Genomic DNA, 271217 nt, shown 5'->3' on the forward strand with positions numbered 1-271217 from the left:
TCCTCAAGGTGATGGGAAGCCTGGAGCCTACCCACGCAACTCCGGCAGGGAGGCAGAGGGCCCTGGGCACTGCCCAGCCCTGGCCTGTGGGGAAAGGGTGTCCCAGCTGCTTTCTGTGCCTCTGCACCACCTGGCAGTCCCAGAAGGTGCTTGGGAAGATCAGCACCCAGCCCAGTGTGGAGTGAGGACCACACGCTGCTTGAGGATCCCTGAAGCCGGGGTGCCTGGGGCCACACATGTGCGCCCTGTCAGACCTTTTCGCACAGGGACAGCTGCAGGGTTCGACGTGTCAGCCCGGCCTACACATGGGAAGCCCCTGGTCCTGCCCTGGGCCCAGTGCCTCGCCAAGCTGCCAGGTTCCTGGAGGCCACCGGGGGACACGCGTACCCCAAATACCAGGGGCTGTGCAGCAGGGTGGTGCACGCAGAAGAGGTGGTGCTCCGGGATGGGCCAATGGGGCTGGGGTGGGTCATGGGGCTCTGACAGGGTGCACATGCATGAGCTTCCTGTGAGCAGTGACATGCCCTCGCCCTGCCCATGTGCTCTGGGCACCCTAAGGGGTCTGGCCCCTGGAGCATGCAGTGAGCACCCCTCACTTGGCCAGGGACCCTTGGTTTCTCCTGGCTCCCTGGGGACCAGTGGCCTGCAGCTCCCTCCCTGCTGCATTCTGGCCACCCTGTGCAGCAGCCACCTTCCCATCCTGTATCCATGTGTCTGCGACTCAGGCTGATTGAACAACTGGGGAGCTCCCCCCCCCGCCCCCACCACCCCATATCTCTCTGTCCCATATTGGGATAGGGAGACAGGGTCACCCTATCAACAAAAAATGAAAGGAAACATAACCTAGGAAAGAAGATTGAAAAAACTGAGTTTGTCTAATCTGGAAAAGAGAAGACTGAGGCAGGACATGACAGCAACCTTTCAGGTACTTGAAATTTGTTAAAAGGACAAGGGGGCAAATGTATTCTCTAAGTTCTGATGATAGGACAAGAAGCTATGTGCTTAAATTGCAGCAAGGGAAGTTAAGCACTAGAATATATTGCCTGGGGAGGCTGTGGACTCTCCATCAGTACAGATTTGTAATCAAAGTTTCGACAAACGTTTGTCAGGGAAGATCTAAATCAGGGTGGGCAAAACTTTTGGTCAGAAAGTTACATCTCAGTATGGCAATTGTATGGACGGCCATGAATGCTCATGAAATTGGGGGCTGGGGTACAGAAGGGGGTGAGGGTTCCAGCTAGTGGCCTGCACTCTAAGGTAAGGCTAGAAATGAGTTCAGCATGCAGGAGGGTGCTCTGTGCTGGGACGGAGGAGGAGTATGGAAGGAGGGAGGAGGCTCTCAGCTGGGACAAAGGATTGGTTCGCATGGAGGGGAGGAGGAAGAGGGGTCTACCGGGGGTGCAGGCTCTGGAGTCAGGCTGGGGATGAGGAGGGGTGCTCTGGGCTTGGATGGAATAGTTCAGGTAGTTGCAAGGGAATATCTGCAGATTTGTAGGGCTCTAAGTCTAGAGATCAGGATTGGACAGGTGGTTTGAGTGTGTGTGTTGGGGGGTGGATGTCCTCAGGGGTGCAAGCTTTAGGTAACACTTACCTAAAGCTGCAATTAGGCCTCAATTAGAGTACTGTATCCAGTCCTGGGCACTGCAGTTCAGGACAGGTGTGGCAAACTGGATGAAGGCCAGCGAAGAACAATAAAGATCTCTAAAAAAAAAAAACACCTATATAATAGAAGATTGGGAAAAAATGGACTTATTTAGTCTAAAGAGATGACTGAAAGGAGACATAACAGATTTTAGGAGCATAAAAGACTGTAAAGAAGGGAGAAAAATTATTTGTTAGCCTCTAAGGTTAGAACAAGCAAAGCGCTTAAATTGCAGCAACACCGATTTAAGTTGGATATTAGGAAAAGCTACCCACGCTATCAGGGTAGCTAAACACTGGAATAAATTGCCTAGAGCAATGTTCCCAACCTTTTTACTAGTGTGGACCCCAATCACCCCCCCTCAAACTGTTCACATACCCCATCACAGCCAATTCTATTTTCTATGATCTTTTATCTTTTATTTTTTTCACAGACCCCACGGTCTTTGTGGATCCCCCATGGGTCGGCAGATCCCAAGTTGGAAACCCCTGCCCACACTCTGGAACCTCCCTCACTGCGAGAGTAAATTAGAAAGGCAACTGGCAGATGATTTAGATTAAAAATTTACTCTTCCCACCAATGGAGAGGACTGGATTAAGGTCCCTTCCAGTTCTAGGCTTCTGTGTTGAGTCGCTGGAACAGAGGCACCTACAGCTAAAGCACCCTGAGTTGAGGTGCCTGTAGAGGAGGCAGGGGTGTGTTACGGATCTCAGTGGCTCTGAAAGCTGGGAGTCGGGCACCTAAACTCTAAGGGGGAGGTGCCCCGCCCATTGCTTGTTACCCATTTTGTTTCCTGCAGCATTTAGTCGGGGGGGGGGGTGCGGGGCACGCCGCAGGAATTGCCCCCCCCCCCACTTTGGTAGAGTCTTTGGCACGTGCTTCACCCACCACTTCCACGCTGGGCGCTGGGGACGTTTGGGGGCCCTGACTGCGCGCCAGGAGGCGGGACCCTTCTCAGACGGAGCCGGGCGGGTTCTCGCCCGTCTTGCTCCCGGCGCGGCTGGGCAGCCTCCCCGCACGCCCCCTGGGCGGCTGATCCGGACGGCGCTGCTGGAAGCGCAGTTACCGCCAGCCTGGGACCAGTAGGTGGTCCCGGGGGCGTGGCCCAGGCTCCCCCACACCCCCCGGCCGGGGAGGTGCCTGAGCGGAGCCACCCCTCCGGCTCGCTGGAGGAGGAGCTGCCCGGGAGGAAGGTAGGAGGCAGGGGGCCGCCGCCGCCAGTGTCTCGCGCCCCTTCCGCCGCCCTGGGCCGAGGCCAGAGACACCCGCGCGCTTTAACCGTCCCCCTGACTGGAGCGTTTCCCTTCCCCCTCGGGAGCCGGCCGCTGCTGCGTCAGCCGGGTGCGGGCGGGGGCCGGCAGGGGCCTGTAGTCGCCATCGCCCGCCTGCCGCGGGAGTCTCGCCCCCCGCCAGCGCCGCCGGGGTTGGGCGCGAGCGGGGCCCCGTCGGCGAAAGCGGGGCCTGCTAGCCAGCGGCTTCGCGGGGTGAGGGCGCAGCGCCAAGTGGAGGCCAGGAGGCCCTGCCCTGGCGCTAGTGGGGCATCGCGGCCACCGAGGCTCAGCCGAGTTCCCTGCCTGCGCTGAGCAGGGCGTGGAGCCCGGGGGAGGAGGAGGCTGCTGGGCCTCTGCCCCGCTAGGGATTTTGGAGCTAGGGCCCAAGTCCTGGCGTTGGGATGGGCAGCTGGCGGGAAGCCGCCCTACCCAGCTCAGCTGTAAGGCGCGGGAGGAGCGTTGGCAGCGGGTCGCAGCTGTGGTGTGGTCCAGCCGGAAGCTCACAGAGGGCTGGGTACCAATAGCTTGGCCTAGTCCATCAGAAGAGGGTGAAGCTATTTTGACAGTCATATGGGAGCACCATGTGTGACATTGCTCCTGCCTCAGAGGCCAGGATCGGAGCGGGGAGAACAGGGATATTGCATCAGCACTATGGGCTATGCAGCCTCTCTGCCTCTGCACTGGCCACTAGTCGGTATGTGAGGAGAACATTAGCAAAGTCCTTAATAAATGTGTATACATTTTTCCATAATGCTAATTAGACGCTTGGGTATATGCTAATGAGGTGCTGCAGTGCATAATGGCGGCTCTATTACTTGGAAAGTGCCGCTGTCGATCTTGTGTGGCTCATCTACATGGGGTCCTTTTCTAAAGGACCCTGCAGACATCAAAGTCCCCTTATTCCCATTCCACGGTCTGGCGCCCTGGGGATCTGACTGGTCCCAAACAAGAGAGGCTGGCAGTGGGGCGGTCGGGCCTCTGGGCTCTCAGAGAGGACCACCAGCCTGCTGAGTGGGCGCCCTTTCTAGCCGCCAGCTGCACACCCTTCTCCCAAGCTGCCAGTGGAATTCTGCTCCCTATTGCAGTGCTGTTGTCAATCTCTCCTGCTAGGGCTTTCTAGTAAAGGAGCTCTCTGGTCCAGTAACAGCCATGGGCCTACCTGACACTGCCTGACCAGAGAGATTCAACCTGTACTGGAACAATATTACTACAGAAGATCCTATAGTAACCCACAAATGTTTTATTTCATATAAAAGTCATTCTTGCATTTGACTCTATCTGAAACATGGGTCCTGTGGGGAGGGATAGCTTGGTTGAGCATTGGCCTGATAAACCCAGGGTTGTGAGTTCAATCCTTGAGGAGGCCATTTAGAGATTAGGGCAAATAGATACCGGGGATGGTGCTTGGTCCTGCCAAGAGGGTAGGGGATTGGACTAGATGACCTCCAGAGGTCCCTCCCAGTTCTAGGAGATGTGCATCTCCAATTTTGTGTGTGTGTGTGTATGTGTATATAATACATAAAACATTGCCTTCAAAAAAGCATATTTATTCTTGTAAAAAGAGGTTGTGTTATTTTAATTTGACTTTTGTAACTTTGTGACAATATGAGATTTGTCTAACTAAATTTCCAGACCTTTAGATGTTTATCTGGAAATTTCCATGGGTCTGCTTGCTCAGACAGACCCACAATTTCTGTACAAGCTTTGTTACTATTTTCACTAGCCTCTGTTTTTTGTATGTTTATATTGCCTTTCTTACATTTTTCATCTCTTAGGGTTTGATTTTTATCATTGTATTCTTTTTTCTAAAGCTTCATATTTATTGCCCCAAATAGTTTTAATTTTTGCCACACTCAAGTGGAAATCTTTTATGCCATATGGATTATTTGATGAGAGGTGTCTGAAGAAGAAAAGAAAAAAATTCTTCACTCTGGGTTTCATATATGGATGGCAGAAACCTAGATGGGGCAAGTTATTTGTATTCAAATTATGAAAAGGAGGGATTTTTTTTAAATCGCCTGTCCAATCCTTAGGTCAGGTCTATATTTCTGGGGAAGATCGAATTAAGGTATGCAACTCCAGGAATGTTAAATATATAGCTGGAGTCTATGTACCTTAATTTGCTCTTCTGTATAGTCTCCACTGTGGGAGGTCAACAGGAGTGAACTCTCCTGTCAACTTACCTTACTCCTCACAAGAAGCAGGAGTACTGGTGATGACAGGGGTGCCCTCTGAGTTCGATTTAGTGCATTCTTACCAGACATGCTACATTGAACTCTGGGAGATTGGTCACGACAGTGGTGATCTTCCACTTAGTGAAGATGAAATAAGTAGTCCTGTAGCACCTTAAAGACACAATTTTATTTAAGGTGCTACAGGACTGCTTTTTAGATTTTTAAGCTACAGACTAACACAGCTACTCTTCTGAGACTAAGTGAAAATGCACCCTTATTCTTTTTTAAGACTGCTCTCATTTTTTTAAAAAACAACACTTATTTCTTATGGCCTTAAATATAGCATCACAAATTGGTATTTCAATGTAATTCATAAAAGGAGGGGGGAAAAATAAAACTCAGCATTGTGAACAAGCTTTTGTACCCTTTAAATCTTACTCTTAGGGTTCTTCCTAGCCTGTTTCTTTGGTTTGAAATATTAGTGGTCACTGAGGTCTTCAAATAACTTCTAATAAGAACATAAGAATGGCCATACTGGATTTGATTAAAGGTTCATCTAGACCAGGTTCCCGTCTTCTGACAGTGGCGAATGCCAGATGTCTCAGAGATGATAAGCAGAATGGGTAAACAAGTGCTCCATCCCCTATTGCCTGTTCCCTGCTTCTAGCAAAGAAAGACTTGGAGCACCATTCCTACCCATCCCACCTAATAGCCACTGATGGACGTATCCTCCATAAATTTATCTGTTTATTTATTGAACCCTGTTAAAGTTCTGGTCTTCACAACGTCCTCTGGCAGGGAGTTCGAGGTTGACGAAGTTGTGAGAAGAAATACTTAATTTCATTCGATGGTCCCTAGTTCTAGTGTTGTGGAAGCAAGTAAATAACTTCCTTATTTACTTTCACAACAGTAGCTGTGAATTTATAGACCTCTGCCATATCCCCCCTTAGTCTCCTCTTTTCTAAGTGAAAAGTCCCAGTCTTTTTAATATCTCCTCATACGACAGATGTTACAAGATGCTCCCCTGGCATGTGAGCTGATTATTGGCACGTGAAGCAAGAGCTCAGCTTTATCCCTTCTCCCCAGTGCAGCTCAGAGCTTGCTCAAAGCTATGTCACCTGTAGATTAACAAAAGACCAGCTATTGCTGCCAATCACCAGCTAAACGGTAAAGCTTTGCATCTTTATTTGTGAATGAAATTGTTGTCAGCAATAGTCCCATGTACTTTAAAAAGTATCACTGGTACATAGAGTCAAAAGGTGAAATTTTGGCACTCTAGCTTGGAAATGTTGCTGACCCCTGCTCTAAAAATTTTGGTTGCCCTTTCTAGAACTTTTTCCAGTGACAAGGTATCTCTTTTGAGCTGAGGTGACCACATCTGTACACAGCATTCAAGATATGGGGGTACCATGAATTTATATAGAGGCAGTGGTTTTTTTTTGTGCTGGTACTTGAAGATACTGATTACTGGCACCTTGCCTGCCCCACCCTTGGGATTGGCTGAGGGGGGTAGGGTGGAGAGCCAGCTGAGCACTGGCTCCTCTTTTTTTGCAAAAAAGGCACTGTATAGAAGCAATAAGATATTCTATGTCTTCCATTGTATCCTTTATTCAAGATTCCTCACATTGTTTGCTTTTTGGACTGCTGCTGCACGCTGAGTGGATGTTTTCAGAGAACTATCCACAGTAATTCCAAGATCTCTTTTCAGTGGTAATAACTAATTTAGTCCTCATTACTTCATACATATAGTTGAGATTATGGTTTCCAATATGCATTACTTTGTATTTATCAACATTAAAATTCAGCTCCCATTTTGTTGCCCAGTCTCTTTATGAGATCCATTTGAAGCTCTTTACTGTCTGTTTTGGACTTAACTATCTTGAGCAGTTTAGTGTCATCTGCAAATTTTGCCACCTCACTATTTACTTCATTCTCTAGATCATTTCTACAGTAAACCATTGATTTAATGGTCTAATGGAGAGGAAGGGTGTCTGCTATTCCCAAAAGTCTGTTAAATGTGAGAGTTTACTACCTACCCACGCCTGCCATGCTCCCCGCTGCCCCTGGAAAAAAAAAGGAAGAAATAAAAACATCTGCCACTCACCAGAGCTGCTGCCACTGGAGCCACCATGCACTCCTCCCACCAGGGGTGGGGCGTGTATGTGAGTGTCAGTCTGCCTGTGTACACGCCCCACCTCTGGTGGGAGGAGCATGTGGCAGCTCTGGTGGAGGAGATGGTAGCTCCTCCATGGCAGCGATAAGTCTCTCAACTTTTTCTGTGGGGAGTTGGTGGGGGATGATTTTATGGAGCCCAGCAGACTTCAGGGACAGTGGGGATGGGGGGAGAACATCTGTTCCAGAAGTCCAGTAAATTGGGGTCTGTAAAATCAAGGGTTTACTGTAGAATCATAGAACACTAAACGTGGAAGGGACCGTGAGAGGTCATTGAGTCCAGTCCCCTGCCCTTGTGGCAGGACCAAACACAATCTAAACCATCCCTGATAATGTCTATCTAACCTGTCTTTAAATCTCTGCAGTGAAGGAGATTTATAAATATGTTGAATAGGATTGGTGCCAGTACACACCCCTGTGGTTACCATTTATTCCTATACTTTGTTTCTTATCTTTTAACCAGTTACCAATCCAGGCAAGGGCCTTCCCTCTTAACCCATGACAACTTACTTTATTGGCTTCTTTCCACTGACCCTGTCTGTGTCCAGGAGCAGTAAGGAATTAAAAAAGACCCCTTAGCTTTGTACTTCCTTGACAGTTGATGTTGGGATGGTCTCAGTCAAGGGTGAGATCATGGTTCCAGTAAGTTTATTACATTTTTCGCTCATTCTAATAGCACCATTTCCATCTTGTCAAGATTCAGTTTAAGCTAGCTGCTCTTCAACCAATTATTTATTTCTTCCAGGCTCTGGAATGTCTTGGTAACGAAAAATGTCACATCAAGGGAGAAGCAGATGAAGAGCTGTACATTGTCAGATTATTATCGACCTTGGAGTCATGGCATTTCTCTTTATCCTCAAGTGTTCTCATCTTGCTTCTTCAACATGAAATATAATAAAAGGAAACCCTAAAAGTGAGTGTTCCGAGGAAAAAAGAAGCATGTACCCCTCATTCTCAGTGATATGTTAAATAGGAATGAATGAATCCACCTAAGTACCATTCTTATTTACTCCTGCCATGTCCCTTCTAACAACTAGCAGCACTTCATGGTTGGGGTGCATACAAATCTAGAAATATCGAATAGAGGTTTGGCCCTTCTCTAAGGACATTTGTAGGGCATTCATTGGGACTTTTTGCTTTTATATTTCTCTCTCTCTCAACTCTTGATCAGTAGTTTATAGGGCCCACAGAAGGAGAGTGCTGTCTTCTGTGTTTTAGAAACCATTAGTAGAGATCCCTGGGGGGGATCAGTGGGATTCACAAATACTCCAGACAAGGGGATGAAACACTAAACTACATATCAAAAAACGTCTTCTCACAAGATACACACAGGGATAATTTATAGAAATTACAAATTGATCAAGACCACGGAACTAATTTCTAATACGTACAGTAAAATCTCTTCTGTGTTCCGAGGTGAAACTACCTTGTATTTGGGTCCCCAAACTCAATTTTATCTGGTGTGTAGAAGGCCCATAAGTAACTTGTCCAAGGCCATAAGGGGAGGTCAAATATTATAATGTAGGAATTCCCAGCCCTCAGATCAGCCCACAAGAACATGCTCTCTCCATTCTTACACATTGTAATTGAGTTCCAGATAGACAAGTTTATGTTGGACTATAAAATATATAGTATAAATAGATCTTTTTGAGAGTGTGTTTCTATCAAAATGCTGATGTGTTCACTTAAGAAGTGAAGCTGTGTCTATACTACAGAGTTCTGTCAATAGATATTTCCTGGCAGAACCTCTGTCTGCAGAACACATCCACACCTAATAGAGGCTCCTCCTGTCAACAACTTCTGTCAACAGAGAGCAGCCTGACTGCCCAGCCCTCTGTCAATAGAATAAGCAACTAGAAGCTATGCAAACAGGGCAGCCTGATGAACCGGAAGCCCTCCCTGTTGACAGAGGGCCTCCAGAGCGTCTATGCTATTTTGTCAACAGAATCTGTCGACAGAGGCGCTATGCCTCATACAATCAAGACATAACTCTGCCAGGAAAACCGTTGGGTTCTGCTGGCAGATTCTCGACAGAACGCATTTTTAGTGTGGATGCTCCTTAGCTTTGTCAACAGAACGCCTCTTGTGTCCATAGAACTCTGTAGTGTAGACCCAGCTTTCATCTTTAGAATAAAGTTTACTGTTTTCTTCTCTCCCTCCCTCAACCCCCACATATCATTTATTGGAAAAACAAAGTTACATTTTGACTAAATCTTGGATCCTTTTATTATTCTGCATCGTTAGGTATTCTCTTATGTTGGTTAAAAAGAATTATGTAGCAAGTTAGTATCCAAACAAACGTCTTTTGGATACTTGTTTTAAAGTAAGGTATCTCAATTATTTTATTCATACTTTAAGATCTGATAGATGAGGATTTCTAACTTCTCTGCGACAAATAAAACTGTAGTTTCCTTCTTAAGTTCAGTTCTTGGTTTTTATTTTTTTTTAATATTAATACAATTAACCTTTTTTCTCTGCCTTATTTTGAATACTTAGTATTTATTTTTCAGCAACAGTAATCTCATTCTGGTAATCTGAGTCACTAAATATACAGAAGACGTCATTACAGATGGATCATCAGTAGTACTTTAAAATTATACAGGTAAAATAGTTTTTGGCCAGAGTTGTGACTCCATGTTATACTTTTTCTTTTAAGAGGACTGAAGTGAATCAATTCCACTGTAAACCTTTTAAAGGGATTCTGATAAAGGAAAAATTTTGCTAAAGTTGGGAGAACCTAAGGCACTCCTGAATGGCTCTGTGCAGAGGTACTGATGTGTGGATTCAGAACAGTTTGCAGAATTTGGCCACTATAGCCATGGTATCCAATATGCTTGCTTCTTGCCACTCGCCACGTGTCTCTGTCTGGTGTTAAAGTTTAGTAATAAAGTGACTGTAACACCAGATTACAAAGGAAGACATCTGAATTGGAGTTCATTCTCAGGTTTGATACTTTACACCTTGGTTTCAGCAAAGATATCAAATACTTTAGGTGTTACAAGGACAATTTCCCCTTCTTTGATATTCTTGGTGATCTCAGGCAGCCCACTTAACTTAATAGACACATAAAGTAATTTTCTTTACCCTCTCCCCTCCGCTTCTGTCTTATGTAGCTGATTCATCTGTTTTTATTTCATTTTTTCTATCTTTCTGTTAAATGAAAACTGAGACACAGAATTTATCAGAATTTTTCAGAGCTGAAGAAAATACAGACTACATGGCTACCTCTGTCCTTTCTGAGAGAGTCCATAAAGGACCTAAAAATTACTTCAGGCATTTAAAAACACTTTTTCCTGACCTTTCTCAGTCAAACACATGAAAAACAGTTTAAAATTTTATCACTTTTTCCCAAAAGTCTGAATCTAATGCTCAAGCTAAAACCTAGCCAGAGAATATTCAATGCAACTTTTTGGAAAGTTATCTTAAGCCAATTTCAGGAAGTTTTTAAACTGATTTTTCTGTGGGAGTGCAATAGGATTGTCCCTCTCTGTAATTTTACAGACCAGATTCTAAGAAGTTTGTCCTGTCTTTGATCTCCTTCTCAACACACACATTTAGCTGAATTAAAGCATGTTAAATGTAGATAATTCTAACAGAGAGAAAGCTGTGCTAGTCTATTTTGGTAGACAGTTCTGTAAGGTATATAATCATCAGCAATATGGTATCTTGATTGTAACCAAAATTATTTCTCTACAGGCTAGTGGTACAGGCTTAAGTCCATATGGCGACTGAAACTCCTGTTTCCCAGGGAGCCACTACCAAGGTCAGAGTTGAGCATCACAATAGAATTTGAGTTTGTGCTTGTCATGATACATTACTTATAGATAAAGAAGTTTAGTTGGCTGCATTAGAATAGTGCTTTAGCGGTTATGAGAATAGAACAAGATCAGGAATTTCAGAAAAGCAGCATTTCTCTCACAAGCGTTAATGTTCTTGCTAATTTCTGAGAACATTAAACAGAGAAGAAGCATATTTTGATCAAGTGGTTTGGTTTGTGCACCGTTGTCTACAGAATCACTTCAAATTTAGCATGAAGCTCCAAGTTAATTTGTTCTCGCCTAGATTTTTGGCAAAACACACCTGGGAGAATTAATTATTCTGTAGTTATATAACTTTCCCTCTGCCATTTTTTTTCATCCTCTGAGCATGAAAGTGAATAAAAGACTGAATTCAAGTTTAGGCGCATAATAATGATTTTTTTAAAATTCACCGTCCTAGAAAGAGAACTTCTCCCAAGGAGCTTGCTAAAGATGTTAGGTCCTGATCTGGATACTGATGAAATTCCAGTCTCGTTTTATCCTGGTTTAGCATCTAGGGCTCTGAGCCCTTCTAAGAGTCACCATGTGTCTTAATAGTGATGATGTCCTTTGTAGTCCACAAGCATGCTCATACCGTTGAAGACTCTAAATATTCTAGCACTAAGATGACGATACTTACAGCCTGCTCTGTTTGGTACTCAGCAGGTTACTGAGACGCCATTGGTACCAGTGAGGAAATAAAGTGTTTCAAGCTATTTCAGTGCCCCTCCCACTCCAAACAATGATCTTTGACAGCAGTGACCTCTACCAGATGGGACCCACTAAAAGAGACTCTTCCCTCAGCACCAGCTGTTGAACTTAGCTCTGTGTCATCTTAATTCCACTTGTTCATCTCAGAGGAGCCAGTGTCTTCCCTTTAATGGGTTATTGAGTACCTTTCAGTACAGAGATTGAGACGATCACAGAGATCGTACCTTTCCCCAGTACACTTTGATTCAGCGTTACCCTTGGAGTTTGGTAGGAATCCTCCTTTAGATTCCCAAGTCTCAGTGCAGAGTTTTCCCTATTTATCAAACGAGAAACAACTTCCTGGCATTTTCATGGAAAAGTAGCCCCGGATGAATCAAACTTGTACCCCTTCCCATTGGTATGACCAAATCTGGATGCTACCTGCACAATGACGCCATTAATAGTCACAATGGATTCCTCAGGCTGCCTACCGGAAAAACAGAACATTTAACTTAAGCTGCACAAGTAAAGTTCATAAAGATAACTTATTGTTCCATCTTGGAAGAGAGAATTTAATCTCTGAAATACATATTTTGGAAAACAGAAGACAGAACCAGTTGTCTCGGTGTAGCTACATATTATTTGGTGCTTTTCTCTTCTTCTTTTGTCTCTATATTTATTTATTTATTTATTTATTTATCCCTTCATCATGGTGTGTACCCATCGTAGTGATTAACAAAGAACACCATCTGTCCAGAACTGACTTTTGAAATATGACATTATTTTGTGGGTGATAAAGAAAGGGATACTTATTTTTTATGTAGTGTTTATTTTTAATTTGACTTTAGCCCTTTCATTGTACAAAGTTGAACATTTTTCTTTTTTCTAAATACTTGTTACTACTTTTTAATCTCAGCAGGTGGTACAAGCTACTTTCTTATCAGCCCTGAAAATATTGGATGTTGGAAAATGGCCAATTTTTGCTCTCTGCTCTCAAGAAGAACTGAAGTCAGTTCGTCAAGCCTGTGTGTTTGGCAGTGCTGGTAATGAAGTGTTGTATGCAACTGAAAATAATGAGGTAATTATCAGAGAAAGTCTGATGAATATTATTTGGTAAATATTTGATTCATTATTAATTCAGGATAGATTAGCAGAGAAACTAGAATTATGATCACAAACCCTAGAGAAGTTTAATATGTTAATTACTGAATAAAGTAAGTTTAGGATTGATTATTTTAAGTTAAATAGTAAATGGTACAGGTTGAACCTCTCTAATTTGGAACTCACTCATTTGGTAACATCTGTAGTCCAGTTTTATTGTAGCTACCCGGACAACCACTTACGGGTGTGGCAAAAGTTTCCCACAGTCCCATAAAGCTTGTTTACAACTTCTAGTCCTGCTCCCAATGCTCTGTGCTATTAACTTATGTGTAATTTACCTGTATATATCATCTAAGAACGCAGTAAGCAGGGGAAGTGTAGGTAATGCCACTACACAATACTGATCTCCTGTAGTCCAGCATATTCTCTCATCTGGCACCAGACAGTTCCTGAGGGTGCCAGACTAGAAAGGTTCAACCTGTACCATAGTGATAAAGAACTTGCTACACTAATAATTGTCAGAAGGGTAGCTGTATTAGTCTGTATCTGCAACAACAACAAAAGGTCTTGTGGCACTTTATAGACTAACATATTTTGGAGCATAAGCTTTTGTGGGCAAAGACTCACTTCATCAGATGCATGAGTGGACGTTCCAGAGGAGGGTCTAAATACGCATGCTTATGAAAAGGAGGGCGTGTCAGTCAAGAGAGAGGCCAGACTTGACAAGGTCAGTTCAGTCAGGGAGGATGTGGCCATGACTGGAGGTTGTAAACAAACTTTATGGGACTGTGGGAATCTTGGCCGCATCTGTGATAAGTGGTTGTCTGGGTGGCCAAAATCACCCAGGTGGCCATATCCTCCCTGACTGAAAGCTTATGCTCCAAAATACTTGTTAGTCTATAAGATGTCACAGGACTTCTTGTTGTTTTTACGTTAACAGTGTGATTTTTAATAGGTGTTTGTGCTTGGCACCAACTGCAATGGCTGTTTGGGAACTGGTGACATTCAGAGCACTATTGAACCACGGAAATTAGATATCTTATGTGGCAAAAAGATAGCCTGTCTGAGCTATGGAAGTGGGCCTCATGTTGTTCTTGCTACTGCAGGTAATGTGTGATAGAATAGTGTATTTTTAAAATCTGTGCATGCTTCACTTGGCCCAATTATTTGTGAGAGAGCTGAGTTCTGAGAGTGAAGAGGACAATGCTATTTCTTAGACTTTAATAGTATTAGTGAAAATGTAGGATATAGACTCTGTGGAAGGATTCATAATTATTCTGTAGTTTTGTATCCCAAATAGATAGCTGATGAAGTGGTACCTCAAACGTTTGTTTAACCTTCCTGATAGGCTGCTGTGGCTCCTAAAACACCTTAAAATATGCTTTTAAATGATACAAAGTGGAGATAATATTTTAATAAATGATAACTATAATAATGAGAGTATTTAATACCACATAGATTTTCATCTGAAGAACTCAAAATACTTTACAGAATGGAAATTATCATTATTCTGATTTTGATGTGGAAACCAGGGCACAGAGACTGTTTATACTTAAACGAAGCACACAATATCTTTTATAGGGGAAAAGGCAGTACGCTGCATTTATTGGGAATGCAACAGTAGCATATGCTTTTCAGTCACTCACACACACAGACACCATGCACAAAGTCCTGTGAGACAATGTTATGGTTACCAATCCAGAGTCTGGATCAATCTAGTGGCCAGCTAGATGGATCACAGAGGGGGAGCAGGGCCTTGTTGGTCACAGTCCAATGCTTTCCTGGAGTTGGTGGCAAGACAAACCCAAAGCCCCATGGCAAAGCAGCCTGCTTTTATAATCCTTTTTGTCTCTTGAAGTCTATGGATTCTGCTGTATGAGTCCTTGACTGGTGGTGTCTTTTTGATATCAGTTGTTTCCAAAACATCTCCGAAAGGCTCATCCTGTAATCAGTCATCTTTAGGGGTGCCTGCTCCATCCTTTAGAGTTGTCAGTCTGCCTATCTGATCACTTCTTGTACTGATGGTTCTTTTCTGACCCATGCCTTGCCCCTTCTTTCTTGATCATCTGGCTCTGAAGATAACCTTCACATCTTTATCTTACACAGACATACCACTTTCACACGTAAACAAAAACTTCACAAGGACTTTCAAAGAAAGGCATTGTACCACATTGTCTCCTATTGGGCAAAGCAAAAGACATTGTAAATCAAGCAATTAAGACTTCAGCCTCCAACATTCCTCTAATCTCCTTAACATAGACACAATATTAAAACTCTGTCTCTACTTATTAAACTTACTAAACTTTAAAAGACAGGCATCTATTCAATTAAAGAACTTAATTAATAAAAGTAATAAAATGCTAAATGTGTTAATGTTACCTTACATTGCTACATTACTGAATCTAAAATATGAATGTAAAGAGAATAAAATTTTTAACTCCAGCAAGACAAATTCCTAGGCAAGAAGAAGTTGAGCTAGGAATAGAATTCAGGTCTCAGCTGACTCCCATTTTTCTGTCCTCTTTTTTGGACTTCACTATATCCTATCGTTTTCTTCTGATGTGATACTCTTTGCATTACCCTTTTAGACATTTGTTGAACACTGGGGGAAGAATAGCATTCTTGTGTACATGGGACTAATAGCCTACGGGGTGTACCATTGTTGAACTTGATATTTTCATTTTGTGTCATCTTATGATGCATAGTCATTAGATAAGCAGATGTTTTAAAGTTGATTTTTCACATTTTTATTATAGAAGGAGAAGTGTACACCTGGGGCCATAATGCTTATACTCAACTGGGCAATGGTACTACAAATCATGGTTTAGTTCCTTGTCAAGTCTCTACTAACTTGGTAAACAAGAAAGTAATCGAGGTTGCCTGTGGCTCTCACCATTCCATGGTGTTAACATCTGAGGGAGAGGTGAGACTGCTTAGCATAAATCTGCATAAACAGTGTTTTTCCCTGGTATGAAATTTATTTAGCAAGCTGGAAACAGAAAAAAATATATAGTGCCTAGCGCAATAGGATCTGGTCTGGCCATCCTCTAAGTGCTGCTGTGATATAAATATTTAATAATAATGGGAAGATCTAAGATCTGTCAATGTTTATTGCAAGAAGTTGCTTATGTGAAGTATCTAATCCTAATGGCAGACCAAACATTTTGTATTGCAGAGGCTTGCTAAAAATCCTTATGACCTCTCGTGACATACCTTCCTTGAAAAATTTCTACACACCATTAAATTAAATCCTGTACCTATGTGAAAGGATCACCATAGTGGTGTTCTGTTGCGCTCTGAGATAATGCTGATGTCCAGTTGTTCGATTTTGTTTTTTTGCAGTAACTGTAGAAAAAGAATCACAATTATACCCCCCTGGATGCATAGTCTTTGCTATTACAGAAGGATTTCTTTCTTGTTTTTTTTTTAACTAGTCGAACATTAGAAATTAGGGTTGGAAGGGGTGGCATATTTCTGAAAGAAATAAAAAAGAAAATCATTTCTGTATCTTTCCTAGATGCACAAAAGATAATTGCTTCAGTCCTGTAATGCACACAAGCTTAGAATGTATTTTTAATATGTGCAATTTAGATAGCATCTGTATCTCTTCTATGCTTGGTTAAGGGTAGTATGTTAGTCTTATTCTGTTAATAATTCTTCTATAACAGGTGTATGCGTGGGGTTATAATAATTCAGGACAGGTTGGATCTGGTTCAACAGCTAATCAGCCAATTCCTCGAAGAGTTACCAGCTGCCTACAGAATAAGATAGTTGTTAATATATCTTGTGGACAGATGTGCTCAATGGCTGTAGTAGAAAATGGGGAGGTAAGCATGTTCTTAAAATTTTAAAGTTAATTTTTCTGACTGAATTTTATTTTATTCAGTGTTATTGGGTACAAATTATTAACAGCATGTACATTTGCAAGCATCATTACAGTTAAGACTTCTGAGATAAGTAATATTAATCTGTTACTTCCAAAGTCTATTAATCTGTTAGAAAGTTTTCATCAGACATTGTCCCTTTTTGCTCCTGTTTTCCTTGCCATATTTATAAACATGTCATCTGAGAGATACTTTACCTAATTTAGCTAAAATTACCCCTTTTAGAACAAATCATCGAAGTAGATGGAAAATAATTCATTACATCATTACATCATTTTTCAGAATATTTGAACCTAATATTACTTTTTTAGGTGTTCATCCAGTGGTTCCCTAACTTTTTTCACACTCTCTCTCTCTCACAAGTGTAATCAGGTGCCTTTAGTTGATTTTTCTTCAGCTATTCATAATTAATTTTCTCATCTCTCTGTTTGCTGTCCCTTTCCTAAAGAAGTTATTGAGTCTTTTTTCTCTGCTTCTCCTCATTCGGTTGCTTAACTCACTGATGTTGGCACTTACATGGTTCTCACTGTTACAGATCTGCACTCATTCTGCCACTAGAGATGCTATAATTCACGGCAAATGCATTTGCATTTCCTTCTATGGTCCCGGAAAGACATCCATTCTGTGCTTCCAACGCCCCAGCCATTTCCTCTTTTGGGTGAAGACACAGGTCTCTGTCTTCTGTCTGGGGTATTTCTGGGCTGAATATTTCCCTGTCATATCCTCAGCAAAAAAAGAGGCTGCATAAGCAGGCTTCTTATGCTTTCTCTTCAGAGATGGCTAATACCTCCTTTAATCTACTACATAATGCTTTGTAGGCAAACACTTTTTATTCCAAAAAGTAAAAGCAGTACAACGAAAATGTATTTAAAACAATTAAAGAACATATATAGAATCTTCGAAAAATAGGGCTGGAAGAGACCTCAAAAAGGTCATTCAGTCCAACATCCTGGTCAAAGCAGGACCAACCCCAGCTAAATCATTCTAGCCAGGTTTTGTCAAGTCTAGGCTTAAATACCTGTAAGGATGGAGGTTCCACCAATTCCATAGGCAACCCAGTGTTTCACCACTCTCGTCTTGAAGTAGCTTTTGTCCTAACATCCAACCTAGACCTCTTCTCCTACAACTTGAGACCATTGCTGCTTCTTCAGTTACCTGCTACCAGAGAATATAGGTTGGCTTCATCCTCTTTTGGCAGTGTTTTTTAAACTATGTTGTGTGAAACACTGGTATTCCGTGAACAACTTGCAGGTGTTCCATATAAAAATATTGTTGTTTGGCATTCTGTGGTCTCAAAAAATGTAAGAAACACTGCTCTTTGGAACCCTTTCAGGAAGTTGATGACTGCTATCAAAATCCCCACTCATTCTTTTCTTCTGCGGTCTAAATAAGCCCAGGTCCCTCAGCCTTTCCTCATAAGTCATGTGCCTCAGCCCCCTAATTATCTTTGTTGTCCTTTGCTGGACTCTTTCCAATTAGTCCTCATCCTTTCTGTATTGGAGGGCCCAAAACTGTACACGATACTGTAGATGTGGCCTCACCAGTGCTAAATAGAGGAGAGGAATCGCTTCTCTCGATCTGCTGGTAGCGCTCCTACTGGTGCAGCCTAACGTGTCATTAGCCTGGCTGGCAACAAGGGCACACTTCTGACTCATATCCAGCTGTCTTGCCTACTGTAATTCCCATGTCCTTTTCTGCAGAACTGCAGCTTAGCCAATCAGTCCACAGCCTGTAGTAGTGCATGAGATTCTTCTGTCCTAACTGCAATACTCTCCACTTGTCTTTGTTTAATCTCATCAGATTTGTTTTGTCCCAGTCCTCCAGTTTGTTTAGATTACTGTCTTCACCTTCCAGCCTGTCTACTGCTCTCCCTAGCTTAGTACCATCCAGGAACTTGCTGAGGGTGCACTCCATCCCATCATTCAGAAGTTCAGCATCATGTTGAACAAAACTGGCCCTAGGACCAATCCTGGGATACTCTGCTTGATACTGGCTACCAACTAGACATTGAGCCCTTGATTGCTACCCATTAAGCAGGATAATCTAGCCGTTTTTTAACTATCTTATAGTCAAGTCATCCAAGCCACACTGCTTCAACTTGCTGGCAAGAGTACTGTGAGAGAGACTTTCCCAATATCCACAGAACCAGTTATTTCTTCGTAGAAGGCAGTTAGGTTTGTCAGGCATAACTTGAATCCATGACAGGTAAATATATGCTGACTGTTCCTCCAGGAATTTCAAAATGGATTCCTTTTGAGCTCCTCCATGATTTTTCCACGGACTGACATGAGGTTGACCCCTTTCCCGATGCTGCTCCTTTCCTTTTTAAAGATGGGTGGGGGAGTTTGTCTGGTGGATTTGCCTTTTTCAGTTGTCCAGGACTTCCCACAGATCACCACTAGTTTGCAGTGGCTTAGCAATCACATCAGACAGTTCTCTAAGCCATCTTGGATTCATTAGATCCAACCCCTTGGACTTGTGCAGGTCTAGCTTTTCTAAATAGTCCTTAACCTGTTCTTTTACTACTGCAGGTTGCCCACCCCTGGATTTCAACCTTACTGCCCACCAAGTTGAAGGAGGGGCACTCATGCAGCCTACTAACTAGTCTTGGTTGCCCATCACTGCTTTATACTCTGCAACAAAGACAGTGATGTCAGCCATTACTGTATGAACACATGCATGGTTTGGGTCTTCTGGTCTACTGCCTAAAACTAGGGCATGTGCAGAGAATCTTCTTTTTAGTGGAGAGTGTTTGTCTGTTTATTACTAAGCCTGACTGTAATGTCTTTGAGAAAATGAAGGATATTAAATTGACTGCCAGATCCCTGGATGCCTATTGATCTCTAAGGAGAACGTTTGGACTCGCTCCCAAACAGCATGATCCAACATGTTTATTTTCATATTTTATCTAGCGCTGTCCCTGTTAGCAACAGCACCTCCTTAGCAACAGAAGAGGAAAAGAATTTAAGCCTGTCCTAAGAACCAGCAAACTACCTCATTTTTTTTAATCCTCCGGGCCGTTGGTCACAGGTTTAGTGTGAGGTGCGAGGACTACAATCCAAGAGCACATCAGTTGTTTTCTTCGCCAGTCTACCTGCTGGAGATTGACTCTTCCACTCTCATTATTAGTAGGAAACCACCACTATAGACAAGTAGATCGTAGAAATTGTGTAAGAAGATTACTTAATACATTTTGGCTCCATCCTTCTACTCAAGCCTCCTTGTTACTCTCAATTCAAGAGAGCCCTGTAATCTCAGAAATTCACAGACTACTGAGGAGGTCCCAAAGGAAGTTGGGGCAAGACATTTTACTCAAGTTACTTTCTGATGATGAAGGCGGCTGGGGGACTTGCAGCCCATCCTGCCTTTTGAGACAATTTAACTCCATCGGGAAGTTCAGGTTCCAGTGATAACAGTTGTATCCATGTTTCATTTCCTTTCCTTTCCACCCACGATTAGTTTGGAGCTCTCCGTTTGAAAGATGTATGCTTCCAGATATTGATCAGACTTTCACATTAATAATACCTTCATTTTTTGATAAGGAAAGTGTGTTAGCAGTGCAGGGGTCCCCATCAGCCCATCTGCTGCTCCTCATATATTTACAAAATGCCTTTCTTTCATGGCCATGCATTTGGGATGACTGGCTCATAAAGGCTTCTGGTAGGACTTCCTGTCCATCAACATGGACTGTTTATATATATTTTGAGAGTCAGGGACTTGGAAAAACATACAGACCTTCCTACTCAGAAAATCCCCTAAGTCAGGATGATTTTTGGATGCACAGTCAGTAACAGCCCTCAGGCTGGAAGAAGGACTCCTGAAAATTCAGTTCACCATTATAAGACTGAGAGAATCCCAAACAAACTATTATTTCTTAAATCCTGAACTCTTTATGTTCATTTTGAAATGAGACCTCTTCAGCATTGGCTGGCAAAAATTACCTGCCACATTCAAAGAACATATACATAGAGGTAAGTGTCCTAAAGGAGGTGCTGTTATCTCATACTTACTTGTTCCTCCATCCCTGTCAGCACCTCTTATGCCAAATGTCTCCAGTCTGGGATGGGATGTGCACTTCAGTGACCTAACAACTCATTGTTGGAACCAATTTGAATAATAACTATATATGATTTGGAGATGAGGGCAATCCATCTAGATTTTATGGCTTCCTTTGCTTTAAGCTAAGCGGAAAGAAAAAGTGTGAACAAACAAGGAACATTCCACAGGGTAGTAGTGCAAGGAAGTTATAGTACCGTAGGGCTGAAGTATCCAGGACAACATTTAGCTGATAGCAGTTCACCAAGTGGGAAAGGAAAACAGCCTGGTCAGTCAACTGACAGGGATCAGAAGTTACAGGAATGGTCTCTGAACAAATCAGTGGCAGAAGCACATGTTAGCCATGAGACACACAATACCAAATACCTGAAGTTCTGCTCAAGAATAGTAGTATACAGCCTGTTTACTTCAGATGCATTCCTACCTGGCTGGAGGATAAGCCTCCTTCTACATTTTGTCCCTGTTACCCTTTTTCTCTAATCCAAAGAGCAGTACAAAAGATAAATGCTACAGTTTCATGATAATTGTCGTTGCTCTAGCATGGGCAAGGCAGCAGGGTTTCCAAACCTTTACCTTTCCATGGGAGCATATGGTTCTCTTTCTGTGACTACAGATCTGCTCTTAGTATCCTTGTTTAAAATCCCATTAGTTACCATTTCAGCCCTTCAGTGCAGTCGAACTCACAGTCCCTACACTTTGACAGCATGGTCTGTAAGACACTAATACATCGTGAGAAATGCTTGTTCATCGTGTGCAATACATGCAGCTAAATTCCATAAAGCAATCTCTTCGTAAGTGCCATGACTTCCAGTGAATTATCTTCCGGGCATGAGATAAAAGTGTATTGTCATTAATTCAGTCCATACTTGAATATCTCCCATACCATTTACGCAGGATTTACTTTAATTTGTAATTCACTTGTTTGGTCTTTTCCTGTTTTCCTGAATATATCTGAAAGGCTTTTCAAAACAGATGTCAGCGTCAGATGCTTCTTTTTTTTTTTTCTTCATGAATTGGTTGCCACTGTAAATAAATTTTATTAATGTGCTAAAACCTGTAGGTCAGTATATAAAACATGAATGGAACACTTTTCACTAAAGAGATGGCAGCTGAGTGAAATAAGATTCCCCAGATTTTTTTTTAAGTATTCAGCATAATATTCTTAATAGTCTACTCAAAATATATCATGTATTTTTAAGACCTGCTTCTTGTAATTTAAGATTTTTTTTTGGGGTTGATTTTTGAAGGAGAGATGAGCTCTATGACAAAGAAAGTTAGAAGCAGAGCTTGTTTTGCATACCGGGGAACAGAACAATTATTGGTACTCCACTTTTGTGTACTAAAAATTCTAAGCGTTGAGTGATATATTTCTGGAAGACGTGGACTGGGCAAACAGAATATTTAGGTGTGGAATTTTAGTGCACTATAAATTTGATATTGTCAACAAGAGCTGTATGTGATCTCCCATATAACGTGTAAATATATTTTTAAATCACTGAAGAGTGTTTCTTTGTGTCATTACAGAGGACTGCACATTACAGTGCTATAAAATAAATATGTTTCAAGAGAAGTAGAGAAAATACAGACTAATTAAAATCTCGGTTTTCCTTTTAAGATGTACGTCTGGGGTTACAACGGTAATGGCCAGCTTGGATTGGGCAACAGTGGTAACCAGCCAACACCCTGCAGAATAGCTGCGTTACAAGGCATTCGTGTGCAGCGGGTACGTTTATTATGTCATGTCAAGCCCTTTATGTACAGAAGAAACAGCATGTGGCAAATACAGATTCTAAAGGGAATATTCTGCACTCAGTGGAGGCAAGGCTTTAGTGATTTGGTAAAACCCCATTATGTTGTAATGAAAATATATTTCTGAAAAAATGTCCATTCCACTAGACAGAAAGGTGAAAATGTAGCCCAGTTGAGGACAATTGGAGTATTTCTGTTGACTTCAGTGGAGCCAGGATTTCCATCTGAGAAATTTTAGCTATCTTGATAATCTGTATTTAGTTCCTCTTGAAAGATAATCAGTGCACTCACCTTTCATTGACATCCACTTTAATTTGTCAAAGCCAAAGTCTATTGACCACCAGGTCACACAGTTCAAGGCTCACTTTTTCTCCTTGGCTGTTCCTAGGAAGAAGAAAATGAATTGATAAGAGATGGTGCTGGATGACTCTGTCAGTGGAGGATTATGGGAGATTTAGGAAAACAGTCTTTTGAATTTAATAACTGAGTGCAAATGTACCCAAAGCATTGGATGGATGTTTTTTGTCAATTGAAATAAATAATCAAATAAAAACACATAGCTTTTTATCCAATTCCCATTGACAGGTAAGGGCCCTCACAAGAGAAGACTTAGATGGGAGGGGATTCTAGTGGAGAAAGAGTTCCCTAGCATAACTAAGAAAAACAGTATTTCCTATTTTTCTACTCTCCTCTTCTCCTTTTATGAAAATGTTGCTTTAATAAGTACCATACTGATTTAGGTCTCGTGTTTACAATATATATAGCCCATGGTTTAACAAAGGACTTATGTACACTTAGGCATATGTTTAACTTTAAGCACACAACTCGTCTCTTAGAAGTCAGTGGGAATCCTCGTGTGCTTAAGCACATAAGCTTTTAGATAGACGGAGCCGGATTGTTAAATATTTTAGTTTAAATGGGACTGCTTTTAATAGGTAGCGTTATGCTTGGTAGCAAGTGCTTACAGCTTCAGGCCCATAGTTTCAAACTTTAAATTTATGTCCATCGTTTGAATTTTGATGCAAAATTTGTAAAATTTTCCTGGTTAGTCTCACTCCACTTACTTTTGAGGTTTCTGTGTTTTGTTTCAATGTGCCTTTGCGCTTTCTTCTTTTCTTCATTTTTCATTAATTCTTACTATACTCAAAAGGTTATTTGGATTGTGAGTGTTTTAAAAATATAAGTTGGGTTTCTCACATGCATTGCTTTGCTCAAAGTCACTCATCTTCCTTCTGTTTCACATAATAGTGTGACCTGTATTTGTTACTTTTAGAAGTTGCATTGTCTACCTGTCTGTCTTCTTGGATATAGAATCAACAATATGAAAAGATATATATTTGTCTGAATTAATATGATATTAAGTAAAATGAGGCTTTTTTATTCATTGTAGGTTGCCTGTGGCTATGCCCATACGTTAGTGCTAACAGATGAAGGTCAGCTGTATGCATGGGGAGCCAATTCATATGGGCAGTTAGGTACTGGCAATAAAAGTAACCAGTCTTACCCTGCGCCAGTTACTGTTGATAAGGACAGGTAATATTTACACTGTATTAATCAAGCATAAGTTAAAATAATCACAAGTGACGCACAAAATCACAGTGACTTTCACTTCTTTTTTGATAGAAATCTCTTGTATTTGCTAGCTATGATTTTTTTCACAGACATAAACCCAAAGAGATTCTAATGTTGGCTGACGTTCATATGAGTAAGCTAAAATTTGACCATGCTGAAAACAACTGCATTTCCCTTATAATTAGATATGAAAAAGGGAGACTACAATTTCTGGAGGTGCCTGTTTCCTGACTCTTTCTCCTTCAGTTGTGTCCTAGTTCTCACAGTATTGTATGTGTTTAATTGCATGCTCATCATTGGTTCTGTGCTGCCACTTACTATACTGAGTAAACGAAAAACAAGGCTTATCTTTTTTATAATTTATTTGCTATGTTAATGATAGTTTACTATTAAGACTGATCAGACACAAGTGTGGAAACAGTCAGAATAATGGATATTTACAATTTTCCTCTGCTTACTGCATAAAATACTGCTTATAACTTTTTATAGTACACTCACCCCTCGCTATACGAGCACAATTGGTTCCCAAATTTCTGCTCGTAGGCGAAAACTCGTAAGAGCGACACTAAATTTCCATTAAAATACATGTAAAAGTCTCCATTTCATTCTAAGGGCTTGTAACTTGACATAAACCAGTTGAGTTTAGGTACTTTTCCGATGTATTTGAATAGTTTGGCACCAGAAATAGAATGTAGTGTATGTATATAGAGCAGGGATTTCAAACCTGTGGGTCACGACCCAAACATGGGTCCCATTAGATTTGTTAAAGGTCACTAGCTGGGCAGTTCCCAACTGCGTGTGGCTGTTAAAGAAGCCATTTGCAGTTTCTTAATTCTGCTCCCTGAGGCAGGTATCTGTCAATAGCAATAACTGTTGGAGATGGCAGCTGTCTCTATCACTAGGGATAGCAATTACCTTATGCTTAGGTGCTGAAACCTTAACACTGGAGTTAATTCCTGGGAGCAGGAAGGCTGGGGGAGGAGGAGGAGTGTCTAAGGCTGGGGTTGATTAGGGATGTGGTGGGGGGAGGTGTCTAAGACTGGGGGAAGTTTAGGGCTGCAGGGAGAGTCTAATGCTGGGGGCGGTTTGGGGCTGCTGGGAGGGGTGTAAGCCTTGGGGCAGTTTGGGGCTGCTGGCGGGGACGGTTTAAGGCTGGAGGAGGTTTGGGGCTGCTGGGTGGGCTTAAGGCTGGAGGCAGTTTGGGACGGTGGGGGGGCAGTTAACACCTGGCCAAACGTGAGGTCTGCGGGGCGGGCGAGGGTTCTAATACAGTAATACAGTAAACCCTGGAGTTACCCAGGGGTTGTTCCTGCAACTTCTGCATAACTCAAATTTTCCTGCAATAGGAGTGGAGCCAGGAACCACTAGGGCTGGTCAGTTTCCTGGCTCCCAGAGTGGCAGGAGCTGGGAGCCAGGGGCAGGCCAGTTCCAGTCTCCCCATGGCTTGCGGGCGGGAAACTGATCAGCTCATGGCTGGTCAGTTTCACTTTCCCACCATTGCAGGGGAGGGAACCAGGCTCAGAGCCTTCTCCCTCTCTTCCCTCAGCTGAAGGGCTGGAGCGGAGCCAGCCACAGGGCTGTGGGTTTCCCTGGCCAGGGACACCACTCATATAAGCGGGGGAGGTTCCACTCATATAGTGAATAAAGGTAGGTATATATGTTCTTTGTATTAGCAAGTATTCTTAAGTAAAGTACTCATTAAACAAGGGATGAGTGTACTAAAATAGTACATGGGAAGCTTGAGGGAATAAAATTATATTGCTGCCCAAAAATTTAGCTTTTACAAAGTTTTCAGTCTTAGTCCCTTGTAGTCAGTAATAGAATATTTTCTGTGGATAATGCAGTACTGTGTGTTTGTGTTTCTTGCAGGAGTGTATTTGAGTCTTCTTAAATAAACCATTTTATTTTTTCTGCTGCGAAAGCCTTCACAAAAGTGAAATGCTATTCATGCATGGGTGCGTCTACACTAGGAACTAACTTTGAAGTTAGGCACTACTTTGATGTAGCCAGCAGAGAGTCTACACACATTTTCCCTTACTTCGAAGTCCTTACTCCATTCCCAGGGATGGAGTATGTAGATGCTCATCTTCAAAGTTGCTTACTTCAAAGTTATTTTTGTAGTGTAGACACAGCCATATAATTGTTTCTGTCTCCACCTGGTAGAAGGAAGAGGTAATTGCTGTTGGAGTATATCTTGTAGCATTATTTCCTCCAGTTTGTTGCTTTTTACAAGCACAAATACTTATTTTTTGCTTAAAATACTTTTGGCTCAGTTCATGTATCTATTACCGTCATAGTTGTTGGCCAGTTCCTGTGTTCTTTATGACACCTGGGAGGGTTCTCTCACTAAGGGATGCAAGATTTTGACTTAAGATATAGATGCATATAACTTCACCACTAAGCAGATAAGTTACACTTCAGACTGCAAAGGAGTTGGTTGTGTAGCACTGAATGTGATGGAAGTTTTAAAAACCCAAAATCAATCTCAAGAGTTCGTGAAGCATCTTAATATAATTAAAATGAGTGGGGGTAGTGTTCTTTAATCAGCTGTTTCATTTGTTCTTGTTCCTTCATTTGGAAAAAGTTCTAAAAACAGTCTGCGGAAAATTTAGTTACTACTAGTGCATGCATATTAGTTAGAAGCAATGCTAAGAGTAACAGAGAGGGAGCCGTGCTAGTCTATACACTATCAAAACAAAAAGCAGTCAAGTAGCACTTTAAAGACTAGCAAAATAGTTTATTAGGTGTGCTTTAAGAGGTATAATATTGTAATGATTGCAATTTCATTTGGTTTTAATTAAAATGTAAAATATTCTGTGATAAATATGATTTGCTGTTTTTAAGGTGAAGATTTAGAAAAATAACTACATGAACAACCTTATTTTCAGTTTTGTTGCATATTATAGAAACTTGAAATGCATGCAAGCATACAAAGGTAGATATATGGCAGTAAGCTTTTCCAGTTCACTTTGTCCTTATGCCAGTGTTTTTGTTTGCTTGTGAATTTAGAGTGATAGAGATTGCAGCCTGCCACTCTGCTCACACTTCTGCTGCTAAAACCCAGGGTGGCCATGTGTACATGTGGGGTCAGTGCCGTGGTCAGTCTGTGATTCTTCCACATCTTACACACTTTGCCTGCACTGATGATGTGTTTGCTTGTTTTGCTACTCCTGCTGTGACGTGGCGTCTCCTATCAGTAGGTGAGCTTAATGTGTTGTTTTTTTTTTGTTGTTGTTGTTGCATCCTAATCTTTTTTTATTACATTTGGTGCATAAGGAAGGGTAAGTGCATTTGAAAATAAACATTAGTTAATTTTAAAAATTTTAAACTGGGAAATACAACCTATAGCATATGTTAACTTTAACAAAAGGAACTGTGGAACTGTAAAAAATGTTGACTTTCTGACAGCTGGTGCATGCTAAATCACAGGCAGTCAGATCTGTTTTATGGGGTGGCATTTTTCGGTGGACATGTGCAAGATGGTCTCCTTTGTTTTGGTATGAGGTAATTGTATATGAATCCTGTTCTGGAGATCACTTCTCAGAACTCTGTTCTCCACAGTTTCTGAATGTCACCGCACAATAACCAAGACACGTAGTGCTTCTAATTTGTGTTTGGAAAAGTGAGAACCTTTCTTTCCCTTTTGTGAGGGAGACTAAGCAGGAAGAGGAGTATTTTCAAAAATTTCTACATGACTTAGGAGTCTAAGGGCATGTCTACATTGCCCTGTGGTTTGAACTAAAAGGGAGTGTAAATAGCATTGTAGGCTAAAGTAGCGCACTGTGTGTCCCCTTTATGGATACTGTGGTCGCAAAATTAAAAGATCCATGTTGACCTTAAGGTTCTACACAGGGAGTTACAATGCATCCTATTGTTATACACTGGTAGTCACACCCGGTTAATTGTTTCTCTCTGGAGCCTAGTCCATCAACATGACTAGCCCTTAAACACCAGAGCTTGCTGGCGTCTTTTTTCTCTCTGCAGTTTCTCAGGGCAGGTCTAGACTTTGAATGCATGCCACTATAACCATTTAATGAAAATGCTTTGAGTCAAAGGGAGGAAACACCTCATGTTGGTTTAGTTAATCTGCCCCACTTTCAAACATCCCCCATCCCCACCCACAGGAGCAGAAGTTGTGTTCATGGGAAAAGCTCTTCCATCAACATTACACTGTTTACACTTGTGCTTAGGTCAGTATAACAGCACCACTCAGGAGTGTGGATTATTCACACCCCCCAAGTAACCTAGTTATGCAAAAGTAATTCTGTAGTGTAGACCAAGGCTTAGAGAGAGCCTGATATGAGACTGTTGTCCCTCTACTATTGCAGGCCTTTCTGCCTCCTGTTCTCTCCTTGTTCCCATTGCTTTATAGCTGCTCCCTGTCCATATCATTGTCCGCTGCGGGTGCATGCCTTCATGATTGGGAGTTATGGCACAACTCTGCATGGCACTTTTTGGCGTCCACCACTTCTGACGGGAGCATAGAGCCCAGAGAGGTTTACATTATTCTCATGATCATTGCAAATACATGATTGTCCTGTAGTTTCAGACGTGCAGGATTGGTACTGGTCAGTGGGAAATTGTTTTGAAGTTGGGGCTATTGTCATGCAAGCATGGAAGGTAGAGGTAGAGTGGTTGTCTGCTGACTCTGAACAGCTCACCATAAAGGCCATTAACAAGAGCTCAGTGTGGAGCTGTTCAGTTGAGGCAGGCTTTGATAGAGCATTTTAACAGTCAGCCACTAGTTTTCTCTTCTGGCTAGATGTCAGGGTCTGAAGCTTTGGGTGCTATTGAGAATTGTGTAATGCTTGCAGTACATTTATATCGGTGACTAGGTGTTTACTTAAATCCTTGAATTGTATGGTTGAATTAGAAGTACTGGTTTCTTAGAGTACCATTTTGCAGTATGTCTTGGCTAAGTCTACGCTACAGAGATCTTCTGAAAGAACTTCTTTTGAAAGAGTGCGTCCACACACAAAAAAGCAGATCAAAAGAGTGATCTGCTCTTTTCAAGGAGAGCATCGACGCTGCCCCCACTGTTTCAAAAGAATGGGCCAAGGATTGAAAATGAAGACTGTTCTTTTGAAAGAAGGGCCTTGCGGAGCATTTACACATGTCAAAAGGGGGTGCTGTTCCTGAAACGGGAAAGAGTGATTTTGAAAGGAGCACGACATTCTTTTGAAAGAATGCTTTTTGTGTGTAGACACTCCATGGGCTTTTTAAAAAGAGCCTCTTGCTTTTGAAAAATCTCGCTATGTAGATGCAGCCATTATGAATTAATAAAGATAATATTATTTCCAAAATGTAGAAAGATATAAAGTGGCAAATACGGTGCAGATAGACCAATTACAAACAAACAAATCCAGTCAATACAATCTAAACTTAAGATAAATTAACAAAACAGAACTTTAAAACTGGAAAGGCACCAAACGCAAATGAAAGCATGTGGCTGAAACAATAACATTTCAGACTGTATCCAATGGGTGTGAGTATACGGCAGAAATATTGAACACTGTCACTGTTTCCCACAGGTGGTTGTGATCATAGCTGATATCTCCCTTGTGATGGTAACAAGGCACAAATAGCTTAGCTTTTTGGTGGTGTCCTGCAGCTGCATGGGCCCATATGCCAATAACCTGTTTACTGAAATGGTGCCAGTTGAACTCATCACGGAGTGGTGTGAAAGTTTCCTACAGATGGGTTATTCCTTAGAAACCTTCAGGAGAGGATTGCAGAGATCTCAGTGACAGTTTCATCAAGATCTCTAGGGCAGGGTCAGCAACCAAAATAGCAAGAAGACACATTTTTTTAGAATTTGGTAAAAACTCAGTAATTCCAGAGCTCCAATGCATGTGACTATGAGACAGTCGTTAATAAATAACATCATACCATATTTTTTGTAACCCCTATTTTAAAAACAGCACACACACAATGATTTGTAATGCAATACATGTTTACTGCAGGACGTTCACAAACTTTTTTTATATTCTGTTTCCTCACATTTTATGTGTGTGTTTGTACTACTATCTCCTGACTTTCACTCCTGAACCCACTTTATTTTTGCCAATTTTACTTCATGTTTGATTTCAGTTTTGTTTCTTAAAATGCGTGTTGCCCTTGCACTGGAATGCTGCAATCTTCTTTTTCCTTTTCAAAATCAAGACTTTATTAGCAACACAATCAAAACACAGATACAGTATCATACCTTACAATGCAGTGCACATATTAAAGGGGGAGTTATCCAGCTTTTTGAGATCACATATCATTTGCTGTTTAGATAGGAGTTGTTCATTGTTGGGCTTTTAGATGTTTACTGCTTATAGAAAATAATCAGGAGGGTTTTTTTTATTTTTTCATTATAGTGCTGTGAGGGACAAAGAAGTTGCTAAAGAGCTGCATGTGGCTCTGGAGCCGCAGGTTGCAGACGCATATGTTAGGCTATGTCTACACTAGGCAAAGTAAGTCAACTTCAGGCATGCAATTCTAGCTACGGCAATTGCGTAGGTAGAATTGATGTATCTGCACTTGGCTTACTTGGCCATCCCTATTGAAGAAGGTTGATGGGAGAGTTTCTCACATTGATCTCCCTTTCTGGTTGCCTCTTGTGAGGAGTTCAGGGGTTAAATATGATCACTGAGAGGTTGATTTTGCGCGTCCCTAACAGATGCTAAAAATCTAACCCCAGAAAATCAGTCCTGAAAGAGTTGATCTTTGGGGCTAGTGTAGACATAGCCTTGGAAAGATAAAAGAAGCAAACGGCTTTTCATGCCCACCTACTCCCAGCTAAACCTACAAGGGAATGAGCAAACAGTAGAAGTACCTCTGTTGCAGTTATTTCTTCTCTTACAATTAAAACAATGAAAAGCGTGTACTAGGAATGTTCACATTTAACCAGTTAACTGGTAAGCCTCACCCTAAATGGCTGAGGCTTATCGGTTACCATGAACCAGTATGGAGTGAAGCAGCCCCTCACCCACCACAAGAAGGGTTGCTCTAGTCCCGCCCAACCGGAGTAGCCGCTGGGTAGGAGTATGTGGTGGGGGAGGCTGCTAATCTAATGTTTAAATGGCTAATTAATCCCCAGTCTGTACCTTTTGCTGTGTTGATGTGAGGCCAGGTTGAGTGTTATCATTAAACTTACATTGCACACAGTTACACTGGACTGGGCTTGTCTCTGCTTGGCTGGCAGGGCTGGCTGGACTGTTTATAGAGATTCAAACAGGTCCTGGCTCAAGGCATGGCTGGAGCCTAGCTTTGCATTTTCTTTTTTTTAACTCCTTCTCGCTGTTCACAACAGTGCTCTCTGTTTGTGGGTTGCTGGTGGGTCTCTGCTGAATTGGCATGCAGCTCATTGTAAAAATGGTAGGTTTGGGGTGCAGCACTAGAGGAGTTATTGATGTACCTGGTCTTGTGATGTTCCTGCCACAGTTCCTTTGTTTTCATGCAGTACTGGTGCTGGTCTGTGTCATACGTCTTTACCTGCATCCCCTTTGCAATCTTTTCATAGACACCCATGTTTCTGTGGCTGGTCCATAGCTGTATTTGCACACCCTCTTCTTGGTACAGCCCAGAACAGGGGTCGGCAAACTACGGCTCTTTAGGGAGTCATTTGCGGCTCCAGATGCTACTGCTGCTGACTCGTGCGTGGCTGTCTACTGCATGCATCCTGCCCCGGCGCTTTGAGGGAGAAGTGCGTGGCAGCCCCTCTGGTGAGTTGCGGCATTGGATTACAGTCGGGGAAGGGGGCTGGGATGCCTGGCTCTGGGGTGGGGGTTTGGGTTAAAGTCGGGGGGAGCTCAAGATGTCTGGCCCTGGAGTGGGGGAGGGGGGATTGGGTTAAAGTGAGGTTCCTGGGAGCTGGGGGTGCCTGCCTCTGGAGGAGGGGAAGGGGGATTGAGTTAAAGCAAGGGGGCTGGGGGGATTTATTATTTTATTTTTAAAAAGGCGTACTTTTATTTAAAAAAAAAAAAAAGGGTTGAGCAACACTGGTGTGGAGGGTTGATATGAATATTGCTCCTTCTTGCTTAAGAGCCCATCCCCAGGCTCAGCATTTTCCTTGTCCTCATTTGCTCTCCAACCCCTGGGTGAATGTAACTTAAAATGTCTAACTGGTACTTATTGTTGTGTGTGCACTATTCTTAAAATAGGGGTCACAGAAAGTGTGGTTTGACATTACTTAATAAGGGAATGCGTATGCGCTGGCTGGGCCATGTCTCACGCATGACAGATGGCCGAATACCAAAGGACCTCCTCTTCGGTGCACTGGCATCTGGAAAGAGGCCGAAAGGGCGACCTAAATTGCACTACAAGGACACATGCAAGCGTGACCTCAGTGCTCTATCAGCATGAACACCTGGCATTCGCTCGCCTCAGACAGGCATGCCTGGAAACAAGGAGTGAAGGAAGCTCTTGTTGTATATGAAACTACCTTGGTGAAGGAAGCGGAAGACAGGAGAGCCCTCAGGAAGATCCGTGCCCGTGATACCAGAGCGACATCTGCCTACTGCGGCTCACAGTGTGGAAAGGACTGCCACTCTCAGATTGGATTGCACAGCCACAGAAGATGCTGCTCGAATCAGTCCAACTGGGGCGCAAACCCATGATCCCTCGGGATTGAAGGATGCCTGCTAACTAGCCTACTAATAAGGACTGTCTCATATTCATGTGCATTTGTGACTCTTGAAGTGTATTGATTTTGTAACTGATCTTGAAAAAATGGCTCTTTTTAGCTATTTTGGTTACAGACCCCTGGCCGAGATGTAGTAACTCTTGTCTGGTCCAGGCAGAAAAGTGCCTACTGCATGGAGCTGGCATGGTGGTTTGGGCAGTTGTACACAGCAAGGATTATTTGCTTGGTGTACTCACAAAGCTGAACAATCAGGAAAAAAAAGTGGAGTTTTTTAAAAATATACTGGGAAGAGTAGCTTCCAGTCTGTGTGATATTTGAGCAGTGGAATCTACAATTATGACTAGAATGGTCACTTGCAAGCAATGGGGCATTGTGGGACAGCTGCTGGAAGACTGTTAAATGTGATACAGGTTGTGCACTGTGTCAACCTCAGAAGACTGGCCATATTTCACTGCTGAGGGAAGTGATTTTAGTGTATTGGTGTAATAGGATGCCTGTGTTGGCAAGAGACAAATTTTGAGGGTGGATCCATACACGACTAGGTCAATGTAAGATGACTCATGCCAACCTATTTTTGTAGTGTAGATCAGGACTCAGCAAGTGAAGAACATAGCAGCCTGTTTACGTAGAATTGTGAGCTGGTTTGAGTGCATTATTTCTGAATTCCATATATAGTATGGTACTGATTTTTCTAGTTGCTTTTGGATACTATGAGCTTTGGATAAACTGTTCAGTAGACCAGACCATTCTCCTGAATATTTTTTTTAATATTTGACGCAATGTGTCTTTGTTAATGGGACTTACTTCTTCCTTGAGTACTTGTTCATGTCAGTTGCACTCAGGTGCCTACCCATGCATGTGCAAGGTAGCCAGAAGAATTTTCCCCTAGCAGTATATGTAGAATGGTCTAGGCTAGACAATAGGAACTAATCGATTCTGGCTATGGGTGGTATTCCTTTGAGGGAGCTCGTAATGCAATTAGGTAGCTTCTGTGTTTTGGATATCGGTAGAGGATTTATTACTAAAATTGGTCTGATAATTGATTTTTCTGGGTGTGCAGAAGTGTGGGTTCATTAGCATCTGAAACAGATTTCCCACAAGGCAATGTTTTCCTGCTTTCTGTATCCCACAGTTCACTGTGATTCTTGCTTTGGAATCTCTGTTCTCCATTTTTTGTTAATGGAGATGTCTTTCTGTCCTATCTTGATGAAAATGAGGCTACGGGGTGTTTCCTTAATCTGATCATCCTTGCCTGGAGGGTTTAAGTGCATCTTCTCCTACCTTCTGTATAACATCCTTGCTGAGTAGGTCTTCAGTGGCTCAGCCTTCTGCCCTTTTATGAAGCTTTTCTATGTAGGCCTGGAGGACCCATCTGCAGGGCTCCTTCCTGGGGCAAGGTGTGGTAGGATCATAGGGTCTCCAGCATAGGGCGACAAAGTACCTGGTAGACCCCTTCAACTTGCATACTGCATCATCAAGGAAATATTTTGTCAGGAAAGCTTTCAGCCCATTATCTCTACAGTGAGTCATCCTTGAAGGTTTTTCTTACGGGCCTCTTTGATAGGAAATAAACAGGATCTTTCCTCTGAACTATTTATGCTCCAGTTCATTCTGGAATATTCATATAGATGATCATCAATTGCTAATCTGTTTATCAGTAGTTGCAGTTTGTTTATGCCATGTATCTTTCTCAGTTTTTAGCCTCAAAGAGTATTTCTGAATGACTCTATCTTGAACACCCTCAGGGTCATGTATATCAATACATCAGTTCAGAATCACTCTCTGGTTGAAGCCTAGGATCTCTTCTGTAGTACAGTAAACTCTTTCATATCCAGCAACCCTGGGACCAGGAGGTTGCTGGATATTCAAATATTCTGAATAATAGAGAGGTATGTGAAGGAATGCAGAACACTAAAGAAAACTAAGACTAGATATTAAGAAACAAACAAAAATGTATGCATCATCATCAACCACCATAGGCTTGGCACCCATTGGTGTTTGATGCCTCTCTTGCTATTTCCTTCCATCTTTCCCTGTCCAGTGCAGAGTGCCTTACTTTCTGAAGACAAGCTCCACACCAATCTACTGTATCATCTACCCATTCTCTGTGGGGTCTGCCTCTCCTATTTGAACTGTCCATTGTGCTAAATACCAGTCTTGATTTTTCATTCATCGATCACTGTGCAAATATGCCCGAATAGCTGTAACTTGCATTGTATAACCTTCTGCAGTAGGTTCTCTTTCAGCTGCATCTTCATATATAATTCCTTGTTGGTGACCTTCTGCATCCATCTTATTCTGAGGATCTTTCTATACCAACTCCTCTCAAACGCCAATACTCTTCTCTTTGAATCTTTTGTTGTCACTCAGGTCTCACATCCATACAACATGCTGCTGAATACACACTTTTTCAACACACTCAGCTTCATTCCTAAGCTAATCGCTTTGCTTTTCCAGATCTTATCCTTTGCCTTCAAATTCACTCTTGCTTTCGCTATTCTAGTCACTATTTCCTTTTTAAAGTCTAGATCATACGTTATGTTGCTCCCCAGATACACGAACTTCTCTATGTTCTCTAGTTCAATCCCATCAACACTGATCTTCCTATTTCCTTATCTCCAAATACCATTGTTTTTCTTTTATCCATGTTCATAATCAGTCTGTACTGCTTCCCTTCCTTGTTTAGCACCCTGCGCCGTTTTTGCTAGCTTCTCCATATCTTCCTCAATGATAACTATATCATCTGTGAACCTCAAGTTGCTTTTTCTTTTCCCGTGCACAGATATCCCTTCTACCTGTTCCTTGGTCTTGTCCATTGCTCTCTCTAGATGCACGAAAAAGATGCTCGACGATATTGGAGCATTTTGTCTCATACCTCTACTGATTCTAAACCCCATATTAGTATTGTGCTAAACTATTACATGTAGAGCTGTCATATCGCAATTGTGAGATTTTTAAAAAAAAGCCATGATTAATCGCAGGGTTAATTCCACTGTTAAACAAGAATAGCATACTAATTCGCTTACTTTATTATTTTTAATTTCAAATATTTGCACTGTATAAAAGGATAAACTTCATTGGAGCTGCTTTGGATTCTGTAACCATCAGTCTATCGGCCCATAAAAAATTCCTTAATATGTCCATTCTGGTCTCTACAAAACAGCAGAGCCTGCAGATCACATGAAGGATCTGCGTACAACTCCTGAGTCATGTGTGGCCTCCATGGTTGTCACTCTTCGCATGAAACCACCTCAGGTGTCTCCAGAAGTGGATAAGGCCAATCTCTCTCTCCAAATGCTTCAGAGTACTGCTGGATTCCCTCAGGCGATGGAAAGACCCCCTTGAAGTCTTCATGTTCACATTACCCACCCTCAGATATGCTCAAAACAGGTACATCCTTTTTGGGATGGTGGGGCTGAGCTCCAAAGGGCCATAGCCCAGGACAAGTGGTCCACACAAGAGGCCACGCTCTGTATCAACATCTCAGAGCTACCAGCAGTTTGATGGGCTTGTCAACACTTCCTACACAGCACACAGGTTCACATCCATTTATGGATGGAGTCCAGAGGGGAGATTCAGGTGCCAACCAGCTTACCAGCAGAGTAACCACAGCCAACCACAATGGGCAGTGTGTATTTCTATTGGTGGTACACCTCCACACATCCCTTCGTGCACATAACAAAGTTTATTCCACCCATGGATAGAAAACTCCAGAGGGACTACTGTTCCACGGTGAGTTTGACCACAGAAACATTATTCTCAGTAGGTCTTAATTTATTTGTTGGGGATACCAGTGCACTTGATTGATGTTAACCATTCAAGAATGGTAAGATCTACAGGATGAATCTTTTGCCCTGTGATTCTTGTGTTTGTATATTGTGAACAAATATTAAACCCCGCCTGCATCATACCTAAGGGTACATCCTCTCACTACTGAGATGTGGCCCTAGAGAGAATAGATATGTTACAGAAATATGCATCTGCTTCTTACTAGCAGAATAGACCAAGAACATATATTGGTGTATAATCTTTGTCTTATAGTCTGTACTGAAATGGGGGCAACCTTAGGTGTTCATTAGAACTTTTAGGTTACCCAAAGAATTAACTTAAAGAAACAAGATACATGAGGTCAAATCTTTTGTTAGACCAACATCTGTTGGTAACAGAGACAAGCTTTCAAGCTGCACATGGCTTTTCTTCAGATCTGTTAAAGCAGCTTTGATCATTGCTGCTAAATGCAAGGTCTCCAGCCAGTAGGAGCTGCCTGTTTGCAGGACAGGCAACATGTGAAGTACCCCTCCCTCAGGCTCACAGCGTTCCGCTCAAAGCAGCACATATCGTCCCGATAGCTGCTCTGAGCACATGTGGGGATACAGAGGGCAGGGACCCTAACTAAGGAGCCTGCTAGCTGAGAGCTTCCCAGGTAAGTGCCTCCCTCTGGCAACCCCAGCCCCTTTACAGAAGTGCAAGGTTTTGCTTTGAGTAGGGGGAGTATAAGAAGCCTCTTCCACCTCCCCCAAACTTCCAATGTTCACAGAGCTCCACAGCTGGCTTTTCTGAGTGCCAAGCAAGGATGGGGCAGGCAGGGAGCTGGCTGAGGTTCCTTCAGGCTAGATCCAGTGGCTTGGTGAGCTGAATCTGGTCTACGGGCTGTATTTTGCCCAGCTCTGCCCTAACCTGTCTTTCTTACATCTTTTGGGATGTTTAGTCATCCTCTGAAATGAAACGTGTCCAAAATAGTTTGTATTTTTTTCCAGTCTCTCTCCTATCCATGCTTTTGCTGTCATTATGGACAACGGAGCCATCATGCTTACTTGGGGGCATGTACTTTGAGTGACATATTTGACTTCGCTTCCTCACTAGGACCACATAGTCAGATCATTTCTGACGTATGCTGCTTTTTCTTCTTATGACATCTCTAAAATCTGGCCTGCCTTTTTCTTCTTATGACATCACTAAAATCTGGCCTGCCAGACAACTATATTTTTGTCTGAGGCCTCCTCATTTCATATCTTGACTATTGCAGCCACCTCATTTCTGGCACTTTTTTGTTTCAACTCCTTTTCAGAATGCTGCTTCTAAAATAATTTTATTAGTTCATTTCTGTAGCCATGTGGTCTCCTGTCTTTGTCCCTGTGCACTGGCTCCCTCTTCACCTGTGCATAAAATACAAGCTTCTTATCTTTAACATTCATCACAAAATTTAGCCCTACCTTTGTTTTCCTTTATCTAACCAAGTCAGTAGAGGTCAGCTGTCAACATTTTAATGGCGCACATTTTACACCTGCAAGTAACTGTCATTTCTGGCTTCCACAACAAAATAACAGCATTCTTTTAATCTGTAATAAAATGTCAGTTGAACATCAGCCCTTCCCTGGGGATGAACTTCTTGCATCAGACAACAGTGCAGGAGTGCTTTGGTTTATTCACTAAGTTGATAAGGAAACAGCAAAGCAGTCAAAGTATGTGGTAATTTTAAATGCTGTGATAAATCTACTTAATGCAATAAATAATATGAATGTCAAACTCAGTCATCTAAAACCATTTGAAGAATAATAAACATTTACTTTATCAGCTGGTTAGTTCTCTTTAAAATAAACATATGCATATGTTAGCTGTAGGAAGCTGATTATTTTAATCTTTTAAATACATGCTGTATTCCAGCACATATTATAGGGCAAGGTGAGGCAGTAAAGCTATCCTTTGTATGAATTTTAGGTGACTGTGTTTGCTAACAAATGGTAGAGATCTGAATTACGCAGGTCATCCAAAATGAGAGCCAATAAAACTCTTAAGCACATTATTATATTCTGTATATGCCACATTATAGAAGAATATGAATGTTTTTATTTTTAAAAATATAATGGGGAACTTTTTATTTATCAATCTGCCTATAAATCCAGAAGCCTTAGTTACTTTGAGTCCTACTGTGTACGTCTAGAGGTAGCCATAAAACTCTTTACAAAAACTTACAATGAGTTGTCTAGACATCAAAATGTCCATTATGTCATAATATCACATCCTGTGTCTCAGGCCCTTCCAGAGCTAAAAGTGAGTGTTTAGGTCCCACTGGAGAAACTCAGTATTTCCCAAACTCTCCCATTTCCCAAAATACAATATTCATACTTCTTGATTCATATTCAGCAAGATGTCAGACTTCAAATTTGTGACATTCATGTAGAGAAAAACTGTTACCATACATGGAAAGAGGAGGAAATATTTTTAAGACAGGTTTGGTTTTCGCCAAGGCTTTTTTTTTTTTTTTTTTTTTTTTTTTAAAGAAAAGGGTTCTTTGAAGCTGCTCGAGGAGTTGAAGTATTAGAACTAGAACACAGCGACAAGAAAGACGAAAAGTCTAGAGAATGTGACCTATGAAAAGAGGTTGAAAGAATTGGGCTTGTTTAGTTTGGAAAAGAGAAGATTGAGGGGAGACATGATAGCGGTTTTCAGGTATCTAAAAGGGAGTCATAAGGAGGAAGGAGAGAACTTGTTTTTCTTGGCCTCTGAGGGTAGAACAAGAGGCAACGGGCTTAAACTGCAGCAAGGGAGGTTTAGGTTGGACATTAGGAAAAAGTTCCGAACTGTCAGGGCGGTCAAACAGAGAAATAAATTGCCAAGGGAGGTTGTGGAATCTCCATCGCTGGAGGTATTTAAGAACAGGTTAGATAGATGTCTACCAGGGATGGTTTAGATGGTACTTGGACCTGCTGTTGGGGCAGGGGGCTGGCCTCGATGGCCTGTCGAGGTGCCTTCCAGTCCTTGTGTTCTGTGATTCTAACTAGTCCATGTGAGAGAGATTAGTGAGCATACAGCTGATGAGATGTCAAGGCTATATGATAAACTTGTCACAGAGGTATCACAAAGGTCTATATTATTATGTGTATATGTACGTATGTTCGTACATGCGTAGACATTTAATGCATGCAATGCTCTGAACAGCTTCACTAAAGTGAGATGAATTTTTAATGTTTATGTGTAAACCTACTACTTAGAGGACACTTCACAAGCACTGAGGGATGTATTCACTTGTTTTGCTACTCTTGATGTGAAACGGTATCTCATACTGGGAGTATTTGAAACATATTTATTTTTCTTAGCAGATCCTGATATGATTTTGTATATGTGTTATATATGCCAGAATAAATAGTTTAAAATACTATTTTGTCAGAAATCAGAGGGGTAGCTGGGTTAGTCTGTATCTTCAAAAACAACAAGTCGTCCTGTGGCACCTTATAGTCTAACATATTTTGGAGCATATGCTTTTGTGAGCAAAGACTGTCTTCATCATTAATCTAATGAAGCAGGTCTTTGCCCACAAAAGCTTATGCTGGAAAATATCTGTGAGCCTATAAGGTGGTACAGGACTTGTTATTTTGTCAGAAAGTGTTTATTTGTCAAACCACCAAAAGTAACTGGTAGTATGTATTGCCAGTTGTTACAATAAACTTCTGAGACTGTTAAGTTTCACCCTATCACTGAAATATTTCCTACCACCCAGAAAAAAACTCATCTGGTAATGGTGGACCTCTTTTTGGTTTGCGACACGTAGTTGTTTGGAATGGCTAATCGTACAGGAAGCTACTCTCTGTTCTAGAGGGCCATACTCCACACATTATTGATTTGTTACTAGTCTTGAGTGGAAGGTTGTGTTTATGACCAACACTGCTTTTGTTGAAATGCCGACTTAACGCCAGGAATCATGACATATGGAACATTTTTACTCATGCATCAGTAAGTGTTAAATACTTCTCTTGTCTTAGAACCTGATGACCATCTAACAGTAGCCCAATCCCTGAAGAAGGAATTTGACAACCCTGACACTGCAGACTTGAAGTTTCTAGTGGATGGAAAATATATACATGTTCATAAAGTTCTTCTCAAAATTAGGTAAGGAATAACATCACTATTTTACTCATGCTGAGCATTTACTATTCAATGTTATTGATATCTGCTTCCTTTCCTGTTTGATAAGTAGGCCCTGTGCTGAAAACCACCTGTTTAACCACCTAGTTAAATTTAACCACCTAGTTAAATTTCCTCCTCCCCTTCCTTTGGGTCCAGAAATTTCATAGCACACTGCTTAATCGTGCTGCCTGTATTTTTACTTGCTTTCCTCCAGTCTGGTTCCACTCTTTTCACTGCATCTAATCTATCCTGACCAAGCTTATTAGTGACCTTTTCTTTGCTAGGTAAAAATAGTGTTTATCTGTCATCTCTCTTTCAAGCCGCCTTCTCCATAGTTGATCACCTTCTCATTTCCTTTCTTGGGTTCTACACCTGGGGCCCTGCATTTCTCTCCTCCTTCATGAGGACGACTTCTGTAGCACCTGTGTTGGTAGATGTGCATCCTTCCCTCTACCTTAGGAGTTTACATTTTACAGCAGGCCAGTGGCAATAGAACTCAGGTCTCCTGATTCCCAGGGCAGCATCATGCTCACTGGATTTTATTGTTTCTCATCCCACCTCAACTCACTTGCCAACTCTTTTTTTGCTGTATCATCTTCAATTGTATAATAATTTGCCTCTTCCTGACTTTTGTATCTCCTCTAAAAATATGCCTCTTGCCTTGATTACAGCCATCTCTTCTCCTATTCCTTTCAAGTCATCTTGATTTCCTCACTGATTTCCTGTATGTTACTTCATCAGGTTCAAACTCCTTGTGATTGTCTTAATTAATCTTGCTTCACTTTAATCTCTGCTCTCATTTCCTGTTACTCTATTTCTTCCCTATTTTATCTTTTCACCACGTGGTCTCCCTGCAGTTTTTAAGAGTGGCTGGAGGCAGGGACCTCACAGAGCTCTGATTGCTGTGAAGAGGGCGTCCCTGCATCACACCCTGTAGGTCTTTTCTGTCAATAGAAAGCCTGCAGGAACATCCAGACTGGCTTTCTGGTGACAGATCTTTGTCAACAGGGCGTTATTCCTCCTGGGGATTAGGATAATGCTCTCAACAAAGTGCTGCATCCTGCACACCTGGAGAGCAGTGATGCTGAAAGTAGTAGCCAGAGTGGTCACATTGGGGCACTGTGGGACCCACTTCCAGAAGGCCAAGAACACTGAATTTCACAGTGCTCTGTCTGCACTACCCTGACGTTGACCATGCAAGGTCAATTTTGGTGTTACTCCTCATGAGAAGCAGGAGTACCAAAGTCAATCTAAGGAGCCCTTAAAGTTGGTGGAATGGACCCTGTATTGTGGACTGATTGCTTAGAAAATCAACATAAATTTACATTCCAACTAATCTCCTGTGTAGACCAAAACTAAGGTGCAGGATTTTGGCTGCACCTTCAAGCCTAACACCCTGCACAACAATGTGAAAGAAACCAAATTATAACTCCAAAGTATTTTATTGATTTGTGATTTTTATTTTTATAAGTTGACATCAAAACTGCACAACCATGCAAAATATTTATAGACATATAAAAAGATAGATATGGCTTTATCATTGCACCACATTATATATTTTATGTTGTATCTTTCTGATTGATATAGATACCTTATTTCTGTTAATTTTATCAAACAGTGAGTCACCATGTATGTTATTTTTATTTTTTAGATGTGAGCATTTTCGTTCCTTGTTAAATAACAATGATGATGAAATTATAGAAATGAGTGAATTCTCTTATCAAGTTTACCGAGCCTTCCTGGAATATCTGTATACAGACAGCATCAGTCTCCCTCCCGAGGATGCCATAGGTAATTGAGATAAGTTCAGACAATGTCCAGTTATTGTTGGGAGAGAATTTAGTTTGTTTTTAAGGGTTCTAGAAAGATGGTGTTGATCGTGTTCAGTGTTGTTTTACTACTGTTTAAACTTTTCTTTATGCTCCATTGTATGTACTTGAATGAGGTAATCCATGTTAACAGAGAAGCAGATGCTGGAGGAGGAGGGTGGCAAAGATGCAGTGAGAGAGAATAGAATGAATGGGAGAGGATGATGACACATATTAAGAAGTTTTTAAAAGGCCTTTACACCTTCCTAATTTTACCTTTCCACTTGATGTAGTTACCACAGACATTATTTGATCACAAATGGGAAGGGAGCTGGCTCAGATGATAACTGAAGGTTGAAGAGAGAGTTCACTAAATAATTCTTGTTAAAATGCGATGCCAACTACAAAAGAGAGGGAGAGCTTGTGTGCTAATAAGGCACTTCAATTTGCAGATACACTTTTTGGAATTTTGGTACAAGAATATGTCAAAGAATCATAGAGAAACAAACTGATAAATCGGAAATACAGTTTATGTGGCTTGTATTAAGACAACGTTAGCTGTGAATTTTCAACCTACTTTTCAACAGGGCTGCTAGATTTGGCAACATTCTATAGAGAAAATAGATTGAAAAAGCTTTGTCAGCAAACTATCAAACAAGGCATATGTGAGGAGAATGCATTTGCTCTTCTTTCAGCTGCAGTCAAATATGAAGCTGAGGTATGGAAAACTTTTGTGTGTACTAAAGTTCCTTACTGAAATCATTGTTTTTCTCAGACATGGGACTATCAAACAAACTATCACACATGAATATGATAATCACCTTCTTTGGCTTCACAAAGCATGCATGTTTCCCCTTTCGGTCCCTACAAAATGCAGCTGTTAATGTCATCTTCCTTGCCTGCTGACTCGATGGGGCCATTCTCCTCTTTGAATTTTTCCAGTCTCCTCATCTGCTCTGGCATGAAGTAGCTAAGCTTCACATCACCACTTAGTACAGGGCTGGGCAGTGATTTTTGATGAAGGGGGCCACTCCTAAATTTTGGTAAGTGGCCAACGGCTGCACTCTTCTATGGGAGAGGTGCAGTTTCTTGAATGGAGGTTGGGTGCAGAAGGGATCTCGGGTTAGGGACTGGGGTGCAGGAGAGGGTGGGGGTCTGAAAAGGAGTTTAGAATGTGACCTGGGCCTGTGTATTGTGGTTCAGAGTTTGGGGGGGGATATAGGTGCAAGAGAGGATTCAGGCATAGAGGAGGCATGTATGAGCAGTGCAGGGTCTGAGAGAGGGAGTTGTGACCTTGGGCAGAGGTACCAGGGAAGGTGTAGAGGATTTGGGTTGTGACCTGGGGCAGGAGATTGGGGTAGAGGTGCAGGAGAGATTCTGGCCTGCAGGAGAGGTGCAAGAGGATATGCAGAGTGTGGGAGGAGGGTGGAGTGAGGTACCAGAAGACGACTTTGGCTGGGAGGCGCTTGCCTAAGCAGCACCCAGCCAGCAGCGTGCTAAGTCAGGCTTTGTTCCTGCAAGCAGCACCACGCTGCCTGGGTCTCTGCAATTGTGGAGAGGCTTCTGGTGCTGCCTCTACCTTCAGCAAAATGTCTCCACTCCTGTTGGCTGGTTTGTGACCAATGGGAGTGGAGAAATTATGCTGCACTCCACCCCCCCCTCCACATCCTCCATCCCAGCAAATGCTCTCAGCTTCAATTGGCTGGTTTCTGGCCAGTAGGAGCTGGGAGATTTTGTTGGGAGCAGGGGGAATGCAGAAAGCTTTACCCCCAGTCGTGGGCCAGATTAAAAGGCTTGATGAGCCAGATCTGTCCTGGGGGCTGGATTTTGCCCATCCCTGATTTATTACATAACTTGGCAAGTGCTACTTATCCACCTTTTGAGTTTTCCATCACCTTCAGACCATGTTTTGCCAATATGCCACGTCTTCACTGCCAATGGGTTAGCTGTTTGGACAGTCCTCTGCCACCTTCCAGGTAGACCCTTACACAGGGTATGACCTCCTTGGGCTATCTAGTAAGGCCCAGACAGACACTCAAAGCACAAATAATATATATGATTTCAACTTGCCCAGCTACTTAAGGAAGGCCCTTACATCAAATGCCCACAAATACTTTTTGAGTGTACAAATAATAGTCTAGAGCATTTCTATTTGATTGTACCTTTTGCATGTTAATATTGTTGCTACCTTCAAGCAGAAATATAGAGCTAATCACACATTTTCAGTATCTGTCATTTGTACTAAAATTCAGAAACTTCAGATTCACAAACGTTCCAAAAGCAACCCCATGAACGAGAGTGAAGAGAAACAGTTACTTTAATTGTGCTGCTTCAAGGAGTGATTCAGATGTGTATTCCACTTAGCCGTGTGTGCACGTAGTGCACCAGAGCTAGAGTTAGCAGTAAGGATGTGGGGGGCAACACGAGCACCTAATGGCCAGAGCCCTTCTCTTGGCTTTGAGGCAGTGCTACTTGAACCTACCTCTCTTGGCTGCTTCACGCTGATCAGCCAGAGGATAGACTGTGATGCAGAGGAGACAGAGACTGGGTCACAGACAGTATTCCCTCTAATTTTTTCACACCTCTGAGCAGAATGAATTTTCTTATGCACTAATGTGAAGGTGACGTGTTGCAAATGACAAAACCCATGTGGTGGGAGAGGGCTCGGGTTTTGAGTGCAGGAAAAGGCTGAGGCCTGAGGCAGCGGGTTGTGGTGCAGAAGTGTGAGAGCTCCGAGTGGGGATACAGGTTTTAAGCTGGGGTTGGGGTTTAGGGGTCAGGGCAGGGACAGATTTAGGATACAGGGGTTCTGAGTGGGGCTGCAGGAGAAGATACTGTTTTGAGGTGGGCGTAGGAGGGGGTACATGTTTTGGGTAGGGGTATGAGTTTTGTGGTGAGGCTAAGGATGAAGTCTTTGGGAGGCAGGGTGGTGCTCAGAACTGGGAGTCTCAGTGTGTGTGTGTGGGGGGGAGGGGTTTGGGGTTCAGGCTTACCTGCGAAGCCCCTGCTGGGGATGGTTTTAGGCAGAAGGATAGTTGCATGTCATTGTCTGCTTTAAAGCCCATCAAAAGAATAGCAGCTGCCTTGACAAGTTTCTGGCCTTGCTTTAGTAATGTTTTTTTCTAGGTATTATTTGTCTTTTGAAAGCATTCATAGTATAAACAGCACTATAAGAATACTCTCTTATATTTGTAATATTTTATTTAATTCATAATCTTATTTTGTTCCTAGGATTTAGAAGAATTTTGCTTCAGGTTTTGTATAAACCACCTGACTGTAGTAACACAAACTACAGGCTTTGCAGAAATGGACCATGACCTCTTGAAGAACTTCATTAGCAAAGCAAGCAGAGTAGGAGCATTTAAAAACTGAAGCATGCTTGCAGCAAAGGAAGGTATTTCCATGATGGGAACACTTCCCCTATGAAAAACTTAAGAGCACTCAGAAGTTGTGAGCACTTCGAAGAAAAGAGGGCAACATCCATTGAAGTCAGCGTCTATGTTGATGGGTGGATTTGTAATACATAAACTTTGTGAAGATGGGTGTTTGTATAGAATAAATAATCTGCCAACAAGTTAAGTTTACATAATTCTAGTGGAATAATTTTTTCCTTTAAAGTCAAGTGGGCAGTTCACTATTTTCCATATGTATATTTTTTTCCTTTCTTGGAATGTTTTCAAAAACAGCTCTTTAACATCTTCTGAATTTACTGGACAGCATGAAACTGTTTCATGCTCAAGCTTCATTATGCACCTTTATGGTCCATTAAAGTAAATGTGCTACAAGAAGATTCCCTTCTGGTTAATTTACCTCCCTGTTTAGAGAATGTTGAGATAGAAGCTTGTTTTGCTAAATATAGGATAAAGGACTATATTATACAAATCCCTCTTAAAAGAGCCCTTAATATAAAGGAAAAGCCACAAAATAGTTTGTAAATTAGGAGTAGCAAATGCTCAAGAGAAGGGCATGCTGAATTTATTTAAGAACTTATTTTTAAGATCTAGGTTTGAATATTTGGCTCTTAAAAGCAATTATCTCACAGAAAAAAGCAGTAAGTTCTTTTTTTGTAGTGACTTTACCTCACCTTCCCAGTGGAACAGTAACTTCTAATTCTTTTTTGTCATGAGTTATTTCACTGTTAGTTTTATTGCTCAGAAACACGCCTCTTCACCTGCCATGAAAAAGAAACGCAGTGCAAAAAGAATGATCAGTTAACTTTTCTGCTGCTATTTACAGATAAGACAGGTGCTTGACATAACTTGGGAGGAGGAGAGAAGGGAAGGAGAGAGAAAGTTGTGAATCAAGTCAGGGGTCAAATCATGGAAGTTAAACTTAGTCTTTTTAGTAAGGTAACCAAGTGTAATTTAAACACTTGTGAAAGTAGTAGATGGAGGTGGTTCAGTGTGCCAGTGTTTGCTTGGAAAGACTTTTGCATTGTGAAACATAACGTTGAGATTATAAAATGTTCAGTTTTGGTTTCTGTTGTGGCACAGAAGACTAATTTGCATGTTGTTAAGTGGGAAAAGGGAACTGGGTTTAAACTGGACAAGGCTGCATAGGACCCTTAACAAAAACAGTCCTCTAGCCCGAATGTTACCGCATACTAGTATCTATCACCTGGCAACCACTATCCAAGTAAATAAATAAAGCAAGTGAAATGATAATATGTAAATCGAACAAGGAATGGTTTATTCAGGGATAACTTTCAATATTGTGGGATGAATAGGCAAAGAAAGAAATAGACAATAAACCAATACAAATCTTAACAACTACAGGAGTCAGTTCTCAAAAACCTATATCTGAATATAACACATTTATATTGACCTTCTTCACAGTTCCTGCTGGTTGCCTAGGACCTATAACCTTTGGACTAGTTTAAAGTCCTCGGGAGGAACATTAGGGCAATCCCTTGATGGTGAGTTGTTAATACGACGATGCCATCCAGTGGCTATTGGTGACAGGGGATCTCGAGGCAGCGAACAGCAGATGTTAACTGGAGTCTTGTGGTGTCCATTGTTCTTGAGATCAAAACCCACGCCATACTGCCACTTGATGAACAGCCCCCACAGAAAGATCGATGCTGGCCTTATATTTCCCTTGTGGTAGGAAAATCTTATGTAACAGTGCCCCTATGGGGAAACCCCTTAGGAGTCTCTGAGGTAAACCAAAAGATCATGAAAAATGTACTGTCAGAATGACTCAGCCCAATTCAGACTCCATTTTGTAACTCTGTATAAGATATGGATCATACCTAAGTCATGTGACCACCCTCTATATTCTCCTAGGGGTTTAGGATTACACTCCCAACCATGTACATTAATCTAACTTCTGATCAAAGCATGGGTGAATTGGCTTCAAAAAAGATGTGTCAGTGATCAGGACACCACACTAACCTTGTTCACTCATAGACTTCCTTCTTCAGCTTCTCTACATGGCAGCAGGGAGTTGTAATTCATAGTTCTGGTTTTATATTGCTGCTAGCTCTGCTCCAGCTAACACCTAAAAGCACAGTGTGCCCATGATGGTATTACCCCAAAACCAGACCCACAGTATCACCAGAATAGCTCATCTATTGTCCCCTCCCACTACTTCACTCCCCTCCTGCCAACGTTTGCTACAGAGTAGCCCCCTAACCAATTACTCTTTCTTCAGGATAAAAGGGTCTGGCCTTAGAGGAATTACTCAGGATTACTGGCGGGACCCTGTAAGAAAACTCACCAGAGTATGTTACACTGTTTACCTTGGGGAGGACTCAGAAACAACTTAAAGATACAGCTGGTTGCTACACAAGCAGCGCTTTTCCAAAACAAACCGTGTCTTTTATTGTAGTGGCACATTGATGATACCTGGCTTCAGTGTAATCAATCAAAGTCTAAAACCCTGGAAACAAACCCTTTAACACAATTCCTTAATATAGATTTAAAAATATCCCAACCTCAGTATCCTACAATTAGAAAATTATTAAGTGTTGCACCCTGCATAAGATGATTAGCTGTGTGCAGCCAGTGACCACATTCTTCAATCTTGAACTTAGTACATATAAAACAATGTAACATTCATAACACAAACACACATCTTCATTAACCTAAACATAAATTCACAAACTCATTGATCCTGTTTCTCAGCTTGATTTGCACTATACATAGCATGTATACTCACCCTAGACTTCTCCCCTTCTGCTCCATCAGGGTCAGGCCTCATGACAGGCTGGGCCTAGGTAGCAATGCCCTGGGGCGTGGCCATTTTAAAAGGGCCTGAGGCTCCCAGTCACTGCTGCAGCTGCTTTGGAGCTACGGACCCTATAAAATTGCTGCTGAGTCCCAGGCAGGGCAGGGAGCTTTATGTGAGGGAAGGGACAGCTGAGCCTGCCCTGCCAGAGCCATGCTGGAGAAGAGGAGGAGGAGACTGGACAGCTACCAGCCAGCAGAGGGAGGGCAAGAGGGCTCTGCCTCCCAGTCATGCGGGAGCTACTGTCCAATGGAAGGGGCTGCTTGAAGCCCCTACTGTGCTCAAACCAGTGCTGGACTGCGTGGCTTGCCGTGGCTGCATCCAGCTCAGGGTATGTACCCGGCACAGTGACTCCCTCCTACATTGGGGTGCTGCAGGGTGTCCACCTGGGCTTTCAGCTTCTCCCGGCTGAAATCAGTCACTTCCCTATCAGCCCCAAACCCACCCACCCTTGTTACCCAGGATTTACCTGCCTCTCACAACCACCTCTCCCCCCATGCCACTGAGGTGTTTAGTTTAAGGGCTCTTTGAAGGGGTTAAGCCTGGAGGTGGGGGTTGGTTTGGGGGTGATCAGAGTTACACTGGGAGCTGGGGGTAGTTTGCGGGATGGGGTAAAGCTTGGGGATGGAGGACGGATGTGGAGGCTGGAGCAGGTAAAGCCTGGAGATGGGTGTAATTTAACTTTCTAACTGGTACAAATCTATGTGCTCGCTGTTCTTAAAACCGGGGTGACAAAAAGCAGTTTGATGTTATTTATTAAGGACTCTTCTATGCACATGCACTGCAGCTCTTGAAGTATTGATTTTGTAACTGAATTTGAAAAAATGGCTCTTCTCCCTATTTTGGTTGCAGACTCCTACTGTAGGGAGTAACTGAAGCTGCTCTGCTTTACAGCCTCTCTTATCCAATGGACTGTCCTCGCCCTGACTGGAAGCTCATCATCGCCTCTCTCTGATTTCCTACCTCTTGCACAGCTTCCATAAGGCTCTATTGATCCCTATGGGCCGGTGTGAGGCATCTGCGCTATCACAAAGCAATTTTGAAACAGTAAATCATGTTTTCATGAAGTTCAGCCTGTGAGAGCACTCAAAAATCATAATTTTCTGTGAAATGAAAACTCAGGTATCTATACTGCTCTGTGAAATAGCCTGCATTCACTGACTAAGGGGACCCCAAGAGCAGCATTTCAAAGGGGCTTAGCGCTCCAGCCACTCCCAAGTAGCAGCAGCTGGAGGTCCGGGTCTCTTTGACATACTAGGCTGGGGGCAATTGCCTCCCCCATCAGTGAGCCAGGCGCCAACGTGGACCAATTCTATAAACTGGTAAATCTGTTTCCCTTCTGTGCCTCATGGTCCTCCCTTGGTTTAGTTGGAGTGGAAAGTTTCACAGTGCAGCGACTGTACGGCTATGTCTACACTACAGAGATCTTTCGAAAGAAGCCCTTCCGGGAGATCTCTTCCAAAAGAGCTTCTTTCCAAAGACAGCATCACTGCCCCCACTTGTTCAAAAGATTGAGCCGTGGATCAAAAAATCAGGCCCCAGGAGGACTGCTCTTTTGACAGAAGGGCCTTGTGGAGCATCTACACGTTTTCTTTTAAAAGAAGCTTTTGAAAGGGGGCACTGTTCCTGGCACAGGAGTGGCAGAGCGCTTTCGAACGGAGCGCTGCATTCTTTCGATTTACTTTCAAAGATCGCTTTGTGTGTGTGTTAGACATTCCATGCGACCTTTCGAAAGAACTTGCTCGTATAAATGCATCTTATATGTTTATACAGTGTCTAGAACCGGGTATCCTGAACTTCACTGGGGCCTTTTATGTTACTGTAATACAAACGACAATGAAATAACTATAATGCTGTTAGAAGAGAGTTACCAAATATGAAGTGAGGGAACTAATCAATTCTTTTAGATGGTAAAAAGAGCAATTTTGAATTTAAATCTAGATCCCTGCACCTGGACAGAGCTTCACTGAAGTTGATGGGTTCTGCTCACACCAGCTGGAGGATTGCAGCCTAAGCATGAAACACAAGGATGTTATTTCCACATGGCACTTTTATTTATTTTATACCTAATAGAGAGGATGTTACAAAGACCATCAATAAATTTTATTACAGAAATTTTATTGATCTAGAAATGATTAAATCCGTTAGTGGTACAATGCTACCATACACTTTTTAATGTAGTCTTCAGTTTGCCTGAATGTGAAGAGTACATTGTCACAGTAGAGGAAGGGGTAGCCGGCCTAAGGGTATGTCGATGCTTACCAGAAGATCAACTCCTTCAGGGTTGATCTGAGGTTTGATTAGCACGCAAGTGGGGACATGCAGAACCAAACCATCAGGGCTCTACACTCAGCCCTGGTACTCCTCATTGTCACAAGGACTAAAAGAGAGGTCAACAGGAGCAGCTCTCCCATTGACCTCCCGCTGTGGGGATGGCCAGAAAAATCAATCTAGGATACATCGATTCCTGCTACACAATTGTCATAGCTGGAATTGCGTATCTTAGATTGTTTTTTTTTTTTGGCCTAGTGTAGACCTGGCCTAAGTAATGAACTCTGCAGTATTCTACTCCTTGCAGTTCTCTAGCCTGCAAAGTTGAGACTTGGATATTAATCTAACTGCAACTCTGGTGCTTAAAGTCTGTGTATCTGTAAACTCTGGGGAGAAAAAAAGCAAAGAAACCTAAGATTTTTAACACTTCTGTAACTACTTACGTAAGTTGAAACCATATTTAGATTTAAAACTTAAGGTCACTGTTTTATTTCAAAGTTCATCAGAATATTTCCAAATCCACATACTGTTACACAGTTTTTAAAACTTGTTCTAGGATTAGATTTTGCTGAAAAAACATTATTAAAAAAGATGATGCAATCAAAAGTATTTTTTATTTTCAAAGAAGAGATTTCTAAAGCTACCGACACAAGATTTTTTTACAAACATGTTTCTGTGTAATAAAGCAAGGGTCCTTTGTTTTTCTTCTCCTCTATTTGCTTTAATTTAAGCTGTTGCACAAAACTAAATTTTCATTCAAATAGGCAATTCTAAAAGCAGCAGTCCTCAAAAAGTTGCAGTTTTAGACTGCTAGGAGTCCATTTTTATGCCTTTTTAGCTAACAAAACAACAACAACTGAGTAGCTAACTTCATAAATTGATTTATTTGACAATAATTTAAGTAGCCTTAAAAGCTGTGCCCTTTTTTGGAGACAGGGAGGACTTTGACATAATTTTTCAAACCTGGATGCTTCATATCTTAGATTTAATCTAAATATGAATGTGGGTGCACCTGCAAATCCACTCAGGTCACCGGCAAGTGCAGCTGGTGGGTCACTTTGGAAGTCAGGCTATTTATTCCTAGGAAGCCAACTTGAGGCACACTGATTTAAGTTATTCAAACTAATGTTTTATTCCCATTTCTTGGTGAAACTAAGTAGCAAAATCATTGACTTTAGGTGAATCAATATTTGCAGGGAGCACAGCAAGAAAAGAGTACGATTTCATTTCATGTACATTTCTCTTATTTCTCAGAATACAGAAAGATGAAAGCGCACTTTGAGTATTTTGTACCTGAGCCAAAGAATAAGTCTGTCCCTTCTCAGCTGATCAGCTGTTTAACTGCCCACTCAAAGGGTGAGGGGGGAAAAAAGTACTAGTTAAGAATTTGAGGTATCAGTTATTTCTTTCAATAGTATGATTGTGAGTTTACTTTGCATGCAGGTTGTACTTGTGATGATAGGGCCTAAGGCTGCAACAGTTATGACTGCATGCATAGTTAAGTTAATGAGCCTCAGTATGGTAATTTTAGAGAGTCAGAAGTCATTTCAGTACCTTGCCCTAATTCACAAAATATGCAAATAGTGCATAAAATCCCAACATTAAAATGAAATCTAATGAACAAACAAATGAGTGCATTTCAAATCATTCTAGCTAACTTTATTTTTGATAGAAGATCAAAATAGTTCAAAATAAGTAGAATGAATTTTACTTAAATGAACAATATTGCTGTAGGAAGCTGAAAATCTTTTCGAAATCCTCAAAAATATATAAATTAATATACATTGTGTACATGCTACATCATAACCCATAATATCATGAAAAACACTGAAGTAAAAAAAGCCAAACATTTTAAACTAGCAATTGATAATAAAAAATGAGCTAACATTATGGTGGCTGCAAAACAAAGACAAATTCATAAAAGCATTGCAATATACTGCAGAGTCCTGAAAAAAAATGTTTACTTTTCTTCAGTGGCTGATGAATCAGTTCCATCATTTACCTTTTGCTTTTGCATTCTTGTTCGTGTAGATGCTAGAGAAGAGACAGTAACTTTTTACCACCTTTTATGGTAAATCAACTTGTGCAAAATTTATTTTAAAGGGTGTTATTTCTCTGTAATAAAAAATATAACTTTTACCCTGTTAACTTTGCTAAATAAATTAAACACTAATTTGAACTACAAGTACTCAAATATTTAATTCTGAATTACTTCAGTAATTCCTACTGGCCAGTTCATTTTGCAACCTCAAAGAACTGTGTACTTTTATTGGCTCCCATTACTGTATTATTGAAACTCTTACCTTTTTCCTTCCTCAGATAAGCTTGTCCAGTGAGCCATTTATGATTCAGGTCCTTTTATTGCTCAGAGACAGTTTATTCCTCAGTTATAAGAGAGCTCTGCATCTGAGCCTGACTCATCGGCTTTTCCTAAAATGTCAGTGGCTAAACAACCACACACTAATAAAAAGTAACTAGATGTTATACTAGAACATCAACTTTGCAACTAGTAAATTACCAACAGACTTTTTGACCCAGATTTTAGTTGCCTACCCCAATTAACAAAGAGATATGTTGAGGTCTTTGGTTCAGCAGAGACAAGAAAATCTGATAGGTTGAATAACTGTTTTTGGTGGGCTTGTGTGTGGGCACATATACAAGTTGTGACAAGCTGTGGAAAAATTGTAGTTATACCAATACTATCGAGAAGTAGTTCTCAACCTTTAATGACTATTGTAACCTATTCTAGAGTCTGATGCCCAAGCTCCATTACTCAAGGCTGAAGCCTGTAACTTAGCTTCACAGCGCCCCAGACAATTGCCCCACTTGTCCCCTCTTAATGCCAGTCCTGCTTGCAACCCACCCAAACCCATCTTGTGAACTCACCCCCAAAGGTTGCAACCCCCAGCTCAAAAACACTGACCTAGATCAGTCATTCTCAAACTGTGGGTTGGGACCCCAGAGTGAGTCACAATCTTTTTTTAGTCAGATTGCCAGGGCTTGTGTTAGACTTGTTGGGGTCTGGGGTGGAAGCTGGGCAATGAGGCTCAGATTCTGGCTTCAGCCCTGAGCGGCACAGCTCAGGGTATAGGCCCACCCCTCAAAGCAGTGAAAGGTGGCCGTGGGCTTGGCTTCACTCCCCCTGCACAAGGCAGTGGGTTGGCCCTATGCTCAGGCTTCAGTCACCCCTGCTGGGGTTATGTAATTTTTTTTTTGTCAGCATGGAGTCCCAGTGTAATGAGGTTGAGTACTGATGATATAGATGAGTTGCATAAAATCTACTGGTAAGAAAGGTTATTTTTAAGCTCCAAATGACGGGATACGTTACTCCAATTGGCTTAGGGGGCTGAAAACGTGGTCTCAAGGGTAGGAGGGTAGCTTCATTTTTAGTGTGAGGGATGAATGTTGTATTTGAAAAGCTGAAGGAATTCTGCAGAAGTGGAAAGAATGAACTGACTTCCTGTAACCACACACAAGTGAACATAAAATTACAGTGGATCTGTGGTGTTTCAAGTGTAAAAACAAGGTACCATATCAAGCTGTGCAAAATGTAGTCTCCTGTGCACATACTATTCATGGAGCACGTGCCTTCCAGCTACCGAACTCCAAAGCTGTTCACCTGGTCTTAAGTGCAGCTGCATCTAACAATAATTTGTAGTAATTTAGTCCAAATGACTTTCCACTGGAAAATGTTTAGGGATACACCTTGGTGTGACTGCTTTAAAAAGTGGGCTTTAACACAGACTTCACTGCATGGACATTTTGAAACAAGCAGGGCTAGAAGACCATGAAAAGATGAAACACATCAAGGTGGAGCCCAAGGAGTACCTCTCTGGCACAAGCTGCATCTGAGACCTGCCACCCAATTCAGCATGTAACATAACGTCTCCGCCCATGAAACCTGCTGCTCTTGAGTGCCCTACTTTGTCTTCTGAAGCATGAATCCTTTGTATGCATTCTTAATCTAGATTCCACCCATTTGGAAATGGCACCTTTAAAGCCTTTTATGTTGCTGGGTCTGGTATTAATACAGAATGAGAAGCTAGAGTTTTATGAACTGTTCCATCCTTTCCAAGGTATCGTGAATTTCCTCCTGAAATCCAGTGTGGGTTGCTGTTTTTCTCTTTGTGTTCTTGAACTCGGTATTTTTAAAAAAAGAAAGGGGGGGGGCAACTTTTTGGGATTAATTCGTCCTCTGTATTAGTCTGTCCCTATGGAGTATGTGGTACAGTGGCTTGTGGAAGTATGCCAAGTTCACTAATGGATAGGAGAGCGTTTGCAGTACTAAAATAAGAGTGGAATTGTCAAAACTATACCATACTGGCTTAACTGTTCCTATTGAACTTTGAGGAACTGTACCTTCCACTTCAGTAGGAGCAGAGTTAGGCCAACTCTAAGCACTTTTGAAAATCCCCATCAAATTCCTTGTCAAACATCTCATTTTAGGTCTACTGCTTTCAATGAGTATGTGAATGTGATCTGCCAAAGAAGCCATCTGGGGACAAAGGACAGAATACTAATGAAGTCTGCGCTGTAGGTACCAGGCATCAGTTCTGGAGACTGTGAGGAGAAAAAATTACTGGAATGTGAACTGTTTATCTGCAATATCTCTCTGTACGAACAACTTAAAAAAGGCTCCAAATGAAGTATCTTCCAGGATGATTCCTTCCTGGAAAATAGAATGTTTTCCTGCACAGAACATTTTCTTTAGCTCTTCAAAGTCGCTGGAATTTGTGTTCAGTTTCTGAGGGAACATTTGGAGAGTGAGTTGTCCCTCCTTGAGGGCAAATGCAACAGGGCCTGGAATGTCAGATATGTCAGCTCTTACAACTAGTCTTTAAAGTGCTACTTGACTGCTTTTTGCTCTTACAGCTGCTGACTCATAGTCCAGTGGACAGCAATCCACATCATATTGTCTTCTTTGGTCTTCTGTGCCACTCTGGACAGTAGTGGACTAAGACAGAAGGTATAGTAGGGAAGTGGGTGATGAGTCCAAGGACATATTTCCACTGCTGCCACTTTCTGGAGGTCCACTCTGTGGACAGATTTTTGCAGCTTTTCCTGACACTTTAAGGGAATATTTGTGTAAGTCCCATTTGATTGAATAAAGGGTGAAAAATCTAGCACCACAGTGATGGTGGTTTTCTGCAAAGGCGAAAGGTTAGCTAGGATGTTAATAGTTCGCAATCTCATGCTGCAGACATTTCCTGGGATTTGTAGACTCCACAGCTGCTAGCCAAATTGAAGGCTCTGCTGATGCCCTCTAGTGGAAATAGGTATCATCTTACGATTTAATGATGAAAGTCTCTTTCTTCATCAACAGAGGATGATCCCCAAATGAGTCATCTTTAGCTTTCCATATTTTGTTCACTTGCTCAGTGCCTTGAAATTCAAAACATTTCTGATTTTTCTAGATCCTTTTAGGCCTAAAATAAAGATTGAGTATGTTCCAGAGAATCTCTCTGAGAGAGTAATGGTTTGGTTCGCTCTGTCAAGAGGACACAGTCTGATGCTGCCTGTATTAATGTCAATTTCTCAGGGTTATTTATCTTTCTGAGTTGTACGAAGCAAATGTAGAGACTCCTCCAGATAACATTTCAATAGTTTTAAGGATTAAAATTGTTCTGTATGAATTTTTATGTAAAAAATGATTTATGCCCATCCTCTATTGGTATGACTGGTTTTTATTGTTTTTTGTTTGTTTTTTTTAAGTCTTAACAGCCACTGAAGTCTGATTTTTTTTAAACCTTCTGTTACCACCTGTTGGTAGCTTGGGTATTAGCTGTAAAGTTTCATCATCTGCCTGTTTTGACATCTGCCCTTGGAAAGTTGTCCCAATGCTAAATTGGTTAAATTTCTCATGCAGGGTGGTTGTTACACTTGCTGGGCCCCTGGGCAAAAGGAGGTGGCTCCACATTCCTGAAAGGAGAGGAGCTTGGGGGCAGTCAGCCCTCAGCGCTGCCCAGAGCATGCTGCAATGTCACTCCAGTGGCGATTTTAAAGGGTCCAGAGCTCCAGGTGCTGATGCTGCTGTGATAGTGGCACCTGGAGTCCCCGGCCCTTGGCTTCAAGGCAACTGCCCCTTTGGACCCTTCCTGCACGCCACCAGCAGGCCTGCTCTTATGACTAGGTTGATTTGAATTTAAAATTTCTTTTGTTAGTGGATAAGACATGTTTACATATCAGAACCTGTTGATGGTTCTGGCTTGGTCTCTTAATGGAGTTGTTTCCAAACTCCACGTCAGTAGGTCTCTTTGAATCATAGTTTTATAGGTCTTATCACGACCCTTTGAGAGATGAAATTCCAGGGTCCCCACTTGGGTTTCTGGCCGTCTTATATTTCTTTGGCTGCAAGGAGCTTCAGTCACAAAATGTGCATAAGCCATTGTTACACTTATTTACCAGGCTACAAAAACAGCTTAAGCAGTATGAACAGTACTCTCAGAGGGGTAGCCGTGGCAGTCTGGAGCTTCACAAATAACAAGCAGTCCTGTAGCACTGGAGAGACTAACACGATTAGGTCATGACCTTTCATGGGTAAGACCCACTTCATCTGGAGAAGTAGATCTTATCCACACACGCTCATGATGTAATAAATGTGTTAGTCTCTAAGGTGTTACAGGACGAACACGACTGTTTAACACTGCAGTAAGCAGATCCTGTGTTATCTTTTGGGTCCCTTTCTTTGAGCTGACCCCTGCTTTCTTTTTTCTTTGAAATTATTTTTAGAAAGGTATTAAAGGACGATTCCAGCTGTCCTTCAAATATCCAGCAAAGAACTTCAGCAGCCATGCCTGGGAGAAGGGGAACAATGAGAAACTTAATATAGGCAAAATTCAGCTCGTGAAGAAGACTATGTTTCTCTTAGGCAAGAGATTCTCCCCATCTGACTTGCCCTTGGAAGGTATTTGCGTGATTGGTGGATGATAACTACAGTGGCTCGATTTCCCTCTAATGTGATAGTACTGCTAGGCAGTGTGTTTTTGTGCTTTGGTGGGTCTCCTTTTGCTTCTTGTCTCTCAAGGGTCCCAGCCAGTTCTTAAAAGTCTACTCTTCAATTAGCTCATACACTTCTCAGGCCAACTGGGAAATGTGTGAGCAGAAGATGAATCATGGCCCTGTGGAAGAAGAGGGCCCTAGGTTGCAAGTTGTCATTCATATTTTCTGCATACATTTGCTCCAATACTCCAGCTAGAAGACACACAAGAATGTACTGAGAAGCAAAGGGAGGACAGAAGACAAATCAATGTAGCGATATTGCTGGTAGAATTCTGAGACAAAATTTAGCAATTGAGAGATGGGTTGAGTTCCACTCTCTACAAAAACAACAAGAAGTCTTGTGGCACCTTATAGACTAACAGATATTTTGGAGCATAAGCTTTCGTGGGCAAAGACCAGCTTCATCAGATGCATGAGTGGGAGTGGGAGGGTGGTTTCAGAGGGGTATTTAAAGAGTGGGGTCCCAGTGGCTCATGCATCTGATGAAGCGGGTCTTTGCCCACGAAAGCTTATGCTCCAAAATATCTGTTAGTCTAAAGTGCCACAAGACTTCTTGTTGTTCTCGAAGCTACTTACTAACATGACTACCTCTCTGATACTCTCTACAAAGGATCCAGACACATGAAAGGAGATAGATGGGAATAACGTCTCAAACAAAAGGCTCTCCCTGCCTCCACTGAGCAATGAAAAGGGAAACAGACCGCATGTGGGGATCAATGGACATATCCTATGTAACATATAGTAATTTTCAGGGGAGTAGGGCAGAGGAATGACAGCTTTCCTTACACAGAAATTGTGTCTTGGAAGGTTTTAGGATTTTTCTGTGTGCAATATGGAGAACCTGGAAGGGAGCTGGAAGCAGGGAGGAAAGATATCTGTGGGGTAGCCGAGTTAGTCTGTATCTGGGGTCCCAGAGGAAAGTTTAAAGAGGGAGTCTCAGTCAAGGGGAGGGCCAGAGTTGACAAGGTCTGTTGAGTCTCAGAAGATGTGGCCCATTATCAGCAGTTAATGTGGAGTTGTGAACATCAAGAGAGGAGAAATCAGGTCAGTTCAGTCATGGAGGATGTGGCCCATTATCAGTAGCTAATGTGGAGGTGTGAACATGAAGGGTGGCAAAACTGCTTGAGTAATTGTGAGTGTCTGGTCCATCCTTGGTTTGATGGTGTCAAATCTGCAGATGAATTGCAGCTCTGAAGTTTCTCTTTGGAGTCTTGTTTCTGATTTTTTTTTGTAAGATGGCTGCTTTTAAATCTGTTACTGAGTGTCCAGGAAGATTCAAGTGCTCTCCTATAAGTTTTTGTATGTTAAAATTCCTGATGTCTGATTTACATCCATTTATTCTTCTACATACAGACTGTTCAGTTTGGCCAGTGTATATTCCCTTTTTTTATGGGAAGAAGGACCCTTTCAAAAATGGGGTTTATCTTCAAAAGAGCAGTGTCTACACTGGTTTTCGTCTTTTGAAAGAAGCTATTTTGAAATAAGAATATGTGAATGAGGTATCAGATATGCAAATTTGTGCCTTGTTTCCCTTTTCAATTTAACTCATTTGCATACCTCTTTCAAAAGAGGAAAGCAACTGTAGACACAGCCTTTTAGAGGTCAGCCTCACACAAGTTGCTACAAATATCTGAAGATCTAAAAAGGAAGTATAAATTCTGCTGTAAATCACAGTGTATGTCTTGTCCTCAAGCCTCACATCTAATCTCCCAGATATCTGCCATGGGAGTTCTGTTGTACGTCCAGGGCAGTATATAGTATGATTACCCCCCATCCTCTTCAAAAATATGCCACACAAATTCATATGGTAAATCTCAACTATTGACTTAGCATACATTATACATGCCTTAAGATCCCTTTTCTATCCAAGGGCAAATGATAAATTACTACAACAAATCTTTTGCATATCGCTTAGAACCGTATTAAGGTCAGTATTTATTTAGAAAGCTTCAGTCTAAGAATTGCAATGTTTAAGAAAAAAATCAACATTTGTACTCTATCTGCAGGAAATGTTTATCTTACGTGACACCTAAGTCAGTCAGTGTACTTGAAATGCCTACCCAGTATTTCCATTTTGAACTACATTTTCAAGATCAGATGGAAACACTGTATGACCGAATAACATAATAAATGTTCCCAGAATTTCTTGGAACTACTGAAATGTGTATTACTATATGGCTACATCTACACATGGAAATGAAGCAGGTTGAAAATGCTAATGAGGTGCTGAATATGACTATACAGCACCTCATTGGCATAATGGTGGCCACTTGCCTCATCGAAAGTGCTGCTTTCAAATTGCAAACTTGCCGTGTAGATGGGATTCCTTTGAAAGAAACCAATACAGCAGCACACAGATAATCCAGGAAGTTTTGGAGAATGTTGGGGATAACTTCTTGGTACAAGTGCTGAAGGAACCAACCAGGGGCCCTGCACAACTTGACCTGCTGCTCACAAACAGGGAAGAACTAGTAGGAGATATAGAAGTGGGTGGAAACTTGGGCTGCAGCGACCATGAGATCATAGATTTCAGGATCCGAACAAAAGGAAGAAGGATGTGCAATAACATATACAGACCCTTGATTTCAAAAGAGCAGCCTTTGACTCACTGAGCAAACTGACGAGCAGGATCCCTTGGGAAATGAAGATGAAGGGGAAAAGAGTTCAAGGGAACTGGCAGAATTTTAAAGTCTTACTGAAGGCACAGGAACAAACCATCCCACTGCATAGTAAGAAATGCAAACATGGTAGGCAACCAGCTTGGCTTAATAGGGAAATCCTTAGTCAGCTTGAACTCAAAAAGGATGCATACAAGAAATGGAAACATGGACAGTTGACTAAGGAGGAGTACAAGCACATGGCTGGAGAATGCCGGGGGTAATCAGTAAAGCAAAAGCACAACTGGGACCACAGCTGGCAAGTGTAACAAGAAGGGTTTCTACAGACATGTTAAAAATAAACAGGTTATCAGAGAAGGAGTGAGGCCATTAGTGGATGAGGGAGGTAACCTAGTGACAGATGATGTAGGAAAAGCTGAAGTACTCAATGCTTTTTTTGCCTCAGTCTTCACGGACAAAGTGAATTCCCACACTATGGTCCTCGACAATGCAGTATGGGAAGGTGAAGGGCAGCCATCGGTGGGGAAGGAACAGGTTCTGAGCTATCTAGAAAAACTAGATGCACACAAATCCATGGGTCTGGATTTAATGCACCCAAGAGTATTAAGGGAATTGGCAGATGTCGTTGCCGAACCTTTGACTATTATCTTTGAAGACTCTTGGAGATCGAGAGAGATCCCAGATGTCTGGAAAAAGGCAAACATAGTGCCCATCTTTAAAAAAGGAAAGAACAACAATCCAGGGAACTATAGACTGGTCAGCCTTACCTCAATCCCTGGGAAGAAAATGGAGGGGATCCTCAAGAAATCCATTCTGAAGCACTTGGAAGAGGGGAAAGTGATCTAAAGTAGCCAACATGGATTCACCAGGGGCAAATCCTCCCTGACCATCTGATTAGCTTCTATGACGAGGTAACTGGCTCTGTGGACATGGGGAAGTCAGTGGATGTGATATACCTTGACTTCAGCAAAACTTTTGACACAGTCTCCCATAACATTCTTGCCCACAAGTTAAGGAAATATGGATTGGATCCTTGGACTATAAGAGGGATAGAAAGCTGGCTTGATGGTCGGGCCCAATGGATAGTGGTCAATGGCTCAATATCTGGATGGCAGTCGGTTTCAAGCAGTGTGCTTCAAGGCTCAGTTCTGGGGCTGGTGTTGAACAACATCTTTATTAATGACCTGGATGAGCACCCTCAGCAAGTTTGCGGATGACACAAAACTAGGGGAAGAGGTAGATACGTTGAAGGGTAGAGAGAGAATCCAGAGTGACCTGGATAAATTGGAGGACTGGGCCAAAAAAACCCGGTGCGGTTCAACAAGAAGTGTAGAGTCCTGCACCTGGGGCAGAAGAATCCCAAGCATTATTATAGGCTGGGGACCGACTGGTTAACCAGCGGTACAGCAGAAAGGGACCTAGGGGTTAAGGTGAATGAAAGGCTGGATATGAGTAAACAGTGTGGCCTTGTAGCCATGAAGGTTAACGGCATACTAGGGTGCATTAGGAGGAGCATTTGGAGCAGATCTAGAGAACTGGTTGTTCCCCTCTATTCGGCATTGGTGAGGACACATCTGGAATACTGTGTCCCGTTTTGGGACCCCCAGTATGTAAAGGATGTGGATGTGCTGGAACAGGTTCAGCGGAGGACAACAAAAATGGTTAAGAGGCTGGAGCACATGACCTATGAGGAGAGGCTGAGGGAGCTGGCCTTGTTTAGTTTACAGAAGAGAAGACTTAGGGGTGATTTAATAGTAGCCTTTAACTTCAGACCATTACTGCTTGTTCTGCCATCTGACACCACTGAGAACAGTTTCTCACCCTCCTCTTTAGAGCTCCCCTTCAGGAAGTTGAAGAGGGAGAGGTGTAGGTTGGATATTAGAAAAAACTACTTCACCAGGAGGGTAGTGAAGCATGGGAATGTGTTGCCTAGAGAGGTGGTAGATTCTCCATCCCTCCAAGTTTTTAAGTCCCGGTGTCACAAGGTCCTGGCTGTGATGACTTAGTGGGGGGTTGATCCTGCTTGAAGCAGGGGGCTGGACTAGATGACCTCCTGAGGTCCCTTCCAGCCCTATGATTCTATGAAAGGAAACCCCAATTTCGAAAGCACCCTTCTTCCCCAGGGAGGGGCATGTGTAGATGTAGCCTGTATGTTTAGCAAGGTTTTTATTGGAGATGTTGATGGGAAGAGAAACAAACATTTTATATCCATGACTATCATTTCTACGCATTTCTGCTCATTTATAATAGCAGACTATACTTACTCATTTCTGCAAGCTTTTGCTGGAATTTGGACTCTCCAGGTAGGTGTTTACTGCAGAAAGAAAAAACATTTCATTGCAGTAAGGAGTAGGTTCTTTTCATTTTTGTCTAAATAAAGCAAGTCACTAACTATGGCTAGTTCACATCAGCGCTATCACCCACTTTCTAGTTTCTTGTAAAAATGCAAACATAGCTCTAATATTTTTTTCTGCATACTAAAGCTGATTCAAGAGTTTTTAGCTTTCTGATACTCAATTTCCTCTTAAATTTTGGTAAGTTTGACCAAAACCACTTGAGACAGTAGTTTAATATCTAGTTCTAATCTAACACCCAATACTGTAGCTGCTATCAGTAGGAGAGACTCTTTCTCCTAAAACTGGAGTTTCAAATTTAAGACACACTAGGCTAATATCTATCACAAAATATTTTATATCATTCCATATATTAGGCAAGAGAGGTAATATCTTTTACTGGATCAACATCTGTTGGTGACAGAGAGAGAGAGAGAGAGAGAAGCTTTCAAGCTTATGCAGGGCTCTTCTTCAGGGCTTGGAAACAAAACAATGGAAAATACTGAATTTTGACACCACAGCTACAACAACACTGCATATGTACATTACTTAGTATTTCTTAAACTATGTTCCACGGAAAACTGCTATCCTATGAACAACTCCCAGGTGTGCCACAAGTGTCTGATGCTTTTTGGATATCACACACTGAGGGTATATATTTTCTCTTATTAAAACCAAATACAATGTTACTACTTCATTACTGTGAAAACAAAAAAGCAGTCATGAAGCACTTTAAAGACTAACAAAATAATTTATTAGGTGAGGAGCTTTCGTGGGCCAGACCCACTTCCTCAGACCATAGCCAGACCAGAACAGACTGGTCTGGCTGTGGTCTGAAGAAGTGGGTCTGTCCCACGAAAGCTCCTCACCTAATAAATTATTTTGTTAGTCTTTAAAGTGCTTCATGACTGCTTTTTTGTTTTGATAGAATACAGACTAACACGGCTATCTCTCTGTTACTATTTATTCCTGTGATATCAGATTAAATTACTTTATTTTGTTTTTGGTGTATACAGTAAAATGTTTCATATCCAGCAGCCCCAGGACCAGACGGTTGCTGGATATTCAAAGACTCTGGACAGTAGAGGTGTATACCTAGCAATACATAACACTAAAGGAAAAACAAGATTAAGAAACAATATTAAGAAACAAACAAAAATGTGTGTAGAGTACTTTATTTACCAACAACAGTAATATTGTACACTGTAAACTTGCACTGTATTTGCTGTGTTTATCTGTATTTATTCTGATTATACTGTACTTATCGAAAACATAATCAAAATTTACTTATGGTTAAAATGCAGTTATTTGAGCATTCCGGATAATAGAATGCTGGATATGAAAATGTTTAATGTAATGTTGCTATTTGTTTGGTTGGTTGTTTTGGTTTGGTTATTTTATTTTATTTTTTTGGAAGAAAGTTTTCATAGGTGTTCCGCATAAAAAATATTATTGTTTGGTGTTCCGTGGTCTCAAAAAGTTTAAGAAACTCTGACCTATGTGATTGTAGCTTGTTTCTTTCTGATGTTATAGGCCTCCAGAAATGGAACATGTAGTTTCATGAGAAGTTAAGAACTATATCCTACCTTCCATCTGCCTCATCCTGCCCTTCTATATCAAAGCGAAGTCTTTTCAGTGGCTTAGGGGCAGTGCTTACTTCAGCACTGCGTTTCAGCTGACGGTCACTGCTACCCACCATTTGGTTTATTTTCTGAAACTTCTCAGAAGTCTGGGATTAGAAGAGGACCATAAGAACATTACCAGTTAACTACATGCATTTTTCAAACTACTAGCCAAAAATTAATTTTTCAGTTTTATGTATCTGCCATCTTTCAGAGCTCTTCAAAATTTTCCCAAACTACCCTAATAAAACAAGACTTGACATTCAAAACATTATACTCACCCCAAATGATTCACCAATTGACACCAGGATTCTGTCAAGACAAAGATTCAGACACAGTAAGCCATATTTATCAGTGAAAAGACAGAAAACACTCACACACTTGCACAATTTGGCATGAAGGCTAATTAAGAGAACATATGCCTTCTAAGACATTGGCATATTAAACTAAAGAAATCTCTCCCTTATCTCTTTAAAATATGCTAAACATGCAAGAAGGGCAAAACATTCCCTACAAGCTTATTTTACAATTCTTGAAAGAACAAGAAAGTGCTACACTTCCAAATTAGAATCATCTCGAACTGCACATGAAAGAGAAATTATGGAATGGGGAGAATTAAAGACTACTTAGTGCATCCCATGCTTTTTGAAAGAGACACCCCTTTCACAGTAGGTGGGTAGCCCAGACATGCCCTTCCTTTCACCATTACCTTTAGATGTTTAATAACCAAAATAATAGCTGGAGTTCAACCTAAAACACAGAATGATATTTGTAACTTTGACAATGTCCGTTCCCATGCAATCCTTGGCCTCTGTGCTGAACCTGCCAACCAGGGGCCTGTTGTGATGATATTCAGTAAGAACTAGACTAAGGCCGTATCTACGCTATGAGACAAATTCAAATTTAAGGCAGTTAGCTTGATATTACCACGTGACTCTCTTCACTGTGAATATCATTAACTCGATTTAGGGAGCACGAATATCAATACCATAACACTGTTGAAACCGGCTGGGTGTAGCGTCAAGTTCAAATTTAAAAGTTCAAATGAAGGCCAGTGTGGAAGCACCATGTCTTAAAATCGAATTTATTAGCCTCCAGAGGTGTCCTGTGTGCAACCCACAACGCCCTGTCAGTGTTCCGCTCTGGCCGCTGCTCTCCAGGGCCGTGTCTACACTAGCCCCAAACTTCGAAATGGCCACGCAAATGGCCATTTCGAAGTTTACTAATGAAGCGTTGAAATGCATATTCAGCGCCTCATTAGCATGCGGGTGGCCACGGCACTTCGAAATTGACGCAGCTCACCGCCGCACGTCTCGTTCCGACGGGGCTCCTTTTCAAAAGGACCCCGCCTACTTCGAAGTCCCCTTATTCCCATCTGCTCATAGGAATAAGGGGACTTCGAAGTAGGCGGAGTCCTTTCAAAAAGGAGCCCCGTCGGGACGAGACGCGCGGCGGCGAGGCGCGTCAATTTCGAAGTGCCGTGGCCGCCCGCATGCTAATGAAGCACTGAATATGTATTTCAGCGCTTCATTAGTAAACTTCAAAATGGCCATTTGCATGGCCATTTCGAAGTTTGGGGCTAGTGTAGACACGGCCCAGGTGCGCAGGAATTAGGTTACAGGAAGACCATGAATTTCAGTTTGGGACCAGGAAGCCTGTGGCTGTGGGCTCATGTTTGTATGAGAACCTGAGAAATGTCTTTGCTATTAGCACTGTGAGCGCATCTACCCATTACAAATAGCTCCTGCAGGGAGTTCGTGGTTCTGTCTCTATCTCTGCAAGCTGAACACTTGGTATCTTTTATCGTGCTGCCCAGCGCCAGCTGCTCCCCACTGCACCATGTGGCAGATTGTTGGGGTCGTGCTTGTATGAGAGGCTGAGAAACTTAGCAGCAGTTTACATTTGTGCAGGCCTCCCCTCCCTCCGCCACAGGTACCTTGTGGTCAAGGTCCTTCCCACACCCAACCACATCATGTGGGTAGCCCCCACCCAATAAAAGGACATGCCTGCTGTTTGGTGCTCACCAGGCTGCCAGGCAGCACCATGTCCTGGCTTGTGTGCAGTGAGGCTTCCAAGGACAGGAAAGATTTTCGGGGCCTTGCTGGCACTGGGGGACTGCTTCAACTGGCCCTCCCTCAAACCTGCCCACACCCTCTGCCACAACAAGGACACTGTTGGCTAGCTGTTGCTGGGGGGAAATCTCCCCCAATGGCTACAAATTGCAGGCCCTGGCTGCTGCCGGGAGGGAACAGTTCAAGTGGCCCTCGCACCATGGATCCTGCAGCCCACTGCCAATAAACATTTTCATGGACCATGGCAACTGGCCATTCAGCCTCTCAAATACCACCTCTCCCTCCCAAATGGCAATGAAATTCAGCAAGCCCCAATTCCCATGTTGGCAATGTCTGTGTAGTGAAGAGGGAAGCCAAAAATCTTTTTTCCCAGCCTCTTCTATCCTCTTTCTTCCAACTTTGGACATCCTCATGCGAGGAAGAGTGGGTGGAGGGCCAGTTGAGAATACACACACACACACACACACACACTGCTTTTTATAAAATCTTTGATAATTCAGTTACAGCTATAAAAAGCAATTCAGCTATAGGAGCAATTGATTTCTGTTAATTTGTCGATCTTTGTTGATGCACTAATTTTCCTTCCTTCCACCTGGAAAAATGGACATTTGCTTACCACAGGAGGGGAATGAGGGCAATGCAATGTGGGAAGATGGTGTCAAATACCAACAACCACTTGCAGGGTGTTTTATTCCCCTGCTACAACAGCAAACATACCCAGAATGCTAGGGGGATGAGATAACTGTGGGATAGGTTTCCACAATGCACTGCTACAACAGTCAACGTTTGCCAATTGAGTGTGGCAGCAATAAGTCGATTGTGTGTGGACTTTGTGGGGAGGTGAGTATACACAAAATTGAATTTATAAAATCCAGCGTTACAAAATCAATATTCATCTATTTGAATGTATCTCATATTGGAGATGTAGCCTAAGACAACAAACTTATGTTGCATAGACCAAACAGTCAGAGTATGGCAACAAGCGATGTTCAATTGCTACCATCCTTGGCTACGTAAAAATGCACACGCTGGTTGCACTCAAGTAGTTCATACTTTATATGAATATTATATCTATATTGATTTTGATATAGATACACATACAGAGAGAGAGACAGTGATAATATATATCAAATCAAATGAGGCACCTCTAAGTAGAGATGTTTCTATATAATACCAAGTCCATCTTCCTGTGGATTGGTTACCAATTAAAATGCATAAAGGCCTCATTCTAAATAAAGGATGCAAAATTGAGCTAAAAATTTGCACCAAGAAAGAGCTCTAGCCATTCATGTCTAGCAGATTCACAGTGTACAATTTCCTAATTTGCTTGAATTAAATAGTTATTTATTGCTCTTACCAACTCAGAGAATTGTTTATTACCAACCTTGATCTCGGAGTCATCTTTGTGGGTGACAACAGTCCTTCAGAGAATTTGTATGGACTCTTCAAGGGTGAGACATAGATGTTATTTCCAGCAGGAACACGCAGGGGAGAATTAGAAAACTTGTAAGGACTTCGAGGAATGTGGGGTATGGGTGACAAGGTGGGAGGCTGTGACAAAAGAGTGAGCAGGCTATTTAGTAATTACAGTGTAATATTCTAAAGTCAATTAAATGATTAACTTTCAGCACAACCGATGTACAGAGGATCAACAACTCACCCTATTGGACGCATATTGCAAAATGTTCGTTTTCAGTTTCTGCATAAACACTAAGTTGTAGAAGACGATAATGGAGTCATACTGTCCTTCCCTGATCAGCACTCGTTTGAAAGTCTATGAAGGGTTAAAAGTTATATATTAAAAATAAACTGAAATCGCAGTTCAATTCCCACACAATGCACCATTGGTTTAAATCAGCCCTGGCTAATATTTAAGGGTGTTTGTGTGCTACCAGACAGCATTGCTGCTTAGGCCCAGGGGTGAGCCAACTTCTTCTGAAACCCAGCAGCTCATTGTGCTGTGCCCCACTTATGAATTTCACACCCCACCAGGGTGCCCCCCCCAGTTTACACACCCCTGGCTTATGGGTTTTCTACACTCAGTTTTAGCAGCGAGTTAAATATATTGGGAGAAAAACTGGCAGTTAAATTGGTACCAACCTCCCAGTCAGGCACCATTAAACCAATTTCAACATGCTTCTGTCAGAAGAACTGCACTTGCAGTCACAAGCTGCGCCAATTTAACTGAATTGGGTTTTCTACCAATTGACTTGCATCCGTTCAAAAATTTACTTTTTGTGTTCACTGAGAGCCTGGGCTGCGAGCACATACTTATGCCAGTGCTCATCAAGTGAGCATGCTGTAAACAGCAGAGAAGCCGCAATGGTACAGGCAGTGGTGAGTAAGGGTGTTGTGTAACAGCTGCCTGAGTTCACACCCACGGGTTTGTACACCAGATTGCTAGTCTGTGCTGCTGCTTGCCACTGCCTGCGCTACTGCGGCCACACTACTACTTTTAACATACTATCTCGATGAGAAGTAGTGCGACTGCACGTATGGGAGCTGTGAATCTCACGTCCAGCTCCAAGTATCCTCCCTGCAGACTAGCCAGGAAAGGCAAAGGGAATTCTTCCATGTCTGATGCTGGAACCATGAGACTTAAGTCTGAGTATCTCCTCTATATGGTATCTTTAAAGAATTTTCCCTTGGTATTTTAAAACAAATTTGTCTGATTTTTTTCATAAACATACAGTGAAACCTGTGTGCTAGCCCTCTTGGCCAAAGTAACCCATAGCATATTACAGCCCCAACTCAACAATGCATGTAAGTGAACTCACTAAGATGATTCTGACTGAAATCAATGAGACAAACACATAAATGACTAAAATGATCACAACCTAAATAACTGTCTTTCCAGCCTCACCAACTGGCTCCCAGACCTGGTCCCACCTGAAGAAATACCTTATTCTGAAAGACCAATTATCTGCTTTTAACATCAGCACTCATAAGGCCCTGTGCTGAACACACACAGTTCACGATCAGGAAACAGTATGGTTTGCATAGTTCTAGGCAGTCTTTAAAGTTATGTATTGAAAAACACTCCTGTTTAATATAACAAACCTTATGCGTTTATTTCACCTATATCTAGGACAATTAGTGGACAGCTGCTTTGGCTGCAAGTGACTTTTTACACATAAATCAGGATGACATGAGAAGTTTCTTTCTAGCAACAATAGCTATATTTGGGCCAACCTACAAAGGCCCAACCTCCTTATGTTCCCCTTACGGCTCCATCCTCCTCGGGGATAATGTGGCCATTAAACAACACCGGAAGGAGCACTTTGAGGCTACGTCTAGATTGCAGGGCTCTGTCGATAAAACAGTGGTTTTCCATAAGAAAACCTGTGGAGTGTCCAGATTGCGAAGCTTGTTCTGTTGACAGAACGCAGTGCTTTCATCAACAGCCGCACCCCGCTTGCCACGAGCAAGAACGCTGCTGTCGAGAGAGACGTGTCGACAAAACACTGGTCTGGATGTTCTAGGGGGCCTTCTGTCGACACAAAAGGCCTCCAGGAGACCGTGCAGGTGCCCTGGTGGACATCCTGTCCACAGCAGTAAGCCTTCTATGGTTCCTGGCCCTTCTTAAAGATGCAGGGAACCCAGGGAACCCTGTGGCAGGAAGCTGAGAGTGTGCAAGCAGCAGAGCCACACACTGCTGTGTTAAACACCCTTGCAGCTGCATCCTTGCATGCAGAAGTCATGGCAGAGGCCCCCTCAATAACCTCCTCATGGGAGCAGCCTCAGGGCTCCCAAGAATCTCCCCGGGGCTCGAAGAGGTGGGCCCCTCCTGGTGTGACCCAGAGATCCAGGCCCTCCTAGATCTATGAGCCGAGAAGGAGACAATCCAAGACCCTCCCAGGCCTGCTGCTGAAAAGTGGAAATCCACTGTTGCATGACCAAGGCCCTGGCCAAATGGGGGAGCAGGTCAGAGAGAAAGTCAAGGAGCTCAAGCGGGGTATGTCCAGGCCTGGGATGCCGCAGGCCAGTCGGTGGCAAAACCACCCTCCTTCCCCTACTACAGGGAGCAGGGGGAACACCTCACTCCCTGACCTGAGCATCGACATAGAGCTCAAGGCCCCCACAGAAAAGCACAAGTCCCTGGAGGAGGAGGAGCAAGCAACAGATGCCCAAATCCCACAGGAGCTGGACTCGTCCTGATGCTGGACCTCGTCCCCGGCAGCCAGGCCACCTCCCAGGCATCCTCTGAGCTTGGCAAGGGTCCCTCCAGTGAGTTCCCTACGTGTCACATGCCCCAGGCCATGGGGGAGTGGCTGCAGACAGGGTGAGCTGCGAGCATCGCTTGACTGGCTCGGGTGGGACCTCGCGCTGCAGCCCCAGCACATGGAACCATGTGCAGTGGGAGTGTGCGCCACCAGGACCCAGCCGACAGCCCCAGAGCATGGGTGGCATCCTGCTGCCAGGTTCATGGGAGGCCAGCCAAGGGGCCTCCCAACATCTGCCACAGCTGGAAGCAGGCTAGCCACAAGGGCGCCAGCACACAGGCATGCCCGTGGCTGAGAGTCAGCACCTGTTCCCATGGGCAGCACTGAGAGCTGCAGGTGTGAGAGTGGGCTAAGCTGCTCCCAGTTCACCCACTACATGAGGGGACCCCTCTGTGGCTGGACAGCCCCCTTGGCCGCTAGCCCATCAGCCGGGAGGGAGGGGCATGGGGGGTGCGGAGGTCAGCAAAGTCCTGGAGACACCGTGGAGCTTTTTTTTTGCTCCCGGGACATCCCTGTCCCTTAGCCCAGAGGCTGATGGTTGCTGCTCACAGTAGGAGGCATAACCTTAGCGGCTGTGGTGCATGAATGACTCGCCATTTCTCCCCCTTGTGATCCATACAGCTAGAGCTGCACCAGCCTAAGGGCAGGCCTCCCCCATGATGCCATCAGGCTGCCCTCACAGCTGGAGGAGTCAATGGCAGGTCCATGACGACCTGATGTGGCAGCACATTGTGGTGTTACGGGACATCCACACCATGACGGAGCGCTGCCTCAGGGTGGACGTGGAGTGGAAGTTGCAGGCCTGGGACCAGTTAATGTCCCACTGTGACGTTGTCCTACCAGTGTCTGGCAGGACATGCTGCCCCAACTGCCTGCGCTGCCCCACCACCCTGCACCTGTTCGCCTTCCTGCAAGTTGCCCTGGATCCCCCATCTAATCCCCTGGGAAAGAGCCATGGCCGTTTCCCCTGGTCCCCAGACCTCCCTGCTCCCCCTGCCCATTCAGACCCCACCACAGCCCCTTCCCATCCATACCACCCCCTGGTCCCGGTCCCAGTCCCAGCCCCAGCCCCAACGGGGGCCCTGAACCCACGATGGGAGGGGATTCTGAGGCCAACACTGCTTGGGGTCCTGCTCCCCTTTGGGTTCACAGCCCCCAACCCCACACTGTTCTGAGGCCCTGCCATCCCCTGTCCCAAACCCCCATCCAAGTTCTGAAGCCCCTGACCCCTTGTCCCAAGCATCCCCCCCTCACTGTACATTGTTCACTGATGGTTGCACGTCACTTCTTTGTAAATAGTTTGGAATTGCCCAGTTTTTCATTTGCACATGAATCGCACTGTTCTTGTTTTGCACCAGTTTTTTTTTTTGTTCAGTAAAACCCAGTTAATTGTTCACCACACGTGTCTGTCATTCTTGTGAGGAGCTGGGGGGGTGAAGAGAGGGGTCATGGTGGGGACGAGGTCGGGCTGTGAGCCTTAGGCCCCTGCTGAGGGGGCCCAGGGGAAGGTTACTAGGGTCCTTGGGAGAAGCTGTCCTTCAGGGCCTTCCGGATCCACAGCCCTGCCAACAGGCCTGGTGGATGGCAGCTGTGCTCGGCTGCTCGCACCATGCCCCTCACAGCTGGTGGCTGCTCCCACCCCGGGAGGAAGACCTCTCCTTCCCCTCCACAATATTGTGCAGGACACAGCTTCCATGGGGATGGCAGGTTGCAGCTGAGTGTCCTGTCTCTAGACAGAGGGCAGAGGTGAGCCAGGCACAGAGCTTCAAGAAGGTGGCCTTCCACATGAGGAAGTTTTGGAGCCACTGCTGGTCATCCCACTGCTCCATGACCAGCTAGTCCCACCAGTGTGAACTGGTGTAATGTCTCTAGAGCCACCTGTACACCGGGGGAAGGAGAAATGGGGCGCAGAGGGAGTGCAGGTGAACAAGTCCTGCAGCCAGGGCGCTGGTCCCAAAGTTGCTTTCAGGGCTGCCCTCAGTGAGAAACAGGAAGAGAGCTGCCAGAAAGTTCTGCCCCAGCTGCAGCAGGTCCATGTGGGGCCATTGCAAGCCCAGGGGCAGCTCCGGCCACATGGCATCCAGGGACCAGCTGTGTCACCCCCAAACACAGAGCAAGCACACTGGCACTGAAGGGACTTGGCTGTCCCTCGCAGGTGTAGGCAAGACGAAAGCAGGGTCAGGGAACAGCTGTGCAGAGTGGTCCTTCTAAGCGCTCCGGGTCCCACAAGGAACTGGTGACTGGCAACCCTGGCTGAGGTGGTTCCAGGTGGCAGTTTTGCTCAGAGTGCAGCCAGGCTGTCTGGCTGCTCTCAGCCAACAAAGTGATCACTCTTTCCATGCCCCTTGCTGTCTGGATGCGCTCTGTCAACAGACGTTTTCTCACAAAATATCTTCCAACATGAACTTCTGCCAACAAAACCCTGCAATCTAGCCATAGCCGTAGAGACTACTACACCACAAATCAACGATCTCTGAAAGCACTAGCAAGTCTATTCTGCAACACTCCGCAATGGAATATTTTGCTGGTCCCCCATCTTCTGAGGAAGTCAGCGTGCTATCACCCAAACAAAAATTCACAAGGACCCAGGCCCAGAAAGCATACCAGCTGAGGTTTTTAAAGCTAACAGAACAATGCTGCAATACATACTCTGCCAACTCCTCAACAAAAACTCTAGGCCTGCAAAGAAATCCCACCTGGCTTTAAGAATGACAATGTTATTACAATATTCATAGATGATGAACACTAAAAGGTTTTACATACCTCTTGATTTGTATTGGTGAGCTCCTTGTATGCTGTAACAATGATTTTAAATCTAAGATCTATGTTTTTTACTTTGCATATGCCATACATGGAACACATCATGATCTATTAAAGAAACAACAAGAAGCATCAGAAATGCAGTAAATTTTGCATTTCAGATTAGAAAAGCACCTGTACCTCTTTTCCTAAATTCTTCATTCTTATGTGTTTTTCTGTTGACATGGGGGCCAACGAGATTTTGCCATTGGCTTCAGTGAAGTCAGGATTTTAACCATGGTTATGAGGAAATTAAGGTTTCCTATACTAAGCTAAATCAATTATCTATATGCAACTCCATCCCATCCCAATCCTTGCAGGAAAAAAAAAAAAAAAAAAAAAAAAGGCAAAGCAATGTCTTTCTTTTTGCAAAAAGTTCACAAAAAAGTAATATTTTCTAGTTCACATTTAGATACAGTGTGAATCTGAAATGTTAGGGTAGAAAGACAAAATGTGGATATGTTAGTATTGTCTTCCTAAGGCAAAATTAATGTGTTCACAGTCAACGTCAGCCTTTACTTGCTACTTTTGAAAACATATTTGAAAATGATACATGCTATGCCTTCGCCATTATAGTAGAAATACAGTAAACTCTCGATTTAACTGACTAATGGGGAGAAGGTGTGCCTCTTAATGCCGGAAGTCCATTATATCTGAATGGTTATACTGTATCATGCTGCACTGACCTTCCCAGCCCATCGCTCACTCCTGTCCTCACCCCCACATCCCTTCCCCCCTCCTGCCCCATTCTTCTCCTCACACCTCCATCCCCCTCTCCCAGGTACCAGGAGAGGAGCTGAATGCTGGCCTGGCTCCTTCCCCCTTCTGCAGTTCTCAGCGCTGCAGCTCCTCCAGCCCCTGACTCTGAGCCGCCCACATGAAGGTAAAACATGGCCGCCCCCAGCCTGCCAGCGGGCAGCAGCTTCCGACGCCACGGCTGCTGCTCAGTGCCATTGCAGGCAGAGGTGGCCAGGTGGAACATGCTCCACATACATGGGGCTGGGGGAGGAGAGCTCCTGCACCCTGCTGCAGCCTCCCATCAGCTCCTCTGGCCCCGGTGGCCACAGCTGCTCTGGTAGCTTCCCCATCTCTGGCGGCAGCTCTGGTGAGTCTCCAGGATTTATTTGGGGGGGTGGGGGCGTTGGCAGACAACTTCTGTTATTTTCGAAATCCATTATATCAGGGTCCGTTAAATCGAGGGTTTACTGTATCTTTCAGTATGCAAAAGATAAATTGAAGAATACTTAAATACATCAGTTCATTATAGTAAACTAATTTCTGCTTTGACTTATCTGCTTTTTTTGGGAAATAAAGACCTCATACTAGAATTTAACAGCTGAAGAACTGAAAAGCAACATTTCTCGTTGTTTTATATTACCTGGTCTAAGTGCCTGTCTCTCATAAGTTCATATTCATTTTGCAATGTGTGCTGAAAAAGGGTCCAGATCAAGTGTTCTAGTTCAGGGTGATCAGCCAGAAGCCGAAAGCATAGGGTATTTAATCGAAGATATGCCAGCCGATACACTGGAGAGAAGAAAAATTGAACATATTGGCAAAACAGAAATTTATATAGGCCACTGTTCAGAATGTCTGCCTCTAATTGCTGTCACAGAGGATGAGAAACTTCTCTATTGGGTAGAATTTTTCTTTTAGCACTAGTAGGGACAATTCCTGCTTTCAGAAGAGGAGGTCCCAAACTGAGTCTCTAGTAATGACCAATGATGTCAGAAGCCATATGCCAGAAGAAGACCTGGTCGAGATGAAGTCTATGTGCATTCGGCATGATCTGTTAAAATACTGCAGCTACTCAGAAAGTTCAATACACTACTATTATTCATGACTATCAGACAACGAAACCGACTTAGTAGAGAAGGTTATTTCATTGAGAGGGTTGGATTTTCCTTGTTTTAACTGCTAGCATTGTCTGTTTGATTAGATTAGTATGTGTCTGTACAGAACATGATGTTATTGTGCCAGTGATTTCCTACAGGTTCGGTTATAGGAATTTTTAATTAAAATTAACATTCTGGGAATTGCACTTAATTAGACTAATTTTGCAGACATATTACAGTAGCTCAAAGCCTAAATCAATGTGACACTGCACAAGTCTGCCTGCTTATATATTAATTTTTGCTTTTTGATTACAATATGTGAAGAATGCGTATTAATCTACCTGCATCGTACTGACTTTTCTAATGCCAGTCTTGTTCAGAGTACCTTAGTGCTATCCCTAATGAAAGCTCAACATTTGTACAGTGTGTTTATTATGGTTTCTTGATATATTTTTATGAGGTTTTCACTTCCATAAAAACAAGGAGTAAATGATGAAAAGTTATTTTGCAGTTTCTATGTACAGGTGTTCCACATATAAATGCTTTCTCTCTAGTTAACATAATCTACGAACCTTTTTTGTAAAATAGTGAAAGGGAGGTAGATTTCTGTTGTTTCTGAGTTTGGAGTCCCAAAACAGGCTGTGCGTCTATAACAGGAGTGGGATTTAAAGCAACTGTGGATCCTTTCTTCTTAGGAGATCTCACAGGAGAAAGATACCTACACATACAGCAGAAATAAAAAAAAGACCCTTAAGAATAGAAAAGAAATGAACAAAAAGTAAAGACACACCACACAGATGCATACTCCTCCATTCCATTGCGAGAAGGGAAGAGCCTCCATTGAAACAATTCCTAATACTGAGAATTGAATTGGAGGTACTGAAACTCATTCACATTTCTCATCTTCTCCAGCGCAGGACCAGGGGCTGATAAAATTGTAATCTTTCCAAAAAAACCTAGATGTATGACAAGTATTGGAGGGGTAGCCGTGTTAATCTGGATCTGTAACAGCAATGAAGGGTCCTGTGGCAGCTTATAGACTAACAGAAAAGTTTTGAGCATGAGCTTTCGTGAGCACAGACTCACTTCATCAGATGCATCTGATGAAGTGAGTCTGTGCTCACGAAAGCTCATGCTCAAAACTTTTCTGTTAGTCTATAAGCTGCCACAGGACCCTTCGTAGATGTATGACAGTATATAAGAGGATGCTACTTACCTGTGACATGAGGCTTCTATTGGTGGTGCACATGCACATATACCCTGGTGCACATGACAAAATTTATTCTGCTCATGGATAGAAAAAGGAATAGAGGAAACGCTGCTCGGAGGTCCATGTATTTGCCCTTGTATTGCCTTTTGGTTTCATCTGAGGCAATAAAGGGCAGGCCAGGTCAACTACATTTCTAGTATCTTCTCCAACACGGACCTACAAAGATGTATCAGGGTGAAAGGAGGGTGGGATTGGAATACAACCATGTTTCCAGAACAGAAGTAGTGGAATACCCAACTTCTGAGGTTCAGAATCAGAGCTGTGTGAATGGCACTGCTGATGGAGTACTGGAACAGCATGATTAGAGAGGTACAGCCAATAGAAGGGAGATGTAACGTAGGAAATGAAGCTCTTTGCAGAGGTGAGTGCATTAGAACATGAAGAGACTTTGGCCTTACCAAGGTGAACTCTTTCTGAGGAACATAAACGCTTCCAAATCTCCTCAGAGTCAATGGTAGCTAGTTTATTGATGGGACCAGAACCAGTAAAAGCATCTGTCTTGGGAACAACAATTCATGAGATACCAACTGAACTGAAGCAGAAAGGGTTCACAGATATGGCACAGGAACGGCAAATCTGGCAAGCAGTGCAATCTCTTATTGCTCACGTGCCTTGGATCGCATAGCTACTCTGTGGCCGGAACTCACGGACAGTGAGGTGTCTTCCTTGGATTTAGACGAAAACTTACTGCCATACTTATGCGTATGTTTCTGTGGCTCAAGGCTAGGCACCAACACAAGATCTTTAGCACTGGTACTGGTGGATCCAGACAGTGGCTCCAAAATAGAAAGAGCACTCTTGGATTGCTCAGGCCAACATATAGGGCTGACAAGTGGGGTGCTCAGCCAGGATCCATTTTTAGCCCATGACTACCCTCCATAATGTACTTCTTGAAGTGGAGAGGTCTGCCTTCCTGCGTAAGGGCAGGGAAGGAGAGACTGGTGCTGCACTTGGCAGTGATGTGGGCTTTCCCCAAAGAGTACAAACAGCACTGGTGTTCATAGCTGGAGGAGAACAAGCAAGAGCAGGAAGCTTGTACTTTGAATCCTGGCATCATTGGCATAATCCATTATCCTGAGACAGGAGCAGGTGGCAGTGAGAAAGAACTAGAGACATGATCAGTATAACCTGCTTTATATTAGCTCAGGCAACTCCATAAAAAGTGCAAGTGCAGATTATCGAGTAATACTACTTTGAAAAGCTCCTGGAACACGGTGTCTGTGCATCACCTTCAGTGAAATACAACAGGGACCATTGCTTGAAGAAACAAAGCTTCTCCCACCAAATTTCTGTCTGCAGGCATTTCTGACTGTGGCAAAGATGGGAATGGAGACTACTTCCACTGCCCTGTTTATCTGCGGCTGCTGTGGCCAGTGAGGACTTGCTGCTGGAAGACCAGAGCAAAAGATTTGGAAAGAAATGCTCGTTGGTGGCATTGAGTAGAAGCTTAATCCCTCACAGTCACTTGTGGCATCACAAACCTTTTTGAAATATAGGCATACTACGAAGTTTTGCCAGGGTATTTAAGTAAAAAGAGAAAATCATTCTTTCCTCATACAGATGAAGTCATGACACATAATGTAACAGTTTTCAGGAAAATCTTGATAAACAGAAATTACATTACATTTTCTCAGATTCCATCAATCTTTTACTTCTAAAATTTGGTTGAGGATGACCTGTTTTTAGTATGAGTCTCAGCAAACGTACTGAACAAATCAACTCAGCTTTAGTACCAAGTCTAACTAGGAAAAATGCAGCATACAAATAAGGGGTTATAAAATACACTTATCCCTTGTTAAACGAGCACTTTACTAACGAGTACTCGCTAAACAAGGGACACATTTACTACCTTAGTTCACTCTCCAGGTGAACTCCTCCTGCTAGTACGAGGCTAATCCCCTCCCCGCGGCTCCAACCTGTCCTAGTCTGACCCCCCCACCAGCTCCATGGCCCCAACCTGTGGCAGCCTGACCCTGCCAGCCCCGCAGTCCCTACCTGCGGCAGCCTGACCCCACCCCCAACCCTGCAAGCCCCAACCTGTGGCAGCCTGATCCCCCAACCCATCCCCACTGGCCCCGCAGCAGCTTGACCCCTGCTGCCGGCCCCATAGCCCCAACCTGCGGCAGCCTTAACCCCCGTGCCAGCTCCACAGACTGGCCCCGCAGCAGCCTAACCCCCTATGCCAGCCCTATGGCCCCAACCTGCAGCAGCCTTAACCCCCAACCTGCAGCAGCCTTAACCCCCCGTGCCAGCCAGCAGACCGGCTGTGCAGCAGCCTTAACCTCCCCGCCAGCCCTGCAGCAGCCTTACCCCCCACCCCGCCGGCCCTGTGGCAGCCTGACCACCCCCACAGACCAGCCCCACAGCAGTCTTACTCCTCACCCTCCACCAGTCCGGTAGCAGCCTGACTACCCCCCAGCCCCGGCCCTGCAGGCTGGCCCCACGGCAGCCTGACCCCCATCTTCCCTCCCCGCCCGTCCGGTAGACTTAACACACCACAGCCTGACCCTGACCCTGACCCTGACCCTGACCCTGACCCACACACACACACACCTTTCAGCAGCCTGAACCTCCCACCCACCCCACAGACCCAACGGCCATCAGGTTTTAACCCTCCCTCCCACTCATGGCCCCAAACTGCCCCCAGTCTTTAACCTTTTCTAGCCTCCAAACCCAAGGTTCACTTACACTTCAAAAGCAGCGCCACCTGCTGCCACTCCTTTGCCGAACTCTAGGACACAATCAGAGACTTTTACTTGTATTTTAATGAGAATTTAGTGTCCCTCTTACAAGTTTTCGCCTACGAGCAAAGAGTGGGGAACGAATTGTGCTCATGCAGCGAGGGATGAGTGTATTGTAGAAGAAATTAGCAACACAGCGCTAAACACACACTTTACTTACAGATCTGCAGCCGTGTGATTATGTTGGAGAGGCAAATTAAGAGTACAGGCAGGCTCAGGTTGATCAGCTTGACCTTCTCGTTCCCTGGACTGCTTGATAAGATCAAACAGAGGTGAACCCTAAAAAAGAAAATCATAGTAACAGAACATTAGCAAAGGAAACTGACAAGCATCACACCAACAACTGTGGCACTCTTCAGTGCTCTTTGCTTTTGTTTATTTCTAGAGCTCACTTTGTACCCTTCCTTTGGCAACAGCTTCAGTTGGCCAGTTCCAGGACATTCTGTATCCACCATAACTGAGTTAGGATAGGAAAAGGCCAGAATGATGGACCTCTGCTCTTCCATCTTTTTCGAGTGGTCTTGTTCCGGATCCAGTACTCCCTGACTTACTAGAGCTGCTAACTGAATAAACAGATTCAAAAGCAACAGACTGCAGTTCAAAGGCACTGAAGACCTCCTTTTAGACTGCAGGTTGATTACTGATATATTTAGCTAAGGAGGAAGTCTGAACCCTGCTAAGAACAAAGATAACTGAAAAGTGATGGGGAAAGGCAGTGGGAAGGGGATATCAGTGGAGTGCAGAAGATGGCTGAAGCAATTGTAGTTCAAGATCCAGTAGGTTCCAATAGCTGCCCTGGGAACTTCAAGTTGGGGACTATAAACTGTGGCATGCTGGGAGAACTTGTTCCTGCCAGGATGTCAGCAGCAGGCCCGCCGATGAGGGGAGAGAGCAGTTGCCCCCAGGCCTGGCCTTTCAGAGCGGCCTGGAGATCCAGCCACTGTCACTGCTACTTTGGCAGAGCTCCAGGTCCCTCTGAATTGCCACAGCAGCACAGATGCACAGAGCTGGGAGGGCAGTGGAATGCCCTGGACCGGGTGGTGCTGAAGGCCAAATGCCCTAGGCACCGCCCCTTCTGGTGTGCAGAGCTGGGATCCTCTCCCACCTTGCCCTAGGGCCCACAGCAGCTGTTGGCACTGCTGCCTAGCAGGGTCTCAGCAGTGACTAAACTGGGCACATGTAGCAGGCAAGCTGAGAGGAGGCTGCTGAACTGTAATGTTGTGCTATGTTCTTTACAGAATAAAGCCTGTTCCTGATGGTTTGTCTGACACTGACACATACAAAAGAGTCTCAAGCCCAATCTCCCAAAAATGTAAAAAGTTGCAAGGGAGGCTTCCCTTATTCTGAACACCCTCATACTGGGCCAGTGAACAGGAGAGGTTACACAAAGAAAGGTTACTCACCGTAGTAACGGTGGTTCTTCGAGATGTGTCCCCGTGGGTGCTCCACATTAGGTGTCGGGCTCGCCCGGCGCCGCAGATCGGATCTTCCAAGCAGTTTCTGCCGGACCGCGCATGCGCCGGTGCGCGCCGCTCCCCCGCGCGCTCCCGGCCATGTGCGCGATCCGGTCCCCGCCAGTTCCTTGACCAACCGCCTCGGATGCTCCTGCAAAACACTAAACAGAGATCCGGAGCGGGGAGGATGGGCGGGTAGTGGAGCACCCACGGGGACACATCTCGAAGAACCACCGTTACTACGGTGAGTAACTTTTCTTTCTTCTTCGAGTGTCCCCGTGGGTGCTCCACATTAGGTGACTACCCAGCAGTAACCCAAGATAGGAGGTGGGTAATCGGATTATGTGCAGCTTGTCCCCGAGAGGACCGCTGCCAAGAGACGGGTATCCTCTTGGAATACCCTGTGAAGGGCGTAATGTTTGGCGAAGGTGTCACAGGATGACCAGGTCGCCACTCTGCAAATGTCTTTTAGCGCAACGCCCTTGAAAAAAGACTGTTGATGCTGCCACCGCCCTAGTGGAATGAGCCCTGGGCGTGGCCAGTAAAGGAGTCTTTTTGAGTTTGTAGCACATTTTTATGCAAGATACGATGTGCTTAGAGATTCTCTGCGAAGAGAGACATTCTCCTTTTGATTTGGGAGCGATAGAGACTAGGAGCCTATCCGTTCTCCGGAAGGACTTGGTCCTGTCCATATAGAAAGCTAGCGCCTGCTCACGTCCAGGAGGTGTAGGCGCGCCTCTTTGTTAGAGTTATGAGGCTTTGGATAAACAAGGGTAAACAATAGGTTCGTTAGTATGAAACTCAGAAAGAAACTTTAGGAACAAAGGCTGGATGCAGCCGTATGGTTACCGCCTCCTTGGAAAAACAGCGCAGGGCGGCGTTGCCATAACTGCCTCAAGCTCGCTCACCCTGCGAGCTGACGTGATTGCGAGAAGAAAGGTCGTCTTCATCATAAGGAGGCGGAGGGAAACCGTGGCCAAAGGCTCAAACGGTGGTCCCCTTTTCGCATTAAGCACCAGGTCCGAGTTCCACAGAGGTGGAAGCGGTTTCTGAGGGGGGTATAGGCTTACCAGCCCTTTGAAGAACCTGGTAACCATGGGATGGGCGAACACCGTGTGCCCTTCCTCTTCGTGTCTGAACACCAAAATGGCGGCCAGGTGGACCTGAAACGAGGATAGCGAGAGTCCTCCTCTCTTGAGGTCCAGTAAATACTCTAATATCACAGCCATAGGCACCGAAAGGGGGCTAGCTGTTTGGTAGAACACCATGCCGTAAAGCGAGTCCATTTCTGCTTGAAGGTCTTCCTGGTGGAAGTCCTGCTGCTACTTTCTAGGACTTGCTGCACTTCCTCCGTACATGTGCTCTCTAGGGAGCTGAGCCATGGATTAACCACGTTTGTAGTCGCAGGCTTTGGGGGTGCGGATGCACTATGGACCCCTGGGCTTGCGTGAGCAGATCCCGCGCCACCGGAGGGGACCTCGGTGGCCGGTCCGACATGCGCAGGAATAGGGGGAACCATTGCTGTCGATCCCACGTTGGGACTATCGGGATCATTCAGGTTCCTTCCCTCCTGGCTTTGTGCAACACTTTGTGGATGAGCACTGTGGGAGGGAAAGCGTAAAGCAGGGGGCCCCTCCATGAGATCGCGAAGGCATCCCTCAGGGACCCCCGTCCCAGTCCTGCCCTGGAGCAGAATCGTGGGCACTTCTTGTTGTGCTGAGTAGCAAACAGGGTCTATCTGGGGAAAAACCCCATGCGTGGAAAAATCGGTTGCAGCAGATCGGGACGGATCTGCCACTCGTGCGTGAGTGCGAAACGCCTGCTCAGCTGGTCTGCCTTCACATTGCGAGCGCCTGGTAAGTACGAGGCTTTCAAGGTTACATTGTTGGCGATGCAGCAGTTCCACAACCGGACTGCTTCTACACATAAGGCACGGGACCGAGCTCCTCCTTGCCGATTTATATAAAACATGGTGGAGGTATCGTCTGTACTGATCCCGACTACCTTGCCTTTCAGTTGGTCTCGAAAGTGTCTGCAGGCGTTGAACACTGCTTTGAGCTCCAGTATATTTGTGTGCAGTGACTGCTCCATAGAGGACCACAGCCCTTGCGTCACCTCTTCGCCCATGTGTGCTCCCCACCCTATGAGGGGGGCATCTGTAGTAAGAAAAACCAATACGTGTGGTTGGTGGAAGGGTACCCTTGTTAGCAGGTTCTCTGGGTTTACCCACCATTGCAGGGATTTGCGCACCTCCGTTGTGGGCGACGCCATCCTGTGAACAGTGTGTGCTGCCGGTTTGTATACGCTCGCCAGCCAATGCTGCATGCTGCGCATGTGTAACCTGGCGTTCTGTTCTACGAAACGTTGCTGCTGCCATGTGGCCCAGCGGCTGTAAGCACGTCAGAACCGGCACCATAGGGCTGAAGGTGAAGCCTTGCGCGAGGGAGCCGATGGCCCGAAAGCGAGTCTCTGGTAGATACGCCCTCACTGTAATAGAATTTATGCGTGCCCCTACGAACTCTATGTCCTGTGTGGGGTCTGTCTTTGATCTTGTCAGATTGATAAGCAGGCCGAGCGAAGAGAACGTGCCTGCTGTGACACATATTATGCGTAGTACCTCCTCCTTTGAGGCCCCTTTGAGTAGGCAGTCATTCAGATACTGGAATATAAATACCCCCTGTCTGTGCAGGTAGGCTGACACCACTGCCAAGGTCTTGGTGAAGACTCTGGGGGCTGAGGAGAGCCCAAACGGTAGGACCTGGTAAGTCGAGGGCTGCGAACCAATCTCCATCGTCTAGTGCCGTAAGGATGGAGGCGTTTGTGATCATCCGAAAACGTTGCTTGCGCAGGTACCGGTGAGGCCTCGAAAATCTAAGATGGACCTCCCCGTGAGGAAGTACCTCGAGTAGAACCCTCTCCCTTGCAGTTGCTCCGGCACTCTTTCCACTGCCCCTACGAGCATGAGATGGTCTACCTCCTGCTTGAGCCTCGCTACATGGGAGGTCTCCTGGAGGTGGGGCCCCGGGTGGAGGTCATGGCGGTGGGAGCAACTGGGAGGGGATGGCGTACCCCGTGGCTATGATCTCCAGCACCCATGTGTCTGTGGTGATCCTTTGCCACTGGTTATAAAATGGTCGGATGATGGCCTTGAGCACTGGTTTCGTGCCCTCTGGAAGCGAGTCCATGAGGGAGGTCAACCTAATGTGGTTGTTGAAATTATGGTTCGCTAGATGCGCTGCGTAATTTGCCATTGGCAACAGTAGCGTGGAGGAGGAGTAGACCTTTCTGCCCAACAGCTCTAGCTTTTTGGCATGTTTGTTTATTCCCCCACGTTGCGACGACTCCGCCACCAAAGAATTTGGTTGTGGGTGGCTGAACAGGAACTCCATGCCCTTCGTGGGCACGAAGTATTTTTTTTTTTTTTTTTTTTTTTTCGCTCTTTTGTGGACAGGCGGAATAGTCGCAGGAGTCTGCCATATCATAGTGGCAGGCTCCAAGATTGCGTCATCAGCGGTATTGCTATTTTGGAGGAGGCCGGAGGTCTCAGATTTTTGAGGAGCTTATGGTGTTGCTCTTGCACCTTTGCTGTCTGGAAGCCTTGCGTGAAGGCCACCCTCGTAAAACAGCTCTTGGAACTGTTTGAGATCGTCCGGAGGATGGACGCCCCCCGGGGCCGTAGCCTCATCCGGGGAGGAAAGCGAGGAACCGCTGGGGTACGTCTTTCTGGACCCTTCCGGTTCCTGCTGATGATGGTACACCCTCTCACTAGAGGTGTGCGAGGAAAAATCTCGGGGTTCCATAACCAGTCCCCCCTGAAATGCTTAAGTCTCTGTCCCCGGTCACAATTGCCCTTGGGGGTACGAGATCGTTCATAGGGATCTTTCCCTAGTAGATTGCCGATGGTGTCTATGCCCTGCGTGGTAAGGGCGACCACGGCAGTATAAGCACTGGTCTTGGGAAGGTGACCTAGACCACTCCCTTGGTGCATACCCTTTGCGTCTGGGGGAGGGAGACCGTCGAGACCCTGGAGAGAGCGACTTTGCCTAATAGTCCAGCGGTTCAAATCCCAGGAAGGGTGGAGGTGGTCCCAGCCAGGGTGAGGCTGGTTGCAGAAATGGAGAAGGGGGCTCCGGGTAGGCCAAGGGGGGGGGGGGGACCCCTGCCTTCTAGTTGGAGTCTGCAACATAGCGGAGGGCTGTGAGAAAGCAACTACACAGCCCTGTGCGGAGAGGGGCTGCAATGCCTCCTCTTGTGTGCAGTCTTCCCCCTCCCTTGGGGAGGTAACTCCGCCCCTGACATACAGGGGATCCCGGCCCCGTCCGCACCGAGCTCGGCACACTCGAAGTCGGTGCCGCATGTGCGGTGTCCTTCGGTGCCGGCAGGCTGCGTGCCTGCGCGCTCTGCACCGCCGGTTTTCCGGGGGTCGGTGGTACCGGCGCTTGTTTAGCCGCCGCCCTGCCTGCGGTGCGGGGCGGCTGGCTGATTATCGAAGGGTGAGCCGCTTGCACGTGGCTCTCAGTGCCGCCGCCGATCAGCTGTTGCTGCGGCTGGGGGCTGCTTGCTCCTCCCGTCCCGCTCGTTGTTGCTGCCGGCAGGGATCGGGCTGGGGGGCATACAGGGCATTCCGGCGTCCGCACCGAGCTCGGCACGCTCAAGGGCGGTGCCGCACGTGCGGTGTCCTCCAGTGCCGGCAGGCTACGTGCCTGCGCGCTCTGCACCGCCGGTTCCCCAGGGGTCGGTGCCGCTGCCTGCGGTGCCGCTGGTACCAGCGCTTGTTTAGCCGCCGCCCTGCCTGCGGTGCGGGGCGGCTGGCTGATTATCGGAGGCTGAGCTGCTTCCACGTGGCTCTCCGTGCCGCCGCCGATCAGCTGTTGCTGCGGCTGGGGGCTGCTAGCTCCTCCCGTCCCGCTCGCTGTTGCTGCCGGCAGGGATCGGGCTGGGGAGCATACAGGGGATTCTGGCCCCGTCCGCACTGAGCTCGGCACGCTCGAGGGCGATGCCGCATGTGCGGTGTCCTCCGGTGCCGGCAGGCTGCGTGCCTGCGCGCTCTGCACCGCCGGTTCCCCGGGGGTCGGTGCCGCTGCCTGCGGTGCCGCCAGTACCGGCGTTTGCTTAGCCGCCGCCCTGCCTGCGGTGCGGGGCGGCTGGCTGAGTATTGGAGGCTGAGCCGCTTCCACGTGGCTCTCCGTGCCGCCGCCGATCAGCTGTTGCTGCGGCTGGGGGCTGCTTGCTCCTCCCGTCCCGCTCGCTGTTGCTGCCGGCAGGGATCGGGCTGGAGATACTTTCCTCCGTTTCTGCGCTGATGGAGTGAGGGAGGCAGCTTTCCTTTTAAGGGCCCCGGAGGGTCCCTCCTGCTGCGGCCGCTCCGGCGCTTCTGGCTGGAGGGCCTTGTCAAGAAGCAGCATTCTTTTTTTTTTTTTTTTTTTTAAAGCCTGAAGAGGACATTGTTGGTGAGTCTTTGTGTTTTTAAGTGGGTACTTAGCACCTTCTTTGTGCCGTTTTCCCCGTCCGATGGCCTGCCTTAGCAGGAGGGCTGATAGCCCTAGCTCCTGGCCTCCGGCGCTTGTTACTGGGACTGGCTGAGCTGTCCCTCTCCTAGCTTGTTCGTTGTTGGTTTTTTTTTTTTGTTTTTTTTTTTTACAAAATAACAACCGGCAAGCTTATAGTAGCCTAAGTGCCTGAAAAAACTTTAAGAAAAAAACAGATAAAGCCGTTGAATACACTACTTGGCCTTAGCCTAGTTGGATTCCGTCTGCAGCCGACGGCGGTTAAGAGGAACTGGCGGGGACCGGATCGCGCACATGGCCGGGAGCGCGCGGGGGAGCGGCGCGCACCGGCGCATGCGCGGTCCGGCAGAAACTGCTTGGAAGATCCGATCTGCGGCGCCGGGCGAGCCCGACACCTAATGTGGAGCACCCACGGGGACACTCGAAGAAGAATGATTCTTACTGACATCACCAATAGCATGAAAAACATTCTTGCTTTACACCATAGCACAAAACTAGTCTTGAAAATATTAAATTGCTGGACTTTTTATGTCTCCTGCTTAGCAACAACATTCTTTCCATAATGTGACACCAAAATAAAGCAACAATATCAAGTGTGGAAAAATGCGGAGAAAGAGGGATTATCTATTTATGCAGTGCTGGGCTGCCTATGGGGAGTGAAAAGACTGCTAACGCATTGCTAATAGTACAAAGGAGTCTCTAACATGAAAACAGCACTGATCTGTAGGTTTATAAGTAAATGTAAAATAAACTGGTCATGCCAGCTGCACCGTTTCAGCATAAAGACAAAAACTTTTGACACTGCAATTCAGTTTTGCCCTACGGCTCTATTATTCTGAATGGGAACTGCAGAGTGCAAACTTTGGAGATTTTATTGTGGTGAAGCTGAGCCACCCAGCTGGGAGAGGCTAGCAGAGTAGCACAGGCTGCTGCATTGCTTGGGCACCCACTGCCAGGTGAGTGCAGAGGGGTCTGACCCCGGCTCCTGCCCCATGCTAAGCTCTCTGGTAATCTCCTGGGCTGTGTAGCGCCAGCAAGGAGGCTTCAGGAAAGGGAGGGTGCAAAAGGGGTGTGGTGGGGTGGGACCAGGGCAGGAAGAGGTGGCTGGGGCTGGGGCCTAGGACGGAGGGGGAGAGGTGCCCCAGGCCCTGGTCTGCAGGTTCAAAAACCAGAAGACAACCAGGCAGTGATTTTTGGTAATACCGGCACTGTTTCAGCCATAGGAGAGAAATGATGTACAGCTTGTGGCTCAGAACCACAGTTTCTTCTCAGTTATACAAGTATCTGCAGGCCAACCAGCTGGCGGGGCTGGTTTGCATGATTTTTCTGAGTACCCACCAGTATTCACATGACTGGATTATTTGTTTGGCTGTTCCTATTAAAACTCCACTGCATGTTGAGACAGACAACAGTTACCTCAGCTCCTCACTCCCCACTTACTTCACATCCCAGTTCCTCTCACCAGCACCTTCTGCGTCAATGCTGCTCCCATCTCCAGAAGGCTAAATCCCTTCCTTGAGCAATTAGTCATTAATCTTTCAAGCTTCCCTATTTCCTTTGACATGAGGAATTACAGCTATACTACACAAGGAGGATGGGAGACTACTGAATCCATTCAATTCAGATTTTAAAAAACTATAATGAGGAAAATATGATTCTTGAGTAATAGGAAACATGAAAATTTATCAGGGCAAACTGGTAGTCTGGAGGTGGAGAGGTTTGAGAGATGGAAGGAAAGCAGAAAAGAGGAAGACCAGATTTCAGCATAGTGGGAGCCTGTCTAGTGGCTAAGCACATGGAAGCAGGAGTTCTTTTCAAATAGGCAGCTCTTCTCCTTTTACCTCCCTTTAAGCCTATCTGAGAAATTTGAAATGACTGGTTATAAACAGTTGTAAGTTATGCATTTGCCGTAGTTTTCTTCTGACTTTTCTTGAATGTGAAAAACTAAAGACATTATCCATGAGTTTCGGTTGGAGCAATCAATGCTTTAAAAAAAACGAACTTTGCACCCAAAACTCAGTTTTATCTAAGAGGCTTTTGTTTGTGAAGTGACTTTACTCACATTATCTGAGATGCTATAATGCTTCTCTAATCTTTTCAGTATTTCAGAGCAGTCACCTCTCATCCCAGATATACCCCTGACATGGGCAGTTTTTGGCACACCGAGTTTTAAGAAAAAAGTTTAACACATGCACCCAGCTAAAATTCAAATATCCTTCAACTATCAGGAGCTTTCTGAACCAGAGATACACAATTCAGAATTGCATTCATGAGGACTTGGTGCCTGTTTTGGTTTCAGAATCCACCGATTACCACAACAATGCTTGACTGCCTTTTAGGTTATTTGCCAAAGAAATAATATATTTTGACTTTGTGAAGTTCAGAATAAGAACAAGTAAATCTGAGAGATCTTTCATCATTACAGAAAAGTTTCTAATTTTTGGGTACTACTTTTATCTTTGTTTTAGATTGCTAAACATTTAAATTATTTCCCAATATAATTTTATACTCTGACCCTAAAATGCATTTTAGTAATGTGGCTATTGCTAAGCCATCAGAAATATGTAGTCTAACCAAACTTTGAAGCAAAAAATGTTATTAATGAAATTGATACATTAAATCAGATATTTTAATATTAGAAGCCTATGAAATTTTTGGAAAGTATTCAGTAGTGAGGGTTACCATATAAAAGAGAGGACACCATGAGAGGGAGTTTATCTGTATCAGTATCTACCAACTCATGTTGTATTATACTATGTAAGTTGGTAGATACTGATACAGATACACTCCCTCTCAGGGTGACCAATTTTTTGTAAGGACAAATACAGTAACTCTAAATAATGGCTGTATTCCTTTCATCCAAAAAAAGATCTGAAATTAAGAGCTTGAAAAAGAAACTGCAAGAACTTGCTCCTAGCTCTAGGTTTGTATTCACTTTGCCAGAGATGGAAAACTGTGGCAGTGGTAAGGGTTAGAAACTTTGCTTTAATTTGCAAAGGCACCACTAAAAGCCCAGCAAAAACACTAGCATTCAGAATGGAGAAACAATTTAGGTCTATGAAAACAAATGCCTAACTGCCTAATGATAAATTAATTCTTCAAACCTAAACAGTATATTCCTTAAAAGTATTGAAGACCATAATTTACAATCTATTGGATAGACTAGTGATTTACAACCGGGGTACCTGTACCCCTGGGGGTACAGAGAGCTCTTCCACAGGGTACATTAAGTCAGTGTTGCTCAACCTTTTTTGTTAATTAAAAAAAAAAACACGACATATTTTATGTTTAGCAAATTTTTATTTATCTTTTTTACACAATCATAAGCCTGATGGCAAGTTTATTGACTATAGGCAATTTCTTCTGACTGGTTATCATTAAGTTGTTTAAACAAACATGTTGCAGTGGTAGAAAAAAAGTTGTGTGTCTGAAAATTGTAGGTACTGCTTTTGTTTGTTTGGTTTTTTTTGTTTTTGGGAAAAGGGGTACTTTATAAAAAAAAAAAAAAAAGTTGAGAAATATTGGGCTAGACCTCACCACAGGTTTCACTGATTTCATGTCTGCCAATTTCTAAGCCTAGTTTAGTGCCGCTATTCAGAGTCGGAACTGAACAAGAGTTGTCTGAATCCCTCCTGTTTAAATCAGTCTGGGAACCTCTGATACGTGCATGCAAATGTGGACATATTTGGGCTTGCTAAAGCAGTGCTAAGGATTTCATTTAGATGTTAATACCGTCTTATTTGTTTTAATACTTTGAAAAGGTACACTAAGAACTAGCTTCAAAGTTAGGCACTACGTCTAAGTAGCCACCAGAGAGTCTACACACATTTTCTCTTACTTCGAAGTTAGGGAGCCTGAAAGTCCTTACTCCAGTCCCAGGAACGGAGTAGTGCCCAACTGCGAAGTTTAACTTCAAAGTTGTACTTCAAAGTAAGCAACTTCAAAGTTATTTTTGTACTGTAGACACAGCCAAAATGTGTCTACTATATGTTTATTTAACAATACGAGATTCTTTTTTATACTTTGGTGATATGTTGGAATAATACTGTAACTTGATCTCTTCCATCTATTAACAACATAATATTAATTTCAAAAACAGAAAACCACCATAAAGCTTTGCCAGACCCTGTTCTATTAAGAATTTTAATACCTTTGGCTAGAAGCTATGGCTGTGGCAGAGGGGTTAAGAAAAGGCAAGAGTCAAAGAAGCAGAAATAATGATTGCTCATTAGCTCAGACGTCATAAATCTGTGCAGACTGCCAGCTCCTCCCAAGACTTGTGTGGTTGTAGGTTTCTCTGTAGATGTCTCCATAACTTTTGGTTTTTTACGGATAGCGTTATGAACCCTAAATCCTTTTACCTTGGGGAAAGGTGATCCAAATTTGTCTGGTCTCTACCCTTTAACCTGCCCAGTTTGGGTGACCATACCAGGAGCTGTAGCTCCCACTGACATAACTCCCTGGGATAGTGACACACACAAGCCACCTCACCACGACAAGGACTCGACCGTGGGGTGAACAAGGAACGGGGTGGATATTAAAAAAGAAAAATTGAGGGAGACATCTAGAGAAGACCTTGGACAATTTGGAGAAGATCTACTGAGACTGAAGGACAACAATTGGGGAACTCTTAGGGTCAGCTAGAAGTTTTGTCCTGAGACAGAGTGAAGTGGAGGGAACCTGTAGATGATCTATGCTCCACCAGAGTACAAGGGTCTACGTCAAGGGTCTGCAACCGAAATCGCGAGAAAAACCATTTTTTTTGTCAAATGCAGTTACGAAATCAATACTCAAGAGCCACAGTGCATGTGAATACAACACAGTCCTTAATAAATAACATCAAACCGTACTTTTTGTCACCCCTATTTTAAGAACAGTGCATGCACAATTATTTGTATCAGTTAGTTCTGTGCGGGGCTGTGCAGGTCTGGCAGGGCAGGCTTGGCCACCCTTCCCCACAGCTCTCCTATAGGCTGCCTTCCCCCCATGTGGAGCAGCTCCCTGCCCTGCCAGCTTGATCTTCTCGGGCTCCCTGAGCTGCTGGCTTCCCTCTGCCACAGCTGACAGCTTAGCAGCTCCAGAGGCTGTTGCCACTTAAATAACAAGACTAAATTCCGCTTAAGTGGCAACAGCCTCCAGAACCACAAGTGGAGTCAGCGGCAGCAGCCCTCGGAGCCGCAAGTGGCTCGTGAAAAGAGCCGCATGCAGCTCCGGAGCCGCAGGTTAACAACCCCTGGTTTAAGTCAAGAGAGCTCAGACTAGATGAGAGAAGTCTTTTTCACAAGATTTTTAAATTCCCAATACCAGCATCATACATCTATTATACAAAAGTGAAAAATGACTAATTTTGCTACATCTACAGCTTAGCTTCAACAGAACAATGCCTGTTTTTATGTGCTGAAATTAGCTATTAGTATTTGGGATGTCACATAACTTTTCATTAATCTCCCTGTTTTTCCCACATGTGAATACAGAGTTGCTAAAGTAGACTTGAGACTAGCAGGCATGTTAAAATAATGACACCATGGTAAGTGCCATTTGTTAAGTATGTAAGCACTAAATACGATTCATTTTTCAGTTATTTTTAAACATCCAAAACTGTACTAGGCCTCTCATACAAACAATAAGCCATGATCATTGTCACAAACAGCTTAAGGTCTAAATGTAATACAGCACTAGAAATACAGGTAAAACAACCAAGAATAGAGACACCTGATCAGAGACTATTGTAATACAGAAATTGTTCTTGTTGAGCTTGTTTCCATTTCCTCACACTCATGTCTTTTAGAAAAGATGTTAAAAAAGGAAGAATGACAGAGACATCTAAAGACATTCTAAAGACATGGAAGCATTCTAAAGACAATGGAAACCAGAGAAGCAAGAGGTGCAAATTCATAGTCACCCTGTGTGATATTTAGCAGTCTAGACTGATGCGAATGGGTTACAGCAGGAGTGAGCAAACTTTTTATGTTGGGCCCCACTTTTCCTCCCTGCAATTAGCAGCACCTCGCCTCCCGCAACCTGTCTAAAGTAATCCAAAACCGATGGAAATTTCAGTAATGTACATATAAAAAAAACCTTTCAGCATGTGTAAGAAAATAAGTCTGCAGAACGTAAAAACATTAAGTGGTACATAAATGTGAATACACATACACAAAAACAGTGACGTATTTCAACATTTTTAATGAGACGGATGAGCCTGAGACCAGGCAGCCGATTGTGCTGCACCTCCCCTTTCAACATTTAATGCCCTGCCCCCCACTTTGCTCCTCTGGGGTTTATATGGAGGTGTAACAATCACCCAACCATTTCTTATGAATAGCCCTAGAACACTGGAGTGCAGGACAAAGAAGGGGAATAGGTCTGTGAATTTGAAATGTTATTGCTGGGCTGTTAGGCCCCAGCAGCTCCGCACCCAGGAATACTGGTTCATACAATAGGGTGCAGATTAGTGCTACCACTCCACTGTCCTTGCCTGCACAGAGGACACCCACACCTCCTGAAAAACGGAATGTGCAAGGTACACCTTGGATCTATTCAGCCTGATGACATCTGAGAAACAAAGAGAAGGCTAGCCTCATTAGTACAATGAAGTGAAGCTTTTGTAGGCAGCCCATACATACTTTGGTAAGACATACTGTAACCCACCCACCCACTGTTCCAGGTAGTCACACTTAGACCAGGTCTACACTAGACCTGAAAGTCGATTTCAAATGCACAATTCTAGCTACAGCAATTGGAATTGATGTATTATAAATCAATGTATGTGACTGTCTTCACTAAGGAAGAAATGTAGCACTTTAAAGATTAACAAAATGATTTATTCAGTGATGAGCTTTCATGGGACAGACCTACTTCATCGGATCAATTTCATTTCCAATGCAGACTGACATTTATAACAGAGGACCCCCCACTCCCCCCAAAAAAATTGCAATAAAAACTGACAAATCAAATACATAGGAATGAAGGAGGGTGATGAGGGGAAGGGGGGATGTTAATTGTCCTGACTGACATAATTACAAGCATCAAAGGAAGGGAAGCAAAGGGATGTTCATAGTTATCTCAGGCAGGACAAAATAACATTCCCCCCTGCCCCTCACCCCACTCCTTCAGTCCTATGTATTTAATTTGTCAGTTTTTATTGCAATTTTTTTTGGTCCTCTGTACTTACAAATGTCAATCTGTATTAGAAATGAGATTGATCTGGTGAAGTGGGTCTGTCCCACGAAAGCTCATCACCGAATAAATCATTTTGTTAGTCTTTAAAGTGCTACATTTCTGCTGTTTTATTTTGTTGGAGTACAGACTAACCCAGCAACCTCTCTGTTACTATTCACTAAGGAAGGCTGACAGAATCCCCTCCACTGTCCACCTCCCTCACTCCTTGCTATAGCAAGGAGTACAAGGGTCAACGGCTGACCCCAGACAGATTGATTGTGTGTGTCTTTACCCAACAGATTAAATCAAACTCTGGAAGATCTAACCTGACTGGAAGTGTAGACAAGTCCTTAGAGAAAGAATGAGTCTCCTCTACAGCCTTAGCTAATAGCCATCTGGCTTTTAGATCAAGCTGTTAGAGGTTCATGCACTAAGTTCCAGAGGTCCCAGGTTCAGTTGTGCCTGTCTGCGTTACATTACAAAGAAAAAAACAACTTGATAAGAAAAGTCACAGTACCTACAATAAAAAAGCAGATTTATGAAGTAGTATGTGTTTTTTCTGGCATTCATAGCATAGGGTATCTAAACTAATTTCACTGGCCATCCTCTCAAAACTTTTTTTCCTGTTAAGATTTAAACTTTAACCACAAAGGTCTGTTATACAGACACTTCAGGCAAGGATAGTGACAAAGTGATAAACACTACAACAAGTCAATATATTAAGCAAACTAGTGATAACGTCCTGCAAACAACTTAGCTAATGACTCAGCTGTCCAGTAGCTCGTTACATGTAAACCAACCTTCCACATGAATAATTAAAAGAAAAGCAATTGACCTTGTGGCTCTTCCTAAACTGATTTTAATTAAAGCAAACTAAGGCCCAAAACCCCAACAATTTCAAACTAATATACTTGCATCAATCATGCGTTCAACTAGTTTTTAAAAGCCAAACGAGTATTTCTGAACATGTTCTAATGAATGGCTTGGAAAGTCTCCATTGCTTTTATATAGAAGTTTGTTTTGTTTAGCAGAAAGTAAAGACATTTCCGGGAACTAAAAAGTTAATATTCAGAACCTACACTTAAAATGGAACTCAGGGAAAAAAACAAAACAAAACAGATGTGTTGTCACTATTGGAGAGAAATCTGGAATAATTTTATTTGTTGTCTGGATAGTCACAGTATTTACACTTTTAGTCTGAATGTCTATACACGTCTCTCTCTTTTGTTTTTTTCCAAATTTAAGCCAAGAGGCCCCAGACTTAAGAAGAAATAACCAGAGTTCATATCAGTAGTTTCTCAAAGCAAAAAAATCCACCTCTGTAAATATACTATGCTTTTCCCAATCTGAGCCATGACTCTTGGAAATGATAATGATGAAAAAGACTTTAACATAGACTTTAAAGAAGCAACGTATAGCAAGAATTACAATTTTTAAAGCAATCAAGTTACAAAAGAAAATAAATTCTTCAAGATTCAGTGTGCCACTCTATTTTCAAATATATTTCACTGCAGACTAAGTAGGGAGATATGTGACAAAATTGAGCTCATTTTTTGAGCCACACAAATACGCAGAAATCCTGGTATCATACTAAGAAAATTTAATTTTGCCTGTTTAAAAACTGAGATGGTACGTATCCTTCACATTAAAAAGCACTTAAGAGTATTTTTCTTTAGGTAGTGGCTAGAGATATAGCACCTCTTTCCATTCAGATTTTTGGTTAAAGCTTCCTGCTGTGTAACATCATTTCAAGTCACAGGTGTTTTTAATTTCTTAGATGAGCAAGCCTATGTATTGCATATTGCAGTGAGATTCAGCTAAAGAAGTTGTAATTTTTGGAAACTTTGCAGTCAGCAGTTTTCAGAAAGAAGGCTGTTTCAGTCTGTTTTAAAGTTCTCTGAAAAGCCTTGATTATTCTGAAAACCAGAAAAATCCAAACACACCCCCATCCCCTACCCAACAAAAATATCCCTACATAGTAACTGGGGAACATCATGCATTTTCCAGGTTAGACTGAAAATTGGGGGTGGGTGCCTCAACTCTAGAGATAGAATTGCAATCTGTTTTGCTAACATAAACAATAATGTTAAAAATTACACTATTTATATATCAGTATTTTCTAATTCCCCCACGCTTCCTGACTCTTCAGCTCAGAATAGAAATACATCCTAAAAATGCTACAGCGTTTCTAAAAGAGAAAAATAGAGTGAATTTCATCTTATGGAAATTAAATTGGTGGCATGGTACTACATCAAGGCTCAGAAAGAAAAATACACAAAGGCTATTTTTGCCCCCTTTGAAAGGGGGCATGATAAAATCAGGGTGATGGGATATTACTAACGAAGTACTGTGCTGAATATGCAGCCCTTCATTAGGCAAATTCTCCCCCTCAGCAACTTCGAAGTGCCAAAATTCAAAGTGCTGGCATGTGTGTAGCCGCAGGCACTTTGCAGCGCCCGCACTATTTCAAAGTGCCTTTACCCCTCAAAATTTGGCGGAGTAAAGGCACTTTGCAGTAGCAGCTACACACATGCGAGCACTTTGAAGTTTGACACTTTTAAGTTGCGGTGGAGGAGGATTTGCCTAATGAAGTGCTGCATATTCACCACAGCCCTTCATTAGTAATCTCCATCACCTTGATTTTACCATGTCCCCTTCAAAGAAGGGGGCAAGCGTAGACACAGCCAAAGCGTTTCATGCAAATCTTTATGAGTATTTGCTTCAAAAAGTATTTCAGTCTAAAAACCACTGCATTTTTTTGTGCTGGTAACTCAGCAGCCCCAGCCATGGGATTGGCGGGGGAGGGGGTCCAGAGAGCCAGATGAGTACTGGCTTTTATTCTTTTTTTAAAGGCACTGCTAAAACTATATGCAAATGAGAAAATGAAAAAAATAAAGATACTGGTAAAGTGTCCAGTACAATAATATTCTTTGTATTTCTAGGTCTTTCTTTCTCTCTTCAAGGCCTTGGTTCTGATTCCAACATTTTTGTGTATGACATTTTATTGAATGTGTGAGTTTACTTATCTTAAGCAACCTAATATTTGCTAAAGGCAGACAAGAATCTGGTCATCATGATGTTCTGATTAGCTTTCAAAGCAGAAACATCTGGGTGACTTCTGAACAGTTTGCTGACAAAGTTTAACAAGAAGTCTGCAGTTAATCTATTTTACCTTGCAAGTAGTTATTCAACAATCAAGATAAAATACTCCATGACAGCTGGAGGGAATAATTTAGACAGAATTAGGTTAACCAAAAAGGCACAAAAAAATGCCTTGACCAGTGACAATGTTAGTCTGCCTTCTCTGAAGAGCAAATCAGAAAAATCATTTTGTTAGTCTTTAAAGTGCTACATTTCTGCTGGTTTGTTCTGTTGGAGTACAGACTAACACGGCTACCTCTCTGTTACTATTCTACATAGTATGAATTATCCTTAGTAAGGCATAGTGTTGAAAATATTGTATACTGAAATAAGAGCTAGGATACCCTGGATTCTCAAAAAGGAGAAAGGAATCTTGTTACTGAAACACACTGTTAAATGCTTAACTGTTACTTTTTGATGACACAATTAAGATTTTCAGCAACAAGCAAGTCCAAGAACCCCTAATTCCTGAACTACAGTATGATTAAGTTGTAACCTACCAGTACACACATTTATCGAACCTCCATACCATCTGCAAGAAGTTCGATGCAGTATTTTGGGCCACAATCTTGATTATATTTCAGAAAACATTTTAAACAGTAGCTCTTGAATTACATCTGCAAAACATTTTCTGATAATTCACACAAATAAATCTTTTGAGAAGCAAACAATAGGAGCAAGGTGCTGGAACAACAGGCAAGTCTAGACGGATCAGCTAAAATATTTTATTCAATCAACTTCCCTTTGTGAGAGAGCTCTGCATAAACTTGAAAATTTGTCTATTTCACTCATAGAAATTAGTCCAAAAAAGGTATTACCTCACCCCTCCTGTCTCTCTAACATCCTGGGAAAGACACAGCTACCATAGGGTTGCCAACTTTAACCAAACACCTGAGCCCTGGTCTTCCCCAGAGCCACACCCCCTGTCTTGTTCCTTCCCAAAGCTCCCCACCTTGCTCATTACATTCTCCCTCCCTGGGTTGCTCATCCTCCACCACCCTCACTCACTTTTGCTGGGCTGGGATAGGGGATTGGGTGCAGGAGGGGATCAGGACTCTAACTGGAGGTATGAGCTCCAAGGTGGAGCTAGAAATGAAGAGTGCAGAGTTCTGGAGGGGGCTCAGGACTGAGCATGGGGGTGGAATATGGAAGGGGTGAGGGCTCTGGCAGGCAGACCAGGAGTATGGGGTCGGGGAGTGCACACCAGGCTGGGGGTGGGGCTAAGGGATTTGAAGCATGGAAGGGGATTGTGGGTTGAGGCCAGGGATTGGAGAGCAGAAGTGAGTCAGGGCTCTGGTTGTGGACGAGGGCTCTGGGGTGGGGACAGGACTGCCTGAACTATTTTTATAATGGGGGTGCTTCAAGCCCTTGAACCAAACTGTAAACTCTATGTATGTAAATTAAACTAATATACCAATATTTGGCTACCTTGAAGACATGTAAAACAATTATTAGAAGTTATTTGATATGTAATGATCTATTTAAACTGGGTATTTGTGCATATAATTTTAGTTAGCCTCACTTTTCAAGATAGAATGCCTGCAAATAATTAAGCAATTCTCCTTCTGAATTATCTGATAAACGAAGAGAAAAGCATGGCAATTCCACTGCTGTGAAATGCTGCTGTACAACTATACTAAAACTGATCCTTATTGTTTGCAATAAAGGGGTAAGGGCTTAACTTTACCCCATTTTAGTCTCCTCTTAGCTTGTTATGAATTTGATCCAGATATTAGCAAATTTAAATAGTTGCCTGAATAGTAGGACCATGCAGAGATCAGTTTATGAAACTGAATTTAAAGGCCAAAAATGTTCAAGTACAGGATGCCTAAAACTAGCCTGATTATCAGAAGAGCCAAGCACTCGTGAATCCCGCTGAAGCTGCAGGTGCTTAGCATCTTTCAAAGTTTGTCCACTTTTCTTCAGGTGCCCAAACAAAACTGTCAGAATCCAATCTTAGCTTACACCTGTTGGTAAATTTTGGCCGTAAGAAAGAAAGAAAACAGAGTTATTGTAATTATGGTTTCCAAAGATATTGTGTCAGATTCCACACTTTTGCATGTTCTCCCAATGAAATGCAGATTTATCAAATCTAAAATGTTTTGCAGAGATCTTCCTTCCTGTGTTAGTATCACTATATTTTAATTATTAAAACTGCATTTTTAAGAATCTGTACTAATATGCTGTTTGTTCTTTAGGTTGTTTATTTTTGACATTTCATTCAATTGGACAACAAAAATAGACTAGTCAGTTTCAGTTTTGTTTCTCTTCAGTTGCCATGGGAACAGAATTTGAGTTTAAAAACTGGAGTGTTCACATCCAAACAAAAAATTGTGTGTAATTAATTTGTCTAACCAGATCACAGAAAGATTTAATTTTTTTTTTTTAAATTGTTTTTACAATTCCTCCTCCTTTTTGGCATTAACTGAATTGTCAGTGTCCACAGAAGGAGACACTGTCACCTTGATCTTAGGGGAGGGATAGCTCAGTGGACTGCACAATGGCCTACTATCCCAGAGTTATGAGATCAATCCTTGAAGGGGCCATTTAGGGGGCTGGGGCAAATAAGATTTACTTTAAAAAAAAAATCTGTCCAGGCTGGTGATAGGCCTCGCTGTAAGGGCAGGGTACTGGACTCTATGATGTTCAAAGGTCCCTTCCAGTTCCATCAGATATGTGATATTTTTATTTTAATTAACTGAAAAAGAGAATTTCTGAATGAAGCTCCTTGTTCTAACATTGCACATCCTAAAAAGAGTTTATATGTCTACAGGCTTTTCTTGCTCTTTGCCATTTTTAAATGTGGAGGGTGAAAGATACAGAATTGGGTGTAATATCACCATACCTGGGCCTCTTCCATTGCTTCCTTCCTCTGTGCAAACACACTGACCGCTACCCCTTAGTTTTCAGCTTCACTAGTACTGCTACTAGCAATCAAATATTGCAGCATCAGAAATGATGATGTCAGTTCCCATAAAAGCAACGAATAAGTGATATGAAACTGAAAAGAACAGAACACTTCTTGTTTTGTCTAATCTCTTTCAGTTATAAATGTATTAAAATCTACTTGTAAAAAAGAGTACATCACTTTCTACTGGCAGTATAATTTTCAGTTGCACGAACTGAAACTAAGAATTTCTGTTTCATGAGAAACGGTGACATTCTGAAATAATGTTCATTCCAAACACAAAATCAAAATGTTTCTATGTACAAATGTAATTGTTCTGGGTCAAGTGAAATGCTCTATTCTTGACTCTTCATATATTATTTTTATTATGTAAAATTTCAAAGTGAACAATAGTATAAAAATTAAAAAAGAACCTTTCTGTTTTGAACATATTAAAATGCTTTTCTTCAATTTTTTTCTTAACAAAATTTCATTCCATGGAAGTCTTAGGTACTGGTGAAAAAGCTTTCTGTCAGAAAATTTTCAACTAGCTCTAGTTTTCAAGTTTGCAATTTCGTTTTATAGTACTGTTAAACTAAAAGGGTACTGATTAGTGGTTTTAAAAATCCATGATTTTGATAAAATTGCATCAGCACTATGCCTCATCATAGTATATATGTTTTAATTATGATTTTTTTCATGCAATTATGTCAAAAACTCAGTATGGTTTACATTCCACTGGCTAAGCAGGTTGTGGGTGTGGGCTTTAAGACTTGCACGGTTGGAAGTGTCTTGCTTAATAACAGATCTTTAACAGTGGAGCAGCCTCTTTTTAACCTTTCACTGTAGTGTCTCAAAACCAGAGTATAAAATTCTCAAATTAGATAGAGAATACTGTATAAAAAGTTCTGTTAATTTAAGAAATACAGAGAGTATATCCCTTACTATTGAAATGGAACCAGGCCAATTGATGGGGGGTGGGCCTGGGGCCTGGCCATACAAAAGGGCCCAGAGCTCCAGGCTACCATCACTGTAATGGTGGCGGCCAAAATCCCAGACCCTTTAAATCACTGTTGGAACACCATGTGGAGCGCTCCAGGTAGCATTGAGGGTGAGGGTGGGGGTGTGTGTGGCATGCTGAAGTCCAGGAAGTGCTGATGGCTGACTATCCCCAGCTCCACACCCCCTGCCTGAAGCTCCACTCTTTCCAAGGCCTGACTCTTGCGTGCTCTCACACAGCCATCCTGCCTTGCCCAGGGGCCCAGCAAGGCTGCTGGCCCCAACGAATGGGACAATAAATTTTAGAGAAGTTGTAAATTATATATTTTTCTTAATCCTATTTCTCAGTTGTGTTCCATTTTTATATGTTCCTTTTATAAACATGGCATCCAATACTGATGATCAACATACAGAGCTGACATATACATAGAGGAAAAAAAACTATAAAACTCCTCTCTCACAGAAAGTAACTTTGGCAAAAGTACCTTCCCCTTTTCTCATGTGCATGAAACTTTTACCATTTGTTCCAGGATCTAAAGATTCTATTATCAAAGTTACTTCTCACTCTTTATTCAAAAACAAAGTCTCAAAAACCTTAATGTGAGCAATGAAACATAAATAAATCTAAAACACACAATGCCCTGATACTGTATGGAAGACAAATACTTATATTTTTTTCTCCACATCCTCCAGGAGTTTTAAATAACGGTAAAAGTAGCAAATGAACCCCAAAATGACCTTTGAATTTCAACATGCAGTGCCACTGGTAAAGTGTACGGAAAAACTGACGATTTCCAGATTAACTCAGTTTCAGGTACATGAAATAAAAATACTCTCCACTTCTGCATATTCCAGCACCTCACCATCTCAAAGGCAAACAGGCAAGCAAGCCACAAAGTAAAGTTCCTCTCAAATGAAGAAGCAGGGAAATAACTAGTCTGTAAGTGGAGTACTGTTCTTTTTATTTCAAAGTGTGTATAGCCGGGATCAGCAACCCTCAGCAGGGGTGCCAAGAGTGGCACGCGAGTAGATTTTTATCAGCACATGGGGTGGGAACTCAGCCCTGCCCCTTCTCCCCCATGCAGCCAGGAGCTTGCTCAAAGCCTGCAGATTAACAAAAGACCAGATAATGCTGCCAACCATGATCTAAATGATAAAGATCTGTGTCTTAAGTATTATTCAGGAACCTGTTGTAAGTAGGACTATTAGTGACTTTAGAAAGTATGACTGGCACTCCGACTGTACGTAGACATCAAAGATCAAATTTCAGTACTCTGCCTCGGAAAGGTTGCTGACCCCGATATATAAAATGCCAGTTCTGTTCTCAATCATACTGATACATCTGATGCGTAACGCCATTGCAGTCAGTGGAAAGACCAGTGTAAAACTGATAAAATCATGACCAGGTGGAATACCAAGTTACTGTAAACCTATTATTTCTGTATTTTTCAGAACCCAAAGCACTCCTTGTTCTGAAGGAGGATATGAGAGTACGTGTACATGCTCAGTGAGAACAGCCAGGAGGAAGTGGAAAAATGGGGAGTCCTGTGGCATCTTAAAGACTGACATTCATTAGAGCATAAGCTTTCATGGGCAAGAACTGACAAAGAGGTTTCTCGCCCACGAAAGCTTATGCCCAAGTAAACCTGTTAGTCTGTAAGGCGTGCCAGGAATCCTCTTTGTTTCTGTGGATACAACCTAACACAGCTACCCCTCTGACACAGGAGGAACTGGGATCACCTCTGTATTCTTTCTGGAAAAGGCATTGATACTATTCATAGCAAATCAGATGAACTCATGGACCCGCTGACCTCCTGAGGTCTCTTCCAACCCTCTGAGTCTATGAATTCTCTACTGGTAACTATAGCAGTCTATTTTTTTTTAAGTTTAAATAAACAAGATGGCCCCTTCTGTCCTTCAATCTAGAGTTTCTATAGTTACTCTCAGGGCCAGGCTTTGGGGTGGGTGGTGAGGGCCCCCCATCCACGTAGCCCACCAAAGGGGGAACCGTGTGCAGGATCAGGATTCCCACCTGACCTGCCAAGAACAGCTGGGCTCATGGAAGTGGCAGGCGGGCAGAAGAACTGGGGTAGGCGTGGGGGGAGACCCAAGCTGCAGGGAACAACTGGACAGCAGCAATCTGAGCCTGGCCCTTGATCCCGAGCAGGGGTACCCCTCCTCCCCCTGTGTAGCCACTGCTGTTCCTGAACCACCCTCCTCTCCCCTGCCAGAGCCACCCCGACCTCTGGACTAGGACCATCCATCCACTTCTCCTGCCCGCTGCAGTGCGGAGGAGGGGAAGGGGGCTGATGCTGGGGTGCTGCCGTCCACAACCTCTCTGAGCTGGGGAGACAGGACAGGGGACATCTGCATGTGCGGCTGCCTGGCTGGACCTGAAGCAGTTTTCCTTTGCTTGTGTCTGAACACAGGCAACTGACTCTGAGTGCTCTCTTAAAGAAACAGCACACTCATATACTCATGTGTGCTCGCACCTGCTCTCTCTCCCTGACAACACAAAACACCCAGGGCTCCCTGCATTCAGATCACTTCCCCAGTTGTGCTCTCCTCCCTTTCCTTGAGCACCCCCTAATCTGCTGGGGTGAAGGAGAAGCTGTCCAGTGTGAGAGCAGCCAGTGATGCTAGCTGGTTTTTGTGCATTCTGGTGGGTCAGTTTCCCCACGTGTGTAGGAGAGAGAGGCAGGGGCTAGGGCCGCAGGAGGGAGTTGCAGGGATGTAGGTATAAAAGGGCCATAGTGCATGGGATAAGGGCACAGGAGAGTGCAGGGGGTAAGAGTGAAGGGGTCACAGGAGGTTCAGACATTGGGGCAAAAGACAAGAGAGGCTGGGGAAGAAGTGAAGGGGGTGCAGGTCAGGCGTTGGGGCCCAGGAGGCAGCAGTGAAGGGGCTGTAGTGCAGGAGATGGGGCACTAGAAGGAGGTGTAAGCATTGGGGATAAAGGAGGCATGTTGTAGGGGATGGGGGTACAGGAGGGAGATACAAGGGGTAGAAGCCAAGAGGGCATGGTGCAGGGGATAGGAGTCAAGGGAGGAGGAAGAGCCTAGAAAGCCATGGAAGAAAAGGGGCCATGGAGGGCATCACAACACCAGAGACACCAAAATGCAAATTCACTCACAGCCTGCCTTGGACACTGTGGAGCAGGCAAACCAACAACATGGCCAATTCCATTCACAATGATATCAGCGGATGTTTTGCCATTAACAAGAAAAAAAACATAACTAGATGATTCATATCAGCTACTGTCTTCAGGACTTCAGAGCGTTCTTGATTTACAGCATATTTTATCTCCCCTGATAACACTCTGTCAGTTACTACCGTTGCAGTTTGTCAGCTCCAGGCTACAGAGATCCTGCGCAGATTTCATATTTGCCCTTAAATTGACACCTAAAAGATTTCACTGGCAGGCCACAGTGCAACCAACACATGAAACAGGAACTGGGAAGGGGTTGGATAACTAAACGCAGATGAGGATCTCATGTTCGTGCTCTTTTCCCCCCTAGCTTGTCATGCAAACCTCTCTAACAGAAAAGACAGAAGCAAAACTGAGTTTTCCTGTAATAATGCTTTGCAGATTTTCTTAAATACCTCAAAATACCTTACAAAACAATTGTACGTAGTAAGCCTTTCTAGTCATTCACCTGACCTGTAGCATACGTTCTCCCATTTCTCTGTCTTTACCAGAGCTGTCCCATTCATTGGACGAGGCCTGGGGGTCCCACAACGTCTGCCCCAGCCATCCTGTGGACGAGCTAGGGGAGAGATACCCGGGGCAGGACATGGTGGTGGCAACAGAGGGGTTGCCTCCTTTGGCACCAGCGGCAGCCTGCTCCGTACTCTGCCTTCCTGGACTGCTGACTCCTACTTGTTTTTGGCAGTGGGAACCAGCCTCTGCTCACAGCCACACACGCAAAGGCAGGGTTCAGTGGGCAGGGAGGGCATAGTGGAGCAGGCTGCCACTTGCGCTGCATAAGAGAAGCGCAGTGCGGCTGCCGCACTCTGCTCCAGGTGATCCTAAAGCCAGCTAGTTTGGGAGGGGGCAAGTGGGCAGAGCCAGGCCTGCCACACAGGACAGTTGCCTGGGACCCCACATCTGAGGCACTGGGGGGGGGGGTCGTTCTTGTCTCCTCCTCGGGATGTCCTTGATCTTTATCCTTCCTCCATACGCCAAGGTATACCTTGCTCAAGTCTAGAATCTAGGATTCTATGAGGGAAAAATCTAACTGTAAGGAAAGCATCATCTAATTGGCTTAATGCCCCACACACACAGACACACACACTTTTTTCCCCACATATGTGCAGCAGACGATTGCCAGACACTGGGAATATAGACCCTGATAAAAGCTACAGTCAGCAACAAAGCCCTGATACACCAAAATGTGCTCCCAAAAATATTTAAAATACAGGCAAAATGGGGAAAAACCAGCTGCCGTGCTATGCGCTTTCTCCTCCTTTTTTTTTAAAAATATTAATGATATCAAATAATTTGACTGCAGCCGTTCCTAATAGAGCTGGAGACTTTTATAGTGTTTCATAGGTTTTTGGCTTTTTACATTTTAGGAAGTAGTTCTACATTGCCTTATTTTTTAAGCAAAAGTCAAATTCTGCTCTTCAGCTTTCTGGCAGCATTTCTTTCGTGGTAGGGCAAGCTGCTTCATGTCAGCATTTTGCAGTACTAATTAGCTAACAGCTTGAACTCCAACAGTGTTTTGAGTTCAATATTTTACAACCCAGTTTTATGAAGAAAACCAGAAAAATGACATAAGCGATTAACTATGGAAATTCATATAAATCTTGTTGGATAAATAACATGAATTCTTTCAACAGTTCATAGTCCTCTTCTCATTCCAAAACATCTTTATAATCACAGGGATCACCTTTCATTCCTGTCAATGACTTGCTCCTCCATTAAGCTCATGTCCCTGTCGCCTATGTCATCCTGCCATATAGCCTGTGGTCAGCTTCTGGCCAGCAAGACTGCCTTCAGTTGCATTTGGGTCATTTTCTTGGGCACCCAGTTTGTTTTCTGCAGTGTCCTCACCATTATCTTTTCAATTTACAGCTAATCCAGTCCCTGATTTTGCCTCTTACTCTCCTTCCTCATTTGTCTTAAAATCATTCCACATTATGCCTGTTTTCTTCCGAAGAGCAACTCTCATCTCTAAATCCTCCAGTGTGATATCTGTTACATTTAGTGCATCTGCTCCCAGACCATGTAATACTGTTAGTACCTATCAAAACAAAGAGCAGTCAAGTAGCACTTTAAAGACTAGCAAAATAATTTATTAGGTGATGAGCTTTCGTGGGACAGACCCGCTTCTTCAGACCATAGCCACACCAGAACAGACTCAATATTTAAGGCACAGAGAACCAAAAACAGTAATCAAGGAGGACAAATCAGAAAAAAAAGATCAAGGTGAGCAAATCAGAGAGTGGAGGGGTGGGGGGGAGGTCAAGAATTAGATTAAGCCAAGTATGCAGACCTTCCTCCCCTCTAATCCCCACCCCCACCCCTCCACTCTCTGATTTGCTCACCTTGATCAATTTTTTCTGATTTGTCCTCCTTGATTACTGCTTTTGGTTCTCTGTGCCTTAAATATTGAGTCTGTTCTGGTCTGGATATCGTCTGAAGAAGTGGGTCTGTCCCACAAAAGCTTACCTAATAAATTATTTTGCTAGTCTTTAAAGTGCTACTTGACTGCTTCCTGTTTTGATAGTGTATAGACTAGCACAGCTTCCTCTCTGTTACTGTTAGTACCCTAGTTTGATACAATATTCACTTTGGGACCAAACAATTTTTTCATCAGTCCAGAATTCCACCAACTTCAGGGCAGCACCTGTAACTGAAGCACATTTTTTGACCTCATTATTTTGTACCAATCCAGCTACTTACATACAAACAAGATTTTAATAAATGTCAAGATGACAAAGTGGTTGTATCTTGGAAAAGGAAAAATAGATGGAGAACTAAAATACAGCAGTCGTGAACTTGTAGAACAAATTTAATAATTCTGTATCTTAAGAAATATGAACTACAGAAGTGCATCTGTGTGTGCTTTACACTATGTCTGGTAAGCAGAAGTTGAACCCCTGTAATGTTAAATCAGAGGCTCCTGCAAGTGCTGTCAGGATTGCAAGAGACTGCAAACACTTGGTTCAGTGACTGCAAGTAGCAAGGCAGGAAGAGCTAATAGCTCAGTAAGAACTAAGAATGCCCAGGATCCTATCAAGCAGCCAGCGAGTATCTGCTCTGCACAATAATATACACAAATGCTGAAAAGAAGCTTAGACAGAATGAAGGTTTGAGAACCAGCTCTTCTTCACACTGTTGTCCTTTTGACTACGACTACTGGACATCTTCTCCATCAAATTTCAATTTTTGCTTTAGAAAACTCTTTTGCTCCGGATCCTGTACTGAAATAAATTCCACTCCAAACCTACGTACAGCAAGATCCTTGTTTTAGCAACCACTTGGCAGGACTATCACAAAACCCTGCCAATGTAAAGGCAGGGAAGCAACTGTCACTAGTATTAAAACCTGCTTATCCTGAAAAATTTTTCTCTGTTTCTTATTTAAATGGCTTTCCCATTCCCAGCAAAAACTATGGTAAATGAAGAAATTTTTAATTATATGTTTTCTAATTTTGGCATGCACTATGCTTCAAGCACTCTGGAAAGATAGCACTTTAGATATAGATTTTATTTCCTCATCTCCACAGCAGCATAATCACTAAAATGAAATGCTACCTGAGCACAGCATCAGGAGGTGGAGATCAGCTTAATGTTTTCTATTTGTTTGGGTTGTTTTTTTTTTTATTACCATATCAGTTGCCAGAACACCTTCTCCCTACCTACGTAAGAGTGTTATCTTTTGTATCCCTGGTCACCCTTCAGGCAGGTGTAAATTTTCCACATCCTCATATTTAAAACATTAAACAAATACACCTCTACCTACAATTCATCTAATACAGGGGTCTGCAATCAAAATAGCAAGAAGAACCATTTTTTTCAAATTCAGTTACTAAATCAATACTTCACGAACCGCAATGCATATGAACACCCACTCCCCACATCCCCAGGATTAACTGCCTCAGTGGGACAAGCTCCATGAGGTGATATTGCTCCTCCACCGCCGCCATCACCTCCTTCTTCTCAATGCAGCTGTGCGGCTCCAGCAGGTGCAAACTTGGCAGCCCCTTCACCCAGCTCTCCCGCAGGGTTGGACTTCCCCCATCTGCAGCGCAGGCAGCTCCCTGTCCTGCCGGATTTCTCTTCCAGGGCTCCCTGCCACAGCTGACTGTTCAGAGGCTCCACAGGCTGCAGCCACTTAAACCAACTAAATTTAGTTTTTTTGTTTAACAGCAAGCAACTGAATTTAGTTTTTTTTTCTTCAAGCAGCAGCAGCGGCAGCTTCCTGAGCTGCAAGAAGAATCACTGGCAGCAGCGCTCAGAGCCACATGCGGCTCTGGAGCTGCAGGTTGCCGACCCCGATTTAATATCTTCTGAACACTCTCTGCTGCCCAAGCCCTCTTCTGACTGTTCCTTTCTTCTGTAAACACTGTATTTTCCTTCTTACCAACTACGTTTGGAATAGCCTCCCAATTACTTAATTTAACCTGTTCCATTTTTAACATTCCTAAAATGTCATGTGTACTCAACTTCTGTGTCCCTGATCTTTTTCTTAACTGACTAGATTTCTAGATGATTGTGTCCTTTTGAAAAGTATTTTGAATTAAAACATTTAACCCCCCCCCCGCAAACATGACTTTGCTTTAGTTGTTATGGGTAAGTTGTCCAAAACTGTTCATAGCAGTCCAAGTATGGCTTAACATGTACTTGCCACAGTGCTAACAGGCCATTATTTGTATAATCCCTGAGTGAAAAAACTAGACATCTGTAGGCAAAAATTGCTCTATAGTTAGGCAAGAGAAAAGAGAAATCAGTTCCGCTTTCCAAGAGAAGTTGAGAAATAGTGGTGTTTCTCTTCTGAAGATTCAAATCATTCCAGAAAGGACAAAAGAGAAGTAGCATCAAAGTCACACAACTATAACAATCAAACAGAAGGCTGAACTGCTAATCTTAATACAAACTTCCTTTTTCTTCTTTTTGAAACAATTTTGCATTGCATTTACTGCATTTATTTTGAAATAAATTTTATTTTGAAATAATTTAATACTGTTAAATTTATTAGCATTAAACAGTTTCCAGCCTATGCACTCGTGCTTCCAGAATCAATGTTTCATGTCTGAAATATCTCAGGGGGAGGGAATATATATATTAGAACACAGTTAGTAAGACATGCATATGGCTTACATGGGTTAGTGTTCTATAGGAAATATTTGAAAAAACTTACAAGTTTTATATACAAGACTTTTAATCAATGCTTTGTTCTATGGAGTAGTACGTTAGAAGATGGAAGAGAGGCTAAAAGGAATCAGTCAGAGATCTGCCAACTCTCACAATTTTATCTTAAGGTTTGTGATCTGGTGTTTTCTTAAAGCTCCTGCTTGAGAAAATCATAGCTCTATTTATTTAAAGTTTCCAGCATTCATGGTTAGAGACTAAAGCTTAAAAAAGTGAATTTTAAGGGCTCAAAAACCAGAAAGAAAATACAAGGAACCCAAAATACATTTGTTTTAAACTCATGATTTTTAAGACAATTGTGATGATTTTGGTTGAGATTAAAGGGGGAACTTGACTCACTACTATTCAAAATATTAGGGAATGGCAATGCTGAACAATGGATGAAAATCCTGGGACATAGCATTTCTAGGCATAATTAATGAGACACTGGCTGGTTCAACAGATCTTGTCCTCCAAAGCTCCTTTTCCCTCCATATAAACACAGAATAACAGGTTATACTGCGGAACTGCATTATGTCAATTCTTCCATTATACAAACCAATAAGAACACTTTGAAGTCTATATACACACACACCTCAGAGCTGGAAGGGACCTCAGGAGGTCATCAAGTCCAGTCCCCTGCCCTCTTGGCAGGACCAAGCACCACCTTTTTTTTTTCCCCCCCAAAATCTATTGACCCCAGTCCCCTAAATGGCCCTCAAGGATAGAACTCACTACGCTGGATTTAGCAGGCCAATGCTCAAACCACTGACTACGATTAACACAAGTTTTATACAGTCTTGTGTGGAAACTAAGTTACTTCGTCCCACTTGAGTATAAATTTATCTGTAATTAGACTTGTGCCTGTCAGTGGCAGTTTCTTGAATTTGCTGGGATGACAATGGAGAGAGGGAAAAGAGAGACTTTTTCTATTCTCAGAGTTTCTGTTAGCACTTCTGCAAACTGGAGACGTGTTAATCACATGCGAAATCTTCATTAATAGTAGACTGTAAAAATATGCTACCTTCAAAGCTACTGATGTGAGTGAAAAATAGTACCCATGATAGTCTGAAACTTTAAAACCAACAAGCAGTCCTGGACACCTTAGAGATTAACAAATTTTAGGTCATGAGCTTTTGTGTGTAAAACCCACTTCAGTGGAGAACTGAGTGCTGAGAATAGTATTTTTTATCTTTATAATTAAGCAGTCCTTTCTTCCTATAAGTGCGCACGGAGGGGCAGAGGAAATAAAGGAACAAAACCAAAGCTGTCTGAAATGTATCTGAAATAGGTATCTAAAAGGTATTTAATACTCTGCATCTAGAAACAGCCAGAATGCTTTGGAGGCTTTCAGGTAGTTCCTAGTAACTGCTAATCACCCAGTTTGATTCCACTTTCGTCTCTATGAATCAAAGGTTGTAACTCAGTGGTGAGCACACAGCTAATACATTTTTTTCTGCATGAAATGGAGCTCGTAAACAATATGACAAATACAAACTAATACAAATCCAAAAATTATATTTTTGCTATTTTATATAAAAATCTATTAGGAAATCACTTTTAACTAACAATTTACTGACTTATTTTGATCATTAGAATTGTCCTTCTTACTCAGCTAAATTAACCACAACCCACTGAGAGTTCTTTCCTTGTCAATAATCCATGCTTCGAAATGTGCACACTTTGAATTTTCCCTACAAAGATTTTCCTACTCACTGCGTGCTAATGACCATAACACAGTTAGGAACTATACAGTGGTCTTCATACAAATATTTGGTCTCGTGCCAAATATCTCAAAGCACTTTATAACAATCATTAAAACCGTCTAATACCCTTTGCATTAGCAAGAGTAATCTCCATTTCACTCACAGAGAAACTGAGGGTTTGTGTACACAGGGGCGGGGAGGCAGAAACCCCCCTTTTTTTCTGAAAAAGCCCCAAAGCGTTCACATAGCCAAACAGGATAAGTCAAGATAAGAGGGCTTTCACCTTGAAATAACAACTCCAGTTCCATGAATGACTTTTGCTGAACACATACCCCACACCGGCTCTTTAAGGTCAAAAATGACTGTGAACCAAGCAAGGTACTGTTGAATTTATTGGCCCCCAGCGAGTCTTCACATCCTGCCCAAGTAGGTGGTCAGTCTAGTCAGTGCTGCAAGCTCTGCTGCCTTTTTCTCATGAGACTCAAAGACACCCCATCTCCCTGAAAGCCCTAGGAACTGTAAAAGGCATTTCCCCAGGCAGTCAGCGCTGCAAGCTCTGGTGCTTTACCACCCTGTCTGCCCCACCACAAGCCCCATGAATTTCAAAAGCCATTTCTTGCCCCCATTCTCAGCCGTGTGGCATCCTGGTGCTACATCTGCTGGCTTTCTCTGCCCTCATGCCTTCTGCAGCTCAGTCTTCCAAGGGCGGCTATTGCTCCAAAAAGGCTCCTGCTTGGAGTCAGGCTGAGCTGCTGGACCTCCTGAGCATGTGGGGAGAGGAGTTAGTCTTCCACAAATGCATGGGAAACGGAGGAATAGGGACACCTAAAAACAGGGTGATAAGAGATAAAGACCAGTGTAGGACTGAGGGAAAGGAGCTTTGCCAGTCATACCAAAGGGGTCAGGAAGCAAAGAAGTGCTCTGGAACTGCCCACCACATGCACCGGTACTATGAGAAGCTAAACTCAATACTGGCAGCACAGGCCATGGCAGAACCAAAGAGCCCTGTGGATATCTGTGCTGGTAGCTGGCTAAAACATGGTGGTGGAGCCGGACAGTATCCCAGAATTGAATTAATGCTGTCACATATTGCCATGTGACCATGCTCCGAGATATTCCCAAAGGATCGTCTGAGATACTTTTCAATTTTCTCCCTAAGATTCCATGGGAATGCAGGGGTCTGCCAGTCACCATGATGTTACCCTGCCAGTCCATTACCGCAGCTGTGATGGTGGTAACAAAGCTTCATAGAGACTGGCAGTGTAAGGGGCAATTCTGAACCTGTGGCTCTCTAAGAGAAGCTGTCTTTTTTTCTTGTTGGTTTTCAGCATGGAAATACCCGCCCCCCCCAATAGAAATGGCAGCCTATAGACAAGGGGAGGGTAGAAGGATTTGAATGTTGAGGTGTCTGCTCCATGCATCTGCAGATTTGCCCAGTATTATCATCAGTCAAATCCCCCTCCTGACTTTCTACCCCCCACCCTGACCCCACCGTACCCCCTTATTTCCTCCTGTTTGCCCCCAGCCCTCCCAAAAGTGGAGCTAAATGCTCGTTATCTTCAGGTGTCCAAGAGGCTTACAGTTCAGAGTGAAGCAATAAAACAAAACATACCAGGACCACTGGAATGCAGGCATGTTTCATAAAACGTTGCAATCCCACAAGATCTCCCATAAGAGACAGACTTTTTAATGAGATACAATGGGTTAACTTGTTTAGTGGGGGGGGGAGGGGGTGTGTGCGCGGGTGGATTTCTAACAGCTGCCTCTGGGATGATAGACACCCCCACTGCCCACATCTCAAATCTCCGGCAGTAGAGGAAGAGGTCAAGAGATCTTCAAAGAAATTGTGGAGACCAGCGACCACAGAATGGCAATGCTATGGCAGCAGGATAGGGAAGACCGAAAGTAAACGAAAGATGAGAAGCAAAGCCTCAGGGCAGCACAGATGCATCTCAAGAGTCAAACCACTGAAAGAAGAGTCTGGTTAATAGAGGAGCAGACTGACTTAGTATGCTCCATAGCCCCGAACAATGAGCAGCATTGGCAAAGGTTACCCCATCTTCAAAGCCAATCTAATTCCACTGCCATGACCCCTCTATGTACCCCAATGCACAGCCGACCCTGGCAGGTTGTCTCCCAACCCTCACACCTCTTCACAAACCACTCAAGCCCCACCACAGCTATAAGAGGGGAACAGCTGGTCTCTAAAACAACTGTGATCCTCTACCTCTTCCTTCTCTTTCCAATACCTTCAACCCATATTCCATTGCTGGTTATGTTTTAAATTTGCACAGCTGGATTAAAGAAAACAGGAAGCTGCATTCATTACTCTTAAAATTAGCTTGATGAACACAGGTGGAAGGAGCCTGGAGGTGTGGGAGAGTGTCACTCAACCCCACAAATCCCACAATAATCTCAGTGCGCATCGTTGTCAAAGTGGTTCCCCAGGGCATCCTGGATATGAATGTCCATTTATTGACTGTCCTGACAGCATGAGTGTCTGGCTGCTCAAATGAATTGGCTAGATGCTCTGCCTCTGCACTCCAGACATGTGCAAATGCTTCCCCCTTACTCTCACACAGGTTGTGAAGGCAGCGACAACAAGTGGCCAGGACCATGGGGATATGGTCCTGAAATAGGTCAGGCCTCCCATACAAGCATCTCCACCTTGCTTTCAAGCATCCAAATACGCATTCAAAACCCTGTGGCATCTGCTAAGCCTACTGTTGAACCACTCCTTGCTGCTGCCTGGTGTAAGGCTTCATGAGTCTTACAGGTTGGCAGGGTCCCCCAGAATCGCTGTGGGCATTTCCACCTCCCTGCCCCCCACCAAACTTATTTTGTGATCTGGAAAGAATGTGCCTTCCTGCAGCTTTCAGTACAGACCGCTGTTTCTGAAAATGTGTGTCATGCACCTTTCCAGACTGTAAAACAGCCAGAATGATCTACAAGTACTCAGAACATCATCAAGAAGTACCCCCTACGGCTGATGTACTCTGAGGCCAGGGAGTGCAGAGGGGGAAGGTTTGGAATATAAGTCCCATTGATTGCCCCTCCAGTTAGGGAACCCCATTTCCGCAAAGCCAGCCACAATCTCATCCACATTTCCCAGAGTCACAATTCTGTGCAGCAAAACATGGTTCACTGCCCTGCACACCTGCAGCAGCAGTATCCCAACTGCAGACGGCCAAACTCCAAACTGATTGGCAAGCAAGTGTAACCGGCTTCCACAGAGCAATAGTAACACACTTCTCTAGAGAGAGAAAGCAGCTCTCCTCTGGGTGCACTTGTGGTGCAGTTTTCGTGACAGCTCAGAACAGAACTCAAGGAAGGTGGCTTTGCACATCCTACAGTTCTGTAGCCATTGTTCCTCATCTAACACCCGCAGGACAATGTGAGCCTACATCTCCGTGCCGATCTCCCTAGCCCAAAAGCAACAGTCCACAGAGGGCTGGCTTTGTGACAGACCTCTGCTGTTATCTGACCCTGTAGGTCATGAGTCGGCAGTGGCTCTCCTCTTCCACTGCCTCCGGGACAGAAAGCTCAATATTAGGGCTGCTGCACTGCATGTTGCCCACACCACCTACTGCACAACACCCCAGATGAATGACTGCTCTGACAGGAAAGCTTGGAATGCAGGATCCATGACTGCTGCCTGCAGAAGCTGCTGAGCTGGGCTAGCTCTGGCAAAAATGGCACACAAAAGAAACAGACACTGCAAGAGGGGTGGGGGAACTCCAGGAACAGCAGGGGCTGATGGGACAGTTTCCTCGTTCCCAAGAAACCTTCCTGTTGACTTCCCACAGTGCCTAGTGAGGGAATGCGATGTCAGGCACGGTGGGATACATGCCCCAAAATGCACTGCACTTTTTCAAAATAGGACTCTTTAAAGGTGAACACTTCATTTCGAAACAGCATGTCTATGTGAATACAAGTTTTCAGTCTCACCTATTTTGATGTTAGAACTTCTATATAAGTAACGCTGGGGAAAAAGCCTGTAGCGTAGCCACAGCCTGATGCAAAAAGAGATAGTACAGGAAGTCTGTGGCATAGGAATATTCTACTGACTCACAGTCCCATGTCTTAACCAGAACAAATTTCTTCCTGTTTTTACAGAGACATATTTAAAAACAGAACACAAATTTATGTTAATGCTTAACTATAGATAAAATACTTCCTACTGCCATCTCTCATCTGTGAAGAATAACGAGATGATAAATGAATTAAAGTAACTCTTTGTATAAAGAGCATAGGGAGACTGATAGCTTTTTCAAATAAGTCTACATGCAAACACATATATTCCAGAAGCATACCTTAATAATTATTTCTCTGAAGTAATATATTAATATTTCTTTTTCCTTCAATATTTGGGGAATTTCATAATACAGGATACAGGAATGACCTCAAACATGCCAGAATATTTTGATGTAAAGAAAAGTTTAGTACAAGACTATATCATTGCTCTAATCAACAAAAGTCCCTGAGCCTGGTTTCAAAGAGCTATTAAACACTGAGAGAAATGAATGTCACTATAAAACTATTCAGCATAGTAGACAGAAAAGAGATGAAATCATTAATCGTCAGAGACATTGACTTAATAGTAAAGATTTAAACTAAAATGTCCTTAAGAGCATCTCATCCTAAGAGCCTGGGGCAGCCACAGTTGATGACCAGCCAAGTAGAGAATTAATCAAATAATATGTTACATGAAATTTTAATGACACAGTTCAAGATACATGGTGGTGAGTCACCTATCAATAAATTACATTTGTTATAACTTCATGTTGAATTCTATTGGCTTAAATAGCCATAAAGGACAGAAATAGTTGCAGTAATGTTGTCACTATCAGAATAAATTAGTTTAATAAAATATGTCCAGACAGTGGGGCCTACAGCCTCGACAGGCCCTAGGCAAAGGTGCAGGCTGGCTGCTCTGTGCCCCCAAATGAGGTAGGGCCTAGGGTCTCAAGAGATGCACCCCCACCCCTCAGTGCTGCCTGGAGCACACTGCTGGGCACTTCTCCTTCTCCAAGTAGCTCTAATAGCCACCCAGACCATGACATGTGGTGCTCCAGTGGAGATTTAAAGGGTGTGGGGCGCAGTCTGCTGCTGCTGCAGCACTAGTGGCAGCCAGGAACTCCCAGCCCTCTTATCTCTGGAAACTCTGCCATCTCCACCCCCCGCCCCCATCCCCAATCCATCAGCCAGCCTGTCTCCAGGATTCAGTTTGTTTATCTTTGACATTGATTAAGCCATGCAGTGGTCTGGCAAGTGACTTGTTCCATTCTCCCTACAATGACTATTACTCCTTTCTATGGTGTTCTCATGGCCAAAACAACCCTGAAAAACTGGAAAGCTTTCAGTTAATCTAATATATACATTTTAGAATGTTTGTTGGTTTAAGCAAGAATTCCTCCTAAATGGTAAGAGCTAGGATCACCAAAATCTGTATTCAGCTTCCTCTTAACTTGGGCCATGTGTACATTATCCAGAAGATCGACCTGCTCAGGGTCAGTCTTCCAGGGTTTGATTTTGCATGCCTGATGGAGACGTGTGAAATCAACCTATCGGGGTCGGCAGTTGACCCCTGTACGCTGCGCTACCGTGAGCATTAAGAGACATTGACAGGAGAAACTCTCCCGTTGACCTTCCGTAGTGAGGACAGCCAGGTAAGTCTATTGCAGAAAAGTCGATTCTAGCTACGCAACTGCCAAAGCTGGAGTTGCTTGTCTGCAATGGACGTACCTGCCTAGTGTAGACCAAGCCTTAAAGTAACACAAGGGTTGGTTATGCCAGGAAAAAGAGATGTGCATGGAATTAATTGCTTCTCAGAAAACCATAGTTACCAAAACAAGTACAAGCCTCATAACTGGGTGAATGTTGAAAGAGACAGAGACAAGACAAACCTGAAAAATAGGATGAACCTGGAATAGGACTGCAGCTCAATAAACCTTACAGAAAAGAAATGGAGAATTTTGGAGTACTGCTCTCTTTTGGCATAGCTAAATCATTTTTAAGGATTGAAAACTAGAAGAAAATGTTACTGAATCCAAATCGACTATAGTCCTTTTTCATTATTATGCAACAAAAAAATCAAAATAAAATAAGGAATATAAACCAGTTCTCAAGAAATTAAATACAGACATACAAACTCCAACACATGGAATTGCCACACACACAAACAACAGTATACAAAGGGGGACTTTACTGGGCACAGGAAAAATAAACGGTTCCAGAGAAGGATATGTGAAAGTGTAACCAAAAAGCTACAACATCAACAATATAACATTTACCAACGTTATTCACCATTTTCCAATATTTAAAAGTATATCCATAACTCCCAGCTTGCTCTCTGGCACATTCCCAGGAATATGGCAAGCACTGGATGAAGCTGGAGATGGCTATAGCAACACACTGCAAACATGTTTTGGCTTGGGGAAAAAACAAAACAAAACACAAGGGTCTCCCTCAGAGTGTTTTCACTCCTTGGAGGGACACAGTCCTCTCCTGGCTCTCAGGTCGAGTCCTGTGATGGTACTGGCTGGCTTTAAATAGCTGGCACCAGTTTTGTTTTCTGATTTTCTGACCACTGATGTCTGCACAGCTGGAGCTACCTGTGTCATCACTTAGAACACTCAACAGTTTTGTGGAAATTGAGAGCTATGTAGAGACTCCCAGGGCTGTACTATATTCTCACCTCCCAAACTGAGAAGCTGCAGAAGAGAAACAAAACCTAGCCCTTTTGTAAGTGGGTCAGGCTGTCCCCAGCACTGATGTGTGAGCATGAGAGCACGCACGGGTTTGCTCTGCACATAGGCAAGTATACGTCACTACAGCAAGAGTAGGAAGTGGAAAAAAACTGTTTGTTCTAGCAAATGTCAGGAAAAGCTGCAAATATTGTCACCATCAAGCACTATCTAACCTTTGAATCACTAATTCTTTTAGTCATACAAACATCTTTTTTCTTAATTTTTGAAAAATACAATAATTTCCATAAAGCACGCATATTTTCATTTTACTTTCCCAAAATATTTGAGTGAGTTAAGGATGCAAGCAACGCCAGTTAAATCTGCTAGTAAAAGACCTAAATTGTTTTATTTCAATAAAATGTTTAATTACCAGTTAACTTTGAGGAGGACATTAGGATTAAGTGACCCTATTTACTTCCTATATGAAGAAGGTGTCAGCACTCTGAGGCAGGAGGAACCAGAAGCTGCACCAGCTGCCGCTAGCAGGCAGTCCCCCAGCAACTTTGCTGGAAGCCTGTTACAAACATAAATTTCCTATCCATCTCCCTGGTGTGCAAGTTCCACCAGCAAGTAGCTAACAAAAGGCCAGTATATATTAAATACAAGTAAGAGTGGTAGAAGCAGTATTGCCACTAAGGCAATGGCCAGGTAAAGAGGTGCGCAAACCCATTCTAAGCTAAAGCATGGGATGATATACAGCCTTTAACCTGATGTTGGTTAAAGCAGGGGTGGGGTCCCCTTTCTTCCTCCCCTCCCCCAAGAGACTTGCTGATGAAGTTCAATCTTTCCTAGTAGTGGAACCAGATGAAAAGCCTCATCTCAATTCTTACTCTAGGAGACGACTAAGTTACACGTACATCTTTCTGTCCTTACTGGCTGCATCCTCCACCCTACCTTCATTCTTAAAAGATAAGATACAAATTGAGAGGAAAATCACTTATATCAGCCTCCCAGCAGCTGTTTCCTCCTGCCTCAGACATCAAAGAATGCCCAAGAAAACTTGCCCTTGCTGAGGAAATGGAGGCCAGGACATTAAAGATCATTAAAAGACAAACTCCTTCCACAAATTCAGTGGTAAAGTAACATTTTTCAAACACTGTGGCTTATTTAAGGGCTTTTCATATTTGAAAAGCTCTTCTTGGCTAACACTTTTAAACTTAATCTGATAAAAAGGATAGAAGAAAACTTGGCAAAGTGCTGTCTCATGAGGACTCAAGAACAACTGATGTTCTAGCTTAGATGCCCTAGCAAAGGAAAGAGAACACAATGTAAATGACTATGTCTATAAGAACCTGAGTTAGATAACAGGAAGAAAAATGTTCATTGTTTATCCCTTGTGATCCAGAATCATGCAATACAATGAAGATCATTCTATTTGCCAGAACAGGATGGAGACAGTCACACAGCAAGCCAGTTAAGTTTTTTATAAACTGAAACTTGACAGCATATTTAAGACCGGTGTCTTTCAAGTATTGTTTGTGCAGGAAGCCACTTTCTGCAACTGAAGATAAGGACGCTGCTTACAGCACCTTACAAAATGACCCCTTTCAACTATGTGAATTGCCTGGATTGAAAGCGAGGACTCTCATGTGAATGTACTGTAGATGGCAAGTGCCAAGGAATTTACCTTCAGCTGTAAAGTGCATGGGACCCTAAAAGTTGTTTCTCTGTTTGGCTGCTTGCATAAGGACTTCTTGAACTGACATGCCAGGAAAACTTATTAGCTATCTGTCTGCAGGCTCTGCTTGCGGTCAGGTACAGCCAGAAGAGCAGTGATTTTGGTGGGATCTAATAAGTTTTTTGGAGGTAAGGAAAAGTCATACCACATTGCTATCTATCTCCCACTTTTGAAACATATGAAAAAACCCTGAGAATTCTTGGATCTCTTGCTATCGATGAAATACCTGAGGTCCCAGATGAGTCCTCTCACCAAAAATTGCAACAGGATTCTTATGCATCAAAGTGATTAGTAACAGAGGGAAAGCTGTGCCAGTCTATATACTATCAAAACAGAAAAGCGATAAAGTAGCACTTCAAAGACTAACAAAATAATTTATTAGGTGAGCTTTCGTAGGACAGAGCTTTTCTGTTTTTATGCATCAAGTCCTATCCTTACTTGATACCTTATACACTAGAGAACCTCTTTTCTAAGAGTCCTCCGGTTTGTCCTTTTCATAGGATTTTGGATAGGCCACAAAGCCAGGTAAAGAGAAAGAACAGTGAGTGAGGCAAGAGGGAGACCCCTGCTTGCCCAAAGAGCAGCAACAATCTCTTTCCCAACCCACCAGAGGACAGCTCATTGGTAGCCATTAGTACCTTTTCAAGCAGATGTGAGGACCACTGCAGAGGATGGCTAAGACCCGAGTGCCTTTAAATCAATATTTACTGTCTACTTAATTTTAAAGACCTTAGTCCAGCCATGACAGTTGGTACAAATTTATTTCACCATTTTTTTTTCAAAAATGAGAAGCAAACTGCTATTTCAAAACTAAGTTCAGCTAAAAAGGAAAATGTGGTTGTATAAAAAAAATAAACAAATCTGATTTCATTCTCTGATAAGATTACAAGCTGAGATGATAAAGGTAACGATATGCAATATATTTAGATCTGCAAAGCATTTGACTCAGTACCATTCAACATTCTGATTAAAAATGAGTATACACAATACCAATTAAGGACACATTAAACAGATTAAGAAATTACTAACTGACAGATCTAAAAAGTAGTTTTCAAGGGGAATCATCATCAAATCAGGATATTTTCAGTGGGGTTCCACAAAAAACAGTCAATGCTAGTAAACATTTCTTCAGTGATTTGGAAATTAATATCAAATAATTTCTGAAGAGACCGTGAAGATAACTCAAAGACTCGCCGAACTGTATATAACGAAGAAGACAGGGCAGTTACACAGAATGAGCTGGATTGCTTGGTAAACTGAGTAAATTCAAAAGAAAATGTGTTTACTACAAGGCGAAGAAAAGTTGTCTAAGAATAAGGAATACAGGCCATACTCACAGAATGGGTGACAGCACCCTGAAAAGTAGTGATTGAAGAGGATTTAGTGGTCATAGTGAACCAACAATTTAATGGGTGTGTCAACACTACAAAGAAACTTCGAAAGGGGAAACATTGAAAAACAAAATCGAAATAAGGGATTTCGAAATAGTACAGCTGTACACGCAAAACAGATCGCTGTACCGATCCGCTAGTTCGAAAGAACCCACCCCATGCTTCAAAAGGGAGCGTTCACACAGGAACAGGGGCTCTTTCGAAATAAGCATCTTGGAACCACCACGCACTGGGTCACATGGCCGACAAGCCCTTCCAGGTCCCACAGCCAGCAGCCACCTTAAAGGGCCCTTCCCAAACACACCCACCCTGCACACACAGAGCACTGCAGAGCAGTACACAGCACTGTGTGGACCGTGCTCCAAGATCAGGAGGAGAACAGAGCAACAGCAGCTGCCCAAGGCCGATGCCTCCACCCACACTGGGACCCAGGCGGTGATTGCCATCCGGGGCGTGGTGGATGCCTTGGGGCCCACCTTCCCCCCACCCCCTGGGGTCCTGCAGGCCCTGCCAAAGGTGCAACTGACGCTTCCCATCCCCCATGGCACCTCTGGAGCCACCCCAGCAGTGGGGACTGGTGGGATAGGCTGGTACTGGGCCAGTGGGACGATGAAAGGTGGCTCGAGGACTTTAGGATGATGAAGCAGACATTCCTGGAGCTGCGTCAATGGCTCACACCCACCCTGCAGCACGTGGACACCCGCATGTGGCCTGTGCTCCCAGTTGAGAAGTGTGTGGGGATCGCCCTCTAGAAGCTTGCCACCCCAGACAGCCACTGCTCAGTGGGGCACCAATTTGGGGTGGGCCAGGGCACCGTCGGAGCCGTCCTCCTGGAGGTAAGTCAGACCAGGGCCCCACACCCACCCTGGGAAGGGGGAGGGGGCAGGACCCCTCGGGTGCAGGGTCTGTAGGGGAAGGGGAGGGGTCAGGGGCCCCCTCACATGCAGACCCCACGTCAGTGCCCCCCTTCTACAGGTGGTGCAGGTCATCAATTGCATCATCCTGCAGACGGATGTCCACCTCGGTGACTTGGACAACGCCACGGCAGGATGCGCAGCCCTCGGTTTCCCAAACTGCTTCAGCGTACTCGATGGCACCCATATAGCTATCCATACCCCAGACCATACCACAGGACGCTACGTAAACCGCAAGGGGTACCACTCAGTGGTGCTCCAAGCGCTCGTTGATACCCAGGGCCGGTTCTGTGACATTTGCATGGGCTTATCTGGGTGAGCCCACAACGCCCAGGTACTACGCAACTCCTGGCTGGGGCGGCGCATGGAGGAGGGCACCTACATCCTTGCCCAGAAGCTTTCTGTGGGGGACACAACGATGCCACCATGTATAGTGGCTGATGGGGCACATCCCTATAATGGGCAAACCACCACCAGCCAGGACACTTTTAACAACCACCTGAACCACGCCTGCAACACTGTAGAGCAGGCCTTCAGACACCTGAAAGGGCATTTCCGATGTCTGAATGCACAGCTGGACATCAGCCTGCCCAACGTCCCCAGTGTGGTCACGACTTGTTGTGCTTTGCACAATACAGTGGAGGGCAAGCACAAGTGCTACATGCCAGGTTGGGCTGTGGACCACGGCCCCAGCTATGAGCAGCTGCCCACGGCCCTGTGCCGCCAGGCACACAGAAAAGGGGTTAGGGTCCAGGAAGCCCTCCGGAAGGCCTTCAAGCAGAAGCCATACTGACCTCCACCTGGCACTTGGCTAACACCCATCCTGCAGCATGGTCCCCTCACACACAGGGGACATTGGGGTGCACAAAAAGGGTTGAATAACTGGGGGCCAACTATATACATGTAAACAAACAGCTCTGGAAAAAATGGTGTGGGGTCTTCCTATGGGAGCTAAATATGGGGGGAATGGGGAAGAACTATATACAATAAAGGGGGGGCATGCCTCCGTGGCCAGAGCCACTGGCATTAGCAGGCCTAGTACCCCATGGGGGCGACAGGGGGAGACCCCCGGCGGGTACAGGGACCCCTGCTGCCCCAGGTGCAGGGGCCCTCTTGGGGCCAAGAGGGGGCTGGCAGGATGGGGAGGGAGGATCCTCCGGGGCTAAGGGACAGGGTGGGCTAGGTGAGGCCGGGGGGGGACAGGGTGCTGGGGGGGCTGGGGAGGGCGGGGATCTGCCCCCTAGCTCACACTGGCAATCAGCCAGCAGCCCAGGGCAAGCCAGGCAGGTGAGGTGAAGGTGGGTGGGATGAGGGTGGTGAGTCTGGGGGCAGCAGAGGAGTGTTCAGGGGGCGGCGGTAGAGGGTCTGGCCGTCGGAAGGCTGCGGCTGCCTCAGCCCAGACCTCTCTCTGCCAGGCCCTGTCCTCCCACTCCATCTGCAGTCACTCCTGGAGCTCGGCAGTCTGCTCCCAGACGGCTGCAGTGTGGGTCTCCGCTGTCTCCTGAGGGTCGTAATGGCATCGCCGTCGGGCCCTCTGGGGCTGGGCAGCCTGGGCAATGGAGAGGAGGGTTCTCTGGCTCCGTCGGATGGTGGTGCGGGTGTGGTCTGGCCCTCAGAGGATGATGCTGTGGAGACACAAGGGGGAAGAGAGGTCACCCATCAGTGCAGTCGCCCAGGCCCGAGGGCTCCACCCACGCCACCCCCAGACCATCCCCTGAGGTGGTGCTTCCCCTGCCAAACCCCCCCCTCCCCTTGGGGCTCCCATGTGCCCACTGGGACCTCACCTGTGGGGCGACCGCTGGCTGTGGCATGGCCCCCACATCCCTTCCTGGTTGGGAGGGACAGGGTGCTGTCCATGGGCACAGGTGCTGGATGGCACCATGCCTGGGTCTGGGATGGGACCGTGGGATAGGCACCCCCCGGGGCTGCCCAATCCACCCGTATCCTACTTGGGGCTCCAGAGAACACGTCCAGGGACACCGGCCTCGAGGGGACCTGGCTGGAGGTACCAGAGCTGAATGCGGCTGCCCCACCTCCAAGTTGCTCCCTGGTTCCGCTGGTGTGGTCTGGCTCAAGGGTCCCGGCTGCTCCTGCGGGTCTGCTTCCTGCTTGGTGTCGGGCCACCCGTGTCAACCACTGCCGATCGCTCAGGGATGTCCTCCGGGCCAGGGAGCTGTTCCAATGCCCAGTAATGTGGGCGCCTCAGGCCAGCCCCAGCCCCCCATCACCTGCGGGCATCCCTGGCCCATCAACAGGCCTGCCTCAGCTCCTTCACCTTGGATCAGACCGGAGTGGCCATGTGGCTGGGGGTGTCCCTGCTTCCACAGCCCCAGTGACAGCTGCTCGAAGGCAGCTGCATTGTGAGGCCACCCGGTACTATGGAGCAACTCCTCCTCCTCCGCCCAGAGGCCGAGGAGGTTTTTTTTTTTTTTTAAACTCGGCCTCTGTCCAGGAGGGGCCCCTCCTTTTCTGGCCCTGGCTCTCCTCAAGCAACCTCTCAAGCTGGAAGGTGGTGGCCACTTGGGGGTCCCCAGAATGGGGGGGGCTCGCCATCCAGCTGATGGGCTGCGTGGCACGTCTGTCTGGGCTGCTGGAGTGTGTTCCAGGCAGAGCTCGTGCTTCTCAGGCCCTAGGCATGCTCTCAGTTTCCTGCACGGGGTTTCCGGGGCCATACACCTTTAAGGGGCTGTCCCAGGGACCATAGAGCCCTGCTGGGGCTTGCTAGTGTGTCTCCATGCTCCCTGGAGCTGCCACCATGGCGGACCCGTAATTTCGAAATTGCAGGCCCAGAGCATCTACACATGCCCTATTTTGAAATTTGGTTTTAAAAGGGTCCACTCTTACCGACCCCAGATGGGAAGAGAGATTTCAAAATTTGTGCCCCTTTTGGCCAAAAAACAATTTTGAAAGAGGATGTTGGGCATATAGACGCTCCGTGCCCTCTTTCGAAATTGGGGCCCCTTTCAAAATTAATTCCAAAACAAGGGGCTAATGTAGATGCACCCTATATGAGCTTCCCCTTCAATCATATGGCCAAAAGGACTAATGTCATTCTTGAGTGTATGAAGAGATGAATATTGAGTAGTAGAGAAATTATTATGACCTCTGTGCTTGGTAGGAGTAAGATATGCTGCAATATCACCTTCAGTGCTGGCGTCCATTTTTAAAAAGGAATGCTGGAGAGCATGCTGAAAGAGTTAAAATTATTTTGAGGCTGGAGAAATGCCTTACAATGGGAGATTTAAGGAGTTCAATCTCTTTTATCAGTAAGACTCAAAAGTGACTTGTTTACAGTATGTAGGTCTCTTCAAGGGGGAAAAACCTGAGGTCTCAATGGTTCTTTAATGTAGCAGAAAAAGGCATAACAAGAATCAATGGCTAGAAGCTGAAGCCTTCCGGCCTTAACATATATGGATGACCTGTTACAAAAACACTCACAGACCTTGGGAGACAGGCCTGTCCTCGCCTACAGACAGCCCGCCAACCTTGAACAGATCCTCACCAGCCACTACAAATCACAAACCAGTGGCTCTAGGCCTGGAACCAGCCCCTGCAACAGTCCTTGCTGCCAATTCTGCTCACATATCTACACCAGTGACATCATCACACAGGACCTAACATCAACCATACCATCAGGTGCTCCTTTACCTGCACATCTACTAATATAATATATGCCATCATGAGCCAGCAATGCCCCACTGCAATTTACATTGGCCAAACTGGACAGTCTCTATGTAAAAGAATAAATGGACATAAATCAGACATCAGGAACAGTAACATACAGAAGCCTGTGGGAGAACATTTCAAACGCCCTGGACACTCAGTGGCAGATTTAAGGGTGACAGTCCTGAAACAAAGAAATTTCAAAAATCAAATGGAGAGAGAAATCTCTGAGCTGCAATTTATTTGCAAATTTGACTCTTTTAACCAAGGATTAAACAGAGACTGGGAGTGGCTTGCAGCTTACAAAAACAGCTTCTCTGCCCTGGGCATTAATATCTCCCCATTAGACACTGACAATGGCTCATATCCCCCCGTCTGATCCGACTTGTTTTTATCTCTTTTGATAAATACTATTGATAATGGGCCATTTCCATCTTGCTGAATAGACCTTGTCCGCTCTGGCCCTCCCTTTTACGGGGACCCCACTCTTTAAATAACCCTCTGAAAACACCCCCCCCGACTCATGCATCTGATGAAGCAGGTCTTTTCCCATGAAAGCTTATGCTCTGACTCATGCATCTGATGAAGCAGGTCTTTGCCCATGAAAGCTTATGCTCCAAAATATCTGTTAGTCTATAAGGTGCCACAGGACTTCTTGCTGTTCTTGAAGCTACAGACTAACACAGCTAACTCACTGATACTATTACAAAAACAGTTTCACAATGGAATTGCATTTATATCACAATTAGGCTTTGAGAAGAATGTTTAAGATTAGAAAAATCATATTAAATGGAGACATTTGGTGGACTACCTGTCTCTCCTGGACACAGTTTATAACAATTCAATCGAGAAAATAGGTTCATTGAAGTCCTCAAATCCTGCAGCAGCACTCCAGAACACTGTTCAGAACTTTTTGGGGTGCTAGAATGGCATCATGAGGCACTTCCTCATCCCGGAGGAAAAGGGCTGCTGGAAAAAATGCCATGCTCTTCTGATTTAATATCAAAAGAATGCAATTTTGTGTGCAGATGCTCCGTGGGATTTTTTGAAAGAGCCCTGGCATTTTTGAAGAGCATGTAGATGTTGTACTGTACTGTACTGTAGATGTTGCCAATGTGAGTTGAAAGAGAAAGATGTGTGGGTTTTCTAGCAAGAGCTTTCATAGCTAAAATGCTAAAAAGTTCATGTAAATAATATAACCTTGCAGGAGGTAACTATAAAGCAGATTACAACTATTCATTATAGAATGCATTTTGGAATAGAAATTTAAAAAATTCCAAAATGACGACATTAGAATATTTTGAACACAAACTCTGTGTAGTCAGATAGCTGAATCTCTCCAGCTCAGCACTGCTATCACCAACCTATTAATTTCATACAATAATTAGGGAGTACAAGATACAACCACTTTGTAGCTACTGCTTTCTGCAGCAGAATAGATTTTAGCTTTTTTCTGTCAGTAAAGGGAGCAGCAGAAAGTTACTGATTGTGCTCATCTGAGATCTGATTCAAAGCCCACTGAAGTAATTGGAAGGTTTACCTTGGGTGACTTTGTGCCTTTCCAGTCATACACTTTAAATTGTTTTGTAAGAGGAAGAAATTGAGGCACAGGCAGTTTAGGTGACTTGCCCAAAATCGCTCAGTAGGCCACTGAGAGAGCCAGGAATAGAGTCTAGGCTTGCAGAATTTCAATCCAGTACTCTATGCACTGCACCTTATTGCCTATACACAGAATAAAACACAGGCCTAGAAGTCAAGTGACTAGAATTGTCATTTCCTGAGTAACCTTTGACAAGTAATTTATGCAAAAATTGTCAGTCTTGGATGTCCAATTGCTGCATAGTGCTTAAATTTCATACATTTATTTGAGTGACAAATATGTAGATCTGGGAGCTTAACTGAAGACACCCAAATATAAATTTTGGGTTACACATTTGCGCTATAGTTTTCTATTACTAAGAAAGTCACTTGATCACAGTCCATAAAAGAGAAACTAACCAATGAGTAGAAAAGTGAGTTCAGGCCTCCTAGTCCAGGGATGACAACCAAAATGGCAAGAAGAGCCATTTGTTTTTAATTCTGTTTAAAAAAACAAAAAACAATAATTCAAGAGCTGCAAAGTACATGACTACAAGGCAGTCCTTAACAAATAACAAACCAGAGTTTTTTCAACCCCTATTTTAAGAACAGCATGCACACAATGATTTGTTATGTGATACAAAAGGACATTCACAGTTTATCAAAAATAATCAGGAGGACTTTTTTTTTTTTTTTTTTAATATTTTATAATTATAGCATCAGGAGCCAAAAAGTCATCCTTAAAGAGTCGCATGTGGGTCCAGAGCCACAGGTTGCAGACTCCTGTACCTAGGGCCTGAACTATTAAAGCCACTGGAAAGATTTCTACTTACTTCAGTGGGCTGTGGATCAGTTCCCTGGCACATAAGGAAGTGAAAACACAAAATACAGCAATACATAATTGTGAAAACTGGTTGCTCTCGTACTAGCCTTACTTTTAGCAACAATGTGCAGTAAAATCTATGCTATGACAGTTAACAGTGCAGACAGTTCTGTTCAGTTCACCTTCCCTTTTCCAATATACTTAAATTTTGAAAACTAGGTATGCTTCTTGATTAAAAGAGAGATTCCAAATGTGCACATCTAGTAAGTCATAAATGTAAGGAAGTAGAGCTCAACTGATCCACTTCTATAAAGAAATCAGGGTAAAACTGTTTGGAAAGAAAGAAATTTATCAGTAAGCTTTAAATTATATTAGTAAGAGACTCATTCTGATGCCTTTCTGCTTGCTAAGCTTCATATTAACAAACCACGCCACACCCTGGTGAATAAGCGACCCTCTAATACATACTGTTAACTGCAACTGGAACAGATTACACACTATTTGCTAACCAGGCTTGGGTGCGGATTGCTTAACACTTAGTTTGAAAGAACTGCCTCAGCCACACACATGCACAACGATCTCCCATTCTAAGACTTTGAAATGTGTGTTTTTGGTGCATATCTTATCTAAATTGAGGGTCTTGTCATACCATTTGGCAAAGGAATTCTCTAAAATGTACACAGTATTTTAATAGGTAAAAATTTATGTTCTTTGTATTAGGCTGTGACTAATAGGAAGAACTACAGAATTTACAAATAAGTGATTCACTTTACAAAATTATCAGAGTATCAAGCATATTATGTATATTGTGGTAGAAGCTAAAATGCATTAGGTGCTTCACAAACAGAGGAAAATGCTTTCCCTGCCCTATAGAAAGTACATTTTAAAAAGTCAAAGATGAGTGTGAAGTGTGATGGAAGGGATAAATGACAATGTCTCATTAGTAACAGAGAGGTAGCTGTGTTAGTCTGCACTCCAGCAAAACAAAGCAGCAGAAATGTATCACTTTAAACAGGAACAAAATGATTTATTTGGTGATAAGCTTTCGTGGGACAGACCCACGAAAGCTCATCACCGAATAAATCATTTTGCTCCTGTTTAAAGTGCTACATTAATGTCTTATTATTGGAAGTTCTAACTGTGTGATTTTGATTAAGAACACTAAATTCTTCTCCCCAATCCCTCAACACGTCGCTTTATTCCCATCCTCCCAGTAACTCCCAGATTCAATTTCGTTGTCTTTAGAACATTCCCTTCACATAAATTAACATTTCTCATTAAAAAAAAAAAAAGTCACATTGACCTCCCCTCACTTCAAGAAGTATTGTTCGCGCTTGGAAAGTGATGAATCTCAAACTATTTAATCACCTAAGCGGCTGGCTCTTGATATCCATTATGCAGCATCACAAGAAAGGAATATGGTTTTCAAAATTAAATCTTTATGAAAATTTCACAGATGAACATTAAGAATTTCAAAGGGCAAATCACATTTTTACTAACCAAAATGTTTAGCCATGGGAGTTATTCTGCCAGCTCCACCTCTTTCACAATTAAAAAGGAGCAGAAGACTTTTGCAGTGAATATGTCAAACAATTCCCAAAACAATTAAAAAACAAGCTTGAGGACAAGGGTCTTTTCCCTGATACACAAAGAGTTAATAGCAGAAGGCTCCACCTCACAGAACATTTGCCTGCCTCAGAGGCATATTCCCCGCAGACACATTATCAGATTAAAGAAAAGCAAACAAACTGAATTGAAACCACTCTTTCTTTAAGTCCAGCCTCTTCTTCCTGTGATGTCATATTACAAACTGACTGGACTCTTCTGAATAAGCCCGGCATACTATACACTCAACGTCTAAGGAGAAGCTCTAAATTCAGCAAGAACTAACATGCTTTGGAATTTTATTTCTGGATCTCTAAGTAGCTGCTTTCCACCCTGTGGAGTCAGCATGCAGGCAAGCTGAAACGCTTGTTTTACAGCAAGGCTGCAGGGAAAGAGGCTGACATGCCTATATCTTACAGAGTCCACAACGTCTTTTTCTACTTCCCCGGCTAAACAACGATGGAAGGAAAGTTTGCATTGAAAGCTCTTCTCTACTTTTTGACTTGCAATTAAACATAAATCAGCAAATTTTGTAGCCACCACAGTAACAGATGGGAAAAGGGACGTGTGGAATTATATAAAGGATGGCTTCATCTTCTGGCGCTGTCTGTAAAACTAAGTTTATTATTGATTAGGACTGCATGTCTGACTATTGTGACATTTGGAAGAAAAGACTGAGCTCCTGGTGATTACCGGAGCAGTATAACCCGATTGCAACATTCATCTTTCACCTTGGAAACTTTAAAGCAAAATGGAAAACTTGTGAAATCACTCACATCTGCAAGCTACCCAGAGATTTTAAAGCAGCTAACAGCAGAAGGGCTACTAACTAAAAAGAATTCAACATTGTAAATTTAAATTGCCATTATAATGGTAAGCTCTAATTGTTCCACAGAGGACTCCTTTAAATATACTTTATATGGATGTACCTTCAGCCTGGTGTTTGTCCTTGGTCTAATATCAAATTGCGTTGCTATATACATTTTTACTTTCACATTAAAAATGCGAAATGAAACGACAACTTACATGCTTAACTTAGCAATATCCGATCTGCTTTTTGTGTTTACTTTACCCTTCAGAATTTATTATTTTGCAGTAAGAAACTGGCCGTTTGGAGATATACTTTGCAAGATTTCTGTCACGATGTTTTATACAAACATGTACGGAAGCATTTTCTTCTTGACTTGTATAAGCGTGGATCGCTTTTTAGCCATAGTTTACCCATTTTGGTCTAAGACTCTTAGAACCAAAAGAAATGCAAAAATTGTCTGTGTTGTCGTATGGATAACTGTGATAGCAGGAAGCATGCCAGCAAGTTTTTTTCGTTCTACGGTGGTCCGAAATGACACTGGATCTGAACAACGCACGTGTTTTGAAAATTTTTCTGAGAGTATATGGAAAACTTATATATCAAGAATTGTGATCTTCATTGAAATTGTGGGATTTTTTATTCCACTTATCTTAAACGTGACCTGTTCTACGATGGTTTTAAGGACTTTGAATAAACCGGTTACATTAAGTCGGAACAAGTTAAGCAAAAAAAAGGTACTCAAAATGATTTTTGTTCATTTGGTGATATTTTGTTTCTGTTTTGTTCCATATAACATCACCTTAATACTTTACTCTCTTATGAGAACACAAACATGGATTAACTGTTCATTAATAACTGCTGTCAGGACTATGTATCCTATCACTCTCTGCATTGCAGTTTCAAATTGTTGTTTTGACCCAATAGTATACTATTTCACATCTGACACTATTCAAAACTCAATAAAAAAGAACAGGGCAAGTAGACAACGGGATTCCAGATTCTGTGAAATTCAAACTAATGAAAACTTTATTCAACACAGCCTCCAGACTTTAAAAGCTAAAATATTTGACAATGAATCTACACTATAAACAGAAAAAATACGGGGACTGAATTATACCTTTCTTCAGCTGTGAAACTGTTTTCTTGTACAAAGCTTACCCTTTCACCTCAGAATACGTTATATGTTAATACTCTAAGAACTTACAAAAATGTAATACCTGTAACAATTACACATTTTTAAAAGTTGTCTAAGTTCCACCTTTGTGTCATAGACTCCATGATGTGCTATATAGTCTCTGTTGGGTCTCCTTACAGTTCTGAATCACAGGAAAATAAACTGATATTCAGAAATCTAAGTGGATGCTAAGAAGCCCCAGAGGAGTTTCATAACTCAACAGATCATAAATAGAAGACTAGGCCTTCACATTGTTTGCAATAACATGTTAAAAAAATTAAAAATAAAATTGTGAAGGCATGATTGTTTTAGCCTGCAACTATTGTGTTTACATGTTTGGATTCTTCAGAGCATTCATAGAAGTTTTTGCAACTTTGGTGTCTATTCCATAGGTACCACAAACCCCATATTTGTAGGACTTGTTTACAGGAGTTAAACTATTCCTCTGTAAAAAATAAATTTACAGGTGGACAAACAAGTAGCTAAAACAAACAAGTAGCTAAAGCTACTGAAACTAGATTTGTCAGTTATTTAGATAAGAATATTGCTGACAAAACAAACTCAAAATTGTTCCTAAGACCCTATAGCAAACAAGAGTAAAATATTTAAATAAGTGTTTTGTTTAGGTCATATAATTTAAATTCAAAGTGCTTCTTTGACTGCTATTAGAAAACACAAACCTCCTGTTATTGAGAAATGAGTATTCATCAGGTGAGCTCAGATACCCCCTAGGTGACACATTAAATATTCTTTGCCAAGAAGACTCAAAATGGCAGTTCCCAGTTTTAGTGTAAAGTATCCTCTGCTACAAGTTCTGTACATCACAGAAGCACCAAGCACCATAATTTTGATATCTAGTTTTTTTATGAGTTTCTTGTAAATTTAGAGATAATACAAATATTTATTTATATGAAGTGCCTGAAAGTTGCTGCAATAAATCCAGGAATTTTTAAGAGCTTATATGAAGCAAGATTGCAAATTACATTTGTCTTTACAAATAAAGAAGCAGTACATAATATAAGAATGTTTAAAAGTCCCCTGTGTTCCATACATTCTTCAGCAACTAGAGTAGTGTGCATATCTTGCTCAGAATTTAACTATACTGAAAAATAATATTTAGAAATTAAATATAATGTTCAGTGGTGATTTCTCCTGAACATAGTCCATAACAAAAATTAAACTCAAGTATACTTGCGTTCTGGATTTCTCTGTTTATTTATAACATATAGAGATATTACTAACAATTCAAGCACTCATGCTTCAAGGCAATTTGAGGACTGGCAAGTTTACGTTATAAAAATCGTGTACTGTGCTTTCAATTTGATGTCAAGTATATTGTCCAATTGTGTCTACCATACTATGTAAGTTTTACTCAAATTTTATCTTAGCTTAGAAGTCCACTTGTTTGTGTACGTGTGCTACTTTAAAGAGCTTAGCTTACCAGAATTCGATTCTAAACTATTTTGGCAATCTAACCATACAGTAATATTACTTTCCCACAGTCATATTAAAAGGGAAACCCAAAGTACCGCAAACTAAAGAAAGAACTAGACATATGACATGAATCATGATGACAGGAATGCTTTCCTGTATTCTCATAAGAAAACCTTGCTATAAGCATAAATGCTAAGAGCGAGTTTATAAAATGAAAGGGGGGATTCAGAGAAAAAAAAAGAGAAATATAAATACTGTAACAGTCAGCTAGTATGTCATCACTGACATTAACTGACACCTAAAAAGCAGAGTATAACATACAAAACAAAAAAGCAGTCATGTAGCACTTTGAAGACTAACAGAATAATTTATTAGGTGGTGAGCTTTCATGGGACAAAGCCACTTCTTCAGATCTACAGCCCTACCAGAACAGACTCAATAAAGTTGCATCTGATGAAGTGGGTCTTTCCCCACAAAAGCTTATGCTCCAAAGTATCTGTTATGTTATAAGGTGCCACAGGACTTCTTATTGTTTTCATATGTGAATTATCAAGGTTGACAAATCAGACAAATTATCATCATTGTTGGCAAATCAGATAGAAGACCAGGAGAGGTGGGTGAGGGGTGGGGAAGGCCATGTGAGATAAATCAAAGTACATAAGAGTGTCTTTGTAATGGGTTGGGTAATTGCTGGCCCTGTTCAAACCACGTGTTAATATGTCAAATTTGAATATGAATGTTAGTTCCAACCACTCCCTCTGTCAACAGTCGTTAAAAAGTGTCTTTTCTGCAGAACACAAATTCTCAGGTCTTTAACAGAATGGCCCAATGCACTGAAGTGCTGGCTCACCAGTTCGTGTATTTGGAGATTTTTGATGTCTACTCTATATCCATTCATTCTGTAGCAAAGCATGTTTGCAGTCATCCTATCTACAGAATATGTGGACATTGTTGGCACATGATGGCATATATGACCTTAACAAAACAAACAGCAGAAATGTAGCACTTTAAAGACTAACAAAATGATTTATTCGGTGACACGCTTTTGTGGGACAGACCCACTTCATTGATCTGATGAAGTGGGTCTGTCCCACAAAAGCTCATCACCAAATAAATCATTTTGTTAGTCTTCAAAGTGCTACATTTCTGCTGTTTTGTGTTGTTGGAATACAGACTAACACGGCTACCTCTCTATTACTATTCATATGTGACATTAATTGAGGAACTCCTAGGAGAACATGCCAATGATTCTGTAATTAACATGGTTAGGTCCAGTGATGGTATCTCCAGAACAGATATGTGGACAGAGTTGGCAATGGGGCTTGTTGATATAACAGACAGTTTGATAATAAATTCCTAGTTGGTGCAAAGTTTGGCTCTGAAAAAAAAGTAAAAACCTGTGTTTATGGGCACTATGCCCAGTGCTCTAAAAAGATTTCAAATGGAAGGTTAATTGTGGGATGATATCGCTAAGTCCTAGAAACAGAAAGAGCCCACGCCAGTCCCTTCCAGAATGTGGTAGGTTGAAGTGGGATAGCTTTTTCCAAGATTACATAAATATAGAATCACTGATTCATACATGCTTCCCTTTAAAGCAGACCTTCCACGGTTTCATTTTAAAAACAAAGCAAACACTAAGGGTGTATCTATACTGCAATCAGAAGCGTGAGTACAGAATGCCTGGACATAGCCAGGATGACTTTGATCTAGCTAGTTCCAATAACAATAGTAGTGAAGCAATGTCAGCACTAGCTAAATAACACTGCCCAAAAGACCCATCTGTGTGCCAGATACCATGAGCTATACAACTCTACCCAGGACTTTGAGTATATACTAAAGCCATTGAGGCTTCATAGCTTGGATGACAAGAGCTATCTAGATCAAAGCTAGATTGGGTATGTATGAAAGTACTGCAGTCACACCTCTGACTGCAGTATGGACAAGTCCCAACTGTGGTTCCTCCCACAGTGTACTCTCAGGATTTTCACTGCAGCACGATGCATGCCAGAGCTTCTCAGACGTGGCCATCAAGGAATTTTTCTTAAGCCTCAACAGCCTCATGGGTGGCGAAGCTAGCAAAGCAGAAGCCCATCCCTGCAGTGCCCAGCTGCTGTTCCAGGATGCACTGTCTTCATGTTTACCACCAGCAAGGAATTGGTGCCCTGCACCGTGCAGTCTCCTGGGGGCTCCAGGCAGTGCCTCTGAAGACACGTGGGGCTGGTGTACACAGCACAGGAAGAAACCAGCATGTAGGGTACTAACATTTGAGTATAAAGCTTGAAATCTAAGGAAGACGCTATCCTCACATTTAAAAAGCTAAGACCAATAAAAATGTTTCTGAAGTTGTTTCAGAACAAAATGGAAACTGTTGTTTAGAAGTTACTAGGATATGTGATGAGCTGCTATCCCAAACACTGGCACACAGAGAAATGATAAATAAATTTGACAGTAAATTAATTTGGCTTGAAAATCAATTAAACTTTTTAAAATTCCCTTTAGCAGTCTGAGGTTTGATTAGAAGCAAGAGTCAGTACAATGATAGCTTTGAGTCTGATTTGCATCTTGACAATTTCCATTTCATATTTCAAATTGTATGTACTGGGGCTTTTAAATGCTTCTCAGCTAAAGACAGGACAATGCATATATGAGCAGTAGGAAGGCTGCCTGCCAACCAACATCAACCTCACTTACCTCTTTTTCTGTAGCATCAGTAAATATCTGTAATATGTTCAGTGTGTTGCACATCAAATATCGATGAAACTTTGAGTAAAGTCTCATCAGCAAAGGGAGATTCTGGGGAGAGTCTGTACAGCCTCCTTCCCATTTCATACATACAACCTTAGTAACAAACAATAAGAAATGAGGATGTTCAGAATTCTAATCCACACTGACACTGAAACCTTCTGTGGCCTTAAACTACTCGTTTTACCTTTTTTCTGCAGTTCCTTATCTATAAGGGGGATTACAGAGAGACATACAGTCAAACATTCTCCTTAACAACTTGGACAGAAATTTGAGATTTCTGACAAAATAAAATATTTTGCAGAAAATATCTGCTTTACTCAAAGACTGTTTATTAGGGCTTTTTGTTTTTCTGTTTTTTAACTGAACAGCCAAAGCCTGAATGGTTTTTAATTTTCAGTGAAGGCAAACAGAAAAAGAACACCAACATTTTCTAACCACCTCTGACATGCATCTACACACCTGGCAGAAATGGGGTGGATTACATATGTTAAGTACTTTGAACATTAAAATATCTGTGTCATGGGGTGTCCACCTGATACAAGACTGGAAGGAGTCAAGATGGCCAGCTGAGCCAATTAACTTCATAGGCTGCACCTGAAGGAAAAGCCAGGGAGCAGGGATTGACTGGAAGGAGGCTCTGTGGGAGAAGGCTGCATAAAGCCAAGAGGCTGAGAGCAAAAGGGGACTGCTGGGAAAGTCTACAGTCACTCCCTGGGAGAAGGGGAGGTGCATTTGGGCTGGCCAACTTAGGCTACATCTACAATAGCCTGGAAGAGTGATCCATTCAGGGTCGATCTTCCAGGGTTTGATTTCACGCGTCTAGTAGGGATGTGCAAATTCTACCTCTCGGGGGATGCAGCTGACCCCTGTACTCTTCGTGAGATGCGAGGAGTAAGGGAGGTCAATGGGGGAAACTCTCCTGTTGACCTTGTTCAGTAGGGATGGCCATGTAAGCGGAGCACAGATAGGTCAATTCTAGATACTCAATTGCCATAGCTAGAATTGCATACTTGCAGTCAACTTACTTTGCCTAGTGTAGACATAGCCTCAAAGAGGAAGGATGCCAGGAAGGTAGCACAGGGCTTGGAGAAAGGCAGTAAGGGCTAGAAGGAACCAGATCTTGATTGCTGGTTAGGGGATGTCTGAGCCAGAACCTGACACAGCAGAGAGGCCTGGGTTTCCCTGCTAGCCAGCATCACTATGAGGCAGTGAATGGGAATACCACATTTAGGAATGCTGAAGGAAAACTCTGGTACACCAGAAAAGGGATAATATGACCTGACCGAAGGGCTGAGTCACTAAAAGACTACAGAAGCTCATGAAGCTAGACAGGGGTTACAGATCAAGGCAGTCCCATGAGACCATGGTAAGGAGCATCAACCCTGCAAACAATTCCTCAGAACAGCCTGGGGGAATCAACATACCAAGCAGTGAGGGGACCCTAACCCAATCACACATTGCCACAAAGACAGACTTCTGCAGTATACAAACCACACTTTCCCACACACACTTTAATTTCTCTTTTATTATTATTAAGTCTGAATAATAAAAATTGATTCCTAGTAAATTCAAGTCACAGAAATCTGATATTTATTTCCCTCTCTTGGGAATACAGTGCTATTATACTAGCTCCATTTCACATACAGCAATTGCTATTCACTGAAAAAATGTAGCACTGCATCCACTGGATGCATTCCTTACAGCGTTTTTTTGTTTGTTTCTGGCAGAGACTCTTTCATTAATACATAATATCTCTTAGTGTAGCGTTACACCAAAAGGTACAGCAGAGTTAATAATTCCATGCCAGTGACTGACTCAAGAGCTACTGAAATATGAGGAATCACAGCTCCTGTGGTCCTGTAGCTAACAATGAATTCTGTTTGCTGTAAATTTTAATGCCTTTATCTATAACAAATGCTGCAGTTGTGATGCTTTACTTTTCCAAAAATAAAGGAAACTCTCAAAACAATGCAAATATCTCCTGGCTGTAACAGGAGTACGTTGTAGACCTAGTTATTCTAGTGTAGCGGGGCTCAGCAATAAAATAAAACTAACGGGGAAAAACACCTAGGCCAGGGGTCTGCAACTTGCAGCTGTTTCAAGACTTCTTTGTGGCTAACTACACTATAATTGCAAAGTAAAAAAAAAAAACTCCTCCTGATTATTTTTGATAAATGGTGAATATCGAAAAGCCCAACAATGAGGTTCAGCCTGTACCAGTGTTGGAGAAGTATATTTTTTTTCAAACAAAATTTTGCATACTGATTCTCTTCCATGGAAAGGTAGGTAATGATGGATCTACTATGTTACACGGGGCAAAAAAGCAGTCATGTAGCACTTTAAAGACTAACAAAATAATTTGGGATTTTTGTGTAGCGAGATTTATACTTAAATGTAAGTTTAACGCAAATTGTTCAAACTGTTTCTAAAAGTTAAATAAACAAAAAAGAATTTAAGAATTCTATTAGCAGAAATAGTTAAAGCAGAAACAATGAAGTTGGCTAGACACACAAGGGGGAAGTATAGTAACAGAGAGATAGATGGGAAGTATGTTACATCTTTTACTATTATGTATCCTTTAAAATTATGATGCAGCAAATTCTTCTCAGTGTATAGTGCCCTAACCCAGAATTCTTTTCCAAAGCTACTTCTGGGGCAACTCAACTACACGCTGTCCCATACTGAGGGAGTTGCCTAAAGGCTCAATTTAGCCCTAATACTTTACATTTAATGTAAATTATGGGAATTAATAAATGCTGGTCCTAAGTTTAAAATCATCCTAGAAACAGCTGACAGAATGTTTGTTCAAGATATCAGAGGGAAAACAAAAATCCTGTTAAATATCATATGTTTCTTTAAAACTTCTATGGCGTGGTACACAGCAATTACACCGTGATGAAACAAAACAATTTTTGAGTATTGTGAGCAGCTACAGTACTGAACAATTTTTGAGCCAGCCCATAGATATATGTCTGCTGTAAGATCTTTTTAAACAGAGGCAAAGTTACACATGCTCTTTATACTGCTGATATTTGCATGGGTAAAGTAAGAATCTTAGCCCCATTTTGTTCAAGTCAGACACATGATGGGAGCCACAGAAATTACTCCATGGTGTTTGAGCTATGCATAATGAGGGGTGGAGGAAGGGGAAAAAAAATGAAGAGCTTAAATAGAAACCCGAAGTTTGTGGTTATGATTTCTTTCCATGTGCAATACATAGGTAGAAACAATATATAGAGAGCCGGCAATATTGAGGTCCTGATCCCTAGCTAGGGGCCTCTAGGCATTACCACAGTATTTTAAAATAGTAAAACATTTGGCATGTTTAATCAATATGTATAAATTTAATTGACACAAAAAGAATAAGTAATTCATATAATTGAATGAATAAATATAAGCAATTTTAAAACAATAATCCAAAGGCTACCACATTGAGATGCTCATGGCTCTACTGAAATAATGAACTTTATGGAGTAAACACCGCGGTGCCCTTGTGTGGTCTGCAAAATTTGCAACATGTTCTTTTCTTTCATTGCTGCTATTCCAACAAGCAAACCTGAGGAACACACTGTTTTCCAAACACATTTCATTGTTTCCAAAATGACAAGTTGTCAAAAGTTTCATTTTGCAGGAAATTTTGAAAATACCTCAAATTTTGAAATATTTCCATTCTGAATCAGAACAGAAACAAATGTAAAATTATGAAATTTCTTCTGAACTAGAAATTCTGACCAACTATCACCTTGAGTGTTAGAGAAGTATGAATATGTGCAAATAAAGAGCATACTAAAAAAATGAATAAAGAGCACACTAAAAAGGTATGATTTCTGTTTTGCTGACTAGTAGAAATTTCCTTCCGACTTCTACAGGAAAGTAAAGCACAAAATGGCTCAAAGCACAATGCGGCAATAAACAGAGAGTGTCGTATAGCCTCTGTGACAATTTTGGGGGGCTGTGGTTCAAATATAGCACTCTATTAAACCCTGCATAGTTGGGTTTGGTCCTGCTTTGAATAGAGGTTTGGACTAGATGATCTCCTGAGGTCTCTTCCAACCCTACTCATCTAGGATTGTATAACATCACTTGTTTTAATAGTTACATTAGATGTAATACACCTGTGCAACTGATCATAATTTCACCTGGAAGAGCTGCGTTGACATAACCACCATAGAATTTGGTTCAAAGGTTATTTAACTTTCATATTTAAAGAGAGATATTCACCGCAAACTAAGCCAAAATTCAGGCTTTGGAAAAATCAAACTTTTACGAGACTCAAGAATAGCAAATTTGTTTCCACGAAATTTCAATAATATAATTACTATAGCAACTTTAAAAACATTCCCTTAAAACATCGGCAAAACACATATTGTAAAATTTGTGGCAGTATATAAAAAAGCTGAAACTGACTAGGAACAGATAGAAAACTAGAATTAAGCTATATTATGTTCATTTTACAAGCTAAGAGAAACATAAAATAGAAGGCCACATCTACACAGCCCAGATCTTCAGCCCCACTGCTTGCAGAGCTATGCTAATCAGGTTTCTGAAAACTGCAAATGGCTTCCTATTGGCATACTTGCATGGCTAATTATCATAGCCATGTGAGATCTTGCTGTCAACAGAGGGTGGTGCCGGCAGTAAACATGCCCTGTGGACCTGCCTTCTGCCAGCTAAACCCGCCCTCTGTTGCCAGTCCCTTATCCCTGAAAAAATTCAGGGATAAGGGACTGTTGATGGGGCGAGGGTTTAGCCAGCAGAGGCAAATCCACACGGCATGTTTACTGCTGGCATCACCCTCTGCCAACAGCAAGATCTCATGCAGCTATGCTAATTAGCCATGCGAGTATGCAAACAGAAGCCCTTTTCAATTTCCGTAATCCTGATTAGCATAGCTCTGCCGGCAGTGGGGCTGAAGACCAGGGCTGTGTAGACATGGCCATAAATACGTAGAACAGAATCACGAGTAAATTCTTAAAATTCTCAGTTTCAATATGTTTGTATCGTAGATTATTTTATTAAAAAACCTCTGTTTCTTTAAGAGAAATAGTTGGATTAAAAATCAGAAGCAAGAAAGTCAGAACTGTTTCCAAGAAGTATTGTAAAGGAAATCTGATAGAACTTTTGAACTATCGATTAATTAATTTTATCATGCTAACATATTTCTTAATTTGTCTCTTCATGATTAGCTGAAATACCTTTATTAGTGACAAATTATAAATTCTGAACTTTTACATAAAAGCACTACCATGACAAGCTTATTAAACCTTAATTAGATAAAAACTGAGTAATCATTAAACATTATGAAGTGCTGCACCGCACTGCTGCTGATGGCTGTTCACTACTCAAGTTCATGACGGCTGTGCCCTTCAACAGGGTTGTGCTAAAATGATTCATTATTAGTGCAACATGCATATCTATGAATGTTGTTTTAACATTAGCATGACCAATTCTTTATAAACCAAGGAAGCCTTCTGCACGTTCAGCTAGCGTGTCCCACAACAAAATTAACACCACACAATTTAGTTGATTTAGTCTAGCACAGGAACTCAGCACTGTTCTCTTTTCTCCTTCCCTAAAACAGGGGTTCTCAACCTTCTTTTCGAGCCTTCCCTACTTCAACATGCTGTAAAAACTCACAGCCCACTTGTTTCACTGTACATAAAAGCCAGGGCCAGCTTTAGGAGTAGCAAGCTGGAGCAGAGATCAGCAACCTGCAGCTCTTTAAGGAGACACTTGCAGCTCCAGGCGGTGCTGCTGCTGACTCCTCTTGCAGCTCTCTTCCCTGCCACAGTGGAAATAATGAAACTAAATGTGGTTGGTTTAAGGGCCAGCAGGGTGGCAGGAGAGATCCAGCCATTAAAGCAATTCAATCTAGTTCCATTATTTCAGCACAGCAGGGCAGGGAGCCACCTGCACTGCAGGTGGGGAAGCAAGCAGGAGAGCTGCGGGGAGGCAGTGTCTGAGTCTGCCCCTCCTTGAAACCATGCAGCCCTGCTGAGAAGGAAGCAGCATGGGGGAGGGAAGAGCAGCAGCAGCAGCGTGCCTGTGTGCATGCAGCTGGAAGAACTCACCAGCGGAGGCCGGTTAATCCTGGTTTGGGGGCTGAGAGAAATTAAGCCTGGAGATGGGGGGTGAGAGTAAACTTTCTAACTCATACAAATCAGTGTGTGTGTGCTGTTCTTAAAACAGGAGTTACAAAAATATGGTTGGATGTTATTTATTAAGGACTGTCTCACATTCACATGTATTGTGGCTCTTGAAGTATTGAGTTTGTAACTGAATTTGAAAAAATGGTTGCAGACCCCTGACCTAGGGCCTCATGCCACAGGTGGCCAAGCAAAGCTATGCTGATCAAGCTTTGGCTTCAGCCCCAGATGAAGGGGTCCAGGGCCCCAGACTTCAAACCCATGCAGTGGGGCTTTGGCTTTCTTCCATGGGCCCTTACAAATCTAATACTGGCCCTGCTAGGCAATCACCTTGAAACCTGCTTGCATCCCCACTGGCCTAAAAGATAGCACCTAGGCCTGAGTAGCAGCAGCATCCACCTTCACAATAAGCAGGAATGGTAGCCAGTGTTCTCACTAGACTACAGAATTGCAAGAGGGGCTACTGCTCAGTGCTTGCTCGAAATTGGCCTCTGACCAATAAAGTTGGTAATAGTTTCAAATCCTGCACTGCCCTTTATGGACTCAAAATGCTTGCTTGATCCAATTCCCACTTCAATCCATGGAACTTTCCAATTGATTTCTCTGGGAGTTGGAACAGGCTTTATGTGATCAGTACCAAAGTGTTCAGTCCCACATCATGAAAACTTATTCACAATAGTGAACAGTTACACAAGTAATTCCATTGTGAACATGCAGTTCATAATATGTCCCTTACACCCCGGTTCAAGGAATACCTAACTTTAATTCTGTCTGTAGCCCCACTAAAGCCAATGGGCCCATTCATCGTGATCAAAATTAGGAATTTGCTGAAGTACCTTGCAGAACCAGTATCTTGATTCATTTTCATAAGCAGGCAACTCTTCCATCTGGAAAGCTTTTCTCAATTTTGTTTTCGGTATGTGAACGATTCTACACAAAGCTTGCCACACCTGGCTTAACGCACGTCAAGCTTACCAGGGAAACAATGGGGTTTCGTTTGAACGTGACTGCCTGACTCTATAACTATTGATGATGAGTTATTTGAAAATTAGCTGCATATTTAATAACTGAATATTTACATATCTGAGACTATAACTGTGTACCACAGACCGATTTCTGGAAACATGATGATTTTAACTAAGTTTGACACACAGGTATACTATTTTTAATTGTTAAAAACATTCCTTTTGGTGGAGTGAATGCAACTACTGCACTCAAGCTTATATACAAGTATTTCCATTATAACTATGTTTCAGTTTCTAAAAACTTCCAAAAATTTCAGCTATTGGATTGAAGTTTCTAAACTTAGTCTGTACCTCTTGGGGGTAGGGAAGAACATTGGGGTCAAACAAAAACAAATCCAGCTGTTTTGGAGTACTAGGCAGATGAAAGAAATCTCTTCCCATAATAAAAATGTCTTGCAGACTCCTCTGAATTTCTGCAGTACCACAATAGGTGAGGATAGAAAACTGAAATTTGGCATAGAAATACCCCTAATTTGGGCAAATTTTGAGTGTACCAATAAAAGCTAGTGTTCACATGACTATTTCTGAACCTTTGAAAATCATACTTTGAGCACATGCAGTATAATTGGTAAGCGAAGTTACTCACCTGCCATTCTTCGAGATGTGTCCCCTTGTAGGTGCTGGGTTTGTCCTGACACCACAGATTGGAGACTTTTCCATAGCAATATTCAGCTGGACCATGCATGCGTGGTTGGCACCTGGCAGCGTTCGCACCCATCTGCCCACATGCATGGTACAGCTCCTGCCAGTTCCTCCAGGTCACCCTGGAATCTGAAAGGTATAAGAAAGAGACTCCAGAGCAGGGAGGAGGGCAGGTGGTGGAGCTCCCACAGGGACACACTTCTTGAAGAACAACAATTACTGCATCAAGGTGAATAACTGCTTTCTTCATCGAGTGATGTCCCCATGGGTGCTCCCACTGCAGGCGACTGTACAGCAGTACCCTGAAAAGATAGGAAGGTGGGAAGGAGACAGTGAGAGTACTGCTGATGCCAATGAGGTATCTGGGACCCATCAGTGATGGGCTGCATAATACTTCATGAATGTGTTGTGGGATGACCAGCTGGCTGCTCTGCAAATGCCTCTAAAGGGAACGCCCTTGAGAAAAGCTGTTGATGCTGCCACCGCTCTTGTGGAGCGAGCTCTCGGTTGCACTGGGAGTGCTATCCAACTCAAGCAGTAGCACTTGACTATACATAAAATTATTATCTTTGTTACACGTTGAGATATCAGCTCACATTGGGATTGATCAGTGAGTGAGACTATAAGGCGATCAGTCTTCCATAATGGTGTAGTCCATTCTATATAAAAGGCAAGTGCCTTGTGAATATCGAGGGTGGGGAATGATGCCTCCCGTGATGAGGTGTGTGGTTTACAATAAAAGGAGAGTATAATAATTGGCTCATTCACATGGAATTTAGAGCAGACTCTGGGAATGAAGGCTGGGTGGTCTCTCAAAACTTCTCCATCTTTATTGAAGATTGCGTAAGGAGGTACTGCCATGAGAGCTGGTATCTCACTGACTGTGGGCCCACGTGATGGTGAGGAGAAAGACCACTTCCAAGGTTATTATTTGCAAGGGGGTGGTAGCTAATGGTTCAAAGGGTAGTGCAGTTAGAGTGCCAAGTACTATGTCCAGGTTCCATGGAGGAAGGACAGGTCTTTGAGGAGGGTTCAGGTTCATAAGTCCTTTAATGAACCTCTTAGTAATGGGATGAGCAAGCACTGAAATACCATCAATGGGGTGTCTGAAGGCAGTGATTGCCACGAGGTGCACTTTTAGAGAAGCTAATACTAAACCCGATTCTTTTAGGTGTAAGATGTAGTAGAGGATTGTGTGCAGAGGAGCTGTGTGTGGTTCCATGTGGTGTACGGAGCACCCAGCAGCAAATCTACACCATTTGGTAAGGTGAATGGTTCGAGTATTCTGCCTTCGATTGTGAATAAGAATTTCTTTGACTTGTGTCAAAGCACCCCAGGGTACTGAGGGAGCTGGCAGAGGTCATTGCTGAACCTTTGGCCATTATCCTTGAAGACTCCTGGGAGATCGAGGAGATACCGGATGACTGGAAGAAGGCAAACGTAGTGCCCATCTTTAAAAGAGGAAAGAAGGACAATCCAGGGAACTATAGACCCATTAGCCTTACCTCAATCCCTGGGAAAATAATGGAGGGAATCCTCAAGGAATCCATTTTGAAGCATTTGGAAGAGGGGAAAGTGATCCAAAGTAGCCAACATGGATTCACCAGGAACAAGTCCTGCCCGACCAATCTGATTAGCTTCTATGACGAGGTAACAAGCTCTGTGGACATGGGGAAGTCAGTGTATGCGATATACCTTGACTTCAACAAGGCTTTTGATACGGTCTCCTACAACATTCTTGTCCGTAAGTTAAGGAAATATGGATTGGCTTCCTTGTACTATAAGATGGATAGAAAGCTGGCTTGATGGTCGGGCCCAACGGGTAGTGGTCAATGGCTCAATATCTGGATGGCAGTCTGTTTCAAGTGGAGTGCTGCAAGGCTCAGTTCTAGGGCCAGTGTTATTCAACATCTTTATTAATGACCTGGATGAGGGACTGGATTGCACCCTCAGCAAGTTTGCAGGTGACAAAACTAGGGGGATGGGTAGATTCGTTGGAGAGTAGAGAGAGAATCCAGAGAGACCTGGATAAATTGGAGGACTGGGCCAAAAGAAATCTGATGCAGTTCAATAAGGAGAAGTGTACAGTCGTGCACCTGCAGTGGTGGGGTTGAGTCAGGCACCAATAAATTCCAAGTCCTGAGTGGGCGGGAGAGTTGATTTTTGTTCACTGACCTGCAATCCAAGCAGACTGAAAGTTTGTTTGGTGGTATTTACCATAATAGATGTCTCAGCTGATAACAGTCCTTTATAAGACAGTTGTCAAGATAAGGAAAGATTGTAACTCCTCGACATAAGTACGCTGCGACTACTGCCAGGTTTTGGAGAATACCCTGGGTGCAATGAATAGGCTGAAGGGTAGGACTCAATACCGGAAGATATCTGTACCAACTGTAAAATGGAGGAATCATCTGTGTGTGGGGTGGATCATTATACGGAAATGTGCATCCTGAAGGTCAAGGGCAGCAAACCAGTCATCGTGATCTAGTGCAGGCATTATGGATGTGAGAGTCACCATTCTGAACCATTTTTGGGGGGGGGGGTGGTGGTAATGGTTTAGCTTTTGGAGATCTAGTATTGGTCTCCATCCACCTGTTCTCTTTTTTATGACAAAATATTGAGAATAGAACCCTTTCCCCTTGAACTTGCCTGGCACTCTCTCGACAGCTCTGATGAGAAGGAGGTTGTCAATATCTTTGCACAGCAAGTCCCCATGAGAATGGTCCTTGAAGAAGGATGGGGTGGGCAGTGTGGTTGGTGGGATGGAGAAGAAGGGCATTGCATAGCTCAATTGTATTATTTCTAAGACCCACTTGATGGTGACGATGGAGGCCCATTGCTGGTAAAAGGGCCTCAACCAATGGCGGAACATGTGGCTAGCATGGTGGTTCTGGAAGGTGACGACTACTGCTTGGCTGCCCTCAACTAAGAGGTCAACCCAGCTGCTTACTGCGATGTTTGGGTTGTGTGTGGTTGTTTTGATTTCGCCGTCTCTTTGGCCTTTGTCGCATGTGAGATTGGTCAAAGCCGTATTGTTGATGTTGGAGATGTTGTCTATTATGCCTATAGTGACATTCTCCTGTACGATGGGGGGAGGCGGTAGCATCCCCAATGTGCAGAAGGTGGCACATGAGTCCTTACTGGAATGAGGTACATTGTCTGTCTTTTCAGCAAACAATTGCTTTATTGAATGGTAGATCTTCAACTTTATTTGTAGGTCTCTGGGAACCCACACCATCTGCAGATATGAGGCTCGCCTCATTACCACTGCTGTGGCAGTCGACCAAGTGGCTGTGTCCGCCACATCCAGTAAGCCTGTTCTGGAGGAGGCATACCCTTCTTGTACCACTGATTTCAAAATGGGCCTTTTTGATTCTGGAAGATGGTCCATAAAAGAGATTAGTTTTGAATAATTATCAAAGTTGTGGTACGATAAATGTGCAGCATAATTCGCTATTCTGAGTAAGAGTGTTGCTGAGGTATACACTTTCTGCCAAATAAATCTAGCCTCTTACTATCTCTGACTACGGTAGCATTTCTGCAGTATGGCATTTTCTATCTTTGCTGTGCTGCATCAACCAGGAAGTTGGGTTGTGTGTGGTTGTTTTGATTTCGCCGTCTCTTTGGCCTTTGTCGCATGTGAGATTGGTCAAAGCCGTATTGTTGATGTTGGAGATGTTGTCTATTATGGCTATAGTGACTATTATAGTGTCTTTTATGGCTATGCTCCCTCCTGCATTATCATAGTCTTTAAATACTATTTCACATAGGTTTTTGTTCATGCAACTGTACACCAAAATTTTCATGTATATGTATGCGCTTAAATTGGTTTGTTATATGGATCAAGTGTATGCCCCATGGGAAAAAAAATTAATCACGTATTCAGCAGCACTGTACTATGCAATTTCAATTTACCAACAGTACAGACTTCTTTTACAGGATGAGGCAGCTAACTACAAACCTATGGCTGTCTAAAACGTGTCAGTAAATAGCATACTACAGGGTAATATCATGGTTGATGTGTAAAAACAGCATTGCATTTCTCCTAAATGGCCTTAATTGACCTAAATGGCCTTAATCTGGCACCTACTCCAATCGCTATACATTTATGAGAAGTTATGGAATGAAGTGTGTAATCTGAAGGAGGGGAAAGAGAATACATGGCAGAAGGAGATAAGGAAAGAGGTTAGAGACCTGGTAAGGTAATTATCTCTTCAAAACACAATATTCTAGTAAATCAACTTTATTGTGTGGAAATTCTACATGACTCATGACCACAGGTCTGTGTCTGTCACATACATTGTAGAATCCGTGACTTCTACAACTTTCCATGACCTCTGTGACTTCTGCAGTAACCAGTCTATGACTTTTGTTAAAACTAGCAATCACCAAATTGTAGACTTACTCATAACACTTATCAAAATATAAAACTTTTTCTTAGTTTCCTAAATAAATCAAGATAAGTGTCAAAATACAAAAGCAACATATTTAAGGAAGATCTTAATTAAATCACATAGGCCATGTCTACACTTAGTCCCCTTCTTTGAAGGGGGCAGGGAAATCACACAGACCTGGGAATATCAATGAGGCCCTGCCATTCACATGCAGTGCCTCATTAGCATAATGGCAGCCATGGGAATTTCGAAGTTGCTAACTTCGAAGTGATGATAGGCAGTCTAGAGGTGGATGCTTCAAAATACATGCCCAACTTCGAAACTCCCTGACTCCCAATTCATTTTGGGAATAAGGGAATTTAGAAGTTGGGCCTGTACTTCAAAATGGCCACATCTAGACTGCCTCTCAGCGCTTTGAATGTTAGCAGATTCAAAATTCCCGTGGCTGCCATTATCCAAGTCATTTCCATGCCCCCTTCAAAGAAAGGGGCTAATGTAGACACAACCATACAGAATTAGTTATAAACTATCCACTTTTTCTCCACAATAAAGTTCCATCTTATCTGATGGATTAAAAATCTGCTGAAAGTGTTTTACATCATGCGTGCACCATGCCTGTCTCCTGCTGTAAACAGAGCACTAGCATTTATGGGAATCCTATTCCACAGCAAATAAATCATGCAGATTTCAATATCTTGTATGCTTGTAAACACTGACTAAGCAGGCACAAAGTGCAGCGTGAGTGGCAGGAAATGTTACTGTGTTTGCCTGTGCATGCCTACCGAGAATCCCAGTGCCTTGGGGTTTTTTTTTTTTGTAGAACTACTCAAAAGAACTTTACCCTACGTCATCTTGTAGCTCCTTTTCCCAGAAGGAAATACATTTTCAGTTATAAGGAAGCGACGGTATAATTTTTATGTCAGATCTAATATAGATTTGCTCAAACTTTAAAGCATTTGATAGAGCAGGAAGAATGCCTCTCTCCAGGTGCCATACTGCTATAGCTGTGATAAGCAGAGATAGTCAAGTCAGATCCTCCTCATTATCAAAAAGGGGGCAGCAGCCATGCTGCTCTTTGCAAGGGCTCTGGAACTTACTAGCTCACCCTTGGTCTGGTGATTTTCCCATCACACTGTGAAAGATGTGTTTAAAACGGGGGTGGGCTTGCTCAGCCAGGCTCCTATGGAACTCATTTTAATGTAATTATGTTAGGGCTCCTAGAGTCTTGGATAGATGTACTGTTTATCTGAAATCCAAATAAAAAATAAAATCTCCATGCCATTCAATTATGAATATATTTATCAAACTGAAGCTAATCTATACATATGTCAGTGAAGTGTGGCACGGACAATCCTTAGTAAAAGAGTATCTGTGGAGCATATCAGTGATCTCCTTGTCTTAATAAAAAATCATAAAGCTATATTATAATGGCTTCCAAAATTATCTCTACAAAACCTGCATACAGAAGGATCAGGCTCTCAACAACAAGAGGGGTTTAAAATGGGTAACAGAAGGATATCACTTAAAGGACCCAGAGGACGGAAAATATGTTCATGATGAATGAATCAATGTAGAGTATGACACATTTTCAAAACTCTTAGCGTACACCTTTGCTACATGGAAGGTCAACCAAGGAAGGTCAATTTTCCAGGGTTTGATTTCACATGCCCAATACTATTAAAATACTTAAGCACCTGAAAAACTTTGAACAATCACTTTTATTTTAAACCCATATACTCCAGAAATGTTTCCTCACCCCATAAATTATACTTGCATAAAGCCCAGAACAGGCAAAATTTAGGTCTGACCTTGTGATGAGTTTTATGTACCTAATAATACCAGGCCCTAAAAATCAGTTGTCCTGCAGAATCAGAAATAGGGGCTTTGTAGTGCCTGAAAGAGGAAACTCCCAATGGAACCCACCATTCACTTCCTAACCCTTGCACAGCCCAAAATATCTGACTTTGAATTTGGGACATCTTTATGTCTAGAAAAAAAAACTATATTAGGGCATTTTCAGAGGAATGTTACATTAATTTTTTTCATCTCTTGGAGCCCTGCACAGCTGGACTCAAAGTAACTAAAGTCCAATCCTTCAACTGATTGTATGTGGGAGGACAGGTGTGCCCCTGAAAAGACCCATGGTCAAAGTACATATATGTGACATTTTAAAGCAAGAAAGCACTGCACAGGCACGATAGTCAACCCATATGCTAGCACTTACGTGACAGAGTCTAAAGTACTTGGCTTTACAGAAGGAAAGACATAGCTGTCCTAGTGAAAAATTTTAAAGAAAGCTTTCAGAACTTCCTAGAATCATTTCTGTAACTTACATAGTATATACAAGATAAGCAAAAGTGTGGAATAGATATTATTATACCATAGGGTATAAAGCCAAACATAGTCCTTTGCAAAGACCTACATAACATGAATGACTTCCTTAATGAATGTAACAGGAGACCAAAAACTCATGCCTATAAACTCTTTATAACCATACCATGTATTCCATATTTTAATAACTGTGCCTCAAAACAGACATTTCTTTTTAAGATTTTTGCATTTCGCAGTCAGAACCCTTCAAACAGATTAGTGTGGGCTTTTGTAATTCATAGTCTCACTGTAGATAACAGCCCTCCACTTGGTGTCAAAATATCAGCCTGCAGGATTAGTGCATAAGTGAACATGCTTAAGAAGCTTAAATTCCTCACCATGGTGTACTTTAGTTCAACAGTTCAGTGACATAAACTGTTATCTATGTTAAGCCTGAAACAATCATGCTAAGGTATCCACACAGGCAGATCATGGTGCCCAAAAATATATTCCTATACACTAATCCCTCGCTCTATGAGCACAATTTGGTTCACGACTTTGTGCTCATAGGTGAAAACTCGTAAGAGGGACACTAAATTCTCATTAAAATACAGGTAAAAGTCTCTGACTGGTTCCTAGAGCTCGGCGAAGGAGTGGCAGCAGATGGCGCTGCTTCTGAAATGTAAGTGAACCTTGGGTTTGGGGGTTGAAAAAGGTTAAAGGCTGGGGGTAGTTTGGGACCATGAGTGGAAAGGAGGGTTAAAACCTGATCGCTGGTTGGGTCTGTGGGGTGGGTGGAGGGTTCACGCAGCTGAAGGTTGGGTGTATGGTCCAGCAGGGGGTCAGGTCTACAGGGCTGGAGGTGAGGGGAGGTGGGGGTCAGGCTGCCGTGGAGCCGGCAACAGGAAGGAGCGTCAGGCTGCCGCAGAGCTGGAGGAGGGAAGGAGGGTCAGGCTGCCATGGAGCGGTAGAGATGCAGGCAGTCAGGCTGCCACAGGGCCTGTCTGTGGGCCGGCACAGGGGTTAAGGCTGCCACAGGTTGGGGCCGCAGGGCCAGCAGCCGGTGTCAAGCTGCTGTGGGGTGGGGGTCAGGCTACCGTGGGTTGAGGTTCTGGGGGGGGGGGTCAGGATGCGGGGGGGTTGGGGCCCGCGGGGCCAGCGGGGGGTGGTCAGGCTGCCAGGGGTTTGGAACCGTGGGGAGGGGGAAAGGCTCACATTAGCAGGGGAGTTCACTCGTAGAGTGAACAAAGGTAAGTAAAGGTGTCCCTCGTTTAAGCAAGTACTCATTAGTAAAGTACCTGTTTAACGAGGGATGAGTGTAGTAGTATTTAAAAGTAATTATTGAAAAAGTTAAAGATTATTAACACCAACCATCACATGGGCTAAGCAAATTATTGTAAATATATTGTTCATACACTTCAGAGTCATTTAAATCAACTGTGCTGTGCACAGAATAGAACTGTGATTGTATTAGATATATTTAGAATATACACTTCCTACAGACTAAGTTTTAGTATCTTGCAACTAAATTGAGATTGATTACGTACAGCATTGTGAATTAGGGTTCTCTTTTCCAGATATTGCAATTGCACGTGGACTCTAATCAGTTCTGGACAACTGATAAATTTGAGAGAAGAAAAATTACACAAAACTGAAGATTAAAATTTGCATTTGCTATAACACTAAAAACACAGGTTGCCAATGTATAAAACATTACTGGATCTGATTTTTCCATCACAAAAACAAGCATGGTCTTGGTGCGAGAGGGACGAGGGAAGCCTTTTCAAAGGAACTCAGTCCTTGCCTGTCCTTTGCTTCAGCTGAGGTTAGTAGTCATGTTATCTCCAATGGGAACAGTTAAGACCAGTGATCAGCACTTTTGAATATCCTATTTCAGCACATCACTAATGAAATTATCAGTTTCCTTCATGTTCAGTAATATCAGCTCCAAACAGTATTTTCAAAGGTCAGACATTTCTTTGTTCCTCATCTCAACTGGCATGTTTTGTTTAGTATATAAGGGTCATAGATTTTCAGGTTAGAAGGAACTATTGTGATGTGATAGTTGTGATAACTGGATCTAACAATTTACCCTAATTGTGAGCTCAACTGGAAAAAGCAAATTCGAGTTCATAAAATGTCGTCGCAATAATGTACAACAAAAATGCTGATGGGAAAAGGTACAATAAAGAAAAGAGTAAATTTGTACAAAATATAATTCAAGATCTGTGTTAAGAACCTGCTTGGCAAACGAAATAGTTTAAAACCAAAAAACAACAAACTAAAAATGGTGTTGGACATTAGGCCTATTAGTGCACAAAGTAACAGGAGGATGAACTAACCTTCTCATCACTCCCTTTAAGGTCATTTCAAAAAAAAAAAAAAAAAAGGAGAGACTGACTTTGATAGGAAAATATGAACGGATGCAAGCAACCACTACCGTGGTTAACTAAAAGAGGAGGAAGAAAAGAGCTTTACACTCCTGGCTGCCTGCTCTACTTTCTCTTGGGACCTTGGATAATCCTGAAAAATATGCTGACCAGACCTGGCCAGAGAGAAGGAGCCAGATGATATCACCAGTTTAAGCTAAATGCCAAATACTACCTAGATGCAACAACTGCCACTACCACCTCATCTTTGTATGTTCTCTTCTTTCCCCACCTTACTATTCTCTTTCCTATCCTTTTCTTTTTTATCCTCTGTCTAACAAGAGTTTGGCTCAGTCAGCCAAGACTGTATATTTTGCAACCGTGCTGTAAAATTTGTGACCAGAAAGAGGCAGCTAAAAGCAATGCCCAAATAGCTAAATACTGATACAAGTTTGCCAAATCTGAGAACACCATTTGCATGCCTGAGGTTTTCAGCAGCTAGGTTACCTATTAGTGATCAGAGACAGAAGCCAAATATTTTGACTTTGCTATTGTTCTCTCTCCTCTTTCTTCTATGTTTGTCTTAGCTCATCTTTGAAATAAGATTGGATTTTAACAATGGCATCAACAACAGTTCCAGTCCACCTCAATTACCTTTTTATTTTTTCCTCAAAAGTCCAATTATTACCATCTCTGATATCTAAAAGACTGTCAAAACAAGGGAAATTTTCATTCACAAACTCTCTCCAGCTACAGCAGAAGGGAACAAGGGATATAGTTGAAATGAAAGCCTTATTTAAAACATTACACACTCATCCCTTGCTATACAAGCACAATAGGTTCCCAACTTTCTGCTCGTAGGCAGAAACTCATAAGAGGGACACAAAATTCCTATTACATTACATGTAAAAGTCTCTGATAGATTCCTACTGCTCCTAACTCAGGGAAGGAGTGGCAGCAGGTGGCGCTGCTTTTGAAAGGTGAGTGAACCTTGGGTTGAGGAGGGTTAAAGGCTGGGGGTACTTTGGGGCTGGGAGTGGGAGGGAGAATTAAAATCTGGTGGCAGGTTGGGGGGTTCAGTCTACTGTGGTTTGGGGCCCGCGGTGTCGGGGGGGGGTGGGATCAGGCAGTAGGGGGATCTGGCTGCGGGCCCGTAAGGGGGTCACAGGTGGCGGGGGGGTTGTCAGGTAGGGGGTTACAGGCTGTGGCAAGGGGGTCTGGCTGCAGGGCCAGGGGGGCTACAGGCAACGGGGGGACATTTGGCTGCAGGGGTTATGGGTGATGAGGGTTACAGGTGGGCGGGGGGGGGGTCAGGCTGCGGGGGTTACAGGCGGTGGGGGGGTGTCTGCCACTGGGGGGGCTACAAGCAACAAGGGGGTCTGCCGTGGGGGATACAGGCAACGGGGGTCAGGCTGTGGGGCCGTGGGGGTAACAGGCGGAGGCAGGGGTCTAGCCGCAGGGTTAAAGCTGGCAGGGGTGTCGGGCTGCGGGGCCAGCAGGGGGGTGTGGCTGCTGCTGTTTAGGGCTGTGGGGAGGGAGCGTCAAGTGCGCAGGGCTGGCAGCTGCGTCAGGCTGCCGCAGTTTGGGGCCGTGGGGGAGCGGGGCGTTAGGGTGGTCAGGTTGCAGGGCCAGCAGAGGGTCTGGCTGCAGTGGGTTGGGGCTGCAGGGGGTGGGTGTCAGACTAGGGAGTTGGAGCCATGGGGAGGGGGCTCATATTAGCAGGTGGGAGTTCACTCGTACAGTGAATTAAGATAGGTAAATGTGTCCCCTGTTTAAGTGAGTACTGGTAAAAGTACTTGTTTAATGAAGGATGAGTGTATTTCAAATGCTTTAACCTTTTCTTTTCAATCTTTAATAAAAAGGTATAAAGGTGATTGCCCCACAGCACGAAGCAGGCTAAACTCTTGCATACTAAAAAACTTTGTTAAAAATAGCTTAGTGTTGGATAGTGAGCTCCTTTATTCCAACTAAATTAATATGCCGCCTCCTGCATAACACTGCTCATAGAATTTCACCAAGTGATTCCTGTATTAAACCAGTAACTTCTGACTAAGCTAGAGCAGATCTAGAAAAACATTCAACCCTGACAAAGACTTCAAATGATAAAAGTCATGACATCCCAAGTAAATTGCTCCAACTGTTAATCTGCTAAAATCTTGCTTTATAGTCTTAGTCTGAACTGATCTAGCTTCACCTTCCAGACTTTGGACGCTCACAAACTCACAAACGAGTTTAAGACCAGAAGGCATTGACTACTGGGGCAGCCAGTCTGACCTCCTGTATATCAGAGGCCATTACATCTCACTCCCAGCTTATCACAGGTATTTGATTGTAAATCACGCCAATGTCTTGTGCTCCACCTTCCCCAGTTAGAGCACAAACTAAAAGGTACCTACTCTACTAAAGCATATCTTCCAGAAAAGCACCACTCTTGATCTGAAGACACTACAAGATGAAGAATCCAACATTTCCCTCCTAAATGTTGTACCAAAAATCTTGCTCGGAATGGAAGCAGTAAGTGTCAAGAGAGGAAGAAACCTGAATTAATAAATGATGTACCTTTATTTGTGTCTGATTTTACTGGCATCGAGATATTACGTGCAGTTTCAGAGTACTATATTGAAAATATTTCAAGCCACATCTGTAAATAAGCATTTGCTCACTAACGTCAGTTGAGCTAAACTGATTTATACAGTTAGAATGTGGCTTTTTTTTTTATTTATTTTTATGAGAGATATACAAACCTAACCAGTTTTGGTTTTGTGATTTATTTTATTACTAACATTACAATTTTATGTATAACTTAATAAAGTTGGGTATAATGTCTTCTCTCTACATAGGCTTACTAAATGGACAAACAGATTTTTCCTTATTTTAAAACATTACTTACTGATTGCCATGCAAGGGATTCCATAATTCGATGCTCGCAGCGTTCTAGATGTTTTATCATCTCTCTTGTTAAGCTTGGTTCTGCTTTAATAAAGCTTTCAATCACCTTGTAGAAGTCAAAGGCTTTTAAATCAAGTACATTGAGAATCCAAGGGAAAGATAAATCTGTTTCAGTATTGGTACCATCACTTTGTAAAGCATTCCCTGAAGCAGAAAAGACCAGAATTAGTTATTCAGCATTAAAGAGATACAATCTCCTGAACAAGTCAGTTTTTCTCTCTGTATTTAGTGATTTACTGATGTTTGCAAATTTCAGATACACTCATCCGTCGCTATACAAGCACAATTGGTTCCCAACTTTCTGCTCGTAGGCGATAACTCATAAGAGGGACACTAAATTACCATTAAATACACGTTAAAGTCTCTGATTGGTTCCAAGTGCTCCTAACTTGGTGAAGGAGTGGCAGCATGTAGCACCGCTTTTGAAAGGTAAATGAGCCTTGGGTGAGGGGTGGGGGTTGGGGAGGGTTAAAGGCTGGGGGCAGTTTGGGGCCATGAGCAGGAGGGAGGGTTAAAACCTGGTGGAGACTCTGGTGGAGGATGTGGCAGCTCATTGCTCCAGGCTGCACCAGCAGTACCTTGGGGGTGCGGCAGGCGAGGGGGGTACAGGGGAAGCTGTGGGCTGGGAGAGTGTTGGGAGCAGGCTGGGCCATGTAGGCTGGGCTAGAGGGTGCAGGGGAGCTGAAAGCTGGGGGGCGGGGAGGCACATTGAGAGTGGGCCAAGCTGGGCTGGAGGCTGCTGGGGGAGCTGTGAGCCAATGGGAGGGTGTTGAGAGTGGGCTGAGCCGGGCCAGAGGGTGCGGGGGGGAGCTGCAGAGCGTGGTGGAAGGCACTTGACCACATGGCTGTGGGTACCCCGCCAAGTGGCAGGAGCCGCTGCACAGCACGCGGCCAAAGCTGCCCTGACACGCGCAGCTGGAGGTATCGACGGCTACTCCAGGCTGCACCAGTGGTAAGTAAGTTCTTAACTTACCTGGGGGCGCTGGGAAATGGGGCAGGCGTGAGGAGTTAGCCCAGCTGGGCCAGAGGGCATGGAGGGAGCTGCAGGCCAGAGGAGTGTTGGGAGCAGGCTGGTCTGGTCTGGGCCAGAGGGAGCTGTGGAGCGTGGCTGGAGGCACCTGACCACATGGCTGCAGGCTCCCAGCTGAGCAGCCAGAGCCGCTTTGTAGCACATGGCCAGCTGTCCAGCCACACGGCAGGAACCACTTTGCCGTGCACAGCTGGAGGTACTGGTGACTCCAGTGGAGGAGGTGGCAGCTCCTCCAGGCTGCACCAGTGGTAAGTCCTTAACTTACCTGGTGGGGGTGGTGTTAGGGGACCGGGCCAGGCGGCTGTTGGGAGCAGGCCAGGTCATGGGGTTGGGGTGGCTGCAAGCCGGCAGAGGGTTCAGGCTGCGGCTGGTTTGGACTGTGGAGCTGGCGGGGGGTGGTCAGGCTGCAGTGGGTTGGGGCCGCGGGGAGTGGGGGTAGGGCTCCTATTAGCAGGGGGAGTTCGCTTGTCTAGTGAACAAAAGTAAGTATGCATGTCCCTCGTTTTAGCGAATACTAGTAAGTAAAGTGCTCGTTTAACGAGGGATGATTGTACTTAAATTGAATGTGCATATGTAGGTCACTAGTTTACAAAATTCTATGTAGCTATTGCTACTAGTAACAACAGAAATGGTAACTTGTACTTCAATAGAGTTAACTTACTGCCATATGTAGCCATGACAACCTCAACAGCACAGGCCAGAAGAGATGTGTGGAAGATATTATTGTTCAGAAGTTTGCTGAAAAAGAATGCAAGCCTTAATACTAGTCTTGGCTTTCCAGTAACAGTGTTCTGTTATGAGTTAGGAACATATACCTAAAATTGTGAACTGACAGGCGTTCCTCCTCCTGAAATATATGAAAAAACACAAATCAGTGATTTGTTTTACTGCTCAAAAAGTAACAAAGTACCATAAGTGACGAATCTTCATTAAACTTACCGACTTCAACATGGATTCCATTACTCTGTAGTATAGCCTTACACCAAGCTTATATCTCTAAAAATGAAGAAAGTCAAAAGCATTACACAAAGTTTTTGAGAGACGTAAGAACAGTGTGTCAAATTTCAGTGACAAAGCTACAATACACTTCCATCCTTCGGAAGGAATGTGCATGTTGGGACCACTCAAAGGAAATCTGATTTGTCACAATCAACTTGGGAGGTAGTGCTATTCGAGTCTGCAAGAATTACTGGGAATCACGATTGACCAAAGTTGTACGAAGATGTTTAAATCACCAAGTGCAGGGGTCAATTTTCAGTTGCCAAGCTGAGGCAGCAGAGCCAACAGCTAGAAGATATCAAGCTTCTTAGTTGGGGGAATTTGTTATGCAAGTCACTGTAGCAAAGGGCCTGGTGACTGGGTGGGAAACAGGTCACCAGCTCCATTAAAAGACTCAGTAACCCTATTCAGGAGGATAGATTAATGGATAACTAGATAAATGCAGTTTCAACTGTGTTAAAATACTTCATGGTAATTTTCCCTGGGCTTCATTAGAGTAACATTAATTTTAAAATACTTTAAGTGTATGCATTTTTCTTTCGAGACCTTCCTATATATGCTGAATTGTTTGTCAGATAGCATTTTAGAGCCTTCCTGGAGTCACTTACCCAGTTTCTCAGGTTGAGAAAATTATTACTTTATTACTCCCAAACTCCAGAGTAAAAGGCTAGTATGTACATTTTGTCTCACATTCGCTAATGTTGACAATATTCAGTTAAATAACATAAAATCAAAACTTTAGTTGCCTGTGAGCCAATTTCAGCACATCCTTGTCCAAACGCTGCAGCAAATTTCTCTTTGAAGATGTTCCCAAGGTTTTCCACTCTTGCCAGGATACCTTCTTTAGGGTTCACTGTACAGTTCTGAAACATATTAGAAAAAAGAATATTTTGCTTAACATATCAAAACATATTTTTACAAGTTAACCAAGAACATTTTTCCACCTCAGCTTTGTAGCATTAATTAGGTAACCAGTATAGATACAGAAGACCTATCCATGTGCAGTAATGGTAGTTCTTCCAGATGTGCATTCCTATGTGTACTCCACTGTAGGGGTGTGTGTCTTTGCACTGCTGATCAGAGAACTTTGGTAACAGTGTCTATTAGGCTGCACATGCACTGTTTCTTCTGGTGTCCTGCCAAGAGGCTAACCCCTCTCCGTTCCTTCTCTACTGCAGAGTCATTGACAAGAACTATGAAGTAGAAGAAAGTAAGATGGGTTGTGGCACACCCATAGGGTCACACATCGCAAAGAACCATTACCACCACAAACGGTAACCACTATTTCTTCAAGCAGTATCCCTCAGGTTTTTCCATGGTAGATGACTCCCAAACAGTATCCCCTCTGGAAGACTGGGACTTCAGAGTTGGGTCAGATACAGCAGACAGCACTGAGGAGCCAAAGGCAGCAATGGAGACGGAGTTCCCAGTGATTGCATAATGTTCTGCAAAAGTATGGGCTGACACCCACGTCACAGCACTACAGATATCTGAAACAGGGACACTCTTGAAGAAGGTGACAGATGAGGATTTTGACCTTGTGGAATATGTACAAATAGCATTGTGAGGGGTCATACTGCAAACTTTCTAACATTGTTTGGCATCTGGAGACCCACTTGAAAAGTCTTTGGGCTGATACTGCCAAGCCCTTGAATCATTATGCAATGGAGCGGAAAAATCTGGGGGCCTTTCTGAAGGCCTTTGTCCTGTCCAGGCAGGCTAGGGTTCTTCCAACATTAAAGGTACGTAATATAGACGCTCTTTTGCCTCTGGAAGGCTTGTGATAGAACGTTGGAATGTGAAATCTTTGGGTGGTCAAGTCTGACATAACTTTGTACATCTCCACTGAATGATGGAAAGCTATATAGGTGGACTCTAAGGCTATGGCTATATGGCACCCTAGGCTCAAAATAAAGCTATGCAATTTGTGCTATGTAAGTTGCATAGCTTATTTCAAGTAAATTTTGAAATAGGCTATTTTGGCATATCTACTACTACTACTACGACTTAACCCTTGTACTCTGTGGGGAGCAGAGGTCATCTGCAAGTCTCCTCCACTTCACTCTGTCTCAGGACAAAACCTCTAGCTGAATCCAGGAGTACCTTAGTTGTTGTCCTTCAATCACAGTGAATCTTCTCCATGTTGTCTGAGGTCTTCCTCTTCGGTATTTTCCTTGCAGATTCCACGTGAGAGCTTGATGGACTATGCTGGACGATGGTTTTCTGAAAGTGTGGCCTAGCCATCCCCACTTTCTTCTCTTGATTTGAATGTCAATTGGTTCTTGTCTTGCTCTGATCCAAAGCTCCTCATTTGTGACAAAGTCTTGCCATTTGATATAAAGGATGTACCTCAGGCATCTGTTTATGAACGTCTGCCGTTTGTGATGGAAGACTTTTTAGTATGCCACATCTCATATCCATACACGAACACAATCTTCACATTTGTGTTGAAGATCTGCAGGCTTATCTTTGCAGAGATTATATGTCAACTCCATATGGGACGGTGACTCTTGAATGCAGCTGTTGCTTTCCCTATCCCGGCATTGACATCCTTATATTTTCCTCCATTTCTGTCCATAATACTCCCCAAGTAGGTGAACTGCTCTACACCTCCCTGTGTGATGGTGTTGTTGTTGGACTGGTTGATCCTCATTGTCTTGGTCTTTTCCTTGTTAATGTTCAGTCCAATCACTGCAGCAGTCTTGTCTACTGCTGTGACTTTTTCTTCTATGCTTTCATGTCGGTGAGAAAGGAGGACCACAGCATCAGCAAAATCAATGTCCTCTAGCTGTTTGAAAAGTGTCCACTGAATGCCTCATTGATGGCCATCTGTTGTCCTGTTCATAATCAAGTCCATTGTGATCAAGAACAGGAAAGGTGACAATAGGCACCCTTGCCACACTCCTGAGAGTATGCTGAAGGTTTCTCTCAAGACACCCTTGTGAACAACTTTGCATGTCGAGGGGTCATATGTTGAATGAATCAATTTTGGATGGGATGCCCCGGTGCTGCTGCAGTTTCCACAAAGTGTTTCTATCAATGTTGTCAACACTGTTGAAGGCTTTTTTGAAGTCTATGAAGTTTATGTAAAGGAGAGAGTTCCACTCAAGTGACTTTCCTATGATCATTACATGTTGCTGTTTGGTCAGTACAGGATCCCTCACTTCAGAAGGCAGCCTGTTCTTCCCTGAGCTGTCTATCATTCTCTCCAAGAGAATCCTACTGAACACTTTTCCTGGAATAGACAGTAATGTGATGCCCCTCCAGTTATTGCATTACTGCAGGTTGCCTTTCTTTGGAAGCTTGCTAAGACAGGCATGTTGCCAGTCTTTTGGGATCTCTTCAATGTCCCAAATTTTCCCAAACAGATTACACATCATGTTGACTATGTCTCACTACCTGCCTTGATTGCTTCTCCAGGGATGTTGTCTGGACTAGGTGCTTTTCTGCTTTTCAGATGGGCAATGGCTTTTCTGATTTCTTCTTCTGTAGGTCTGCTGCTACCACATGGTCCATTCCTTGTCATGGTAAAGTGGCTTGTGTGTCCCAAGGACCCAGAGAGTTATGTCAAGGGAGCTACAGCTCCTGGAAGGGTCACCCAAACTGGACAGACCAAAGGGTAGAGAACAGACAAATCTGGATCACCTCTCCCTGAGGTAAAAGGGATTGACTTAGGGTTAACAACCCTTTCCATAAAAAAATGAGTTAGTTACAGAAACACCTACAAAGAAACCTACAACTACACAAGTCTTGGCAATCCACTGTGATTGAGTATGACACGTGATAGGAAAAACCAACAGGAAGCTGCCCCAAGAGGACTCTTTTCTCACCCAGGACAACCACCCAGTTTGGTATGTGAAATGCCTGGACCACGTATCAAGCAGGGAAGACAGCACAGACTGCAGCAGAGATGAAACAGTACAAGCTTGCAGTTTTGAGCTTGTGAGAGACAAGATGGACACAAACTGGGCAGCTTTGTCAGCTAACCGGTGAAACCCTCATCTACTCAGGACATGAAGAGATTTTTTTTTTTTTGGCATATGGCACTGTTTAAAAGGTGCCACGTGCAGAAATAAAGCCCTGTTTCAAGGCATCCCTGTATACCTCATGTGCTGAGATTTCCAGGGATGCACGAATAATGTGCCTGTTACCTTGAATACTGTTTTGAGATAACGGAATGTTGCAGAGATACAGGCATCTATTTTGGGACACCACATAGGCTAAGAAAGCTTATGGAGCATCCCAATCTTTTTAGTGCTAATGCATAACCAAGGATATGTAGAAATGCAAGGCTGATACGCTTTTTCTGTAGCCATATTGTAAGGTCTGAGGCCCTTCTCTGCACCCATATTCGGAGAGCAACAGCCATAAGCTCATTAAGCAGGTCACATCCTCATATTCCATCTAAATTACATTAAAACAATGTAATATGAGGCTGTAAAGAAGGTAACCCTGTCCTAACAGAAGCCCCCATCCACGGATAAACAGATCTTAAAATGGCTAATAGTGACAGAAAGAGAGACGTGTTAAGTCTGTATTCTATCAAAACAAAAAAGCAGTCATGTAGCACTTTAAAGACTAACAAAATATTTTATTAGGTGATGAGCTTTTGTGGGACAGACCATCTTCTTCAGACCATAGCCATACCAGAACAAACTCAAGATACAAATCACAGAGGTCCAAAAATTGTTAACGATTTTTCTGATTTGTCAATCTTGATATCAAAATTGGCAAATCAGAAGAGCAGAGGAGCAGCATGAGGGGGGTGTGGGGTGGGGAAGCGAAGAGTTAGATAAAACAAAGTATGTAAAACAGTCCTTATAATGGGCCAGGTAATTGCTGTCCTGATTGTCGAATTTGAACATAAATGACAGTTCTGAGCATTCCCTCCACAAATGATGGTTAAAGCTCCTTTTCAGTAAAACACAGACGTTCAGGTCATTAACAAAATGGCCCACTCCATTGAAGTGCTGACTGATAGGTTTGTGAGTTACGAGTTTTTTGATGTCTGTTTTCTGTCCATTAATTCTTTGTCAAAGAGTGTTTGCAGCCTGTCCTACATACATGGTGTGTGGGCATTGTTGGCACATGATGGCATACACGATGTTAACTAAGGAACAGGAGAATGTGCCCGTGATTCTGTGAATAGCATGGTTAGGTCCAGTGATGGTATCTCCAGAATAGATAAGTGGACAAAGTTGGCAAATGGGCTTGCTGCAAGGAAAAGTTCCAGGATTGGTGTTATTGTGGTATAGCCTGTGGTTGCTAGTCAGAATCCTCATAAGGTTGGGAGGCTGTCTATAGGAGAAAACAGACCTGTCACCTAGGGCTTTCTGGAGTGTGGCATCTTGATTTAGGACAGGTTATGGTTAAAGTACACTTTGAGACCATTCTGCCTGACAAAAAATCACTTAACAGTTGTGGTTGTGAAAACCTCACTTATTGTTTTATCTTCTGGTCCCCACTTCATTGTTGTTCTTCTGTCTGGTTCTTTGACTGTCTCTCCCTATTACTTAACTAATTTTGCTAAGTATAAAGAAATTAAGGTGTTGGGTTCTGATTGGTTAAAGAACTGTTTTACAATGTGTTTGGACTGGTTAGAAAATTGTTTAGCAATACTTTAGTAAAATGACCGGTTAAGGTACAGCTAAGCAGTACTCAAGTTTCACTATATAAACTGAGGTCCAAAAGGAAGTTCTCTGAACCCATTCCAGGACATAGCCCCAAGATCAGAGCTGCCAGACCTCAACACCTTGCCAATCATAACCATGCAGAAGCTGGAGTCTGGAATCCCCAGATGACCCGGTCATTAAGAAAAGTTAATCTGCCTTATTGGACTGGTGAGCATTGTATGCTTAGTGTGTGCATTCCGTTTTGGTAATTGCGAATAAACAAAGGTTAGAAGAATATTACTGTCAAAGGCTCTCTTGCTGGTAAAAGACCCTGTAACCCTGCAAAGGATTAAGCCCTTAGAGCACAAGAATGGGTGGTCACTCTGAGTCCACAGGGAATGTGTATTTACCTAGAGCCCAAAAGGAGTACAGCCCGAAAGCCACTGAGGAGTAAAGTTTATTGCCTTTTGCCTGGAGGCACAGGATGAGGTGGGGCAGCTGCCACAGGCCCTGTGCTTTTGTGTGCCCCAAGGTAGCTGCCCCAACCTATGAACAGGAGGAACAGAGTGTTACCTGGGGCTGAGGGCTGGACACGGCAGAGACAGTAGGGCTCACCATTCCCCTCTCACCCGCCCCGCCCCACCCCACCCCACAAACCATGTGGGTGGCAGGATCTCAGCAGCCTGTTCTACTCAATGATATCCTCCCAGACCATTGCGCCCAGCTTCTCTGCAGGGGCAGGAAGCAGATCACCCTGGCAGTGTGGAGAAGCTGTATGTAGCAGCAGGCCACATGGGCGGTGCAGCATAGTACTGCTCCGGGGCCCACCAGCCACGTGGTGAGTGGGAAGGAGGACCACAATCCCCCAGGCAGCATTGCTCTGGAGAGGGGTTGGCCCAGGTCCTGCCCCCACCTTGGGGCAGCCCTTCTTGGAGCCCTAGGAACCAGGTTATCCCTTGAGTCCTGGGTACTATCTATAAGTGGAAGCGTTGAGTCAAAGGAACTGGGTAAAGGTGGGATATCCTAGAATGTGCAGGCAACAAGTTTAGGGTAAAGTTATGTGCCTTATAGTGTTTGTAACAGAGAACTGTGTGCGGGTAACAGTAAAGTCGTGGAGATTTGTTGGGATGTATGCCAAATCTAAAATCTGGACCCTTGTTGCAGGTACGTATGTCATGCTGAGGATGTTCTGTTGTGTAACAATACCTCATGTATTGCTGTTGAACAGGAGCGCTCTAGTGTAATAACCAAGAAGCAGCGATGCCTTTTGTTGAAGAATTGGCAGCTTGGGGTGTTAGTTATATCTGTTTTGTGAGAGATGAGGAAGACAGATCAGTGGGCACATCACAAGCTGTGACAGGCAGGGGTACATGCATCCTTGTTGGTTTTATACTGCATTGAAGATTAGGGTATTTGAAACATAAATCTTAAACTCATCCTCCAGTAAAAACAACAAAGATCAGAGCTGACATTCTTAATATGTCTAAGGTAAAATTAAGTAGAAAAGATCATTTTTTCCACACTGTTATAAATCATAAACAAGAAAAAGAAGGTAGAAGCCCCATTATTTTTCAGAAGTCCTTTTTAGGTAACCTTTATTAAAGAACACATGCTATTTAAATGTCTGATGATCTGAAGGATATAATTTTATCAGTATTTCATAAATGTTTACTCTAGTTAAAAATACCCTAGAGTCACTTACATTAAAATAGGAGATGAGATTATCTGATGGTTTATCACTTGCTGAATTTAAAATCATCATTAGCTGCTGGATAGTATTCATTGCAGCTCTGGAAAAATAACATAAGATATATGTCAAAAATTTATTTTGTATACATTCAGTATCCATCAAAAATTTTCCTGACAATGTTTCCTGAAATGCAGACAGACACTCTATAAACAGATTAATAAATCAATAAAACTAACTGAATAATAAAACAAACTGGTGGGGTAATTAATTACACTTGTTATCCTTAAGTTATTAATATTTATCATCATTACTTCAATGCCATCACATTAACATCAACAAAGTAAAATAAACAACAACATTCATTTTGGTAAACAAGATGTGCAAAAACACCAAATTATAATTGAAACTGAGGTTCTGTAGATCAAAACATTTTTCTTTTACTGGTATCTACAAAAGATAACTGTAAAATCCTCTACAGATCAGGGAACTAAAATTAATTCCGCACTTTACTGGCAGGCAGTATCATAACAAATCACAGAATTTTGATGCAGATATTTTGAAGAACATTTGTTTTTATATCATGACCACCAACATCACTACCCTGGGTCTACCAAACAGCCAGTGAAGTGCATTAAATACGTGTTGGTGGTGGTTTTTTATTCTACAGACACAAAAACAGAAAGTAGACACACTAAACCTGAAACCGTTCCCTCTTCCTGTTCTACTCAGAAGTCTCACTCCCATCTTCTACTACTCTAGTTAGATTAGCTGCATTTTCAGGAAATTCACTAATTACGGTTTGTAAGTATTATATAAGAAAGGTCAGGAAAAGGAGCTGATTAAAGTAAATCCAGATATTAAACATTGGGATGCACATGTCTATTGATATGTAAGATTGTTTTCTTATTATGCAAAGTGAGCAGAATCCCTTATCATTTTTATTTAAAAGTTTTTTTAAAATCTCAGTTATTTCACACATTTTCCTCCTTTCCACAGACTATAAAGATATTCCTCACAAACCATCTTGTTAGGGCTGTTCTTAATGACACACAAAAGTTGAATACAAAACCCCCACCAGCTATACAGGTTCTTACACTCATGCCTACAGGTGTTTTGCCAAAAATGGGATTCAGACTCAGAGACTCATTTGTTCAAGTCCAATGCCCTAACGTAAATTGCTGTAATAAAGCCAACCCATGTAACTATGAGGTGTTTTGTCTTTAAAGACTGATAATGTTTAAAAGGCAGTGAAAATATATAGGGTTCTGCTCCTTCCAGGAAAAAAAAAGATTAAATTAAAAGCTAGTTTACTAAATTAAAAACTGTTTCCCATCCCTAAGCACAGCCTCAATGAGGAAATAAGGACTCCTTTCAGATAGCATGCAGCTGCAGGCATGCTGATGGAACTGTTACTTGTTACTTTAATGGTTAAAAGTGACCCTGTGGAATAAGGCAGGTGATTGTGTGCATCAACAGTGGACCATCTCACATTTGCAGATTCTGGAGCGTTACACAAGTCATCCTGCCTGATAACAGATGCACATGCATAAAGACCTGGAACACACAGCCAACTTTAAGTCTAAAAATACTAACATGCAAACCTTCTACATCTTGCCGTATCGCAGGAAAATGTGTCTATGTAGCTTGTATTTCCTGTTTATGGTTTTAAAGGTGAAGTGTTTAAAAGGGGGTTAAATGGTATTGCTTTCAGAAGGGGTCACCTGGCCAAAAGCCACTGCTTTCCAGCTGCCCTGCTCTGAAGACGATGCAGAATTTATGCAAGCGTTTTTAAGCCTACCAGACAGTCTCAGACTCTTTAGCTGAAAGTCTGTGGTCTCATTGTTTTTGAAACAGGAACAGAAAAAGAGGGCTGGTTTTGTCCAGCCATTACATCTGCACAGGTACCAGAGTGACAAAGTTAGGGCATTAAACCACATAGATATAGTCCCCTCTCCGGGTTTTGTTTTGTTTTTGTTGTTTTTTTTTTTTAAACTGCTGTTTGTTAAGGGACATATGTACATTGAACAACAGCTTTCTATTCTTGTTTTAACCAACTCAAAATTACAGAAAGAGGAACCAACTGCAACATCTCCACAAATTTTATGCCTCCCCTCTTACTCAGCCCCTTTATGTAGATTCATGGCATAAGAACTACTGGAGAAATCCCCAAAGGTTTATAACTTATGACAGATAATTTAACTAGCTTGCTTACAGTGAAGTTCTGCACACCCATTTTCCCTACTCACAAACTGCCCCTTATATCTGTTGCTTAAGTTCTCCTGGCTCTTACATACCCTGAGCCCTTCTGGCAACGTTCCCTTAGGCTTCCCACTTTCAGTTAGAGATCTAATCTTATGCAACCTATTATAAACCCTTGGCAATTCCCATTGGTTAAAGTTGTTCCAAATGGACCTATAATTACCACATCTTTGGGATTAAAGAAAATGTTCTGATTAGCTGAGAAAATAGAGATGGGGGCTTTTGTTCACAGACAACAGATTTATGAATGCCTGGTTACTTGGGTCCCGGCATTCCAGAGATAAACTGCTTTTTCTTCTTCCATTTGAAAAAATTTGACATGAGCTTCTGTAAGATTTTTGGGGGGAAAGGGGTAACGCGCAGCAGCAGAACAGCTGTCCTATGAGGAACTAGAATGAAACCAGATAACTCAGTGTTGTTATGCCTATAACTAGTATTTATACCCAGCTCTCTTTAGGTAAAGCTACTTTTTTTCAAAGCAATATTCAAAAGCACCTGATCCAAAGCCATTAAAGTAAATGGAAAGACTCCCCTGACTTTACAGCCTTTAGCTCAGACACACACACACACAGTCAAATGGGGAAAATCTACAATAAGTTTAAAAGTAAACAAAGTTTTTGTAATAACCCCAACCTACCACCAGTCATACCATCACCTCTCAGTCATAAGTGACCAAAAGTTTACTGCCATCTGCTGGCAGTTTGGTAATCTAGTCCAATGTTTCCCAAATGGTGTTCTGTGAAGTGAAAATAAGGGTTCTGCAAGAAAATTCCATTAAAATAGCTGATGCCTCTGTGGCTCCCTGCCCTGCCGCTGCTGAAACAACAGAACTAAATTTAATTGGTTTGACGGCCAGCAGAAAAAAAGGGAGGAATCCGGCTGTTAAACCAACTGAATTTATTTCCATTATTTCAGTGGCGGAAGGGCAGGGAGCAGCAGAGAGCCTCTCACTGGCGCTGCTACCAAAGTGGCCACACCCCTCTATGGGCATGGCTTGGCTCACTCCCTCCAGTGGAACACCTCCACACCAACCTTCCTTCTGCTGGGTATGTGGTGGCTGCCTGGCATAGGCTCCCCAGCCAGTGCAATGGATGGGTTAGTCCCAGGGGCTAGTTTGGGGCTGAGGCAGGTTAAGCCTGGGGATGGGGTGGCGGGTTTGGGGCTGAGAGGGGTGAAGCCTGGGGATGGGTTTGAGGGATGAGAGTTAAAGCTTGGGGATGGGGGGCAGATTTGGGGACTGGAGGTGTGTAAAGCCTGGAGATGGGAGCGGGGTTGAGGGGAGTAGAGCCTAGAAATGGGGTTCTGCAAAATTCTTTCGAGTTTAAAAGGAGTCCGTGGCCAAATGAAATTGGGAAATACTGATTTAGTTTATGCAAAATGTGTTGCTGGTCCCACTCCAATTCCTAGTGGACATGTGCCTAAGTCTGTATAACTGTCAGCTGGCACCCATTTGGTAGTTTGAGAAGAAAGGGAAAGTACTGAATAGGCACAAAGTCTAAACTCCCCTTTTGCTTCTAGAATAGCTCTTAGCAAGTTACAGGCACACTAGAAAAGCTACATGCAAAAGCTTGGACAGCTACTTCTTTCCATCTTATATCTGTTTCCGTAGATAAAGATTCCAGGCTTCATGTATGAGAGTCTTAATCTTTTATGATCCCTGTACTTTTTTTAAAATGCTGCTATAATCTGAAAAGTTATGACAAATGGCATAATGAAGTTTTTCTGTTAATGGCTTCCTTATTAAATATGCCTAGTTTACAGAACAATCTACCTCCCAGAACTGCAAACTAGACCTAGGAACTGAAAGTCCAGCACAGTTCATTCGGTCTAAAAAATTGTAACAAGAAAAGATTCTGCAATTGGCTTTTATTTATACTTTATTTAGATGTGCAAACCTAGAGCCTCCATTTTCTCTCCCACAACTATACAGGCTCTGTAGCAAGAAAGAGTAGCAAGAATTTATTTTACTTTATGCAGTCTCTTTAGCAGCATGTGAAAATGAAAGTATTAAGTGTATAAGACTTTGGTATTCTATGGAGAAAGAATTTAAAGAGTCAAAAATCATTACCCATCAGGCATAAAAGAAAATGTTTTATTAAAAATGCACTTGTGTGGTGCCGAGAACAAGCACGAGCACGCGCATAGTTAAGGAAATGCATTTTCACACTTTCAAGCCCACTGATCTAAAATTATATACACCCGTGACTCTTTTATATGAGGGGTATCAAACTTGGAATATACTCAGAACTACCCAAGCACTCTCATCTCCTGTGGATTTCAAGGGAAATGGGAGGTGAGGAAACCCACCGCTTCTCAGGAGGTTGTAAACATCTTACAGGAATGGGCTCTCTCTTTTAAACTGATCACTGTTTGAAAATCAGAACTGCTACGTTCTTCAGCTCAACAGATTTTACAAAAATCCAGTTCAAGTAAAAATACATGGATGCAACATTTTAAACTGTTTCATACCGAACAGGTGTCTGCAGAAGTATAGCATTAAGGTCTTCCTCCGGGTTGTTTTTTCTTGGTGTTTGTTCCAACTGTGAGCTGTAGGAAGGGAAAAAAGCCAGAACTTTATAGAATATTGAAAAAAACACAAAATATTATGGAGTACTGACGTCTGAATACAGCAAGTCTATTAAAAAAGGGTTTTCTAAAATGACTTTTTACAGCTCCTGAAAAAGTCATGCACCAGATTTTCAGGTGACCTCAATATCCAGCAGCTCTCCAGTGTTAATTTTTGTAATTTACCGATTTAAGCTAAACAGATAAACAGATTCAACATTTTATGTGCAGCTGCATTAAGGATTTCTGTTGGCTTTATTGTATCAATTTAGTCCATTCAGTTAAACCAGTGCATTCTTAAGGCACACCCACTGCTTTCAAGTTCTCACACCTTCATCAAGGAACAGTGGTGCTGAATCTTTAAAGACATCTCTTCTCCAAAATACTAACCACTGAAGTTCAACAGCAGTTAACTAACCAGTGTGAGAGAGTATAACAAAAGGTTTTGTCTCCACTGTCCTGCAGCTCATCTTATGTGGGGGGAGGGAGACGTATGAACAACAGTGCACACCAAATTACTGCACAATAATGCCCTGATATCAGTGCTGAGAGCATGAACTAAAATTTATGCCTCCTGCATATCCACATCAGGAGTTACGGTGCCGCACTGTGGTGTGCACTCATTCCTGTAGGCCAAACTGTAGGGCAACGCAGACAAGCCCTGAAGATCAATTCTATTCTATTGCTCAGCTCTCACTCTTGACTCCAGAGTCTTGCGTAGAATGGGAAAATAAGCAGTGTTAAAATATGTTAGTATGTTTTTACATACCAGTTAGCATGTAATTTAGACCAACCAGGACAGTGATTAAAAGGAGGAGAGCCTTGACAGTGGACTTCCCCATGCCAAACTGGCTTCCCACCGAGTGGTATCAGTCGGGGGCGGTGAGCTTCCACAGGCTGACCGCAGTCCGCTTCTCCATGGGGATGGCAGACTGCAGCTGGGTGCCCTATCTCCGGAGGCGAGCAATGCAAGCCATGCACAGAGCTCCAGGAATGTGGCCTTCCACATGCAGAGGTTCTGGAGCCACTGCTGGTTGTCCCACTGCCCCATGACCAACTGGTCCTAGTCCCACCAGTCAAAACTCATGCTGTGCCTCCAGATCCACCTGTGCACTGGGGGGAGGGGCTGTGCACATGACCGTAGAGCAGCAATGGGGAGCTCCTCAAAGGTGGTATCATGCTCACCCTCTGTGAGGAAGAGAACAGCTGTCAAGACATGCAGCAGGTACTAAAGCACCTCTGGTGAGGGGCCAGCAAAAGCCATGGGGCTGCTGTGGCACCGTGACTCACTAACAAGCCTAAAATAAAGAGACTTTCAGGCTAAATAGGTCCTGAATTTCCAGTGTAAAAAGTGACCACACAAAATAGTAACACCTTTTAGGTTTTCTCTGTGTATCATACAGAACTAAAAATGAATTAAGGAGAGTGTGGTACCATTCTGTGTGATTTAGCTGTAAAGTTTCATCATGATCCAGAAATAATCGTGCATCTATATCTTTATTTTTCAGGTAGAGCTCTTCATATTGTCTCGAGAGATCCTCAACCTTAAAAAAAAAATAAAAAATAAGGCTCAGTAGGATCATTTCTGACCATGTACAGAATATTGCATTCATGAACTAGGGAAAGGAAGGTTTCATTCTATATTTTAATACAGATATAGAATGACAAAACTCATAGCCCCAAATTGTGCACACCCCTCCACCCCCCCACAAAACACCCTCTCCCTCTGGGCATAGGTCCCATGTCCACCAATTTCAATAGAATGGAGATTCTGACAAGATGGAAAAATTCTAATTTGCAGCCCACTTTTCCTCAGAAATTTCCCATGGGCCATGAAAACAGCTGAAATTTCATTGAAATGGGCCAAGTCTTGCTCCAGAGTGGGAGTGGTATGCCTAGAATAAGCAGCATTTTTGAATACATTGACTCTAGGAAGACCTTTCCTATGTGTGTGGAGATCTGTGCTATGAGAGTAAAGTGGCTGAATAAGGAAAGGGGCAAACATGGATTCCCAGATTCAATTTAAGATATCCCAAGCTCTTAGGTTTAGGGCTCCAGAATGCACTGCTGCCTCAGAGGCCAGGAAATTGAAATCCATGACCCAAGAGCAGGTAATCAAGCAGTTATTAGATCTCTCCCCTACATGATTAGGGGCATGTGTGGGGGTACAGGGGTCCTAAATCCAATCCCTGCTTTTTTGCCTGCATGGTAAGAGGATTCTCATGCCCTGTTAATACAGGCACTGGTGTGGTATTCACAAAAAACATTCCTGCCTTTTGCAGATGTACAGACTGAACCTCTCTAGCCCAGCAACATCCATAATCTGGCATGATTTTACTTAGCTGGATCATCACTTATGGGTTTGGACAAGTTTCCCGTGGTCCCATAAAGTTTGTTTACAGCCACCAGTATTCTGTGCTGTTATTTAGATCTACTCTACCCCAAATGTCTTCTAAGAGGCCAGTAAGCAGTGGAAATGCTGGTAATGCTGCTAAACAATACTGACTTCCCGTGGTGCGACATTCTCTCATTCAGCACCAGTCAGGTCCCAAGGGTGCCAGGCTAGAGAGGTTCAAATGATAGTTGATTTTTCTCCTCCTCCTTTCTACCTTGCCTTATTTCTTTTAAAAAGCCCTACGGAATTGTACGCACCATGTTTATGAAGCTTCAGGACTGCACTTTTTTTGTGTGTTTGTATTTGCATTTTTAATGGAGCACAAACACAGGAATTTGGGTGGTGGGCATGATCTCATAAGTTACTGGCCAGATATTGGCCCCTACTCTATTTTTTGCACTGCATGGCAAATGGCCATAAACCCATCTTAGTCAACTATCAGAGGATGCTCACAGGTGGCATAAAGCCCATTGTGAGCCTACCTCTCCCCTTCCACTCCCCTCACCCACAATATTGGTCAACCTGCTGAAGGCAAGATGTGTGCCCAGCCAGTTGCTGTGCTATCTGGTATTCCCCATGGAACACAGAAGCAGAGGCGCCTGAGTAATGTGTGGTAGAGGTGCTCCAAGAAACCAGAGCCTTGGGCAGAGGTGGGCAGGGCTGGAGCTAGACTCCCCCAGCCAGTCCTTCAGCAACACCTGGGGCTCTGGCAGTAATTTAAAGGGACAAGGGCTCTGGTTGCCCCTGCTGCTACGGCTGGGAGCCCCAGGACTTCTTGAATTGCTGGGTCCTGAAACAACTGACCCTTTTCCTGTCCCTCCCTATTCCCTAGTCAGTGGGCCTGCACAGATGACAACTACTCTTAAGCTAAAGCTCCATAGTGTAGACAATGTCAATGGCACCAGCGCTTCCTGGTGAGACACAACTTACATCAACAGAAGCACAAAAATTCAAATCTGGAGAAGAGGGTCTTAACCCTGAAAACTCATTACCTAATAAATTTGTTAGTCTTTAAGGTGCTACAGGATTGCTTGTTTTTTGTAAAATTACGGGGTATCAATGGAAGCAGTCTTTCTGTTGCTGTAAGAACACCATCTCACTGAGGCTATGTCTATATTAGAGGGCTTTGTCAACAAAATGCAGGGAGCATCCAGATTTGCAAATGCATTCTGTTGACAGAATGCAGGACTTGTGTCAACAGGTGTTCTCCACTCCCCATGAGGAAGCATGCATCTGACAACAGAGACGTGAACAAAAGGTGGGTCTGAGCGGGCTTCTGTGGACAGAAAAGGCCTCTAGGGCACCACACAGCTGCTCTGGGGAACACCGTACCCACAGCCATCAGCACTCTCTGGTTCCTGCCTCTGATTAATGATTAAGGGGCTGGAGCACAAGACCTACGAGGATAGGCTGAGGGATTTGGGCTTGTTTAGTTTATAGAAGAGAAGACTTAGGGGTGATTTAATAGCAGCCTTCAACTTCCTGAAGGGGAGCTATCAAGAGGAGGGAAGAAACTGTTCTCAGTGGTGTCAGATGGCAGAACAAGGAGTAATGGTCTGAAGTTGAAGAGGGAGAGGTGTAGGTTAGATACTAGGAAAAAACTACTTCAGCAGGAGGGTGGTGAAGCATTGGAATGCATTGCCTACAGAGGTGGTGGACTCTCCATCCCTTGAAGCTTGACAAGGTCCTGGCTGTGATGACTTAGTGGGGGGGTTGATCCTGCCTGAAGCAGGGGGCTGGACTAGATGACCTCCTGAGGTCCCTTCCAGCCCTATGATTCTATGACCCTGGGCACAAGCATCAGCCTGCCGCCAGCCTCATGGGAGGACGGACGAGCCCCAGACCCTGGAGAGCGGGGAGGGGAAGCGGGCTGGCCACCAGTGTACCAACCAGACCCCCAACACACCAAAGACTCTGACACCTGGCATACCCACAGGCAAGAGGCAGCATCCGCTCCCGCAGACAGTGCTGCAAGCTGCAGGTGTGGGGAGGGGAAGCACTGGGGAGTCCTTGTGCAACTGGGACCATTGTGCAGGCCACACGTGGCTTTGCTCCTGGGATATTCCCGTACTGTGGCCCAGAGGGTGTTGGCTGCTGCTCACCGTGACGGGCAGTGTCCTAGGGGCTGCGTTGCATGAATGACTCACCATCTCCCCACCTTGTCTTCCTTACAGCTACACCTACATCATCCAAGGACTGAGCCGGTCCCAACCCCAGCACCAGGGTGAGCACAATGCTGCCCTCTGGAAGGTTACCAAGATTATGGAGCAGCAGGTGCAGGATGACAGGGAGTGGCGGCTGCAGGCCTGGGACCAACTCATGTCCCGGATGCAGCATCAAAGAGGAGTCTGGAAGGACATAGCTGCCCATCTGTCTGCAACTGCTGCCCCCACCAGCCAGCCCGCAGGGCATCCTGGACCTCCTGCAGTAGCTGAGGGCCATGCCTGCACCCCCTGCTCCCCCTACCCGCCCCCAGACCTTGCAGCAGCCCCACTGCCTCCATTCCTACCCCTGGTTCCAGCCCCGACAGGGGACCTGTACCCACAGGGGGAGAGTATCCCAAGGACGATGCTCTGCTTGAGGTCCTGCTCCTTCGCCCTTGCCCCCACACACAGACAGTACACAGTTCACTGCACTGTTTGTAAACAGTTTATTACACCATTTCTTTTGCCCCGTTTTTTCTTTGGTTTGGTTATTTGAGCACCACACCTGCATCGTTCTACATTGTGCAGGGGTCGGGGAGGGGTGAGCAGGCGACAGAAGGGGTAACGGTGGGGTTGGGCTGAGATCCCAGCTGGCAGTGCCCTGGGAGGGCTACTAGAGGCTATGGGAGAAGCTCTCCTTCAAGGCCTCCCAGATCCACATCCCATCCCGATGGCAGATTGGAGCTGCACCTGGCTGCACATACTCACAGCTGGTGGCCACCCCTCACCCCGGGAGGAAGGCCTCCTCCTTCCCTTCCACTATGTTGTGCAGGTAGGTGAGCAGGCACTGAAAGCATGCCGAAAGCGCACTCGGCCTGCACTGGGCCTGGTTGAGATGGGCACTGAAGAGTTCCCGGCTTGGGTCCAGCTGGCCAGTGTACAGGTTCATGAGCCAGGCCATAAGGGGTAGGCCGCATTCTCCCACGAAGAAAAGTGGCATCTGCATTTCCCTGAAAACCAGTTTATGGCTGGAAACGAATGTGCCCACCTCCAGCCTCCAGCACGGGACAGAGTTGCAGAACACATGGGTGTTGTGTGCCTAGTCCAACCACTGATGTTAATGTCCATGAACTGTTGCCAGTGATCCACCAGGGCCTGCAGCACCATCAAGAAGTATCCCTCACGGTTTATATACTTGGCTGCATTATGCTCCAGGGCACAGATAGGTATGTGGGTCCCATCGATGGTCCCAGAGCAGCGAGAATCTGGCCATGACTGCGTCCACATCTCCCATACATATGGCCCTCTGCAGAAGGATGATGTTGATGGCCATCACAACCTGCAGGGGGAGGAGACCAAACACACATCAGGGACTGAGGGAGGGAGTCCCTGGGCCATGAGGGTGTCCCCAGCCCCCTTCCCAACTCCCCCCTCACCCCGAGCTCTAAGGGAGCCCTCCATGTGAGGCCACCCCTAGCAGCAGGGCTGCGTGAGGGTGGGACAGCACAGCTGCCCAAGGATGGGGTTCCCCCCACCCCTTGCACTTCTGATCCCACTTCCCAAAGGTCCCTCTGGAGCCCCCGCTCTTCCTGCCCCATGCTGGGACTGCAGCCTGAGTGCACCTTACCTCCATGACGAGGGCCTTGACAGTGGACTTACCCACACCAAACTGGTTTCCCACCGAATGGTACCAGTCAGGGGGGGATGAGCTTCCACAGAGCGACTGCAGTCCGCTTCTCCATGGGGGTGGAGGGCCACAGCTATGTGCCCTGTCTCCAGAGGCGAGCCATGCAAGCCTTGCACAGAGCTCCACGAATGTGACCTCCCACATGCAGAAGTTCTGGAGCCACTGCTGGTCATCCCACTGCCCCATGACCAGCTGGTCCCACCAGTCAAAACTCGTGCTGTGCCTCCAGATCCACCTGTGCACTGGGGGAGAGGGGCTGTGCATGTGTGACCGTCCAGCAGCAATTGGGAGCTTCTCAAAGGTGGTATCACGCTCACCCTCCGTGAGGAAGAGAAGAACAACCGTCAGAAGGTGCAGCAGGTGCCAAAGCACCTCTGTGTGGGGCCAGCGCAAGCCCAGGGGCTGCTCTGGCACCATGACTCACTGAAAAGAGCTGTGTCTCCCAGAAAGAGTCGAAGCCCTGCTCTAGGAGGTGTGCTGTCCCTGTGGAGGTTGGCACGCCTCAGCATGGACAGGAAATGGGCTTCGGGGGGGAGTGGTCCCTTCAAGGGAACGTCTCTCCAGGGCTCCCGGAAGGAAATGTTGATCTGCAACTCTGTCTGCTGTGGTTCTGGGTTTCCGTTTTGTCAAGAGAGCAGCCAGGCAGTCTGGCTGGGCACTGTCAACAGCATGGATCGAAAGATTGTTTTGCAGTGTGGCCGTGATCTGTCAAAGGTGTTGTCAGAAGATATCTTTGACAAAAACGCCGGTCAACAAGTCCCTCTAATCTAGGCATAGCCAGAGTGACATTAACTACATCCATCAAAGCATTCCTCCATGAACACAGTGATTTGTAGGATTGGGTTTGTAATCAGTATAGCTATTGTTAGTCAAAGGCAAGAGGTTTTTGTTCCCCACACCTCTGATCTATGTAGCTAAGGCAATATAATTGGAGCAGAGACCAAACCTAAGCTGTGCATGAAAATGAACTCCACTCAGCCAGTCCCAAGACTGGGACAATGCAGAGGTGGCTTAATGCCGCTTATAATTCAGCTTCATGCTCAATTGTACCAGGTGAGTCTCAGTTATATCACTCATCCTTTGGATTATAAAGTTCCATGTTTTACTACATCAGGTTATTTTCAGAGTTCCATTATTACCATTTCCTTTCACAGAGATATTCACTGCTTGTTCAACGTGTCTTTTGGCAGGAAAGTATTTAATACCTCACAATCTTTTGAAAATTAAGGGTTTGTTTTTTTAAGATTTCTTTTCCATTTCAGAGAATCACCCTTACAACATAAACAATCAGCTGCTGCTACTGCTGCTGCCTTGTTTGCTTAGCAAAAATATTTACCAAAACTAGCAGCTTTAAGTGTAAATTCACCTCCAGCACCCACATTTACCACAAGTAAGTATGAACGTCCCATGTACACCTATTGTAGATTTGAACTTTAAGCAAAACTGCCTGGGATTAATAATGTTAATTTTGAGAAAGGGATTTTAGTTTAAATATATTTATATCTAATGCTAAAGGCTATTTATGGAAATGAAAGGTAAGGTTTTTTTTTTATGATAAAGATGAACAGTTCAAAATACTATGAAATATAGCTAACCAGAAGTAAGACTAAAACTTTTGAGAAGTATGTGTTTCTGATTTTGTAGAGGGCTACATTTGACCACTTCCTTTAGTCTGATAACCGCCTACAGTCCTTTATTTTGTGATATCTCTGGAGGGTCTCACCTTTTGAAGAGTGAAACTCATGAGAAGGTATTTTTAAAGATAGACAGAGTACTTTCAAAGAACTGCAAAATTGCTATCACACAATTCTCACCCACAGCATCTGGGAGATAAGATTAAAACCACCTGAAAAACTTTTTAAAAAATTGCATGACAGGTTTATGCAGAACCAGCAATAGTTGTGTACCTGCATTTGTTTGGTAGCAAGGCTGTATTATTCTGACAGCTAGGAATGACAGTCTGATACTTTTGCCTGAATACAGGTGAAGTTCAGCCAGAGCCCGTAACCAACAATGCTGAGAAGGAAGACTCTCCTACGCTTAAGGACTATTTTTGTTTTTCTTATAGGCTTACTGTTGATAATAGACTACCAAAGTAGTAATGGGCCTGAAATGCAGAAAAGGTTTGCAGTGGGCCTTATGTTTTTACTTTGTTTCTTCCTGTGAAAAGCCTGAATAAAATACAGCCCTCCAGAAGTTTTGGGATTCAGGTTTACTTCAACAAACATTTTCAAATTACCAGCTTTGCAACAATTATAAATTCATTAATAATGGGTTTAACTGTCTAAATGCTATTATAATCCAATTTTTTAAAAAACCCAAGTTAATACCCTTCACGCTTCATAAATGGTTACTGTTTAAAGCCTCAAATTTTACAACTGTATTGCATATAGTTGGACTGCTGCACTCACACTGAGCTGTAATGAAGTAAAGAGGGCTCTGCAAGTGGAGTCTCTCTAGTCAGTTCCAAGAGTATAGCCTAAATCTTGTGGCTATTTATCTATCCAAGACCAGATTAATCAGGTTAGATTAACTGTAAAGTTGAGAAGGTAGAGAATTAATTTTAGAGATACTTGCTTGATTTTTCAGCCATTACATTGCTGTAGGATTAATACAGCTGATAACCCATTGAAATGAGAGGAATTAAACCCTTTTAAAATGATGTTTTGTTTTGAGAAGAGTAACAAATTCATCCCTGGGAAGTTGTTAAAGTTTAAATTAAAAAAAATTTAGAGATTTCATATTCAGAAGAATCTTTCAAGCAAAAGGCCTAGCAACACTTTCTTATGAACCACATCTTAATCCATTTTAGGCTTCTTCTAAAGTTGCTACTGGAAATGCAAAACAGTAAAAAGATACTCACAAGATCTTAAACATTTTAGAATGCACCACAATACATTTACCTATTTTTAAATACTCTAATTACCTCTGGGAGTCCATTCGAAGATACAACACCAACAGAATTCAAGAATGGAATAAAGCTTGTGAAATATACATTTTTGACCTGGAAAAAGTAAAATGGCATAACATTACAATAGTATAGAGCTACTACATAATTTTTACTAATATAGAAACTACCTCTGGTTGTTTGCAACTAAGTACTACCAAACAACTGCAATCAATCAGAAATAAGGAACTGTCCACACATTTGAAGATTTATGTTAATTACTAAATTGCGTATACACAATGAACAGTCAAATAGTACTTTTTTGAGTTCTAGTCTCTTCAGTTTCTGCTCACGGTAGACTGTACAGATATTTGTCATATCCCTCTCCTGCTTATAATGCTGATTAAATGAACAGCCACCTTAGAGCTCTTCATATATGCCTCCTATTTGTGGTGTGTGAGCACCCCAGAAGAGTGGCTTGAAATGTTTCCACTATCTGTATCACCACAGGAGTCATGTTCACAATCCTCATGTCCCTGTGCTCCCTCTTCTGAGGATACAAAGTGAACAGTGACTTCCACTGCCACTCAGTTTCTTCATCCCTCGGAGTCCAAAATAAAATAAGACTCTAAGCTCCAGTGAAGGGGCAGGGAGGTATAGGATCCACACATGCAGAGATCTCAGTTACTGTTAGATAAAGTGATGTATGTTCCTCCTTTGTACAGCACATGTGGGTCCCACTCTTAGGGTACATCTACACAGCAGCCTTATTCCAGGATAAACTATTCTGGATAGCTCTTTTCAAATAACGCTGCTACACACAAAATGCATTTCAAAATAGCACTTAGTTATTCCAAAACACAGCATCTGCACATAATAGAGACTGTTTTGAAATAGCGTCATTGGACGCACCATAGAAGAACATATAGCAGACGAGCAAGCGGGATTCAGAAAAGACAGAAGTATCATACAGAAATATTGGCACTCAGACTGATAGCGGAGAAAGCTCGACAAAAGAACAAGAACGTATACACTTGCTTCGTCAATTTTCAAAAGGCATTTGACATTATAGATCAGAAAGTGACTTGAGTGGTGTTGGAGTCATACGGAGTGGATGGCAGACTGATATGGTTGTTGAAGGATATCAATGACAATGCGAAGGCAGTGGTGAGACCATGCGGGGAGTTGGGAGGTTGGTTTAAAACAAGCAGAGGTACAAGACAAGGAGATCCAACATCGCCAAGCATCTTCATCGCACATTTGGAGAGAGCAATGGACAAGATCAAAGAAGAGGTAGAACGGATATCTGTGCACAGGAAAAGAATTAACAACTTGAGGTTTGCAGATGATATAGTTATCATTGAGGAAGATGAGGAAAAGCTAGTGAAAATGGTGCAGGTGTTAAACGAAGAAGGGAAGTGATACAAACGGATTATGAACATTGATAAAACAAGAACAATGGTATTTGGAGATAAGGAAATAGGAAAGAAGATCAGTATCAGTGGTACTGAACTAGAAAATGTAGAGAAGTCCACACATGTGGGGAGCAACATAATGTATGATCTAGACTGTAAGAAGGAAATAGTGACTAGAATAGCAAAAGCAAGAGTGAGTTTGAAGGTGATGGATAAGATCTGGAAAAGCAAAGCAATTAGCTTAAGAATGAAGCTGAGTGTCTTGAAAATGTGTGTATTCAGCAGCTTCCTGTAAGGATGTGAGACATAGTTGATAATGAAAGATTTTAAGGAAGAATATTGGCATTCGAAAGGCGTTATTATAGAAAGATTCCGAGATTAGGATGGATGTAGTAGGTCACCAATGAGGAATTATATAGGAAGATACAGCTGAAAGAGAACCTGCTGCAGAAGGTTATAAAACAGAAGCTACAACTATTTGGGCATATTTGCAGAATGAACGACAAACGAAAAAATCAAGACCCTGCTATTCAGCATAACAGATGGTTTGAATAGGAGAGAAAGACCCCACAGAAAAAGGATAGTGATATAATAGATTGGTGCGGAGCCAGTCTACAGAAACTAAGCCACTCCACACAGGACAGGAAAAGATGAAAAGAACTAATGAGATAGGCATCAGATACCAACGGGCACAGAGCCCACGGTTACCGATGATGATGATGAAGAATGTTGACTTTGGGTGAAAAACTAAGCTGTGTTTCTGTAATATCATATTGGAATGAAATGGAAGCATGATAAATCGATGATCAGAAAAAAAAAATAATCAGGAGTTACAAAAACCAGAACTGGCAAGAACAAACTGGGTTGAATGCAAACCTCTCAGCCCTATCTTCCTTCATACCTTTGGAATTGGGGGAATCACACATCAAATGGAGAGACTGCAAATCACAGTCTGAAGCCCAGACTCTCCTGCTTGAGAATGAAACAGATGCTTTGAAGTAACAGGTCTATCTGCACAGGCTCAGGAAGCGGAAGATGGGTGAGGCCACAGAATCCCCAGATTTTGCAACTTGCCATCCTGCAACTTGGGGGCCAGCCCCACTGCCAGCTCCTCCAACCTCAGGTCCCAGCCTCTGAGCTGCCCCCATGGGGTTCTGACAGCTCCATGTGCTTTGCCAGCACCCAGGGTCCTGCCTCCCCCAATCCCATAGGATTTTGCCAACCCTCAAGAGTTCTGACAACCTGGTGCACTTCACCAGCGCTCAGCACCGTTCCACCTGCCAGCTCCATGGGCTCTGCTAGCCCTTCGGGTCCTGCTACCTGCTGACCCTGTCACAGGCTCTGCAGCCAACCAGGCCTTGACAGCCATGGGGTCCTGCCACTGACTCAGGGCTCTGCAGCTGCTCCTAGCTGTGGCCTCAGCCTAAGGCAGTTAGGATTGCCAATTCTCCTAGATTGGACAGACAAGACGTCATTTGCAGCAATGGAGACCAGTCCAGGAGAGCAGGCAACCCAATCTTAACAGGGAGCTATAGCTCCGCACCTCCACCCCAAAAGTAGTTCCAGTGCCACGGTCCATCTGGAAAAACACTGCTATCTTTAGAAGATTTGGTGCAGTGATGAATAACTTAACACCAGTGATGAAACACTTTTCTGTTGAGTGAACTCGCTAAGCCACTGTTCTTTCCTGGAAGGTTCAGAACTATCAAACTGATGTCATTCTGAATATATCATTCCTGCAAATTCGTGGCTTTTTGACATAGATTGGATTTTGCATCTCCTTGTTTACAGAGTGGGCTGCTGTGCAGTTTTCCATAAGAATCTGGATGACAGAATCTTCAGTCAATGAGAGAAATAACTTGCTCGCTAGACTCAAACTATATATATATATATGAGTCCCCAGGAGGCCACATATTGGAGTCAGCATCAGACCTCTACATGCTCCTCGAGCCTTCTCAGATACCATGCACATTTCTGATGACAGATGAATCAGAACAGCTAATAATATTCATGTACTTTTTTTTAAATTGTCCCATCAATCTTAAAACTGATTACTGAAAGTAAAGAGTCCAAATCATATTGTGCATTTCTGGTTTGTACACTGACTTGATCAATGTTTAAAAAGGTCTGAATCACAGATGGGCAAAGCAGTCATAGAGCTACATACCATATGGTCTAGAAGTTTGTAAAATATCTTCACTGATGCCTGGGTGTGAATGCAAAGGTAGAGAATCAAGTGCTTTATGGTCTGAAATCTGTATTAAAAAGTGAACTTGTTGCTATTGAATCTAGTTGAGCCCTGAATATTTTCATCAAAGAAACCAGAACCAGGTTCTATTTTTTTAAATTGCCCCTCAAGCCTAGGGATGAAAAACAACAGGATCTGTTCCACTGGTAAGGTCACCTGTTCCAAAGATTTTCCTCATATAAATCCAACTCCCGGAAGAAGGTAAAATTATCATCTGTGTGTGCTTAGCTAGGCTGCCAAAATGGAGACTCACCTGTTGAACACTCATGCAACCAAAAAAATTCCAAAGGGAAGTACTCAGAATTGACAGCGAAATTCCTACAGCCATACAACAAAGATGCTTCTTATGCACAGGGCATATCAACACATGAAAATAAGCATCCTGTAACTCAAGGTCAAATGAACAAATCCAAGGGATCTCAAGCAGGAACAAATGGAGCAAGAGTTAGTATATGAAAGTTGGTGCCACCTGATATAATACTTCCTGTAATCCAGGATTGGGTGGCAACCTCCTTTCTCTTTTGGTATAAGAAAATAAGGGGACACCCTTCCCCACAAATTCTTGAGTTACTAACCCTATCACTTCTCAAATGATTAGATCAAGTATTTTTGACTTCTTGTGCTCTTGTGAGAATGATCCCTAAATAGTGACCAGGAAAGCCTATGAGTGGGAGACATGGAATGAAACTGAAGCCTTTCCTGATGACCTGCAAGACCTATACATCTGTGGTAGTTGCTATACAAATTTCTTGGAGAAATGACAGGTGAGAACCAAAAGGGAGGAAGGATGAGTTACAAATACTAGTAGCTTAGTCTGAAATCATCAATCATTGCATCAAATCTGATGTGTCTACACCTGTCCTGACTGTACCGTTACCAAAAAAAAAAAAAACATGTAGTTTCTCTCTTTTCAGACTGATCAGAATATTTGTTGACAAAATATGAGAAAGGTGCTGCATTTTTAATCTCTAAAGGAAGGAGCATAAGGAATGAAATTACTCCTTCCTAGAGGCTGGTATGTATAAATCTAAAGACGAGAATGGATCCTGAATCTTAACCAAAAGAGATGCATCATATGGATAAACCATGAGATTTCAAAATGAGAATGGGTATTCTGCTGTCACCCTCCTGTTCTGCTAATGGAGAAATCTTCATTACAGGTATCTGATTCTTCATGATGAGGTTTAACAGTAAAGAAACAGAGTTTCAGTAAAGGTGAATCATGATCAGGAGTTATTCTAATATCAAGGGAAGACCACATGGGACCCTTCCTTGCTAAGTAACCCCGTACTGCTAGTTGCTTTGATGTCTCTGAAGGCACTGAAAATGCCAGAGCCAAGATAGAGTGAAACTGATGATCTACATCTAAGAGCAGTGAAACTGATGAGCCCTGGTTTTAGAATATTCTCCTTTAGTAGCCCTCTTTTGTGAGCGTCCCACAGTGCCAACAGCCACCGGGGCCTGGGAACAAGGTGGGAGGGGAACCAGCTCCTCACCCCTGAAGAGGCAAGGCCAAGGATGGAAAGGCTAGGGCTCAGGTCAGTCAGCCCCACCACTGCGTGCTCCATGGCAGCACAGCACTCCATGGCACTTCAAAGGGGCATGGAACTCTATACAACAATGCTGCTATTGCATCAGCTAGGGCTCTGGGCCTTTTTCAAATGCTGGACTCCAGGGTAACTGCCCAGTTTGCCACCCCTCCCCGCCCCCGTTGGCAGACCATTAAGTGTCTTTTACATCAACACAGCACTAACAGCTCCAGCACAGTCTTCCTCAGTGCTGACTTCAATCAAACCTTTCTGTCATCAGGCAACGATGACAGGAAGCAGTGCAGAGTACCAGATTCAAAGTTCCATGTGTGTTGAACAGCACTGATCTCTAACTTCTTTAAGCGTTTAGGAAGCCTCCTCAGGTCTTCACGTTCCTTTTAATTTTAAGAGTCCCACCCCTGGTAACCAGAGCATTCAGATTGCGCTGGTACAGAACTTCCCGGATTCCGCCTCTGTTCATCTCTGTTCAAAATCCAAAAGTGCCAGCAGGGACTTTTCTACAGGAAAGACCTTTACCCTAGACTGTCTTACTGCACCTCTCAACAGATTTGCAGGTTGCATAGATGATACACAACAGGCTCTTCGGCTGTAAAGGCGTGTTGTGTCTGTTAGAGGAAAAGACCCGCCCCTTACCCCACATAATTTAAAAGCCTGGGAATTTTCATGTAATTAAAAACCTACTAATTCACTGGGAAGTTTTTTTTAAATTAGTGGTAACATGCACTAGTAAACACTAAACAAACAAACAAACAAACTAAAAAACAACTCAATAATAAACTATCCTAACAAGGAACTATAAATAGGACATCAGTGTTGTTTAACCTGCTAAGCTTCGGTTGGTCTGAAGGAAATGAATGGCAGTTGGAGGAGTTACGCTTGTTAGGCCCTTTGGAAGGAGAGCACAACCCTTACTAGAAACTACTAATGAGAACTTTCCCAGCTGCTGCACTGGGACACAAGCATGAGTAGAATCCACACACTGAGCACTCAAAGAAAAACTAAGTTAGATAGTTTACTTCATAGTTCAGTCTCCCATGTAAATACCAGAAGTAAATGCATGCCACCTAATGCTAAAAGTGAGGTTTTTTGTTTTTTTTAGAAAGAAAAGAAATACTGAGAAAAGTACAGTAAACTCTGTTTTATCCAGCACTCATTCAACCCGAACTTTCAAATAACCAGCACAAACATGAGCTTCCTGAACTGAGTGCAGGAGCATCACTCTGCCCCTCAGGGCAGTCTGCTCAGTGCTCGCCCTGCTTCCCTCTGAGCTGCTGGAGGGGTTTCCCAGCCCTGGGGCATGCTGGCAGAGCTCCACTCCCTGGTAGAGTTCCCCCAGTCATAGGGTTTCCAGAGTTGCCCCAAACCCAGTGCTCCAACAGGGCTGGAGCTGCCAGCAGGGCACCGCACACCAGCCAGCTCCCACCTGTGGGTCTGGCAGGGTTCCCTGCCCCCATGCCAGGGATCCCACGACTGCCTCTCTATTAAGCAGCGTAATTAAATTTCCAAAAACCTTGCGGACCCGGGGTTGCCAGCTATGACAAAGTTTACTGTATAGCACTACTGACCACCGGATTGAAGCAGACTAGCAATCATGTCAAAACATTTGTTTAAAATTGTTTAGTACTGCCTAAATGAATCATATCAGGTTTTAATCATATTTTTGGGATTCACCTTGCTTGATGAACATTACACTTACATCCAAGAGCATGAACGCTTAAAAAAACCCACTTTATTCTTACCTCCTCTAAATTACAATCATGTTCTTTACAAAGGACTTCAATAACTTTTGTATCTGTGTCAGTTTGTTTTGATGTACGTGTAGTCCTGTTCTGACCTCGCCTTGGAGCTCGAGTTGAGCCATTAATAGATAATGTGCTCACAGCAGATTCTGTAAAAGACAGTCAGCATTACTACAGAATTTTTTTTAAAAAAGAACAAGTTTCAACTGAAAACCAAAAAGAATATTTCTGACCTTTCCTTTTAAGCACCTTAATGGGTAATGTGGTTTTTAAAAGGGAGCCTACAAATGTTATGCAGCAGAACAGCAAGCACACTTGTGGTTTATATGTCAAGAATGGGGAGCTGCATCACAAACTCCACAAGAACAGAAAACTAATGAGACGTGGTCTTACTTGGGTCCTTGGACTTTATGGTTTTAAAGCTACTTGTGCAGAATTTAACATTGTTTAGCACTTTTAATCCACAACTGCCAAATAAGTTTGCAAGCAGCGGGTAAGCATTATTCTACTGTAACATCCAGAGTTAGACTATTTCCAAAAGCTCTCAAAAGGTTACTTAATGGTAACCAAAGTGCTTCAAGATGGACTTTGTATATTTATACTCTTAGAATGCACCCAGTGAGTGCAGCAAGACAGGAATACTTTCTGGTAGTGGTGCCTGTGACAGGAGTAGTTCACCTCTCCCTTTCTCCTCCCACCAGCAGCACTCATGCAAACTCAGGGGCACAGCTGTAGTGCCAACTTCTAAAGTGCAATATCAACTAATGGCAGAATTAGGACCTCGCAAGAGCAGGAAAAGTGGGCGGAGAATATCAATATACAGAGCATACTTTGCAGTAGACCCAAGGATTTCAGAACTGGATGTGAGCTCTCCTCCAAAGCTACTGATGCTCTCCTATCAACCAGTTTATGAAACTGAATTGCGTCTGTGATGTTGCACCCCATATTCCTTATGGAAATGTATTTATTAATATGAATAGGAGCTACATATTGAACCTCTCTTGTATGGCACCCTTGGGACCTCATCAGTGCCAAATGAGAGAATTTGCCATATGATGGGAGGTCAATACTGTCTAGCACATTACCAACACTTTCACCGCTTACTGGACTCTTAGAAGACATTTAGGGGTAAATTAGAGCTAAACAACAGCACAAAACCCTGACTGGTGGCTGTAAACAAAATGTTATTCCTGTATTTGAAGTTAGAAATATGAAATATAAACCTGTTTATTAATCTAGATACGGTAAAGTGACAACCATTAGTAGTACTAAAAATAACTTTATGGCCCAGTACTCTGAACAATAATGTGTGAATAGTCTTATTTTCCCTGTAAGCCTGAAGTACAGTTGTGGTCCCAGGCTAGTTCCCCTGACACTTGAACCCATTTTGGATGCTGTACTTTTTCACTGTAAATGTGAGAAGTTTAAACTGAACACAAATGATACTACCTTTGGCAAAAGAGATACAAAGGTGGGAAACCAAACGGGTGGCTGCCAGGCTCCAAGACACACCTCCTTATCTCTCAAGATAATTGTTGGAAATACCTGAAACTGAACGGGGGGGGAGGAGGATCAGGCCCAAGCTGGAAGGTTTCTAGCTTGCGAGAAAACATTATTAGAACTACTGACAGGATAAGAAATGGCATGTTTCTTTGAGTATTAGTCTTAGCAGGTTTTGTTTTATTTTGCTTAGTAACTTACTTTGATCTTTCTGCTATTATTTGCAACTCCATAATTCCTACTTTTTGCACTTAAACTATTTTTGTTTATTAATAAATCCAGTGTAAATAATTGTAACCTTGGGGGGATAGCAACCGTGCACCTCTGTTGATAAGGGGGGTGAATAATTTATGAGCTTGTTCTTTATAAAACTTTGTGGGGTTTTAGCTACATCGGTGCTGTGTCAAGTCCTATATTGCTACATTTTATAAAAGGATGAATTTAAACTCCTATCAGAACTGGGGAGCCAAATCTTAATCCCAAGGCTATTTTTTCCTCCAGCAGTTAGTTACATGAAAGTTGAAACTGTCCACATTTTAGAATAAAAAAGGGAGAGAACCAGTCTTTTTGAACATTGAAGTTATACTTCAACGGTGCAGGCACAACACTGCCAATAACATGCATTGATAAATCGTTTTAAAAATGGGGGATATCAGACAAATTCAGGGTTTATATTATAATCTAAAACCAGAATCGTTATTGATGACAGTCTTTCACAACACTGTTAAAGGAAAACACCAACTTTCTTCCTTGTTCATAAGCCAAACTTTCTAATATTTCAATATACCATTCAAATCCGTTCTCTGATGAAGTGGGTCTATCCCACAAAAGCTCATCACTGAATGAATTATTTTGCTAGTCTTTAAATTGCTACATTTCTGCTGTTTTGTTTTGTTTCCCTAATGGAAGGCATCCAACCAAAAAAAAAAAAATGAAGAACTCTCCAAAATTACACAACAGTGTTATCTGGAACATTATTTTCAGAGTTCTTAGTGAGATTTCCGAGGTTTTAAATGTACAACAAGAATATACTAGAAGTTACTGTCGAAGATACAGCTTTACTTGGAAAAGTTTGATTTTCTACAGGAATGAACATTTACTAATATAAGGCTACAGCTACACTGAGGCTTCTATTTTGGAATACATTTGTATCCGGAAATAGAAACCCTGCAGCCGAGCACAATATTTTATTCCTGCTACCCCTCATTGTGAAAGGGATAGTGGAAAATTCGAAACAGGCACCTATTTCAAACCTCAGTGCCAGCCGTGTCAAAATCAGTTACCTTGAAATGGTTTACACAATTTGCGCAACACAAATTGAGTAAGTTCTTTTGAGAAAGGCTACAATGTAGCCCTAGCCTAAGTGTTTGATTTTTAGTTGACTTCAGTCTAAGCAATGAAAGAGGAAATTACTTATCTCTAACTGGAGGTTCAAGATATATGATCCCTATCTGAATTCCACTGGGGTTTTATGCATGCACACTTGTTCAGAGCCAGAGGTATCATATACCACTATGTCATGGAGGTCCCATTTGTGGTCAGTCACAAACTGTCTGCTGAAAGTCTGTAAACTGCCTCCTGAGTGAATCTGAACGAGTCTGTCCGTTGGAGACAGAGTCCAAATAAGATGATCAGTAGGGCAAAAGCTCTAATTCCAGTTGACTCCTGCTGTACACAAATTGGTTGGCATCCTGCCTCCCTTGTTTGTGGATGTATCAAATAGCTGTGTTTTCTGACGTGGTAAGAACACAATTGGAATGGATGAATAGGAGAAATGCTTGGTATGCCTTCCTTACAGACAGGATTTCCAGAATGTTGATGTTCATCCTGGATTCCCAAGGAGTCCATGTTCCCCATGTCATGTGATTTGCCTATATGTACTCCCCAACATACAAGGGATAAGTTGGCAATGCTGATCTTATCTGAGGAGGAAGGGAGAAAAGGACCCCTATGAAAACCTGAGATAGGCCTGTCCCACCAGTGAAGTAAAGAGGATTCTGGGCAGGACATGAAATCCATGGCATGATGTACATGTGAGTTTACTTTCTGGAGCCACATCTGGAGGAAAGTAAAGGCTGTAATAGATGTGCATGTGGCCATGTGGCCCAGGGACAGACAGAATGGTTATTGAAAATGTGGGCTAGGAGTTCTTGGAACCTCTCCCTCAATAGGTAAGCTTGTGCTATGAACAAGTGGATGTTGATCCCTATTAAATTTAGGGACCGTGTGGAGTCCAAGGCTGAGTTCTCAACATTGATGCTGACTCCAAGGGTGGAGAGGAGGCAGAGCTGTATGGAGGCTGAAAACTGGGTTTCATATCTGGACTGTGCCACTAGAAGCAAGTCTTAGAACCAGGGGAACATAAGGCCCCCGTAAGGCCTGTGATAGGCCACTAGGAGTGAGAAAACCTTAGCAAAGACCTCGGGAGAACTGGTGAGTCCAAATGAAAAGATCAAATACTGAAAACAGTGCAAGCCAAATCATGACTCTCTGGATCCATCTTTGTGCTGGATGAAATAATAGGAAAGCAGGCATTCTGCATATCAAGAACTGTAAACCAAGTGCCCCTTTCTAAGGATGGGATGATTGTTGCTAACTTGATATAAAACTTGAGGATGAAATGACAGATAGTGGAGGTACAGAACTAGCCTGTGCCTGCCTTTCTTTTGGAGTATTATGAAGCTAAAAAGAATCCCATCCTCTGGCATTCTGGAGCAACAAGCTATATAGTTCCTCTTTGCAACAAGGAGCTCACCTCCAGGGTGAGGGAAGTTGTTGTGAGAATGATCCCTGAAGAGGGGCTGGGGGAGGGGCTGTGGATGAAACAGCATGATTAACTCAATAGGATAGCCATGACATTTAGCATCCATTTGTCCTTTGTTTTTGTACTCCAAGCTGACAGAAAGAGCACTAGATGACATCCCTGAAGGGAGTGGAGTGGTTGCATGGCAGTAAGCAAGGTTGTTGATGGCTTTCTAGAGTTTCTCAGAAAGATCTCGTCTGTGGGATTGGCATCCACTAGAAGGAAGGCTATAAGGACAGACTTGGAAAATATTATCTGAGTCGTCTCACATTTCTGTGCTGGTCTGTATGGTCTCAGATGGAAAAATTGAAGGTCCTGTAACACTGCAGCAGACAGTAGAATTTATGCTTGGTTACACGTGCATAAATACAATGGAATGAAGTGCAGCTCTCTAACCTTTAAGGGTGTGGAGACAATCATCCATTTTCTGGTAATCAACAAAAATCGGAGATTTTTAATAGCATTTTGAAATCCCTCAGAAAACCAGAGGAATGGAGCGCTAATTCACTAATTGGTTTGATAATTCAAAATTCTGAATTGAAGGCTAGCTGAGGAGAAGACTTTGTGGGACAAAAGATCTAACCACTTGTCCAATTATTGGATGAAATGGAGCTCAGGGGCTATTGTCTAGACTGTTCTGTCACCCCCTAAATGATGAGTGAATTGATGAGGGAAGGCGGTGCAAGAAAAGAAACTCAGGTCCGTTAGCTGGTACACTACAGCCTTTTTCTGCCCCCTTGAGAGTAGCCATACACATGGCCAGTTTACAGCAAACTGTTCTAGCCAGCTCAAGAATGGCACCATTGATCAGCAGAATAACTGTCTGGCACCTATAAGTGAAGGATATCCAGCAGCTTATGCTGAGACAGGTGAATCTTTCCAGCACATCTACACAAGAGACCTTGTAACTGACAACAGTAATTGGGAGGAAAGAGGGCAGAGAGGAAGACAGTGAAGTCAGTGCCACATTAGGTGAGGATGATGGGAATCTTTTCTGCTCCAATGACACCATCAGAACCAAGCTGAGAAGCTCTTCTTTCCTTGTTGGTTTCATGATGGGAAGACAGGTAAAATTTCTCTTGCAGAACGGGCAGGTTTTAAGCATAGGTATTGGGGTTAGAGCCCCAATAGGTATTGGGGTTAGAGCAGCATAATAGATCGCTGTATAGGAAACCAGTGACGCTGTGGCACTGGAATGGAGGATACTGCCAAGATACTTAAGGCTCCTTTGGATATTTGCAGTGGTAATGATGGATGTAGAGTCCCTGCTCACACCCAGTTCCTCCAAAGACAAAGATTGGTTCCATTAGCAGTACCACTGAAGCCAGTAGAAGCGTGTAGAACATTGGAGCACAGGGTGCTTCAGCTGTGGCATATCCTGAGTGAGAGATCCAGTGTCCTCCAACATAGAAGGCCCCAAAAGGTGTGGAGACTTTGGCTCTCCAAGGACAAATACTTCCTGGGGACTCTATTGCTTTGCAGACCTCCCTGGTATTAAAGGTATTCTTTCTGTGCCTGGAGAGAGAGTGCTGGTCTTCTCTGGAGTGGGCAGTTCTCATAAGCTGCGTCTACACGTGCACGCTACTTCGAAGTAGCGGCACCAACTTCGACGTTAGGCGGCGAGACGTCGAAGTCGCTAACCTCATGAGGAGATAGGAATAGCGCCCTATTTCGACATTCAACGTCGAAGTAGGGACCGTGTAGACGATCCGCGTCCCGCAACGTCGAAATTGCTGGGTCCTCCATGGCGGCCATCAGCTGGGGGGTTGAGAGATGCTCTCTCTCCAGCCCCTGCGGGGCTCTATGGTCACCGTGGGCAGCAGCCCTTAGCCCAGGGCTTCTGGCTGCTTCTGCGGCAGCTGGGGATCTATGCTGCAGGCACAGGGTCTGCAACCAGTTGTCAGCTCTGTGGATCTTGTGTTGTTTAGTGCAACTGTGTCTGGGAGGGGCCCTTTAAGGGAGCGGCTTGCTGTTGAGTCCGCCCTGTGACCCTGTCTGCAGCTGTGCCTGGCATCCCTATTTCGATGTGTGCTACTTTGACGTGTAGACGTTCCCTCGCTGCGCCTATTTCGATGTTGGGCTGAGCAACGTCGAAGTTGAACATCGACGTTGCTGGCCCTGGAGGACGTGTAGACGTTATTCATCGAAATAGACTATTTCAATGTTGGCTGCACGTGTAGACGTAGCCATAATCTATAAAGCACCTATGTTGGTTTGTGCAGTTCCAGTGCCTGATACTGGAAGATCTGGCAGCTTGTGCAGTATTTTCTTTTGTTTTAGAACGTGCTCCCCCCGCCCCATGACTGAAATTCATGGAAGGAGCATCTTTCTTAGATTTGGAGGAAAAGTTAGTGCCATGTGTACACCACACTTCCCGACTTCCTAACTAGGTTCCAGCACGTGCCAGATTCAGAGTCCATAGCCAGAGACACTCTCATAGCTGTCTCAGGCCAATGTAACAAGGTGCTGCCCACCGGGTCCAAATGAGTTCCATGAGGTGCTTCTGGAAGCACAAAACCTGGCTTTTTTCAGATATGGCTGGGGAAGAACTGACACATATTGCACCCGGATGCAAACTGGGCATCTCCCAAGCTCTGGAGCATGGGTTCCCAAACTGGGAGGCGTGAAGAAATTACTGGGGGTCTCAAGGTAAGTCAGTCCCCCCTCTTTCATTTCCCCTGCCCCAAGAAAGATCCCACTCACAGCAACGAACTCAATTGGTTAACTACCAGTTGAGTCCTTTCTTCAAACACACAGGGGCGCTCTAAGCAGCCCTTGCCGTTTTATGTGGGCAACCCTGCAGCCACTATAAAAAGGTAATGGCTGCAAAGACCCACATGTAGTGCCCTCCTGCAAAGGTGAGTGAATGAGTGTGGGCTGGGGGAAGGAGGTGAGGAGGATGGGGGAGGGGGGAGAGGGATGGGTAAGCGGGGGCAGGTGGTACCTGGATGCAGGGAGGGGCTCCAGCAGCTGGACCACGGGGTGGTTGCAGCTGGTGGGCAGCTCGAGTTGGGGAGGTGGGGGGGCACAGGCAGCTGGCCCAGGGCTTGGGCAGCTGGCCCCAGCAGTGGTCTAGCCTGGAGCTCAGGTGGCTCAGGCGGTGGGCCAGCAGCTTGGGTGGCTGGCCGGGGCCCTGGCAGGTTGCCCACAGCTCACGAGGCTCCAGCAGGTTAGGCCAACAGGCCCACAGCTGGCTGGGGCTCAGGACGGTGGGCCCACAGCTGACAGGGCTCAGCTGACTGCCCAGAGTTCTTGCCAGTAGGCCTGCAGCTCCTGGGGCTCTGGTGGCTCGGGACAGCAGGCCTGCGGCTGGCTGGGGATCCAGCAGCTTGGGTTGCAAGCCCATGGCTGGCTAGGGCTCGGGTGGCTGACCCGAGGCTTTCCTGCAGCTAGGGCAGTGGGCTGGGGCTTAGGGCAGCAGGCCCGCACCTGACAGGGCATGGGCGGCTTGCTGGGGCTCCAGCCAGCCAGCCAGCTAGCTGGCGGCTCGTGGAGGACTGGCCAGAAGGCCCGCAGCTCACAGGGCTCCAGCGGCTCGGGTTGCAGGCCCGGGGCTGATGGTGGTGGGCCCACAGCTGGTCAGGGCTTGGGTGGCTGGCTGGGGTTCCAGTGGCTGGCCCACAGGGCTCCAGCGGCTCAGGCTGAGGGCCCATGACTTGGGTCAGCAGGCCTGTGGCTGGCGGGGCTCTGGCATCTTGGGCAGCAGGCCCAGGGCTCCAGCGGCTCAGGACATTGGGCTAGCATCTCAGGTTGGAGGTTCGTGCAGCTGTCCTGTGGCTGATGGGGCTTAGGTGGGTGGCTGGGGCTTGGGCAGCTCAGGCCAGAGGCTCACAAGGCTTGGATGACCAACCCTGGCAGTGCGAGTCTCTGGCTGCTCAGGAGGGTAGCTAGCCCTGGCATTGCAGGGCTCGGGCAGCTTAGGCGGCTGGCCCATGGTTCAGGTGGCCGATGGGGCTCAGGCAGCTGGCCCATGGCCCTGGTGGCTGGTCCTGGAAGTTCAAGGGGAGGGGCTCGAGCAACTGGCCCTGGCAGTGCAGGGCTCAAACAGCTTGGGCAGGACACTCGCAGAGCTCAAGTGGCTGGGCTCAGCAGCATAAGGCTTGGATGGGGGCTCGAGGTGCTGGCCTCAGCAGTGCAAGGCTCAGGCAATTCCCGTAGATGACTTGGGCAGCTTGCCCATGGCTGGTGGGGCTCAGGTGGCTGGCCAAGGCTCAGGCCAAAGGCTTGAGGGACTTGGGTGGCTGGTCCCGACAGCGCAAGACTCCAGAAGCTGGGCTGGGTTGCTGGCCTGAGGCTCAGGTTTGTGGCCCACCACTTGGATGGCTGACCCTGGCAATGCTCTGGCGGCTCTCCCTGGCAGTGCAAGGGGAGGGGCTTGGTCGGGAGGCTCATGGAACTCCAGTGGCTGGCCTCAGCAGCGTGCAGCTTGGGTGCAGGGCTCGCAGAGCTGGCCTCGGCAGTTCAGGGCTCAGGCACCTTGGGTAGGTGGCTTGGGTGGCTAGCCCTGGGCTCAGTCAGGCCTGCACCAGGCACCCACAAGGTGGGGGCTGTGCCGTTAGCCTGGTCGGTTCATACTTAGCCTCTGGGCTGAGGCTGGCACAGTGTCTGGAACCCTGGCCAGGGCTGCAGTTGATCTGCTGTACCTGCAGTTCTGAGGCCATGCCAGCAGCCCAGTTGGGGCAGAGCTAGTGCCCATGTGGCCAGGGCCATGTCCAGCATGGGGCTGGAACCAGCTTTTGGAGCCCATGGCTGGGGCCCAGCAGGGGTCAAGGTCTGGCAGAAGGTAAGGGAGCCCTGCAGTTGGTGAGGCACTAAGGCTCATGTGGTTGGCATGCAGCTCAAGAGGGCACAGCTCTATTGAGTCACTGACAGTTTGTGAGGTAATGTGCCTGACTCGGGGTAGGGAGGGAAAAGAGTAGGATGCCTGGCTGCAGAGGGTGGCATTTGGCTGTGGGGGGTGGGGCATGTCATGGCAATCCACAGGAGAACAGAGAGAGCAGTGGGAGGGGTTTGGGGACTTGCCCTGCCATTTAAAGAGTGATCTTGGGTGCAAAAAATATTGGAGATCATTGCCTTTAAAAATTTTTAAATTTCAAGTTTCATATCACAATGTTGGGTTGGTGTTTTTGTTTTTTTTTGCCTTTTGATATGTAGGGGTACTGGTTCGGTGGGTTTGGAGGCCGAAGAACAAATGTAGAAGGCAATGAAACTTTTTCAAACTTTCTAACATGCTCACGGGAGTTTTTGGGACTATTCTATCATGGCAGTAGGTAATCAGTCTTGTGCAGTTACTGGTGGTGGGGTGTATATAGGGCAGCATGTGTCCGTACATAACAACAGTAAATAAACATTCACAATAACTTATCAAAAGTAACTTGCATCCACTAAATTTATTCTAACGAGGAAAATTTTTATAGATTTTTTTCAAATATATTATTGCCACAATTAAGAAAAGGAAGTATGATGAAGACTACATTAAGTATGGCTTCACTGTCATAGAAAAAAATGGAATCAATCATCCTCAATGCGTAGTAGGCCACACAGTTCTCAGCAATGATGCCTTGAGACCTAGTTGTCCTGAGTGACACTTGACAAAGAACTACAGCGCTTTGACAGATAAACCAAAAGAGAGTTTTTTGCGCTAAACTTCAACATTTGAAGAACATAAAGCTGGACACTACTGGGGCTTTCCACCAAGCATCAGCCAAGGCGATAGAAGCATCTCATGAATGGTCATTGCTCATCGCTAAAACCAAGAAAGTGCACGTAATCCAAGAACCTCTTGGGAAGCCTTGCTTGTTGAAAGCAGCTGATATTGTGCTAGGTGTTGAAAGCAAGAGAAAACTATTGGAAATTTCGCTTTCCGACAACTCCATGAAACATCGCATCAATGACCTGGCAGAAGATCTTAAACTTCAAGCTGTGGAGGCAGTGTTGGCTTCTCCTTCTTTTTTTTTTGCAACTCTGTGTGACGATACCACAGATGTAGCACAATGCTGTCAGCTATTTGTCCATGTGTGATTCATTAAAAAAGGAACTGTGAAGGACACACTGCTTTTTTCAAAGGAATTGATGACCACATCAAAGGCTTCTGATGTTATGAAAATTATTTCTGACTTTATTTTCTTAAAAAAAAAAGACTTTCAAGGGGAAAACCGATTGCTATATGCACAGACAGTGCTCCAGCAATGCTTGGCTCTCACTCTGGATTTGTGACATTAGTGAAAGAAAAAAAAAAAAAAAACCAGCCATAACCACAACTCACTGTCACACACAGACAAGCATTGGCTGCTAAAACCCTTCCAGGTGACCTACGTGACTGTTTGAATTTGGCCATCAAAGTTGTCAACTTTGTGAAGAACAGTGTTTTAAATACAAGGCTTTTGGCTGGTCTTTGCACAGATTTGGGAGCGGATCATAAAACTCCTTTGTTTCACACAGAGGTACGATGGCTTTCCAAAAGGTAACATGCTTTTGAGATTATTCCAACTGAAAGACGAAGTAGAAATTTTCCTCAAGCAACAGGAGAAAGAAGAGTTATATCATGCATTTAGGGACCAAACATTTCCACTTTCACTGGCATACCTCGTGAACATTTTTGAATCTTTGAACACCTCAATTTGAAGCTTCAAGGAAACAACACTGCAAACATTATAGCACACCACGATGTCATTAAAGCATTTATGGAAAATATCCAGTTTCACAAACATCAAACACAAGCTCACACATCTAACTTTTTGTCTTTCCCAACAATTTCATTACTCACCTGAAGATGAAGGCTTCCAAGAACTTTGTAAAGAGGATGCGAAGGACAAAAAATGTGTTTTATCGGGACTGCCTTGCTGACAAATTCATCCACTATTTTCCAGATTTTTCTGGCAATCCCATTCATAAATTAGTATGCAACCCATTCAACACTGATGTTGATACATTGCCAAAAGCATTTCAAGAAGAAGCACTCGAAATAAAATATGATTCAAGTGCAAAAGATAATTTTGAAAACTCAAGCTTGGGAAGAATTTTGGACAAAATATTTCCCAATGTATTCAAAAGTTGGAGAAGAAGTGCTACATATTATTTTTCCATTTTTGTCAATGTACCTCTGAGAAAAACGCTTTTCAAGTTTAGACACCTTAAAAACAAAACAAAGAAATCGACTGTCTGTCGAACACTATTTGCATTGCGCACTTTCATTTTTCAAACCTAGGATTTCCCAACTTGTGAAGAAAATCAAGTATCATCCTTCACATTAAATTCATTTTGTTTCTCCTGTTTCTGATATTAAATTACATCTCTCTTACATTTTTGGGCCAAGAAAAACTATTTATGCTTATTTTTATTTTTAAATAAAAATTTATATCCATTTTTTGTGTTTATTTTAAAGTATGAATTGAAATTTTTCTTAAAAGGGAGATGGATGATGGTAAAGAAGGGATGTAGGGGCATGAAGGTTTCTCAAGTATCAAAAGAGGGGCGTGATGCCAAAAAGTTTGGGAACCACTGCACTAGAGGCAGCAATGATACTCATCAGTGACTGAGAAGGAACATAGGCAGGAGATGCAGATTTTAAAGACTGGGGTCTTCAGCATAGTCCAATAACTGCACAAGGGTATGGAGCTGGGGGGCTGGGGGTGAGGCTAAATGGAACTCCCGAAGTTCCAATTCTACTCCTACAACTCTATATAAACAATAAAAACAGCAAAATACTGTAAAATATCTACAACTATATTCTTTTCCAAGTGTATCACATGCAAGAGGCGGCTACCTGTTCCAACCCAGACAGTATGGCGGTGAGCAGGAACTGGAAATGCAGTCAGTCCTTTCCACCCACTACTCTCTGCTGAAACCCCAAGGTAAGCCACAGGTGTCAAACATGGAACAATGTATGCCATTATTTTCAAATTCTCCAGCTATGGACACATAATGTGCATGTGTAAACCTCCAGTGAAACACACTATGAACAAAATTACCTATACAGCCACATCCCGTAAACCCCCTTTTCACTCTGAGTTACCATACCAACCACTTTTTACTCCATCCTTCTAGTCGCCCTCTGCTCCCTTCCTTCTCCTCTTCATGGCTACAGACTGCATGTCCTAGATTGGTAGACTGGATCATAATTGAAAAGTCTAATGGCGATACCATTACATTACATCAAGAAAGCTCTGTAAATCTTGCCACCATTCACCTGTTGTTCATTTTTATAATATATCCCAATCAAAATTTCAGCTGTGCTTTTCAGTCCATTTTCTCAAATCCTTTGTACAACAGCAATACTGCCACCAAACCATTACAATACTTTGCTGGGAATGGGCCGACTGTCGACGTAGGGCAGGGATAGTAAAAATGAAAGACTTTTAATACATTAAACATATTGTTATGTTCTGTTTCACTCAATAACACAAAATTTGAAACAAACTTCGAAGTAGGTAAGACAGAAATTATATTGCATTCAGTGTGGGCATTGTTGAAGCCCCAAAAGAAACTGAAATTGACCTCTTTAAATATTAAGCTTCTGAACACATGATTAAAATCCTTACTGTATGGCTCCTTGAGTAGCGCTGGTGGTGATAGTTTGATAAAATAATCAAGGACACACAGCAGTAACTGGAAAGAGATCACCAGGTCATCTTCCATCTGCAATACTTTTCCTAAAAATGTAAAAAACCTTTGAGTCAATGTCGGGAATTTAAAATAAAATTATTCCTGACAGCAGAAACAGCTGCATGTTTTAACTCAAAATTACTGTGAATAGATTCTGGAAAAACCAGCTACAATGTGAGCACGTCTGAAGTCTGATGTGTTTAGCCATGCATGATATATAAGAATTTATTAGTCTGGAAAGAACTGAGGCTGCGTCTACACTACACAAGTTCTTTCAGCGGGGGGGGGGGGGGGGGGGCGGGGGGAGCTTGTCCAAAAGAACCAGCAGAGTGTCTACACATAAAACGTGCTCTTTTGATCTGAAATTGAAAGAACGCAGCACTTTTTCTGATGGCCGTCTTCTTCTCCCAGACGAGGAAGAGCAGTGTTTTCTGAACCATTCTTTGGGGGAAAAAAGTGTGTAGGCCTTGGAGTAGTGGGGGGAGGGAGGAGGATTTTTTGTTTTTGTTTGGTTTGGTTTTTTTGCCTGCCAAAGAGCTCTCCTCATGGCACTGGATTTTTCAGTCCCCGGCCCATTCTTTCACAAGAGCAGGGGCTGTGTTGAGGTGCTTTATCAAAACAGCATATTGATTTTTTGATCCACTTTTTTGTGTGTGGGTGGACTCTTTTGAGAGAAGTTTTTTTTGGAAGAGATCTTCCAGAAGAACTTCTTTCGAAATGTTGCTGCTGTGTAGACACAGCCATACATAGCCTGTTCATGGTTTCTTAAATTGTGCATGAAGTTCTTACTTTCCAGCACAACTTTTTTTTAAAACATTCTGCACAAGAATAATGACACCATAGCCAATTACTTCACCTCCAGGTATCACTACTCTGCATTTAGGTAACCCTGCCCCCTTTCTGTTCTCTAGCAACTACTGAAACTTGGTTTTACAAAAAATACTTAATTCTTCTTCATTTACACAGTCAGTTAAAAGAATGGGGCGGGGGGATCGATAGCTCAGTGGTTTGAGCATTGGCTTGCGAGTTCAATCCTTGAGCAAGCCATTTAGGGATCTAGGGCAAACCGATTTTTTTTTTCTTTTAATCTGTCAAGGATAGTGATAGGCCCTGCTGAGAGGGCAGCGAACTGTACTTGATGACCTCTGAAAGTCTCTTCAAGTTCTATGAGACACCTAATTGCAGTTGTAATACTCCAAGCTCAGGTTAGCAAAGCTGACCAAACAGTGTTCATGAAAGGTGATTTACTTATAAAATACAGGAGTAATTAACAGCACTTGAAAAATGAACTGTACCCTGCATAGACTGTATAATTGTTATTCTTACCACTAGGGCTACATCTATGCTATCCCAAAACTTCAAAATGGCCATGCAAATAGCCATTTCAAAGTTTACTAATGAAGCGCCGAAATATATATCCAGCGCCTCATTAGAATGCCGGCAGCCGCGGCACTTCAAAATTGCTGCAGCTCACCGCCATGTGGCTCATCCAGACAGGGGTCCTTTTCAAAAGGACCCTGACAACTTTGAAACCCCCTTATTCCTACGTGCTGATAGGAATAGGGGGATTTCAAAGTTCGTGGGGTTCCTTCAAAAAGGACCCCCCATCTGGATCAGCCACACAGTGGCAAGCCGCAGCAATTTTCAAGTGCCATGGCCGCCGGCATTCTAATGAGGCGCTGAATATGTATTTCAGCGCTTCATTAGTAAACTAGTTTTGGGATAGTGTAGACACGGCTTAGGAGTAAAAGGGCTCATCTCATCCACATCCAAACCTCTTACATAACCTTTTGATTGACCTGTGAATACCTTCGACTGATCTTTGAATATTACCCTTTCCTTATGACTCTCAAGAAGGCAGAGCTGAAATACTCCTCTACCCTCTGGCTATACTCAAGAATTTTAGAACAAAACAAAAACCCCATTGTTTCATCTGCTTCTAAGTAGGTTTTACGGACAGCTGTAATCAGAGGAATCCCACTGGCACAAATGAACTAATTCTGGACCAATGAGGACTTTTTCACTAAACTCTTTAACGTAGAAGAGGCTTTCAAAGAGTCCTACGTTGAGTGTACTGCTATGACAATATGGTGTTGACTTCCTATCCCCAGCTAAGGCCCACACCCTTCACAAAATGTGTATTACCACTAGGAAGAAACAAACAATTAACTTCTTTAGATCACTTAAAAATATATATAAATAAAATATTTGGTCACTTCAGATAGTCACTTCCATGAAACAGGGGAACTATTATTGAGTTATGTTTATAGTAGAATTATTTTACCTTTTGCCAACAAAAACGTGATCCAGGAAGTTTGCAGAACCAGTGGGAAACTTACTTCAGTAGTAGTCCTGTAGACAAATGACAAAAGTAGTAAAAATATCACAGCAACAGTTCTACAATTCAGAATGTAGTCTCTTGAGAGTATATATATATATAGCTGCTTGTGTCTGTGGACTCAGCCATTTAAGACAACACGTTTTCCTACACACTTTAAGGTTTACTAGTTATCACAATGTGTTCTAAATGGAATTAGAACTATAAACCAATTTTAAAATGGAGGGATTAATTCTTCTCCCATTCAAGAAATGCTAAGCATTAATGTCTGGGTGAAGGAAGTGAATATTGATAATCTGCTCAAAATTATTTTATTTCTCTTGTTCGTGCCTTTGACAATAAGGTCCTATACTTCAGTGGTAACATTAACACAATTTTATTAATTTTGGGAGCAAACCATTTGCCCTCATCTACTCGCAGGCTTATCCTGCAACTGTTTGGCTATGTCTAGATTAGAGTGATCTGTTGACAAAACCTCTGTGGACAGACCATGGCCAGACTGCAAAGCTGATCACTCTTTCGATCCACTCTGACATAGAGCGGCCAGACTGCCCAGCTGCTCTCTTGACAAAATGGCCACCTGGAACCAGAGCAGACAGGGTCGCGGGTCAGCTTTTCCTTCTGGGAGCCCTGGTGAGACAGGCCCTTAAAAGGCCCGCACCCCCAGACACCTGTTCCCTGCCCGGGCTGAGGTATGCCTACCTCCACAAGGACAGCACAGCTGCTAGAGCAGGGCTCCGATGCCTTCTGGCAGACACAGCTCTTTCCAGTGAGCCAGGGTGCCAGAGCAGCCCCCAGGCTTGCTCTGGCCCCATACAGAGGTGCTTTAGCACCTGCTGCACCTCCTGCCAGCTGTCCTCCTCTTCCTCAACAGGGCAAGCCCAACACCACCTTCGAGGAGCTCGCCACTGGTGCTGGATGGTCACACTGCACTTGCCCCTGAAGGCGCACAGGCAAATCTGCAGGCATCGTTATCAGTTTCAATGGGTGAGACCAGCTGGTCATGAGGCAGTGGGACGACCAGCAGTGGCTCCAGAACTTCTGCATGTGAGAGGCCACATTCATGGAGTTCTGTGCCTGGCTCACCCCCACCCTCTGGAGACAGGACACCTGTCTCAACCCCACACAGCCCTGCTGGTGGGGGAGGGGGTGGTCCTCAAAGGGAAGGGACAGGGGAGCTCCCCAGGGCCCAAAAACTCCCTCCTTCAACCCCTGACATTTTTGTTTGGTGTCCCCCCCCCTCCCCCCGCACATTGCGACAGCTATCACCACCATCCTGCTGCAGAGGGTCATCCATAGAGGAGACGTAGACGCAGTTGTGGCCAGATTTGCCACCCTAGGGTTCCCAAACTGCATCAGGGAGATCAATGGGAGCCCTTCCTCCCAGGGTTGGCGATCGGACGCTGGCCATGAGAATGAGCCGCTCCAATCAGCCAGGACCACTGGGATGGGGTGCAGATCCAGGAGGCCCTGAAGGACAGCTTCTCCCACAGCCCCCAGTAACCCTCCCCAGGGTACCCCCAAGACAAGGCCTTGGGCCCACAGTTCTACCCTGTCCCCACTGTGTCCCCTCCCTTTACTACTCACCCATCCCAGACCCCTTCCCAATAAAGAGGGATGTGGGTATGGTGCTGAAATAACTGTTTTCTAGAACCAAAGAAAAAACAGTTCAAAAGAAACTGTGTAATAAACTATTTACAAACAGTGCAGTGAACCGTGTGCAGTGCAGAGGGGTGGCACTTGGAGCAGGGGCATCAGAACTTGGATGGCTGGGTATCTTGGGACAGGGGCCTGTGGGAGGCCCCCAAAACATAGGGGGGTAGGGGCCACGAACCCAACGGGGAGCAGTATCCCAAGCAGCGTGGGCCTCAGGATCCCCTCCTGCCACTACGCAGGTTTGGGGCCCATCAGGGCTGGGTTAGGGCCAGATGTAGGGAAGGTACGGAGGCAGTGAGGCTGTGGCAGGGTCTGGGTGGGCCAAACATGGCCCTCAGCCATTGCAGGAGGTCCAGGATGCCCTGCAGGATGGCTGTGGGGTGCAAGGTGGGGACCGGTGAGGGCAGCAGCAGTGGGCAGCTGGGCCATCATGTTCCACCAGACTCCGGTGGCGGCATCAAAGCAGGCATGAGTTGGTCCCAGCCCTCTGACCACTGCTCCCTGTGACCTCACACCTGCCACTCCATGGTCACCATCCTCCAGAGGGTGGCATTATGGTCCCTCTGGAGGTCCTCCTGGATGTGGTGATGGCCTCTCCAGCTGCGAGCTTGCCCTGATATTGGCTTGCCCTAGTGGTGAGGTAGGGCTAGGCTTGCCCTTGAATGGTGTTGGTGCAGCTGGGAGGAACACAAGGAGAAGAAATGGTGACTCATTCACGCAATACAACCCCTGAGGCCTTGACCCCCACCATAAGCAGCAACCAACACCCTCCAGGACAAGGGACAGGGATGTCCTGGGGGCAGAGCCACGTGTGGTCTGCACAACAGGCCCTGCTGCACGGGGACTCTGCGTTGCCTCTAGGACCAGGCTAACTGCAGCAGCCACCCCACCACCCTTGACGGGATAGCAGCACGGGGAGTTTCTGGCCACAGAGGGGTCCCCTCATGGGTGGCCGGTGTGCAGGCAGCAGCCTGGCCCTCCCCAGTGCCCAACAAACATCTGCAGCTCACAGCACTGTCCACAGGAGCATGTGCTGTGTCTTGCCTGCGGGCATGCCCACGTGCCACACTCCTTGGAGTGTCTAGGGTCAGGCCAGCACCCTTGTGGCTAGCCCACTTGCAGCCATGGCAGGTGCTGGCAGGCCCCCCGCCTCCTGGGCATGGGGCTCATCTGGCCTCCTGTGAGGCTGGCAGCAGGCTGGAGCCTATGACCGACGGCTGTCAGCTGAGGCTGGGTGACATACATTACCTTGCATATGGTTCTATGTGCCGGGACCACAGCACGAGGTCCCACCTGAGCCAGCCAGGCGATACTCGCAGCACGCCCCATTTGTGCTCTCCTCCCACACCTTGGGGTGTGACCCTTGCCCAGCTCTGAAGATGCCTGGGAGGTGACCTGGCTGGCAGGAACCAGCTCCAGGGTGAAGACCACGGTGCTGCTGACCTCCAAGGCTGTCTCTGCCTCCAGCTCTAAGCAAGGGTTGGGGCTTGGAGGCCTGCTTCTCCTCCTCCCTGTTCACCAGCTGTGGTATGTGGGTGAGGCCTTCCACACCGCGTCACTAATGCAGGTTGAAGGTGATGGGAACACACCACTAGGATGTCATGGAACTCCCTGGAATAGGGGCAGACAGCAGGTCCTGCTCCAGAGTGTCGGGCAGTGTTCTGGGCCTAGACATAGCCCTGGCAGAGCTCCTTGACTTTGGCCTACACCTGCTCCATGGATTGGTGGCAGGGTAGATCAGGATGGTCCTGTTCCACCGGGGGGTGGCCATCCGGGCATAGATGAGGGCATTTCACCACTAGGCTTTGGGGTCCTGCAGTATCTCCTCCCTGCACAGGTGCAAGAGAGCCTGGACCTTGGCCCCAGGCTTGGAGGTGTCTGGTCTCTTACTGGCCCAGGGTGGCTCCTGGGACCCCTCAAGGCTGGTCCCAGGAGGGCCGTGGGGTGCCTGCTGCTCAGCCATCTGTGAGGCTCTCACCTCTGGTATGGCTGTGAGGGCATGGGGGACTGCAGCCTCATCATCCTGCTGCTTCCATGCTCTTAGCTTCCTGCTGCAGGGTTTCCTGGGCTTCCTGCACCTTTAAGAAGGGCTGGAGGAAGAAACCGTAGAGCATTGCTTGTTGTGGACAAGGTGCCCCCAGAGCACCTGTGCAGTGCCCTGGAGACCTTTTCTGTGATAGAAGACCACCTGGAATGGTCAGACCTGCCTTTTGTCGACAGATCTCTTTCAGAGGCATTATTCCTTGTGCGGAGCAGGATACAGCTGTCGACAAAAATGCTGCATTCTGTCAACACAACATGCTTGGTAATCTGGACAATCCCCAGCTTTTGTTGACAAAACACCAGTTTTGTCACCAAAACCCTCTACTGTAGACATAGCCTTAGCTTCTTCCACAATAATCCATAAACCAGGACATGGAGACTTTCATAGTGTAAGTGGTACCATGAATACAAGGACCAATTGTATCCCTTCTGCGACTTTCTTTATTTTCCACTAAAACTCCCCAACTCCTGCCCAAAGTAATCTACTTGACACATTGGTGCTAATAACAGTTTTGAAAGTATTTACAAAAAACCTGATCTAATTAGTTAGAAAAGTAAAACAACAACATGGTTAGGTTCGCCTCTACAATTTTATATGATAAAAGTTATACTTACGGACTACTGGGCTGTGCCATGTAGATAAGTTCACAAGTCCTAGAAAAGAAAGTTGGTTGCTTACTTTGTATACCTTTCTCAATCTAAAACAAGTATGTAGCATTCTTGGTTTCAATTAAATACAGAAGAAATACATGCCATCTCAGTTACTGTTATTAAAGAGCATTATCAATATGTTTTTCAAATGTCACCAACAGACAATGAGCTGGTTGTAACTGAATGATAGTTTTTCAAGGAGTGGCTCTTGTTGGAATCTTATCAAACTTCACCTAATAAAGGAGTTAAAAAACTGGTCTATTAAATAATCATATTTTCCAGAAAGCCAGGATTTACATGCATGTTGTTTTTCAATGGCTTGTAAACAAAACAGTTAAAGTCTGTAGTACACACACAAACCATGGATGAAACACATCTTGAGATTGTTTCACAGCCTTCAGTATTACCACCTGTTGATTCTATTAAGACAGTCCCACCATATTAGTTTCTTCTTAAAACTCCAGAGTCTTGGAGTCAAGCAATTATCAGAGATTCACAACTCTCATTAAAAAATAAGTTGCTAGCCCTCATGATTGACAGCGAGAACTGAAACCACTATCACAAGAACAAAGTATGCAACCTAAAGGCTCACAAACCAGAATACAAAAAGTTTTAAAAAGGTGCTGTGTCACGACTGAGGCTGCGTCTATACTAGGCCAGAAGATCAACCCACTCAGGGTCAATCTTCCAGGGTTCAATTTCACACTTCTAGTAGGGATGCACGAAAATCGACCTCTCAAGGGTCGCAGTTGATCCCTGTATTTCTCATGAGATGCAAGGAGTAATGGACGCCAATGGGAGAAACTCTCCCGTCAACCTCATTCAGTAGGGCCAGCCAAGTAAGCTGACTGCAGATAGGTTGATTCTAGCTACGCAATTGTCATAGCTAGAATTGCATATCTGTGGTCAATTTACTCGGCCTACTGTAGACATAGCCCAAGTCAGACTCAAAGTTTGAATATCTGAGGGTAGCAATACTATTTTAAACTTTGCAATTTGTTTTCTGTAAGGTCACTGGACAAATGTTTTACAGAAAAAAAGAGGAATTGGTAGGGAAAGACACCAGACAAATATTCAGAGGCAAGATTTAAAAGAAAAAAAGGGAATAGGCAGATTAAGTGACCGTTTTTATACCTCATTAAAGACTGATGGCAGCTTTGAGAAGAAAATATTTAGGCATTTCCTAGCACTTTCCCCTCTTCCGTACTATTAATGCAATGATAAACTGGTTAGATTTAAAGAACAAAATTGATATTATCCATTTCAGAAACCAAATTGCCATATCCCTTAGGCAACAGATATCAATAGAATGTGATGACCAGGATTTTAACAGTGTTAAAAAAAAAAGAACTAGATAAATTCATGGAGGATAGGTGCATCAATGGCTATTAGCCAGGTTGAGTAGGAATGGTGTCCCTAGCTTCGGTTTGTAAGATGGGAATGGGCAACAGGGGATGGATCACTTGATGATTACCAGCTCTGTTCTTTCCCTCTGGGGCACCTGACATTGGCCACTGTCAAAAGACAGGATACTCGTTTACATGGACTTTGGTCTGATCCAGTACGGCCATTCGTACATTCTTAGTGCCTTGTGTGAAGGAACACTTCCTTTTGTTTCATTTAGCGCCCCCTAGTTCTTGTGTTATGGGAAGGTGTAAATAACTAACTTGTTTACTTTTTCCACACCAGTCAGGATTTTACAGAACTCTGTCATATTCCCACATAGTTATATCTTTTCCAGGCTGAAAAATCTTATTTTTACTAATCTCTCTTCATATGGCAGCGATTCCATACCACTAATTATTTTTGTTCATATGTTCATAGTGCTGTGAAGTATCTCCAATTATAGCCTGCAATCAGAAAGAAATGTAAGAGCATTCTAGGAAAGGCTGAACTAAAACATGATGTACACATTAGCACTTCAAAGGACCAAAAATTCATCCCTGTCTCAGTAAACTCAAGAATAGCAAATTGCCTGTATTTCTGTCCTGGGAGAAATAATCAGAATTCTACATAAGAGTGCTCTAAAGTAGTCCATGTTGACTTAAAAAAGATACATAGAGAAGACTTTAAATCAGCCCACTAAAGTTTGGTGTCTCTTTTACTTCCCCTCCCCCTTTGGGTTAGATTTATATTGCTGTATTTGCCAGCTGAGGCACTCAAGATGGCTCATCCTTCATACACAAGGAAGGGAGCTACTGGCAGGCTGTTCCCCATAAGGCCCTTCATTGCTGGGATAAACTTCCTCCCAACCCAGAAGAGAAAAAACAAAAAACACAGCCATTTGAAAAGATGTGCTCATATCTCAACATTATGGAAGAGGATGAGATGTGAACTAAATGAGACTGCTTAGGCTTCTCAGGGAGAGTTTATTTATACCATACCTAAAAAAAATCAGAAAATGGAGGCCCTCACATTATTATAGTACAAATAACAGTAACATGATGATTCTGGATGCACCCTTGGGACCAGATCAGTGCCAAAACAAGAGAATTTCCCAGAACACGTGAGGTCAATATTTTCTAGCAGCATTGCCAACACTTTCACTGCTTACTTGGCTCTTAGAAGTCAGTCATTTAGGGGTAAATTATGACTAAATAACAGCACCAAACTCCGAGAGCCAGGACTGACAGCTGTGAACAAACTTCATGGGATGACCGGAACTTAGCCACATCTCTGATATGTAGTCATCTGGCTAACTAAAATCATGCTGGGTTACAAATGTTGCTGGATGAGGATGTTCCAAACTAGAAAGGTTCAACTGGTATAAACATTAGTGTGTTTTTGTATAACCGATTTCAAGATACTGGAATATATGCCCAAAGTTCAAGATGGGCACTTCTAGTACATAAGTTTTGGAACTCAAAATAAAATGTCAGCAAAAATAAATCCAATCAGTTCAAACAAAAATTACATATTTTACCTTTCAAACTTGTGATATAGTGCAAGCAATACGTCATACTTCTTCCTCAGTCGTGATACGCTACTATCAACTTTAGTGCTTATGGTATCCATGTTAACATCCATCTTCCTCAGCAACTCAAAACATGTACACACACTGCAAGGAGAAAGACAAATGAGAGTATAAGATCAATTTCCTTAAAACAAAGGGCGGAGAGAGAGAGAGACAGTTACCTCATAGTAAATGGGTTTCAGAGAGATGTTGTATACATGGATTTCACTCGAGGCACACTTTTCATATGCTCAAGAAGGTTTTTAAGCTAGTAGCGCCCATGACTGCACTTTTCACACTTGCCTCTCCCTTCAGGAGAAAGGGCAGAATGATTCCAACCCTGCCTCAGCTTTTTGTCACAAATATAAACTCTCATCAGAATAATCACTCTGCATCAGTGGGAAAGGAGAGAACACCGTAGAATCAATGTGGGTAACATATCTCGAAGAACCAGTGTTACTGTAGGGTAAGTTTCTGCTCTAGTGATTGACCACAGAGACTCAATTTGTGTTATAAGCAATTGTCTGTTTGCCTGCAGGAGGGTATAAAGAATCTATCAGAAGGTATCCCTGCCTGCAGCATTATCCTAAGGCAGTGTTTCCCAATTTTATTTGGCCACAGAACCTTTCAAGCTCTTCAGAATTTTGTGGAACCCCATCCCTGGTTTAACCCCCTCAGTCCCCAACTCCCACCCCTGCCAGGCTTAACTCCCTTTGGTTCCAAAACCCACTCCCCCACCCCAGGCTTAACCCCCCTCAGTCCCAAGACCACCCACCCACATCCCAAGGACTAGCCCATGAGCTCTCTAATGCTCTGAAAGCCACTTCATGGACAGACCAGTTTATATAGAATTTTGAGATCACCTTGAGCAGGAACTTTGGGTGAGGTCTAAGGGTCATTCTGAAATGCCATATACAGGATACTAGACATACAAGTCTGTATCTCTCGTACCTGATGTAAAGTCTATCCAAAAATCAGTTTTCATTGAGAACAGGTTACTAAAGGCTCAATCAATACTGCTACACCAATGTTCAGATCAAAAGATGGAGATATCATCCAAAAAGGGAAGGAGAGAAAATACCCGCATGAATCACTCAGGAATTTTGTCACTATAGGATGTGAAGACAGCATGACTTACACTTAATTCTGCAAAACAAACATTTTAAATTATGAAGAATCCACACTGCTTTCAAGCAAGCTATCCAGCTTTGTTGATACTGGAGATAACAGTGGTGAAAGGCTGATGCTGAGATATCTGGATGGAAAAATCTCTTCTTGCATCCACGTTGACAAAGAACTAAACTAGGTTTCCTGTTCTTGAATAGGATGCTCTGAACTTCAGCTAAACAACTACTTTCTATATTTATTTATTTCAGTCAGTCAACACTCAGGCCAGGTGTAAAACTCATGGGTCATTGCTCTAAGCTAGAAGTTCTCAAAACTGTGGGTCAGGACTCCAAAGTGGGCCACGACTCCATTTTAATGGGGTCACCACTGCTGGCTTAGACTTGCTGGAGCCCAGGACCGAAACCTGAGCTCCGTGGCCCAGACCAAAGCTGAAGTTCAAGAGCTTCAGCTCTTGGCAGTAGGCTCAGCTTACAAGTCCCCCCGTTCCTCCCCCCCCAGCCCCCCCAGGCTGAAGTCACTGAGCTTCAGATTTACCAACACCCACACCCTGAGCAGAAGGGCTCAGGCTTCAGTGTATCCTCCTGGGGTCACGTAGTAATTTTTGTTGTCAGAAGAGGACTTCAATGCAAGGAAGTCTGAGAACCCCAGATTTAAGTTACAATCAGATGGAAAAAGTCAGTCTGCGTTGATCAGATAAATCTAATACCAGAACTATTTGGCTCATGCTGGAGCTATTATGATACACCCTGCATCCCTGCCTCAGGAGTCTAAAAGGTAAGGCTACAAGAAACATCTTTGCAGACAAGCTTGCCAACCTAGAGAGGAGGGTTTCAAACTAGGTTTGTCACGGGAGGGGGGCCTAAGCCCTGAGATAACTGGAAAAATGGGATACTGAGAAGAAATACAAGGAGGAAAGTGCTACAGAGGAGGACCCCTGAATAGTACTAAGAAAGCAAGGCAATCAGGTAGTTATCTTAGGTGTCTGTACACAAATGCAAGAAGCCTGGGAAATGAGCAAGAAGAACTGGAAGTCCTGGCAACCCCAAGGAATTATGAACAACAGAGATTTAACGGGACAACTCATGATTGGAGCACTGCCATGGAAAGTTATAAACTGTTCAGGAAGGACAGACATGGGAGGAGTTGCGCTGTATGTAAGAGAGTGCTATAATTGCTCAGACCACCATATAAAACAGGAGAAAAGCCAGTTGAGAGTCTTTGGGTTAAGTTTAGAAGTGGAAGTAACAAGGGTGATGCTGTGATGGATATCTACTATAGATCAGCAGATCAGGTGGATGAGGTAGACGAGGTTTTCTTTGGACAATTAATGGAAGCTGCCATATCACAGGCCCTGGTTCGCAAAGGGGACTTCAAATCACCCAGACCTCTGCTGGGAGACCAATACAACAGCAAACAGACAATCCAGGAAATGTTTGGAGAATGGTGGGAACAACTTCCTGGTGCAAGAGCTGAAGGAACCAGCCAGGGCTGGGCTCAGTTTGTTCACAAACAGGGAAGAATTGGTAGGGGGAACCTAGGCAGCAATGATCATGAGATGGTCAAGTTCAGGATCCTGACCAAAAGTAAAAAGGACAGCAGAAGAACACAGCTCTGGGACTTCAGAAAAGTAGATTTTGACTCCCTTAGGGAATTGATGGACTGGATCCCCTGGGATGCTAACATGAAGTGGAAAGGAGTCCAGGAGAGCTAGCGACATTTTAATGAAGTCCTACAGAAGGCACAGGAACTTGACATCACAATGTGCCATAAGAAAAGCAAATACGGTAAGGGACCATCTTGGCTTAAGAGAAATCTTTGGTGAGCTTAAACACAAAAAAGCTTATAAGAAGTTGAAACTTGGACAGATGACTAGGGCAGAGTATACACATATTGTTGGCACATGAAGGGGCATAATCAGGAAAACTAAATGGCAACTGGAATTGCCACTAGCAAGGGAAGTGAAAGGCAACAAGAAAGGTTTCTACATGCATGTTAGCAATAAAAACGTGGTCAGGGAAGGAGTGGGGCAGTTACTGAATGGGGAAGGGAACCCAGTGATAGATGATGTGGAAAAAGCTGAAATACTCCATGCTTTTTTTGCCTTTGTCTTCACAGACAAGGTCAGCTTCCTGACTGATGCATCGGGCCACATGTGGAGGAGGTGGGCAGCCTTCAGTGGGGAAAGAACAGGTAAAGAACTATTTAAAAAAGCTTGATATGCACAAATCATGGGGCCAGAGGTAATGCATCTGAGAATGCCGAGGGAGTTGGCTGATGTCATTGCAGGGCCATTAGCCATTATCTTTGAAAACTCCTGGAGATTTGGTGGGAAGTCCAGGATGGCTGGAAGAAGGCAAATGTAGTGCTTATCCTTAAAAAAGGGAAGAAGGAGAATCTGGGGAACTGCAGACCTGTCAGCCTCACCTCAGTCTCTGAAAAGAACCATGGAGGAGATCCTCAAAAAGTCCTTTTTGAAGCACTTGGAAGAGAGTAAAGGGATCAGGAATAACCAACATGGATTCACTAAAGGCAAATTATGCCTGAGCAACCTCATGAAGTAACTGGCTCTGTGGATATGGGAAAGCAGTGGACGTGATATACCTAGACATCAGCAAATACAGTCTCTAACTTGCTGGCAAGAATACTATGAAAGTAGTATGGATTGGATAAATGGACTGTAAGGTGGACAGAAAGCTGGTTAGATCATCTGGCTCAACAGATTGTGATCAATGGCTTGATGTCTGGCTGGTGATCAATATCAAGCAGAGTCCCCGCAGGGGTCAGTCCTGGGGCTGGTTTTGTTCATCATCTTCATTAATGACCCAGACAAGGGGATGGACTGCACCCTCAGCAAGTTCGGGGGGGGGGGGGGGGGGAGGGAAGGAGGGAGAGAGATCTGCTGGAGGGTAGGAATAAGGTCCAGAGTGACCAAGAGAAATTAGACGACTGGGCCCAGAGAAATCTGATGAGTTTAACAAGGACAAGTGCAGAGTCCTACACTTAGGACATAAGAATCCCAAACTACAGAATGGGGACTGACTGGCTAAGCAGCAGTTCTGCAGAAAAGGACCTGGGCGTTACAGTGGATGAGAAGCTGGACACGAGTCAACAATGTGCCCTTGTAGCCAATAAGACTAACAGCACAATGGGCTGCATTAGGAGGAGCATTGCCAGCAGAACAAGGGAAGTGATCTTTCCCCTTTATTTAGCACTGGTCAGGCCACATCTGAAACACTGTGTCCAATTCTAGGCCCCCACTACAAAAAGCATATGGACTCAATGCAGAGAGTCCAGCACAGGGCAACAAAAATGATTAGGGAGTTGGAGTACATGCCTTTTGAGGAGAGGCTGGGGGATTTAGACTTATTTAGCCTACAGAAAAGATGAAAGAGGGGGGATTTGATAGCAGCCTTCAACTACGTGAAGTGGGAATACAAAGATGATGGAGAATGGCGGTTTTCAGTGGTGACAGATGATAGACTGAGAAGCAATGGTCAACACGTTGCAGTGGGAGAGATCTAGGTTATACATTTAAAAAAAAACAACACACAACTTTCACCTGTGAAGGTGATAAAGCATTGCAATAGGTTATATAGAAAGCTGATGGAATACCCATCCTTAGACATTTTTAAGTTCTGGCTTGACAAAGCCCTAACTGGGATGACTTAGTTGGGACTGATCCTGCTTTGAGCAGGAGACTGAACCTGATGACATCCTGAGGTCTCTTCCAACCCTACAATTCTATGATTCAGGGTACAAAAATATATCAGGACAGAACAGGTAATGCTGGCGGGGAATGGCACCATGTGTGAAAGAAAATGTAAAATAAAATGCAGTAAAAACTTAAATAAACCAAAATGTTCCATAGACTCTCTCTGGATAGTAATTCCATGCTCTACCAAGAATATAGAAGTAGAGATATGTGACCATCTGACAAGGATAGTGATAGTGACTATGAAATGATAAGGGAGATGAGAGGCTATCAAAATAAACTCAGTTGAAATCTTCCAATTATTACTATCTCCATATTGACTGGGATGGGATGCCTAGATAAAATTTCTTGACAACTTAAATGACTGCTTTTTGGAGCAGCTGGTTATGGAACTTACCAGGGGAGAGGCAATTGGAGCAGGTAATTAAATAAATCATCTGTAAGCACTTGGGAGGTGGCAAGGTGATAGGGAACAGCCATCATGGATTTGTAAAGAACAAATCATGTCAAACTAATCTGATAGCTTTCTTTGATAGGATAACAAGCCTTGCAGATAAGGGAGAAGCGGTGGATGTGGTATACCTAGACTTTAGTAAAGCATTTGATATGGTCTCACATGATATTCTTATCAAAAAACTAGGCAAATACAATTTAGATGAGGCTACTATAAGGTGGGTGCATAACTGGCTGGATAACTGTACTCAGAGAGTAGTTCTTAATGGTTCTTAATCCTGCTGGAAAAGTATAACACGTGGGTTCCGCAGGGGTCTGTGTTAGGACCAGTTCTGTTCAATATCTTCATCAATGATTTAGATATTGGCATAGAAACTACACTTATTAAGTTTGCCGATTATACCAAGCTGGGAGGGTTGCAACTGCTTTGGAGGATAGGATCATAATTCAAAATGATCTGGATAAATTGGAGAAATGGTCTGAGGTAAACAGGATGAAGTTTAATAAGGACAAATGCAAAGTGCTCCACTTGGGAAGGAACAATCAGTTTCACACATACAGAATGGGGAGAGACTGTCTAGGAATGACTACAGCAGAAAGGGATCTAGGGGTTATAGTGGACCACAAGCTAAATATGAGTCAACAGTTTGATGCTGTTGCGAAAAAAGCAAACATGATTCTGGGATGCATTAACAGGTGTGTTGTGAACAAGACACAAGGACTCATTCTTCTGCTCTACTCTGTGCTGGTTAGGCCTCAGCTGGAGTATTGTGTCCAGTTCTGGGCACCACAGTTCAAGAAAGATGTGGAGAAATTAGAGAGGGTCCAGAAAAGAGCAACAAGAATGATTAAAGGTCTAGAGAACGTGACTTATGAAAAAAGGCCAAAAGAATTGGGCTTGTTTAGTTTGGAAAAGAGAAGATTGAGGGGAGACATGATAGCGGTTTTCAGGTATCTAAAAGGGTGTCATAAGGAGGAGGGAGAAAACTTGTTCTTTTTGGCCTCTGAGGATAGAACAAGAGGCAATGGACTTAAACTGCAACAAGGGAGGTTTAGGTTGGACATTAGGAAAAAGTTCCTAACTATCAGGGTGGTCAAACAGTGGAATAAATTGCCAAGGGAGGTTGTGGAATCTCCATCACTGGAGATATTTAAGAACTGGTTAGATAGATGTCTGTCAGGGATGGTTAAGACAGTACTTGGTCCTGCCATTGGGGCAGGGGACTGGACTCAATGGCCTCTCGAGGTCCCTTCCAGTCCTAGTGTTCTATGAATTCTTGTTTTAGTCCTAATTGAAGTGCAGGATCTGGTCCAAGAGATAAATATAACTGGACCACTTGGAAATAGTGACCACAACATAATAAAATTTAAAATCCTTGGGGTGGGAAATATACTTCAGCAGCCTAACACTGAGGTATCTAATCTCAGAAAGGGGAGCTACACAAAAATGAGGAGGTTAAAAAGAAATTAAAAAGTACAGTGCCAAAAGTAAAATCCCTGCAAGCTGCATAGAAATTTTTGAAAGACACTGTAATAGATGCCCAACTTACACACATCTCTCAAATCAACAATACCAAAAAGTGCCACCATGGCTTAACAGTCAGGTAAAAGAAGCACGGAGAGAAAAAGGAATCATTTAAAAAGTGGAAGTTAAATCCCAGCGAGGAAAATGAAAAGAACATAAACTCTATCAAGTTAAATGTAAGAACATAAGAAAAGCCAAAAAGTAGTTTGAAGAACAGGCAGCCTAAAACTCAAAGTAATAGCAAAATGCTTTTTAAGTACATCACAAACAGGAGGCCTGCTAAACAACAAGTGGGGCCCCTGAATGATCAAGATACTAAGGAAGCACTCAAAGATGATAAGCCATTGGGGAGAAATTAAATGAATTCTTTGCTTCAGTCTTCACAGCTGGATGATTAGGGAGCTTGCCAAACCTGAGACTTTCTTTTGAGGTGACAAGTTTTGAGGAAATGTCCCAGGCTGAGGTGTCAGAGAAGGGTTTGAACAAACTGACAAACTTAAGATGAACTTAATAGTAACTAGTCACCAGGACCAGATGGCATTCACCCATGAGTTCTGAAAGAACTCAAATGTGAAACTGCAGAATTAACTGTGGTTTGCAACTTATACTTTAAATCAGCTTCTGTGGCTCATAACTGGAAGATAGCTAAAGCGAAGCCAATATTTAAAAACTGTTTTAGAGGTGATCCTGAAATTACACACTAGTAAGTCTAACATCAGTACCAGGCAAATTAGTTGAAACTGTCAGGGATTTTATCCCTTGGGCATTATCGTCCCCGTGGACCAGGGGAAACAAGCCTTTGGCCATTAAACATCAATACAGGTACATGAAAAATCTAAAGTTACATAGGCTGTCATTTAGCAGCCCCTGCAACGGTTACTCTGAGTCAGTTGGTTTCCCCGGTAACCTGAACTCATGAATTATTCACGACTGCAGGTTCAAAATGGAGCCCTCTGATTGGCCCCAGGTAAAACCTTAAAGCACTTTCGGCCGAGAGGAGGACCTATTTGAAAACACCTGCATAGAACCTCCAGTATGTAAATCATGTAATGAATATTTATGAGATCCCTCTATAAATTCAGGAGCTGCAGCCCATTCGGCAGCCCTGAGGAACTCAGGCTAGACCCTGTTACCTCGCACGGAGGGGCATGGCCACCTAGTGGCGTCCGCTGGACTCCGAGGCCAAGCTTAAACAGCCAAAAGGCCTGAGCTGAAATCACTATGGAGCCTGCCCCTCAGGCGGTGCCAGCTGGGAGCGGGAGAACACCGCAGTAACCGGCTCACCTCAGGAGCCCACCGGCGCGGAAGCAGCGCCAGCGCCCCAGCGCGCCTCAACACTAGCCAGCAGCGCATTGCGTCAGGGAGCAGCAAGCGGGCCCTTTGGCCAAGTCACCGGGTGGCAAACTGGCCCCCACTCCGGTGGGGGTACTGTGTACCCAGTGACGTAACCAGGGACCCACCATCAATATCACCAACGCTCCCCAGCATCTGCATCTGCTGTGCCTACCTGGACCATTTCACCGGACAAGACATATTTACCTGGACGAGACTTCCATTCACCAAACAAGTCACGTAATCTATTTACTGGCCCATGGCACAGCCCGGGACCTTTGCCAAATTAAACATTTCATTTAATATGACACTTTTGGGTACTGGGTCCCCTAATAGGGGGTAGGGGTCATGCCTCTGCCGCGCCCTTTCCAGGAACAGGGAAGGGCTGTACCCGGGGCTCGACCCTAGGGCCGGGCTTAATCACCCAAATTTAAAAACATTTAAGCTGTACACTTGAATTAATAGTTTGTAATTATAGTTTAGATTAAATACTTAGTTATAGAATTAGTTAATAAGTCATACTTACCACTGCGCAGGTGGGTTACCACAGTGAGGGCATAGCCTCCCAGTTCCCAAGTAAATCCTGCACCCGACCTATCCTATAATCTCCCAGCGCTAACTGAGAGGGGCCGTGGCAAACTCCCAGTTAGAAGAGGGACCTCAGAGGCAGAGCCTTATTTGTTAATAAATAGAATAATAGGTTCACCCTAAGCCTCCTCCTTGTTTCACCTTCATCCCTGGAGCTAGCCACTGCCTGCCAGGAGGGTTACATCTTAAAGCGGGAGGGTATGTGCATCACCCCTGTTCCTCTCTCTGGTGGGGGGTGGGGCGGTCTGCAGAGAGGTGGGGCAGTCTAACATCGCCGGGCCTCCACCGCCTCTCCTATACATCTTAGGTCCTCGAGGATCCGGACGACTAGAGCGGGGAGCCTCGCAATCTGGTCACGCTAACCAGGCGGCTCAGAGCGGGCCGTAAGAGGTTAACAATTCCCCGCCACAGAAACTACAGCAAAGAATAAAATTGTCAAACACACAGATGAACATAATTTATTGAGGAAAAAAGTCAACCTGGTTTCTGTAAAGAGAAATGCTGCTTTACGAGTATTCTTGGGGGGTGGGGGGGAAGAGTGTCAATAAGTATGTGGGCGGGGCAGGGGTGTTAAAAAAAACTCAGCAGATATAATGTACTTGGATATCCCAAAAGACTTTGACAAAGTTCCTCACCACAGACTCTTGAGTAAAGTAAGTTGCCATGGGATAAAAGGGAAGGTCCTCTCATGGACTGATAACTGGTGAAAAAGACATGAAACAAAGGATAGGAATAAATGTTTAGTTTTCAGAATGGAGAATAGGAACAAGCGGTGTTCTGCAAGAGTCCGGGACCAATCCTCTTCTACCTCTTTATAAATCATCTGGAGAAAGGGGCAAACAATGAGGTGGCAAAATTTGCAGATGATACTAAACTACTCAAGATAGTTAAGAACAAAGCAAACTGTGAATAACTTCAAAAAGAGCTCACAAAACTAAGTGATTTGGTAACAAAATGGCAAGTGAAATTTAATGTTGATAAATATAAAGTAATGCACATTGGAAACAATAACCCCAGTAATACACACAAAATGATGGGGACTAATTTAGCTATGACCACTCAAGAGAGATCTTGGAGTCACTGTGGATAGTACTTTGAAAATATCCATTCAATCTGCAGCAGCTGTCAAAAAAGCAAACAGAATATTAGGAATCATTGAAAAGGCATAGAGAATATGCCAGAGGCTATCTATCTTACTGCCTATGTATAAATTTGTGGTACACCCACAATCAAATTCTGAGTACAAAGGTGGTCCCCTCATCTCAAAAAGATATATTGGCATTGGAAAAGGTTAAGACAATGGCAATGAAGATGTTTAGGGGTTTGGAATAGTTGTTATATGAAGAAAGATCAAACAGACAAGACTTTTCAGCTTTTCAAAGGGGAGACTAAGAGGGGATATGATAGAGGTCTATAAAATCATGACAGGTATGGAAAAAAAGTGAATAAGGAAAAGTTATTTATTTGTTCTCATAACATAAGAACTAGGGGTCATGAAGTGAAATTAATGGGGACCAGGTTTAAAACAAAAGGAAGTTTTTTCTTCACGCAATGCATAGTAAGCCTGTGGAACTGCTTGCCAGAGGATGTCATAAAGACCAGGACTTTAACAGTAGTCCAAAACAAAAAAAAATCTTGGAGGCTAGTTCCAGAAATAGGTGTTAGCCAGAATGGGTAGGAATGGTGTCCCTAGCATCTGTCTGTCAGAGACTAGAAATGGGTGATAGGGATGGATCACTTAATGGTCACCTGTTCTGTTCACTCCCCTTGGGGCATCTGGGAATGGCCACTGTCAGAAGACAGGATAGTGGGCTAGATGGACTTTTGGTCTGACCCAGTATGGCTGTTCTTAAACCAAAAAAAACAAAAAAAACAAAAAAAAAACAAAACCACCTTTTCATACAAGGCCAATTCCCATAAGCTCTAAACTGTTTGTGTATACATAGGTTTCCTATGGAGATCACAGGCCCTGAATTGACACTTGAGCCCACTCACAGAAGAATTTGTCACCAAAGTTTTTGGAGGTAGAAGCCTGGATTAGATACATTCCACTCCACACCTGAAGCTGCTCTGTACCCTGAGTTTAACAAAGAGACAATATCTAGTGGGATTATGACAAGCACGCTGTCAGGCCCCTGGACTCAAACCCTGGCTCATTTGGTTCCCAATAAGCAGTCTTGGCCAGCATGGTACACCACCTCATCACATTATCAGTGAATTCACAGACTCCAGTGGGTCAGACTCCAGCATTTCATGATCAGCTTCCTGGTTGGGTGGTAAGAACACAAATTTCCTGCTTTTCTGTGCAACAAACCCTTACCGACTAGTTGCTACTTGGATTCAGTTCGACCCCATACTGCCACACCACCCGATCCTGGCTTGCTGCCTTATGCAATCCTACCCATTACCTCAGTGCATGTTCACCTTAGATTAGGCTTCTTGATTATCATACCTTTCATGTAAAACAAATAAAAAAAAAAATCAGAGAATTAAAGTTAGCTTAAGTTTGGTTAAAAAAAGTGAAAATAATGAGTTAAAGCCAACAGGAATGCAGTAGGAAGAATGCCTGGTTAAAACAAACAAACAAAAAAATCAGTTTTCTAAAAAGAAGGCTCCCGAGAAAGTTACTGCAGCTGGTCTTAAATAAGATAGAGAATCTGTCTTGGAAGGAGCCAGCATGGACCTTGTCACCCTACACACTGGAATTATCTCAAAAGTTAGGGCATATGTAAAGCCAGATACAAATAAACTATCAGTCAGCAAGAAGAAGGGGGACAAGATAGGTAGGAAAGGGTTTTGAGAGAAAGCAGTTTTATCTAGAGTAAAACTGGAAATAAGAGAGTGAACCGTCTCAAAATTATTTTTAGCTGAAATCAGTAATTTGCAATGACACCACTTTGTTAAAGGGTTCAGAAAGTAAACCTTATAAGGGTTAATTACCAATACTTGCCTAGTTGGCGGTAACAAATATTGGTCTAAGCGCTCCTAGACATAGTTTATTTGTATATACCTTGACCAAATACAATTTTTTGTTACTGCTAATATATACTAAATTGCTTATTATTTAGAAATGTTTAAAACACTTCTGTCTACTATTCAGCCTTTAAATTTAATTAAAAAATTATGTTTAAATTAGTGTTGTGTTAATATCCTACATAAATAACTCCAACATCATGCATGAACTCTGATTACTGATCTGGAGCACACTTTAATCTGCCTGACCCCTGGGTGTTACATCTGCTGGGTAGATACACACTCCTCTCTCGCTATACGAGCACAATTGGTTCCCAACTTTCTGCTCATAGGCAAAAACTCATAAGAGGGACACTAAATTACCATTAAATACACGTTGAAGTCTCTGATTGGTTCCTAGTGCTCCTAACTCAGCAAAGGAGTGGCAGCACGTGGCGCTGCTTTTGAAAGGTAAGTGAACCTTGGGTGTGGGGGGTTGGAAAGGGTTAAAGGCTGGGAGACGTTTGGGGCCATAAGCAGGAGGGAGAGTTAAAACCTGGAGGCGGCTCTGGTGGAGGAAGTGGAGGCTGGTTCCTCCAGGATGCAGCAGAGGTACTGGTGGAGAGCACAGGGAGTGGCAGTCCAGTGGTGTTGGGAGTGGGTCAGGCCGTGGTTTCAGATCTCCCTGCCTCACAGCCAGGGACCCCATGGCTCGCTCTGCTCCAGCCACAGGGCTGCGGGTCTTCCCATCCCCCAGCCAGGGACCCCACTGCTGCAGCGGAGCCAGCCACAGGGCTGCGGGTCTCCCTCTGCCCTGGCCAGGGACTCCACAGCTGGCTCATATAAGTGGGGGAAGTTCACTTGTTTTGTGAGCAAAAGTATGTATTTATGTCCCTCAGAAGTACTCATTAAACAAGGGATGAGCGTATACTGATCTCTGCCACTGTCCCTCTGCTAGGTAGATATATGAATCTCAACCACTGTTCGTGACTCAAAAGGTGAAGTGTGGCATGCTCTGATTTCACTGTATACTGTAAAGCACACAAGTACGAGATATTCTTATTTATGGTTTTAAAAAGGCATGAAAGTTGACTGATGAAGCCTGGCACTATCTGATGCTGTTGCTGTGGAAGTTAGGCCCTTATTGATCTGACATCTAATACTACTGCTCTGAATTCTGTGTTCTGACCTAAACTTACTTTTGGTTTCTGATGTTGAAAGCAAGGTAAGAAGTTTTAGGGTTATTTGTACCAAGAGTCACCTGTTGTGGCTCTTCTCAAAATAGCCGGTCAGATAGTGATCAAAACTGTTGGAGCTATGAAGAGGTCAAAAGGAAGGACTCCATACTGCTAGCATGATGTTCTACCATGAATTTCAGGTATCTTCTGTGAGATGGATGTAAGGAAACATGAACACAGGCATGGAGCAGGTCAAAAGTTGCAAACCAATCCATAGGATTGCAGAAACCGTGCTTAACATTTTGAACTTGAAACTGAGGTTTATGATGGTGGGGTGATGAAGAGACGGGGTCGGAATGAATATACACTCTCTTGCTTAATGAAATTGAGGTAGTGGGAACAAAAAAAATATTTTGCTTCTGAGCTCCAGCAGCACGTTCTCCACTACGCCCACTTGGAGAGTCTACCCTCCTGCTTCAAGAGTCTCTTGTGAGAAGAGTTCCTGAAAAGGAAAGCAGGCAGAGAAGGTGGTTAGAAGGGACTGAAACTGGATGGACAGCTCTTGTTTCTGATTGAGGATCCATTGGTTCATGGTACTCATACCCCAAGCTTCTTGAAAATGGGAGACAGTTGCCATGGTAAAGCAAAAAGATTTTGACAGGCCAACCTAGTTCCTAATGATGGTGTCAAATGTGCTTCCATTCAAAGTTCTAGGCTCAGCAGTGCATTGCCTCCAGTGATGTATCTGCCTCTTCCTCAGTGGCACAGAAGATCTTTGGTGGCTGACCATAACACAGAGTCAAGACGCACCAGTTGAAATACAGCTTATGTGTTGTTGGCTTTCATTTCTGGAGTTGGGAGTGAGCCTTGAGGAACGCAAAGTTACCCTGAAAGACTCCAGGGTATGATAAGGCATATGAGTGCCACTGCTGAAGAGCTCTGTAGCTCTGAAGTGGGAGGTCACCTGTCATTCTCTGGGCCTTATTAGGGATGCTTGCAGACTGAAGTCATGACAGTCTTCTGGCAATCATATACACTGCGTTATCAGATGTCCTGTGCAGAATAAAAGAATATTCTAGCAATCAATTAGACCTTAGCCAGGAGAGCTTTCAGTTCTTACTGGTGCATCCTGAGTGGCTTATCTACAAAGTTAATTTGCCTCACTTGAAGAAATCACTGAAAGCAGAGCTTGGTAACTTGCAACCTACATTTGCAAGCTTGCAGACAAATAGATCTTCCAGCCCCAAATTTTTGAGGATCCTCTTCTTTGTGGGTGGATTTCCGAGGACCTTGCTGCTTTGGTCTTCTACTGTACAGCTTGCACAATGAGAGAGAGAGAGAAACTGACAAGATGCTGATAAAAATATTCAGTCCTTTCAAAGGACTTACTTTTGTCCACATTCAGAGATTGAGTCAATGCAGATGTGTGTCAAATGTTTTGGCAAGTTCCAGCAGATCATTATTCATCAGCATAGCTAATCTACCTGTAGTTCCAGACTGAACTCTGTCCAAGAATGTGCATTGGTCTTTTACAGACTCAAGGGGAATATCTAAGTTTCTGCCATGTGTTCTATCAAGTACTAATGAAATATAAATTCCTCTGCACAGACTGGGGTGTTCAAACAAATTTTATAGTGGGGGTAACTGCATGCCATTGGACCATACTGTAAACTCTATATATAACACAAATTACTTCATGTCAGAGGGTGCTGCAGAGCCCCCTGCACTCCTGGTTTCAGCATCGATGGCACAGACTGATGTAGGTGAGTGCACCATCTCCCTCCAAAGAACAGATTATTAAAGCCAGGATGGGGTGCTCCCATCCTGAAGAATGTCCCTCTTGACTCTCCTCTTTTTTGCTCCTGCGGCAGCCATGGATAAAAGGTATTCTTTTACATTATATGGAAACTGATCTTGTCTCTCCACTGAAGCAGACCTAGGAAAGAGTGGAGGATGTTGGCCTCCTGAATTAGGGCTGAACATGCAAGGGAACCCAACGTTGCCAGGCCATATAAGAGTAATGCTGTGGAAGATGCCTTTGAGGATAATCAAATGGGGTGATCGCTGTACGGTCCTGATCTCTTTGCAACTCCTCTCATTGATTGTTCCCAGAAATCTTTTGGGGACTCCTTCTGATTTAGCCCATGGTAAGATGGAGGAAAAGTAGGAAATGATTCCATACTGAATTAAGGGAAAAACAAGGAAAAAGAAAAGCATTCCTTCTTCCATGGGAAGGGAAAATTGTACAGGTTCACCCTCCTTCCTCTGGCTCCTTCAGGACCTGAGCAGTCCAGATGTGTTATTGTGCCAGACCAGAGTCGGTCATGTCTGCACCCTGCCTCAACTCCTGCACCTGGGCTCCCCAGCTCCACTCCCCCCACAGGCTCTTGGCCCCAGCCACCCTTCCCCAGCCTGCAGGTTGCTGGAGCTGTGGCTTCCTGCCCAGCTCCAGGCATGAGGTGCTGTGAGCCACCACTTCCCAGTCAGGGCTTTGTGAGCAGCCCCAGCCGTGGTTTCTGTGGGCCATGGCTTTCTGCCCAACCCCTGCAATAGGCCACTGTGAGCCTGAGCTGCCAGCTTCTCATTCAAGGCCACTGCCCCCCGCTGCTGCCCTGGCCTAGGCTCCCAGGTTGTTGCTCCCCACCCCACCCCTCCGTAGCTGCCCTGCTCTGGGCTCCTGCCATTGGTCTGGCTGGCCCCTCCTCCTCCCAGCCCTGGGACTCTCTGTTCATGCAAGATCCATGGTCCCATCAGATGAGTGATGTTGCCAGATGAGAAAATGCAGGATCTGGAAATTTTAATCTGTGTTTGGAGTACATTGCCTGCAAACCAAAGAGTGACCTAGGACACTTCTTCAGCCAGATGTGAATACTCTAAAGCAGTGGTTTTGAAACGTTTTAGGCTGAGTACCCATTACCGAAGAATGCATACTATGAGGTACCCTCACCTGATATATGGTCTTAAGGTACCCATGATTACATTGCCACATCTTACTAAATAAAATACACTGCCATTACAAGCTTCTTGCATGCTCCTTGAAGAGAGCTCATATAAAAAACAATTAGCGTTCTTTAAATGGTGTTCAAGATGTGTTGCTCATGTCCATTTCAAGTTGGGTGTGCGTGAACACATACCCAGTCCCTGGAAGCTTTTTGCCTTAGCTAGGAGCCATACAGTCAGCGGGGCACTCCTGGAGTGCTGCCAATATGGCGACCAATATATACACTGCCCAACTGATTACAATCCCCCATCCCCCACTCCAGTTCCTTCTTGCTGCTATTTGAACAGTGGGGAAGGCAGGAGGGCTTTGGAATGAGTGGCTACATCTACACTAGCCCCAAACTTCGAAATGGCCACACAAATGGCCATTTAGAAGTTTACTAACGAAGCGCTGAAATGCATATTCAGCGCCTCATTAGCACGCGGACGGTCGCGGCACTTCGAAATTGACGCAGCTCACCACCGCGCGGCTCGTCCAGACGGGGCTCCTTTTCCAAAGGACTCTGCCTACTTCGAAGTCCCCTTATTCTCATCTGCTCATGGGAATAAGGGGACTTCGAAGTACACGGGGTCCTTTTGAAAAGCAGCCCCGTCGGGATGAGCCACGCGGCGGCAAGGCGCGGCAATTTTGAAGTGCTGCAGCCGCCTGCACGCTAATGAGGCGCTGAATATGCATTTCAGCACTTCATTAGTAAACGTCGAAATGGCCATTTGAGTGGCCATTTCGAAGTTTGGGACTAGTGTAGACACAGCCAATATGAGCAACACATCTCAGAAAACACCAGTTACCAAACAGGTAACTGTGTTTTCTTCTTTGACTGATCGCTCATGTCCATTCCAAGTTGGACTGGATACAAGCCAATGCCCAAGAGGTGGGGTTGGAGCCCCAAACAGACTGCAGGAATGCCCTGTTCACTGATGTGTCTTCCTGTGTGTGCTGCATCAAAGTGTAATGTGCTGTAAATGTATGAATTTAGGACCAGCTGGCTGCCCTACAGATGTCCTGGATAGGCACCTGCGCCAAATATGCCACAAACGACGCCTGCGCTTTCATGGAGCGTGCCCTAACCGGAGCGGGAGGAACCCCCACGAGCTTGTAACACTCTTTGATGCAAGTCACTATCCAGGAGGAAATCTGCTGGGAGGAGACCAAAAGGCCCTTCATCCTATCAGCAACTGCCACAAAGTTGCTGTGTTCCTCTAAAGGGCCTAGTCCTATCCATATAGAAGGTCAGCACCCTCCTAACTCCAAGGTATGTAAACATTGCTCCCTGGGGGAGGCATGGGGCTTTGGGTAAATACCGGTAGGGAACTGTCTTGGTTAACGTGAAAAGCAGAGATCACCTTCTGCAAAAACATGGGGTGAGGTCTCAGCCTAACCTTATCCTTGTGAAACACTGTGTACAAGGTGTCCACTGAAAGTCCCCTCAACTCAAATACCCTCCTGGATGAGGTGATTGCCACTAAAAATGCTGTTTTGTAACTCGAACAGCAGGAAGCAGGTAGCCAGGGGTTCAAAGAGGGCCCTCATAAGCTTGGCTAACACCAAACTGAGATCCCATGGGGGCAGTGGTGCCCGAACCTTGGCCTTGATTCCTTCTAAACCTTTCAGAAACCTTTTGACTACAGGGTCTGAGAACACATGAGACGTTGCATGACCCGGGTGAAAGGCTGAGATAGCAACTAAGTGCACCCTAACCCAGGGGAGGGACAAACCCTCCTGTAGCAGACCCCATAGGTAATCTAAAAATCAACAGGATGGGGGCTTGAGAGGGAGATAGCCCTCTGTGAGAGACACACATTGAAACCTTTTCCACTTAGCCAAATAAGTCATGGCCATGGAGGTTTTTTTCTACTACACTCATCTCTTGCTATATGAGCACAACTGGCTCCCAAATTTCTGCTCGTAGGCGAAAACTCATAAGAGCAACACTAAATTTCCATTAAAATATGTGTACTTTTCTGATGTATTTGACTAGTTTGGCACCAGAAAAGAGATGTAGTGTATGTATGCAGAGCAGACAACCCAAGTGTGGGTCCCATTAGAGCTGTTAAAAATCACCAGCTGGGCAGTTCCCAGCTGCATGTAGCTGTTAAAGAAGTCATTTGCAGTTTCTTAACACGGTTGTCTCAGGCAGATATATAACCAACAGAGCTAGTGCTATCACTAGGGATTGCAATTACCTTAGGCTTATGCACTGGAACGTTAACACTTGAGTTAATTGGTTTTAACGATTGTCACCTACTGGGAGTAGGAGGGCTGGAGGAGCCACCCAGCCTAGCAGCCCTTGTGAAGAGGAGGCGCGTAAGGCTGGGGCAGTGTGAACATGGGGGGAATGTGGGACTGCAGGGGGAATCTAAGGCTGAGGGCAGTTTGGGGTTGCTGAGGGGCTCTAAGGCTGGGGCGGTCTGGGGCTGCTGGGGGCAGTTTGGGCCTTGGGTGGGGGGTTAAAACCTGGCCAAGGGTGAGGATTGCAGGGCAGGTGGAGGGGGACTAATACAGAAAAACCTCAAGTTACCTAGAGGTTGTTCATGTAACCCCCGCATAACTCAAATTTTCCTGAAAGGGGAGGGTAGCCAGGAACCACTAGGGCTGGTCAGCTTCCTGGCTCCCAGCGTGGCAGGAGCTGGGAACCAGGGGTAGTCTGCTTTCAGTCTCCCCATGGCTTGTGGGACCTGGAAACCGATCAGCTCCTGGCTGGTCAGTTTCACGTTTGCACCAGCACAGGGGAAGGAACCAGTCTAAGAGCTTTCTCCCTCTCTTCCCCGAGCTTAAGGGCTGTCTGACAGCTGCATGTCTGAGGGAAGGGAGGGAGAAGGCTCCAGCCATGGGGCCACGGTCTCCCCGTCCCCCAACCAGGGACCCTGTGGCTGGCTCATAAGCGGTGGAAATTCACTCATTTAGTGAGCAAAGGTAGGTATTTATGTCCCTCATTTTAGTGAGTACTCATAAGTAAAGTACTCTTTAAATGAGGGATGAGTGTATTTAACAATACTTCCTTTATGGGATCCAAACAGGCCAGCTCTCGGTCCCTCAACCACGGAGCATCCACACTGTGAGGTGCAGCGACTGGAGACTGGGATGTTGCAGTCTCCCCTCTTGCTGCATCAGCAGGTCCAGCCGGATCAGCAACATCATCAGCTTGTGGATCGACAGGTGCAGGAGGGTTGAGTACCAGGGCTGACAGGCCCATGCTTGTGCCACCAAAATGATCAATTTGCCTTCTGAGCAAATCTTGAGGACAACTCTGTGGACTAGCGGAATTGGAAGGAATGCATAAATCAGCATACCCAACCTGGGGACATTGACGGCATCCGCCCAGGACCCCGAGCTCTGACTGCTGCAGGAGCAACATGTCCCCCATTTCACATTGAGGTGGGAGGCAAACAGGTCCACCTGGGGATACCCCTACCTCTGGAAAACAGAACGAACGACCTCCGGGTGGTCGTTCTGTAGAGTTAGGGTTCCATAAAGGACCTGTTGAGTTGGTCTGCCAGTGAACTGTGCACACCTGGCAGGTAAAGGGCCTACAGAGTGATTATGTACTGTATGCAGAAGTCCCAGAGCATCATGGCCTCGTGGCACAGGGGAGAGGAGCGTGCACCCATCTGTTAATGTAGTACACGGCTTTCGTGTTGCCTGTACTGACTGAAATGAAATCCAGTCAGACTGGCCTTCAAAGTCACAGGTGCTAGTCTGATGGCCCTGAGCTCCCTCACATTTACGTGGAGCTGAAGGTCTCACACACTCCAAAGAGCCTGGGCTCGTAGCTGACCCAGGTGCACTCCTCACCCCCACTCCGAGGCATCCGTTACTAGGGAAAGAGAGGGTTGCTGAAGGGCAAGGCAATCACCAGTGCAGGGTCAACAAAGTCCATGTCAGCACCGTAACCACCAAGCCTAAACTCTCTCTTAGAAGGCATTAGGTTGATTAAAGCCATAGCTTTAGAGGGGGCATCCTTAACCTGGTGTGCGGTACCACAAAAGTGCATGCTGCCATGTGACCCAGCAAATGCAGGCAGCACCTGGCCATTGTAGTGGGAACTGCCAGAATGTCTCACATGATGGCCCCCAAGGACCTGAACCTGTCATCCAGCAGGAAAACCCTGGCACACCCAGTGTCCAGTCGTGTCCCTACGAACTACTGACTGAGACAGGACCAACACCGACTTTACCTCGTTGATCAAGAGACTGAGGCTTACAAAGGTTTGATGGATCAACTGCACATGCTGAATAACCTACGCCCTGGAACGACCTTTGACTAGCCAGTCTTCCAGGTACAACAAAAGCTGTGCCCCCTTCCTGCATAGGTGCAACGCTACTACTGCCATGCGTTTCGTGCAGACCCTTGGGGCCACAGACAGACCGAAAGGCAGGACTGTGAACTGATAAGGGTGCCCATCTGCCATGAACCTGAGAAACCTCCTGGGAGGAGAGTAGATTGAAATATATGTCCTGTAAGTCAAGGGCTGCAAATCAGTCCCTCTGCTCCAGCGTCAGGAATATAAGACCCAGGGATATCATGAAATTTTAATCTTTTTCACAAACTCATTGAGACTTCTTAGATCCAGGATGGGTCTCAAGCCCCGCTTTGGTTTCGGAATTAAGAAATACCAGGAATAAAACCCCTGTCCCCCGAACCTGGGAGGAACTTCTATGGCCCCAGAAACCAGGAGGGATTGCAATTCCTGCTGTAACAGGATCTTGTGAGAGGGCTAACTCAAGGACACAGAAGGTGGTTGGGAAGGAGGTACAAAGAGAACTGAACAGCGTATCCCCTCTCTACCACACCAGCCCCACTGGTCTGTGGTGATGCTGCACCACGTATGGTAAAAGGGGGCTAGAGAGAATGAAAAAAGTGGTGATGCTGGAGTAGGTCAGAGGGACTTGACACTCCCAACCGTGCCATCAAAACTGCAGCTTGGGTTCCCGTGGGCCCTTTCCGTGGCCTTGAGGTTGTAGGACAGGTGGGCGCCATTCAAGCCAATTCTGCCTTTTCCTGCCATCCCTTGGTGGCTGCGGAAACTGTTTCTGCTGAGAACAGGAGTTAAAATGCCTGCATTGGTTGGCAGGCATATGCAAGCCCCAAGATGCGGAGCTTGGCTCTAAAGTCTTTCAGACTGTTCAGTCTTATCTGAAAATAGGGAAGGGCAATCAAAGGGGAGGTCCTGGATTGTCTGCTGGACCTCATGAGGCAGGCTGGAAACCTGCAGCCAAGCCCCCTGTGCATCACCACTCCAATGGCCATAACCCTCGTGGCAGAATCCATAACATCCAATGCCGCCTGCAGGGCTGCCCTTGAAATCAGTTTGTTCTCCTCTACCACGGCTGGGAAGTCCTGCTTGGTTTCAGGTGGCACCATCTCAGAGAACCTAAGTAGAGAGGTGACTGTATTCTAAGCATACCTGTTAACCAGAGCCTGCTGGTTAGCAATTCTTAATTGCAACCTTCACGTTGACTAGACCTGCTTCCTATAGAGGTCCAAGCATTTAGCTTCTCTATTTTTCAGGTCGGGACCTTGGAACCCTTGGTGCTCTATGGTGAGCAGCATCCACTACTAAGGAGTCAGGTGTGGAGGGGTTCATGAACAAATGTTCATTGCCCTGGGATGGGACAAACTACCATCTCCCATTCCTACAGGCCATAGGAAGGGCGGAAGCAAGGGTCTGCCAAACCTTTTTAGCCGTATTGGTAATTGTTTTGATTATGGGCAGAGCCACCCTGGTGGGGCCTGTCAAGGAGAAAATGTCTGTGATGGGGTCCATTTCATCCCAGACCTCCTCCACTTGCACTGCTAAGGAGCTGTTGAAAAGTCCTGCCATCTTCCAATACAGGTGAGAGTGATGACCCCTGCCACCATCTGAGAGGAGGAGGAAGATGATACCTCTTGCACCTCCATTTGGAGGGGAAGGGTAGTAGAGACCTGTTCGGGCACTTGGCCCCCCCCCCGTGGAAATTATGGGCAAACCAGGAGGTGCCGTAGGCAGAGCTGGTATAGGCGCTGGCTGGCCAGGAAACCACACCGCAGGTGGCACAAACAGCACTTTTACCGCTCCCTGTACTTGAGTTGGTGCCAGTGGCTGAGCTAGTACCTGCCCAATTGGCACCAGAGGTCCAATTACAGATGGCGCCAGCACCGAAGGGGTCTGGTCCCACTGCGATGGTGCCACTGACGGTGCCAAGGTCAATGCCGACAAAGTAGACGCAGGTGGCTCCACAATGACTGCCACTTCCTGCGTTTGTTCCGGTGGTGAGGCATTCATTGACATCAACAGTGCCAAGACAGGATTGGAGAGGCCCCCTGCACTGTTAAAGGTAGTCCAACGGCCTGACCTTGTGCCTCGTGAAATGCCCATGGGGTGCAGAAGGACCACTGCTGAGTCGCCTTCAAAGCCAGCTGCCAACCCATATAGTCTGAGCAATGGCTAAGGTGCCTGTGATAGCTACAGCACAAGTTTCTCCAGCTCCCACTCCATCTGGAGCTCGAGTAAAAGAAAGTCCAACTTTGACACCGATTCAGGAGCAGATGACCACAGCAGGGCCATCAGAGTTGGTGTCAATCTCATGTGCACCGAGGACAGTGCCAGTGCCAGAGTATGGGGCACCTGACACTGGCCCACAGTCTGTTGGGTCAGCACCGAATACGGTGTTGGTGCCAGCATCGATGTGAGCACAGGGGTTGGCGCCAGTGTCACAGCAATGGGCCGTGACTGCTCTGTTTCAGTGCCACGGTGCCTGCCCTCCACAGACAGAGAAGGACCCAGCATCGTCATCTGCAGGAGTCCTTGTGCCCCTCAAAACACTTCCAGCATTGAGGGCAAGTCCAGGGCCTGTGGGCTCCTGCTCCACACTGACTTCAGTGGACATACCTCCTGCCCTTTGGCTGTACCACCCCCAGGTTGAAAACCACTGTTCTAAAAATAAGGGGTTTTGTATTGCCCTTCATAAAGCTTTCTCCAGTAAAAGTGACTTTAGTACCTGAACTACAGACATATGAGTCAGTACAAAAGCAATACGCAGTACTAAGGAGGTCTGTAACAATATCTACAATACAAGAATGTAGGCGATGGGTACCACCATCAAAACAAGTACATAGCAGGTGGGGAAGTGCTGGATATAGGAGGTACATCATGCCATAGTAGGACTACGGGACCATGCAGCTGTTGGTGCCACCTGAGCTACCTGAGACATTAGTACTGAAGTACTAGAATAGGTCTTTTCAGTCTTACAACCATTCATTCACTAAGCCCAAAGTGAGTCATGGTGACGTCTGCCTCCTGCTAGGTTGAGAAAGATGACTTGCATCGTGGCTAGACTTCAATGTCATGCTCTTTCCTGCTTCACTGACATCTATACTTACACAGCAGCGGATGGTGGGAAGTGATTCTGAACATCGTTATATCTTACTAGGTTGCTTGTTTCAGATGGCAAACTGGAAAAGCAACATTAAAGGTCAATGGCTTCTAGCGTAATGGAATAAATCAAAGCTGTGCCTTGGGAGAAGGATCTTAAAGCAGTTAACTACATATTTCATGGCTCAGGTGTCTTCTCCAGTACATCAGACCATCCTTCATTTTCCATTAGTGTAGTAAGTGACTGCACGGTCTGTATGATTGTCTAATGTGGCTTGTTTAATCCATATCATGTGATGCATGGGTTAGCCAAGTGACCATATCTTAATGCTGCTCTTTTCCTCACAGCCTTTCCATTGCCTTTTGGTGAAATTCCTGAGTGGGTGTGCATTTTGGCTCCTAACCAGAAAAGCACTTAAGGTGGCATCTCAGAGATCTTCATAGCTTTGCAAGTCTGAGCTCATTTATTGTGCAATCATATTCTCATATTATTGCTCATTAAATTTCTTTGGAGGAATGTTGGCAAGATATACTTAAGAACAGGCAACCAGTCTGTCCACGTACGCTGATTTCAGCATTCCTGCAACAATTCTCATGGCAACATTCAACTGCATATCAGCAACTGTCCTATGTATATTACCTGCCTGTACTAAAATGCAGGATTCATTTTCTGGCAGCCAAAGGCCAAGATGGAGGTCTGCAAGGTAAGTGTCTGCTCTACAAGTGATCTCACGTTGTTCATAGATTATAGATTATGCTCCTACCCTTGGCAGTAGCCTGGATCAGATATTGGCACTATGTAAGGCTATGAACCTGAATCACTGCAAGATATCTTTGAGTATCAGGGTACAAAATAAGATGGACTGATCTTCTGGTTGAGGTTTTCCATCTACGAAGGCCTGCCTCATCCTCTGCAGCCACGTTTCAGCAGCATCTCCCTATTGAGATCTACTTGGAGAACTCTCTCCCGCCTCCCTCTCTCCTTCCCCCTAAAATATATACTCATTGGTATAGCAGGGTCACATAAGCAGCAGATGTGAAACCCCAGTGATTTTAGGATCATAGCAGAAGAACAGAACAGCAGCTTTGTTTGATAGCCTAGACAAGTTACTTTTTAACACCACACACACGCCCACCAGTAGAACTGAAGGGCAGGAAAGGGGCACAGGCATACACCCAACAAAAAGAATCCCACTTTATCTACATCATGAATGGAATCTATGCGAACAATTTACCCAGAAAAGAGTTTTAGATGTGGACAAGAAAGTATCTCCCCCTGTGGTCCAAAATATTTCAACTCAAGACAGTGGCACTAGATTGTTACATATTTATAAAGAAAAATTCTAACATATTTCCCCTTGTACCTTAGCCATAGTTATCTTTTACAGAAAGTCTGTAACTCAAGTGAGCAGAACTAAGTAATATGCTTCAGAGCACAAGAACTAGGCTAATTTATACAGACATGTTTTGCCTATGGAAAAGTGATTTATTACAAAATCTAATTCATCCATCAAAAAAAAGACAACAATCACATAAATGTTACAGTTATCTATACAATAGATTAAAATATCTTCCCATTATCACAATTTTTTAAGCCACAGGTCCTAACAAAGTTAGCAGAGATCCAAATACAATCGAAAATTTCTGAGTTGATGTACCAATTGACACAGTTCATCTATCTCTGCTGTAAAGCAGACAGAAAAGTGCAGAATTTAAACTGGTGCTGGATCAATAACAATGAGCAGTGTGTTGGGAAGCTTTTGAAAACTTAAATAATTTTTTCTGGTTGTTTGTTTCTAAGATTTATGCGCTTAAAATTTGAATTTCACTTCACTTCACTTCACTGGTAAAAAGGGGAAAGCTAGAAGTTCAATGTAGTATATGCCCAGATCAAAATGATGAACACTTACACGGCTGCCCTTTTTTGGAAAGTCATATAGCCAATGGCCTGCATTGATTAGAAACAAGAAGCTTGGCAATCTTACCCAAAAAATGTTGCCTGCCCCAACATACTGCAAGTGTCAATTCATGCCAAACCTACCTCATACCTATACTTTTCAGAAGTTCCGTAAAAGTGAATGTCACCTCATCCATGTCAACTGCTGCAGTAAAGATACAGATCCCCCATATTTCCTTTTTCTTTTCATTACAACCCACCTAGTGAAAGAAAGAATACAGTTTTAGCTTGCTTTTATAAGCAGAATAGTAATCTTTCAAACAGAATGTCAGAAGACACCCAAAGCTATGATTTCTAGCTACCTGACAAGTCAAGAGATCCCAATATTGCATTTTCATCTAGAAGATGTACAAGACATTCCAATATTCACTTCTACAAAGAAAGCTGAATTTCTCCCCTGTAAACTTCAAAGTAGGCATAGCCTGGGAATGATGATGTTTCCAATGATATCCTTCAGTTTAGCATATGCAATAAATGGTCTTGAAGGCATTTGAACATTTTAAGTGCCTCAAACCTGATAGACAAGGCAGATTACAACTTTCAGAACTAGACTATAATTAGCTTTTTAAAAAATAATCTTAAAGGTGGGTAAAAGTTTACAAATTCAGGAAATATAATATTAGACTTCTGTGAAAAGAGGATGTTATTATGAAGCCAGTTCTGCTTAGCTGGTGGAGGTTTACAACTCCCCTTCCCCCCGCCCCCCTCACTTTTCTTCTTCTTTAAGCAAACACTGCTGACACTCAATATACAGTTTCTTGGGGTCCACCCAAATATTGGCCAGGCTGACTTAAACTGTTTCTTGATAGCAGTGAAGAAATCTGAAGAGCAGACATTTCAGTGCTTCTCTAAGTCAACGCAAAAAATGACTTCCGCTAATAACCAAGTATCAACTGCCAACTGACAGGTAATTTAAACATATATTAAAAATTGGCATCCTGCTTAAACATTAACTACTTGTTTTTAATGCTACTAAAGCTACTCTTAGGTTACTATTTAAGATTCATGTTAGCTCCATCAGTAACTTATTTTAATTTATTAAAAAAAAAATAAAAACACTATTTACACACTGCCATAAGAAATGTTAGGTCTACGAACAGGCATTTGAATCCCATACAATACAGTTACTGTATAATTTTGCCCATGTTTAAAATGCAAATTTAATAAAGTGAAAAATTGTAAGGCCTAGATGTCTGGAAAAAGACCTACAAGAGGTTTACACTTTGACATTTTAAAGATTCACAACTTTGAAATTTAAAGAGTAAGTCTTAGTTCTCTTTTCTCCTTCACAAATAAGTTTTAAAAAAAATCAGTTTTCATTTTTTTATTACAGAATCATGTAAGCTGAAACTAATTGTGTTATGTACTTCATAGAAATAGCAGATAATTGTAAGCCACTGGGGAAACAGGTCTTCATTTAAGACAAAAACATATCTGTTGGGTGAACCAGGAGGAAGGAGCTAAGGGGAAAAGAAACAGAACTACTGAGCCTACTTTACATACATTAGCTGTGCACACAAAATTTGTAAGCACCATCAGCGGGTTGATTAGTGAAGATAAATAAGCAGATTGATAGCGTTAGTCTTCCACTCCACCTCTGACTGGCCATGAGCAGCTGGGAATATCCTGTAGACGTGATGGAAAGATTCTGAGAAGAGATTTGAAATATAGAAGGTTTTCACTGGGGGAGGAGAAGGAGATGAATGGCCCTTTCACAAGGAATAGCATAAAAGAAGTGCAAAGATGATTGTCAATAAGAGGCCCTCACTCAACTCCTTTAACAAATCAAGTACTCGCTCCCAGGAGGAGTTATTTCCTCCAATCCCCACCGATACCAAGATCTGCATTTTTAAGTCATCTTGCCATTAGCCGTCAGTTATGCATTCTAAGCATGAGTTGAGAGTGAAGCTGACAGATCAGAGTCCTTATTCCGTAAAGCAACAAACCAGCCCAGATTCTCACCCCCGCCCCCTCAAAAAAAAAAAATCTCATCAACTTTACCGGGATTCTAAGCAGAAATAAGAGTCCATGAGTACATATGGCTTTTGCATGGTCGGGGACTTAAAGCTGCCTTGCAGTTATAAAAGTAAACCCACATCACACCCACTTACAGATTACCAAGTCACATCAGTAAAAACTTGACACAAAAGCTGGACCAGAACAGTGTAGTTGCTTAACTAAGTGGGGCTTCAGCATACATGAACTATGATCAGCACCAGCTTCATGAACAGGCTCTTTCAGAGCACACTACAGTAAACCCTCAAAATGCGTGACTGCCCACTACACTGGGAACCAGGAAACCGACCAGCCCTGGCTGGTCAGTTTCCTGGGTCCTGCAAGCAGGGCAGTTCGGAACCAAGCTGATCAGTTTCCCAGGTCCCACAAGCATGGTGGTCTCAATACACTGCTGCCTGGGTCCCAGCACCTGGGAGCCAGGAAACTGACCAGTCACCTGGTTCCTGTCTCCCCCAACTTGCATAACTTGAGGGTCTACTGTATTAAGATGATAAACTAATTGATATTTCTTATGCCATGAAAGTTATATGTTGTTGCCATTTCATGAAGATGGCTCCCTATCTGGAGAAAATCCCTATTAAATTAGAGTACCAGAAAGAAAGTTAAATGAAGTCTAAATCAGTCAGGTCTGGAGATGAAATAAATGGCCTTTTTTTTTTTTTTTTAAATACTGAACATTTATGTAGCGGTTTAGATTTAAAGAAAATAAATAGTTTCAAACTGAGTAAAACTAAGGAAAAAAATAAACCAAAAAACAACAGAAATTTGAGATTGGATTGCATCGAAGAAGGAATGGAGGTTGAGGACTCTCCCAGAACATGGCGAGTGATATATCTAATCCACTATAAATGGAAAAGTTACAGTAGAAAACAGCAAAATGCCTCAACTTAGATCATGCCAGAAATCCAAGCAAACTTCATACAATTACTTCTTTTATAGTGTAACTACAACCAAGCTTTTAATAAAAAGAAACATCTATTTCAAAATGTACACATTTACAGTTGTCTCAAGAGAAACCCAGATGAGAAGACAGTAATTTAAAAAACTAGCACTGAAATCAAATTGGAGCACAAGCTGCCATATTTTAAAGTAAACACCTCAACATTTAAAAAAAAAAAAAACAAAAAAAAACCAACAAGCTCCCAACCATGAAGCCCCATCTGATCTCGTAATGAGCAAATTATAGAACTGTCTAGAACACTACAGAGGCAAGCTGGGTGAGGTAATATTTTCATTGGTCCAACTTCTGTTGATGAAAGACAAGCTTTCTACCTATGCAGAGATCTTTTTCAGGTCATTTTTTTTTTAATTTATTTGCCCCAGGTCCCTAAATGGACCCTTCAAGGACTGAACTCCCAACCCTGGGTTTAAGAGGCCAATATCAATGCCCAAACCACTGAATTATCCCTTCCCATCAAGAAAAAGGTACTAAGAATATCACAGCTGAATACAAGATTGAATATATATAGGGGGCCCTTATTATAAGTTGCCCTGCTCTAAGTCATTTTGCATATACATTTGTTAAGCAATTCAGGAAAGCAAATTCATTATATGTCACACTGATCTGCACTTACATCCTTTAGGGACTCAGGGACCAAAAGCCAGGAACAGAGGAGCTTTGTAGTGACTGGGCAACGGGTGCTGTAGTGCAGGAGCCCTGGTAACGAGCCCTGAAGTCATGGGGGACCACAGGGAGCCAGCAGGCAGTTGGGGGATTGGCAGGGAGCCAGTGGGGAACCACTGGCTTATCTTTCTATTTATTGGTTTTTGTGGTTTATATGTACCCCAAGTGTCTGAAGTGTATGTGTTGGGAACATCTCAAGCTAATTATATTATTTCTTCTGGATATTAATTCCCCTTTATAAGTTGTTTCACTTTAAGGCCATGTCTACACTTGGCCAAAATTTCAAAAGGGCCATGCTAATGGCCAAACTGGAGAATACCAATGAGGCGCTGAAATGAATATTCAAACACCTCATTAGTATTTTCCGATTTGGCCGTTAGCCTGGTGGCCCCTTTCAAAATTTTGGCCAAGTGTAGACATAGCCTAAATTGCATTATTTAAGAAAGTAACCTGGACTTATAACGAGAACCCCCTGTAATATATATTTTATGCTCAGAAGCCATTCAAGATGAAGCGGCCCAACAACTCTCCTTTAATCACAGGACAAAAGGGGGTGAGTACATCACAGATTCACACACTACAAATCCAGTTTCCTTAATGAGACCATGGTTTTTATTGTCCAGCATAATTACGAATTTAAAATTCCTAAAGGAGAAATGAAATTGTATACATTTGACAATTTGAAGAAGGGGAATAAGAAGATATCAGTAACATATGATTCTAAAAGGGAATGGGTCATGCTGGAAACCACTATAGTGTTTGTTTTGCCGGAATGCAAAAACTGCAACATAAATATAATATTTAAGAGTCTCTATAGACTGTTCTGTACTTCTCATATAAGACTTTAATAGGCTTTTTCTCACTAGTTGAAATTTGGAAGCTATTGATCTCTGGGATTGTCTACACTACCCGCTTCCTTCGAAGGAATGATGGTAATTAGGGTTTGCTAATAAAGTACTGCACTGCACACGCAGCACTTCATAAGCAAATCCCCCGCCCTGCCCCGCCCCACGGCAACTTTGAAGTTTTAGACTTCACAGTACTGGCACGCGTATAGCTGCAGCTCACCCGCTGGTACTTCGAAGTGCAGGGGCAACTTTGAAGTCCCCTTACTCTTCAAATTGCCCTGGCGGGGGGGGCGGGGTTTGCTTAATGAAGTGCTGCATGTGACATTTCACGCCTTGCCCAGTAGGAACTGGGCCTGAACAGCATATATTGAATAGAGATTATTCTTTCAATTCATGCCATCTTAATATGCTGCTCTAAGACAAAGAGTTTATTTGTATCAGAGTGGACAAATGTAGATTTTTTTTTTTCTTCCTTCTGCTGATTTCATGCATTTGAAATTCCTGTACAAAAAGCAAAGGTTTGTCTCTTGTATTTTCTTCGATTTGTTACAGTTAAGGAAGAAACAAACCAACAGTTAATCAGAAATCCTGCTTCATTCCTAAATGTTTCTTTGAACAGGCCAGTTCCTTTGGATTCCTTCTTGGATTGTGACAAGTTGGCATTAAGTCTGGGGATGGTATCCAAAAGTGTAAGACTAAAACAGTTTATAGTTGTCAGAGCAAATTAACATCTAACTTTTGAGGGCACGGGGTTTTTAATTCTCTATTTAAAAAAAAAAAAAAGTTTCTGTTTCATAGAGTACTAACAATACAAGGATGTCCTAAGGCAGCACAGGTACAGTTTTGAAATTCTTTGGTATTTTTTTTATTGCCATCATAAACTCATTTATCATTCAGATATTTATTTGGAACAATCGCTACTGAACTTCTTGAATCTAAAAATGTATTACGATTTTTTGCTTCTCCCTCACACTGAAGGCTGAATCCTACAGTGCCCCAGTACAACTGAAGTCAGAGGCCTACCAGCCAGTTCCTCTTGGCCTAATATGTTCCATGGAGCCATTCTACCAGCCAGTTATTTATCCGGTACAAGCTGTACTCAGAACACAGCCTTTCCTGATGCACCCTTAATGCTGGATCAGAGAGATGAGGTGCCTCTGCCATACTATCATACAGATTCCTCTTCTGCAGGGGAGGCCACAACTGGCTGTTTCATCAGACTTCCTGTTTGAGCAAGCCAGATGGAATAAGAGACTAGGGTCTATTCCTAAAAATTCATGAAATTTTAGCTATGATTACATACAGACAGTGGAGATAATAATGCAGGAATGGAGGGCTGAAGTTGGTCACCCCCGTGGCACCACTCATGCCAATTAGATATAACAAGGATTACAAAAAGAAAAAGAAAGTGTCTTTTCCACTTGGGGGTTCTTAACTGCAGGCACAGAAACTGCTCAAGACTTCAATCGAAGGAAGAAAAAGCAGCCACAGACTTTGCTCACAGAGAGATTTTTATTTTAAATTGCTAAATGTTAACTAAGTAAGACAGATGGACTTCAATTATGTCAGAGTTATAAAAATCAGACATGAACATAAACCCACTAGTCAAATAGAACAAGGCCCAGGAACATCTCTCCCTGGTGAAGCATACGCAGTTTGCGCTTCCCACTACCAGGATGCTGTCCCAGAACCTACATAGCAGCTCCCAGAAGAGAGAAACTACTGACATGCGTGTGAGCTTTAGAGAGCCCCTTCCCCCTCCACCCAAATAATCTAGAAGCAGTTTCTGCTACTCCATTCTTATATCCAAAGAACTTAACTTTGATAAATGGCTTCACTACCCACCGCCACTCATGGAAGTCTCCAACTTGTTTTAAGATCGAGACTCTCAATCTATTCAAACTACTTTCTGAAAATGTGAATTTACGAGATCCCCAATGGTAAATAGCTCTGGTGATTTGAGAAAGGACACTACTACTGTGCATCAGCAGGATTTATTTCTGGCTTTAAGATGGGGAGGGAAGCCCCAGCCCATGATTCAGATCAGGATCACAGCTTGCCTGGATCTGGACCTCGATGCTTGTGGGGGTCCAGATCCTCCTCATCCAGTCCATGGCAGGGTGAGATGTGACATGCCCTGAACCTTTTGGGCCAGATCACGCAAGCTGAGGCTGAATCCAGCTCATAGGCTCTGCTGGAGGCTAGGAAACAGCCGCACGCTCTGAACACCACCACTCTTCCCCTGGCGGCGGGAGCAGCAGCAAGCAGCCGAATTCTGGCGAACCAGAACAGTGGAGGGGGTTTGGAAAGGTGCCTGGTAGTGGCAGGAGAAAAAGCTCCAGCCATGGGAGAGGACAGCAGTTGCAGCACATGGAAGTAAGTGCCTCCACCTCAGCATACTCCCATCACCTTCTCCTGCTGCTCAGACCCCACTCCTGCATCCTTCCACCCACAATCCCCAACTCAGGCCCACTCCTACACATTCCCTCCCACCCAAACCCCACACCTGCTCCACAGCAGCCCCCACCCACACACTGGAACACATACCACCACCATTTTTGGTCCTACCCTAGGCCTCCAAAAGAGTTAATCTGGCCTGGAGTTAAGCACTGAACCTCAGTCTCTTCCCCACCCCACGGCACTGGAGTATGAGAGGAATGAGGTGTCACAATCAAGGGCCACATCAGGGAGGGTTTTGTGATTTTTTTTTTTTTTTTTGGACACTTCCCACTTTTTGTGGCCCCTCACTGAATTCTTCTGTGGGCCAGGAGTCAGAGACTCAGAAGAGGTTCCCCACTTCTAAAAGCTGTATGATTTTTAACTCCTGCTTAGAAAAGCTGGAAGACAGGCACTTTGAATGAAAGTGCATCCTCAGCCATGACTAGACACAGCATCAACACTCATTTATAATGAAATCTGAAGAGCTGTGTTTTCACAAAAAGTCTTAGTACTATACCTGTTTTTATTTTTTATTTTTGTCAGAACTACTCTTTGGTTTTTATCCCCTTCCTAGGTTCTCACATACTACGGTTGAGGGGAAAAAAAAGTCACAAGAAAACTGACTCAATGCTTATAAGAATACTCAGTTATCTGGAGAATTCACTGGTCACATAGTGCTGGTTTAACTGTTATTTACAGTAAATGTAAAATCAGGTTTATTTAGTCAGTATATTTATTGCAGGTGAAGTTATGCACGTTTATCTATAATCATGTGTGTACACATCAATCTTCATACTATTTTATATTGATATAAACCTGCATCAGAATGCAAGAACTGTAGCATTGCATAATTTGCAATTGTGACCAATTTCTCTCTTAGGTGGGCTAAGGCAACATATTAGGCTAGGCAAAAGAGGAGAGAGCTCAATATTCGAAATCAAATCATAGTGACCATTAACTATACCAAGTACTCACTAGCATTCCATCAGCAGATGACACTTTTTCATACATCTTCCAAGCATCTGCTCTTACAACATCTGATACTCGCAGTGTGTCACAAAGTGCAACAAAGTCAGTTTCTCCAAAGTCAAGCCTAAGAAAGAGGGGGAAAGAGACTATTAGTGTGGTCTAAACCTAAAAAGCTCACTTAAATGGGAAAAAAAATGTATCTTACATGGTTATAAAGTATAACATAGTAGATACCATCTGACACCTCTCCAGATAAAAAGCCCATCCTGAAAACACACCCAGAAAAAAAAAAGTCCCCTTCTACCTGCAGTTTTAATGTACCACAATACCTATAAAACTTAAACTTGGAGATCACTAATCATCAGAGCCCTGTGCCTGGATACAGGATTTGTATCGCTATCTGATCTGCAAACAATCCACAGCAACAAAGCAGATAGTCACTGGTTTGCTAGGCACCATTTATAACCCTCAAGAATGGACAGATGGAAGAGCATAGCCTGAAACTAGTGATAAACAGTGCACTAAGGGAAGTGGCTTTCCATTAGAATGTCTGATCTAAATTAGCATAATCCTGAAATTCTTAATGCCTCCATGTCAGCCACCAGTAGCAGAGAAAGCAGCAAACACTTCCGCCTTTTTAAAATATCTATACTCTTGTCCTACAGTAGGACTGGGGGGTGGGCAGCTGCGGTTCTTGGGAAGCCTGGTGGCCAAAAGCGCGGGGACCAATCAAATACCCAGGCAAAACCCAACCTTACATTCTGGGTTGCCACTCTCTGTATCTTTTAAATGTTAACACTTAAGATTACATCAACCTGATTGCTTAATACTTGGTAACGGCGAAGCGGTGCCATGTCACTGCCAGGAGGCGCTGGGCGTGTAGCCGGCACGCGCAACTCCAGCTAGGCGAAGCGCAGCGCTCAGCCGGCGGCCACCAGCGCGCTGCGTTTATACAGCCAGAAGGGCCTCTGCCCAGCAGCGCCGAGCACCGCAGCAGTCGCCGCCGTCACCACCGCCGCCGGGCCGGGGATGCGCAGCCAAGCGGCGAGCAGAACTGCCCTCCCGCGGGACGCGCCCGGAGCAGCGGCGACGACTAGCCGGGCGCGGCGCTCTCACCTGGCGGCTGCGGCGGGCGGAGGGGTACCGCCGCTGCCGCACTCCGGACTGGCTCGCGGACCCTTGGCAGCAGCTGCCCCCTTGCGGGGGGGCTTGGGCGGCATGTCGGGCCCGCGCAGGATCGCGCGGCACCGCAGCCGTTGACTCCGAAGTTTAAACGTCCAACGGGACAGGGAAAAGAGAAACCGATAAACCGGCTCCCAGCCGCGACCGCTCAAACCGCGGGAAAATACGTCACGTCCGACCCGCCCCCAGGGCGGAGCGTATACGTCACTTCCCAGCCCACAACTAACCTCAGAGCGAGGCGACGGCGGCGAAAGGGGCGGAGCTTGCAAACCAGAACGAGTCTGAGAAGCCGGAATTGGAATTCGGAGTCCTGGCAACAGCGGCTTTGGCATTGGCCCATCGGCCAATAAGCGACCTTACTTGCTCTCGGCCTCTGTGCGTCTCAGCCCGTGGAGCGGGTGCTGCCGACTCTGCCTGTCGCCTTAAGAGTGATCGGTTGGATAGGCCCCTGCCAAAGTCCTGCGACACTTTGGCCCGTTTCACAGCCATAGGGATTAAGACCATAATATGTTTCCCGATTTCAGCTACTTAAATCCAAATTTTCTGGGTGTTGTAGTGTCAGGGATCCTGACCCAGAAAGGAGTTTGGGGAGGGACGGACGGTCTTTGCAGGGGTTGTGGTACTGCCAGAGAAGAACGTAAGCCGCCGTGTCCTGGTGCGCAGCTAGGGCGGGACCCGGCTGAGCGGCAGTAAAAGCCGGCAGGGAGCTATTTAAAGACACTTTTAGTTACTTTCATCCCAGGCTACTGCTGTCCTTACCTCTGCCTTCAGAGCTGGGCAGCTTTGAAGGTGGTAGCTGCTGGCCAGAAACCCGGTTCTGAAGGCAGAGCGACCACCAGCAACAGAACAGAAATCAGAATAGCCTTATATGCTATTGGCACCCTTATGTCTAAGCTGTTGGCAGCTGCTGCCAGCAATCTCTAGCCATGGTGCTCTGAAGGCAGCTGCACAGAAGTAGTGGTGGCATGGTATGAGATTGCCATGCAGACCTGTATACAGGAATTTCTGTAAGGAGTTGCTTTTTCGTAAATGTGGACCCCACCAACAGCAGGCCTTGCCCCTCCTGGATCTCCAGACAACCCTGGCTCTCCAGCCCAACTGTACTGCAGTAAAAGATTTTATAAAAATTGCCCATCTGGAATCTTGCTCTAATAGCCTATGTGAAGAACAATATTTCAAAATACTCAGGTGTGTGCAGTCATCTCAGTTCCAAAGGTAGTGACTTCTGTTTTTCCTTTGGATTCAACAAGGGGGACAGTGCCACTTGAGCAATGCACTTGCTCCAAACACTAGGCCAGGCAATGCAGTGTGTAAGAGGAAGCCAAATGGAGAGGCCACTCCGTCCTGGCTTATAGCATGGAAACAACAAGGAAGTGGCAGTTACAGGTTATAAGCCCACCTCAAGTGGCAAAGAGGACAAGGCCACGTGTCACTTTTGTCGGTGGGAGAAGTCATCACTGTCCATTGGTCAGCTACCACCCACCTCAAGCCAGGCAGCCCCTGGTCAATAAGGTGCAGACCCACCACGTCTGCCTTTCTCATTGGGTGCATGGGGATAGACCAAAAATCCAAATGTAGATGTAATTGATATACCCACCAAAAAATGAAATAAATGAACTTACCTCCAGCTTGGTAGCTGGAATGTGCAGACCATGTGTCCGGAACTTGAATCTGCCCATGACCTTATGAACACTGACTCAATATGCAAAAACAGCAGTCATAGAACAGCAGCTATGCAAACTGGATGTTGACATCACTGCTCTCCAGGAAACCAGGCTGGCAAATGCTGGGTCAGTGAAGGAAACCAACTACACTTTCTTCTGGAAGGGTCTGCGTTGAGGAGGAACACCACCTCTATGGAGTTGTTCCGAAAAGCAAATCCAATCTGCTGAAATGTATCAATACACCCACAGCTGAATCAGAACATATTATATCCCTGAAGCTCGGCACCAAGTCAGGATGTGTCAACATAATCAGTTCTTATGCACCCACATTGGTGTCGTGCACTGAAGACAAGGACCACTTTTATTATAATCTTCAGAAAGTTAGACTCCTTTCCATCTGCACACAACTGTACATCCTTGGTGACTTAAATGCAAAAGTTGGACGTGACCATCGGCCCTGGCCCGCCTGCCTCGGTCATCACAGTATTGGGAAAATTAATGAAAATGGTCAAAGGCTTATGAATTCGACTCTCAAAATCAGTTCTGCATCACTTATACTTTCCTTAACCTGAAAGAGTGTCACAAGGTTTCATGGCGCCATGCTAGATACAGTCACTGGCATCAACTTGACCTTGTATTGGTACACAGGAAACATCTCAATGCTGTCAAATTTACACTCAAGTATCACAGCACAGATTGTGACACTGATCTCTCCTTGATCATCAGCAGAGTGAAAATCGTCCCAAAGAAAGTCTGTATGACAAAGATGCAATAAGCCAAAAATCAATACCAGAGATGCAGATGATCTCACTCAAACATGGAACACAAACCTAACCAACAAACCATTGAGGAAACATGCTCCAAGCTGAGAGATGCAATATATGAATGTGCCAAATCTGCCTTTGGAACATGTAAATTCTCTAAACAGACTGGGTCGATGAAAATGCCGACATTCTTACTCTTCTTGAAGAAAAACACAAGGCACATCTGAACAACATAAAGAACCCATCTCAAAGCACAAGAGATCAACTTCAACATGCAATATCTGTTCTTCAGAGAGAATCCAGGCAGTGTGCAAACAAGTATTGTGCTGACCTGTTCTAATATTCAAAGGTCATCTAATATGAGCGACTTGAAAACCATGTATGATGGATTGAAGAAAACACTCAGACCAAACATTAACAAAGTCACCCCACTGAAGCATTTAAAAGGACAGGTGATCACAGACAAAAAGTTGCAGCTGTCCAGATGGGTGGGACACTACTCAAGTCTTTATTCCCACAAGTGTACAATACAACCTGAACTTGACAACCTCATCCAAACTCTTCTAGACGTGTCTGAGCTAGATGCAGAGCCTACAGAGGAGGAACTCTCTCAAGCTCTTGTTGCTCTCTCCAGTGGAAAAGCACCAGGAAATGAGAGACTTCCAGCAGAAGGCAAACAAGACTGTGCTCTTCCCCTTCCTCTATGATTTACTCCTAAAATGTTGGGGATGTCCCACATGACATGAAGGATGCAAACATCACTCTCTATAAAAACAAAGGCGACAAGGGTGACTGCAACAACTACGGAGGCATCTTGTTACTCAGCATCACAGGCAAAGCATTTGCCCATGTCATTCTGTCAAACACTTGCAAAAACTTGCAGATGGAGTCTATTCAGAAACACAGTGTGGCTTCAGAGCTGGCAGGTCAACAATGGACATGATTTTCTCACTTCAACAACTACAGGAAAATTGCAGAGAAAGAGGAAAGCTGTTATTCGTAGCATTTGTTGACTTAAAGGCATTTGACACAGTAGAGCAGGACTATATAAAGTATTAACCAAGATTGGCTGCCCACCGACCTTACTCAAGCTCATAATGTCCTTTCATGAAAGCAACACTGCAATATGATGGATCTACATCAGAACCATTTGTAGTGAAGAGTGGAGTCAAACAAGGGCTTTTTCTTGCCCCTACCCTCTTCAGCATTCTTCTCGTTCTACTAAACTGCGCATTTTAAAATTCATGCAGTGCTGTATTTCTCCACACAAGATTAGATGGCTCTCTTTACAACCTGGCAAGACTCAAGGCCAAAACTAAGGTCAAGAAAGTCCTCACTAGGGAACTCCTCTTCCAGATGATGCAGCTCTCAACACTCATAATGAAGACACACTACAGTCACTGATGGATTCTCTGTCCAGAGCCTGCAAGTTGTTATCCCTTGCCATAAGCATGAAGAAAACTGTTGTATTGACTCAAGGTATACATCAGCGACCCAATGTCATTCTGGATAACAGCCCATTAGATGTGGTTCAACAATTCTGTTACTTTGGATCTACCTATGGATAAAGAACTGAACATCAGAATCAGGAAAGCAGCTACTGTTTTTGGCAGACTTACAAAATGAGCATGGAACAATCCTAAGATACTAATCTACCAGGCATGTGTATTGAATATCCTGCTATATGGTTTTGAGGCGTGGACTACCTACTCGAACCAGGAGGAAAAAATTGAACAGCATCCATCTTTGCTGTATCTGCTGCATTGTGAATATCAACCGGCAAGAAAGTTTCAAATGCAGATGTCCTGTCAAGATCTGACGTACCCAGCCTCATAGCGATCCTCAACGGCAGAAGACTATCATGTGAGAAGAATGGATGACGAACGTCTTCCCAAAGAAATCCTCTTAAGTGAATTGTCATGTGGGTTGAGAACAAGAGGAAGACCAAAGCTAAGATTCAAGGATGCATGCAAAAACGCCATGAAAAAAATTCAACTTTGATCCAAAATCCTGGGAATCTACATCAGATCGAAATACCTGGCGATGACTGCTACAACAGGGCACATCATCCTTCGATAGCGTATGTGCAAGCCACACAAAAGAACTTCATCTTAGAAGGAAAAATGCTCAGACTCAAGAATTTGGAAATAGACTGACATGCAGTTATTGCAATCAACTGTGCAAATCCAATATTGCACAGATAAGCCATGAGAGAAGCTGCAGACTCAAACACTGCCCATAGATCCTCACCGCTGCTGCTCACCACGGTCTCTCGAGATGAAAAGGGACCATAGATCTAGCACGTACATTGCCATAAGTTATCCCATCCCCGAGCGTGCACTTGTTAGTTACCAAACTTACAGTTGTTTGCACTGGTGCGTGGCTGTTGTTCTACTGGGTTGCGGACACCTTGGTGAGGGTTCTGTGCGTCAGTCCAGGAAAAGCAACAAGCTAACCAGTCCCTCTAACCTGGAGCTGGTCTCGGCAGCATTTTAACACACAGATAAAGTTCCTTACATACAGGGTCTCATTAACAGGCTGAAGCTCCCCGAAGCAGTTCCTGGCTGGGAGAAAACTCCACACCTGCCTGAAGTACTCTGTTTGGTCAGCCTTAACTCTCCAAATACAAGGAGATCACCATTTTCTTCCCCCAGCCTAGCCAAAAAACCACATTTTACAGCACAAAGGATCCTCCCAGTAACACTCAGAGGCTCCTATAGAGAGAAAGGCCTACATTTATAAAGCACCAAAGTAGCTTGGTGAATTCTCCCGATCTTAGTGAGCCTTATATTGACTTTAAGCAGAGAATAAAAAACATAAGCCTCCAGTCATCTGTGCGCACCTATGGCTGATTTGCACTTCTCTGTGCAGCCAGAGACTGAGATCTTGGAGCTAGAAGATCGGATCATTTGAGGAATCCCTAGCAAAGAGAAATCCTCAATTGTATTGGCACTGTGCCAATGCAACCAGACTAGGCGGTAACGCCACAAACCCTGTGTATAATTAAAATGTTCCTGCCCTGAAGACCTTTGCCAAAAGCTAATCAAGTAAAAAAAAAAAAAAGAGACAGTAGAAGCAGGCACTTATCTTCCATACTGGCTCATCTACAGAAAGGACCAAGGATTTATGCTATGATGTCAAAAGCATTTGCTAGACAATTAAGGAATATTGACATGCAGAAGTCCCAAGTTCTATTCCATATGAGAAAAAATGTGGTTTGTTTTTATTTATATTAAGCATGTACCAGATTTTTAGTTGCTGAAGTTTAGCAAATCTCCACAGAGCATCAACAAATTGCAATTTTAGAGATTTAAATCTGACCAGGTAGATTTTCAGGGGGGATAAAAAGCACTAGAACTTAAAGCAACCTCAGTGCTACATTTGAAATCCCTTCTCCAAAACACACAAGCAATAGCATTTCTTAGTGAAAAGGCTGGATTTTTTTTAATATTGTCATAATGCATTTTCCACATACCTTATTCTGGGAAATGTTTCAGCTATTTTTGCATAAATGTTCCAAACAATTGTCTGAGGAATACACCAAGCATGAAAAAATTCAACCGGACCAATTGAAGCTTAGTAAAGTTACCAGCATCTGAAAATGGGGTCTTAAGGGGATGTTGTTAGGCAATCTTAACTCTAGATGGTGCTACCAGCTCTAGCTAGAGTATGTTCAAGCAACTTCTTCAGTATTAAAATATTAATTGTACAAAAAGGGATAGATTCTGCACACTATACAAGCAGTGCGAGATTGTAGTCTTTTGGGTATTAATGTATGCAAAAGTTGGTTTTTAACCCACCCTTGCTCTTTTTATTCAGGTAGGACTGTTGTGTGCTGGCTTGGAGCCACAGCATAAATTAAAGGTTGGAGATCAGTCTTGTAAAAGGTGTAAAAAGGTCCAGTAGTCCAGCTGATGACCCATATTAGGAGTTGATATGGTTTCACATGAGAGAATTTAAGTTGTTGGGTTTAAGTTTCTCCTTTAAAAGATCTTTAACATTGATGTTGTATCCTGTGTATTGCCAAGGCAGGCAGGACTCCTGTTGTAGTACCTGGTCACATAAAATAGTACCAGTATCACAATGCATATGCAGAAAGATCCCAAATCGAGGTTTCAGGGCCAGCTTTAATTCTAGTATTTAACTGCCCAATGCTTGTTTTTGCTATTTTAGTGGAAGTTTTTTTTAAGCCATAACTGTATTTTACATCAGAAATACATTTAAGTGATACACTTCTGCAATTTAGTCACCAGATTTAAACAGGAGGCTAAAGGGAAAAGACAGATGGCCATGTGGGTAAAGCATTGGATTGGGTCTGAAACAGCTGGGATACATTCTTGTCTCTGCCACCAACTTCTGTGCACCACAAAGTCACTTAATTTCCTCCGTGCCTCAGCTTCCCATTTGTAAAATGCTTTCTCCCAGCACTTTCCTCTAATTTAGAGACATTTTAGCAGGGACTGGCTGTTAATAAGTGTTTGTAAAAACAACAGCTATCATAGTGAGCATCTAGCCTCAGTTGGGTCCTGTAGGTACTACCATAATACAGTTAATAAGAGTTGAAATTGGTTTGTTAAAGAACAGATTGAGATTTTAAGAGAATTCTCCTTGGATGGCTTCTTTTGAAAAAAACCGAATAGATTAATGTATTCTAAGAACAGAAGGAATTATTGTGATCATCTACTCCAACCTCTGGTGTAATACTAGCCAGAGAGCATCCCCAAAGTAATTACTATTATATATATCTTGAAAATATGTAATCTTATTGTTGTGGAGTCTCTATCGCTGAGAATGGTCAGTAAATTTTTCTAAGGTTAAAAATGTACACCTTATTTCCAGTTTTTGTTTAGCTTCCACTTCTGTTAAACTGAAGAGCCCATTATTAAATGTTTGTTCCCCATGTAGATACTGATCAACTATGATCAAGTCACCCCTTAACTTTCTCTTTGTTAAAACAAACATATTGAAGTCTGAGTCTCTCAGTATAAGCCTAGGCCTGTTTTCTAGTCCTTTAAATTGTTCTTGTGGCTCTTGTTAATAAATTGGAGATGGTTCAGACATCCTTGAACTGCTGCCACCAAAACTGGATTCAGTATTCCAACAGCGATACACCAGTGCCAAATACAGATGTAAAATTACTCTACTCAAAATTCCCTTGTTTGTCTAGCCTATGATCACAATTAGCTCTTCTGTTCAGAGTGTCACCCTGGGAGCTCATATTCAGCTTAGTACATTCATGGTTCATAGATTAGTACATTTCATCATATTAAAATTCATGTTAGCTCACACCCAGTTTTCCATCTGGTTCAGATTAGGTTTCTGATTCAGACCATTCTTTGGTCTGTTAACCCAAAAACTGGGGGAGTGGTAATCTTCAACTTTACCAGTGATGATTTTTTTGTTTTCTTTGACATTAATAACAATGTTAAATAGCATAGGGCCAAAATACAATCCCTATGGGACCCCACTGGAGACATATCCACTTAATAATACGTTGCAAAAAATGTAGCTATAAACAGAGAACTATCAGCCAACTTTTAATCCATTTAATGTGTGCTATGTTAGTTTTATATAGTTAGTATATCACTATACTTAATCCAAGTGCCTTAGAGAAATGAACACCACTATGCCAGCCTGTTCCATTATCAACCAAATCTGTAATGTCATAATATCAAGTAGGTTTGAGAAGGTCTGTTTTCCATAAATACATGCTGATTTTCATTAATTAAATTAGCTTTGTAATGGATTGGCAGCAGTCCCTCCTCCTCCAGCTCAGTAGGAAGCCACTACATCTCAGGGGGCAGGACCCCGATCTGGGATTAAAACTCCAACCCCTAGACATGGCAGAGAAATCCAACCATTTTAAGACCAGGCAGGGAAGAGCAAACAAGTAGTCAGAAGGCTCAGGCTGTTAATCAGGGCAGAACACAAACTGTGGGGCTCAGGTCAGAGGCAGGACAGAGGAAACACTTCCCGCCTCTTGCTGATGGCAGATAAGCACAGATGTTTTGACTTCATATAGAGAAGCTGCCACCCCTGGGGAGGAGCTGGCAGCAGGAGGATCCAGGCCCACCCTACTCTAGCAGATCCCAGCCCAGAGCCCCAACAGTGGCAGAACCCTCAGCCACTGGGGTAACTAAGGATTCTACCACACACTGAGCTAGGCTCAGAGAGCAACCCAAGTAGACTAGAGCATTCCTCAGTTACTTCCTATACTTCCACCGTAATGTACCTGTGGTTCAAGGTCATCCTCCACCTCTTTGGCAGGGGAGAATGCACTAAGTAGTCATCCTGGCAATAGTTCACCTGGGCCAGTCCCCTCCAGTTGGCACGCCATGTTGCAGTGTAGGCTCGGCTCCAAGAATCTACAACACTCCCTTCTCTTGCTTAGGCTCTGCCTCTTATACTTGTGCTGCCTCTTTGTTTCTGGTAGGAGAAACAAGTCTGGCCTGGCTCCACCTACCACGGATCAGAATTCGGCTCCCCACTCCCTACCTCAGTAGGAAGTCACTCTGCCTCATTGTCCCTCCCTTTTAATACCTTATCAATAGAGTCCTATATCAGCTACTCCATTATTGTGTCCAGGATCAATGTCAGTCCATCAGGCTTATAATTATCCAGATCATCCTGTTTTCTTCCAGGCTTCCGTAGGTTCCCCAGTTTTCCAAGACTTACTGAAAACCAGCCTTACATGTCCAGAGAGCTCCTCAGCTGGCTCTTTTAAAACTCTTAGGAGCAGGTTTATTGGACCTACTGATTTAAAGATTTCTGACTTTATTAGCTGCTGCTTAATAGCCTGCAGAGATTGAGTTCAATCAAAACAGTGATTAGACTATTTCATGTGTTCCATACCCCCAGATACAGAACTATTCATTAATTTTTCAGCATTATTACTAATAATTCCACTACATCTATCTTGTAATGAATCCAGTCTCAGGATTCATTTTATTCTTTACTTATTTAACAAAAAAATATATATATTGTTTTCTTTAACTGTCCTGACCATAGTTTTCTTCTTTGCTTTCTTTGTCAATATTCTACAATCCTAGCTTCTGATTTATATTTATTATTATCAGCGTCTCTTTTTAGTTTTCTTTTGTGTATAGTGCCCTTCACTGCTCCACTAAACTAGATCCCTTTGAAATCAGTACAGCCTTCTACCATAAATGAGAACTTGTGGCTTTTGTGGCACCTAGTAAGGTGTTCTTAAATGTTACTTAATTATCATTCGCATTTTTCTGATTAAGTTCTTCCTTCCAACTTATTTGGCTCAATTTTTTCAGCTCTGTGAAACTGGCCCCATTAGTAGGCATCCTTCAGTCTGCATAGACTATGGATCACGCCCTTTAAAGTTTCAATTGAGGACTTCATTTACAGCATCTATTGTGACTATAAAGACCCACACAAGAGTGACAGTCCTTGCTGCATCTCTTGCAGATGTAGTGGGTGTCTGGCAAGTCCTTATTGTGCTTTCTGTGCGCTCGCTTCTCCTCTGCTAGCTGTCTGATCTTCAACTCACCCTTCTGAAGGCCCTTGTGTAACCCCTGCCTCCATCTGCTGCGGTCGTCTGCCAGATCTTCCCAGTTGTCCAGCTCGATGTCTACCTCTCTGAGGTCTCTCTTGCAGACATCTTTGTAACGCAACTGGGGGCGTCCGGGAGGTCTTTTGCCAGAGGCTAGCTCACCATACAGGATGTCTTTTGCAATCCTTCCATCGTTCATCCTATGGACGTGGCCAAGCCAGTGGAGTCGACGCTGCCTGAGGAGGGTATGCATGGTTGGGATTCCAGCTTGCTCGAGGACGGCAGTGTTGGTCACTCTGTCCTTCCATGATATTCCAAGGATGCGCCTGAGGCAGCGCAAGTGGAAGACGTTCAGCCTCTTTTCCTGGCAGGCACACAGGGTCCAAGTCTCGCTGCCAAAAAGGAGGGTGCTGAGGATGCAGGCTCTGTAGACTTGCATTTTGGTGTGAGTGTACAGCTTGTTGTTATTCCACACTCTCTTGCTGAGTCTGGACAGAGTTGTGGCCGCTTTTCCGATCCTCCTATTTAGCTCAGTGTCCAACGACAGGGTGTCAGTGATGGTGGACCCGAGGTAAACGAACTCGTGGACTACCTCTAACGTATAGTTGTCAATGCTGATTGATGGGGATTCAGCAACATCCTGACCGAGTACGTTCGTCTTCTTTAGGCTGATGGTAAGCCCAAAGTCCTTGCACGCTTTGGAGAACTGATCCAGCAGTTTTTGAAGCTGGTCTTCTGTGTGAGACACTACAGCAGCATCGTCTGTGAACAGCATGTCTCTGATGAGGACTTCTTGCACCTTAGACTTAGCTTTCAGCCTTGCAAGGTTAAACAGTTTCCCATCAGATCTTGTGTGCAGCAAGATGCCCTCTGTTGAAGATCCAAAGGCATGCTTCAGGAAGAGTGCGAAGAAGATCCCAAACAATGTCGGAGCAAGCACGCATCCTTGATTGACACTGCTCCTGATTCTGAAAGCATCCGATAATGCGCCGTCATATTGGATGGTTCCTCTCATGTTTTCGTGGAATGACTGGATCATCTTCAGTAACCGTGGAGGACAGCCTATCTTGTGGAGCAGTTTGAACAGACCATCCCTGCTGACCAAGTCAAAAGCCTTGGTCAAGTCGATGAAGGCTATGTAGAGTGGCTTTCTCTGCTCCCTGCACTTCTCCTGCAGCTGCCTTAGAGGGAAGACCATATCAATGGTAGACCTCTCTGCGCGCAATCCCCACTGCAATTCGGGGTACACCCTCTCAGCAATCTTCTGGAGTCTGCCAAGGATGACACGAGCGAACAGTTTACCAGTGACGCTTAGGAGGGAGATTCCACGGTAGTTGTTGCAGTCACTTCTGTCTCCTTTGTTCTTATACAACGTTACAATGTTAGCGTCATGCATATCCTGTGGAACCTCACCCTCTTTCCAGCACAGGCACAGTAGCTCATGTGGGGTTCCAGGAGTGTGTCCGCGGCACATTTGATTACCTCTGGTGGTATACCATCCTGACCAGGGGCCTTTCCAGCTGCAATGCTGTTGATGGCTGTCTTCAGTTCATCCACAGTCGGCTCTTGGTCCAGTTCGTCCATTACTGGTAGGAGCTCGACGGCATCGAGGGCTGCGTCAACCACAACGTTCTCGCGTGAGTACAGCTCGGAGTAGTGCTCAACCCAGCACTCCATCTGTTTGGCTTTGTCAGCGATGACTTCACCAGATTTGGATTTCAGAGGTGCCATCTTGTTCTGGGTGGGTCCTAATACCTTCTTCATACCCTCGTACATTCCTCTGAGATTACCAAAGTCAGCACAGGTCTGAATGCTGCTGCATAGCTGGAGCCAGTGGTTGTTGGCACAGCGCCTGGCTGTCTGCTGTACTGTTCTTCTGGCCTCTCTAAGTGCTTGCTGGGTACTCTGGCTCGGTGAGCGTTTGTACTCCAGGAGTGCAGCACGCTTCTTTTCAATGACTGGAATCATCTCATCAGAGTTAGCTTCGAACCAGTCATTCGTGTTTCTAGCTCTTCTTCCAAACACCGACAAGGCTGTGTTGTAAACTGTATCCCTCAGATGTTGCCATTTGGATGTCGCATTGACGCCCCCAGGGCCGCTGCGCAGATTTTCCTGGAGGGTCTCTCTGAACTTTTCAGCTTTCTCCGAGTTTGCGGTCTTTCTGGCGTCAATGCGGGGCCTTCCAGCAGGTTTAGAGCGGTACAGCTTCTTGGGTCTCAGCTTGAGCTTGGAGCAAACTAGCGAGTGAACTGTATCACAGTCAGCACTATGATAGCTGCATGTCAGAAGGACATTTTTGAGGTTATTACGCCTAGTGATGACCACATCTAGTTGATGCCAGTACTTTGAGCGTGGGTGTCTCCACAACACTCTGTGCTGTGGCTTCGTTCGGAAGAATGTGTTTGTGATGCACAGATTGTGGTACGTGCACAGTTCAAGGAGACGCTGTCCATTGTTATTCATTTTTCCCACACCGAAGTGTCCTAAGCAGGAAGGCCATGAGGCCCAATCAGCTCCAACTCTTGCATTGAAGTCACCCAAGATGTACAGTTGTTCACGAGCAAGTATTTGCGCTACAGCAGCACTAAGCACATCATAGAACTTGTCTTTTACTTCTGGTGTGGCGTACAGGGTTGGGGCATAAGCGCTGATCAGGTGGACAGGACCGGCGCAAGTTTGAAGCGTGATCTGAAGAAGTCTTTCTGATCCGCCCATCACTAAATCCACCATTTGTAGAAGGGTGTTTCTGACAGCAAAGCCAACACCATGCTCTCTGGGTTCTTCTTGGGCTTTACCATGCCAGAAAAAGGTGTAGTCCTTTTCCTTTAGAGATCCCGAATCTGTGAATCGTGTCTCTTGCCGTGCAGTGATATCAGCTCTGAGCCTCTTCAGTTTCTCGTTGATGACAGCAGTCTTTTGGGTGTCACTGATGGCCTGAAGATCTTCAGTCAAGCCGGTCAGCATGGTCCGCACATTCCAGCAAGCAAGCTTGAATTGTTGATGTTTCTCATTTCTTGTTGATTTTCTTATTGGTTTGCCTGGTGCCCAAATTTCAGTCACTTGTCAGGTTCAGGAACCTTAAGCCTCACGCACCCAGCGAGGCAGGTGAACTGTGGCGGGACAGTACCCTATTGGCTGGGGGCTGCCCAGCTTGAAGCGGGTGGTGACTGTCCAGTGAGATGCGAGGATCCCTCCCACCATCGAAGGCAACCCCTGGCGCTCGTTCTCTACGCCAATCGAGCAAGAGCTTATAACCGGTAACTGTTGCCTCCTGTGTTGATGCAACGCTGTTCAGTGATGCCAGAGTACCTCTCTGGGCGCGAGCCTGGGCATTTGTTATGGAGACTCTGGGCTGCCCAGACACCAGTGTCCCCCTCTCGGCTTTACTGATATAGTCCAAAGGAGAGGATCACCTCCACGTCTGGTACCAGCTCAGCTGCAGGAGTTGCCAGGACAGTGCCAGAAGTTGACACCGAACTGCCTTCAGACTCCACTCCGGATTTTCTGTCAAGGTTTACTCCCTTAGCCTCTCTCCTTCCCAGGATAACCCACAAGGCAGTGGGCCGTGGAGAATGTGGTTAAGGATCCTACTACTTCATACCTCCCTGTCACCATGTCACCATAGCTCCCTGTGGAGCCATGACCTCATATCCCCGGGACCCTCCTCCCTACCTTTCGCCCCCCCCCACCCCAGCTACCATCACCATAGGACCCTCCCCAACCCACTACCCCCCATCTGCTCCCATGTCCGCCCTCTTCACTGCACTGGCCCCTCTCCCCCCAGCTGCTCTTTTGTTCAGAGTCTTCTTTTCCTGGTAGTGCTGCCTTGCAGGGCACAGGTGGAACACCATACCCAAGCTCCTCTGGCCCCATTAAAGCATCAAATACATCCACATTACTGATCTGGACTTTATTATTTGCTTTAGTTTCTCACACCGAAGCCGCGTCTACACTAGCCAGCTATTTCGAAGTAGCGCCCGCCGCATCTATACGTGCTGAGTGCTATCCTGAAGTTGAAATCAACGTAAGGTGGCGAGACGTCGAAGTCACTATCCTCATCAGGACATGGGAATAGTGCCCTACTTCAACGTTGAACATCGAAGTAGGGCATGTGTAGACGATCTGAGTCCCGCAACATCAGAATGGCGGGGTCCTCCATGGCAGCCATCAGCTGAGGGGTTGAGAGATGCTCTGTCCAGCCCCTGAGCTCTATGGTCGCTACGTGCAGCAGCCCCTTCAAGCTCCCCACCCCCTTATTTCCTGTGCAGGAAGCTGAGAGCGCATGCAGGCAGCAGCACACACACGTGCCCAGCCTGCATGTTCTCACGAGCCCCAACCCACCACCCAGCACCCATGGCATCCAGCCAGCTCCCCAAGCGCCCACAGGGCATCCCCCCCAAGGGGACCTAGGGCTCCCAGCCAGCCAGCAGTGGGGGAAGAGGCAGCGGGGACCCTCCTGGTCAGAGGCCGAGATCTGGGACCTGCTGGGGCTCTGGGGAGAGGAGGAGGTGCTCCAGGTAATGGGGAGCAAGCAGCGGAATGCAGATGCGTTCGCTCGGCTGGCCGAGGGCCTGGCTGCCTGGGGTCATCCTGTCCGCACTCCTGACCACGTCAGGAGTAAGGTGAAGGAGCTGTGGCAGGGTTACGCCCGGGCCTGGGACACGGCCAGCCGATCTGGGGCCGCCCCCACTGCTTGCCCCTTTTACAGAGAGCTCAGGGAAATCCTGGGCCCCCGGCACACCTCCTCCCCCCGGCCACCCTTGACACCTCGGCCGACGAGCCCCAGCAGGCCCTGGAGAGGGAGTCCGGCCCGGAGGCCAGCCCTGCACCCCAGGGGCCCCCACAGGAGCCCACCCCTGGGGCAGCACAGCAGGAGGAGGAGGCGGCCTCCAGCAACGGGGGGGCTGCTCATAGACCTCCCCTCCCGCAGCTCCAGCAGGGCATCCGCCCGATGGGTGTCCCCCAACCGTGGGAGCAGACCATCAGGTATGTACCCCAGTGCACACCCCTGGGGTTAAGGGGTGGGGACAAGGGACATGACCATGGCCCCAAGGACAGCAGTGGCATGTCCCTCAGAAGAGTCCATCAGCCTCTGCCCCCCAGCAGGACAGCACCATGCCCCATCCCTGGGGATGGAGGGGACGGAACCTAGAGGTCCCCCCTGGGGGGGGATAGCACACCCATCATCATCATCAGCATCTCTGGGGGACGGGGATGGGGAACAGTAGCAGAGGGGTGGGGGGACATGGGCCACGGGTCAGGGCCCAGACTAACAGCTGTCTCCACTCTTCTTCCCCCCTCTGTTCTGCAGCTGCACCATCTGAGGGCCCTGAGAGCACAGGCGCTGTGTCTGTTGTGCCGGACAGCCCACCGGGGCCATCACAGCAGGCCAGCCGAGCAGCGGTGCCCAGACCAGCCCCAGGACGAGCCCAACAGCGCCGAAGCCATCCCCGGGCGTCCGCCGACCCCCAGCTCCTCCCCACCCTCCGGCATCAGGTGGAGGTGTCTGAGCGCCGCCTGCACGTGGAGGAGCGGCGGCTCCACCTGCAGGAGCAAGCGCTGGCCTGGCGCCAGGAGGCTTGGGGGGCTTTCATGCGGACATGTGAGCGGCTCGTGGAGAACTTGGCCCCCACCGTTGCTCTGCCTGCCGTCCCTCCAAGCCGTCCTCCACCAGCAGCTGTCCTGGAGCCTGCCACCAAGGGGGACCGCGGGCCTCAGGACCTGGCCCATCCGTATCTGCTGGTTCTCCCAGCCCCCACCCAGCCTCGACAGGGCCTCCGGCCCAGACGTGGGTCGCGCCCCCACCCACACCAGGCGCTGGACAATAGGGGTGAAGGGCCCAGGATTTTGCCCCCCCTCCATTGTACATATTCTCCCCATCTTTGTAAATAGTTTATTTGTTCCACCCCCCCTTTAGTAGCTGCTCCCCCATGTACATAGTTCCCCCCTTCTTTAATGTTGAGTTCATTGTTTTGTTTAAACAAAAAAAGGTGTTGGTTTATTTACAAAAGAAGTATGTGGGTGGTGTGTGCTCTCTGGTGCTCAGTGGTGTGGGCGTGGGGGCAGGTAGTGTTGTAGGGGATGTGGGGGGGCAGTGAGTGGCTCACCAGCAGCTGGCCCTGCCAGCGTTCACCCCGCAGCCTGCTCAAAATGGGCCCACAGGGCCTCCTGGACCTGGATCCCTTCAGGGTCGACCTGGCGACCGGGGGCAGCGGGTAGCTGGGCGTCGGCCCTGCCAGCCTCCACAGCCCAGCCCTGGAAGAAGGCCTCTCCCTTGCTCTCCACCAGGTTGTGGAGTGTGCTGCACGCGCCCACAACCTGGGGGATGTTGGCGAGCCCAGCATCCAGATGGGTGAGGAGACACCTCCAGCACCCTTTGAGGCGGCTGAAAGTGCGCTCGACCACCTGGCATGCATGGTTCAAGCGGGTGTTGAACCGCTCCTGGGTGGCACTGACATGGCCCGTGTAGGGGCGCACGAGCCAGGGCCGGAGGGGATATGCCACGTCTGCGACAAGGCAGAGGGGCATGGTGGTGTCCCCCACAGGGATCTCCCGCTGGAGGATGTAGGTCCCTGCCTCCAGCCAGTGGCACAGGCCCGAATTTCTGAACACCTGGGCGTCATGGGTGCTGCCAGGCCAGCCAACATAAATGTCCAAGAAGCGGCCCCGGCTGTCCACCAAGGCCTGGAGGACCACGGAGTGGTAGCACTTCCTCTTCAGGAAGCTTCCTCTGCTGTGCTCTGGGGCACGGATGGGGATATGGGTCCCATCTAGAGCCCCAAAGCAATTAGGGAAGCCCAGGCTGGCAAACCCCGTGATGGCAGCATCCGGGTCCCCAGAGCGCACAAGCCTGTGGAGGAGCAGGGCATTGATTGCGCGGACCACCTGCAGGGGAAGGACATGAGAGAGCACCAGTGAGGGGTGTACAGGGTGTGTCTGGCCCTCTCCCCGCGCTCCCCCTCCTCCCAGGGCTCCCTCCCCCGGGCTCCCCATCTTCCCCGAGCTCCCTCTCCTCCCTGGGCACCCGCTCCCCGCCCCCGGGCTCCCCCCTCCCCCTGGGTCCTCTTACCTCCATGACGACAGCCCCAACGGTGGCCTTGCCCACGCCAAACTCCTGCCCTACAGATCGGTAGCTATCTGGAGTGGCCAGCTTCCAGACAGCGATGACGATCCATTTCTCAATGGTGAGGGCACGTCTCACGTAGTTGTCCTGGTGCCATAAGGCAGGGGTGAGCCACTGGCAGAGCTTGAGGAATGTCTGCCGGCTCATCTAGAAATTCCGGAGCCAGCGGTCGTTGTCCCACTTACCAAGCACCAGCCGCTCCCACCAGTCCGTGCTAGTGGGGTACCTCCATAGCTGGCGGCATGTGCGGCGGGGGGAGGCTGGGAGGGCAGCAAGTTCTGGGGCTGCTTCTTCATCCCCCGAGGACAGCTCATCTTCCTCAAATAAAAGATGCTGAGCTGCCTCCTCCATGGCACTGAGCAGGGTGGCCACTGGTCCAGGGGCGGGTATGTGGGCCTCTGCCTGCTGCTGTTGCTGCTGGGGGTCCATGCTGCTTACATGGGATGTGCGTGCCTGTGGCTCTGCAGACTGTGTGCTGTGCAGGCTGTGTGTGTCTAGGAGGGGCCCTTTAAGGGAGTGGCTTGCTGTTGCCCCGGAAGTGCTAGTCCGCCCTGTGACCCTGTCCGCAGCTTTTCCTGGCACCCTTATTTCGATGTGGGCCGCTTTTGTGCGTAGACGCTCCCCTGCAGCGCCTATTTCGATGTAGTGCTGTCCTACGTCGACGTTGAACGTCAACGGCACCAGCCCTGGAGGATGTGTAGATGCTACTCGTCGAAATAGCTTATTTCGATTTCACTACATCGAAATAAGCTATTTCAATGTACCATCCCAGTGTAGACGTAGCACATGAAACTTTGTCAAACCATCTAACTTTGTCTGTTTATAAATAATTTTAGTTAATAGCTGATAAACCAAAAATGATTCAGCTATCTTTACATGGAAGCTTCCCTTTGTCATTAATAAACTGACTTATCTATAATAATTGGAAGCAGCCTCTTACTGACTGGAGAAATAATTCTACAAGAAAGTTTCATTCTTCTGGAGAGTATGTAATCTCTGTGGGGAGTAATTTTCTGAGGATACACAAAAGAAGGGATTATAACTGAATTAACACGCTTTTTTATTGCCTGTCTTTATTTTGGTTATGTTGTTCTATATATAATAGAGTAAAACCTCAGGCTTACAAATCATAGAATCATAGAAGAGTAGGACTGGAAGGGACCTCAAGAGGCCACAGAGTCCAGCCCCCTGCCCTCATGGCAGGACCAAGCACTTTCTAGACCATCCCTGAAAGCCATCTATCTAACCTCTTCTTAAATATCTCCAGTGATGGAGATTCTACCACCTCCATTGGCAATTCGTTCCAGTGTTTGATCACCTGACAGTTAGGAACTTTTTCCTAATGTCCAACCTGAACCTCCCCTGCTGCAATTTCAGTCCATTGCCTCTTGTTCTATCCTCAGAGGCAAGGAAGAACAAGTTCCCTCCCTCTGCCTTATGACACCCTTTTAAATACCTGAAAACTGCTATCATGTCCCCCCTCAATCTTCTCTTTTCCAAACTAAACAAGCCGAATTCTTTCAGCCTTTCTTCATAGGTCATGTTCTCTAGACCTTTGCTCATTCTCGTTGCTCTCCTCTGGACCCTCTCCAATTTCTCCACATCCTTGCTGAACTGTGGTGCCCAGAACTGGACACAATACTCCAGCTGAGGTCTAACCAGCGCAGAGTAGAGTGGGAGAATGACTTCTCGTGTCTTGTTCACAACACACCTGTTAATGCATCCTAGAATCATGTTTGCCTTTTTCGCAACAGCATCACACTGTTGACTCATATTTAGCTTGTGGTCCACTATAAGCCCTAGATCCCTTTCTGCTGTACTCATTCCTAGGCAGTCCTTTCCCATTCTGTATGTGTGACACTGATTGTTCCTTCCTAAGTGGAGCACTTTGCATTTGTCCTTATTAAACCTCATCCTGTTTACGTCAGCCTATTTCTCCAGTTTATCCAGATCCTTTTGAATTATGACCCTATCCTCCAAAGAAGTTGCAACCCCTCCCAGCTTGGTATCATCTGCAAACTTAATAAGTGTACTTTCTATGTCAATATCAAAATCGTTAATGAAGACATTGAACAGAACCGGTCCTAAAACAGACCCCTGCAGAACCCCACTAGTTATACTTTTCCAGCAGGATTGAAAACCATTAATAACTACTCTCTTGGTACGGTTATCCAGCCAGTTGTTCACCCACCTTATCGTAGCCCCATCTAAGTTGTATTTGCGTAGTTTACTGATAAGTATATTACGTGAGACTGTGTCAAATGCTTTACTGAAGTCTAGGTATACCACATCCACCGCTTCTCCCTTATCCACAAGGCTCGTTATTCTATCAAAGAAAGCTATTAGATTGGTTTGACATGATCTGTTTTTAACAAAACCATGCTGGCTGTTGCCTCTCACCTTACCACCTTCCAATTGCTTGCAGATGATTTCTTTAATTACCTGCTCCATTATCTTTCCTGGCACAGAAGTTAAGCTGACTGGCCTGTAGTTTCCTGGGTTATTCTTGTTCCCCTTTTGATAAATGGGTACTATATTTGCCCTTTTCCAGTCTTCTGGAATCTCTCCCGTCTCCCACGATTTACCAAAAATGATTGCTAAAGGCTCCGATACCTCTACTATCAGCTCCTTGAGGATTCTAGGATGCATTTCATCAGGCCCTGGTGATTTGCAGACATCTAATTTCTCTAAGCAAATTTTAATTTGTTCTTTTCCTATTTCAACTTCTAAACCTACCCCTTTTTCACTAGCATTCTCTATGTCAGGCATTCCTTCAGATTTCTCAGTGAAGACCGAAACAAAGAAATCATTAAACATCTCTGCCATTTCCAAATTTCCTGTTACTGTTCCTCCCTCCTCACTGACCAATGGCCCTACCCTCTCCTTAGTCTTCCTCTTGTTACCAATGTATTTGTAAAAAGCCTTCTTGTTTCCCTTTATGCTTGTAGCTAGTTTGAGCTCATTTTGTGCCTTAGCCTTTCTAATCTTGCTCCTGCATGCTCATGTTGTTTGCCTATATTCATCCTTTGTAATTTGTCCTAGTTTCCATTTCTTATACGATTCCTTTTTTAGTTTGAGATCATGCAAGATTTCCTGGTTAAGACAAGGCAGTCTTTTGCCATGTTTTCTATCTTTCCTGCACAGCAGGATAGCTTGCTTTTGGGCCCTTAATAATGTCCCTTTGAAAAACTGCCAACTCTCCTCAGCCATTTTTCCCCTCAGTTTAGCTTCCCATGGGACCTTACCTACCAGCTGTCTGACTTTACCAAAATCTGCCTTCCTGAAATCCATTATCTCTATTGTACTGTTTTCCCTTCTACCCTTCCTTAGAATTGTGAACTCTATGATTTCATGATCACTTTTACCCAAACATCCTTCCACTTTCAAATTCTCAATAATTTCCTCCCTATTTGTTAAAATTAAATCTAGAACAGCTTCCCCTCTGGTAGCTTTTTCAACCTTTTGGAATAAAAAGTTATCTGCAATGCAATCCAAGAATTTATTGGACAGTCTGTCCCCTGCTGTATTAGTTTCCCAACATATACCCGGATAGTTGAAGTCCCCCATTACCACCAAATTCTGGGCCCTGGATGATTTTGTTAGCTGTTTAAAGAAAGCCTCATCCACCTCTTCCTCCTGGCTAGGGGGCCTGTAGTAGACTCCTAGTAGGACCTCATCCTTGTTTTTTACTCTTCTGAGTCTAACCCAGAGACTTTCAACCCGTCCATCTCCTACGTCCATCTCCACCTCTGTCCAAGTGTGTACATTTTTAATATACAAGGCAACACCTCTTCCCTTCTTTCCCTGTCTGTCCTTCCTAAGTAGGCTGTACCCTTCAATACCAACATTCCAATCATGAGTATTATCCCACCAAGTTTCTGTGATGCCAACGATATCATAGTTGTATTCATTTATTAGTACTTCCAATTCTTCTTGTTTATTTCCCATACTTCTTGCATTTGTATATAGGCATCTCAGACATTGATTTGGTCTTGCCTCCCAGTTTTGCCCTGGCCCTCTTTTTACTCTCCCAGTGTAGCCCATACTCCCTCCCATTTCAAATTCATCTCCCATGTATTCATGCTGTCCACTTACCTGTGGGTTTTGCTCCCCTGCCCCCATCGAACCTAGTTCCAGAGTTATGGACAGGCCAATCACATACCTCCTCTGGAATCAAAAGTACACAATCAGGCAGCAGCAGAGACCACTCTCCCTTCCCCCCTGCCACCAAAAACAAAAAACAAACAAACAAAACCAAACCAAACCAGCAAACACAGTACTGAGTTAAACCTAAGCTACTAGAAATAAAGGGCAAGCAGTGTTTTTTCTTTCCACATAGTAACATTTCAAAGCTGTATTAAGTTAATGTTCAGTTGAAACATTCTGAAAGAACAACCCTCACATTTTGTTCAGTTACTAGCATTTCAGCGTTACGAACAACCTCCCTTTGTGAAGTGTTTGTAACTCTGCGGTTCTACGGTAAGATATTACTTTTCATTCCTTTGCTTCTCTATGGCCTTGTCTACACTACAGGGTTAGTTCGAGATCAGCTGCCTTGCACTGACCTGGAGATGGACGTCTCTTCACTTTAGGTAGGTCTACCTTCCATAGTTACTTCACCATGACTACATTGCTCACGGCTGTGAAAAACCCACACCGTGGGTGTAGTTATACTGACCTTAACCCCCTTGCACAGACAGTGCTGTGTTGACAGGAGAGTTCTCCCACTGACATGGGGAGGGTGAAGTTATTGAGCTGACAGCAGGCCCATATAAGGGATTTCTGGAGGGGGGCGGTGCATTTTTATAAATGTGAGCCACTACCACCCCTCACACTGGACCCTGCTGTTCTTCTCCAAGCTCTCCAGCTGGCCCTGCCCCCAACACCCCTGCAGCCACCCCTGGTTTAGCCCTCTCATCCCATCTCACCCTCACTAGGCCTGAAGATTCTCCCCATCCCCACCTCAGCCCTGGCCCAAGGACACCCCCACACCCCTGCTCAGAATGAAACCCCCCTGCAAGGCCCCAGCACCCTCCCCCAGCCCAGACACAGTCCCCCACTTGGCCTGAACACCCCACCCTCAGGTCAGCCCAACAACCACCCCACCTCACCCCATCCCTGCTTGGCCAAAGATTTACCCTCCCCTGCTTGGCCAGTGAAGGAGAATATTATCTGGAGCGGGGGTGGGAGGGCAGCAGCTGCCGTTGTAACTGCCCATAGGCAGTCTCTAACCTGGGATCTCTGGAGCTCACTGCAGGTGCTTCTACAGCTTGAGCTAAAAGCCAACTGGCTCTCAGCTTAGGCTGTAGAGGACACTTATTCTTTCTCTGTCAAGCGGTCTAGGTACCACTGCATGGGACAGCTAACCACATGTAAGGAATGCGACAAGAGGAGCTCAATAGTGCTGAAGGATTTGGCGAATGTGTCCTTCAGAGATCATTTGCATGAAAATGCAAAGATGTGCATATGTAATGCCTTGTTAACAAAGCCTGATGGGAGCAGGTGAAACAATGAGCTTTTGTCTATTGTAAACAACATGTTGGAAAATCACAATTTATGCTATCACCCAGTGTAAGAATTGTGGAATCTCAACAATGCTTGAAATTGCTGTGGGGGGTACAAGGCAGTCATCATTACTGTGTAAGATATGGATTGCACAGCTCAGATTAGCCTGAACACCTGGTTACAGAAACCAAATCCACACAGTGATGTCATGCTAATCGTTCAATACTAAGGATGAACATTAGCAACATCCATGCTGGGGCGGGGGGTTGAACCATTTGAGTTATACCCACATAGTTAAAGCAGTACAAGTTGCACATGTAGACAAAGCTTACATTATCTCATGGTTTTCTCCAAAACTGCTAAGCTTGAATTATATGTTGGAGAAAAATTTGAAGCTCTTTAAATTTACAAGTCCAGGGTGGGGTAGGTGATTGTTGATGAATCAATTACCTGCTGTGAAAGTGACTGGGCATTAGAGAACTAAATGGCACACACTAGAAAGTAATATTGGTTTCATCCCAAAATAAACACTGCGGCACATGGCAATGGTGACACTTCTGTGCTCCTATTTAACAGTACAAAAATTGTTTGGCATACTGGGGGGAATGAAGGTGCTGGTAAATCAAAAATTCACGTTAACCAAGAGGGAGAGAGTTTGGCCTCAGGGCCAGGGATTGGGGCATGGGAGGAATTTCAGGGGGCCACATCCAGGCAGGGCTCACCTCAGGCAGCTCCCCACAAGTGGCAACATGTTCATGCTGCTTCCAGACAGAGGAGCAGCCAAGCAGTGCACTACCTCAGCCCACAGATGCTGCTCCCATGGGCCACTGTCTCTGGCTAATGCGAGCTGCGGAGCCAGCGCTCAAGGCAGGACAGGGGCAACGCACTTGAATGTGGCCATTCTTCTTAGGAGCATTGACCACTAACAGTAGGAACTGCTAGGTGGCACCTGCAGCCAGAGAGAGCATGCAGAATCAAGTGGCTATGCCCCCATAGGAACAGCAGGGATATTGCTGCTTGTGGAGAGCTGCCTGAGGGGAGCACTGCTTCAATTTGGCACGCTGAAACTCCTCCTACACCTCAGCCCTCTGGCTCCACGCCCCTTCCCAAACCCAAGCTCCTTCCCAGAGTCTGTCCCCCACATCCCCTCCTACAATGCATTTTTAAAGCTTTCCGTTTGGAAACGTGCCGGCTAACACAGTTTTATCCCATTAATCTAAGTTTGTCACAACAATAAGACCAGTTTTGGTTAAAAAGAAAGCTTTCAAAATATTTATGATTCCAACTTTATCAGTAAGAAAATCAGACCCAAGTTAAGCCAGAGAGAAGTGGCTGGTGGACAAGAATGGTGAGTCACACAGTACACTCCCAGTCCCAGAACAGTTGTAAAAGCTAAAGTTTTAATAAACTTAGTATTAAAAACACACACAATCAGCCAACCAAACAGCTTGCACAAGCCTTATTGCTTCTCAGTCCTTTCACAGTGCAGCTCACTGTTCTGCTGCAACCAAAGCTGTCCTTTCCAATCCCCCTTAGTATGTCTGCAATCCTTAGGAGGCACAGGGTGCAGATAACCTTGCCCTGATACTCCCTTCTGAGTACAGGTTGAAATTCTCTAGTCCAGCACTCTCGTTTGGCAACATCTGTAATCCAGCGTTAGTTAACCAAACAACCTCTTATCGTGGGTATGTCCAAATTTCCTGGGGTCCCATAAAGTTTGTTTATAGCCACCAGTCCTGGCTCTCAGAGTTCTGTGCTGTTATTTAGCTGTAATTTACCTCTAAATGTCTTCTCAGCACCCACTTAGCAACAGAAGTGTTGGTAATACTGCAAGACAATACTGACTTCACATGGTCTGGCAAATTCTCTGGTATGGCAACAGTCAAGTCCTAGACTAAAGAGGTTCAACCCATATTACGTGTATGCATTGTGCAAGTGTTGAGTGTTTCAAATACATATATAATTAAAAGTAATAGTAAAACATTACCAGTGTTTCTCTCTCTCTCTCTGCCTTGGAACATATTGGAAATAATTGTGTTTTGCTCAGTATAGCACAATTCATGTTCATCCATAGGAAACAGCATCCGTGATTCCTAATGTGTTTGCTGGAGTTTTGCTTGGTTAAAACAAAACAAAACCTGTTTGATCAGAGGCAAAATGCATTGAAGGGTCTATTTACATTGACAATAGGCATCACAAAGCTTATCACAGATAATCACCCCTCAGAACCTAACATCAAAAGAAAGCTCCAGCTACACTGAATAACAAAGTGGGAGCTGTACCAAGACATATGCTGTTCAAGATATTCATAAATGATCCGGCAAAAAAAGTGTAAATAGTGAAGTGGAGAAAACTGCAGATAACTATCCTAAGTAATATTGTATTAAATCAAAAGCAGATTGTAAGACATTACAAAGGGATTTCATAAAACTGGGTGATGGGATAACAAAATGGCAGATGAAATTCAATGTTGATAAATGCCATTACACATTGAAAATCATAATCCTTACTACACATCATGGGAAAAGTATGCTTGATAGGATTTAAATAAGCCCTTACCACTCAAAAAAGAGAACTTAGGAGTCATTGTAGGTAGTTCTCTGAAAATATCTGCTCAATGCACAATAACAGGTAAACAAGCTAATAATGCCAAGAATCATAAAGAGTAAATATTTATAATTCTATTCTAAATTCCAGGGTATGCCAACACTTTGAAAACTGCATGTAGTTATGGTCACCCTGTCTCAAAAATATATACAGTAAACCCCCAAAATGCGTGATTTCAAGTTGTGCTTAATCTGTGTTAATGCGAGTTAAGCACAACTCAAAGCTGTTCTGCAGCTGTCTGCCTACCTGGTTTCCCCAGCTGGGGAGAAACCACCCTGCGGCTGTCTGACTGGGAAGCTGGGTGGGCTGCCACACCTTGCTCCCCACTGCTAGAGCCTGGATCCCAGCTCCCCACACTCGCAGGAGATAGGAAACTGACCCGTGATGCTGTGATGGTCAGTTTCCTGGCTCCCAAGTTACACGAAAATTCAACTTATGTGGAGGTTGCCAAGAATAAAATCTCTGCGTAAGTTGGAGGTCTACTGTATTATGATCTGAAAAATACAGAGAAGGGAAACAAAAATGACAAAGGAATGGAATAGCTTCCATATGAGGAGTATTAAAAAGAATTGGTCTTTTCAGTGTGGACATGAGATGACTAAGGGGGGATACGGCAAAGGTCCATAAAATCATGAATAGGGTGGAGAAAGTGAATAAGGAAATGGTTTATTTACTCCTTCATGTAACACAAGAACCAGGGTCATCCAATGAAGTGAACCGGCAGCAGGTTTAAAACAAAAAGACAGTACTTTTCACAATGCACACTCAACGTGTGGAACTCATTGCCAGGGAATGCCATCAAGACCAAAACTATAACTGATTTAAAAATCTTAGATAAATTCACAGAGGATAGATCTATCAGTGGCTATTTGGCACGGTGGAAAAGTGATGCAATATCATGTTCTGAGCGTCCCTGAACTTCTGACAGCCATAAACTGAATGACAGAACTAACCACTCAATGATTACCTGTTTTGTTCATTTGCCCTCAACCAATTGGCACTGGCCGCTGTTGGAAGAAAGGATAGTGGGCCAGATGGACCACAGATCTAATGCTGTTCTTATGTGAAAAATGGAAACACGCACGTGACTTGGCAGGAGACATTTTTCCAAGCACAACAACATGACTCATGAAAAACATAATTCCGAGAATGAACCCACCATTAGCTGCTTCCTGACATTTATTTGACCTCTTTTGTAAACACACAAAATACAACATCCTGAAAGATTTTATGTTAAATTATCCTTAATGGTTTTTTTAATTGATTTTCATAGAGAATCACGGCATCCAGGTTAGGAGGCTGGAGCACATGACCTATGAGTAGAGGCTGAGGGCACTTGGGCTTATCTTAGTTTGCAGAAGAGAAGACTGAAGGGCGATTTGATAGCAGCCTTCAACTTCCTGAAGGGGGGCTCTAAAGAGGATGAAGAGAGACTGTTCTCGGTAGTGATAGGTAGTGATAAAAACACAGGCTAATGTTTTTCAGAAGTCATGATTACTTACATTTCCTACCACATATCAACATATCCATACTAAGAATTGACAATTAAACCAACTTTAGAATAAATAAATTCCACTTAAGAGAAAATCCTCTGCAGCAAAGATTTTCTTCCCGACCTACAGCAGTCACAATAGCAGGAAGTTTGCTGGCCGAGTGTTTACAATAGAAGGAAGCTGTTGTGAATCCACATAATGTGTCCTCCCACAGAAATAATAAAAGATCATTTAAGAGACAGAAAATGAGAGAATTCACTTCAGTCAAAACAGTATATATTATGTAAGATACAGAGCCTCATATCATTATTTTTAAAAACAGGCTTTCATCAAACAGCTAAATATTAGCATATTTTCCCTAAGTATTCGTGCTTTCTAATATATCAATGTTCAAAAAAATTCAATATAGTAAATGGGGTCCCATTCCCATGCCAGAGTTCAAATTTTCCTAGTAACCTTTTATGTAGAAGACAGCATATTCTATTAATTGAATCCAGCTTCAAAATAGCAGTAATGAAAAAAGTCAGTCTTGGGCAGAAATTTGAAGCGTCTAAATAAAAATGACCTGAAATGTTAAGGATTCTCAGAATGTATAATTTCTCTCAGTTCCTCTAGGGAGTTGTGAGTGCAATGGTCAAGGAGAAGGGAAGAGAAAATTAAAAACTGGGTCACTTTTACTTTAGGCAACTAATTATTAATTTACGGACCATGTCCTCAGGTAGCATACGTCAGCTTATCTCCACTGACTTTAATGGAGCTAAGCCAGTTTGTATCAGTGGAGAATGTGGTCTTAGGTGCCTAACTTAACCTGTGTAAAGTTGCAAGCTCTGCTCTTAGTTTTTGGAATTCAAGTATTTTATTTGCCTACGACAAATTCAAGATATACATAAATAGAAACATTGTTTTTAAAACAGTTTTAGAAAATAACAAGCAGTTAGTCATCCAAAGAAATGGCTCTTACCCATGGAAGCTCATGACCTAATAAATTTATTGGTCTCTAAAGTGTCACAGGACTGTTTGTTATCTATCTGTGAAGCTACAGACCAATACTACCCCTCAGAGACAGTTTTAGAGAATGTTAACATGTTAGGTAATCTAATATTAAGATATTTTTATATAAGGGAAGTCAGAGCTTCTTCCCTAGAAAATTTTTGTATTTGCATTTTATCAAAGCTGCAAACATACCAAGGGCTTAATGTGCTTTATTAAACTGATTGTTTTAATGCAGTTTCATATTTACTCCTGGGGGAATTCTTCACTCTGCACAGGGCACAGAACTGAGACCTTCTGCAGAGATATTGGCTCACCTGCAGAAAAATGGGGAGCAAAGCAACCTGTGGGAAACATATGTTGCTTCCACAGAAGCTCAGGCACATCTGCTCGGAGCAACTGACAGTAGAGAGATGGGGAAGGAGGCAAGGGGAGGTGTGGGAGGCTGTGCATGCATAGAGAGACATAGAAGGGTGGGGCTGGGCACCTGCCTACCTGCGAATGAGTGAGAGACACTCAGGGTGTATCTACACTACAGGGAAGTTTTACCCTGCCGTGGTTGACCTTCCTGAGTTCGATTTAGCACGCCTAGTGGGGATGCGCTAAATTGAATTTATAGGGTGCCTCTGTCAACTGCAGTACCCTGACGAACGTTAGGAGTAAGAGAAGTTGACAGGACCGTAGGCTCCCATCGACCTTCCTTAGTGGAAATGGCACAGAAGCCCAAATTAGGGCACACTGACTAACTACGTAATTAATGTAGCTGAAATTGTGTACCTTCATTGGACCCTTCCCTGTAGGGTAGGCCTGCCCTCAGTCTGTCCCTCTCTCATCACTGTTCCTGCATGCTGGACTTGGAGGAATAGGGCTCTGTGAGGCAGGCTATGTCCCTGGGGCAGAGCAAGAATGTGGCATTTAAAAAGGCAGAATGCTGAAATTAATTGTTCCCATTCCTAATCGACTAAAGCTCCTTTGACTTGCCAGAGTGGCATAAAGGAGCCTTATTGTAGATGACAGTAACTGAATCCTCAGCTAGGAAGGTCTGTTGTGAGCGATGGGCAACAAAGGCTAGTGAATGGGCCACACTAGTAGCCCTCCATCTCAGTGGGCCACAAGACAGTCGTAACACCAAGACAGCCTCCTGGGATAGGGTAGGTTTGTTAATTGCACTGGCGTACCTAGAATTTGCGAGACATGCCAGTTGAACAGCAGCAACACTTTGACTGGATCCTAAGGATGTGCACAGCTCTCACAGACAATATTGTATGAAATCAGCACCACCCCACTTCACCCCACCTCACTTTAGATGCATGTCACTTTAGTAATACTGGTAGGAAAAAAATGACACTGAGGGAAACCAATGGATTCTGCAAACCCTGCATGTGGGCAATAGTAATCAAAAAGTCTTGTGGAACACACGTGGCCCATGGGCCACAGGTTGCCCACCACTGGTCTGTA

General features: G+C 44.1%; 3 protein-coding genes across 9 annotated transcripts; 2 read left to right on the forward strand and 1 right to left on the reverse strand.

Annotated features, from left to right (window-relative positions):
- Positions 1-2723: 2723 nt before the first annotated feature.
- Positions 2724-47134, forward strand: RCBTB2 (RCC1 and BTB domain containing protein 2). Of its 6 annotated transcripts, none has more exons than XM_074987871.1 (15): positions 2724-2835; positions 8005-8172; positions 9756-9861; positions 10956-11022; positions 12663-12824; positions 13803-13953; positions 15604-15770; positions 16516-16674; positions 22403-22510; positions 23927-24069; positions 27118-27308; positions 40498-40624; positions 42294-42433; positions 43038-43168; positions 45682-47134. In XM_074987871.1, the coding sequence occupies exons 4-15, from the start codon at positions 10981-10983 to the stop codon at positions 45820-45822; spliced, it is 1662 nt and encodes a 553-aa protein (XP_074843972.1). In that variant the 5' UTR covers positions 2724-2835; positions 8005-8172; positions 9756-9861; positions 10956-10980; the 3' UTR covers positions 45823-47134. The 6 variants fall into 6 exon arrangements, 5 of the variants coding, with proteins under 5 accessions (XP_074843972.1, XP_074843961.1, XP_074843990.1 ...); XM_074987860.1 differs by having other exon boundaries at positions 9770-9861; XM_074987889.1 differs by having other exon boundaries at positions 9770-9861; positions 12666-12824.
- A 1725-nt stretch (positions 47135-48859) lies between these two features.
- Positions 48860-242245, reverse strand: RB1 (RB transcriptional corepressor 1). 2 transcript variants are annotated; one of them, XM_074987914.1, is made up of 27 exons: positions 242026-242245; positions 240916-241033; positions 233098-233213; positions 207807-207941; positions 204848-204886; positions 200480-200547; positions 198132-198242; positions 185289-185437; positions 178376-178453; positions 170658-170767; positions 169128-169205; positions 164412-164499; positions 157844-157960; positions 157038-157094; positions 156914-156945; positions 156760-156836; positions 155010-155212; positions 79619-79737; positions 76020-76165; positions 74994-75139; positions 73580-73684; positions 68254-68367; positions 67978-68144; positions 64803-64833; positions 64486-64628; positions 62831-62880; positions 48862-52983 (listed from the first exon to the last, which is right to left on the reverse strand). In XM_074987914.1, the coding sequence occupies exons 1-27, from the start codon at positions 242127-242129 to the stop codon at positions 52910-52912; spliced, it is 2775 nt and encodes a 924-aa protein (XP_074844015.1). In that variant the 5' UTR covers positions 242130-242245; the 3' UTR covers positions 48862-52909. The 2 variants fall into 2 exon arrangements, with proteins under 2 accessions (XP_074844023.1, XP_074844015.1); XM_074987922.1 differs by lacking the exon at positions 233098-233213 and having other exon boundaries at positions 48860-52983; positions 242026-242164.
- LPAR6 (lysophosphatidic acid receptor 6) lies at positions 129314-132535 on the forward strand. The gene has a single exon (XM_074982721.1). The coding sequence runs from the start codon at positions 129940-129942 to the stop codon at positions 130966-130968; it is 1029 nt and encodes a 342-aa protein (XP_074838822.1). The 5' UTR covers positions 129314-129939; the 3' UTR covers positions 130969-132535.
- Positions 242246-271217: the final 28972 nt, after the last annotated feature.

This window comes from Carettochelys insculpta, chromosome 1, assembly GCF_033958435.1.
Source record: "Carettochelys insculpta isolate YL-2023 chromosome 1, ASM3395843v1, whole genome shotgun sequence".
NCBI lineage: Eukaryota > Metazoa > Chordata > Testudines > Carettochelyidae > Carettochelys > Carettochelys insculpta.

What these genes read in the sequence shown, in the direction of transcription:
- RCBTB2 (XM_074987871.1), top strand. Translation starts at nt 10,981, where the DNA reads ATGGCGACTGAAACTCCTGTTTCCCAGGGAGCCACTACCAAG. An exon ending in AAGGCATTCGTGTGCAGCGG is followed by an intron (nt 22,511 to 23,926) that starts GTACGTTTATTA and finishes TATTCATTGTAG; the next exon opens with GTTGCCTGTGGCTATGCCCA. An exon ending in CAGTCAAATATGAAGCTGAG is followed by an intron (nt 43,169 to 45,681) that starts GTATGGAAAACT and finishes TTTTGTTCCTAG; the next exon opens with GATTTAGAAGAATTTTGCTT.
- LPAR6 (XM_074982721.1), top strand. Translation starts at nt 129,940, where the DNA reads ATGGTAAGCTCTAATTGTTCCACAGAGGACTCCTTTAAATATACTTTA.
- RB1 (XM_074987914.1), bottom strand. Translation starts at nt 242,129, where the DNA reads ATGCCGCCCAAGCCCCCCCGCAAGGGGGCAGCTGCTGCCAAGGGTCCG. An exon ending in ATGGCACAGCCCAGTAGTCC is followed by an intron (nt 200,548 to 204,847) that starts GTAAGTATAACT and finishes ATTTGTCTACAG; the next exon opens with GACTACTACTGAAGTAAGTT. An exon ending in GTGCTGAAATTGGCTCACAG is followed by an intron (nt 157,095 to 157,843) that starts GCAACTAAAGTT and finishes CTTCATTTTTAG; the next exon opens with AGATATAAGCTTGGTGTAAG.